At 52.9% G+C, this 278,854-nt stretch overlaps 6 protein-coding genes and 1 long non-coding RNA gene across 16 annotated transcripts; 4 read left to right on the top strand and 3 right to left on the bottom strand.

The window, feature by feature from the left end:
• AMZ2 (archaelysin family metallopeptidase 2) lies at positions 27,659-36,234 on the top strand. 3 transcript variants are annotated; one of them, XM_018063944.1, is made up of 9 exons: positions 27,659-27,732; positions 27,912-28,026; positions 28,238-28,322; positions 29,059-29,341; positions 30,019-30,192; positions 30,293-30,421; positions 33,435-33,598; positions 34,952-35,128; positions 35,987-36,234. In XM_018063944.1, exons 4-9 carry the CDS (start codon positions 29,059-29,061, stop codon positions 36,140-36,142), a joined length of 1,083 nt encoding a protein of 360 aa, XP_017919433.1. In that variant the 5' UTR covers positions 27,659-27,732; positions 27,912-28,026; positions 28,238-28,322; the 3' UTR covers positions 36,143-36,234. The 3 variants fall into 3 exon arrangements, with proteins under 3 accessions (XP_017919433.1, XP_017919432.1, XP_017919434.1); XM_018063943.1 differs by having other exon boundaries at positions 27,912-28,322; XM_018063945.1 differs by lacking the exon at positions 27,912-28,026 and having other exon boundaries at positions 27,665-27,732.
• On the top strand, positions 38,881-141,643 carry ARSG (arylsulfatase G). 2 transcript variants are annotated; one of them, XM_018063936.1, is made up of 13 exons: positions 38,881-39,055; positions 88,329-88,986; positions 91,307-91,363; positions 107,894-108,081; positions 110,932-110,979; positions 111,999-112,110; positions 113,493-113,630; positions 118,737-118,933; positions 119,932-120,012; positions 127,816-127,924; positions 132,686-132,806; positions 137,560-137,650; positions 140,714-141,643. In XM_018063936.1, the coding sequence occupies exons 2-13, from the start codon at positions 88,769-88,771 to the stop codon at positions 140,986-140,988; spliced, it is 1,635 nt and encodes a 544-aa protein (XP_017919425.1). In that variant the 5' UTR covers positions 38,881-39,055; positions 88,329-88,768; the 3' UTR covers positions 140,989-141,643. The 2 variants fall into 2 exon arrangements, with proteins under 2 accessions (XP_017919425.1, XP_017919427.1); XM_018063938.1 differs by lacking the exon at positions 91,307-91,363 and having other exon boundaries at positions 38,882-39,055; positions 140,714-141,639.
• SLC16A6 (solute carrier family 16 member 6) lies at positions 47,690-66,360 on the bottom strand. 3 transcript variants are annotated; one of them, XM_018063940.1, is made up of 7 exons: positions 66,211-66,360; positions 59,966-60,093; positions 59,108-59,346; positions 54,341-54,484; positions 52,535-52,663; positions 49,440-50,231; positions 47,690-48,097 (listed from the first exon to the last, which is right to left on the bottom strand). In XM_018063940.1, exons 3-7 carry the CDS (start codon positions 59,337-59,339, stop codon positions 47,844-47,846), a joined length of 1,551 nt encoding a protein of 516 aa, XP_017919429.1. In that variant the 5' UTR covers positions 59,340-59,346; positions 59,966-60,093; positions 66,211-66,360; the 3' UTR covers positions 47,690-47,843. The 3 variants fall into 3 exon arrangements, with proteins under 3 accessions (XP_017919429.1, XP_017919428.1, XP_017919430.1); XM_018063939.1 differs by lacking the exon at positions 59,966-60,093; XM_018063941.1 differs by lacking the exon at positions 66,211-66,360 and having other exon boundaries at positions 60,004-60,336.
• On the bottom strand, positions 141,642-170,187 carry WIPI1 (WD repeat domain, phosphoinositide interacting 1). Its single transcript, XM_018063942.1, has 13 exons — positions 170,007-170,187; positions 166,144-166,226; positions 163,877-164,046; positions 159,123-159,219; positions 153,456-153,553; positions 152,916-153,008; positions 152,353-152,423; positions 151,557-151,664; positions 147,980-148,144; positions 146,288-146,395; positions 145,461-145,579; positions 145,044-145,144; positions 141,642-142,105 (listed from the first exon to the last, which is right to left on the bottom strand). Exons 1-13 carry the CDS (start codon positions 170,084-170,086, stop codon positions 142,058-142,060), a joined length of 1,341 nt encoding a protein of 446 aa, XP_017919431.1. The 5' UTR covers positions 170,087-170,187; the 3' UTR covers positions 141,642-142,057.
• LOC108638199 lies at positions 174,550-191,717 on the top strand. Its single transcript, XR_001919646.1, has 3 exons — positions 174,550-174,676; positions 176,297-176,501; positions 191,154-191,717. It is a non-coding gene; the product is annotated as an uncharacterized LOC108638199 (long non-coding RNA).
• PRKAR1A (protein kinase cAMP-dependent type I regulatory subunit alpha) lies at positions 199,893-220,302 on the top strand. 2 transcript variants are annotated; one of them, XM_018063935.1, is made up of 11 exons: positions 199,893-199,999; positions 203,183-203,362; positions 207,911-208,081; positions 212,703-212,794; positions 212,967-213,028; positions 213,762-213,808; positions 214,653-214,811; positions 215,472-215,532; positions 216,559-216,680; positions 217,582-217,663; positions 217,963-220,302. In XM_018063935.1, exons 2-11 carry the CDS (start codon positions 203,189-203,191, stop codon positions 218,133-218,135), a joined length of 1,143 nt encoding a protein of 380 aa, XP_017919424.1. In that variant the 5' UTR covers positions 199,893-199,999; positions 203,183-203,188; the 3' UTR covers positions 218,136-220,302. The 2 variants fall into 2 exon arrangements, with proteins under 2 accessions (XP_017919424.1, XP_013828084.1); XM_013972630.2 differs by lacking the exon at positions 199,893-199,999 and adding an exon at positions 200,023-200,364.
• FAM20A (FAM20A, golgi associated secretory pathway pseudokinase) lies at positions 220,642-263,637 on the bottom strand. Of its 4 annotated transcripts, none has more exons than XR_001919645.1 (12): positions 263,156-263,637; positions 235,161-235,345; positions 234,257-234,307; positions 232,757-232,835; positions 229,717-229,809; positions 228,719-228,834; positions 227,864-228,044; positions 226,975-227,084; positions 226,395-226,512; positions 225,663-225,722; positions 223,230-224,597; positions 220,642-220,873 (listed from the first exon to the last, which is right to left on the bottom strand). XR_001919645.1 is itself a non-coding variant. In XM_018063933.1 (11 exons), exons 1-11 carry the CDS (start codon positions 263,539-263,541, stop codon positions 224,333-224,335), a joined length of 1,644 nt encoding a protein of 547 aa, XP_017919422.1. In that variant the 5' UTR covers positions 263,542-263,637; the 3' UTR covers positions 220,649-224,332. The 4 variants fall into 4 exon arrangements, 2 of the variants coding, with proteins under 2 accessions (XP_017919422.1, XP_017919423.1); XR_001919644.1 differs by having other exon boundaries at positions 220,642-223,341; positions 223,788-224,597; XM_018063933.1 differs by having other exon boundaries at positions 220,649-224,597.

Raw genomic sequence — 278,854 nt, 5'->3', positions numbered from 1 at the left:
TCGGGAGCAGCCTGGTGTCCTCCTCGTGATTAGACGGGGCTCTGTGTCCGGGACCTCAGAGGTGAAGTCGCACTCGTGCAGGGACGCCAGTCGTCCTTTCGCTTTGCAGCTTCAGCTCAATTAGAAGTCGTTTGTCGATGACTGGGTCTGTGTACTCCTTTCCTTAACTGCCACTGCAGGATTTTTCTTCCCCGGAGTGGAGTGAAGGGGCTTTTCCTACCATGGGGATTGCAGATCAGGTGTGAACTGCAATTCGTGGTGATGGCTGTAATCCAGGGCTCGTTGGTTCCAGGCGTTTCTGGCAAAAATTGTGCCCAAGGACTCAATATTTACTGTGTGATTTCCCTGATAACCACAAGGAAAATTGAGAAAAATCTGGAGGTACTTCCAAATCTACAAATACCTACCAATCTGTAGACTGCAAACAGGCTTTCTTTGTGAGATTTAAGATCTTTTAAAATTGAAACTAAACTCACTTGTGCATTTGAATTGCCCAGAGCAAACCCAGAGGTCTTAAAAAAAAAAAAAGAAAATCCCACAACCTTTCTTCTTCTGTTGTTGGAACAAGAGAATGATTATTTGTCAATAGAGACGGCTAAAAACCTGTTGTCCAGGAGAGTGCTGGGCACCGTCGACATGGCTGATTGGCAGTCACGTCGCCATGGCAAGATGGCCTGCTCCGCAGCCCAGAATGTGGGTTTCTGAAAGAGAAAAGAGACTTCTGTCCCTTGAGAATGCAGGAAACTCGCAGTTCATAGGTTAAACCAGAAGTTTGTTTGGGTGACAGGAAATTTGGCAAACCCTGCAAAAAACAAAAAGGCTTGGGCACTGTTTTAAAAGCCATACTATTTAACTTTCCCTCGGGAGTGAGTGGGGCCCCTGGCAGACAGAACTGCAGCTGGAGCAAGGAGGGGCAGAAACACTGCCACGGCCCCCCCGAGCGTCCTTATCTTCACACCCACCACGACGACGAGAGGCTCCCGCGGGGCTCCATCCGAGGGCACCGCGGGGCAGAGGCCCCAGGGAGGCAGGAGGCTGTTCCCACCAGGATGAGCGACTGTGCGCAGTGTTGCTTGGTCTCCTCCCCATGAAGTTACGCGAAAGGAAGACAAGCAGGGAAGCCTCTCTAAGAGTTGATCGTTTTGTCAGCCGACTTCACGGCCACTTTAGATTTGGGCTGGACTTCCCGCCTGTCAAACGTGGGAGAAGGGAGAGAGCAAACTCCTAAGATGCTACGAGGCCCGACACTGTCGACCTGGGGAGAGGAGCAGTGTGCGTGCTTTCTTCTCTTCTCCGTGGAAAATCCCAGTTCTTGTCAGCTTTGTGAGAATTCACTCGCTGGTTTCATTTTACGCCAAAATGAGTCCACTGAAACGATCTTGAGAAAGAGACCATCACAGCACCCAAGCTCTGCAGACAGGAAAGTGTGTGGTGTCCAGGCCGTCCCTGCTTTTCTGTAGTGGGTGGTAGTTCTGGGGGACGATGCAATGAATCAGTGTCACAGAAGGTGAGGGTCTTCTCAGGTGGTCCAGCAGGGGCGCTGCCACACTGCCAATGCAGGGGGCGTGGGTTCCATCTCTGGTCGGGGAACTAGAGCCGGCGTGCCACCACGAAGATCCTGCACGCCGCAGCTAAGACCCAGCATGGGCAAATAAATATATACACTTTTGAAAGAGGGGTGGCTGCCCGGTTTCACGGCAATAATGACGCTCGGTGTGACACACGTGCCCTAGACGCGCCCCTTTCTTTACTCATCGACATTCTGTTCTGCGCTGTGCTGGGTCTTTGCTGCTGCGGTGAGTGAGGACTACTCTCTGGAGGTGGAGCACGGGCTCAGGAGCACTCTGTGGAGCACTCTCTGGAGCACTTCGCAGATCAGAAGTCAAGCCCGTGTCTCCTGCTTGGGCAGGCAAGCTCTTTACCTCTGAGCCACCAGGGAAGCCCCAGCACAGCCCTTTCTAAAGCACAGGGAACAAAACTGCTCAAACCTCCGCCCAACATTCAAGGTATCAACCTCCCTGTCCAGCCAGCCTGCCCCTCCTGCATCCTTCATTCCAGCTGAACCACGCGGCTGTTTGCCGGACGCCTCTCCCCTGGTTCTCTCTGCCACAGGCAAAATCCTGCTAAGGGCTTCCCTAGTAGCTCAGCGGTTAAGAATTCACCAGGCCTTGCAGGAAACGTGGGTTCCACCCCTAGGTTGAATTTATGCTCTGGAACTGTGATGCTGGAGAAGACTCCTGAGAGTCCCTTGGACAGCGAGGAGAGCCAACCAGTCCATCCTAAAGGAAATCCACTCTGAATATTCATTGGAAGGACTGATGCTGAAGCTGAAGCTCCAATACTTTGGCCACCTGATGCGAAGAGCTGACTCATTGGAAAAGACCCTGATGCTGGGGAAGATTGAAGGCAGGAAGAAAAGGGGACAGCAGAGGATGAGGTGGTTGGATGGCATCACCGACTCAACGGACAAGAATTTGAGCAAACTCTGGGAGACAGTCAGTGATAGACAGAGGAGCCTGGCGTGCTGCAGTCCGTGGCATCACAGAGTTGGACATGACTTAGAGACTGAACAACAGCAAATCTCACGCACTCTTCGAGGCTGCAAGAGAGGGAGACGGCAGGACGGCTTCCACCCCAGGCTGCAGCTGTCTCAGGGCAGTTCCTGTGGAGCCACTGACGTCCGCACTGAGCTCTTCTGCTCGGCGGTGATGCGAACCCAACATTATTATATGCATGCTTTCACGGTGCACCCGTCTGACGTGTCTGACTCCCCAAGAGGCACAACACAGGGTCCCCTTCTTAGAAGACTTGCTGTCCCGTCGGGACGGAGACTGAGGGGAGCCAGCCTGAGGGGTGAAGAGAGCTCAGCCCACCCTTGGGGACAAGCGGCCCGTCGGTGGATGGCCGCTAACTTAGAGAGTGGCCTGGTTAGACTGACTGTCAGGGGAATAAGGAGCTCGAGCTCCAGAGCTCCCATGGTCTTTACTGCTCTGATTCTTGAAAGCCTTCTGGAATATTCCAACTTGCAACAAAAATAGTCCATAGTGTAATATAGGATTATGGTCTATAATACAAAATTCCTATGATAAGGTCTTCAGGTTTTCCTGAAAAAAAAAAAAAAAAAAGGGTTTTATGGGGAAAATTATAACTACATGTCTCTGAAGACTCTAGGGATAACTCAACAGATTTTTGGAAAATTTACCATCACTGCCCCCCACCACCAGAGTGTTGTCATTTTTTTCCTGCCCTCTTTTCCTCATGGAGAATGTCCTTGTAACAGCCATAGATATTCCAGTGTGTTGGCTTTTGAGGTGTTGAAAGTTAGGTTCTGAGGTCCTCAAAAACTCACTGGAGCATTCAGATATATGAAAGTCAGATTCATTCATTGGTCATTATCTCAGTTCAACCTGCAGTAAAAAGCACTCTAGTAGGAACTGAAGTTCGTGCAGCCACTGTGGAAAGCAGTATGAAGTTCCTCGTAAAACTAAAGATGATTCAGCCAGCCCACTCCTGGGCCTGTATCTGGAGAAAACTATGATTCAAAAAGATACGTGTATCCCAGTGTTCATAACAGCACTGCTTACAATTGCCAGGACGTGGAAACAACCAAAAGATGCGTCGACAGAGGAAAGGCTAAGAAGTCTGGCCCATAGACACAGTGGGGTATCACTCCGCCAAAAAAGAGAGCGAAATGATGCCATTTGCAGCAACATGGACGGACCGAGACATGAACATAATAAAGGAACCGAGTCAGACAGAGACAAGCACCATGACATCACTTACGTGTGGAATCCAGAGTATTTCGGATGAGCCCACCTAGGAAGCAGGAACAGACTGACAGACTTGTGGTGGCCAAGGGGGAGGGGCTGGGGGCTTGGGGGAGCGATGGAACGGGAGATTGGGGTTAGCAGATGTAAGCTTCTGTATTTATTAATACAGTGGATAGACTACAAGGTCCTGCTGTCTAGCACAGGAAAGTATATTCAATATCCTAGATTAAACCATAATGGGAAGAGCATTTGTAATATGTGTGCATGCATGCTAAGTCCCTGCAGTCATATCTGACTCTTTGTAACCCCGTGGACTGTAGCCCACCAGGCTCCTCTGTCCATGGGGTTTCCCAGGCGAGAAAACTGGAGTGGGTTGCCATTTCCTCCTCCAGGGGATCTTCCCGACCCAGGGATGGAACCCAGGTCTCCCGCATTGCAGGCAGATTGTTTACCACTGAGCCACCAGGGAAGCCTGTGATGAGAATCCAGGAGCTCCTGGGAATCTTCTCTTCAACGCCTCTTGGTGGAGCTCTGTCTGTTGTTCAGCCGCCAAGTCGCGTCCGGCTCTTCGCCCGTGGGCTGCAGCACTGCGCGCTCTCTCCCCCTTCGCCGTCTCCCGGAGCTTTGCTCAAACTCTCGTCCATCGCGTCGGTGATGCCATCCAGCCATCTCATCCTCTGTCGCCCCCTTCTCCTCCTGCCCTCAGTGTTTCCCAGCATCAGGGTCTTTTCCAGTAATCTGGCTTTTCACATCAGGTGGCCAAAGTATTGGAGCTTCAGCATCAGTCCTTGCAGTGAATATTATATTCTCCATATAAGACCCAAAACTTTTGGTTTAAGAAAAAATCACCCCAATTTTACTACTCTACACAACCACTAAAAATAAATTCAGTATTTCTGTCTAGTCCATTTTCTGTATATATCATTAACATGTCATTAGCTTAAGTCCCAGTGATAATTAAATAGCTGTATATTTCACCTTGTGCTTGCCTGTATCTTTCTACTTTGACTTCTTGCCAAAGCCAGTGGGGCGAACTGTTCTTACAGTAGCAACTATGGGACTTCCCTAGTGGCCAGTGGTTAGGAGTCCTCCTGTGAATGCGGGGGACTTGGGGTCTCTCTCTGGTCCGGGAAGATCCCGTATGTCTCGGAGCAGCTGAGCCCGTGCACCACAATGACTGACCCGGCACTCTGGAGCCCGGGAACCACAGCTCCTGAAGCCCGGCCGCCTAGGGCCTGCGCTGCATACGGAGAGGCTGCCGCCTTGAGGCCCGTGCACACACCCAGAGAGCAGCTCCGAGAGAGCCCTGTGCAGCAGTGAGGCCCAGAGCAGACAAAACAACTTAAATAAGTAATACAATTATTTAAAAGAGAAACAACGATGATTAAATTTGTGTTCACATGCCTACTTTGTGTCCAACTTTCTGCAAATCAGATGCTTCCTGAGTCCGGGCATTTGCTTCTGAAACCATCCGATGTTCTCATAAATCCACCATCTCTATGGTCTTCCAGGTTTTCCTGAGCATCCACCCTCAGATTCTTTGTGGTACCGTTGAGCAGAACTCTTTAGAACTGACCCTGCATTCCATGTTATCGCTGGTGTTGTGAAAAACATTCTCGCTTTCCGTACGCTGTCTCTAGACCTGATAGTAAATAATTTTTCACCCATTTAACAATGAAAAATAATGACTTTTAAAATTTACTTATTTATAATTGAAGGGTCATTGCTTTACAGAATTTTGTTATCTGCCAAATGTCAACGTGAATCAGCCATAGGTACACATATATTTATACCGATGCATATACATTTTATTTCAACGTCATAAAATTAAATGTCAGTATCGTTTCATCGCTCTTCTATTGGTTTGGGGGCTTCTTGTGGTGGTGAGTTCACGTGTCCAGCAGCAGGGGTGTGTCCAAGGAGGTCCTCATGGTTGTTTAGAGAAACCAGCTCTAAACTGAGAGGAGAGCTCAGAAGGGTGTTTAGTTACCAAGCTTGGGTTTTTATTCACTGGCGACTTGATACTTGTCTCTGGCACAGTAACCAAGATCTTTGTAGCAATGCCCAAATAAGAATTTGAGCTCTCAATAAGCACATGAAAAGATGCTCAAAATCACTTAACTGTCAGGGAAATGCAAATCAAAACCACAAATAAGAACCACTTCACACTTACTAGGATGGCTGGTGCTAAGTTGCTTCCGTCGTGTCCGACTCTCTGCGACCCCATAGATGGCAGCCCACCAGGCTCCTCTGTCCATGGGATTCTCCAGGCAAGACTAGTAGAGTGGGTTGCCGTTTCCATCTCCATACTAGGATGACTAGAATTTTTAAAAAAGGACCATAACAAGTGTTGGTGAGATGGAGGAGAATCTGAACCTTCATTGACTGCTGGTGAGATTGTTTTCCTTTAGAATACAGTCAGGGCCTCAAAATGTTAAACACAGAGTTATACTCAGCTGCTCAGCTGTGTCCAGCTCTTTGTGACCGCGTGGACTGTGGCCCGCCAGGGTCCTCTTCAGTGGCATTTCCCAGGCAAGAACACCGAAGCGTGTTGCCATTTCCTCTTGCAGCGATCTTCCTGACCCAGGGACTGAACTCATATATTTCTTGCATATCCTGCATTGGTGGGTGGATTCTTCACCAATGAGCCACCTGGGAAGACAGAGTTATCATATCATCCAGCAATCCCCCCCGGCTAGGTGTTTACCCCAGAGAAGTGTCAACACATCCATACAAAAATGTGTACATGAGTAGTCAGAGCAGCTTTATTTATAATAGAGAAGAAAATGAGAACAACCCCAACGTCCAACCACTGACATGTGGATAAAACGGGGAAGATTCATACAATAGAATATTATTCAATAAAATGAATAAAGTACTGACACGCATTACAACATTGATGACCTTGAAAACAAGTTAAAGAAGATGGATATATCTTTATAATCACATTATATGATTCCATAAATATGAAATATCCCAAACAGGCAAATCTATAGATAGAGAACGCATGTTACTGCTGACCTGGGGCTGCTGGGATGGGAGATGGGATGTGAGTCTCTTTGGGGTCTGATGGTCTTGTTCTCAAATTAGAGTTTCCTATCAGTCCAGTGGTGAGGACTCTACTCTTTCACTGCTATGGACCCAGGGCGCAATCCCTGGTCAGGGAACTAAGATCCCACATGGCCAAAAAAAAAAAAATTTAAAGTCTTAGTTCAGCTGTACTTCATTTTAAAAAACAGATTAAAAAAAATAATATAATAGATTAATGCATGGCACAGAAAAAAAAATCAGGTCTAGATCACAGATATGGTTGCCTAACTGTTAATTGACTAAAAACTGTTGAATTGTGTATTTAAATCTGTGACTTTTATAGTACATTAATTAGATACACGGTAGGACTGTTTTTGCAGGAAAGAATCTGAGCCTTCATTCAGTCACACACACAAAGACTGAAACTAAACACCAAAATGTTAACTTATTTTTGGAGGGATGGTAATCACAAGACACCTTGTCTCCTCCACACTTGCTAACTTTTCTACAGAGACAAGAAGGACGAAGACATTCTGGGCACAGGGCACAGCAGGTGCAGAGGCCCTGAGGCCTGGGCTCACCCGGGAGGAGGGGGCGGGCTGCGGGGGGAGAGGATGGAGCAGCAAGACCCAGAGTTAGAGACGGAACAAGGGCAAAATCAGAAGCTTTCAGTCGGGGCGACCGACTTTCCATCCGAGAACCATGGCCCAGTTCATCCACAACTTTGCAGAGAAGCCCCCAGCGCTGGTTAAGTCTGCAGCAACTTATTCAAAGCCTCAATTGGCTGCATTTTGGGACAAAATGCCAAAAAAGACGATCCATAGTGCAAAATGGAAACAGTGACAGACTTTATCTTTTTGGGCTCCAGAATCACTGCAGAGGGTGACTGCAGCCATGAAATTAAAAGACACTTGCTCCTTGGAAGAAAAGTTATAACCAACCTAGACTGCATATTAAAAAGCAGGGACATTACTTTGCCAACAAAGAGCCGTCTAGTCAGAGCTATGGTTTTTCCAGTAGTCATGTATGGATGTGAGAGTTGGACGAAAAGAAAGCTGAGCACAGAAGAATTGATGCTTTTGAACTGTGGTGTTGGAGAAGACTCTTGAGAGTCCTTTGGACAGTAAGGAGATCCAACCAGTCCATCCTAAAGGAGATCAGTCCTGGGTGTTCACTGGAAGGACTGATGCTGAAGCTGAAACTCCAATACTTTGGCCACCTGATGTGAAGAACTGACTCATTGGAAAAGACCCTGATGCTGGGAAAGATTAAGGGCAGGAGGAGGAGGGGCGACAGAGGATGAGATGGTTGGATGGCATCACTGACTCAATGGGCCTGAGTTTGAGTAAGCTCCGGGAGTTGGTGATGGACAGTGAGGCCTGGCGTGCTGTGATTCATGGGGTCGCAAAGAGCCGGACACAACTGAGTGACTGAACTGAATAGTGTTCAAGCCGCTAGCTTCAATCAGCTCCCAGTTAAGGCAGCTCTGCTGGGTGGTTTGGTGACCACTGAGCTGTGGATGTGGTTTCATGCTGGTGAGATCATAGCCAAGTGTGGCATCACTGGTTGTGATGTTTGAAGACCAATACGTAACATGTGATCATGTTTGCTTTATTATTCGGGTATTCTTGGACCATCTGTGAGCAGCCTGGTATTTGAATAAAATAAGACAACAGGTCAAAAAAAAAAACTGTTGTGCTATTCTTTATTTTTTTAAGTTGTTTTCATAATTTTATTTATTCATCAATTTTTGGCCATGCTGAGTCTTCGTTGCTAAAGGGGCTCCTCTCGAGTTGTGGTATGCAGGCTTCTCGTCGCGGCGCTTCTCGCTATGGAGCCTGGGCTCCTGGCCGAACGGGCTCCGGTGGTTTGCGGGCACAGGCGTATCGCCCCTTGGCCTGTGGAATTTTCCTGGACCAGGGTTCAAACCCATGTCTCGCGCACTGGCAGGTGGGTTCTTTACCACTGAGACACCAAGAAAGCCCCTCGTTGTGCTATTCTTTTAAATGCTGTGATCGTTTGGAAATTGTTCATAGCAGAAGTTAGCAAAAAAGAAAGAAATCATAGTCTTGTGTGGGTAGTGTTGCAAGTGTAAAAACCACCTCAGAGCCGAGCCAGAGGCGTTCGGGGTGGAGTTTTGCCAGCCCCCCAAAATCAAGACGCTTTCAGCCCCGGTCTGGTCCTCATGTGGTTACCCTGTGTCCCCCAGGGGGCTGCACTTTTCCCCACCAGGCTCTGTGTGCGTTGTTTCTTTAATGGTCTCTCTGTTCAACGACACGAGAGGTACACACGGCCGAGGCCAGCACAGGACAGGCGCGCTAAATGCTTTCCACCCAAGTTTCGACTCTGAATGATTTCCTGGGGACTCCACTGCTATTTCTTTCCTCTGTTTTAAGGGCTGAGGACAGGGTGCTTCTGCCGTTGATCAACAAGAACATAGGCTTTGAAGCTTTAAGAAGAACATGGATTCAAACCCCCAGGCTTCTCTGCCGTGTGACTTTAGGCAGATGCCTTGCCTTTCTGGGCACTGGGCGCCTCACCGCAGACACCTGTACGGCAAGTTCGTTTGTACACCATTGAGGCAGAAACGGCCCCGGGGCCAGAGGTCGAAACTGAGTGGAGCTATTAGGTCAGGCAGACCATTTGGGTTTTTTGCAAGATGTATTGGAAGAACCCAAACAAACCTTTTGGCCAACCAAAAGTAATATTACAATTATCTTTTTTTATTTATTTCATCATTTTATTCTTTTCACTCACTTGAATTTGTCTTCCTTGTACCTCTTGGCCTCCTATCTGCTTCCTTTGTTTTTCACCTCAACAGATTCCCCCCCGAGAAATCAGAAAGCAACACGTGAAATTCCCAGTCTGTAATCCCACCTTTGTCACCCAAGGTGATAGTGGGTTCCCGTCCCCATTGTGGATACTGGGGGGAGGGAGGAGGTGGGCAAGGGAGAGTGTCGTTGGCCACGGTCACCCTCCTAAGAATGGGATCCCTAAGCACAGTCCAAGAATCGTTTTCTTTTTTTGTATTTTAACATTTATTCATGAAAGCAAGTGATCCTCCAGCTTTACTGAGGTAGATTGACAAATAAAATTGTATGAAACCAATCTGTTGATTTTCGGCATCCAGTAGAACTCTTTGTAACACAGGGTCAGTGCCAAGGCTGAACTACAGACCCAAGGAAACAATATCTACTTGTTCTCAATTATTTTAGGAAAAAGAGGCCTATATTTTCTTCTCCAGATGGTGGGGGAGCAGAGTCTCATACATGTTCACCGTTGTTCCAGGTCTTCGAAGAGAGTCTTTGGGTAACAATTAGGGGCTTTGCCTAGACAGGGGGCTCAAGTGAAGAGACTTTAGATGAAATGGTGCTAATAGGACATGCGCCCCAGCCCCTGTGGCCCGCCGAGCTCACAGTGTAAACCCGGGTCATGTCCATGACCGACAACCAACAGAGCTCAGCTCTCCTCTGATTTTACTACAGAAAGGCACAGAATAGGTATTTTTTTCCAAGTTAGCATTGTGTTCAGGCAGATACTGAACTTTCCTCCATGGGTGAAGGGTTTAACATTCGTTTTTCAAGCATTATTCCTTCAGGAACATTGATATAGAAAAAACGGGTTCCCAGGTTGCCCCATCTCATTCTGGCTCTTAAGAGTGTGAAAAAGAGGAACCCGAGGAGGTCTCTGCCTGAAACTGGTTCTGTGAGGGGCCCTCTCAGGACCTGTCTCGGGAGAGAGGGCTCCCTTGCAAATCTGACTTGCCCAGGTGGATGCAACCACAGGGGTGACAGGCAGCAAAATTAGCTCAGGAAGGCATTTAAGAACATCACCTCCAAGGGGGAGGGCCAGGAGACGGATGGAGGGGGAGGTCAGCGTTCGTCGATGCAGGCTGTTAGGCGCCGGATGGGTAAAGAGCAAGGGCCTCCTGGCGAGCACAGGGCACTAGTCACTGTCCTGTGATAAACCAGAATGGAAAAGAACATGACAGAGAATGCGGGTATGTGTGTGACTGGATCACTTTGCTGGACAGCAGAAATGAACACAACCTTGTAAATCAGCTCCGTGTCAGTAAAATAACATTTTAAATAGACCAGCGCCTCAAAAAAGAGTTAAAGATGTAGACATCTCAATGCAAAGATGCAAAACAACCATTGGGGCGGACACTGTTAACTGTGTGAGTTTGCCTCCGCTTTATGTCCGGTGACCTACACAGGGCGTGGAGCTGGGCGGTGGGGGCGGGGGGGGGGGGTGGTGTCCTCAGATCGGCCCGGAGGAATGAGAGTTGCTGAGGCTGCCTTAAGGGTGGTGGCAGTGAGGACACAGAGGTCTCTTTCGGCTAAGTTTTCAGGATGCAAGGCAGCTCTGCAATGAGACAGGTTGCTCTGTGTCATCTGTCCGTCTGTCTGTCTGTCATCAATCTTCTCCACCTTCTCCAGCTCACTCTGGTGAGCTGCTCTGCTGAATCCAACAGCTCGCCTCATGGGAGGGCACCCTGGTGGGCCACCAGTCAGCCAATGGAGGGACCTGTTTTGGCAAGTGACTCCCCCCACCACCCATCCAAACCGTGGTCTGCAAAGTGCCCTGTCCCGCTTGCCTTGCACCTCCCAGTGGGGGCGAGCATCATACCTCACGTGTGCAGGATGCCTGTGTCCAGAGAGTACATCTGACTTCAGATCCTAGTTCTGGAGCCTGGTCTTGGGACTGCCTTGGATGGCAAGGGTCTCGTAACCAAGCCAGTATCTCTTTTCATATTAAAGCTGCTCAGTTGCTTCTAAAATAGACCTGAGGTGCTGGATTGGAACATCTTGAATCTGCTTCTCATTCTGACTGTAACACTGGGGACCAGCTTTAAGGTAGTGAACAAAACACTCCCTCTTAGGGTCCCTGTTTGCTCCCCTGGGACAGAGCAGGTGCCAGGAGACAGACGCTCAAGGTCCCAATGGGACGAATGTGCTCTGAGTGCAGCTGTTCTACGCAGTGGCTTAATGACTTGGGCACTGAAAGAAGGCGCCATTCCCATTACCAGCACCTGGAAGCCCGCACTGTGCTCGGTCGCTCAGTCGTGTCCGACTCTTTGTGACCCCCTGGACTGTAGCCCGCCAGGCTCCTCCGTCCATGGGATTCTCCAGGCAAGGATACTGGAGTGGGTGGCCATTTCCTTCTCTGGAGGACCTTCCTGAACTACGGAATGAACCCACCGCTCCTGCACTGACAAGTTTGAAGGATTAGGACTTGGGTATCTCGTTATTCTCCTGGGCTCCAAAACCACTGCAGATGGTGACTGCAGCCGTGAAATTAAAAGAATGCTTGCTCCTTGGAAGAAAAGGTATGACCAACCTAGACAGCATAATTAAAAAGCAGAAACATTTCTTGACTGACAAAGTCTGTGTAGTCAAAGCTATGGTTTTTCCAGTCGTCATGTATGGATGTGAGAGTTGGACTACAAAGAAAGCTGAGAGCGGAAGAATCGATGCTTTTGAACTGTGGTGTTGGAAGACTCTTGAGAGTCCCTTGGGCAGAGAGGAGATCCAACCAGTCCATCCTAAAGGAAATCAGTCCTGAATATTCACTGGAAGGACTGATGCTGAAGCTGAAACTCCAATATTTTGGCCACCTGATGCGAAGAACTGACTCACTGGAAAAGACCCTGATGCTGAAGCTTTGGGAGTCTGTGCAGTCCCGGGGGTTGTAAAGAGTCTGACATGACGGAGGGACTGAACTGAAAAGAGTCTGTGGGGCGGGGGGAAGTAGCGAGGATGTTCTCGTTGGCTGTGATCTTCTACCTCCACTGCCCACGTGGAGACGCATCCTCCTCCTCTTCAAAGTTCCCTAACGGCGAACTCGTCGGCTTTCCCACCCAGCGCAGCGCCGTCCTCCCCTGACTTCCGGTTCCTGCTGAGGGCGGCATCATCTTCTCCACGAGCCTCCCCAGAGCTGTCTTTGATCCTCCTGGCTCCTGCCCTTCCTGACACCACCGTATCGCTCTCCACATGAGTCACCAGGCCTCAGAGCCACCAGGTCCCCTTCGGTTCAGACACAGCTGAGCCCTGCAGAGAGGTGGCTGCCGGCCCGCGTCACCTGGCGCTGGGATGCGCAGGCTGGAGCAGAGCCTGTGGGCCCGGACGCCCCTCCTACCACCGCCCCTCCTGGCCAGGTTCTTCCTGAAGACAGTGCCCCATCCTTCCTCTCTGGCCCCACCGCCCCCTGCTCGGGGCCTGATCCCCCATCTCCCCTTTGGCTGGCCCCCCCAGCAGCCGTTTCACCACGCTATTCACCGCTGTCCCTACACTCACCCTTGTGGAAACGGCGTCAGTGCCTCCCCTTGACCCGGAAGTGAACTCCTCCCTTGACCCGGAAGTGAACTCCTGTTCCACAAAGTGCATGGAGCATGTCTCCCGTGCGAGCTGCAGGGGGTCAATGTCTGATCCCTCCGTGGGCTCAACCCGGCCGGGTCCTTTCTCACCTGCCCTCCTGCCCCAGGGACGGCACATCCACGGCCAGGAGGCCTGCCCTCCTGTTTCTGCACCTTCGGGGGCCTCCCCGGGTGCAGAGAACCCTGCCCCTCTCGACCCCGCGGAGTGAGCGCTGCCTGCAGAGGCCCCCGCGCGTGCCCTGAATTTAGGCCCCTTCTTGGCGGGGTCCCTCCGGCCATTCTCCCTCCTGCTTCCTGTCCTGGGGGGACTGAAGGGACCCCAGGAGCTGCCTTTGCTGCCGAGCGGGGTGACTTTCCGCCTCCATGCCCCCGCCCACCGCCCCCTGTCTCCTTTAGCTCTTGCTGCCTCCTGGAAGGTGGCAGAGACTTAGTACCCACCCACCCACCCTGCCTCCAGTGAACGCAGCCCCCGAGTCACTGTGTCTGGGGAGGCACAGCTGCAGTTGAACGAGGTCAGGGCGGGTCCCTCAGCCCAGGGTGCTCTGAGAAGCTCACCTGGGGTCCTGTCACCCCTCAGCCCGGAGCCCAGGAACCCGGGACACAGGGAACGCCTGCTTGGTTCCCAATAGGATATCCTCCATTCTGTGGTTTAAACTCCGCTCTCCTTTCTTCTGACCCTGAGGAACCTGACCAGCTGGACGGGACAGATTCCTGGCATATTTTGGGGGCAGGGCGGTGTACCTTTCCAGAGAGCGTGGGGTTTCATGACCTGTCATTGGACCTGAAGCGTCAGGGCTGAAAATAGCCGCGATGCTATTTGTTCACAGATTTGGGAGGAATTTAAACAAGACCACGGGGTGCCTGGTCTCTGTCTTGGGGAACATCCGAGGTGCTGTCCCTGCCCCCGGGTCAGGTGACTCAGAAGTCAGAGGCAGGGTGGTGGACGATGGCCTGGCACGGGGCAAACGTCTGGCTGGGTGCTCAGCTCTCCACGGGGTCCAGGGCATCGTCTGCCCTGTGCCCTCTCCATCAGGACTCAGGGCACACGTTTTGTGGTAGCTCTGGTCTCGCAAAAGGGCAAAAGCAGGATCCACCGAGCTTCCTTAAGGCGACGGCTGAGAGCTGGTACAGGGTCCCCCTGTCCCTTCCTGTTGCTTGAAGCAGATGGAGTCAAGCGGAGGCACCTTTCACCTGCTCAGGTCTTGAGTACAGAAGGCATGGTCCACTGCAGAGCTGTGCTGGCCACTGGCAGGCACTCTGCTGGCCTTGCCTTTCCAGGGGGTCGATTCTTCACTGGGCGGAGGGCTGGGCCCCCTCAGCACCCTTCCCGTGGGCTCCTGGTTCCCAGACCAGCTTCCCCTCCATCCACCTTATCCAGAAAGGACGAAGGGAACCGCAGGTGCCCTGGGCCCTCCAAGCGGGCCTGTAACCCCCCAACTCCTCCCTCACCAAGAACTTTCCTTTGGGTCAGTTGGAGGGGAATGTAGAGACATGGGCCACACTCTCATTTTACAGATGAGAAAACTGAGTCTAATCTGGGTTTTTAGTCTTATAAGAAATGAGCGAATTAGGTTTGAGAGCCCAGGACTCTCATTTTTTTTTTAATTGAAAAATTAGGAAATAGGGCAAGAATAGAGATGCAGATGGAGAGAATGGACTTGTGGCCACGGGGGGGAAGGGGAAGGCGGGATGAACTGACAGTGAAGCGTCAACATGCATACACAACCGCGTGCAGAACAGGTAGCTAGCGGAAGCTGCTGTATGGCCCAGGGAGCTCAGCTCTGGGCTCTGTGATGACCCAGAGGGCTGGAATGGGGGCAGTGACAGGTCCAAGAGGGAGGGGCATTGGTATACTTTTAACCGCTTCCTGTTGTGCAGCAGAAACCAACACTGTTGTAAACCAATTATACGCCAATAAAAAATTAATTAAATCTGCCAAAAAGAAAAATTGGGAAACAAATTTTCTTTTCAAAAATTCATTCCCTGGCCGGTTTCTCTGGATGCATCTAACCTGTCAAGCGAGTGATACCCGTGTGGTCTTCAACGGCCACCTTCACCCAGACATAGCTGGACCAGACTTGATTCTCACACCGTTCGCTGGACCCCAGGAGTGAGTTCACCCGGGGCACCAACTGTGTGCAAACAGAACTCACTCTCAGTGGGATGAACCATCTGCTCGGAGGACAAGCTGGTCCCCGCCGCCTCTCGAGTGAACATTTGGGAACACTTCCGTGTTTGACAAGCATGCACACGAACGGTGGGGTGACTCTGGGTTCTTCCCTCAGCCTGTTTTCCGTTTGTGCATTTCTTGATCTCACCCCGTTTTTCCAGACTCACTTCCCCTTTGCCTCTTCTCTCTCTTCTGCCCAGAAGAAGCCACCGAGGACACGTCACTCTTTCCCCTGACTTTGCATGCGTTCAGGTCACTCCTTCCACCTCGTGACACTGTGGGGCAGCCAGAGGTCGCTCCGGCGAGGAGTCCTTCTTCATCCGGCCCCATCCGGCCAGTGCCATCCTCAACCCTCTGATCTCGGGAGACTTGGAGACCTCCGCAGGGCTCTGTGCTCTGCTCTGGCTTGGGTGGTTAGATGTACTATAAGGCTTCCCAGGCGACTCACTCACCTTCCAGTACAGGAGATGTGGGTTGGATCCCTGGGTGGGGAAGACCCTCTGAAGAAGGAAATAGCAACCCACTCCAGTATTCTTGCCTGGAGAATCCCATGGACAGAGGAGCCTGGTGGGCTGCAGTCCATGGAGTCACACAGAGTCACTGTAGTCACACAGTGTAGTCTACACTGCAAGCCCCCTGAAGACAGAGACAGGGAGCACCCAGCCTCTTCTCTCCTGGAGCCACCGAGCGCCGCGCCGCGCAGAGGGAGATATTCTCTGTTTGTGTGGATGTGTGTCCTTGTGCAGAAAGAGTGACTGTGCTTACCTTCCCAGAACTGCGTGCGTTGCAAAAGCGTTCCCAAGGGCACCATCCACTCCAAGAATTTGGAAATAGGGAAATAAAATTTTCGTGTTTTATTTTTAATGTTTTCAATTTTTGTTTCATGCCGGGGGGTATCGTTGACTTACAATGTTGTGTTAGTCTCCAGTGGACAGCTGAGTGATTCCGCTTTACATACACACGCATCCACTCTTCTTCAGGTTCTTTTTCCGTACAGGTTATTACAGAGCAGAGCTCCCTGCGCTGCTGAGCAGATCCTCACTGACTGCCCCTTTTACACACTGCAGTGTGTCTGTGCTAACCCCACACCCCAATTTACCCCTCTTCCCCACATTCCCCCGGGGCAGCCACAAGTTTGTTTTCAGAGTCTGTGAGTCTGTTTCTGCTTTGTAAATAAATCTTTTTAGAGTCCACATATAAGTGATATTGTATGATATTTGTTTGTCTCTGTCTGACTCGCTTCCGTTAGTGTGACCATCTCTGGGTGCATCCATGTTGCTGCAAATGGCACTATTCCATTCTTTTTATGACTGAGTAAAATTCCATTGTAGATACAGACCACGTCTTCTTTACCCACTTCCCTGGCGATCGGCGTTTCGGCTGTTTCCATATTTTGGCTATTGCAAGCAGTGTTGCTGTGAACATTGGGGTGCATGTGTCTTTTTGAATTACGGTTTTCTTCGAAGACATGCCCAGGAGTGGGATTGCCTACAGTCATATCGCCCTGAATATGCCCAATCTCCTTGATCTTGGAAGCTATGCAGGGTCAGGCCTGGTTAGTCTGTGGAAGGGGTGAAATAAGATTTCTCATGAACATAGAGTGGCCAGATACAGCAAAGAAAAGAAGATGCCCAGGTTATTAGAATTTCAGATCAACAACAAATACTGTTTTGGTCTAAGTATGTTCCATACAATATTTGGGACATACACATGAGAAATCATTCACTGTTGATCTGAAATGTAAATGTAACTAAGAACCCTGTCTTGTATCTGGCAGCCCTGCCTGGAGGGTTAAAGTATAACACTAACACATGCAGATTGGAGCAAAGTCAAGGTCACCTTAGGGAGTCAGCGTGGGTCCTTCAGCAAGACCTGGCTGTAACTGCAGACTGTAAAAAGAGCACATTGACATCAACACTTCAAACCTCTTGTAACACATTTCAGGAACATGCTGGTCAGGAAGGGGCTTGGTCAGTGATGGAAAGTGCACAGTCAAAGTGACAAGCTTTGGTCACTCCAAGTTTGTCCAAGAAAATCCACTTGGAGGTCAGGAGCAGCTCTGATCCCTCGAATCTCTGGGGGGCAGGGGTCATTGGAGGTCACCTGACAGATTCCCCTGGCTTTCGGAGGAGAACTGTTGTGATTCGGGGAGCAAATGTGCTGAGCCGGGCGCTACTCCTCCAAGGGCGGCACTAACTGACCCTGGGGTTTATTCCTCCCCGTCCTCTCTGTGAACTTGACCCTGACCCATCCTCCACGTGCTGGGTCAGCCCAGTGGGGCAGCCGGTGGCAGCGCCCGCGTCCTCGAGGTCCAGCCAGGAGCCCTGAAGGAGTGCTTCCTCTGTGCTGTGTAACTCGAACAGGAGGTCTCCCTCCAGCCTCAGTGAAGTCTCTCAGTGGCACCTGACTCTGCGACCCCGTGGGCTGTAGCCCACCAGGCTCCTCCATCTGTGGAATTTTCCAGGCAAGAGTACTGGAGCGGATTGCCATTTTCTTCTCCAGGGGATCTTCCTGACCTGGGGATCGAACCCAGGTCTCCCATATTGCAGGCAGATGCTTTACCGCCTGAGCTACCCGAGACGCCTCAGCCTCAGGGACAAGGAAACAGAGAGCTTTCGTAATACAGAGAGCTTTCGTAATCCCTGTAAGGGGCGTGGCTGGGACTCAAGCCTGTGGATTCTTCCTATGGAAATTGACTATTAACATTTCCGCCAACATCTTTCTAAAACAATTAAAAAATTTTAATACTGATTTTTAAAGCCCTTTCCATTTATAGTATCACAAAATAATTGGCTGGATTCCTCTGTGGTACAACACATCCTTGTAGCCTGTCTCACACCCGGTAGGTTGCACCCCACGCTCCCCCTTATCTTGCTCCTCCCGACCCCACTGGTCACCCCTAGTTTGTTTAGACCCATAACTCTGCCTCTTTTTTTGCCAAAAGTCTTTTTAAAACACATGCACACCCGTGTTTTTATGTAAGTTTGGTGTCTAGTCACTCACTCTTGTCTGACTCTTTGCAACCCCATGGACTGTAGCCCACCAGGCAGTTCTGTCCATGGGATTCTCCAGGCAAGAATACTGGAGTGGGTTGCTATTTCCTTCTCCAACGGATCTTCCCAACTCAGGGATCGAACTGGTATTTTGTATATTGGCAAGCGGATTCTTTACCACTGAGCCACCTGGGAAACCCTTTTATATAAATAGGCTCAAGTTACACACACACACACACACACACACACACACACACACACACACACACACACACACACACACACACAGAGTTTTGAAACTTTAAAAGAAAATCCAGCTGGATCTTGGGGTGTCCTTCTCTGTCTGTTCTCCTAAAGGCCCGGCCACCGAATCCAGAAGAGAAAAGCCTTCTATGTGATCCAACACCTTGACAATTCAGAAAACAAGCTCAGGAAGACTCCAGAGAGGAAATCCAAATATTTAGGAGGCAGAAACATTTGCCCTTGAAAGAAAGGAATGCCACACGCCCTCTCCCACCCAGGCCCAACCATCAAAGGCTGTTCCTCTCGAGGCCCCTTTACGGAGTCCTCCCCTTGAAGTTGACTTTTGCCCCATGTGTGTTTTACAAGTGGACTGAAGTCATGTGAATTGCCGTTTGTGACGACTGACTCAGGTGACCAGGCCGGATGCTGAATCAACAGAGGCGTGTATTTAAGAGGGGAGACTCCGGGCCAGAGCAAACGCCGGAGAAGCGAGTCCAGGGGAGTCAGAGCGGGGAGACGCCGCAGGCTGTGTTCTCCTGCAGTTTCCGAAGCCCATTGCTGTCGGGACTGCACACTCACCCTCCCTGATGAAAAGGACTCCAGGTCACCGCTGTCTTGTCATGAGGGTGCGCATGTCCTCAGAGCAGTCTCACGAGGGACCTTGGCCTTGAGCCTTAAACACCCAGTGACTCACGTCAACAGGCTGTGTGTCAGACAGTTCCCACAATTAGAACCTGTGACCCACGTGTCCGCCCACGAGGCCGCATCACAAGAGCTTGTCGTGAGTGTGGGTTTTTTAGCAAAAACTGACCTGTTGAAATGTCAGGGCTTTGGGCTTTGGGGTTTTGTGTGACTGTTCTTGCTAGAGTCAACTTTGGATTCTATACGGTTCATTGAAAGGGGCATTTTCCAAGTCTTTAAAAATCTATTTATACATATATATGCGGCTTCCCAGGTGGTGCAGTGGTAAAGAATCCTCCTGCCAAGGCAGGAGACGAAAGAGACAAAGGTTCGTTCCCTGGGTGGAGAAGCTCCCCTGGAGTAGGAAATGGCAATTTGCTCCAGTGTTCTCGCCTGGAAAATTCCATGGACAGAGGAGCCTGGCAGGCTACAGTCTATGGGGTCGCCAAGAGTCTCAGATACGACTGAGCGCAGGACAGCAGCAGCATGCTATTTATTCCCTTGTCTTCGGCCGTGCTGGGCCTCGCTTTCTCTAGTTGTGGCGACTGGGGGCTCCTCTCCAGCTGGGGCGTGCGGCGGCTTCTCTTGTTCCTGAACGCAGGCTCTGGGCGGCAGGGGCTTGTGGGGTCTTCCCTGACCAGGGATCAAACCCGGGTCTCCTGCACTGGCCAGCAGATTCTTGACCACTGAGCCACCAGGGAAGTCCCTTTCCCAGTCCTCATTCACCTCGTCTGCAGCCCTGTGGAGGGGAGGTTCTTATGGTCCCATTTTGTGGATGACGACACTGAGGTTCAGGGAGGCAGGGCATCTCCCCTGAGACGCGCGGTGGGGTGGGGGGGTGTCTCACCCGAAGCCAAGTTTCCTGACACGGACTCCAGGTCCTCCCTCCTGCTGTCCGGGCCTCCAGGCCACTGTGAACGAGGTCGGTTGCATCCTCGTGGTCAGTACAGAGTTCAAGCCGCACACAGCCAAGGTCGCGGTCCTGACCTCATTCCCCACAGCCCCAGTGCCTTCAGGGCTGACTGGAGCGGGTGCAGCCTGGAGAGAAGGTGACCCAGAAAAGCCAGGAGGGAACTTCAGAAGCAGAGGCAGCTCCGTGGTGTCAGATGCGGGGCGACAGGCCGACAGACGAACCCGCTTTGTTGTGACTTTGTGCTTTGGGGACATTTTGTCCCCTCAACCCAGACTGCCTGCACGGGCCAGGCCTACTCCTCCAGGACTCAGCCCAAAACATCGCCCCCCACCATGGAAATGTCGCTTTTGACTAAAATATAATAGTCTCATGATTTTTCAAAAAACCACATACAATAACAAGTTTTTAAACTTGTTTTTATACACACGTGTAGAATGGATAAGTAAATTTCATACTTAACACTAGTAACGTACTTATTTTTGTACTCACAGATTATATATATAAAACATGCCGATTTGTACATAGAAATGTCAAACATCCAAATGGTATTGTACTACCTACAGGTTTTGTATCTCATTTTCACTTACTTTATAATGGATATATCTGATATCAAAAGTATGGATTTACATAAAATATTTCTGAAAATGAATAGCTTAAAAATATAAAACTAGTAAATGATCCTTGCAAGAAAAAATGTAAACAGTACGAAAGCATATTAAAACAGATGGTGCAGACAGCCTTCCTTCTGGAGAGTCATTAACACTCTGGCAAATACTTTCACACATGTATACACCTATGTTTTTATTTGAAAAAACGCAAGTTATATATATGGTTTTGAAAACTTAAAAAAAAATTCAGCTGGATCTTGGCAACATCTTTCCATGTGGATAGCTGAGATCAATCTTTTTAAAGACTGCATATTCTCCTGTGAGATTATAACTTGCTTTACTTGGCTGAAACACTAATGACGAACACTTTCTTTTTTTTTCAGGGTTTTCAAATGATAAATGATGCTGTGAAGAACATCCTTGGAGGCAGAGAATTCTCTCTGGAAAAAGAAAGACATGGATTGACAAGTCAGTCTGTACAAGTCCTCCTTGAAAATGCACAGCATGGAGACGTCTGCTTGTCCAGCCAGCGCTCCCGGGTTGTCTCCCGGCGGGATCAGGACCGCTTCTGTTCCTTCGCCTCCTCTCCCGTCCCTTCCACGTTTCTGTGAGAAGCATGCCTCACTGGTGTCTACTGTCACTCGGACTCCCGGAGAGAGGCATTTTTATGCCAACAAGAAACGAGTGCTTTCTAACCACGCAGGTGCCCCCTGACGATTCCCTCTTTCCTGTTTGCTTCGCGCCACCCTCTGCCCTCCAACAGCGTCTCCCCATCCGCCCTCCCCGTCCCTAAGTTAACCCAGCTGCCCCCCGGGCTTCAGGGGGCTGGGGTGCTGTCTGGCGTGGAGAGCGGGCGCGGCTTGAGGCCCAGGGTGGCCCCTGGGATGGCACCTCCGGGAACACAGGCTGGCATCGTCGGGAGCGGACTGGATTCCAGCTCCTGCGAGAAGCCGTGAAGACCACACCCGGGCAGAGAGGCTTCGCCTGCTCAGGTGCGTCTGAACCGCGCCCCGGCCCCGCGCCTCCGCGTGCCTTCCACCTCCGGGCAGGCGGCCCTGATGACCTGGCCGGAGAGAAGCTGGCGGCTTCTGGGCGGCCGCCCCCGCCCCCGCCCCCGGGACGTCCGAGGGCACAGCGCTGTCTTCGGCGTTTCCACCGAGGTCACTGGCCTAGTGGCTTGCTGGCTGTTTCGTCTGTGCTGAGACACTTCCTCTTTCATTTGCGTCTCATCCACGCCCACCCCCGGCCCCCCCGCCGCCCGCCCGCCTTCATGGAGACTGAAAAAGGGGAACGTGAGAGAAAACCGTGACTGTCAGATGCAGCTCCAGCTCGGAGGCGGTGCCCGTGATTTCAGGAGAGGGGGAGGCGGGCGCGCGGGGCGGGGGTCACGCCTCCTCACTCACTTCCCCACCGCCCACCCAAAGGGTCCTCGATGAGATCCTGGGGACCTGACTCCAGGGTTTCAGGAGTGACATTCTTAAAGTCAAAACCGAAGGCTGCCGTTCCTCATTTCCCTGGGTTTGTTCATTTGCAGGACAGAGACACACACACGTGTCTCTGTATACATGTGCACGCACACACACACGCAGATTGTGGCAGCTTTGGGAAACAGTCTGAGGCTCAGAAAATAACTTGCCTGACAAGACATCAAAGAGCTGCAGAAAGAGGCCGCAGCACCAAGGCCGGGGTGGCGGACTGCTCTGCAGCGTGCGGCCGGGCTGATGATGAGCGTCGGTTTGCTCCAGTCAGTTGAATCAGAACTGTAGCAATTTGTTTGTTCCGGGAAACAGTAACTGAAGTCACAAATCATAAATAATGAAAGCTAGAAAAATCCCCTTTTAACCTAATGGACTCAAAGATGTCTTGCTTTTCATTTCTGCTAATGGCTTTGCTGCCTTGGCACCGCTGGAGCTGGTCCATTACAGGCGAACTGAGCCTTGGTTTGCAAACAGGATGGGGTCCAGAAAGTGATTTATAAGCTAGGTGTTTGGGACGCAGGATGTGTTTCCCTAGCAACTGTCCTTCCCAGTGTGCCTGGGTTCTCAGCCTCACCGCGTGCGGTCCAGCCCCTAACGAACCTGGGCTCCAGGTCTTGGACCACAGGTTGTCTGAATGGCAAGAGGGAGAAAACGAGTCAGCTCCTCCCTCCTCATGGAGCCCCGGCTCTGAGCACACTGGAAACATAGGTTAACTTTCTTTTCTGTCTTCCCTTCCAGTAATCAGGTAGAGATGTGAGAGCTGGACCGTAAAGGCTGAGAGTCGAAGAATTGATGCTTTTGAACTGTGGTTGTGGAGAAGACTCTTGAGAGTCCCCTGGACTGCAAGGAGATCCAACCAGACAGTCCTAAAGGAAATCAACCCTGAACATTCATTGGAAGGACTGATGCAGAAGCTGAAGCTCCAGTACTTTGGCCACCTGATGTGAAGAGCCGACTGATTAGAAAAGACCCTGATGCTGGGGAAGGCTGAGGCAGGAGGAGGGGCGACAGAGGGCGAGACGGTGGGATGGCATCACTGCCTCCATGGACATGAGTTTGAGCAAGTTCCAGGAGGTGGTGAAGGACAGGGGAGCCTGGCGTGCTGCAGTCCACGGGGTCACAAAGAGTGGGACACGACTGACCGACTGAACACCACCACCTCCCTTGAGGAATCCAGGTCCCAGTGCCCTAGACCCCTGGATCACAGCACCCACCCCAACCTGACTTAGCTGCTCTGGGCTGCTTTCCTGCTGAGGGACTCTGTAACCTCAAACTACCCACTTTTCCCCGCCTCCTGACCCAACTTCCCTTTCCTCGGTGATTGATAATCAGATGAGAGCTGGAAGAAAATCAGACTGAGCAGGGGGATGCTCACTAGCAGCCGAATGACTGAAACTCTCTGAGCCCCTCACTGCACTCTCGTGTTAAAGTGAGCTGCTCGTGAGAGCCATCGTGGGCAGGAAGGTAAAGGAGTGGAAACTTGGGTTAAGGACTCAGAATCTTCACACGGATGCGCCTCTCGTGAGTGACTGACGCTGGCAGCCGGTTAGGAAATGACCCTTCGTTGGGAAGAACACGGTTGCAGGTTCAGACACCCGGGGATCTCCCCCCAGTGAATCAGCTGGTTCTCTGCCAGTTCACGTCCGTGAAACCTCAGTGAATACGCCACTTTTATGCACACAGAACCCTCGACCAGCTTTTTGTGCCTAAGATAACATCTCAACAGACAGCCAAGGACCACCAGCTGTTTGTGGAACATTCGAACATCAAAGCAAAAGACCCAGTACCGGAAACAGCGAAACAAAACTTCAAAAGTAGCGTAGTTAGTCTCTGTAGAGAGATAAGAGGCGACCTTTTACCCCTGAAGGGAGAGAAGGTGCAAAATAAACAATCAGAAGGAGAAAGGGCTTTGGGCTCTTGAAGAGTAGAATGTCTGAAAATACCTATTCAGAAGAAAGGACAGTTGATGAGAACGTCAGAAAATTGTACAGAAAGACAGATGGGAAAATAGGAAAGGAAAGAAAATGAGGGGATCCATCCTGAAATCCCCATATCTGGGGGGGGGGCGGAATTGGAGAGAAGAAAATTATAAAGAAATAATACAAGAAAATCTCAGGATGGAAGGATAAGCATCTCAAGATTGAAGGGCCCAGACCTCCCTGCCAGTGCAGGGCACGTGGGTCCCATCCCTGGTCAGGGGAAATCCCACACACCGTGGAGCAACTAAGCTGCTGCACTGCAACTGCAGAGCCCGCAGGCCTAGAGCCTGTGCCTTGTGACAGAGAAGGCGCTGCTGTGAGCAGCCCGCGCCCCCAAACTAGAGAGAAGCCCCCACTTGCGGCGACTAGAGGAAACCTTACTGGTGTCTGCTCTGTGTGACCCCAAGGACTGCAGCCCACCAGGCTCCTCTGTCCATGGGATTCTCCAGGTAGGAACACTGGAGAATAGCCACTCACTTCACAAGAAAGCCTGCGCTACAGCCGACAGGCAGCGCAGCACACCCCGCCCACCAAAAGCAAGATAAAAAGACATACGGAGTGTCTTTTGAAAAAGAAGACTGAAGGGCCCAGTGAGTGAGCAATAAAATGAAGATGGGGCAAACCTCTCAGACTAGGACACATCTTTAAAAACTTAAAAACTTGAGTTCTTCAGCACGCCAAGGACAAAGAGAAAATCGTAAGATGTCCCTCAAAAAATTAGGTATTATTAATAACATACCAAGGATGAGGCGTCAGAGTGACATCACTGGAATCAGGAAGAAATTAAAGAGTCATCACAGTTCTGAGAGGAGCCGACTTCAGCCTAAAATCCCACATCAATCCAGGGAGACTGTCAGTCAGGGATGAGGGCAGAACAAAAACATTTCAGATCCACAGGATTTCCAAATGTTTACCTCTATGTGGAACATTCTGAAAGAGATGGGAATACCAGACCACCTAACCTGCCTCTTGAGAAACCTATATGCAGGTCAGGAAGCAAGTTAGAACTGGACATGGGACAACAGACTGGTTCCAAATAGGAAAAGGAGTATGTCAAGGCTGTATGTTGTCACCCTGCTTATTTAACTTATATGCAGAGTACACCATGAGAAACACTGGGCTGGAAGAAGCACAAGCTGGAATCAAGATTGCCGGGAGAAATATCAATAACCTTAGATATGCAGATAACACCACCCTTATGGCAGAAAGTGAAAAGGAACTAAAAAGCCTCTTGATGAAAGTGAAAGAGGAGCGTGAAAAAGTTGGCTTAAAGCTCAACATTCAGAAAACGAAGATCATGGCATCTGGTCCTATCACTTCATGGGAAATAGATGGGGAAACAGTGTCAGACTTTATTTTGGGGGGCTCCAAAATCACTGCAGATGGAGATTGCAGCCATGAAATTAAAAGACGCTTACTCCTTGGAAGGAAAGTTATGACCAACCTAGATAGCATATTCAAAAGCAGAGACATTACTTTGCCGACTAAGTTCCGTCTAGTCAAGGCTATGGTTTTTCTAGTGGTCATGTATGGGTGTAAGAGTTGGACGTGAAGAAGGCTGAGCGCCAAAGAATTGATGCTTTTGAACTGTGGTGTTGGAGAAGACTCTTGAGGGTCCCTTGGACTGCAAGGAGATCCAACCAGTCCATTCTGAAGGAGATCAGCCCTGGGATTTCTTTGGAAGGGATGATGCTAAAGCTGAAACTCCAGTACTTTGGGCACCTCATGTGAAGAGTTGACTCATTGGAAAAGACTGTGATGCTGGGAGGGATTGGGGGCAGGAGGAGAAGGGGATGACAGAGGATGAGGTGCCTGGATGGTATCACTCACTCGATGGAGGTGAGTCTGAGTGAACTCCGGGAGTGGGTGATGGACAGGGAGGCCTGGCGCGCTGCGATTCATGGGGCCGCAGAGAGTCAGGCACGACTGAGCGACTGAACTGAGCTGAACTTTATTCCAAAACCCGGCTGGGGGCAGTGCCACTGCATTTATCTTTCTAATTTTGTTAAAAATTTTCTTTTTGGACAAGGATGACTGGCACACAGACTCATTTCTAATCAGGAGAACCTCTTCCAAGAGGTTACTTGGCAGGACAGGGGCTTGGAATGAAAACCTGAATTTAGAGGTATTTTTGAGTGGATGCTGGGGCGGGGGAAGAGGTGAAAGTGAAGTGAAAGTCAGTCAGTCATGTCTGACTCTTTGAGACCCCATGGGCTAGTTCATGGAATTCTCCATGCCAGAATACTGGAATGGGTAGCCTTTCCCTTCTCCAGGGGAGCTTTCCAACCCAGCGACCATACCCAGGTCTCCCACATTGCAGGTGGATTCTTTACCAGTTGAGCCACAAGGGAAGCCCAAGAATACTGGAGTGAGTAGCCTATCCCTTCTCCAGCAGGTCTTCCCGACCCAGGACCCAGGAATGGAACCAGGGCTGCTGCATTGCAGGCGGATTCTTTACCAGGGAAGCTGAGCCACCAGGCAAGGTGGGGAGGGAAGAGGGGCAGCAGGGATGTCTGGAGTTAGGTGCCGGGAGTCGGGCGCCCCTTTAGGACAGATATGAAAAAAGGTGTAGGGAAACGGTTATAAAGGGTTAGGTGTTCCCCGGGCTTCCCTGTAGGAAGCTGCCAGGACAGAGGGGCTGCGAGCGCATGAACTGGAGGGAGAGTGAAGGGAGCCGGTCAAAGAGGAGGGAGGAGGAGGCGGCCGGGAGACCCCCACGTCGAAGGGGAAGGGCCGGGGAGCGGATGCGGCCAGCCGGCTCCTGGGCAGCACTCGGCCTCCGCCAGCACAGCATCCGCACAGGCCGACGCGGGGATGAGCTGGCCGTGCGAATGGGCAGCACCGGGCTGGGCCGGGGAGCCTGCCCTTTGATCCCGCGCCTTTTCAGCCTACCCAGGCCCTCGGGATCGGAACTGCTCCTTCCGTCCTACACTCTGAGGCGGCGGGGCTTAAGTCCCACCAAAGGGCGCGTCCCGGGAAAGAAAGGCCCGGCCCGGGTCGCGTGCCCCGGACGCCACCTCCCCGCCTAGGCCGCGCGTCCACCCGAGGACTCGCTCCCGCGCCGGGGACTCGTCTCGCCTGGGGCGCCGCTCGCACCCACGGCCCGCCCGGCACGCGCACGAACAGCTGACCCCGCGGCGCAGGCGTGGCCGGACAGCGGCGCCCCCGGACGGCAGCGCGGAAAGGGGAGCACGAGGCATATCTCGGCGCCTGGTCGCCCCCTCGCGACCGCGCTTCGCTCGACGGCGCAGGGGCAGCAGCGGCCACTAGTACTCGGGCTCCGCGCCTGCGGGACGGCCTCTCGCGGGGCGTGGCGGGCGCGGAGGGGCAGGGCGACGGAGCGTGCGCGCTACGGCATTGCGTGGGGGGGCGTGGCGGAGCGGGGAGCGCGGGGGCGTGGCAGTGCGCGAAGGGGCGGGGCACGGCGCAGGGCGCGATGCGCACGCGCCTGGGGCAGCCGCCGGGGGCGGGACGCGTTGACGCCCGGCGGGGTGAGGATGACGGGAGCGCTGGTGGAGGAGGGGACAGTCGCGTTCAAGCGGCGGGGGAGAGTGTGAAAGGAGCCGCCACCGCGGCGGGCGCGGGGGCGCGGGGGCGCCTCGGGGGAGCCAGGCTCGGCCGGGCATCCGGAGGCGGCCTCTGACCCCTGACGTCGCCGTTTTCCCCTCAGGGTGGCGGCTCCCGCGCAGGCGCAGACGGGCCGGCCCCGTGAGGCGGGGCCGCGGCAGGAGCCGCCCCGCCGGTGAAGGTGGGCCGACCGGACGGGACTGGGCCCCACAGCAGCGGTGAGGACCCGTCTCTGCTCCCAGGCGAGCCCCGCCGAGAGAGAGCTTCGTTCTGGAGGTGGCCCTGGACCCCGGAGTTCAGCCCTCAACGGGGACAGCGATTCGCTAAAAATCTCCCCCCCACCCCCATCGTTAAACTGCAGAAAACCCGGTTAGGCAGCGCGGCGGGCTCTGCACGCTGACGTCCCGTTTCTCTCCTTCCCTCACCCAGACCCCGCGGGGAGCAGCTGTGAGCCAGTCACACGGAGGGATGACCTCTCTAGGGGACGCCGTGTGAGCGGAAGAGACCTGTCAGTGTGAGTCTGGCTCCTGGTCGGTCCCCTGACCGCTTCCCCAGGGTGACACCACCTCAGTGGCCGAGATCCGTTATCAGCCTGCAGCCAAGTTACAGAAACGCAGGACTTAACATGAGTTGCACTTCCCTTTGATCTGGAACGTCTTTGAGTCACGTGGGAAAGGATGTGTTTCACGTGGCTCTCTTGAGTCAGCTCCTAATATCGTTACCCAAAGGGCGAGGAAATAGGAGATCGGGTCATGGCTTGGGGTGACCACGAATGTTTATAGTGGGAGCAGGTTCCCTAAGAGGTGGAGGAATGAATCTCATGATTGTCTTTCCACTCTTTCAGATACCCTCCCCAAGAAACTCTTTTTTTTTTTTTTAATTTGGCTGCTGTTGGGTTCTCGTTACATCACACAGTATGTTCCTTGCGACCTGTGAGATCTTTCATTGGGCCTCATAGACTGTCTAGTTGAGGCTCACAGGCTTAGTTGCTCTGAGGCATGTGGGATCTTATGCTTGACTCGGTATGGAAGCTGCATCTCCTGCGTTGCAAGTCAGATTCTTAACCACTGGACCACCAGGGAAGTCCCCCTAAGAAACTGATTAGAAACGGTGGAAGCAGGCAGCCCTCTGGTGATGACGCCCAGGCATTAGCAATCAGTCATTCCATTCTCGGGGGAAATAAGTGATGTCTGTAAAGACCCCAGTTTGGATATGCATGTTCTGTGTGACCACGTGTGTCCTTCTGGCAGATGCAAACAGTACGGCACTCTGAACACACCCTGAAGACGGCCCTCATCTCAAAGAACCCAGAGCTTGTGAAGCAGTATGAGCAGTTGGACCCCAGGGAGCAGCGCTTGCTGAACGAGGCCTTCCGGCCAGGCAGCGATCTCTTTGGACCCATTACTTTGCATTCACCATCGGACTGGATAATCTCCCATCCTGAGGCTCCCCAAGACTTTGAAGAGTTTTTCAGTGATCTTCACAGAAAGAGCCCTTCTTCAGGGAAGCAGACTATTTACATACAGTGCATTGGTGCGTCTTGCCAATACGCTGGGTTGGGTTTGGTTTTGTGATGGTGCTGTTGCTATGGACAGTTTGCCTTGTCCATCTCATTCAAGAGGGCAGTTTTTATAATCATTTTTGGCATTCGTTCCCACAGTGGAAGTTTGGTAACCAAACTGCCTTGAGAGAGGTGGTTTTGTTTTTTTAAGCAAAACTGTATTTATTCACTGACGGTGCTGGTTCTTCGTAGCTGCACCTTGGCTCTCTCTAGCTGGGGCAAGCAGGGCCTGCTCCCTAGCTGCGGTTCGTGGGTTTCTTACTGGTGCCCAGTTGGAGAACACAGGCTCTAGGGCATGCGAGCCTTGCTAGTTGTAACACTTGGGCTGGGTAGTCTCTGCTCCCGAGCTGTCGAGCATGGGCTCAGGAGTTGTGGCACGTCGGCTTAGTTGCTCCCAGGCCCGGGGGATTGTCACAGACCACAGATCCAGCCTGTGTCTCCTGCATTGGCAGGCGGGTTCCTTACCATTGAGCCACCAGGGAGTCAGGTTTTCTCTCTAATCCGTGTTCACCTTAGTGAATGGTAACTATGTATTGAAAATTTAGAGTTGGTCTGTTCCTAATTCCACGTTTCTAACTGTAGACTGGGGTAAAGACTGTTCTGATCATCTCAAAATCTCTCTTTAAATTTTCTTCTCTATCTGTCATAGGATTGCTGGGAAACACCAGAAGTATCAGTGAAGAATATTTGAAATGGCTCAAGGGCTACTGTGAAGCCTTCTTCTACGGGTTGACAGTCAAACTCCTAGAGCCGATTCCTGTCTCTGCAACCAGGTGTTCCTTTAGAGTCAACGATAGCACACGGAACCTTCAGATTCATGCAGGTGAACTGGGCAGCCTTACAGCTTGAATTGAGTAAAGTATATAGGTATATGTACACACACACACAAATATATCTTAAACATACTTTTTTTTTTTTAATAGGGCAGATCCTGACGTTCTTAAAAAAGAAGAAACCGGAAGATGCCTTTTGTGTTGTGGGAATAACGATGATCGATCTTTACCCAAGAGATTCCTGGAATTTTGTCTTTGGACAGGCCTCTTTGACAGAGGGTATTCCTTTTTGACATTGTTGGTAGAAATTTCCTCAGCTTGAGACTCTTTGTGAAGATTTTGAAAGAGAGAAAAAATTCCAACCAATTACAGTTTTTTTTCCCCTTCCAATTACAGTTTAGATGTGAGGGCCTTGTAGTATTTCTGGTGCAGCATCCTGACGTAGTGGAAAGAACGCTCTGGATAAGCCCTGATGATCTGGGTCCCTTCCCTTCCGCCCAGCTCTGCCGTTCGCTGCCTGCACCACCTTGGAGCTAATAATACCTGTTTCGCTGTGTTGTTTTGAGATAATTTACATAAAAGTGCTGATCCATAGAAAGTGTGTACTTACGGTTGGCACATATGTAGACATTCAGTGCAACAGATGGCGAATGTAGGTAGTTGAGTGACAAGGTGAATTAAATAAGGATATTTGAACTGTCATTAATGGAAGCAGAAACGCCGCTAGTTGTTTTTTAGCCCTTTCCGTAGTAGTCTCGTTAGATGAGGTCGCTGTGCACTGGTTTATAAGTGTGCGCCTCACATCCTGTGTCTCAGAACAGACGCTTTGTTATTTACGGTCAGTTTCAGTCTTTGACTTGAAATAAGCTTAGCTGTGACTCACGGGGAACCCTGCATTTTAACACTGGGGAGGAAAAGGCTGTATAGGGAAGTCATTTTTGCCTATTTGGGTTTTTTTTTTTTGCCTTCTCTCCACTTCTCCCACCCTTCCATTTCTGCTCGTGTTTTCCTGCCTGCATCCCTCAGGATCTAAGACAGGTTCGAAGGGGAGAAGTCCACTGAGCTGGGGGGGCATGGTTGCCCGCTGGCGTTCTGGGGGCAGGAGCAGCTAGCAGGGGCTGGGCTGTGCGAGCTCAGGGTTCACAGACAGACTGTCAGTCTGGAGTGTGTGAGCCCCAGGGTGGCAGGGTGGGGAGCTCTCGCTACCAAGGGCTTCCCCCTGTCAGATCCCCCTCTTCCCCATTCACCGGATCTGGGGCCCGGGGTGCTGGGGGGCCTCTTTTTCTACCCTTGCTTCATTCTCGTTTTCCGTTTGTAGTCTTTATAGCCCTTCAGCCCTACACCCACTAAGTCACGGGGCTTCCCAGGTGGCAGTAGCGGTAAAGAATCCCCCTTCCAGCGCAGGAGACACACAGATGCAGGTTAGATCCCTGGGTTGGGAAGATCCCCTGGAGGAGGAAATGGCAAGCCACTCCAGTTTTCTTGCCTGAACAATCCCATGGACAGAGGAGCCTGGCGGGCTGCAGTCTGCAGGGCTGCAAAGAGTCGGACACGACTGAGCGACTGAGCTCGAGGCAGTACCCACGCCCGCCCGCCCGCCGTGACCCGCTTGTGCTCTCTGAGGCCTGGGTCAGTGCTGTCAAGCCTTCTGTCAGAAAACAAAGAGTGAACCAAAAAGTTGTATGAAACAAATCCTTTATTATTAACCTGAGAGAAACAGAACCATTAAAAATTCTTAAACAATATTTATCTAGATATTGTTAACCAGTTTATCTTATGCATTTGAGGAGGTCAGGAAGCATTCTCCCCAAGTGTTTCTGCTTCGTTTTTTTCCCCCAATAAGTTTCTTAAATTTTGCATGACGTGAGAGAAGATGTAATGAGGGAGCAGGGTGGCTGTGCCCTGCGGTGAGGGGGATCTCCTTACTGCAGGTGACTTTGTTCTCAGCAGGTTTATAAAGATAGGTATTTTAAAACTGAGATATTTAATTACTCAGGGAAATAATGTATTTGTAGGATTATTAGAAAAAAAAATGTCTTGCTCAAGGTATTATGGGCTTCCCTGGTGGCTCAGTTGGTTAAGAACCTGCCTGCAATGCAGGAGACCTGGGTTCGATCCCTAGGTTGGGAAGATCCCCTGGAGAAGGAGCGGCTACCCACTCCAGTATTCTGGCCTAGAGAATTCCATGGACTGTCCATGGGGTCACAAAGAGTCAGACAGGACTGAGCGACTTTTACTTTGAAAGGTATTGTAGTGAAGTGTGCCAACTTCTGTTTGGTCAAAGGACGTCACTTGAGGGTGAGTAGGTTTAGTTTTTTCTAAACTTCTAGAACATCCTCTTCCCTATATTTCAAATATGGAGGTGGGGTGAGGCGCATTCTCTTTGGATCAAGTTTAGGTTTGACAAACTTACTATAAATTCATTTCCTTAACGAAAAAGTTCCTTATTACTTTCAAACCAGCAACTAAAAGAGAAGCCTGCGTGAAAGAGACCGTGTATACCAGCTGGGCTGTAACGCAGTCGCCATGTGGCGTGAGGCTCGTGTGTGTCTGTCCCCACGCACAGAGATGGCTGAGACCAACTGAAGTGTCACAGGAAGTCAGTTACGGGCGTGTTTGTTCTGGTCACTGGCGCCAGCCGTAGCGAGAGCTGTGCTGTTTACAGATGGGAGGACGGGGGAGGTTCTTCAGTCTGAAAGTGGGGTGCAAGTGTGGTCTCTAAGGTGTTGGGGGGCAGCAGAGGGAAGAGGGAAGGACAGGCGCCTTAGGGGCGTGCCTGCCCAGAGACCCATTTCCTGCAGTTTACCAGGGAGACCGTGAGTGCCCGTGGTCCTGACATCCTGCTGCTCCTTTTGGAATACTTGATTGGGGCGATTTAAGAAAATTGGTTGTTTTTTGTTTTTTTGGCTGCCCCACAAGGCTTGCAGGATCTTAGTTCCTCAAGCAGGGATTGAACCCAGGTCCTTAGCAGTGAAAGTGCAGACTCTAAACCACTGGACTGGCAAGGAATTCCAGAGAAAATAACTTACTTTATGGGGAAAAAGAAAAACTCTCTGGAACTTTCTTTTTCTGAAGAATTTGATCTCAAGACCTGAGTTGTACAGAGCAGAGCAGGTTGGATGGCAGAAGACTCAGGAAGCTGGGGCCGAAGTGCCCTTGTTGGGCAGACCTCCCTGAGCCCGGGGGGCTGCGGGCATGCCCTGGCCAGGTGCCCAAGCGGGCCCTTAACTGGTAGTTCCCCCAGAGGAGGGAACCTTCCTCTCACCCTGTGCTGGCCTGTTGTTTTCCCCAGGTGTGGGGATCTTCAGCTTTGCCAGGTACGGCGCGGACTTCCACAGCTCACACTTCAAAGGCCAAGTGAAGCAGCTGGAGCGGAAGTCTTCGAGCGACTACTCGGTGTTCGACGACTACGACCTGCCCGAGGCCACCAGTGTGCTGCTGCTCCGCTCTTGCAAGGTGCGCGGCTCTCGCGGCGCGGCCGCAGCGGCTTTTAGGAGATGGGAGTCCTTTGACGGCATACACCCCCAGTCCTGAAGGTCACTCTGTCAGTGCCTTGGCGTCATTGATACACTTTTGCTGGATATCGCTTGACTGAAATTACCAAGAAAAACAATTTAAATGGGGACACTCTCATAGTGACATGTGCAGCACCTGGGCCTGTTTTTTGTCCTATAACACACAGCCTTGGCTGTGCCCACCTCCTCGCTGCTGCTGCTGCTAAGTCGCTTCAGTCATGTCCGACTCTGTGACCCCATAGACGGCAGCCCACCAGGCTCCCCCGTCCCTGGGATTCTCCAGGCAAGAACACTGGAGTGGGTTGCCATTGCCTTCTCCAGCCCACCTCCTTACTGTTAGCTTAATTCCAGAGTTCATGGGCATCGAGTCAGGCTGCCCCACCGCCAGCCCCCAAGCCTGCAGGACCCCGCACCCTGGTTTCCCTTCCTGGAGAACAGGCCTCCCCCGGGCCTGCGCTGGCTCCCTCCCCGAGACTTCCCTCCCCAGGGCTTGGTCCTGCTGCCTGTCCTGACGCCTTCCCCATCCCGCTCTGAAAAGCCTGTCTCCTCGTGTCTGTCTGCTCCACGGCTGGAGACACGGGCTTCTCAGCATTCACTAGGGCTGTGTGTGGGGGTCGAGAACAACACCTGATGGAACGATGGTTTCTAAGTACAACTGACCCAAAGCAGCGTGGCTTCTAGCCTCGAGGGTCCATTCACACAGGTGTCTCTCTGACTCCATAAGTACCGCTACCCCACATGGCCCAGGGAACCGTGGGTGCAGAAGGCTGGCTGTGAAGCTGGAGCAGAGTCTTGACCTTGCGGGTGTCGGGTGGGGCTCAGCTGAGCCTTCCCTGCCTTGACCACTTGTCATCATGCAGATCGAGCCCCTCCCCTCCCCGGCTGCCCTGGCATCTGGGGGAAGGGCTGCAGAACTGAGTTTCAGCGGGTCTCCCCTCCCCACGGTCTAGAACAGCGGTCTCCACCAGGGCGAGTTTGCCACCCAGAGCATATTGGGCAAGTCTGTAGACTTCTGGTTGTCCCAGCTGGGGAGGGGTGCTGCCAGCATCCAGGGGGTAGCGGCAGGGAGGCTGGTGCATAGGAACACCCCCTGACCCCTGGATGTCCCCGGAGGGAGGTGGAGCACCTGCCCGGGAAGCAGTGGTGCAGAGAGGAGGGCGGCAGACACGGGCAGGGGAGGGGCCAGCTGGCAGGCCCTGCAGCGAGCGGGCGGAGCGGGCTCCCCTAGACCCGCGTCTGGGTGAGCTCGCCTCGCTGCTGCTGACGCGGGCGCCTCCGTGTGGCCGTCTTGCAGACTCTGACCCACGAGATCGGACACATCTTTGGCCTCCGGCACTGCCAGTGGCTCGCCTGCCTGATGCAAGGCTCCAACCACCTGGAGGAAGCCGACCGGCGCCCACTGGACCTCTGCCCCATCTGCTTACGCAAGCTGCAGAGTGCTGTCGGCTTCCGGCTCAGAGACCGGTGCAAAGTAAGCAGGGAAGTGGTTACGTAAGGAGCATAAGCGGGGAAGTGGCTGCCTAAGGAGCAAGCGACCAGTTGCTATTAGGCCCTTCTCTAGAGGTGATTTATCAGAGGAAGTTAGTGCAGAGGTAAGCAGGATGCTGTGGTTTAAAAAAATGCAAAGAGATATCTTAACAGCTTTGACTTGCCTTATGCTTGGACCGCAGTGAGACCTGGTGAAGAGGTTTCTGCATTTGCTGTTTGGGTAGGGCCAGAGAGCTTGCCTTTGCAGAACACAGTGAAATACTGAAGAGCAAAGTTCATGTTTAAACACTAGAACTATGTGGAGGTGGTTTATCTTTCCAGATGTGGGGCAGCAGTGTGATACTCCTTAGGAGGAAGGGAGGGTGTTGAGGAGGCAAGAATGTCCCTATGCCCACAGGTGCCCAGTATGCTGCGTACTGCATGGGTGTGGCCCCCCACACGGGGGGCTGCAGTCCCTGTCTGCACGTGTGCGTGCCTGCCAGCCCAGCGTGCACACTTAACTTCAGGCGTGGACACGTCCCCATGCACACTGCAGTGCCTCCTGCAACCCTTGGCAAGTCGAGAAGAGAAAACACCTTCAAACACGCGTGTCGTTCCTTCTCATCTCCTGCCCCGTGCGTCCTGTGACTGTCCCGGGTGTGCACCGCAGGCGTGGTTCTGGTGCACACTCTTTGATGAGCGTGGTCTCTCCTTCACAACCAACTCTATCAGGTGGAACATCTTCGTGGGTGGCATCCGTCACCCATGCAGATCACATGATTTGGGAGATCCGGTTTTTCTCGTGCCTGAGTCTGTTCTGCTGTGATTTGTTCAAAGATGCATCTCTTCTCTGATTTTCCAGGCGCTGGTCAAGTGGATTGATGCCGAGTCCACCGACACTCCTAGAGTTACTCCAAAACACAGTCGTGAGGAGCTGGTAACTTTGCCAAAACCTGTGGAAGCCTTTAAAGAGTGGAAGGAGTGGATCACAAGATGCCTGGCTGTTCTCCAGAAATAAGGACCTTCAGTAGGAGTAATTCAAATAAACACGTGCACATCATGCTTCCGTTTGGCTGGAGTACTTCATTGGAATAAACTGATTCTGCCTTGGGTCTGGGCAGTGGAGTGGAGGTTTTTTTTGTTTTTGTTTTTAACAGCAACTGAACTTTGAACTGTGGCTCATTTAGAATAAAAACTCAGAATTCTCCTCTCTTAGTCTGGTCTGAGGGAGCAAGCGTGTCATTTCCATTCTTCAAATATGTTTATGTCTCATGAGAGGCGAGGACCAGCAGAAGTTAGTGAGTACACAGATCCTGTGAAAAGAGCCATCTCTGACCTAAGAAAGGGTTTCTGAGGAACGCCATTTCTGGGGGGTGATTGCTGGCTCAGTTTTTGGAAAGAGGCTGCCCCCGTGGCCGGCCCGGCCTCATCACCCTCCATTCACATTCCTTCTGCTCACCTGCAGTCTCTTCTAGCCTCGGGCCCGCTGGGCCTCTTTTTTTCCTCTGCTGATGGTTAGCTGATCCCCGAAGGAAGCAACAGCTCACTTCAGTTTTTAGCAGCTCAACATGGAAGCTCCTCCCAGGAGTATTTCCAGGCGGCATTGACGGTGCCCGTCCTGCCCCGCTGTCGGTGCTTGTGGGGACGCCGCTGTTCTCAGCTTTCATAGACGGAGTCCTTTGCCAGGGGCCTTGCAGATAACGTGTCATGACTGTTAGCCAGTGCGAGCTCATATTGCTTGCTGGCGCGACAGGCTAGCAAATCGAGAGATGAGTTTTGGGGGCAAGGAATAGTGACTTTTCAGAAAGCCAGCCAGACCAAGAAGATGGTGGACTCGTGCCCAACAGAGTTAGAAATCAGGCCGCGTTTGTACTAACAGGGAAGGGGGTGTGGGTGGTGGTTGCAACTTCTTGGTGTCCAAATGCTTTGCTCTGGTAGCTGTCCACTTAAGTCACATCACCACCTTCTTACAAGCCTCCAACAGAACAGATGGTGCTTTCTGTCCTGCAGCTTTTCCTCTGTATATGGATAGAAAAAGTACACCTTTAAAGGTCAGAGCCTTGAAAATGGGCTCTGCTGTGTACTTCTGGCCACAGGTCCGCACCTGGGGGCTCGTGGGATCTGAGCTCCCTCACCAGGGCTGGAGCCTGCGCCCCCTGCAGGGGAAGTGTGGTCTCAGCCACCGGACTGCTGAGAGGGCCGCAGCACTCTTGGTAGCCACAGAGCACAGAGGTTAAAGGAAAGGAGACCGTTCCAGCAGGGACTCAGATTTGCTCTTCCCTTTTAATCAATGGTGCTTGCAGCTGTGTGTGGTGCACTCCTCCTCACAGCCTGGAGCAGGGGTCGGGTTTGTTCCTGCAGTAATCTCCCGCTCCTCGGTGCTAATGTTTGCACGAGTGAGGGGCAGCGTGGGGCCGCTACCTGTGCGTCTGCCAGAAATGCTCACATCAGGCTGGGAACATGGGCTGGATGTCCAGAAGGGGAGCAGATCAAAGACCTGAGACCAGCAGACTGCTGGGTGCAGGACATCTAGAAGCTAGAGCAAATCACGTGACCTGCATGCTGGCGGATGGACTTCCACTTCTCATTTAACCTGGAAGGGGAAGCTAAAGGCAATTTTTATTTTCTCCCTTTTACGCCTGAATCCTAGCACTGTTGTTATTTACGCAGCTCGATTTAAAGCACATTTTAGAACGAAATCAATGGCTTCACCTCCAGACTCCTGTTCGGTGAACCTCTAGTCATTTAGAAAACGGTGGCTTGTCATTAAAACTAAGCGGAGGGCAGAGACCAGGTCTTCTAAGAAACACTGCAAAGGGGACCGAGCAGCATGGACTCTGATGGATCTGCTGCGGGTTTTATTTCCTCCCGGAGTTACGCTTTAGGTCTCCTCCATTCCCCCCAGTTTCCTTTCACTGCCCTGCAGGGTGGGCACAGTGTTAGTCCAGTAGGTCGGCTTTAGTTGCAGACCTACAAGAACTCAGATTCGATTAAATGTGTAAGGGGGCGGGGTTTCAGTCGTTTGGTGAAGACGTAAGTCTGCGCTGACTGCACCGTGGGACCAGCAACAAGGTCTGTTAAGAGGTCTGCTCCCTCCCGGCGCAGGCTGCAGTTCTGGCGTCTACTCTGCGATTGCCACTTGGGAGTCGTGTGTAAATGCATTGCATTACTTTTGGAACACTTCTTAGGGTTAAGTTAAACAATATAATTTGTTTCTTGCAATTAAAGTTAAAACACTATGGATAAATGTAGTTTTTAAAAATGATTCTCACTTAATGACAAAACCTAGGCAGTTTTTCCTCTGCAAACGCTGAGCCAAAAAGGTATTTGAGAGGAAAACATGAGTAACTTTCCACCTTGTGAACACCATTCTAGAAAACAGTCCGAAGCGTTCCCGGCGGCGCCCAGGGACTTAGCAGGGTCGCTCGGGTCACGGGAACGGTCGGGGTTCAAGTTCAGGCCGCGGGGACTCTACGCGGAGGCCGAGCGCCGTCCCGACCCCGGCTGCGCCCCCGAGACGCCCGCGCCGCGAGCGCGCGCTCCCGCACCCCGGTCCCGCGCCGCCCCGCGGCCCTCGCCGCCCCCGCCCCCCGCAGGAAGCGCCCGGCAGCTTCCGCCCAGGGCGCCCGGCCCGGCCCGTAAGCGCGGCGGGACCGGACCGACCCGACCGGCGGCCCCGGCCCCGACCCGACCGGCGGCAGCCGCGCGGGGCCGCGGGGCGCGCGCAGGGCCGTGAGGGCGTCCGTGCGGGCCCGGCCGGCCGAGGCCAGGCCCCCGGCGGCAGCCCTGCCCGCTCCTCGGGGCCCGCGGGTGCTCGGAGCGGCCCCGGCCGCGGCGCCGGCCCTGGAGCCCGTGAGCGCGTGCGGACAGAGGCGGGGGCCACTGGCGTGACGGCGCGGCTCCGGTCCTCAGGGCGTCCCGGCATCAACAGGTGACCGCGCGAGCTCCCCGAGGCGTGGACATTCCGTGGGCCGGGGGTGGGGGCACTGAGGCGGGTCTCCTGGCAGGGCCGGTGTCCTACGACAGTGTCGTCTGTGCTCGCGGCGCCGGGCGCTGCTCTTCGGGACAGGCCCCCTACTCCCTGCGACTTCGGACCTTGAACCGCGTGGCTCCCGCTCCCCGCCCCCAGCCCTGACGACCACCGTCTATTCCCTGCGTTTAGCAGCTCTGCTCTTTTCGGCCCCAGACGTGTGAGAGGTCCCACGGCGTTTGTCCTTCTCCGTCTGACTTGTGTCACTGTCCATTATATTCTGGACTAAGCCTGCACATTCCGTGGGTATCTTGCTGGGACGGCGCGCCTGGGTTCCCAGTGGCCGCGTGCCCAGCGCTCGGCAGCCGGATGGCTCCTGGCTGCTGTGTTGGACAGTGCGGTCGGTGCTCAGTTGTGGCCGGTTTCCAGTCTGCGTGGGAGGGTGTCCCTTTGAAGTTGAGTTAACAGGAGAGAGAAGCTTCTGGAAGGAAAAGGTTGTGGGGTCTTCAGTGTGTGCAGACCGTGTTCATATAGGCTGAAAGCTGGGGGTCCCTGTGAAGGCTTCTGGATTCCCCGTGAATGTGCTTTGGGGACCTGCTGTGATTCCCTGGAACAGATGGGTTTTTTTTTAGCTCTCTCTTTCCATTGCCAAGGGCCTCCTGCGTCGTTTTCGCTTTTGGAAAGCGAAGTTGCGAAGTGTTAACAGTGTGGAAACAAGCGCAGGCTGGTGTGAACTCGTGTGTAGTTAAACCAGCAGCCGAGATGACCCCAGGGCTCCCTCATGTCCAGGTTCTGCTCTGTCTTCACTATGCTGCATGACCTCATAAGAAGGACAGCGCCACAAGCAGGAGATTCAACTGGTTGTTTTCAGATTGTTTATAGAAGAGGTTGTGAGATTAAACTTTCTTTCAACCTCTTTTCAAGTGGGACCATCTGGGGCTGCTCAAAGTCAGAGAAATCCCAGTGCTTTGCTTTAACACCAAAAAGAGAGAGACTCAGTACATAGAAAATTACTTGCTCCCAGTTGAACCACAGGGGAAAGGAAGCATCCTTGAGGGAATTCCCTGGTGGTCCAGTGGTTAGGACCCCAGCCTTTCACTGTGGAGGGCCCGGGTTCAGTCCCTGGTCTGGAAACTAGGATCCTGCCTGGTGCGGCAAAAAAAAAAAAAAAAGGCGATAGAGACAGACATCATGGAAGAAAAAAGTCTGCTGGAAAATAGCTTGTACCGTGTTAAGTCATTTCCGTTGTGTCTGATGCTTTTCGACTCCATGGATGGTAGCCCCCCAGGCTCCTTAGTCCACGGGATTGATTCTCCAGGCGAGAATACTACAGTGGGTTGCCATGCCCTCTTTCAGGGGATCTTCTTGACCCAGGGATGGAACCCATGTCTCCTAATGTCTTCTGCGTTGGCAGGTGGGTTCTTTACCACGAGCGCCACCTGGGAAGCCCCAGGAAAATGGCTTAAGTCCAGCAGGCTACAGTCCATAGGACTGCAGAGTCAGACACAGCTGCAGTGACTTAGCATATGTGTGTGCATGAATATAGAGTAAATTCTGCACCAGCAATATGTTCACATTCACAGCCCTCCAAGCATCAGTCTTTCTATCTGCAGGATGGTTGGTTCCAGAACCAAACCCCTTCCCCGCCCCACAATACCAAAATCCAGGGGTGCTCACGTCCCTTCTGTGAAACGGTGTGGTATTTGTGTATTTCCTATGCGCATGCTCCCGGACACCTTAATCACCCTTAGATTACTTACAATACCTAATACAATATAAATAGTTGTAAATACAGTGTAAATGCTATTTAAGTAGTGGCCAGGTGTGCAGGAAATTCAAGTTTTGCTTTTTGGAACTTTCTGGAGTGCTTTCTCTTTCTTTTCCCAAATGTTTCTCCTGTTTGGTTAGTCGGCTCCTCTGCTGTGGACCTGGCATATACAGAAGCCTGGCGCCTGCCCTAGTGGTGCTCTCTCTCACTGTTTAGTCTCCAACGAACTTGGATTTTCTTCCTCAGAGTGGACCTGCCCAAAGTAGGGCCTTACCGGGAGCCCTTTGAGGCTCATCTTTGGAAAAGTCAATGAAAACTGAGAAACCCACTAATTCATCCATTCAGCTGTATGTTTTGAGCATCACCTCCTATGTGCCAGACTCTTTTCAAAGCCTTGGGAATATACCAGTGAATAAAAAAAGTTCTGCCTTGATTGGGCTTCCCTGATAGCTCAGTTGGTAAAGAATCCACCTGCAGTGCAGGAGACCTCAGTTCGATTCCTGGGTCGAGAAGATCCCCTGGAGAAGGGAGAGGCTACCTACTCCACTATTCTGGCCTGGAGAATTCCATGGACTGTATAGTCCATGGGGTCGCAAGGAGTTGGGCACGGTTGAGCGGCTTTCACTTTCGCCCTGACTGGGGGTGGGGTGGGAGGGAGGCCCGGAGGGAGGGGCTGCCTCACGTTGCTGTACAGCAGAAACGAAGAGCACTGTGAGGCGACTCTCCCCCAGTCTAAAAGCTCGAACCTCCCTCAGTGGTAAGAACGAGTAGACGAGTCCTGGTGGAGACCCGAGGGGCAGAAATAAGCGCTGCGTCTCTTAGGGCCCAGGCGTGCCTCCCTGGGGGCTGACATCGGGCAGGGGTGGGGGCACAGACGGAAGGGTCGGGTCGTGCACACATGTAAGGGACGAGTGGACCAGGCAGCGGGAGCCACACTCGCTGAGGCCTGAGGCCTTAGATTTCAAGCAGCAATAACGAAGCCAGTGCAGCCAGCCTGGCAGAACCGAGGCAGAAAATTGTAGCCCCAGGCAGGGCGTGGGGAGCCCACATTAAGGCTTTGTAGGTTGTGAATGGGACTGGGTATGGCTTGTGCTTTCAAAGGATTGTTGCAAGGCCTCCCTATGGAAAAGGGAGGCCAGGGCGGTCAGGGGTGGAAGTGGGCACACCAGCTGGGAGGCGACCAGTCCTCCAGCTCGGATCACACTGACTGTGGGCTGCTGGCCAACTTGGCAGAGACGGTCTGGCTATGGATATAGTCAGAAAGCAGAGTCAATAGGATCTGTGGAGGAAGGAGCAGGTCTGGGGAGGAGGACCAGGGGCTCTGCCGAGGGCGGGTTCAGCTGGCTGTGGCACGGTCCGGAGGTCAGCGCTGGAGTCAGGACTGGCGAGGGAGTCCCCCGACTTCCCTGGCGGTGCAGGGGTTAACACTCCATGCTTCCGGGGCAGGGGCCAGGGTTCCATCCCGGGTCAGGGAACTAAGATCCCACGTGGCTGCACCACGGTCAAGAAATAAAAATAAACGCTTATTATTATTTTTTTAAAAAAGGGAGTCCCCACGTAGAGACAGTAACATTTGGATCAGATTCTAGGGGGTAGGTTGCTAGTCTCCTTAGTGTGCCGTCGTCTTGAGTTGCTGGAAAGGTAGATAAATATTAATAGTATAGATTCGTAGCCACAATTTGTATTTTTCCCAGTAGTCTCAGGTGAGCTGTACTTTATTTCAAGCTTTTTCTTTTATACTGGAGTAGCCAATGAACGATGCTGTGAGGGTTTCAGGTGGACAGCGAAGCGACTCAGCCACGCATACCTATGTGCCTGTTCTAAAAGCCTGTAGAGACAGTGTCCTGGGGGGTCGGTTTTCCTATTCCGTTTCCCCTATAGGAGATCCGCAGTCACTGTGGTCACTGTGATTTGGCTGTGAGACTTTCTCTTACATGAAAGCTGAAATTTTGTAAGTTCCTGACCTTGACAGTTCTTGTCTTGCACCATCAGGCAGTCATGACAGACGCTGAACACCAGAGGGAGCCAGTTTCCTTGTTTATGCAACAGTCTGCCGTCCACCTGTTGGATTGGACTCCTGTTAAAGATAAATCTGGAAACTGGGACAGGTTCTTTTTTCCCAACGGATGTATACTCATGGGAGAGACCTTTCAGCATGTTTGGTCCGAAGGTTGGGAAGATCCCCTGGAGAAGGAAATGCAACCCACCCAAGTGTTTTTGCCTGGAGAATCCCGTGGACAGAGGAGCCTGGGGGGCTACAGTCCACGGGGTCGCAGAGTGGGACACGACCGAGCATTAGCAGGTGCCATGTTGGAATTGTCTTTCTCTGGTGGTTTTAATTAATGCTTGTAACCATTTGGAATTTTAAGGGCAACAGCTTCTAAACTAGGCATGCTCATGAGCCCCGTATCTGACACGACTTCTGACCTGACTTAGAGCCTGAACTGAACGTACCTAGGAGCTTTTAAAAATAGGGATTCATGATCATTTCTGATTTAGAATATTCGAGGAGTACAGAAGTCTAGGTGTAATAAATACGTCTAGGTGGCTTGATTGGATGACTGGACGATGAGAACTTTGAGTTAGAATCCATTTTCTATTTTATCAACAGGTATTAAGCTAAAGGGAGGGGAGATAAATGCACAAAGCTGGGAATTCCCTGGTGGTTTTTAAAAAAGCATAGATGCTACATTTACATAATTGATAACCTTGTTTAAAAGCCTGGAAACATTGATTCAGAGATGCATTTGTCTTAAAAGAGCACATGATCTTAACTCATTTTTACAGCTGGATTAATTTTATTTGGGGGAAGGAAACAGTCTATATTTGTAGAGAAATTATCTAGTCAGCAAGGTGGAAGCCAGACCGCCCTAATCGCAGGAAGTGGCTCCTGCTGGCGGGCTGGCGGCTGTTTGGGCTCTCCTGTCTCTGGCGCCTGTGGCCTGGGGGTCACTTTGGCCACAACGACCTTTCCCTGTAGGCCAGGACTGTTGTTAGGTCACTGTGTCATGTCCAACTCTGCGACCCCAGGGACTGCAGCGCGCCAGGCCTCCCTGTCCTTCCCTGTCTCCTGGAGCTTGCTCACACTCGTGTCCATCCACCCAACCATCTCATCCTCTGTTGCCCCCATCTCCTCCTGCCTTCAGTCTTCCCCAGCATCAGGGTCTTTTCCAGTGAGTCATCTTTTCACATCAGGTGGCCAAAGTATTGGAGTTTCAACTTCAACATCAGTCCTTCCAGTGAATGTTCAAGGTTGATTTCCTTTAGGATGGACTGGTTTGATCTCTTTGCAGTCCAAGGGACTCTCAAGTCTTCTCCAACACCGCAGTTCGAAAGCATCAATTCTTTGGTGCTCAGCCCTTTGTATGGTGCAGCTCTCACATCCATATATTGGCTACTGGAAGAATCATAGCGAGACTATACGGACCTTTGCTGGCAAAGTGATGTCTGTGCTTTTCAATATGCTGTCCAGGTTGGTCATAGCTTTTCTTCCAAGGAGCAAGCATCTTTTAATTTCCTGGCTGCAGTCACAAAATGCAGTGATTTGGGTGTCCAGTAATAAAATCTGTCACTGTTTCCACATCTGCCCGTCAGGACTGTTGGTGTAGTCTGCCACTGGTGGTTCCTCTGTGACGGTGTCGCAGACGCCGTGGAGCGGCGCACAAGCCAGCTCCGACCCACTGCCAGTTTTTCTTGACAGCCTTCGAACTAAGCATGGTTTTTGTATTTTTATGTTGTTAAAAAAAAAAAACAACAGTATTTCATAGTGTGTGGAAAGTTTATGGAATTCGAATTTCAGTATCCATGAACTAACTTTTTAAAACATTTATTTAATTGGAGGATGACTACTTAGTACCATTGTGGTGGTTTTGCCAGAATTGACATGAATCTGCCAGGGGTGTGTGTGTCCCCCATCCTGAACCCCGCACCTCCGTCCCCACCCTTCCCTCCGGGCTGTCCCCGAGCACCGGCTCTGAGTGCCCGCTTCATGCATCGAGCTTGCACCGGTCATCTGCTTTACATACGGTAATAAACTCGGCTCAGCTGCTGTTCTCTCGCGTGGTCCCACTCTCGCCTTCTCCCCCCGAGTCCGAATGTCTGCTCCTTGCATCTGTGTCTATTTCGCTGCCTTGCATATAGGATCATCATCACGGATTTTCTAAATTCCATGCATTTGCGTTAATATGCTGTATTGGTGTTTCTCTGACTTCACTTTGTAATAGGCTCCAGATTCATTTACCTCCTTAGAACTGACTCAGATGTGTTCGTTTTTCACAGCTGAGTAATATTCCATTGTGTACACGCACCACAGCTTCCTGACCCACCCGTCTGCCGATCTCGGCTGCTTGCATGCCCGAGTCACTGTGCGCAGTGCTGTGATGAACACTGGGGGCCCGTGTCTCTTTCACGTGAACTGACTTCTATGGAGGCAGCCATCCTCACCCATCTACATTCTGTCTGTGGCGCTTCTTGCCCTGCAGAGGCAAGCTGAGCAGCTGTGCCTGAGCCTGTGGGGCCCGCAAACCCTGCAGCAGTTCTGTCTGGAGTTTAACAGAAGCGGTTTTCACGGACCCCCACGTGCAGAGGCCATGCTGCTTCCTCGCAGATCAGGCTGGTTCTTAGGCCTGTTCTGTCACTGCATATGGTTAGTCTAAACTGTTTACACTTACTACTTAAAAAAAAAATATTTGGTTCTTAGTTGGGGCGTGCAGAATCTTTAGTTCCAACGTTCGAACTCTTAGTTGCAGCCTGTGGGATGCAGGTCCCTGACCAGGGATCGAACCTGGGCCCCACGCACTGGGAGCTCGGAGTCTTAGCTCCTGGACCACTGGGGCAGTCCCCATTCTCGCCTGCTGTTTGTGATGGGCTTAGCTATCGTTCTGTGGTCACTGGATCATTTCACTCATTCGCTGTTCATTTATGAAGTAATGCCATTCAACAGACACATCTTAGAGCCGTTTATGTGTCCCTAGTACAGTTAAGATTTTGTAGAAAAGCTTCGGAAAATGTTATTTTAAACGAATCCTCCCTGAGTTTTTAAAAGCTTTGTTGGACCCAACAATGCATGCGGAGGTGTCAATGAGAAACGAACCACTCCCTCTAAATAAAAAAGCCATACATTTATTGCAAATCTAGAAGTACCAGAATGTCACGGGATACAGAACAAATCAGCAATCCTGTTTTCATTTTCTTCCAAACATTTAAAAACCTCAATTACTGACATACTGAAATTGGCATACATTTTTTTTTTCCCATGCACTTAACAGAATGGACGTCTTGAGCAGATCGCTCTGAAACCAGTTATAAATATCAAATCGCATCGAACATTCGTAGTAAAAAACGGAGTAAAGTGCTGAAGTCGCGAAGCCTGCGAGCGCGCCACAAGCTGCGAGTCCCTCTGGGCAGTGGCGTCCGCCCCGCCTGCCCGTCCCAGCTGTGCCTGTCTCTGACGGGCACGCGGTGATTGCCTCCTCCCCGCCCTCCCCAGGGTCTACAGATTGTCCTGTTTCTATGGCTGATCCAACGCTATACAGAAGCGTAGCAGGCGGTGGTGAGCTGTGCCACATTCGTCTCAGTGCAGAGAAACATTCGAGCTTGTGTGTACCTGGAACCAAACTAGGCTTGTTATATTTTTTTTCCCCCTGAGTTGTCAAAAATTAACAGTAGAATGAGCAGACACGGAGCAGCGGTTCTGACCGTCACCTGTAGATCAGGGCACGTGAGCCCTTTTACAGAGAAAACAAAACAAAAACAAAGCCGAGCACATGAGAAATACTGTCCGTGCAGAGTGCGCCAGGAAGAATAGTGACCCTGCAACACAGCAATCGGGCTTTCTAGGGTGTAACTCACGGCGGTGGATTGACTGTCTCTGCTACCCCATGTGAAACACAGAAATGCTTCAACAGTGAGATCGTAAAAAAAAAAAAATAAAATGCTTCAACAATTCAATGAGATATAATTCTGATCAAAGAAGATCCTCAAGTATTCTTAGGTGATAAATCATTTAAAAAAGCTAAGGCGATTTGCTGTTCATCCCCCCACCCCCTTTAAATCACACACACTGCCATCACACTGAAGAATCCTTACAACTCGGCCTTTTAGAGAGTAACTTTACAAGTTAAAGAGGCGTGTCAAGGACTGCAGCAGGGAGGTGAGAATTCTGCTTATGTCTCAGACTTTCTTTTGATCACTTTATTCATTCTAGAATAACTTAATAATAAATAGTGGTTTAAATTAAAGACACTACAATCACATATTTCTGAATAATTAAAAAAGCAATAGGAAATCCATTTCTGAATGCCGTGCTGTGTGCTCCGTATTGAGATACTGGTGAATGACTGGCCGTACAAAGAACTGGTCATCTTCACATTTCTGAAGTTCAAGTTACGTATATTTTTTAAAATTTCCATTTACTGGCCAAAGGTTTGGTCTTAGATTGTACTTTGTTTCCATGGAATATCTGGAAAATTCAGAGGCCCTAATGTGTTAATGGAAACCTCAGAATTTTTCAAAGGTTTTTAAACAATATGTTCATAGTTCTGCAAATGAGGAATTTTTAAAATGATGTAAGTTGGGTTTTTTTTTTTTTTGAGTGGCTGATTTCATTTCAGTGGCCTGGGCCAGATGTCAGTTTCTACGATAGCAGCTTCTCAAACGTGAGAGCTCTTCAAACCACTTTGCCAGTTCATGTCCCTATTTTAAACCCGGAGGGTGGCCCAGAGCCCTCCTGCCTGTCTTTGTGTTGCTGCTGAACCCAGCCAGGCTGATGCACAGAAAGGCGCTCCACTGCTTTTGTTTTGGCATAAAAAACAAGCAAAAAAGAAAACTTATAAGAAAACAAGAAGGATGTTGGTAGTGGTTCTCGCGTACATTCCCTTTGAAGTGCAGTCGGAAAGCGGGCTGGCGGTCCGCTGCTCTGGCGCCCCGGGCCCCCCGCCCCATGCCCTCCCCAGCCCGGCGCTGCAGCGGCGGGCGCGGGTGTCAGACGGGCTCCGTTCCTGCAGGAGCTCTGGGCTCGGTCTTCCCCAGGTCCATCTCCAGAAAGTCTTCGGGGATGTCCTGCAACGCTTTTTTCCCTCGGGGACCCTCGGCCTTGCCCTCCCGGGCTTGGGGCCGGCAGCACAGCCCCCGCTTGCAGGGTCTCACGAGGGCGAGGCACACGGCGGCTACCAGCATCCCGGCCGCGCAGGAGTAGAAGGCTCTGCTGTACATCCTGCTCTGGTCGACCAGCAGACCTACGGGGGCAGCGGACGTTAGCCACGCAGACCCTCGCCCCGCCCCAGGCTCCCCCCGGCTCGGCATCTCTCGGGCTCTCTGCCTCCCTGGTTCTGTCTGGCTTTCTTAAGGAGAAAAGAGCTTGGAAGGTAGGAGTGTTTTCTAGACGGGAGAGGGGACACCTAGCGCCTGCCTGAGGAAACTCTGTTCCTTTGTATGTTCTTTGTGGGCAGGTCTGTCCTGGTCAAGAACGTAAAACATGCGATCAGGGAGACGTTCATTTCCTTGGGAAGAAACCTGACATCCTCTCCTGAGCGCAAGGAGCTCTGGGAACTTCACCCTGGTCCACCTCAGGTCACTGGGTACGATGTGTAATCGTGGTAACCTCAAGGACTTATTTCCAGTCCAAGATATAAAACGGGGCTTCCCAGGTGGCGCTCGTGATAAAGAACCCGCCTGCCAGCGCAGGAGACATAAGAGACCTGGGCTTCGATCCCTGGGTTGGCAAGATCCCCTGGAGGAGGAAGTGACAACCCACTCCAGTATTCTTGCCTGGAGAATCCCATGGACAGAGAGGAGCCTGGCGGGCTACAGTGCACAGGGTCGCAAAGAGTTGGATATGACTGAGAGACTTAGCACGCAAGATATAAAACAGACACATCCTTCCTACAAGGATATGTTCCCAAGTGACCCGCGGAGTCTCCGCAGAGTGCTGCTCTGGGTTCAGTTCCCTAATAGCCATTCTCCGAAGGGACGCTGGCTTACAGAAGCCCCTCAGTCCTGTTTTCTGAAAAGTCAGAGTGTAATGAGGTAAAAAATCCCTGTGTCCCCTGCCGAGTGTCTCACAAGGCGACCCGGTAGCAAACGCCCAGGCGGCTCAGGCTGCAGACCCCAGTCCCTCCTGACCGGGGCGCCGGTCCCGCCTCGGGCTGGGGGCTGACACACCCCGGGGTTCACGTCCTCACGGTAAGTCAAGAGCAGTGGCTCAGATACTGTCCATCCTGACACCTCTAAAATGCTCTGCAAGTATCAAGATCAACAGACGCTGTTTCTCATTCGACATGAATAGGAAGCTGGCACGACTCGTAACAGGACGGTACTCTTGTACGTGGAATCTCAGACACGGGAAAGCCCCTGTGAAACGGGTGGGCTCACAGACGACAGACCCGTGGCCTCGAGGAGGAAGGGCTGCGGGGCGGGGCAGCCCGGAGTCGGGAGGTGCAAACGATACACGCGGGACGGACGACACAAGGCCCTACCGCAGGGCACCGGGGACTGCAGTCAGTATCCTGGATTGAACCACCATGGAAAAGAAAGGGGAAGCTTAGCCCACAAGGGCACTCCCTTGTGTATGCAGCTTACCTGCAAGGGGAGGTCCGGCCAGCCCCGAGATGCTCTGGAAGAAGACGTAGACCCCGGCCGCCGACGACATCTTCTGGATGCCCACGACGTCGTCCTCGGCGAGCAGCGGGATGTGGGTGCCTGCCACGGTCCCGATCATGGCCCCTGAGAAGACGCTGCAGGCCATGAGGCCCCAGAAGCCCTTGGCGAAGGTGAAGGTGAACAGGGACAGGGCCAGCAGGACGACGCAGACGAGCTCGATGTAGACCTTGCGGATGGGCTCGCGGTTGAGGACCAGCCCCGCCCCGATGCGGCCGAACACCTCGGCCACGGCCATGGCGCACAGCAGCAGCGCCGCGCGGTCGCGGTCCAGGCCGAGGCTGAGCCCCAGCGGGATGATGTACAGGGACGGGGCGAAGAAGCCCAGCGTCACGAACAGCCCGAAGAGCGTGTAGCAGACGAAGCCCCTCTCCGTCAGCACGGAGAAGTCCAGCAGCGGCGCGCCGGGCCGGCCCCGGGCCTGCAGCTCGGCCGCGGGCTCCACTGCGGCCGGGTGGCCAGGCGCGTTCTTCGGTGAGGTAGTTAGCTCTACTCCGGAGTCGATGGAGTCGATGGAGGTGCGGGTTTTCTCGTTCTCCAGCATATACTGCGCTTCCTGCCGGTGCTCGGGGGCGGGGGTCTCGGGGGTCCCCAGCGTGCCGACGACGACGATGGGTCTGAGCAGCGCGCCGCAGACCACAAGGTTGAGTTGCAGGAGCCCCACGAAGAGCATGCTGTGCCTCCAGCCGACCATCTCCTTCAGGGCCGTGATGGCTGCGGGGCGCGGGGGAGACGCAGAAAGAAAACCCAGGGTCAGCGGGGGACTGGGGATGCGGAGGAAAGACAGCTGCGGACGGGGGCCGACCGTGGTGACGCCTCAGCTGGGGCTTCTGCGGGGGCTCGGGGCAAAGGCTCCGCCTGCCAGCGCAGGGGACCCGGGCTGGAGCCCTGCTCCAGGAGATCCCACACGCCCAGCAGTGACTGAAGGCCGTGCGACGCGACTGCTGGGCCCACGAGCTGCAACTCCTGCAGGCTGAGCGCCTCGGCGCCCACGCTCGGCCACGAGGCGCCATCACAGGGAGATGCCCTCGGGCGACACGGCCAGAGAAGAGCCAGCGCGGCCTCGAAGCCCCAGCACAGCAAGGAGGAAAGCCGACCCGACACGCATCGTCCCCGGGCGCCTTCAGGGCTCGAGAGGACGAAGACGCTTCAGGACGAGCCGGAACAAACACTTGCAGCCCAGGCTTGCAGGGGAGCTTTGGGGGTGCCTTCCTCCAAGCAGAGGCACAAGAAGTGAACGAAGCTTGTGACCCGCATCAGGGTGCACGGAAGGCGACCTGCCGGCCAGCCCCAGCCCCAGCCCGGCTTGGGTCATAGACCTCGACTGGAACACAGCTGGGAGCATTCTTCAGCGCCGTCTGAGCTGCCCGTGTGCCGTCACTGCAGAGGTGAGCAGATCTGACAAGGACTTGTGTCCGGGAAGCCTGAAATACTGACTCTCTGGCCTTTTCAAAACAGAACTTCTACCATTTGAGCTGGATCCTTCTCCAAACACTCCTTTAGCTCTCAACAGTAACAGACGAAGGAGAGAGCCAACTAAGAATCCGAAAGCTCATAGGGCTACCCTGGAATTAACAGTTACTGTGTGATCGCAGTACAGGGTTGTCAGGAGCTGGGTTGATGCTATCCTCTGCTTTCTAGTCTGTGAGATGCCCTAACTACCTTCCTGCCAGCCTAGAGGCATCCTGGAAGCCAGGGCGGGACCCTGGCATGGGGAGGGGGGTCAGGCCGAAGGATGCCTCAAGCTCCCCAGTGACGAGAGGTATAAACAGGCCCCACGAGATTCCAGGTATCTTTGTCATTATCCCAGGAAGGTGAAATGATGTTCCTGAGAATTCCTCTTCACTTGATTCTCAGTGTGAGAGGTGACAGTCAGGTTTAAGAGACGCGGTAACTTGGTTACTAAGAAGATGGGCTTAGCGAGACAGCCCCATCTTCTGGGCCGGGGGTCGGGGGGGGGGTCCTCCATTTACTACTTCAGCACTTTTTTGCTCCTACCTCTATTTCTCCTGTTAATACGAAAAACTCAGAATTGTAAACTCTTTCTGGCTTGGGTATTTCCAAGTGCTTTTGACCCTCTTCTGGCAATAACTGGTCTCCTTTTCTCCATCTGACGTTGCTTGGTGCCTGCCTGCCAGGTGCCAGGGATGAGCTAGGGAATAAAGCCGGACCCAGATGGAGTTTCCACCTTTAGGGGGTTCGCAGGCCACTGACTGTCCCTCAGGGTTTTATTCTGAAACATTTCAAACCAACAGAAAGTGCAAAGACGGACACCCATGTGCCTGCCGTCACCGAAACTCAGCGAGGAACAGCTCCTGTCTGTGTGCTTTAACAGCTTTCTGTCTGTGTGCTTACAGCCACGCACACACTAGTTCTTCTGAACTACCTGAGAAGCTTCCGACGCGACGTGCCACCCTGAAACTCTGCATCTCCTGTGGACGCCACTGCCATTCACGACACACTCACCAGAGAACGGCAGGGTAAGAGGTGAGTCCAGGTCTCCGAGGTGATTTCTCTACCACTGGTTGGTGAGAGTCACAAGCTCACAGTTAAGACGGGGAACTAAACCAGGGATAAAAGTCTCCCCGTGAGGTCATCCACACACAGCTAAGGAACCCGACTTTACCAGCGCCAGCACCAGTTAAATCTGCACAGAATATGGCTCTCTTGACCAAGGAGAGAAACAGAATAGTATAAGCAGCCCCCACATCTATTTCGGAATCGACAGTTCAAGCTTCCTCGCTGAGTATATGCCGTGTACCTTCCTATAGGGCTGCAAGGAGTTGGACACGACAGGGTGACCAAACACACACATGCACACACACGCACATACGCTGCTTCCTATTTATGCAAACTTGGATGAGGATTAAAATGTCTGAACTCCTAAAATGGGGGTGAGGGAGGATAGACCCTGAAAAGGTGCCGGACTGGAGAAGACACTTAGCCTGTGCTTCTGCACGACCTCGAGCACGAAGGGCCGGCTCCCAGGAACACGCGCGCTCTGGCCGTCCGCTTACCTGGCGCAAAGGCGAACATGGCGAAACATTCTCCCGTGGAAGCGACCGCCGTGACCACCGAGCGCCTCTTGTCGAAGTACTGTGACAGGATGGTGACCGTCGGCAGAAAGCTGAAGCAGAACCCCAGGCCTGTGATGGGACGCAGCGAGACAGTGAGAACCACATGCCGGCTGATGCCCGAACGGTGCGTTCAGAGCGCTGGGATTTGGGCGCTTATTTTAGAAATGATTACATTCGGGGAGCCCAGAAATTCATTCTGGAGCAAAGCAAAGCAGGTTTCATCAGAGGTCTGGAAAAACTGCAAGAGCTGTTTTGGGAAGCTTGTTGTAAGGAAAAAAAAAAAGGGAACAGAAAAATCTGTTTCGTGGAATTTTTTTTCCTACTTTTCTGCAGTTTTTCCCCCAGATTTATATAATTCACAGTGCACAGAACTCTTATCAAATATAGTTTTTACATAAGACTTCTATTTGGAAATAAGTGAGTTTTTGTATGTGCAGAAATATATGGGAAAAAGCCTGCAGATCTTCACTATGTACGTATATATACAGTTATATAGAATCTGAGTAATGCATGGACTCCACTAAAGGGGAAAAGTTTTCTATGTATACGTGCATATATTTAGTTATATAGAGAGAATTATCTGTGTGTGTGTTCAGTCACTCAGTCCAACTCTTTCTGACCCCTTGAACTGTAGCCGGCCAGGTGCCTCTGTCCATGGGATTTCCCAGGCAAAAATACTGGAGCAGGTTGCCATTTCCTTCTCCAAGGGATCTTCCCAACCCAGGGATCAAACCTGTGTGTCCGGCGTCTCCTGCATTGCAGGCAGATTGTTTGCCACTGAGCCACTGGGGAAGCTGGTGTGTGTGTGTGTGTGTGTGTGTGTGTGTGTGTGTGTGTGTGTGTGTGTGTGTGTGTGTGTGTGTGTGTGTGTGTGTGTGTGTGTGTGTGTGTGTGTGTGTGTGTGTGTGTGTGTGTGTGTGTGTGTGTGTGTGTGTGTGTGTGTAGGGATAATTATATATAATCTGTGAGTAATGTGTGGACTCCTTTGAAAGGGAAAAAGTTTTAGTTATATACAGAATTACACATATACAGAGTTTTATATATACATAGTTATAGAGGATTATATAGAGAGTTATATATAGAGTTTTGGAGTTTTATATATATACTTATGATATATATAAGAAAGTGAAAATTGCTCAGTCGTGTCTGACTCTTTGCAACTGTATAGCCCACGGAATTCTCCAGGCCAGAATACTGGAGTGGGTAGCCTTTCCCTTCTCCAGGGGATCTTCCCAACCCAGGAATTGAACTGGGGTCTCCTACATTGCAGGCAGATTCTTTACCAACTGAGCTGTCAGGAAAGTCAGTTATATGTGTGTGTATATATATGTAAAATCTGTGACTTATATACAGACTCCTTTGAAATGGGAAAAGTTTCCTCAGACCCCTCGGTCCAGCACTGGCCCCCTCCCTACAGCTCAGACTTCTCAGAGCCAGACTTGGGAAGCGCTGGTTAAAGACATTCAAACCTTACTTTGTGAAAAGGACGTCTTGTGCCTGCAAACTCTTGTGAAAGAGAAGTTCTCTTTCTCATCGGTAAATATTAAAACAACATCAGACAGAAAGTCCTGGGCGTTGAGAAGAGGAGCGCGTCCGGCCCAGTTCAGAAGCAGAGATGTGGGACAGCCCTCACTTTTAAGAGGAAACAGAACGGGAGGGAGAAATGCGAATGGGTCCCTCCTTCCCCGCTGCCCATTCTCGACACCGAGTCTCCGGAGAAGGTGCGAGCCCGGGGGAGGTGCTCACCAGAGACGACGCCGATGGCGATGTACATGTGGTGGACCTTCTGGGAGAAGGCGGCCGTCACCATGCCTGCGCTGACCAGCAGGCCGCCCAGCATCACCACCGGGCGGTGTCCAAACCGGCTGCTCAGGACCGTGGAGAGCGGGGCTGCAGAGGAGAGAGGGCGGGTCTCAGCCCCCAGGACCGCAGCCCCGCCTCCCCGGGAGTCTGTCTTTTCACCTTGTTGTTGACTTGCAACAGAGTGATTCAGTTGCATAAATGCTTTAGAATTTTCTCTCACTGTGGTTTTCGGCTGCACTGCAGCTGGTGGGATCTTAGTTCCCCATCAGGGACTGAACCCGGGCCCCCGGCAGGGGAGACTCAGAGTCCTAACCCCTGGACCACAGGGAGTTCGCCCGCTGAGGTTCCTCACCGGCGCTGAACGCAGGTCCCTGTGCCGCACAGGAGGCCCTGGCCCTTCATCGGTCCCGCACACGCTAGTTTGCACCGGCCGACCCCACACCGCCTCCTTCCCGCCTTGGGAACCACAAGTCTGTTCTCGTGCCTGTAAGTCCGTCGTAAGATCCCATCCTCTAAAATCCCTTTTGGGGGCTCCTCAAAGAGAAAGCCAGAGTCACAGTCTAAAACTTACACCCATCTTCTTAGATGACAGACTCTGACCCCCCAGAGCCCCTGTGAAACCGGAGATGGATCACAGTCATGTCACTCGCAGTAGACATGCGATTTCCCACGACTCCGTCACTTTTTCCCCTTCTATACTCACTGCTTTGGATTCTTTTGAACAAGACTCCATTTAGGGTCAAATTCCACTTGACTTTTTTGCAAATGGTATGAAAGTATAGTGGGTTCTGTTATGCAAAGCAGAAGCAGGCGAGCCATGGGACGGATAATTCAAAGTGGCTGATGCGTTACAGCTGGCACAACTTCTATGCACGCTGTCCCCCAGGACATCCAAGTCTGGCAAATAAGCTTCCTAGTGATATGTTACTTGGGTTACCACTGCTACCCGCCCCCCTGCCCCCGAGTACAAGGAGATAAGGGGACCCTCCAGACTCGGAGGGGGAAGAACAGTGTGGCACACGCTGGGCAGAAAGAGCAGAACCACCAGGAAAGCACTCAGTGGTGGTGAGGTTGGGCCGTACATCTCTCCCAATGCTGGCAGAGCATCAGCTCATATGTTAATACAGCGAAGAATGAAATCACCAGGGCCACTTTTAGGCAGTGCGCAGACTCAGGCATTAGTGACCAGGATGGAAGCATTCTGTGTAAGTCCGTCTACTCAAAGCTCTGGTTTTTCCAGGAGTCATGTACAAATGTGAGACCTGGACCATAAAGATGGGCTTGATAAACGACAGAAATGGTATGGACCTAACAGAAGCAGAAGATATTAAGAAGAGGTGGCAAGAATACGCAGAACTGTACAAAAAAGATCTTCATGACCAAGGTAATCACAATGGTGTGATCACTCACCTAGAGCCAGACATCCTGGAATGTGAAGCCAAGAGGGCCTTAGAAAGCATCACTAAGAAGAAAGCTAGTGGAGGTGATGGAATTCCAGTTGAGCTATTTCAAATCCTGAAAGATGATGCTGTGAAAGTGCTGCACTCAATATACCAGCAAATTTGGAAAACTCAGCAGTGGCCAGAAGACTGGAAAAGGTCAGTTTTCATTCCAATCCAAAAGAAAGGCAATGCCAAAGAATGCTCAAACTACCACACAATTGCACTCATCTCACATGCTAGTAAAGTAATGCTCAAAATTCTCCAAGTCAGGCTTCAGCAATACGTGAATCATGAACTCCCAGATGTTCAAGCTGGTTTTAGAAAAGGCAGAGGAACCAGAGATCAAATTGCCAACATCCGCTGGATCATGGAAAAAGCAAGAGAGTTCCAGAAAAACATCTATTTCTGCTTTATTGACATGGCAAAGCCTCTGACTGTGTGGATCACAATAAACTGTGGAAAATTCTTCAAAAGATGGAAATACCAGACCACCTAACCTGCCTCTTGAGAAACCTATATGCAGGTCAGGAAGCAAGTTAGAACTGGACATGGGACAACAGACTGGTTCCAAATAGGAAAAGGAGTACGTCAAGTCTGTATATTGTTACCCTGCTTATTTAACTTCTATGCAGAGTACATCATGGGAAACGCTGGCCTGGAAGAAACACAAGCTGGAATCAAGATTGCCAGGAGAAATATCAATAACCTCAGATATGCAGATGACACCATCCTTATGGCAGAAAGTGAAGAGGAGCTAAAAAGCCTCTTGATGAAAGTGAAAGAGGAGAGTGAAAAAGTTGGCTTAAAGCTCAACATTCAGAAAATGAAGATCATGGCATCTGGTCCCATCACTTCATGGGAAATAGATGGGGAAACAGTGGAAACAGTGTCAGACTTTATTTTTGGGGCTCCAAAATCACTGCAGATGGTGACTGCAGCCATGAAATTAAAAGACGCTTACTCCTTGGAAGAAAAATTATGACCAACCTAGATAGCATATTTAAAAGGAGAGACATTACTTTGCCAAGGAAGGTCCATCTAGTCAAGGCTATGGTTTTTCCAGTGGTCATGTATGGATGTGAGAGTTGGACTGTGAAGAAGGCTGAACGCCGAAGAATTGATGCTTTTGAACTTGTTGGAGAAGACTCTTGAAAGTCCCTTGGACTGCAAGGAGATCCAACCAGTCCACTGAAGGAGATCAGCCCTGGGTGTTCTTTGGAGGGAATGATGCTAAAGCTGAAACTCCAGTACTTTGGCCACCTCATGCGAAGAGTTGACTCATTGGAAAAGACTCTGATGCTGGGAGGGATTGGGGGCAGGAGGAGAAGGGGACGACAGAGGATGAGATGGCTGGATGGCATCACTGACTTGATGGATGTGAGTCTGAGTGAACTCCGGGAGTTGGTGATGGACAGGGAGGCCTGGTGTGCTTTGATTCATGGGGTCGCAAAGAGTCAGACACGACTGAGCGGCTGAAATGAACTGAACTGGACCATAAAGAAGGCTGAGCACTAAGGAACTGATGCTTTCAGCTTTCCAATTATGGTTCCGGGGAAGACTTTTGAGAGTCCCTTGGACAATGAGGAGATCAAAGCAGTCAATCCTAAAGGCAATCAACCCTGAATATTCATTGGAAGGACTGAAACTGAAGCTCCAGTATTTTGGCCACCTGAAGAGCTGACTCATTGGAAAAGACCCTGATGCTGGGAAAGACTGAAGGCAGGAGGAGAAGGGGGCAACAAAGGATGAGATGGTTGGATGGCATCACCAACTCAATGGACGTGAGTTTAAGCAAGCTCTGGGAGATGGTGAAGGATAGAGGAGCCTGGCATGCTCCAGTCCATGGGGTCGCAAAGAGTTGGATATGACTTAGTGACTGAACAATAACAACAACGTAACAGCATTCAGAACATCTTTGGGACTTCCCCGGCAGTTCAGAGGCTAAGAAACTGCACTCCCAACTCGGGGGGCCCAGGTTCGATCCCTGGTCAGTGAACTGGAACCCACATGCTGCAACTAAGACCCAGCATGGCCAAACAAATCAGTTAGTGAATTAAAGTTAAAAAAGGAAGTTGTCTTTGTTACAATAGTATTAACTGGGTATTTCTTGTTGACTGTATTATCTTTGGTTAGAAAAGGGCTAAAGTTCACCTTTGGAATTTTCTTATTTCAGTTCCCAAATGTAGAATTTTGGTTCTAGCCCATGTAAGTTATCTTTCCAAGAAAGTAAACAGGCCGCCAATTAAGAAATCATCTTAATCTTCACGGCAGAACTAGGAGCGCGTCCACGGAGCATGTAGGAGACGGAATCGGGACCAAGGGGAGGAAGTCTAACTCCAGCAGGGAACAGTGGCGCTGCCTCTTTCAGGCAGTGCAGGGCAGAAACCTGAGTACACTGAGACAGGCTTGCGCTTCCCTGGGGGCTCAGAGGGCAGACAGTCCACCTGCGACGCAGGAGACCTGGGTTGGATCCCTGGGTCGGGAAGATCTCCCGGAGAAGGGAATGGCAACCGGCTCCAGTATTCTTGCCTGGAGAATCCCATGGACAGAGGAGCCTGGCAGGTTGTCCACGGGGTCACAGAGAGTCAGACAGAGCGAATGACACTTCAGAAAACTTGAGCGGTGACGGCTCCGTGGCAGGATGTGAACCTAAAGTTAGGGAGGCTGAATGCAGCCCCACTAACGCAGGGTAAGTGCACGGCCTGCTTGCTCAGGAAAGCCTGCCGTGGCCCCGACGGACGGATGAACCATCACGAGGCCTCACTGCTGTGCCGTGTTGCAAGGTCACCAGGGGACGAAGTGAAAGTGAGTGTGTTAAGAATTACACTACAACGTATTGTACCTGACGGGAACTCCTTTAGGGAAAGAGGTGTTTGGAATTCACAACATTCCCCTCTGGAAAACATGTCTAATTTTTCATGCTCTCCTTTCACACATTCCATCTCTCTTCTGCCTGCAGCCACACCTGCAGTTTCCACCCATTTCCTCAGCACATTTTTACGAGACCAGGGCCCGGGATGCCGAAGACTTCGTGCCGTTTCTTCTCTAGGAAACGACCAGCTTCCCCGTGAGCCGGAGCTTACTGCTGTCCTCAGGGTAGCCTGCAGGACCCTAAGAGCGCGCATGGGAGGCCTTTAACACATGTGCCCTGAGCTGACGGCAGTCAGGTCTGGCAAACAGACCGTCTTCCTCAGCCTCTCTTACCTCATTAGGCAAACTGCCAAGACACACATGCTTATCTGGCGTTGAAGCTGAAAGACGTACTAACCTGTGAATGTTAAGACGAACACACAGATGGAGATGACCCACGAGATCCTGCTGTTGGATTCATCGAAACTGTCCATTAAGTCATTAAAAAAGACGCCGAAGGACTTGATGATGCCGTAGGTGAAGACTTCAACGAAGAAAAAGGAAACCGCGACCACCCAGCCCCATCCACCGTCAGGCACTTGAGTGTAAACATTGGCTCTGCAACAAAGCTGCAGTCTCTTATGGGACATTCTTAATCTGAAAGAAAAAATTAAAACGAAATTAGACCAGCAATGGCCTGAGGGTACATGATTCTAATACTGGACATCACGGATAAGAGCTACTTACTACAGTTCTTAGGTCAATGAACATTTAAATCATGTGCAGTTAGGGTAATGTCTTTGAATAGCATCTACCCATCTATTTATATCTGTCCATTTATCTGTTTGTCTGTCACCTGTTACCTGTCGTCATCTGTCTCCCTCGTCTACCTATCCATCCATCCTTCTAGCTAGCTAGCTATCACCTGAGGAGCTATCTTTGGGTTGTATATGGAGCCCTTGGGGAAGCTGGGTTTCCAAGCCATGGCAGTTAATGGGAAAAACTAACCACACAAACATAAAGAGCCCGGGCAGGATATTTAGAGGCACTTTGGAGGATGAAGAAAGGCATCCATGCTGCCCGTGAACCTGAAGACAAGTTCAGGTTCTGAACTGACCAGAAGACATGTGGGTCGGAAACGAAGCCCAGGAAGAGGCGCACAGGCCACCCTCCAGGGCCAAGTGCGGGAGACGCCCTGCGTCTGCCCGATGCCACGGGTCCTTCAGAGCCGCCTGCTTCCCATCCGATCAGGGTCTGGGGTCACGTGCGGACGCACCTGCAGGACCAGAATGGGGCAGATGAAAACGTGGGCACCTGTCTCCTGGGAGCCGGCTCAGCACGATCAAGCTCCTCACAGCGCCGTGATGTCTGAGGACTGGACCTCCTCCACACAGGACCAGCACTCTAGGATGTAAGGGCCAAATCAGGCGCCACCGACTCGGGGGTCTGGGCAGCCAGGGCACTTAGGCCAGTTACCCCCGACTTCACTGTGCTTTTCAAGCTGCAACAAACATCAGAACAGACAGGGCTGTACCACCACTAAGGGACACACCCCAGTTACTCCTGGAGGCGGCTCTGCTGCTGCTGCTGTGGAGTCGCTTCAGTCGTGTCCGACTCTGTGCGACCCCACGGACTGCAGCCCACCAGGCTCCTCCATCCGTGGGATTTTCCAGGCAAGAGTACTGGAGTGGGGTGCCATTGCCTTCTCCGAATCCTGGAGGCAGGGACGTTTAAGTCCCTGTGGTTCTGCAGTGGACGGAAGCCCATAAACACAGGCATTTTCAAAACCTTTGCAGCTGCAAACACTTTCAAACAGTCGTGTATGTTCTTAGCCCAACTAAACTCACTGACAGGAGTCAATGAGTCTGTGGTCTCTGAGCTCTTAATGTCAACCCACCAGCCAATTGGAAAGGAAATCAACCCTAAATATTCACTGTAGGGACTGATGCTGAAGCTCCGATACTCTGACCACCTGATCCGAAGAGTTGACTCATTGGAAAAGACCCTGATGCTGGGAAAGATTGAGAGCAGGAGGAGAAGGGGACGACAGAGGATGAGATGCTTGGATGGCATCACCGATGCATTGGATGTGAATTTGAGCACACTCCCCGAGATAGTGAAGCGCAGGGAAGCCTGGCGTGCTGCAGCCCGTGGGGTTGCAGAGAGTCGGACACGACCTAAGGGACTGAATGACAACACCTTGAGTTTAAGGATCCTCTGAAATTGTGCAGCTGTATCCCCGTGAACGTTCAGAGTGTACAGGCAACCTAGCCCTGCGCTGCAGGGCGCACGTCCTGAGGCAGGGCTCATTGCTAACGGAGGGCGAAGGAGAAGTAACAGCACAGACTCGCGCCTGGCTGGTGACTGGCCAGTTTCTGATGCCGGGATCCAATATTCAGAATGTGCTCTAAGACTCTTACAAAGCAACAAGTCTGACCTCATTTCATCTTGTTCAGCCTACCGACAGCACATCAGCCTAGTCCTCTGAAAGGACTAGATACGCATTTTACCCTCTTACTGTTAGCTATTTGGTTGCATAAAATAGGGCACACGATGCTTCAAGAAGCTTATGCTCCCTGCAGCAAAGGCTTCTGTTTTGATGGAGTCCGCGTGTCATGCCTGAGAGTGGAAGGGGAAGATGGGACGCAGAGAACTCGGTGGCTCGGGGTGGAGGCCGCCGCCTCCTTCCTTAGACTTTCTGAGTTCACCCCCAGGATGAGGCGGCTGGGGCAGAGGCACGCCAAGAGTAGTGGGCTTACGACTGAGAAGCAAAAAAGAACACGTATTGGGCGGACCAGAAAGTTCATTCGGGCCTCTCTGTGAGCTGGTGTGGGAAACGCGACCAAGCTTCTTGGCCACCCGATCCGCGCCAGTGTCGGCTTTGGCACCACGGTCACCCCCGGGAGGGAAGAAGTGGGTGTCGGGGGGCCCACAGCCCAGGTCACCTGCCCCTCTCATTCCCCGACTCGGCGATTCCTTTGAGCTCCACCTTGGAAGCCCAAGACTCCTTCACTGGTGTCTCAACTGGCTCCACGTGTCTGGTGTGATTAATCTTGCTGAAATGCTGCACCGTCATGACATTTTTCTGCTCGGACTTTTTCAGCGCTTTCCTCTTTCTGAAGGACAGAATCCACGGGACCAGCTTGATGTTCCATGTCCTTCCTAGCTGGACACCCCCCCTGACCCCCTGTCCACAGACCTCTGCAGCCTTACCCCTGCCTGTTCTAGGACTCAACTAGCCAGCCAGGCCACCCTGGACCCCTCCGGGCCTCGGAGCCTCCAGCCCCCTTGCCTGTGGCCATGCCCCCTCCCCAGGCTGGAGGCCCCCTCTGTACAGCTGGCGCCCACAAGGTGTGGCTCCATTGCGTCCTCCTCCTCCGTGAGGCTTCCTCCGATCCACTCAACCTCAGGGGTCTCTTCGTGGGACAAGCGTCCTTGAAAAACAGGGCGCTGTCTACTTGTATGCACTTGTATTTGCTCAGTTAAGTTATAAGCTCATGGAAAACAAAAGCTGGGGCCCGAGTCCCTACAGACCCCTCTGGTACCCTGCACACAAGGACGTACCTGCCAGGTGCCTGGGCCTACGGGTGGGGGGGTCGCTGACAGCACAGAGGTGGCCTCCGCCTCCACAGCTCAGCGTGTGTTGATGATAATGATAAAAACCCTTAAGGCTGAAATCCCATCACATCTTAAAACCATTCAGCCGTGTCCTTCCGGAACTCAGCACATTTCCGGCCAGCAGTGGCGGCTAAGTCCAAGGCCACATGGGCACGATCTGACCCAGAAGGGGGCCCTGGAAATCCAAGCATTTTAATAGCAGGCTCAGGCCAACCTGAACAAAAACACATTGGGCTGACATTGATAAAGGCCCCAGGGGGACAAAAGGAGCCTCTCTCGCCTGCTGCGGGACGGAGGCACGATCTTCGGTTGGGTGGTGCTTAGCGGAGTGGAGCAGGGCTTCCCTGGAGGCTCACCTGGTAAAGAAACTGCCTGCAATGAGGGAAACCTGGGTTCGATCCCTGGGTGGAGGGCATGGCAACCCACTGCAGTACTCTTGCCTGGAGAATCCGATGGACAGAGGGGCCTGGCGGGCTGCAGTCCAGGGGGTAGCAAAGAGCTGGACACGACTGAGCGGCTACTGCATTCACTGGAGAAGCAGGAGCAGCGTGCAGTCTCCGCACAAAGCTGAGGCCACCTCCTCTCAGCAGGCCCTGGGCGAGGCCGGCGCTCCGTCCTGCTCACGGGCCCGTCTCTCTCTCTCATCCCCTTGCTGTGTGGCCTGGAGAAAGCTGCTGCGCCTCTGTGGGCCTGAACACCTCACCAGTCAAATGAGGAGGTTGCCTCTGGGACCCCTCAGAGCTCCACCCAGCTCTGGCAGCTGACCCTTTAGTGCCCGATCACCTATGTCTTCAGGTTGAACCTGGTGGCCCAGGGTGCCCAGGGAGCTGGGAGGGAGGCGTGAGCGCCAGGTGACGCCTGCAGGCGTGGGTGGACAGGCGTTGACGCTGGCGAGGTCTGTGCCGGGCCGGCTGGCAACAGGATGGCGGCCACTGCTTCCCTCCTGTCTCCTCTCTCAGCCCTCCTGGGTGTTTGATGCCTCTGTGGTTTTTTTTTTGCAAACTTTGCTTCATATCCAGGCTCCTCCCCTGAAGCCAGACACGACTGTATCCGTCAGTGGCATTCTCAGAGTAGGGGAGGTCGTTATTACTGCGATCACCTTAAAGGGAAGGTGACCCCCAGGACCCAGAGACCCCCCAGTGTTACTCCTGTATCGCCCGAGTGCACTCGGTGCTCTGCTGTAGCGAGCGCTGGAGAGCGTGACACAGAATGGTAGCAGAGGAGCCCGGGCGCTGTGACACAGTGGGGACGCCCTGCACACAGCGGCTGCTGCCCCAGACCCAGCACTGGGCAGTGTGCTCGGCAGGCCGTATGCGCTTGATAAAACTTCACTGAACGCAGTATGTGTCCTGGGGCGCTCCTGAAGCAGCGCATGGCTCTAGCCCCCCAAAGCCCTGCTGGCAGAACAAACCTTCCCTGGACTCTGCTGCTATGCACTCAGCAGGCCGGCCGGCTTAACAAACAGGTCAGCCTCTACAAACAAAGCCAGAAACCAAGGCCTGCAGCTTAAAAGGCTCTAAGAATTCCAGAACACGGAGATATCTGTCTGCTTCTATGAGTACATGCGTTTCTCTGATGGGAAGGGATATTTGGTGACTGTGTGGGGATACAGTCGCGCGACCCTGTGGCCTGGGGAGAATCACTCTGCTCCTTGATCTTCAGTCTCAAAAGGTGAACAGGGTGCTTGAACTAGACAGGGATGATCTGAGCTCTCATCCTGCCCTAGAAACCTCCACTCCTGATAGCCTCTGACCCTAACTGACCCTATGTGACGCTTTCATCTTTCTCAATTCATTTCTAAGCCCTTTGACCCAAGGCCCACAGGTCTGCCTTTGTGAGGTTCTTGTGCATTTGTTGAATTTCTATTTACCATTAACTGGGGGAATGACTTCGTCTCTTAAGTTTTACCCTCTAAAAGCAGGGGTGAGGCGTGGCTACTCTGGAGGGTAAGACGCTCAGACTCCAAACTGGGGTTCCTGGCAGCCATCCCACCCTCACCCTAACGTTTGTCCAAAGGAAGAGGATGAACACAACGCACTGGGCCGTTTGGAGTGATTTCTTATGAGTATTTGGTCATCTAATCTTAAATAAATGACTGTTCTGCCAAGGCCTGGAAAGCTGCTGGAGCTGGGAGTCTCTCTGTGATTTGATTTCCTGAGAAAAGCTTTGCCTGGAGGCATAAAGAATGCGAAATATTGGACTGGGCTGGCCCATCAGGGTGCTTGTCAGGGTCAGAGCAGCGTGAAGCCCAAAACGCAGGCTCTGGTGGGCAGAGGTGCCGCTGGTGCAAGCGCAGCCTCCAGAGCCACCGCCTACCTCCAACCTTCTTACAGGCGTAGCCTGGAGAGCAGCTTTGACAAGTTGTTTCCGGCCCTAGCAGTCAGAACTTGTCTGTCTTCAGGTGAAGTTCACCTCCATGAGCTATTAAAAAAAAAAAAAAGTCCCAAGCCTAACCTGGACAGCCACCCCGACCGCTCTGAATCATTGGCTAAACTGGTTCACCCCCTTTACAAGACGGTGACGCGGACCCAGAGCCCCTAATTTAAGTGTCCTCCTCAGGAGTTCCAGCGAGGAAAGTCCTTTTTGGAAAACCACAGAAGGAAAACTCAGGGTTAGTGGTTCTCATGAAGAGAGAAGAGCTTTTCCACTTGGCTGCATTGTTTATTTACATACTGGAACTCTCTATCTTGGACAGGCTTCCCTTAATTATGAGAAGTATTTCTATATCCACCAGGCAGGGTAACTGTTCCCCCGCCTCACCACCAGATGCTGGGGCTGGAGCTTGGACCCGGGGAGACCCCTCCCTTACAGATCTCTGCGCAGCACTTGGGACTATTTTTTGCCAACAAGACCCTGCACCTAATCCACTTACTATGATTTGCAAAATGATGAGATTACCGAGAAATCCCATTCCCAGGGCAGAAACCGTCTCTGTGCAGAAAGAGCTGCCCAGGGGTGTCTCAAACGGTGCATACAAAACCAGCTCCCAGGTGGACGAGTCGTCACCGCTTGTTCTGCCCCATTTGGCTCCGGGGAAGTCTTTTCTGAGACTGACGCACTCCCCCGGCCCTTGCATTTGCTCACAAGTTTCAGTGCCACCTAACAAACTTCTATCACCTGTCTGCTGGGGGAGCGTGGGGCTCTAGTTTAAAAAAGAAGGCTGCGAAGAAAACCAGAAGGAAGTAACCCATTTCCTCCGCTAGACCATCCTCCCTGGCCGCGGCTCCGCTCCGCTCCCCGGGCGCTTCCCCGTGGTGGGCAGCGCCGGGGACCTCGGAAGTTGAGAGCGACCAGCCGTCCGCTGACAGCCCTGCCGCTCAGGGCAGGCGAGCGGCTGTCGGGGCCCGACCCTGCCTCCCGGTTGGCCGCCCCGGCGCGTGCGGCGGGTGGGGGGAGGCCGGGACCCCCGGTTTCCCCGGCGCTGCCTCCGGGGCCGCCCTGCGCGCGCGCCAGCCCGGGGACAGTACCTCTGACATTTCGCTCCCGTGACGCGCGGACAACTTCATGCGGAAAATGCGTGCAGCGGGCTCAGCGCGGCGCCCCCGCTGCCGACAGCCCGGAGACCCTCGCCGCGGCCGGGGGGCGGGGGGCACCCACCAAAGGCCAGACCTGCCTTTAGGTGTCTGCCAGACCCCTGTTCCGGGGCCGCCGGCAGGCAACTCTCGGCTGCCCACACCGGCGCCAGCGCGCCATCCCGGGGCCCCCAGCGTTACCAACTGTCACAGAGGATTCCGGGAGCACGGTCTCCAAAACGCTCGGCTTCTCCGTGGCTCCCTCCCGCTCCCTCTAACCACCCTCCCCGCCGCGCTAGCCCCCCAAAAGCCCCGAACACAGGTGTTCACAACACCACCCACAACCCACCATCAAACTTTTAAACGCGTAAAATGATAAAAACCAACTCACCAAGTTAGGACGGAGGAGAATAAACCCCAAAGGCTCTCAATTAAGGCGGAGGCCGGGCCGCCCCCTCCTTATAAGCAGTTCGGGAACGCGAGAAAGGATTAACCCCTGAGGCGTGGGCCCCAGCCTATGGCAAGTTGGTTCCGGCGGGCGAGCCCCGGGCGCCCGGCCCCCCGCCCGCCCCCGCGCCTCGGGCCCCCGGGCCGCGCCCCCCGCCCCCCGCCCCGCCGCCCCGCCGCCCGCGCCCGAGCCCGAGCCGAGCCGTGCGTGCGGCCGCCCGCGCCCCGGCCCCGCGCCGCTGCCTATCGCTTATCCTATACCGGCTGCAGCCGGTCTCCGCCGGCCTCGGGGGCGCGCCGCCGACCATGTGCTGCGAGCGCGGAGCGCCGCCAAGGAGGGGGCCGGCCTGGCGTGCGCGCGCCGGCCCACGTGGACGAGGCCGTGCCGGGCGCGCGCCCGCCCGGAGCCGGGGCCGGGGGTCACGGAAGGTAACGGCCTCGCCGTTCCGATCAGCCGCGGGGTCCCGCAGGGCCGCCCCCGCGCCGGCCGCCGGCATCCCGGGCCCGCCGCCCCGCGCCCCTCCTGGCCCCGCGCATCCCTGCGCGCCCAGCCTGGCCGGACCCGGGCGCTGGCCGCGCAGAAAGCGGGGACCTCCGGCCGGGCGCGCGGGTTCCGCGGGCCGCCGCCCTGCCCGCAGGTCCCCGGCGCGCCCCCTGCGCGGCCCTGCCCGCGCCCGCAGGGCTTCGGCTTGCGGCTCCGCGCCCGCCGCGGGCAGAACAGGTTCCTTCCAGTTTGGGTGTGAGCCGCGCGCGCGGCGCCGGGGACCCCGAGTTCTTCCTCCCGCGCCCACTTCCCCCGGTTTCGTCAACACGCGCATCCCCGCGGTTCCTCTTGGCGGGGGCGACGGGGACCGCAGGGGCCCCGGGGAGCTCGCGGCCCCGCTGCACGGGAGCCTCGCTTCACCCCCTTTGCTGCAGCGGCGACAGCATCGCGTGGCGCGCCGGGGATGTGAGCGAGCGGCCGGGCTGAGTCAGCATCCCCGGCCCGGGGCGCGCGCGTCCTCCCCTCCGGGCGGGAGGCTGCGTCCTCGCAGGTGCGCGGCCGCCTAACTCCCGGGGGGCTCCGCGGGGACGTGGCGGGGGTGCGCGCCCCCGTCCGGGGGCCCCGACCCCTGGGTCACAGTGCACTCAGCACACGATACTCAGGAAACCTCAGTTACGAGCTCGTGGCGGGGACAAAGCAGTGTGTTTCGGAGCCTTGGGGCCCCAGGCTGGGCCGCCTGGCGTCCCCCTCGCGTCCCCGGGGCCTCGTGGAGACCTGCTGGGAAGCAGAGGCCTCCTTCTCCGCACCCGCCGGCCGCTCCCTTGTCTGGGTTCGGAGAATGTGCTCCTTATGTCTGCAACTCGGGAGACCCGAATTTGGCGGTGCGTGTACGGAGGGTCGCCGCCGGGCGGAGTCGGCGGTCCGAGTCCTAATACTGATCTCTTTGCAGTCGCTGCCTGCTTTCTCTGGTGGTTTGGGTCCGGGTCCTGCGGGTCAGGGGTGGCCCAGGGGCGGGCTCTGAGGACGCAGGGCTCCCTTGGGACTCGGACAGTGCGCTGGGGACCGCGGGGGCGCTTTGCAGCCTTGCAGAGGCAGCCTGATTCCTGGAGCGTCAATTTCCAAATCTATTCAGTAGGGACAGTGGTGGTATTCCCAGAACCGGAGCGCGTGATTGGTGATGTCGGTAAAGTACGGATCCCAGAGACTGCCTTATGGTAAGCCCTCAGTCGCCGTAACTGCTTCTCCTCACTGCTACTTCTGACTTATCAGGTCCAACGGCCTGGGGATCCTTTTCGAGTTGTTCTTCTTAGACTCCAGTGTAATGATATTTAGACTCTGATTTTAACCACCAGCATGCAAGCACTTAGTGCTGAATCAGGAGTGCCTGGAAACATAATCCTTGAAATTTAGGATGTTACAGTGCGTCATGACACAGCCCTGTCGGAGCGTGGAAATGCCATATCCAACATGGCACAGCGCATACTGTACTGAGGCCTGCTTAGGAGCCTAAGGGAGCAGGCAGTCCATTGATTTAGCTGAGTGACTGCCGGCAAGTCACAGAAGATCTTGGTCCTTCAGCTTCTTGGTTTTAAAAATTAGACAAAAAGTGCAGAAAGTCCTGGGGGCAAATGAACCTTTGGGAAAATCACATCTGGGTCTTTGACCAAGTGAAATGACTAGCTTTTGGAGGAGCATAAATATAATAATGGGGAGGCCTGGCGTGCTGCAATTCATGGGGTCGCAAAGAGTCAGATACGAGTGAGCGACTGGCCTGAACTGAGCTATAATAATAATAACAGTAATAATGGGTTGCTGCTGCTGCTGCTGCTAAGTCCCCAGAGACGGCAGCCCACCAGGCTCCCCGTCCCTAGGAGTCTCCAGGCAAGAACACTGGAGTGGTTGCCATTTCCTTCTCCAGTGCATGAAAGTGAGAAGTGAAAGTGAAGTCGCTCAGTCGTGTCCGACCCTCAGCGACCCCATGGACTGCAGCCCACCAGGCTCCTCCGCCCATGGGATTTTCCAGGCAAGAGTACTGGAGCGGGGTGCCATAATAATGGGTCGCTATTTTATTAATATTAATTATACCTGTTAGTGGCAAAAGGAGAGAATGATAGAGGGTCAGATGGTTGGATGGCGTTGCCGCCTCATTGGACGTGAATTTGAGCAAACTCCGGGAGATGGGGAAGGACAGAGGAGCCTGGCGTGCTGGAGTCCATGAGGTCGCAAAAGGTTGGACACGACTCAGTGACGGAACACCGCCACCTGTTAGTCGCTTTTTGTCTCCCTTTTGCTTTGCTCCCTGCGTCAGGTGCCATTTGTGTGACCCAATTTTGTGCCCATCTGTCTGTGTGCTCGGCCGTGTTGGACTCTGTGACACTGTGGGCTGTAGCCCGCGCCTGGCGGTTGGAGTGGTCTGCTGTGCCCTCCTCCAGGGAATCTTCCCGACCGCGGGATGGAACCAGAGTCTGTTGAGTCTCCTGCGCTGGCAATCCGGTACTTTACCACTAGTGCCCCTGGGAAGCCCGTCACTAGCCTTCTACCGTTGGCACTTACGCCCACTTTACAGATGAGAAAGGTTGAGGCACAGAGCACGAGAGGGATTCTGCCCAGGTGCAGATACGCCGGCTTCTTGCAATGAGAGCCCATCAGGGGTGACACTTGCCACCTGTGTTTGGACAGCAGCCGGATGTCTGGGACCCCAGCTTCTGCCTGGTATTGCCAGCCGCAAACCTGTGACCTTTGCCCACCCTGGTTAGGGGCTGGTTTCACCTTGTTCCCTGGATCCTAGTGAGACCAAGGGTGGACACCCTGCCTTTTTTCCCTCTTCTCTAGGGAAAGCACTGCATTACCATGTGAATCAATTGCCCCACCAACTGCCCCCCAAACAAAACTAACTCTGTTTAGTTCTAAACCTGAACAAAAGGACTTCTGGAATCTGGAGTACAAAACCAGAAAAATCAGGAAATTAAATTCCGAGTCCAGCGCCCCCTTCGCCCCTCCTGTTGTGTCTGTCGCAACCCAGAGGCAGCAGAGCCCCAGGCTTCACTTGCTGGGGCCAAGGCTATCGTGAGCCCCTTAGGCGGTCCCGAGGCACCTCTGGAAGCGCGCTGGCTTGAGAGAGAGGTCCGCAGGGCTCTTTTCTACCCTCTGGCTTTGGCTCATTTGCATGAGAACAGATTCCTTTGTGCGCACTTGGCCTGCCTGGTCCCAGCCAAAGGCCGAGTCCTCCTGGTCTTCACGTTGGGTTGCTAGGCAGATATGACCCTGGCTTGCAAATAAGCTCTCTGCATTTACCAGCCCGTGAGAACCTCAACTTGGGTTAAGTAGCCTGAAAGGAATCTTGTCTGGAGCTCAGGGAGGCGCAGGCCTGCTTTAAGGGCTGGGTCTTCAGAGCAGCCAGTGAAGAGCAGAACCTGGAGGGGCTTGTGGGGAGACCCTGGTGACCCGCCTGCCCCCCCCCCCCCCCCGTCTCCCTCTTTCCTGTGTCTGCCTCTGGCGCCCATGATCCAACCACGTGTGTTCCATGGACCCAATTTTTTTTTTTTAGATTTTTAAAATTTTACTTTAAAAGCATTTATTCCTTACTTATTTTGGGTGTGTTGGGTCTAGTTACAGTGCCTGGGTTTCTCTCTGGTTGTGGCCTGTGGGCTTAGCTGCCCGACTGCACGTGGGATCTCAGCTCCCCAACCAGGGGTTGAACCCACATCCCTTGTGTTGCAAGGCAGGTTCTTAACCACTGGACCACCTGGGAAATCCCTTGATGGACACAAATTCTTCCTTTAAAACTTTTAGTGTCTGCTTCTGCAGGCAGTTGGACTGTGAAGAAGACTGAGCACCGAAGAATTGATGCTTTTGAACTGTGGTGTTGGAGAAGACTCTTGAGAGTCCCTTGGACTGCAAGGAGATCCAACCAGTCCATTCTGAAGGAGATCAGCCCTGGGTGTTCTTTGGAAGGAATGATGCTAAAGCTGAAACTCTAGTACTTTGGCCACCTCATGTGAAGAGTTGACTCATTGGAAAAGACTCTGATGCTGGGAGGGATTGGGGGCAGGAGGAGAAGGGGGATGACAGAGGATGAGATGGCTGGATGGCATCACTGACTGGATGGACGTGAGTCTGAGTGAACTCCGGGAGATGGTGATGGACTGGGAGGCCTGGCGTGCTGCGATTCATGGGGTCGCAAAGAGTTGGACGTTACTGAGCGACTGAACTGAACTTTGCAGGCAGCAGAGAATGTTACTGATTTTAACCTCTAGAAATCTTAATTTTTCAGGTGGAGGTACTGAGTTTTTCTTGACGTTTATAGGAGTCCCCCAACCCAGACCCATCTGATGGTTTGAAGGAAGGCAGCGACCTTCAAGTGACCAACCTAGACAGCATATTAAAAAGCGGAGACATTACTTTGTCGACAAAGGTCCATATAGTCAAAGCTATGGTCTTTCCAGTAGTCATATATGGATGTGAGAGTTGAAAGATATGCTGGAGAAGACTCGAGAGTCCCTTGGACTGCAAGGAGATCCAACCAGTCCATCCTAAAGGAGATCAGTCCTGAATATTCATTGGAAGGACTGATGCTGAAGCAGAAGCTCCAATCCTGTGGCCACCTGATGCGAAGAGCTAACTCACTGGAGGGAAAGACTGAGGGCAGCAGGAGAAGGGGACGACAGAGGATGAGATGGTTGGGTGGCATCACCGACTGAGACATGAGTTTGAATAAGCTTCGGGAGTTGGTGATGGACAGGGAAACCTGGCGTGCTGCCATCCATGGGGTCGAAAAGAGTTGGACACGACTGCGCAACCGAACTGAGTGACCTTCAAACAGAAATGCGTGTTTTGTGGAAAATCTGGAGGTTCGCCAAGGGGAAAATTTGTTCCTAGGTGCAGAGGTGGGGGGATCGCTTTTCCGAACATCAGCTCTTTCTCAGCTGGTCTGTGTGGGAGCCCGCTGCAGTGCAGGGCGGTGTTTCTTTATCCCTGCGCAGGGGGCCTTCTCTCACTCAACCAGAGCCAAGGTCTCACCAGGGTGCGCTGCCCCAGCTGTAAACACCTCTTGGGGGAAGATCAAAATGTTCTGTCAGGGAAGACTCCTCTCTGCAAGTCAGTATGGCCCACCCCCCAAGTGCCTCTCCTTAAAGATGTATTTCCAAGAACGTTATCTTGTGCTTAATGATAACCTGTCAAAGTTTATAATATATGTGGCTTGATTACAAATGACTTACAGTAATAATGACAGTGGCTTAATCTAGAAGGGATTTTTTTTTTTTTTTTTACACTTGGAGCAAAGCTTTAAACAAATTTCAATTTATATACAAAGTCTGGCTTCCCAGATGGAGCTCGTGGTGAAGAACTCGCCTGTCAATGCAGGGGACCTAAGAGATGAGGGTTCAAGCCCTGGGTCAGGAAGAGTCCCTGGAGAAAGGCATGGCAACCCACGCCAGTATTCTTGCCTGAAGAGTCCTGTGGACAGAGGAGCCTGGGAGGCTGCAGTCCCAGGGGTCGCCAAGAGCTGGACTCGGCTGAAGGGGACTTAGAACAAACGCACAAAACAGGATAAGGTAATTAACTACTTTTGGACGTAAAGGTCAAGTATATTGCGATAAAATGGAAATGCAGTTTTGAAAAAAAAAAACTAGAGTGAAATGAGAGAAAATTTCTAACCTAATGAGAACCAAGTGATTTTTAAGTGAATAATGGTGGGAATTCCCTGGCGGTCCAGTGATTAGGACTGGGCACTTTCACTGCTGGGCCCGGGTTCAACCCCTGGTCAGGGAAATAAGATCCCACAAGCCACGTGGTATGGCCATAAATAAATAGATAAAAATGAATTAAGGAGGTTTTGCTCTGGTGTTTCTGTGACACATTGCTCTGGTGATACATGAGGAGAGTGGTTTAATAGTTTAGATAACACTATTAAATACAGTTGAAATCTTCTGTGCTTATTTAGAGCTGTGATGAAGCATTGAAGGTACCTTGGAACCATGAGGGTTTTAGGGGCCGAATGTCTGTGCTCCTCCCCTTTCAGCCCCACCCTCGGGTCCCAGTGTCTGGAAATGGAGCCTTGGAGAGGATTTAGTGTTAGATTAGATCATAGGATGGGGCCCCTATGATGGGATTAGTGGCTTTATAGGAAGAGAGAGGGACTTCCCTGGTGGTCCAGAGGTTAAAACTCCACGCTTCCAACGCAGGAGATATGGGTTCAATCCGTGGTCTGAGAACTAAGATCCCACATGCCCAGGGGAATGGCCAAAAAAAGAAAGGAGAGGGTTAGAGAAGTCAGAGCATACACCGAGAAAAGGCCGCGGGGAGCTGCGGCGAGGAGACGAGCCAGGGGGACGGCCCTCCCGGCCTCTGAGCACCCTGACCACAGCCCTTCCACCCCCGGGGCTGGGAGCACCCTGACCGCAGGCCTCCGCCCCCAGGGCTGGGAGGAGACCAGTATACACCACCTGCTTCCCAAGTGGCTCAGGGGTAAGGAACCCCCCTGCCAGTGCAGGAGACACACATCCAGTCGGGAAGATCCCTTGGAGGAGGAACAGCAAGCCACTCCAGTATTCTTGCCTGGAGAATGCCATGGACCCAGGAAGCTCGTGGGCTACAGTGCACAGGGTCACAAGGAGTTGGACGTGACTGAGCTCAAACGCGCGCACGCAGCCTGTGCTATTTTGCTAGGGCAGCTTGAGTTAATGCAGAAGGGGTTTATTGTCCCCCCCAAGCCCGCCAACATTTTTCGAATTTATTTTGTGTTTTTTGGCAATGCCACACCCTTTGTGGGATCTTAGTTTCCTGACCAACATGGAACCCAGGCCCCCAGCAGTGAAAGCGTTGAGTCCTCACCACTGGACCGCCGGGGAAATCCCCTTCCATATTCTTTCAGAGGATACTCCATCAGAAACATCTTCAGGCCAATGAATAAGAAGCACATTAATACGAGGACAAGAAAGATGGGATTTCCCGCCCTCAGGGATGAGTGCCCCCCAGAGAAGACAAAGCCGCGTCCCTGTGGTGGACTGTGAGAAGCACGGCAGGGGGCTGTGCACCTGGGGGGTTTGACAGCGTCTCTGGCACCTGGGCCCAGTTTCATGGGAGACAGTTTTTCCACGGACCCGGGGAGGAGGGATGGTTCAGGGATGATTCAAGCGCATCACCTTTATTGTGCACTTTATTTCTGTCATTATTACAGCGGCTGAATCTCAGGTCATCAGGCACCAGATCGCAGAGGTTGGGGACCCCCGCTATAAGTGTTCTGATGCGTGTGGACGCGGACTCCAGGGCCTGGCTTGGAATCCTGGGTCTGCCCCCCAGCGGTGTCCCCTCGGGTGGAAGCCCTGACCTCTCTGCACCTCACTCTGCCTATCCATGGACAGGGAATAATGTGGGCAGGCTGCTCAGCTGCTCCAGTCGTGTCTGACTGTGTGACCCCCTGGACTGTAGCCCGCCAGGCTCCTCTGTCCATGGGATTTCCCCGGCAAGAAGACTGGAGTGGGTTGCCATTTCCTTCTCCAGGGGATCTTCCTGACCCAGGGGTTGAACCTGGGTCTCTCGCATTGCAGGCGGACTCTTTACCGTCTGAGCCTCGAGGGAAGCTTGGGGAATAATAATATGAATTGTACTAATAATGATGGCACCTCCCGCAGCGAGTAGCTGTGTGAGGAGCTCGGTGCTGCGTTGCTAGGGTGACTGACTCGGCATGTGGCGGCTGGCGGTCCAGCACTGTGCTTGAGAGGCTTTCCTGGCCGGGGGCTGAGGAGGCTGGAGCTTGGGGAGCCTGGAACAGGTGGCAGAGACCCTGCAAGGACTTCAGGGCGGAGTGGGGGAGGGAGAGAGAAGAGGATGAGAGGCAGGCGCAGGCGGGGCAGAGAGCGGACAGGCGGTCACCTCCCCGACAGGCACCGGGGGCCTCTGGGGTCTGAATCGTCTCAGGCTTTGTTGCCGCGCTGGGCAGTGTTGATGTATCACTGGGTGCATTGGGTCCATGCTGAGTTTTAACTTGGTTGTCAGCACTGATATTTGTTTTTTTTTTTTGTCTCCATCCTTCACTGGTCCTGTAGTTCTGTCCTCTTCTCACCGTTTATAAAGAGAGAGAGAGAGGGAACCATGCTGCCTCTATACGTGATCTCTAACCTGTTGCAAAAGTCCTAAAAACAGAACAAAACAAAAACCAAAATTCTCTGAACAAAGTGGTTTTAATCACATCACTTTCAGGATCAAAGGCTGGTCATATCAGACTCAGTGGCTCAGTGCCGAGTCATGCAGCCCCCCGGGATTGTTGGAAGGCGCTGGGTGCGGGACCACTCCATCAACTCAGGCCGCCTTTGGGTAACCGGTGAAGTTCTCAAGTCCAGGGAATGAAAACCTGCTCCTCTGCTCTGTCCTTGCTTAAAGGGAGATGCTGGCTTTCCCCATCTCGTCTAAACACGCACAGTCCGTCCTGCTGCTCCCGGGAGCAATGCAGTGTTAAGCTGCTGTTTTAACCCTGTCGGAGCAGCGCATCCATGCATTTCCAGATGACTGGCACGCGTGCCCGCCCAGTCACTTCTGTATGTCTGACTCTGCCACCCCATGGACTGTAGCCCACCAGGCTCCTCTGTCCCTGGGACTCTCCAGGCAAGAGCACTGGAGTGGGTCTCCATTTCCTTCTCCAAGGGATCGTCCCGACCCAGGGATCGAACCTGTGTCTCCTGCATTGGCAGGGGGACTCTGGGCAGTGAGCCAGCAGGGATGCCGTCCACAGTTCAGTTCGATGGTGGGTCGGGGTCCGGGGCGGGGCAGGAGCGGGGAACCCACCAGTCCTCCGGCCACACCCACTGCTCCTCCGTCAAAACAGCCTCTGCCCATCACCCACGAGCACTGGCAAGTGCAGCAGTTTCCCAGGCTGCAAAACCACACCCCAGAGGATGTGGTCCGCCCTCTCAAAGTGTTTACTCGTTAGATGGGGAGGGAGGACACGTGTGGTCGTCACCTTAAGTGGCGCTGCAGCAAGGGTGCTTATGAAAGTCCGAGTCCGCAGGCCGGGGAAGGTCGTCTGGGTTTAGGGAAGTGTTGAGGTGGAGCTGAGCTTTCATGGTGGGAGAGGGCCTTGGTCGTAGCTCGGTTTAGACAGAGGCACTCTGTCTGGCAAACACGGATTGAACCCACGCTGGGCTGGGGGACCAGCCTGGGGAGTGCCCTTGTGCGGTTCACATCTTAGAGCCGGGCCTCCTTCGGGAGTGCCTGGCTCTGTGTCGGTGACAGCTAGTCCTTCTGGATGTTTCTGATATTAAAAGGTTCAGTTCAGTTCAGTCGCTCATTTGTGTCCAACTCTTTGTGACCCCATGAATGTCCCCATGATAGACAGGGAGGCCTTGTAGCACACCAGGCCTCCCTGTCCATCACCAACTCTGAGTCTACCTAAACCCATGTCCATCAAGTCAGTGGTGCCATCCAACCATCTCATCCTCTCTTGTCCCCTTCTCCTCTGCCCTCTATCTTTCCCAGCATCTGGCTCTTTTCCAATGAGTCAGCTCTTCGCATCAGGTGGCCAAAGTATTAGAGTTTCAGCTTCAGCATCAGCCCTTCCAATGAACACTCAGGACTGATCTCCTTTAGGATGTACTGGTTGGATCTTCTTGCAGTCCAAGGGACTCTCAAGAATCTTCTCCAACACTACAGTTCAAAAGCATCAATTCTTCAGCGCTCGCATCCATACATGACCATTGGAAAAACCACAGCCTTGACTAAACGGACCTTTGTAGGCAAAGTAATGTCTGTGCTTTTTAATATGCTGTCTAGGTTGGTCATAACTTTCCTTCCTAAGGAGTAAGCGTCTTTTAATTTCATGGCTGCAGTCCCTATCTGCAGTGATTTTGGAGCCCAGAAAAATAAAGTCAGCCACTGTTCCCCCATCTATTTGCCGTGAAGTGATGGGACCAGATGCCATGATCTTCGTTTTCTGAATGTTGAGCTTTAAGTTAACTTTTTCACTCTCCACTTCCACTTTCATCAAGAGGCTTTTTAGTTCCTCTTCACTTTCTGCCATAAGGGTGGTGTCATCTGCATATCTGAGGTTATTGATATTTCTCCCGGCAGTCTTGATTCCAGCTTGTGCTTCCTCCAGCCCACTGTTTCTCATGATGTGCTCTGCATATAAGTTAAATAAGCAGGGTGACAATATACAGCCTTGACGTACTCCTTTTCCTACTTAAAAAAAAATTTTTTTTTCAGAGTATAGTTGATTCACAGTGTTGTGTTGGTTTCAGGCGTGCAGCACAGGGAACTGGGTCGCTATACGTGGCCATGTATCCGCTCTCTTTCAGACGCTCTCCCCACATAGGCCGTCACAGAGCACTGAGTCTCCTGGGCTCTGCAGTAGGTCCTTGTAGATGATCTGTTTTATATGTGAAAGTGAAAGTCGCTCAGTTGTGTCCGACTCTCTGCCACCCCCTGGACTACACGGTGCTTGGAATTCTCCAGGCCAGAATACTGGAGCAGGTGGCCTATCCCTTCTCCAGCAGATCTTCCCGGCCTAGGGACTGAACCGGAGACTCCTGCATTGCAGGCAGATTCTTGACCAGCTGAGCCACCAGGCTTGCGTGCAGCCGTGTGTGTCAGTCCCGTCTCCTCACCCCGGCAACCGTGGGCTGGTTTACTCAGGAGTTCTGCTTCTGTTCCACAGTCGAGTTCATTTTTCCCCTGATGAAGTCCACTCGGTTTGGCTGTGCCGGGGCCTCACTGCTGCACCGGTTTCTCTCTGTCGCGGCGAGCGGGAGCATCTCAGCGCAGAGCTCAGGCGCTCGGGCGTGGGGGTTTGGGTCGTCCTGGCTCCCAGGCTCAGCTCCTCCACAGCACGGGGGATCTTCCCGGACCGGGGATCAAACCCGTGTCCCCTGCGCTGGCAGGCAGATTCCTGACCCCTGAACGGCCCGGGAAGCCCCACGTGTGCCTTTTATTATCCCATGTATAAATGATACCATGTGACATTTGTCCTTCCCTGTCTGACTGACTCCCTCACTGTGATACCCTCTAGGCGCATCCGTGTTGCTGCAAATGGCATTATGTAATTCCCACTTTCCGTTGGCATCAGCAGAGAGTCAGTTCCCCTCACATGCCCTCTGCGTCTTGACTTCACCTCGCGCTGCTCTGCTGTCCAGAGCCGGATGCGTTGGTAGGCCACCTGCTCCTGATACCAGGCTGGCTGTTGCCAGAGGCTGCCGGGGGCAGAGGGACCCTCTAGGGTTTCCCAGAATGGCCCTGACAGCCGTGGGACGGTGTGACCAGCTCTGTGGATCAGAGCATTGAAAATGCCCCCCCTGGTGGCAACCATAGTGTTTGTAAGCTTTACCTTTTCTGGGTTCAGAATCCAGCGGCGCAGAGTCAGGACAAGGACTCGGCCAGCAGCTGCAGGCGTTCTGGATTTCACCATCTGCACTCGCAATCGTTCTGCTTAACAGCCACTGAGGTAGCGCCTTGGCTTTGCACAGTGCTTTGCTATCTCTTTATCTTCGAGACAGTTGGCGGAGGGAAGGACGGCCCCCATCTCGGAGCACGTCGGGGAGCCAGCCCTTGTACTGGGTTGCTTCATGCTCAGCGTTGGGTTTGGGCTGCACGGACTTTTCTGTGGTCCTGCTTTTCAGGCAAGTGGGGAAACTGAGGTCCAGAGAGATTCAGCAACTTATCCAAAGTCACACAGCAAAGGAATGACTCTTCTGGAGCCTGGACACATGTTCTGCAAAGTCAGTCAACGTCAACACATCCCCAAAGTCAGTTCTACAAAAGGCAGATTTGCCGAGTAACTACTTCACTGAAATGAACTTTTTTTTTTTTTGCAGGGGGTGGGACGCGGGTGAGGGGCAGGACCACACAGTTTGCAGGATCTCAGTTGCCCAACCAGGGATGAAACCCCGGGCCGTGGCAGTGAGCTCCGGGAGATGGTGAAGGGCAGAGGAGCCTGGCGTGCTGCAGTCCATGGGGTCGCAGAGAGTCAGACAGGAATGGGGGACTGAATGACAGCAAATGGCAATGGCGGTGGAGTCCTCACCCCGGGACCGCCAGGGAAGTCCCTGAACTGAGCATTTATTTCTTCCCCTAAGTTTTGGGCTGATCCTTACTTCCGCCCTGGCTTCAGCCTCAGAGCTTCTCAGATGAAACAGCTCAAGTCTCTGGGTGGGCGCAGGGGCTGCCACAGTGAACCCCGTGGAAGGGGCGACTGAGAAAACGGAGCCTGTCTCCCACTTCCGGAGGCTGGAGGCTGAGAGCGAGGTGCTGGCCGACTTGGCTCTTGCGGAGGGTTCTGGCCGTCACACCTTCTTTCTGTGTCTCTATCTGTGAGAGCGAGAGCAAGTTCTCTCCTGACTCGTCTTGCAAAGGCATGAGTCCCATCAGGAGGGCTGTGCCCTGTGTCCTCATCTAACCTGCAGTGTCTCCCAAAGGCGGCTCTGCGAGTTTATCCTAATGAGGGGAAAGGCGCCAATACGTGAATTCATCTATCTGACTGCATGAGGTCTTAGTTGCGAAACATGGGATCTTTTTTCAAAAATTTTATTGGCAGCAGGTGAGATCTAGTTCCCCGACCAGGGATTGAACCCAGGCCTCCTGCATGGTGTGCTCAGAACCTTAGCCCTCGGACTCCCAGGGAAGTCCCACCAGTAGAACTCTGAAAGGGCACAAACATTCAGTGCATAACGAAATCTCACGTGTTTCACTGCAGAGGTGCAGCAGATATGGGGAGAAAAGAAATCTACACAAATAGAAAAGACAGTTGTTGTGGTGGTTGTTCAGTCGCTCAGTCATGTCCGACTCTTTGCGACCCCATGGACCGCGGCACAGCAGTCTTCCTTGTCCATCACCAACTCCCGGAGCTTGCCCAAACCCACGTCCATTGAGTCGGTGATGCCATCCAACCATCTCATCCTCTGTCGTCCCCTTCTCCTCCTGACTTCAGTCTTTCCCAGCACCAGGGTCTTTTCCAGTAGCATTTAAGAGAAAGTTTCCCTCTTCTCATGCAGAAATGACACGGGGAAAAATGAAACCCTGACACACACTCCCTTGATCAGTCTTACTAGGGGGAACAGAAGTATAAGGTCGGCCTGTCCCTCCCTCCTGCCAACAAACAAACCTCACCTGAGGGAGTCCCTGGTGGTCCCTTGGTTGAGACTCCGCACTTCCAAACTAGGGGATTCAGGTTCTAACCCTGGTCAGGGAACTAAGATCCCACAGGGCCCACGGTGCAGCCGATAAATTAATAAAATATTGAGAAGTAGAATAAGAAAATAAGTTGAAAACTCACCTGAATCTAGTCTCACTTCTAGATTGACAGATTAACAGAACAGAGTTCCAGGAAACATTTTAAGGGACACCATGGAGGTGAAATCAGCCAGATCCAAAAGTTCAGAAATTTTACAGGACAAACAACCAAATTTTTTTTACAAATATGTTGTAGGGAAGAGAGAGGAGAAACATATAAATGAGAAGGGACACTTGAGTCCAGTGCAATGCAGAACGGACTCTGTTTGGATCACGATTAGAACAAACTGTTCATGCTAAGTCACTTTAGTGTTGACTCTTTGTGACCCCGTGGACTGCAGCCCATCAGGCTCCTCTGTCCATGGAATTCCCCAGGCAAGAACACTGGAGTGGGTTGCTATTTACTTTTCCAGATCGTCCCGACCCAGGGCTCGATCCAAAGGGTCCTGTGGCTCCTACACTGCAGGCAAGGTTCTTTACCACTGAGCCACCAGGGGAGTCCAGAACAAACTAGCAAAACCCAGGACCAATGGTGAGATTTTGAGGACATTGCAATGTTCACTGGGTTTTCGATGGTGAACACAAATTACTGTGTTATGTTTTGAAGGGGGTCTTTACTGAGAATTGTAAGTATATGTAGAAACAGTTCTTATAACTTAGAGAAGCATATAGGAATGATTATCGATGAGATTTCATGATATCTGAGATTCGTTTGCGAATACCGCAGTGTAAGTGGAGAACGAGGGAGGGGGCCTGGGAGAGGAGACGGATGAAGCGGGGTGCCCTTGTGCTGATGGCTGTTGAGTTTAGATGTTGGGCGGGTACGTGTGAGCTTCTCAACTTCTGTGTGTTTGACAAGTTCCATTACGAAAAGTTTGATAAGTAATAGATAAACACTGCTTTGTAAAAAGTCCTTAAACGTTTGGCAAAGAGGCCTTAAGGGAGTGGATTTCAGGTAATTGACTGTAAGCCCTTTGCTTCTCTTTTTTTAAAGGTTATTTTTAATCAGGGGCTGTTGCTTTGCAGCATTTTGCTGGTCTCTGCCGTGCATCAGCGTGAATCCACCCTCCGTATACTTAAGTCCCCCCCCTCCTGACAAAAGTCCTTTTCATCGGATCCCACCCCTCATGGGTTTTCTTCCCAGTGGAGGACGGAGTTTAAGAGAAAGGATGTTGTTCAGAGGCCTATCTACTCTGTTTTTCTGACCTGTGTTCAAGGACCCAGATAGCTGTGACCTCAGGTCACCTCTGCTCTCCCAGACTGGCTCCTGCCGCGCTGGGCTGATCCCAGCAGGTGGTTCCAGCCCAACTCCAGGCAGGGTGTCATCTGCCCCCTGGCATTGCTGGGGCCACAGAAGCTTATGTTCCCAGCCACAGGGCCTGGCTGGACGTCTTCAAGCTTAAATTAAAAAAAAAAAAATACTTTCACTTGTTTATTTGGCTGCACTGGGACTGGGGATCTTCAATCTTAGCTGTGGCATTTGAGATCTTAGTTCCTCAGCGAGGGATTGAACCTGTGCCCTGGGCATTGGGAGCATGGAATCTAACCACTGGACCACAGGGGAAGTCCCTTGAAATTTTATTTTCAATCTTCTAAGTGGAATTGCTCTCCCAATTTGGATGGAAGTATTCAAAGATTTCCTTTGGCCTGGTTAGATGACTGAGTTGTGGGGATGAGACGGATGACACATGACTGTAGGGAGCCCTGCCCTGTGGAATATTTGCAAGTTGTTAGGAGAGAAGATTCTCAAAGTTCTCATTACAAGGGAAAACCCATTTGCTTTTCTTCTCTCTCTTCTTACTTGTATCTATAGGAGATGATGGCTGCTAACTGGATTTATTGTGGTCATCATTTCACAGTACACGCTTGTCCAGTCCTTACGCTGCCCGCCTTAGACTTCCCCAAGAGTGCGTGTCAGTGATATCTCAGGAACACAAAAAGAAAAATACAGAACAGAAAACGAAGCTTTTCCTTTGCATCCTCTTTTGAACTGAGACCGCAGCACCCCAACCCCAACACTCCTTTTTTTTTTTTCCCTCTTAATTTTGTCTGCACTGGGTCCCTACTTGCAGCGTGCAGGCTTAGTTGCCCCGAGGGAGGTGGTTCCTTGGTTCCCCATAAGGGATCGACCCGAGTCCCACCAGGGAAGTCCCCCCGCCCCCGCCCACCACAGACACTCCTAGGGGATCTTTCCGAGTTGGGCTGGCCCCAGAGTGACATGCTGGGGTCTCAGGATCGAGGAGCCCCGAGGAGGTTCATCGCGCTCAGCGGCGAGGAACCATCTGACGCCGGGCGCCAAGTCAGCCGCATCTTCCCGGCTCTGGGCTTGGTGGAGGGCGAGGCGAGGCTGAAGGCGGTGCTCTTGCCAGAGCTTGCGGGCGGGCGCCTGGGCGGGCACGCCTCCGCCTTCAGTGCTGCGCCCTGGGCCCCTGGCAGCCTCACCTGGCGGCCGGTCCCACCTGGACTCACGCGGGCTGGCACACGGCTCCTCACCCCGTCGTCTCCCCGCCGCGCCGCGTCCCCAGCCAGGCAGCCGGGGGCCCTGTTCCGATCCCACGCTGGGAGAGGCCGTCTCACCCTCGCCCTTCTCCGCCCTGCTGTTGCCGCGGGGCTCGCCCGCCCCCGCGCTGTGCTCTCCGTAGGGTGTGCGTTCCTGCAGAACCTTCCAGAACCGCGAGTCTTGCTCGCTTCTCTCCCGGGGCCGCTGGAAAGGTCCGCTCCTCAGTGGGGCCGCCCCTGACCTTCCGTAACCCACGGCCCCTCGCCTGCCCACTCCTGGTCCCCTCCGGGTTCGTCCTCTCCCCGACTCGCCCCCTGGGATCTTCCCACCCTCTCGCCCGCCCACAGCAGGGGGTGCCAGGCGGGCAGTGGGTTCCATGTTTCACTCACTGCTGAAGCACAGCGCCCAGATCGAGACTGCCCCTCGGTCCACGTCCCCCGATGGGTGATGTCGGATCATTTTGGACGCGTGGGCAGCTGGTGCCCCGGGGCCTCCCGCGTGACTCGCGGCTGCGGCAGCGCCCCCTCCGCCCGCGCTCCGACTTGCCGGCGAAACCTCAGAGCTCTGCCCAGAGATCACACCCCCCTGGGCCTTTGTCTTTCTTGGCCTCAGCTCATCCGAAGCTTTGTCTTTGGAAAACCAACAGAGCCCTCTGCCAGAGAGGGCCGCCGGCTGTCTTGTTGTTTCAGCTGTTTGGAGGCCCTCTCGTGGGCCGCTTGGCCGGGGGCCCCTCGGGCAGCCAAGGTCAGGTGACCGGCCTCCCGCCTGCTTGCGGACTGCGAGCGCGTCTCCAGGTGGCCTCCTCCGCGGGTTCTCGGCGCTCCTGGCCACAGACTGCATCGTTCCCTCGTCATGAGCACCTTTCCCCATCAGCCCGCCCGGATCCGAAGAGAACCAGGCATTAGCAGGCCCAGCGCCTTGCTTGCTTTCCCCGGGGCTCGTGGAGAAGAGCACAGGCCCGCGCAAAACTGATCAGCAGCTAGAGTTCCCTCTGCTGCAGCCTGAGGACACAGGCCGGGCTCCTGCTCCCGCAGCAAGATCTGTCCCAGACAGCCTTTTGTCTTGGCCCTGCCCTGAGGCTTTCGGGATCTTGGTTCCCTGACCTGTACCTCTGTGTTGGGAGGGCAGACTCTAAACCACTGAACCACCAGGGAGTTCTGCTTGGATGGCACACATGGGCCTTCCTTGGAGGGGTTTGTTGAGTAGGGTGGTCAGGTAACTTCCAACCCAGTGGAAGGAGGGGGTGAAGGCTTTATTTGCCTTTTTTTTTTTGGCCCCACTGAGGAGCACGTGGGATCTTCCTTCTCTGACCAGGGACTGAACTCTGGGATCTTTGCTCTGACCAGGGACTGAACTCAGGCTCCCTGCGTTGAAAGCGCCAAGTCTTAACCGCTGGGCCACCAGGGAAGTCCCACCCCCTCTCTTCCTAAGCCCCCAGGAGATCTCCTTGCCTGTGACCACACCCCCTTCTGAGCTGGTAAGTGTGATGTATAAAGAAAATTGGGGAAAGTGACCTCAGATAAGACACTGAGCTCAAAGTCTCAGCCTGAATATTTATTTGTGAATTTTTATGTGTTATTATTATCATTTGGCCTTGCCATGCGCACTGTGGGGCTTCCCTGGTGGCTCAGATGGTAAAGAATCCGATTACCATGCAGGAGACCTGGGCTCCAACGCTGGGTCAGGAGAAGCGCACAGCAGCCCACTCCAGTGTCCTTGCCTGGAGAATCCCATGGACAGAGGAGCCTGGTGGGCTACAGCCCATGGGGTCGCACAGAGTCGGACACGACTGAGCAACTAACACACAGGACCTTGTGGGATCTTTGTCCTCACCGACCAGGATGGAGTCCGTGCTCCCTGCATTGAAAGCACAGAGTCCCAACCCCTGGACTACCAGGGAAGTCCCTGAGCTTGGATATTTAAAAAAGCAATAACAGCCCAGCTTTACGGACGTACAGCTGGCAAATGAAAACTGCATTGCTTGCCTGCCGTTCAGTCACCGAGTCATGTCCGACGCTTTGCTACCCCATGGACCGCAACACGCCAGACTTCGCTGTCCCTCACCGTCTCCTGGAGTTTGCCCAAGTTCATGTCCACTGTCATGAACTGTATTTGTTGTCTGAACGATGTATTTTTTGATATATACGTGCATTATAGAATGACCGCAGTCAAGCTGATCAACACATCCATCATCTCATATGGTCACCTTTGCAATTGTTTTGGAGGTAGGAACACTGAAGGTCTGCAGTTGGTGAATCTGAAGTTGGCAGTACCGTTTCATGAACTCTCCTCAGCGTGCTGTACCTTAGATGCCCAGAAGGGGTTGATTCCATAAAACTGAATGTTTCTGCTTTGACAAGCTCCCTTCCCCTACCTCCGGCCGCTGGCAGCCACCATCCCCTCTCTGCTTCTGTGTGTTCTGCTTTGTTAGAGTCCACATATGTGAGAGCACTATGTGAGACCAGGAGAAATTTGTCTTTCTGTGCCTGGCTTATTTTATTTCGCAGAACATCCTCCAGGTTCATCCAGGTTGCTATAAATGCAGAATTTCCTGCTTTTCTTAAGGTCCACTAATTCCATTGTGAGTGTGTAATACAGACGGCGCATTTTCTCGACCTGTTCACCGTTACTGAATACTCGGGCTGCAGTAAAGGCGGGTATGCAGGTGTTTCTTCAAGATCTTAGTCTCATCTCCTCTGGATATACCCTGAGAAGTGGGATTGTGGGATTCTCTGGTCGTTCTGTTTTAATGTTCTGAGGAACCTCCATACTCTTTTCCATAATGTCAGCCTGGATCTTAATCAAGGTTCGTGGCTTGGAGTCCTTTCTTTGAAGGTCTGACTTGCTTTTTCCCTTTAGTTAAAAACAATAAGTGGGGGAAAGTATTAAATGTCTCCCTGGAGGCGTGGGTGTGGAGGAGAAGGATGGTGTACTGGCTAAATTAGCTTATTTCCATTCTATAAAAATTGTAAGGACTAATGATCCTCTTTGAAAAACCTCAGAGGAATGTTTTATCATAGAATTATTAAGAAAGACAATCTGTTTACTTCTGTTCCCACCTTAATTTTAACTTCCTTCTTCAGTGGTTTTCCTCCGCTCCCCGGGAGGTTTCATGTTGGGTCATTCTGAAATGGATTATGGATGAAGAACTGGAGCGCTCTAAGGTTCCAAGCTAAGTGACTTTGAGAAGAGAAGCTCCCTCTGACTGTTGCTCATGGTCAGAAGCCAGTACAGTGAGACAAGTCAACAAGTGTTTGTAGGCCCGCTCTGTGCGCAGAGGCTTTTTCTTCTAGAAAGGGAGAAGTCTTTGGGGCCTCAAGATCAACAAAGACCAGTTGAATCTAATTGAGTTTGAAATATTAACTTTCCTTTTGGAAAACGGAGGAATTTGCATTTCTGAACAATTGATTCATTGCCCTCCAGATGACCGTGACTGTTGACTTGGAATTCCTTTTATTCTGATGAAGTGCATATCTGCCTCTCCTTCTGAGTTTATCTGGATCTTCCAGAACTTACATTGCCTCCAGCCACTCCCATCCAGCCTGTTGGCCATTGGGTTGGCTGGCTGGATCTGTGGGCTGTTCATTCCTTCTTCAAAGGCAGGGATACAGATGGCATCTCTCAAAACCCCAGCCCTAGTGTGTGCTGTGCTGAGTCGCTTCAGTCGTGTCTGACTTTCTGTGACCCCATGGACTTTAGCCCGCCAGGCTCCTCTGCCCATGGGCTTTCTCCAGGCAAGAACACTGGAGTGGGTTGCCCCACCCTCCTCCAGGGGACCTTCCCGATCCAGGGATAGAACCCATTCTCTAACCCGTCTCCTGCGCTGGCAGGCGGGTTCTTCACCACTAGCACCACCTGGGAAGTCCCAGCCCTAGTAGCATCTTTATATATTATAATTTGGCTCTCCTTTAATAGCTTGGGTATTCCATAGAGACTTTTAAAATCTGATCCAGAATTTCAGTCTATGTCTCCTCACCAACCTAGTCAACTTAGGGCTTTTAGGTGAACTGGGGGTAACATGGTTTTATTCTCCGTTTCCGTTTGCAGCCTGCAGTTGAAAGCATAACCTTCCATTTCTGTCTTTCAAAACTCAACCTGATTCATTGCTTTTGTGTTTTTCCACGGAAGCTGAATCATCTCTAGTTATGTTAATCGCCTCCAGTCAGGTTTGTTTTCTTCTGGGACCGGAATCTTAATTTTTGTTTGTCTGTTAGTGGCTTCCCTGGCGGCTCAGATGGTAAGGAATCTGCTTGCAGTGCCGCAGACCTGGGTCGGGAAGGTCCCCTGGAGGAGGGTGTGACAGCCCACTCCAGTATTCTTGCCTGGAGAATCCCAGGGACGGAGGAGCCAGGATGGAGGAGCCTGGCCGGCCACAGCTCGTGGGGTAGCAGAGAATCGGACACACCTGAGCGACTAACATGCTTCCCTTCGTTTGTCTTGAATTATTTGGTTTATCGTGTGTTGTGACTGTGTGGGGTCTTTTGCTGCGGGTGGGCTTTCTCTAGCTGTGGAGAGCGGGGGCTGCGCTCTCGCTGCGGAGTGCCGCCGCTTCTTGTGGCTCTTGCTGTGGAGCACAGGCTTCCGCAGCTGCAGCACGTGGCTCGGGGGCTGTGGCTCATGGGCGTGGCTCACGGTTGTGCCCCACATCACCTGGGGTCTTCACCGACCAGGGGTCGGACCCGTGTCCCCTGCATTGGCAGCTGGACCCTTAGCCACTGGACCGCCAGGGAAGTCCTTGATTTTTGTTTTTTTTCCCTTAAGTATCTTGCTACTCAAAATGTGATCCAAAGACTACATTAGAAATACAGCTTCCAGGTACCAGCCTCACCTGATGAACCTGCATTTCAATAAACCCTCCAGTTGATTTGTATGTGCATCAAAATGTGAGAAGCACTGGTTGATTTAAGATTTTCTTTTTACAAATCACATCGTCAAGATGTAAAGGGACACATTTCCATTAAATGCTCTTTGGACATTTTTTCCTCACATTTTATTATGAAACATTTCAAATGTACAGCAAAGTGGAAAGAGTTCTACAGTAAGCTCCCTGGACTGTCCACTCAGATTCAACCATTAACTTAATTATTTTCCTTTCCTTTCCCGCCAGTTACTTTCTACTTTCTACTTTCGTAGAGCGGGACTTCCTGGGCGGGTCAGTGGTTCAGACTCGGAGCTCCCGCTGTAGGGGCCTGGGCCCGGTCCCCGGTCTGGGCGCTGCAACCCTGCATACACAGCACAACAACAACAAAAAAAGTGCAGAGCACTCTTTCATTTGGGATTTCCAAATAAATGCCAATCAATTCCACGTCATCAGGACTCGGTGCTCTCACTGCCAAGGGCCCAAGTTCTATCCCTGGTCGGAGAACTAAGGTGCAGCCGAAAACCAAAAGAGCAACAGCAACAAAAACCCCAAACAAACAAAACTCCAACAGCTTGACTGTTAGAAAGAAGCAGGACTTGGTAGTAAGGGTCTCACCCTTTTAGAATCCTCGATCGGTTTGACACGTTTGCACTTGGTTTCTCCTGAGTCAGAGAAACGTGATGGGGTGGTGTTTCGCAGAGTGGGGTACTGGGTCTTGCCCCCCAATCTGGAACACAGGGCCTCAGAATACTCCCCCCATATGGTGAGCGGGTTCAGACATCATCCCTAATGTTGATTCCAGCCCTGTAATCATCAGTCTATTGCAAATATTATTAGCATCACTAATTCTCAGGTGGAGAAACTGATGAACCCGTTCAATACGCGAATAAGAAGGAAAACATGTGTTGGCATGGGAAAGTGATTATTTCCTAAGCTACTGAGAAAACAGCTGCACTGGCAGCGTTAGCTCTGTTTTCTTGTCGATTTCTGTTCTTTCAGGAAACCTTACAGACACACGAAGCCTTCCACCATCTGGAACTCAGAACCTCGACTGGGGAGGACTGTGGCTTCTGGACCGTCCAGGTGTTTCACAGATGTGAGCGTTTGTCCCGCACTCGCCAGCTGGAGCCCTGAACAGCTGCACGGGCCTGTGCTCCGGCTCACACAGCCCTGAACTGAGGGGTCGTTTCCCACGTGGCCCAGAGCAGCTGCTGACGCTGCGGTCTGACGGCCGCACACTGCCCGCCGCCTCCCAGGGCTGGGCTGGAGAAAGCCTTCTTCGGGGCTGGAGTCTCCTGACTCTTGAATTAGGATTCCAGGTGGGGGCCTCGCGTCTGTAGCCCCCAACATCCCTGTAGGCATCCCCATCACCCCCCGTGTCTTGCCGGCAAACTCCCCCACCGCCTCACTCCACAGGCTCGGAATCCTCCCCGATCACCATGGCCTGGCTTTCCCTAAAGGTCTTGTTGGTGGGGCTGAGTTTCCTGGGATGTCTTTATCCTCTTGTGGATTTTAGCTTCAGTGGGGAAACAAGAGGCCAGAAACCGAATTTCGTGATCATTTTGGCGGATGACATGGGGTGGGGTGACCTGGGAGCCAACTGGGCAGGCACGAAGGACACTGCCAACCTGGACAAGATGGCTGCAGAAGGAATGAGGTGAGTGCTGGGGGTGCCAAGCCAGGTTTCTTTGGATGTCCTACCCTGACTCTCTGGGGGAAGGGGGCTGTGTGAAATCACTTAGAGAGCAATTGCTGGGTCCATGTTGATTTAATTAATTGACTGATGAATCGGTTTTTCAGCCAGTACAGCATCATGAAGAAATCCATCCATCCGTCCACTCATCCATCCATCCATCCATCCATCCACCCCTTCATCCATCCATCCATCCATCTATCCATCCATCCTTCACTTCATCCATCCATCCATCCATCCATCCATCCATCCATCCATCCCTTCATCCATCCATCCCTCCATCCCTTCATCCATCTATGCATGCATCTATCCAATAATACTTTTTTTTTTTGGCTGTGCACCTCAACTTGTTGTGATCTTAGTTCCCTGCCCAGAGGTCAAACTCAGGGCCCTAGCAGTGAGCACACTAAGCCGGAACTGTGATAACACTAACTTTGTGTGTGTGTATATTAGGAAGTGGAAACACAAAGGTGAACAAGATAAAAATCCTTGCCCTCAAGGCTCTTAGTGGAGACAGATTGGAAGGAAAGCACAGATTACAGTCTCGTCCACGAGCTTGCCTCAGGAGTTTCTGGAGTCTGTGGGGAGGGTGCGGACCCCAGCCTGGAAGTTTAAGGGAGAAGGTGACCTTTGGAGAGTGACTGAAAGTCAGTGGGGCACACAAAGGCCAAAAGACTTAATTGTGAGCTGACAGGATTTATGGCCCATTTGTGGCGCACTTAACTCTGAAGACCGCAGAAAGGAAGAGGGGTGAGTATCTGAACCAGTCCAAGTGTTTATAAATTTTTTGCTCCAGTGCAGCTTTCCCCTCTTTGAAAGTGGGACTGAGAAAAGTGTCGGGCTTCCAGACATTGGGTTTTCCTTATTGGGTGGGTGTTGCTCTGACTGGCCGGATCCCGTCTGTCAGGGTTAAAGTCCTCTGGTGGGGAATCACCCCCGCCGGCCTGTTGGGACAGCACGCGGACTTCTCTGGAGTTTCACCCACGAGCATCCTCGTGCTTAGAGCTTTCCCTGAGATAGGGACCCTGTGGTCCCTGCATCCGGTGTCGCTCACTCCCATCCATCCTCCTCCCCTTGGCCAAGAGGAAGTTTCTAGAAACATCTTCAAAGGCGTTTGGTAACCCTAAGGATAAAATCTGAACTCCAAGGAGCAGCGAACAAGCCCAGCCCATCCCCTGCCCTGGCCCTCCGCAGGGCCCCTCCTGCTGGACCAGCCGTGGTCCCCTCCGTGCCTTCAGCTGTTTTCTCCGTCTGTTTAATCCTCATCTATGTAATTTGTTCTTTCGTGATTGTTCAGTTGCTTGTCTTGTCCAGCTCTTTTTAAATATAACTATTAGTTTGTTTTAGAGTATGGCTGATTTACAATGAGATAGTTTCAGGTGTCTAGCAAAGTGATTCGGCTATGCCGCACGTCCGTCCGTTCTTTTCCAGATTCTCTTCCCATGCAGGTCATTGCAGAGTGTCGAGCAGAGTTCGCTTTGCGGCGCAGTAGGTCCTTGTGGGTTATCCATTGTGTGGATAATGATCAGTTTTTCCTGATACACTTTCCACTTGTTTGTTGCTATTCAGTCGCTAAGTTGTGTCCGACTCTGCGACCCCATGAGCTGCAGCACACCAGGCTTTCCTGTCCTTCACTATCTCCTGGAGTTTGCTCAAAGTCGTGTCCGTTGAGTCGCAGACGCCATCTAACCATCTCATCCTCTGTTGTCCCCTTCTCTTCCTGCCCTCAATCTTTCCCAGCATCAGGGTCTTTTCCAGTGAGCTGGCTCTTCACGTCAGGTGGCCAGAGTATCTGAGCTTCAGCTTCAGCATCAGTCCTTCCAATGAACATTCTGATGACTGATTTCCTTTAGGATGGACTGGTTGGATCTCCTTGCAGTCCAAGGGACTCTCAAGAGTCTTCTCCAGCACCACAGTTAAAAAGCATCAATTCTTCAGTGCTCAGCCTTCTGTATGGTCCAACTTTATGGTCCAATCCACTTTCCTCTGCTGTTTAATTGGTTTCCTTCACCATCTGGACCCCGCGTGGGGTCCTCGGGATGGCTGACTTGGCTGTCTCAGGTGTACCTGACATCATCTCTGCTGCTCCCCACGGTGGCTGCTTAACCAGCTGACCACCTGTGTTGGGTGCAAAAGCATCAGCCCCAAATTCACGTCTGCCCAGAGCCTCAGAATGTGACCATATTTGGAAATCGGGTCTTTGTGGATGTCGTTAGTTAAAGACCCCTGTGATGTCTTACTTGATGGAGAGTGGCCCTCAGCCCAGCCACTGCTGTCCTTGCAGGAAGAGGAAAGGACGCAGAAGAGGTGAAGTGAAGACGGAGGCAGAGCCTGGAGCGAGGTACCCACAAGGGTTGCCAGGCAACCATCAGAAACCCCGGGGGAGGCCTGGGGTGGGCTCTCCTGGTGAACCTGCAGAAGGGATCGACCCTGCGCCATCTTGATTTCAGGCTTCTTGCCTCCCAAACTATGAATCAGTTTCTGTAATTGCAGGCCCCGCGGTTTGTGGTCTGTTACGGCAGCTGCAGGAGGCCATGCAGACCCCTTCTAGCTCCTTCAGGAGGAGAAATGCCTCGTCTGCCCTCCTCGCCTGTACAGCTGCACTGTGCCTGGCGCCTGGGAGACAGTTCATAAATGTCTGTTCGTCAATAATTGGGCTTCAGGAGTTCCAGGTGCTTTGAAATGTCAGCCCAGATTTTTCATGTCAGACTTTTTCTTTTTCTCCCCGGGGAGAGTTAATCCCTAGCATTGACCAGAGCCTCAGCGGGAACCGGGTTGCCTAATGCTCAAGGACTTCTTCTTTCCACATCGAGTGGGTTTGTGGGGAAGTATGTGGCCCCTTATTTAAACCGAGATTTGTGAGGCCCCGGGGTCTCCTCGCGAGCCGTCCCCACCTGCGTGCTCAGCCCCAGCGGAAAGGGCCTCTCGGGGACCAAAGGCACACGCACTTGGGGGGGCTCTCCTCCCTTCCTCCTGGCTGTCGCAGCCTTGTGACAGGGCCCTCGGGCCTGTGTCGACAGCCTTTCACTCTGCACTTTGTTGACAGGAAAGCGCGCTTCCTGTGAGGCCAGGGTTGATTCATTGCAGGCTTTTCCCTGCCTGCCTGCTCGATGCTGGTGGGGAGCCGTGACTCTCAGAAAGAACACTTATTGCCAAACAGGGCCCAATGGGGACTTGAGAAACTCTCTCTCCTGTCATCTCCCTTTCTTCCGCGTGCTCGTTTCTTAGGATTGTGGCAACCAGTTACTACAGACGATCTGGCTTCCATGAGAAAGAATGAAATATCGGGGTTTCCTGGCGGATCAATGGTTAAGACCCCTCACTCCCACAGGGCGAGAGTTTGATTCCTGGTCATGGAACCAAGATCCCACAGGCCGAGGGGCATGGCCAAAAGTAAATGAATGCGTGAAAGAGTGAGATAATGCCATTTGCAGGAACGAGGATGGACTCAGACACGGTCATAGCAAGTGAAGTGAGGCAGAGAAAGACAGATACCATGCGATATCACTTACACGTGGCATCTGAAAAAACTGACACCAGTGAGCTTGTTTACAAAACAGAAACAGATTCACAGATGTAGAAAGCAAACTTAGGGTCGCCGAAGGGGAAAGGTGAGGAGGGGTGCGTCAGGAGTTTGGGATTAGCAGATACGCAACAGTGTATATGAAACAGGTAAATGAGAAGGACCTGCTGTGCAGCACAGAGGATTATATTCAGCGTCTTGTAATAACCCATCACGGGAAAGAGTCTGAAAAAGAGTCTCTAAAAGGAAGGGAAGAAGTGGTTGGGCATGTGAGCTAGGAGGTGTAGAGTGGATGAGCAGGACCTACTGTGGAGCACACGGCGCCGCCTTCAGCGTCCTGTGCCAGCACACTGGGAAAGGATGCGAGAAAGGATGAGCGTGTGTGACCGCGTCGCTCTGCTGAGAGCAGAAATTAACAACACTGTAAAGCAACCACACTCCAGTAACCTTTACCAAAGAAGGATAGGTATATAGCGGTGGCGCAGCTGGTGGAGAATCCGCCTGCAATGCGGGAGACCTGGGTTCAGTCCCTGGATGGGAAGATCCCTGGAGAAGGGCATGGCTGCCCACTCCAGCATTCTTGCCTGGAGAGTCCCCATGGACAGAGGAGCCTGGTGGGCCACAGTCCGTGGGGTGGCAAAGAATCAGACACGGCTGAGTGGCTGAGCGCAGCGCACAGTGTGGATATACGGACTTCGCTGGTGGCTCAGTGGTAAAGAACCCGCCTGCCAATGCAGGAGACTCGCGTTCAGTTCCTGGATGGGAAGATCCCCTGGAGAAAGGAATGGCCCCCCACTCCAGCATTCTTGCCTGGGAAATCCCACGGACAGAGGAGCCTGGCGGGCTACAGCTCATGGGGTCGCAAAGAATCAGACAGAACTTAGCGACTAAACGCCAAGAGCAACTGGAGGTACATTAGCTGTGGTTTTTGTTCTTAGAAACAGTACACGTTTGAATTGTCCATATGAGCTGGCTTCTCTGCATGTTGCGAAGTCTGAGAGAGAACTGTGCAGGAGAGCAGACCCAGGGGAGGCCCCAGGGAATCTGTGTGGACCGTGCATGCCGGACCAGCACCGGCCATAGTAGTAGCTAGCCCGTCCTGAGTGCTTGCCAGGCGCCAGGCCCTGGGCATTGCCCTGTTCGGTTCTTGCCATGACCCGAGGCTGCGCTTCTTCCACAGGTGAGAGACTCAAGGTCAAATAACCGGCACAGAGTTCGTGAGTGGCGGAATCAACATCCTCCCGTTGAGAGCCTTCTCGTTAAGGGCTGGGTGGGAGAGGGGAGTTTGCCAAGAGTGTCCTTCAAGGCCTGGGCTGGCTTTGCCAGGAAGAGGGAAGGCAGCTGTTGAAGGGGGTGGGGATTGGAATCTCGGTAGTTTTCCTCCGTTTGAAGCTGGCAAAGGATTTGTGTGCTGCGCAGGTGGAAGGGGCGGCTGAGGGATGTGGCTTAGTCGTCAACCATTGTGTTCTGGTTTGGTTTTCTTTTTGGCCTCACTTTGAGCCTTGTGGACTCTTAGTTCCCCAGCCAGGGATGGAACCCCTCCAGTGCGAGCCTGGAGTCCTAACCACTTGACTACCAGGGAGGCCCTCATTCATTTCTTTTTCAGTCTGACTATGGTCCATGCAGTTCCCCTGCTTCCCTGATTAGCAGCTATTTGAATCTGACCTTCAGAACTTAGGGGCTTCCCAGGTAGCTCAGATGGTAAAGAATCTGCCTGCAAGGCAGGAGACCCCGGTTCAATCCCTGTGTTGGGACGATCCCCTGGAGAAGGGACTGGATACCCACTCCAGCTTCTTCCCTGGAGAATTCCACGGACAGAGGAGCCTGGTGAGCTGTAGTCCACAGGGTCGCAAAGAGTCGGGTGTGACTGAGCAACTGGCACTAAGACGTTCGGAACTCAGGGAAGGTCACGGGGCTGAGTGGAGCCTGTTTTCTGCAAACGAGAAATGGGGGACGTGGAAAGGCTTTCATGCCTGAGAGGGCCCCGCAGGGCCCCATGTGGTTTCGTAATTCACCTACAAGACTCTGTTACTTCTTGGTGCACAGGCAGGGATCAGCTGTTTCTGTGACCTATGCAAGCATCCTCTTGGTGGTCGTCTGTCACCATGGAGATGTACGACATAATTCGTGACTGTGTTATTCACACTGTACATTTCATTCCCATGACTCGTTTATTTTGAAACTGGGAATATGTCCCTGTTCATCTTCCTCGCCCATTTCTCTCATTCCTGCTCCCCTTGGGCAAGAACATGTTTGTTCTCAGTTTTGTTGTCTTGGTTCATCTGTTTTCCTGTTTTGCAATCCACATATACGTGAAACCATACAGTAGCTGCCTTTTTCTGTCTGACTTACTTCACTAAGGATAGCATCCATCCATGCAGCTGCAGATGGGAAAAGCTCATTCCTTCTTGTGGCCGCGTAGGAGTCCGCTGCGCGTGTGCACCGCGTCCCCTTTGGTCCATCAGCGGACACTCAGGTTGCTTTCCTGGCCTGATTGCTGTAGACAGTGCCGCAGCGAGCATAGGGGTTTAGGTCACGGCACCTGGTAAGCATGCTGGCTTCTGTAGGTTCACTCGTGACCTATCAACTGTGCGCAGTTGCCTTCTCGTCTTCCCTGTTTTGCCTTCTCTGCCCTTAATTTCCTTCTGAGGCAAGTCCCTGCTGCTTTGAGAATTCTAGGCAGTGACTTAGAGTCTGAGATCAGCGGTCACCCCTGCAAGGTCAGAGGCCCCCAGGAGCTTGAGGCTGTTTCTAAAAACGGCCCTGGTGAGGAATGAATTGAGCTGTCGGTTTGAAGCAGGAGAGAAGGGGGCAGGGCACAACCTTTAGAAGAATGACGCAGCCTGAGGACAGGACACCAGCTGATTGGAACCCAATGGGCCCAAGATGGCAGGCCAGCTGGCTTCCGCTAGCTGTTGCGCCTCCGTACATACTCACTGAAACACGCAGAGAGCTAAATGACACACCCTCAGGCACCATGATAGTTACACAGCTAACCACAAAAGGTCAACAAGTGGGCGGTGGCCCAGTTCCTGGAAATCCCCACCCCTTCCCCAAAATAGCTGGCATGTTCCTCCCCCTGATTAGCCTGTGAAGTTACCCACCTCTATAAATACCGACAGCCCCCATCCCCTGGAGCCACACTCACCTTCTCCATGGCCTCACTCTGTCTGTGGAGTGTGCTTCTCTCTAAATAAACCCCCCTCTTACCTATCACTTTGTCTCTCACTGAATTCTTCTGCCACGAGACATCAAGAACCTGAGCTTCATTAATTGGGAGACCAGGTGTGTTCAAGGCCCAAGCTGTGTTTCGGCTTATGCCCTGGCCAGTGGGTTCAAGTCTCAGAATGAGGTGCACGGTTTCAAGTTCACTCCAAAGCTGGGGTGTGACTTCTCTTTCCAGAACTGACTCTTTGCAGAAATGCACGTGCTCTGCTGCCTCTCAGGGCCTTCTCAGCCATTCTGCTGCTTTGGGGAGGTTGTAGGACCTGGGCAGGTGCTGGAAACTGCAGGAGAGGGGAGTCTGATAGACGCCCGAGAGCGAGGGCAGGAGGGACTTTCTGAGGGAGACTTACATCAGCCAGAGAAAGACCCTCCCCTACCAGGGCATCCCCTTCCAGTCTTCTCTACTCTGCCTCTGACCTTATAACTCAGCAGTCCAGGGGGGAGGGCCCTCCTTAGGGAGAAATCCTCTCCTCCCGTGCGCTTCACCGTTAACCCTGAGCTGTTTGCTCTGGGATGTCCCGTTCTGTCTTCCCTTTGTAAATCCTCAGCATCGCGGGATGGGGGGGTTACTTCTTTGTCCTTGAGGCAGCGCGCCAAATGGGCATAAACATCGTGTCATGCCTGCCAGTCCACGGGGACAAGGTGAAGCCTGGTTTTATGCCTGTGTAGCAGACGGGGACATGCAGGGACACGCTGGTCTTGGTGGCAGCCAGTCTCAGAGAAGAGGAACTGAACTGAGCACCAGCCAGCGCAGTGGTCCTGCTGTTAAGTCTCCCAGCTGTAGCCGTTCAACACCGAATCTCTGCTGAGGGCCCATCATGAGTCACACTGGGAGGCTCCGGCCAGCTCGGCCCTTAAGAGAGTTTTACAGTCTGGTGGAAAATCAAGACAGGAAAGGCAGCCTTTAGCATGCAGAAGGAAGAGCAGGAACTCCAGAAGCATCTCCCACCCCTGAGGCTTTTATCACCTGAGTTGGATGTAATCGGCTTGACATTCTGGGGGGACAGAATTAGCATATCACTAATACATCTCACAGGCGCAAATGAGAAAGGTCGAGCTGGGCTTCTCACCTTTCGAACAGTAAGGCCCAGGGCAAGAAGCACATGAAAGATACAGCTGTGGGACCACAGGAAAGAAAGGCCGCTTCTCCAGAGGGGAGCTGGGAGGGACTCCCTGGAGCTTACTGTTTAGGACTGTAAAGGTGAGTAGGAATTAGCTAGCAAGGGGAGGAAAGAAGTTGGAGGTGGCGGGAGAAGCAAGAGCGGAGACCCAGCGTTGAAAGATGCCCCTTCTCTCTACAAATATCCATACGGGCCCTCCCCCGCCCCGCCCCCAGCGTCACTGTCCTCGGTGCTGAGGATCCATCCAGACCTCACTCTGCTGGGTCTGGCTGGCAATCTCGCGGTTGAGGACGGCTGCCGTAGGTAGTGAGTGTGAAGGCTGGGTGGAGGACTGTGGATGGAGCAGCTGCTGCAGGGCCGCCCCTCACATGTTTGAGGGCTCTGAGCACCGAAGTCACCCACGACGTTTGGATGGACTATTCCAACTCACCGCGTGGCACACACTGGTGGCTGGGGGGGCAGGGGGTGTGTCTCCAGGATGGCTCAGCTTGCAGTGGCGGCTGGCAGAAGTGCCATCCAGGAAGCCCCGAGATGCTTGTGTGCCCATCTTTTTAATTTTAATTTTTGAAGCTTCAGTGAAGTTGTTTCTATCAACTGGGGAAATGTATGTTTTGCTGTTATCCAACAACTGCAATCCCAAAGAAAGGCAACGCCAAAGAACGCTCAAACTACCGCACAATTGCACTCATCTCACACGCTAGTAAAGTACTGCGCAAAATTCTCCAAGCCAGGCTTCAGCAATACGTGAACTGTGAGCTCCCTGATGTTCAAGCTGGTTTTACAAACGGCAGAGGAACCAGAGATCAGATTGCCAACATCCACTGGATCACGGAAAAAGCAAGAGAGTTCCAGAAAAACATCCATTTCTGCTTTATTGACTATGCCAAAGCCTTTGACTGTGTGGATCACAATGAACTGTGGAAAATTCTGAAAGAGATGGGAATACCAGACCACCTGACCTGCCTCTCGAGAAACCTATATGCAGGTCAGGAAGCAACAGTGAGAAGTGGACATGGAACAACAGACCGGTTCCAAATAGGAAAGGAGTACGTCAAGGCTGTATATTGTCACCCTGCTTATTTAACTTCTGTGCAGAGGACATCATGAGAAACGCTGGGCTGGAAAAAGCACAAGCAGGAATCAAGATTGCCGGGAGAAATATCAATAACCTCAGATATGCAGATGACACCACCCTTATGGCAGAAAGTGAAGAGGAACTAAAGAGCCTCTTGATGAAAGTAAAAGAGGAGAGTGAAAAAGTTGGCTTAAAGCTCCACATTCAGAAAACGAAGATCATGGCATCTGGTCCCATCACTTCATGGGAAATAGATGGGGAAACAGTGGAAACAATGGCTGACTTTATTTTGGGGGGCTCAAAAATCACTGCAGATGGTGACTGCAGTCATGAAATTAAAAGATGCTTACTCCTTGGAAGGAAAGTTATGACCAACCTAAACAGCATATTAAAAAGCAGAGACATTGCTTTCCCAACAAAGGTCCATCTAGTAAAGGCTGTGGTTTTTTCAGGGGTCATGTATGGATATGAGAGTTGGACTGTGAAGAAATCTGAGTGCCGAAGAATTGGTGCTTTTGAACTGTGGTGTTGGAGAAGACTCTTGAAAGTCCCTTGGACTGCAAGGAGATCCAACCAGTCCATCCTAAAGGAGATCAGTCCTGGGTGTTCACTGGAAGAACTGATGTTGAAGCTGAAACTCCAAAACTTTGGCCACCTGATGCGAAGTGCTGACTCATTTGAAAAAACCCTGGTGCTGGGAAAGGTTGAGGGGAGGAGGAGAAGGGGACAACAGAAGATGAGATGGTTGGATGGCATCACTGACTCAATGGACATGGGTTTGGGTAAACTCTGGGAGTTGGTGATGGACAGGGAGGCCTGGCGTGCTGCGGTTCATGGGGTCGCAAAGAGTCAGACATGACTGAGCGACTGAACTGAACTGAACAACTGCAAAACATACATCTTTCTCAAACTCACGTGGAACAGTTGCCGAGATGGGCCACATTCAGGCCATAAGCTGTGTGCCCGTCTTGTTGTTGAGTACCTGGTGGGTGAGTGTGGAAGGGAAATGGGAGACTTGCCAAGGATCATACCAAGCTCAGCTGCCAGGGACTTTGCTTTGGAAAAGAATAAGAGCAGGAGTGGTGGATGGGTGGGTGAGGGGTGGATGGATGGAAGGATGAGTGGGTGGATGGAGAGGTAGATGGATGGGTGGAGGGGTGGATGGAGGGGTGGAGGGAGGGGTGGCTGGGTGGATGGATGGAGGTGTGGTTGGATAGAGAGGTGGATGGATGGAGTGGTGGATGGGTGGGTGGATGGAGTGGATGGATAGAAGGATGAGTGGGTGGATGATGGGTGGAGGGGTGGATGGATGGATAGATGGAGGGGTGGATGGATGGATGGAGAGGTGGATGGGTGGATGGATGGATGGATGATTGGATGGAGTGGTGGATGGGTGGGTGGATGGAGTGGTGGATGGAAGGATGAGTGGGTGGATGATGGATGGATGGATGGAGGGTGGATGAATGGATGGATGGAGGGGTGGAGGGTGGTTGGATGGATGGAGAGGTAGATGGGTGGATGGATGGAGGTGTGGTTGGATAGAAAGGTGGATGGATGGAGTGGTGGATGGGTGGGTGGATGGAGGGTGGTTGGATGGAGGGGTGGATGGGTGGGTGGATGGAGTGGATGGATGGAAGGATGAGTGGGTGGATGATGGATGGAGGGTGGTTGGATGCAGGGGTGGATGAGTCAGCAAAATGCACCAAGTGGGCTGTTTGCTGCCACATTTCCTTTTATTTATTTATTTATTTTTTGACTGCACCCCTTGTGGGATCTTAGTTCTCCAACCAGGGATCGAACCTGTGCCTCTGAATTAGAAGCACAAAGCCCCAACCTCCGGACCACCAAGGAAGTCCCTGCTTACAGTTCAAAGGGCCTGCCTATGGTTGCTCAGTGGTCCCACTTAGCATCCTTCTCAGTGAACAGCAGCAGTGTGGCAGCTGAGCTGACCGAGTCCGTGGAAGTCCTGCTCCCGCCTTTTCCCAGGTCCCCCGCCCACCTCCGTCCCTCTGCACGCAGAGGCCGCTCACCCGCAGATGGTCGTTAAAGCCCGTTTCCACCTCCACACCTTTAAATTATGAATGGAGCCCAGAGAGCTTTTATTCCAGTCACACAGCCATTTAGAGAGTTGAAAGAGCAGGGCTCGTCCTCTATTTAAAATTCCCTATAAACGAAGGCTGGACACGGTTCACTTCGAGATGTTACATCTCTCTGGGGCTTTCGAGGCTGTTTCCTGTGCTCACGTTCCCCGATTCTAACATGAGTAATTGATGCAATGGCGAGTTGCTTTGATTTCTGTCTGGCTGTGTCTTAATTTGCGTTGATTTTCCTGTTCACGGGCTGCTGTAACGTCTGGCTCTGTATTTCTGGCTTCGCTTTACAATGTCGATTCAGGCTTTAATTAGGACCCCTGTTGGTGAACTGGCCCGAGCCTGCCCAGAAAGATTTGGGAAAAAACAAAGGAAGCTTTCCAAAGAGCAAGACCATTTTATTGCTTATTAATGAGTCCCTGCCAAACGGAGACAGAGGCTGGGAGGGGGAAGGCGACCTGGAGGTCAGTGCGTCGGGCTGCGTGGGGTGTTGGCAGGTATTTTTTTGTGCCGGGGGAGGTGCAGCCAGGGCTTTTCAAAGACTTGGAAATAAAGGACATGAGGTTGTTGCTGAGAGTTAAGCTATGAACTTTAGCTCTCAGTGGGGAAGGAATTGAACCCTAAAACTATTCGCTTAAGCGATTATGTGGAAAATGGACTAACGTGCTTTTTCCAATCAAATGACCGGGGCCTCTCTCTTCAAGTCTTGTTCATTTTGCTGGAGCGGCACCATCACTTTAGGCACTCTGCTTGGGGCTGGAGTGACCCCTTGAAGCCCCGTCCTCACAGAACCTGCAGTCTGGAGAGGAACTCAGAGTTCCTTTTATAAAAATAAATGTTCACTTATTTATTTATTCGGCTGCTCTGGGTCTTAGTTGCAGCATGCAACCAAGATGCTCTCGTTGTGGCACGTGGGATCTAGTGAACCCTTGTGGGGGCTTCCCTCGCGGCTCAGTGGTAAAGAACCCGCCTGCCAACGCAGGGGACACAGGTTCGATCCCTGGGTCGGGAAGATCCCCTGGAGGAGGAAATGGCAACCCACTCCAATGTTCTCTCCTGGAGAATTCCCTGGACAGAAGAGCCTGGCGGGCTACAGTCCATGGGGTTCCAGAGAGTCAGACAGGACTGAGTGCTCAGAGCCTTCACCCCTGGACCACCAGGGAAGTCCCGCGGAGTGACATCCTGTAGCGTTTCCAAGAGGATGGTATGAGCATATTCAAGGAGAGACCACTCTCAGCACAGTTGGTAGGTAAAACCAGGCAAGCAGAGAGGCATCCACCTGGGACAAGTGTTTTGGGCGCTGCCTGGGTACCTCAGTCAGTTGGGGCTGCTGTAACAAATGCAACCGAATGGATGGCTTAAACAACAGACATTTTTTCTCACAGTTCCAGAAGCCGGGAAGTCCAAGACCCAGGTGCCAGCCGGGTCAGGCTCTGGGGAGGCCCCTCTTCTGGGCTGGCAGACGGCCGCCTTCTCACTGTGTCTTCACTTGGAGCAGAGGAAAAACTCTTCCTTTTCTGGTGTGCTTAGCCGCTCAGTCACATCCAACGCTTTGCGACCCTGTGGACTGTAGCCCACCAGGCTCCTCTGTCCACGGGACTCTCCAGGCAAGAATACTGGAGTGAGTTGCCTTTTCCTTCTCCAGGGGATCTTCCCAACCCAGCATCGAACCTGGGTCTCCCTCATTGCAGGCAGATTCTTTACCAGCTGAGCCACAAGGGAAGCCCCCTCATGACCTCATCTAAAGGGAATTACCCCTACAAGGCCCCACCCCAGACACAATGACTCTGGGGGAAGGGCTTCCACATACCTGTTTTTGGAGGACACAGACACTGGGTGCAAGCACCTGGAAAGAAGATATGGTGGTCACTGCTGCCTTGGGGCATTCCAGACCCCCTGGCAAAGGTCAGCTCACAGTGAGGAAAAGTCCCCTAAGTTTCGCAACTGTTTCCTGTTTAGTTGCTAAGTTGTGTCCGACTCTGTGGCTCCATGGACTGTAGCCCGCCAGGCTCCTCTGTCCATGGGGTTCTCCAGGCAAGAATCCTGGGGTGGGTTGCCATTTCCTTCTCCAGGGGATCTTGCTGACCCAGGGACTGAACCCCTGTCTCCTGCATTGGCAGGCGGGTTCTTTACCACTGAGCCGCCTGGGTCCCTAGGTTTAGCGACCAAGGACCCTTGCTGTGCCCCACATGAACTCTCTGTGCTCATTAGCTCCTCACCCCTCAAGGAAACTCTGGACTCTGGTTTCCCGTGTTCAGGGAGAAGACACACCGGCCCAGCTGACATTGGTTCCTCTGTCTGCCCTTGGACGTCAGCTGGGAAATGGGCATCCGGGGGTCGCTCACACAGGGTGTGTGTCTGTGAGTCGGGCTGGCAGGGTGGGCAGCAGTGGGCATGAGTCCCAGACCAGTGCCTGGTGTCTGGGTGATTTTAGGGTCGTCCCTTCTGTGGATCAGCCCAGCTGCTGGGCTCCTCCCGGGTGGGAAGGGACATGGGAAGAACGTGGAATTTGGTGTGGACAGGCCTGGGTGCAAATTCCAGCTCTGTTCTTTCCCAAGTGTAGGGATCTCCAGTCTTTATTAAATTTTTTTTTTAATTTATTCATTTTTAACTGGAGGATAATTGCTTTACAATGTTGTGTTGGTTTCTGTCAAACGTCAACATGAAGCAGCCATTGGTTATACATATGCCCCCTCCCTCCAGAGCCTCCCTCCCACGTCCAACCCTGTTTATTTTATTTTTTTCTTTTTAATGCTTATTTTTATTTATGTGTTTATTTGACTGTGCCAGGTCTTGGTTGCATTGTGGGATCTTGGTTCCATGACCAGGGATGGAGCCCATGCTCCCTGCACTCAGAGTGCAGAGTCTTAGCCACTGGACCACCAGGGGGTTCTGGGTCTACAGCCTTTGATATGAAACAGGGATTAGACAGAGCAAGACGCATCTGTGTTCATGCCAGCTTGCATAGTTTTGGGAAAGTTGCTCACACTCGCTGCTTTACCCTCCTTATCTGTAAAATGGAATTCTGATGATTTGAAATGATATATGTAATATGATTAGGGTAGTAGCCACTTGATTAATGGTAGCTATGTGTTTTGGTGTTTTTGGCGTGTGAGATCTTACTTCCCCGACCAGGGACTGAACGCGAGCCCCCTGCATTGGAAGCTTGGAGTCTTACCCGCTGGGCCACCAGGAAGTCTCAGTGGAGGCTCTTTCTAGTATCATAAGACAAGCACGCATCAAGTCAGTGGATTATTATTTTTCTTAATTGGGCTTCCCTGGTGGCTCAGATAATAAAGAATCTTCCTGCAATGCAGGAGACCTGGGCTTGATTCCTGGGTGGCGAAGACCCCCTGGAGAAGGGACTGCCTGGCTACCCACTCCACTATTCTTGCCTGGAAAATTCCATGAGAGGGGCCTGGTGGGTTATGGTCCATGGGGTTGCACAGAGTTGAATGCGACTGAGAGATGATCACTGGTTGAAGAGCCGGACACGACTTAGTGCACACACACGCGTGGAGTCTAAAATATGGCACAAATGGCCCCATCTGAAACACAGCAACAGACTCACACGTAGGGAGCAGGCTGGATATTTACGCTCCAGTCTCAGCTTCTGTGCCACATTTTTGAGGAGCGCTTGCTGGAATTGCCCACCCCCGAGCTGGAGCCACATGCAGCCCGGGGGCAGTGACCAACCTGCAGCTGCTGCGCGCTGTTCTGCAGGCCCCGTCCCTGTTCATCGCCGTGTGACAGCGGGACTCCCGCAGCCCCAGCACAGAAGGGGCGCCGCTGCGGCTCGTGAACCCGACTCTGGAGAGGCCTCGTCTTTGGTTTGCCCTTCCGGGCCATTTAAGCCAATATTTCAGGCTCCAGGTTACAGTGTGTGGTGAGCCCCTTGCCCTTCTGGGATTATATCATTGTAACTTGAGACTCAGGGGGAAGAAAGAGCTATTCCTCTCTCTCTGGGTCAGAAAATTCCAGGTTTGGGGGGCTTCCCTGGTGACTCAGTAGTAAAGAATCCACCTGCCAATTCAGGAGACACGGGTTCGATCCCTGGTCCAGGAAGATCCCACATGCTGCAGAGCAACTCAGCCCATGTGCCCCAACTACAGAGCATGAGCTCTCCACCCGGAAGCAAGATTACTGAAGCCTGTGTGCCCTAGACCCGTGGGCAGGGGGCGACGCTCTGAGAGAAGCTGGTGCCTGGGAGTCTGTGCTCCGCAACAAGAGAAGCCACCCCTGTGAGGAGCCCTCCCACCGCAGCGAGAGAAAGCGCTGGTCCTGCAATGAAGACCCAGCAGTGCCCAAAGTAAATAAATCAAATATATATAAAGAGAATACTATATCTGGACAAAATATATTAAGAAAAAGAATTTGGGAAAAAAGGGAAAAGAGAAGAAGATTCCAGGTTTGGGTTCTGAATTGCCATGCTTGGGTCATGGGTCATGGGTCCGACCGTTAGGGAGGGGTCTGTGCTGCTCTGCTGGGCCCAGGTCTGGGTGGGCGGGCGTGGGGGCACGGAGCAGGTGTCTACAACCCCAGGGCACCCCCGTTAGCAAGTGCCTAGGTGCTGTCCGACCAGTGTGTGCACTCAGGCACGAGGAAGCTTCCCGAGCCCAGAAGACAAGGTGAAGGCCCTCCTTCTGGAGAATAAGAGCCTCTGCGGCAAGGGCTTCCCTGGTGGCTCAGTGAAGAGTCTGCCTCCCAGCTCAGGAGACGCGGGTTCGATCCCTGGATCGGGAAGATGCCCTGGAAAAGGGAGTGGCAACCCACTCCAGTGTTCTTGCCTGGAGAGTCCCATGGATGGTGGAGCCTGGTGTCCATGAAGTCCCAGAGAGTGGGGCACGGCTGAGCGGCTCTCACTGGCTTCTGTGACAGTGGTGGGCTTTGAAGGTTAGATCGGAACCCGAAAGGGTGGGAAGAGAGTCCAGGTGTGCAGGGTGAGCTCCAGCCGCGGGAGGAGTCGGCCAGCGAGCTGCCTGCGGTGGAGGGGAGGCAGAGGTGGGGCTGGGAGGTGCCCGAGGACCCTGTCCTGTTGGGTGAACTTTGGGGATCTGTAGTTCGGTGTGTTCGTTGCCAGGAGCCGCGGTAACCAAGCCCCGCAAACTGAGTGGCTTAAAACACCGGAAGTGCCTTGTCTCGCGGTTCAGGAGGCAGGAGGCTGGACGCTGGGGTGGAGGAGCTGGCAGGGCCTCGCCCCTCTGAAGATCTCGAGGACGCCCCTCCTCGCCTCCCTGCCTCCCGGCAGCCGCGGGCGTCCCAAGCAGGTGGTGGTCCAGCCACGACCCGCAGGCAGGTGGTGATGCTCTGAGGGAAGCTGGTGCTTGCGAACCGCTGGGAGCCCAGGGATGACGGGAGGGCAGGGAGGCAACTTCCAGCCACAAGGGACAGAGGGTCAGGAGGGAGGTGCTGGCTGGGTGTGAAGGCAGAGCCGGGGCCCCGGGCTCCCTGGGGACAGAGGGCGGCTGCACCCGGCACACGGACCCCATGGTGCGGAAGCCCCTGCCCTCATTCCGTCAGGTGGAGGCATCGCTCACCTGCTTGAAGAGCGTGGCCGCAGGCCTAGGTCAGTGCTTCTGGACGGCAGGGCTGGGGCCTCACAGGGCACGTCTCTGCCCCTGGGGGCTGCTGTCCCTTCTTTGCTGCATGCCCCTGTGAAACGTGGTGTCCGGGAACCCCCCATCTTCTGGACCCGAGGCCTGGTCTGTTTAGCAAGACTCACCGTGTTCACGAAAGCAGAGAGGGCAGGGACATCACCCACTCTGCACGCGCTGGGTGCTGCCCACCGTGTGCCGGGCTGGGGGCCCAAGGGGGAGGGCTGCTGTCCTGCCATCTCGGCCTGGATGCTGACCTGCTGAGTCATAGGCCGTCCCCAAATCGTAGCTCGTGATACCCGGGGTCAGACGTTCAAGCATCTCTTGAGTGGGCAGTTCTTTTCCGCCTTGTGTTGACTGAGGCCACTCTGGGGAGATTCAGCGGCCAGATGGCTGGGCTGGGAGGTCCAGGTGGCCTCGCTCGAACACGTGGTGTTTAGACGCCAATGACCTAAGCTGGGGTCATGGACCACAGCAGCTATGACGGCCTGTCCATTCAGGCAGTCTTGGGGTACTTAATTTCTCACATGGCAGACAACATTTTCATCACCCGATCAGTACAGAACTTGGGTTTACGTGTGTTTCTGTTTAAAGACATCTCGTTTAATATATGCGTCAAAGTCACTCAGTCGTATCTGACTCTTTTGACCCCATGGACTGTAGCCCACCAGGCTTCTCTGTCCATGGGATTCTCCAGGCAAGAATACTGGAGTGGGTTTCCCTGCCCTTTATCAGGGGTTCTTCCCGACCCAGGGATCAACCCAGGTCTCGTGAACTGCAGGCAGATTCTTTACTATCTGAGCCACTGGGGGCTTCCCTGGTTACTCAGATGGTGGAGAAACTGCCTGCAGTTCATGAGACCTGGGTTCAATCCCTGGGTCGGGAAGAACCCCTGATAAAGGCTAGGGCAACCCACTCCAGTATTCTTGCCTGGAGAATTCCATGGACAGAGGAGCCTGGCTCTTTCTCCATAGAGGCTACAGGCCATGAGATTCCAAAGAGTCAGACATGACTGAGTAACTTATTTAATATATATATATATATATGTATATTTGATTCATCAACATTGAACTGAAGGTCAACAGCACCATACTTATTGTTGAATGAAGCTTGTCTGACACATGTATTTTCTCCATAAGGCCCATCACAGCCTTCTCAAGCTTAGACACACTGGCCAGATCTTGAGTATCGTGCTTGGGATTGTTTTAAGCAGTAAAACCAGCAACAGAAAGAAAACAGTTACAAAAACCATGGTGCTGAATTGCCTGTGACAAGGAGGGCACTTGCTTGGCACGTGAGAACCAGGAGTACTGACTTTGGAGTTACAGGAACTTTGAGCAGGTGAATTCAGAATACACAGTCTACGGACAAAGGGGATATACCGTCCATTCAATACGTTGGGTTAAATCTATTTGAATTAGCTATGTGACCTTGGATTAATCGCTTTCTCTGTGGGCTTCATTTTCTTTTTCGGGGAGGTCACGCTGCAAGGCTTGTAGAGTCTTAGTTCCCCAACCAGGGACTGAACCCTGTTGCTTGCGATGGAAGTAAGGGATCTTAACCACTGGACCACCAGGAAAATACCAGTGGGCTTCATTTTCTCTTTTGTTGTTCAACTGCTCAGTCGTGTCCCACTCTCTGCGACCCCATGGGCTGCAGCACACCAGGCTCCTCTGTCCTCTCCTGTCTCCTGGAGCTTGGTCAAATTCACGTCCATTGAGTTGGTGATGCCATCCAACCATCTCACCTGTTTCCCTCTTCTCCTCCTGCCCTCAATCTTTCCCAGCATGAAGGTCTTTTCCAAGGAGTCAGCTCTTCACATCAGGTGGCCAAAGTATTGGAGCTTCAGCTTCAGCATCAGTCCTTCCAATGAACACCCAGGACTGACCTCCTTTAGGATGGACTGGTTGGATCTCCTTGCAGTCCAAGGGACTCTCAAGAGTCTTCTCCAACACCACAGTTCGAAAGCATCAGTTCTTCAGAGCTCAGCTTTCTTTATAGTCCAACTCTCATGTCCATACATGACCACTGGAAAAACCATAGCCTTGACTAGATGGACCTTTGTTGGCAAAGTGATGTCTCTGCTTTTTAATACGCTGTGTGGGTTTGTCGTTTTCTTTACCCACCCCACACCTGGATATCTTGGCGCTCCTCCCCAGCACCAGGGCCCTGGGAACTGAGTGGGAGGTGACTGGTGTGGCTCTCTGTGTCTGGACACCCCCATCATTCTCCTCTCCCCCCAGGTTTGTGGATTTCCATGCGGCGGCCTCCACCTGCTCGCCCTCCCGGGCGGCCCTGCTCACCGGCCGGCTGGGCCTCCGCAACGGGGTCACTCACAACTTTGCGGTCACGTCCGTGGGGGGCCTTCCACTCAACGAGACCACGTTGGCCGAAGTGCTGCGGGGAGCTGGCTACGTCACAGGGATGATAGGTGATGTGACCTCCGCCGCCTGGACCCCCGTCCCCTGCGCTTCCTGTGCTGGCTGCTTCCTTCACGTCTGCAGAGCCATCTCTTCTGCTTGAGTCCGTCTGTGTGTGCATTTCTTGCTGTGGGAGCTAGAAATGCCTTCAGCTCTCAGTGTCAATAATTGATGAGACCCAACAGTAGACTGGGGCTTCCCAGGTGCTGCTAGTGGTAAAAACCCTCCTGCCGTGCAGGAGACCCAGGAGATTCAGGTTGCTCCCTGGGTCGGGAGGCAGAAAGGGGACCCACTCTGGTGTTCTTGCCTGGGGAATAGCATGGACAGAGGAGCCTGGGGGGCTCCAGGCCGTGGGGTGGCAAAGAGTCGGACATGAGTTAGCAGCTGAGCACAATCGTGGACTAAACCGGGTACAGCACTAGTCCCTCCCGCCCCTTTCAACAGTGGCCAAGACAACCCAGCATCCCAGGGGCATCCTCAGCCCACCTGGCTTTTTTTAAATTGGAGGACAATTCTTTACAATGCTGTGGCGGTCTCTGCCATACATGGGCTTGAGTCAGTCACAATTACACATATACCCTCTCCCTGTGTGCCTCCCCCCGCCCCCATCCTGCCCCTCGAGGTCATCACAGCACGGAGGGGAGCTCCTGAGCTGCACGGCGTCTTCCCCCGGCTCTCTGTTGCACGTGGTCCTGTATGTGTCCATGCTGGCTTCCCAGTGGTCCCTCGCCTCCGTCCCCTCCTCTGTCCACCTGTCTGCTCTCCACCTCTGCGTCTCCATTACTTCTCTGTAAATAGGAACCTCGAGCCTGTCGTACAGAGTGAAGTCAGGAAAATTAATACCGTTTGTTAACGCCTGTGCTTTTTCTCCTAACTCTCCGACAGCGGGTCCCGCAGGATTCCCGCCTCCCTCCCCGCCTCCGCACAGTGATGTAGCAACGAGGGTCCCGTGAGGATGTGGTCACGGCCTGCAGGAAGCAGGCATTTCTGTGTCCGCTCGACCCCCGCTCTGGGTCAAGGAGCCTGGCATATGCTTCAGACCATCAGACTAGAGTGGGGGTCTGCACTGTCCGTGAGGATGAGCCCCAGTCCGCAGGAGGCGGGACCGTTAAGGTCCCAACCTGCTCTCCTTTCGGCCCCTTGTCTCCACGCCTGGAGGCACGGATCCCGGTGAGGCTCTCAGTTTGGGCTGAGCATCCTCGGGAGCCGGTCCTTGCATCCACGTGACTCCCAGCCGGGGGAAGGGCTTTGGTCTCTAGGCTCTCTGACCGTAAGAGTGGGGTAGGGGGATGGGCTCTTCTCAAGCTGGATTGGATCGTCCTTGCCCCTCCCTCTGCAAGCCTTTCAGACCCAGGAAGGCAACCGATTACAGACCAACTATTCACCCCTCACTATACCTTTTTTTATTTTTTTCTGGGACAAGATACCAAAGAGTATCTCCTTGCTGAGACTATGGCTTTCCCAGAAGCACACTTACAGGGGACATAAGAAGCCTGCTGAAGCAACATGGTCCACAGACACCACTCTCTCCTTGCTTATAATCTTTTATTTTTTAAAATGTGTTTGGCTGTATTGGGTCTTGGTTGCAGCATGCAAGATCCTTAGTTGTGGCATGCAGACTCTTAACTGTGGCCTGTGAGATCTTAGTTCCCTCACCAGGCATTGACCTCGAGCCCCCCTGCTCGGCGTCTTAGCCACTGAACCACCAGGGAAGCCCCTGTTTGCTTCTAACCTTGGTCTGTGTTAATGGGTTTTTCCCTAGTTGTATACTTACCATTCGGTCCTACTTTTCTGCCTTTCCTATTATTTCACATTTCCTGGGTATGTAATTTTACATATTTATTGTCATTTTAGAAATAATTTTAAAATGGTATTGTATTTTTGTATTTCCACATCATACTGAATCTAAGTAGTCCATCTAATGCTTAATTCACTTCCCCTAACTTCATAGTGCATGTTTTCCCTCAAACCTATAGACCAGTTGCAAGAAGGGCCTCCTCCAGCCCCTCCGCGCCCCCCCCCGCCCCCCCGCCCCCCACCCCCCGCCCATACACAATTGGTGTGAATGCAGCAGGTCTTTATTTGCGCGCGTGCATTCGTCTAAAGAAGATGGGTCGGAAGCATTTCATGGAGGCCACGTGAGAGCATGTACTGAGCCAGACTCCTGCGGTTGCGTGTTCATTTCCGCCCTTCATGCTGGTTCACACTCTGCCGGTTCGGTCTGCGCACCGCACCTTTGCTTCATCCCCTCGCCGCCTGGATTCGTCAGAGCAGGACGGACAGGGCAGCAAATCCCGGGGTTGCCACGCGTCCCCAGCAAGCACGCTCACAGGGCCGGGAGCCGCCGTGCGGTGCGGTGCGGTGCGGCTGAGTTTCCTATCTGCCGCTCAGCCCCTGCAGGCGGCTGCTGCTGGCCAGAGCGGGAGATGCTGACACCAGGAGCGAGCAGCATCTCTGGGGCCCCATGGGCGGGGCGCCTGCTCGCAGGGTCCCCAGCAAGGTCCCCAGCGCCAGGCCGCAGAGCGGCCCGTGATGGGGGGGTGGGTTGCCGTGGGCTCTCCACCCTCACTGCGGCAGAAGCTCAGCCTGCTCACTCATCTGGGCTCCTGGTAACCCGTCTTCTCCTTCCCTGGGCCATCTCCTGTGTGAGTCCTGAGTCATCCTGGCTCACTTTCTGCCTCCCTGGGGACTCCTTCTCCGCCGCAGAGAGTCAGGCTGGGCGTTGGCACAGCGTGTACAGCCTCTCTGCGAGTCCTCAGGGAAGGGCAAAGACAGTGGACACCTGAGTGTGTGCTCAGCGCCCCAGCGGGGCGGGGCCTCGGGCTCTCCTCTGAGAGCCCCTCTCTCTTGTCTTTCTGCAGGGAAGTGGCATCTTGGGCACCACGGCTCTCACCACCCCAGCTTCCGTGGTAAGGATTCCCCAGGGCACTGGTTACCTGGGAAACAGAGGTGTCTGTGTGAAGAGACTCATCCTGGGCGGCCTCTCTCCTGAGTCAAGACATCCTCGCTCACAGGGTCGCTTGGGGGCATCTGGGGTACCTCGGGCCGCGTCTCCTCTCACAGGCCTCTCGCCTGGCCCTGTCCTGGCCCCCCTCTGTCTCCCCTCGGGGCTCACTCATCACGAGGGCATCAGCATTTTCCTTGACCCAGTTCTCCCGTGTCGGGGAACACTGGCCCCCGTGAGGCCCCATGTGGTACGAGGTCAAATTGTCTGAGGGCTTCACTGAAGCAGGGACTGGGGGGTTGGGTAGGGAAATTCTGTGAAAACGTCACACGGAAGCTTGCGCTGCAGAAGGGATGGGATGAGTGGAAGGGTCTCAGAAAAAGGTCAACACAGGGGTTTCAGGTCTCACTTTGACCCTCACGTCCTCCCCCGTCCCAGGTCCAGTCCTGCCAGCCCTCGGCATCCAGCTGAGACGCCAGCTATTTTGAGAAGCATTTTGAGCTTCCCGTCTCAACCCCAGCCCGCCACTCCCAGCATCCTGGGGTGCCTTCCTCCTCTGATCTCTCTTGCTGGCTTCCTGGGAAGCCAGCTCTTCAAGCTAAATCTCTATTTCTTATCTCCCCTTCAGATGGGAAGTTTCCTGAGGGCAGAATGTCTTTTATCCCTCAAAGTGTCATGCAGTTCATAGATTTGCCCCAGATATTTCCTGCTGTGTCCAGGACACCACTGGGCATGGTAGGAGTCCAGGAATTCTCCTCGCTTCCTTCCCTTTCGGGTTAACTCTAATCACAAGATGTTTTGCAAATCTAGTCTTGCGGCCAGGAGCCAGCAACATGTTTTCCTTGCATACTTACCGAGGGATATTCATCAAATCCTCTTTTAATTACACACTCATAACACTGCAGAATTAAATCATGGAAAATTAAATTTCTGCCCTGGGTGTAAGAGCGCAGGCCCCCAGCCTAACCGGTGCTTCTGTTCCAGGCTTTGACTACTACTTTGGGGTCCCGTACAGCCACGATATGGGCTGCACTGACACCCCTGGCTACAACCACCCCCCCTGCCCGGCGTGTCCCCGGGGCGACAGACCATCCAGGTAATTCTGGCCAAGGTGTTGGCTCTGGGCATCAGAGCAAGGGGAAGTCCCGGGGGGTTTGGTCCACCCAGAGGAGACAAGAGAAGTCGAGGAGGACTGGTGACCGCAGCAAAGAAAGGTCGCATACCTTTAGTGCAAATTTTAAATGCATTCTGCGTATGGCAGGCAAGAACACTTTTTGTGGAGATGAGGGGACAGCACTTTTTTAGTTGGAATTTTCCAGTTTCCTTGGACTGTTGAGCTCAGTGGGGGAGGGGGTGCTACCAGGTCTCACGCGGATGGCCTCCCTCCTCTTGTCCTGGACCACGCACCTGTCCCGCCTGGGGACAGAAGGAGGGAGATGGAGGAAAAGCCCGCAGGGCTCCTGGTGCGCCCCACCCCCGCCCGCAATAAGCCGCGCATCCCAGCGTTGGAATGCCGCGCAGGCACTCAACAGGATGCTTTCAAAACGTTTTCAGTGAAATGGGGAAGTGCTCACAATAGAATAGTAAGTGGAAAAAGCAGGAAACAAATCATCAACACGGATCTGAACTCCGTCTGTATTTACACCTCCAATAGTCCCAAAGGAAATACGCCAGAATGGCGACGATGGTTCATTCACTGCGGTTGTGCCATTAAGAGGTTTTCATTTCTCTTCCTCTCTCGTTGTATTTTTCCCATGTTCTGTAATGAGCACGCAACACGTTTCCTATCAGAAAAAGGCGATATACCGTGATAAAGCCGGGCGCTCTGCCTGTTCAGAGCGTGCACTGCGGTTGTTGGCAAGGTTTGCAGGTGTCTGAGCCGCTTGGGGCAAGTGAGTCTCAGGTGGCTTATGAAGAACGCAGTAGTTAGTGTAATAATGGCCATTTATTGAGACACTGTTACATTCTAAGCTCCCTGCGTGCTGATCTGTGGTCTGTGTGCCCATGGACCGAGGCAAGTGTTTCTCCTGATTGTCCAGGGAACGGCGCTTACCTGTGGCCCAGGTCACAGTGGAGCGGTGAGCTGGAGCGTCCACCTGGGTCTCCCTGAGTTGGGAGGGTGGGGTCCATGGGAAAAGTCAAGGCTCTGGGACTCTGCTTGAGTATCTCCATTTGTTTAGACCTCAATTTCTCTCCCAGCAAAATAGGCATAATAACATCCTAGCTCAAAAAAGTTGTTGGGAGCCTCATACAGCAGCCAGGCTTACCCAAGACCTGAACACTTCTGCTGGAAGGGAGTGGATGGAGGCATTGTATCGGTTTTACACTCAGAGGAAGTGGGAGGCTGGACAAAGCACCTGGGCCAGGCTGCTCGATGCTTTGCATTCACGGGCATCGCTGCATCACGGCGTTTTGTCCGACTCCATGACTACCCGGGTCGTGGGAATGAGTGCTCTACCATCTGTGGTTTCCACACAGGAACCTTGAGCGAGACTGCTACTCTGACGTGGCCCTTCCTCTGTACGAAAACCTCAACATCGTGGAGCAGCCCGTGGACTTGAGCGCCCTTGCACAGAAGTACGCCGAGAAGGCCACCCAGTTCATCCAGCAGGCTAGGTGAGGAGCCCTGCACCCACCCCCGTGTCCCCCGTGCCCGGGTGGGCTCAGAGCCGCGGCAGAGTCCCACTGCCCAACAAAGATGCATGCATGCCTCCTGGAAGAGACCCCGATGCTCAGAAAGATTGAGGGCAGGAGGAGAAGGGGGCGACAGGATGAGATGATTGGATGGCATCACTGACTCAGTGGACATGGGTTTGAGCAATCTCCAGGAGTTGGTGAGGGACAGGGGAAGCCTGGCGTGCTGCAGTCCATGGGGTCACAAAGCGTTGGACACGACTGAGCAACAACAAAGCTGGAAACCAGCCTGTTCTGGGGTCTCCTGGGTCACCTGACCTGGGCTAGCAGGGCCGCAGGTACAGGTCCCTTCCCAGGGTCCCGCTCAGAACACGCCCTAGTCATTGTCACGGGTCCTCGCTGCGGTGTGTCGCCCCCCGAGGCCAGGGCCCATTTACTGCCCTCTGTGCATTCGGAGCGTTTGTTGGGCTCGTTAGTTGGCAGGGCATGTTCGCTGCCGTCACAAACTTACCCCCAACTTATTGGCTGAAACAACAGCAGTTTGTCCTCCTGCAGATCTGGAGACCGGATGTCTGAAATGCATCTCAGGGGGCCGAAGCCCAGGTGTCAGCAGAACTCTTTCCTTCTCAAGTCTCCAGGGAGAATCGTTTCTCCTTCTTTTATTAAAAAATATCTTTTTTTTTTTTGGCTGTGCCGGGCTTAGTTGCAGAACATGCATTCTAGCTCCCTGACTGGGGATTGAACCTGGGCCCCCTGCGTTGGGAGGGTGAAGTCTCAGCCCCCGGACTGCCTGGGGCATCCCAAGGATCGGTTCCCGTGTTTCCCAGCTTCTGGTGGCTATTGACATTTCTTGGCTCTGGTTCCATCATTATGTTTTGTTTTTTTTTTTCTGGCCACACCAAGGGGCTTGCAGGATCTTAGTTCCCCTGCTAGGGATGGAACCCGGACCCTGGGCAGTGGAAATGTGGTGTGCTGACCACTGGACCACCAGGGAGTTCCCGGCCCCTTCCTTCTGGTCTCTGCCTCTGTGGTCTTCTTGCCCTCTCCTCTTCTGTAGTCAAGGACCTCCGCCTGCCTCCCTCTTAGGAGGACATGTGTGATTATGCTTAGGGTCTACCGGGCTTATCTGGTGGCTTAGACAGTAAAAAATCTGCCTGCAATGAGGGAGACCTGGGTTTGATCCCCCCATCAACAAGATCCCCTGGAGAAGGGAAAGGCTGCCCACTCCAGCATTCTTGCCTGCAGAATCCCCGTGGACAGAGGAGCCTGGCGGGCTACAGTCCATAGAGTCGCAAAGAGTCAGACATGACTGAAGCGACTAACACGCTCACACTTAGGGTCTCCTGAGACAGTCTAAGAAAAGCCTCTGATCTCACGACCCTTAGCTTCATTGCATCCTCAAAGTGCCCTTGGTTGTACAAGGTAACAGAGATTCTGGGAATTAGACCCTGGATACCTTTGGGGGCCAGTATTCAATGGGTCCGTTTTGCTTGATCACACCACCTGCTTGGGACCCAGATTCCAAGGGCAGCGCCTTAGGCTTTAGAGATGGCATCTTACGAGTTTTTCAGGCCTTTCTGAGAAACACTGTTTTGCTGATCTGCTTGTTTTTGTATTTTTCAGACGGTTGGTGTGAAAAGGGAAAAGCCCTTTCTCCCACCCGGGCACTGTGTTGGCTTCCCGGTGTCCTGGGGTGGGCGGCCAGTTCGTGGCTGGTGGGGCCCGTCCCCCGCTGCGTTCGCAGTGGGGTCTCAGTGCTCCTGGGGGACTTGGGGGAGCAGCTGCTGGCTGAGGGCTGACGGAGGCACTGAAGAGGGTGCAGTGTTGTTCGAACCAGTTAACTGACCAGTTGAAAGACAAGCACATCAGCAAACAAACTCTTGGTTGTAGGAGAGAGGCCAAGCATGTGTGAGCTTATTAATTCGTTATTGAGTGAAAAGTCACATGAATCCTGTTGGCTTTTAACTTGGTGGAGAATAATCCTCAGGCACCTGGCGTCTGTAGGACTTGACCTGCGAGGTCACCCGTGGTTTCTGAAGAGTCAGCACACACCAGGCCCCATCTGTGTTCCTTTCTCCTCCGTGACCCTGACCCACCTGGACTTGTTTGTCAAATCCCCTGTGGGGGCGGGGGGGGGGTCACTGGACTGTGGCTTCCTGCCCGTGCTCAGCAAGGGTCTCACCCCAGGACTTTGAACGTTTTTCCTTGGGCCTTTACTTGAAGTTAGATTCCTGACCTAGCAGGAATGCTGAAGGCTGATTCTTTCTTGTTGGTTTTAAATGAAAGTGTAATGTGCAGTGGTGTGTTAATTTTCACCGTGTAGCAAAGTGTCTCCGTTGTACATTTGCTCTCATATTCTTTTCCCTCCTAGTTTATCACAGGACATTGACTGCAGCTCCCTATAGTCACACGGAACCGTGTAGTCATGAATAATCGGCAGGACCTTCTTGTTTATCCACCCACTTATAGTAACTTGTATCTGCTAATCCCCGAATCCCTGCCCTCCTCCACCCCCAACCCCGCCAGCCTGGGCAACAACACATCTGTTCTCTGTCTGTGAATCTGCTTCTGTTTCTTAAATAAGTTCATTGGTATTATATTGTAGATTCCACATGTAAGAGATGTTCTTTGTTGTTCAGACGCTGTCACGTCTGGCTCTTTGTGACCCCATGGACTGTACCTGCCAGGCCCCTCTGTGCATGGGATTCTCCAGGCAAGCGTACTGGAGTGGGGTTGCCATTTCCTTCTCTGGGGGATCTTAGAGGCTCCCGTTTATTCAGTGCTTACTCTGGGCAGTCAATACTCACAGCTCTGCCAGGGAGGCTTGGCTCTCCCCACTGAGCTGACAACCGAGGTTAAGTGAACGGCCCAGGGTCATCCATACACCTCTAGAAACTTTTCGTCTTCCCAAACTGAAACCCTGTCCCCATTAAACACCAGCTCCCAGTCTTCCCTTCCCCGCAGCTCCCGACAACCACCGCTCTGCTTCCTGTCTGTCTGAAGCTGACCGCTCCGGGTACCTCCTGTGAGTGGAATCTGGCCGTGCTTGACCTTGGGCGACGGCTCATTTCACGTAGCATAATGTCTGCAAGGCTCATCCCTTGCATGTGAGATGCTGCATTCTTTTATTTCATTTTCATGGGTCGAAATAGCCACACATGGTGTGGTTATGGCATTGGACAATGAAACCATAGAAATGTAGCAAGGAAATTGTTGATTTTTAAAAAAAAAATTTTTTTGGAGCATAATTGCTTTACAATATTGTATCAGCTTCTTCTGTACAGCAAAGTGAATCAGCTATACCTATAGACATATCTTCTCCTTTCTGGATTTCCTTCCCATGTAGGTCACCACAGAATGTCAAGTAGAGTTCCCTGGGCTATACAGTAGGTTCTCCTTAGTTGTCTTTTTTTTTTTTTTTTTTAAGTATTTATCTCTTGTTAATCACTCAATTGTCTCCAACTCTTTGCGACCCCATGAACTATAGCTCGCCAGGCTCCTCTGTCCATGGAATTATCCAGGCAAGAATACTGGAGTGGGCGCCATTTCTTTCTCCAGGGGGTCTTCCCAACCCAGGGATTGAACTCATTTCTCTTATGTCTCCTGTATTGGCAGGTGGGTTCTTTACCACTGGCACCACCTGGGGAGTCATCTGTTTTATACATAGTATAAAAAAGAAATTGTTGATTAAAATAGGGAAGAGGAGGTCCAAATCCAGGATGTCTGTCCTTCAAAGAGAGCTGAGTCCACCCAGTCCCAATTGGAGGACCCCAGGAGTCGGGATGCAGGGGGTCTCCAGGTTTGAGGCGGAGCTGAGCCTGGGGGGACTCAGAGAATGTGACGTGGTGGGGGGTGTGAACCGAGGTGAGCCTGGAAAGCTCAGGGCCGTTTGAAAGTTAAGTGCCAGGTTCAGTTCAGTTCAGTCGCTCAGTTGTGTCCGACTCTTCGCGACCCCATGAACCGCAGCACGCCAGGCCTCCCTGTCCATCACCAACTCTCAGAGTTTACTGAAACTCATGTCCATCGCATTGGTGACACCATCCAACCATCTCATCCTCTGTCGTCCCCTTCTCTTCCCACCTTCAATCTTTCCCAGCATCAGGGTCTTTTCCAGTGAGTCAGCTCTTTGCATCAGGTGGCCAAAGTATTGGAGTTTCAGCTTCAACATCAGTCCTTCCAGTGAACACCCAGGACTGATCTCCTTTAGGATGGACTGGTGGATGTCCTTGCAGTCCAAGGGACTCTCAAGAGTCTTCTCCAGCACCACAGTTCAAAAGCATCAGTTCTTTGGTGCTCAGCCTTCCTTATGGTCCAACCGGTGACAGAACAGCCAAGCCTCTATCCCTCTGAGAGTCTGCCTGAGGCCTCCCCGCCCCTCGCAGTGTCCTCTGAAAGCCCATCCCTCCACAGGCATGGGCTGTGGGAAGGGTTCCCCGAGGGTCCCTGCTGCTGCCCTTGACCCTGCCCCCGCCCCGGGAATGCAGGTGGGGGTGGGCAGGAAGCAGAGCCCCCGAGGACCCTACAAGATCAGCAGAGGGGTGGCCGGGCGCCAGGCCTCCAGCAGGACCGTGGTCTGGACGTTCCTGGCCGTGTCCTTGGAATCCCCTGTGGTCACCTTGACTCATCCGTTCACCCCCAAGAAAGGCCCGAGGCTGGGAATAGACTCGGTGGCCCGGATGCCCTGACGGAGCAGACAAACCCTGGAAGCACGTGTGTGTTGGGCGTCAGCATGAGCAGCTCAGGGCTGGCACACTGCTCCCAGCCGGGTCTGGGTCTGAACCCGAATGCCGTTGCTTACGAACCTCGGGTCTCTCAGTCTCCCTGAGCCCCTGACACTTCATCTGGAAAAGGGAACTTGGGCGTTCTCACGAGGGTGAATTCAGGCTCCGTGAGTCAGTTTTGCAGTGTGTTAAAGGGCGGTTACGCTGAGGACAGTGACTCGCGGACTCTCACCCGCTAACCAGATCACGAGCCGTTGTCTTTGCTGGTTGTACACAGGTGTGTGCTTCCTGGGCCCCAGGGGTTCCGGGCTCTCTGCTGGGCCCCGGGGCCCTTCTGGGAGGTCATGGTCCGGCTCTCTCATTTCAGCACCAGCGGGAGACCCTTCCTGCTGTACGTGGCCCTGGCCCACATGCACGTGCCCCTGGCCAGGATGCTGCCATCAGCAGGATCCAGGGGTCAAAGGCCATATAGCGCAAGCCTGCAGGAGATGGACCACCTTGTGGGCCGGATCAAGGACGCAGTTGACCTCGCGGGGAAAAACAACACGTTCCTCTGGTTTACAGGTGAATAGAAACCCACAGCCAGCCTCCCTCGGGTCTAATGGGTAACCCTGCACGCACCCCAGAGGAGCAGCGTCTCAGCAAGTGACCCTCTGCACCGTGGCAGGGGGCTTGCCCTGAGCGTGGGGCCCCACTGGTGTTCACGGGCCTGTGTGTGTGGGTCCCTGAGGCCGCACCCCCGGACAGGCTTGCACGGAGAGCTCGGTTCCCCTGCGGCCCCTTGGGTGCTGGTCAGCGTCACATGGGTACTGCTCCTAATTGTTAACGAGAGACTTTGACGTCACGAGCCTGTGTCCCCCTGGGCAGTCCTTGAAAGCCCGCTTCACTGCCCTCCTCAGCCCAGACGTTACCATCGGGCACAGCTCACATCTCCTGGCTGATCAGACCTGCATGGTGGGCTGTTTCGAGGACCCACTCAGGAACGGTGGGTCGGGGGTCCCTGTCTGGCGCGAGGGCTGTGGACACTGGTGTTTGAACCTCTGCGTTGGGAAAGTTCCGCTAGCGCCTCTGAGCCCCTCTTTCCTCCTCGGCAGAGTCGAGCCTCTTCCACCACAGGTTGGAGGGTCAGGAGGTGCCGTGTGGGAGGCACTGGGGCATCACAGGTGCTCAGGAGGGAGTTGCTGGGGACATCCCTGGTGGCCCAGTGGTTAGGACTCGACACTCCTAATGTAGGGGGGTCAGGGAACTAAGACCTCACAGGCTGTGTGGCTAAAACAGAAACAGCAAACAGTTGCTGAGTTGAAGACGCTGGTAAGGGGACTGCTGAGTCCTTAGCCAGAAGCCAGAGCTCCAGCGTGGGGCGAGCTCGGGGCGGGGACAGCCCACGTCTCTGCGGGCTGTGGGAGGTAGACGCCCTCCCCCCAAAAGGTGGTCCTCCAAGTTCGCGGTCGCACTTGTTTTCACAAGTCCTTTCTCCAGGCGGTGCCAGGACAGGGGTGTGGGGCCACGGTTGGCAGTGTCCTGCAGTGCCTTGACTCTGTGTTGCCTTTCTTGGTTTCTAGGGGACAATGGCCCGTGGGCTCAGAAGTGCGAGCTGGCCGGGAGTGTGGGGCCCTTCACCGGATCGTGGCAAGCTCGTCAAGGTATGGTCTCCACCGGGGGTGGGGACAAGAGACACAGCCTCTGGGAGGACCGATTTCTCTCCTGGCCTTGGGCATCTTTGTGACACAGGAGTAGATTACTCACAGCCACCAGCTCCCAGAAAAGAAACAGTTTGGGGCGGAGAAAGTCGGTGTGTGTTCGGTCATCCCTTCCTTTCCTCCAGGGCGTCAGCCCTGCCCCCAGAGGCCAGGATGAGGACCGTCCAGCAAACACGCTTGCCTTTGTCTTCATCCTGGCGACCTTGCTCTTTCCTCTTGCTTTCTTTTCTTTCCTTGTTTACAGTCATCCCTTCATCCATGATCCGCACTGCCTCTGTTTATTTAAACATCCTTCACTCTCAGCTCAGCACCCATTTGCTCCGGGATGGTCTCCCCACAGGGACCTCACCCTCTGAAAGGACCTCACCCTCTGAAAGGACCTCACCCTCTGAAAGGCAGTCCTGCAGGGGATAATTCGACAGTATGGCTTAAACCATATGCATGACTGATGGTGCTTTAATTCCTCCTTAAAGAATTTGTTTTCAAGAAATAGTTAGCCAAGTGCGCAATGATGTATGTAAAACAATGCTCACTGCTGTAGATTTAAACAAACAAACAGACACATAACCCAAGTGTCCAGCAAGACAGGAGTGCTCCAAGAAATTATGGTACGTGCATCTCAAGAAACAGGCGGGAACCACTGAAAATGGTGCCTGTGACTCACCTGGAAACAGTTACATAAAATACTTTCCAGTGAATAATGCAGGTCACAAAACCATATGTAAAGTATGATCTTATCGTTATTATACGATAGTATACGTGGTCTCAGAAAAGTCGCGACAGAGGCAACAGAAAGCGACGCAGTGGTTACCTCTGGGTGGTGGAGGAAGGGTTTTTAAAAAGTAATCTTCTGCGTTTGCTAATTTCTGTCTGTGCTGGGTCCTCGTTGCTGAGCAAGCTTTCTCTGGCTGCAGTGTGTGACCTTCTCACCACTGGCGTCTCGAGTGTGGGCTCCAGAGCACAGACTGGGTAGTTCGGACGCATGGGCTCCGTTGCCCCAAGGCCTGTGGGGTCTTCCCGGACCAGGGATCGCGCCTGTGTCTCCTGCGTTGGCAGGCAGATTCTTAACCACTGAGCCACCTGGGAAGGCCAAGGAAGGGTTTAAGTGTAGTTTTCCCTACCTTCATTTGTCCAATAAATTGGTATTATTTTATAATACCAAATATAATATTTATTAATATCAATATCTTATTTTCTAATAAATATACTTTATAAAATTAAAAATTATAAAATTTTAGAAAGTATCTGTGTCCAAGGGGTTCAGAGGTGGGCTTGGCAATATTATATTCTGGGGCTGGGTTCACCCTGTCGTCCTACTGGCTGGCTGGCCTGACCCGTGGCCCCCAGCTGTCTCCAGGTCAGAGGACATAAACCCCCTTTCACATTAGTCTGGCAGGAAGTTCATAGCTACCTAGAAGCTGGAACATCCCTGTGTCCCATGGCCAGTGGTGAGAAGGAAGGGCTTTGATCTGGCGTCCCTGGCTCAGATCCCTTGAGAACTTTACAGGTGAGTGGCTGCTGGACCCTCAGCATGCCTCCAACCTGTGCAGTGACCAGGTGCCTTCATGCATGAGTCACGTTGGCCCTGCCTGTTCAGGAGTGCTGGACAGCTGGACCAGGAAGAAGTGCCACACCCAGACTGGTGGAAATGGGCCTGGTAGCTGCAGCCATGGTGTCTGTGTTAGTAGCTCCGTCGTGTCTGACTCTCTGCGACCCCATGGCCTGTAGCCCGCCAGGCTCCTCTGTCCATCGGATTCTCCAGGCAAGAATACTGCAGCGGGTTGCTGTTTCCTTCTCCAGCAGGTCTTCCTGACCTGGGGTTTGAACCCAGGCCTCCTATGCTGCAGGCAGAGTCTTTAATCTGCAGCCGTCACCTAGAGAAACACAGTGCCAGCCCCAGTGGTTTCTGCACTCACTGGTTGCAGCTCCTCTTCTCTGCACCTGGCGAGCCCTCGGGCCAGGTTCCACCCTCAGTACCCAGTTAGAGGGGCCCGGGATCACTTTTACTCTCCAGGGTGAAAATTCTGAAGGCATGGAGGCCAAGGCTGAGGGGACACAACTGTCAGGAGGGGGCCCCTCTCTGGGGAGCTTTCTGTTCCCTAAGAAGGGGACCTCTGACCTCCTATCTGAGGACCTGTCTCACCTTGTCTCTTAGGAGGCAGCTGTAAGCTAGTGAACCAGGCTTGCAAACATGCCGTAGGGAAGAGAGAGGAGGAGCTTACAAGTGTAAACAGAAGAGACACGAGAGTCCAGCGCAGTGCGGAGCGGACTCGGAATCGTCACTAGAGCAAGCTGTGCGCGCCAAGTCACTTCAGTCGGGTGGGCTCCTTGTGACCCCGTGGGCTGCAGCCTGCCAGGCCCCTCTGTCCATGGGATTCTCCAGGCCACAGGCTGGAGTGGGCTGCCGTGCCTTCCTGCGGGGACCTTCCCCATGCAGGAACCAAGCCCACGCCTGCTGCCTTGGCTGGCCAGTTCCTGACCACTGAGCCGCCGGGGAGGGTCCGCCCGTCCATGAGTGGATGGGGAAGACGCCGTGTGGATATGCACACTGCCCGGCACGTGAGCGGGCGGTGGGGCCGGGCGCCTCTGCTTTTCTTGGGGGGTCACGCAGGCGCCCCTGCCCCGACCTCGACCTCCGCATCGGCTCCCCGCCACGCTGGCGGCAGCTGTCTCCCTCCCCTCTGCCCGGGACGCTGTGGGGAGCCCGGGGGACCAGGGGGGCCCGGGGGGCCAGGCAGGGCCCAGAGGACAGGGCGTGGCCGGGGCCCCGGGGACAGGTCTTCAGACAGGTGCCTGTGCGTCCTGCTGGGAGCACGCGCGGCCCGAGGGTCAATGAAACCGAGAAGACGGGCCCTGTTTTCACAGCGGAGCGGGACAAACAGTACCGGGAGCGCCGCCCCGCTCCCCCCGCCGCCAGCCCTGACGGCAGGCCACGCGCTGGCGCCCCCTCCCCATCCTCCCTTCCTCTCCTGGCCCGGGCGGTGCTCAGCTGATGGGATGAGGCAGCGTCTCCTGGAGCGGCGTTTTGTCCCGTGCTGGGCGGGGACGCTCCGCGGGGCTTGGCCGGCACCCGGCGGGGGTGCGAGGCTGAGCCGGGGCAGGGGGCACTGCTGGGCGGCCTGGCCTTCCCCCAGGCGGAGGGGCCCGCCGCTGAGCACCCCCCTGCCCCGCCGCGCCCCGCGGCACAGCAGCGGCCCTCCCCGCTCCAGAGCTATTTCCTCTTCGGGACAGAACCAGCACCCTGTGTGTTCCCTAACGGAAGGCTCCGCTGTCTGGAGAATCTTTCCTTGTTTTATTTGAAGAGCAGAGCGGTTCTTTTCTCCCCTGGTGATGAGGAAACATGCTGTTGAGTTTGGCACCCTCCCCTTCTGGGAGACCTTGGTGTAAGGTGATGCTACCAGGCGGTTACGTAACATTTCCCACTGGGAAGCTGGCTCTGCAGCCCGGCTGTCTGTCCAGCTGGGGGTGCAGGGTGGAGCGGACAGGGGTCGAGGGGATGGACAGGGGTCAGAGGGGGTGCAGGGGGGTGGACAGGGGTCAGACGGGGTGTGGGGGGCAGACAGGGGACAGAGGGGTTGCAAGGGGCCAGACAGGGGTCAGAGAGGGTGCGGGGGATGGACAGGGGTCAGAGAGGGTGTGAGGGATAGACAGGGGTCAGGGGTGTCTGGAGGGGCAGACAGGGGTCAGAGGGGTGCGGGGTGGGGAGGATGCTGGCAGCCAGCCCCACTGGGGGCAGGGTCCGCTGACGGGACCAGTGGGAGTCAAGTGATGTCCCCTTTCGAGCCACCGGCCACCAGGCTAGGAACACCCCCACCCCGCCCACGGGCACCCAGGCCAGCTGGAGTCCTTGGCCCCACCAGAGGCCTGGCTTCCGTGTGTTTCTAGAAAACTAGTGTGTGAGCTCCGGGCATCCTTGGCAAAGGCACGTATTTATATTTAGAAACGAAGCCTGCTTCTTTAGAAGGTTATAGAATGTGGACTCCTCAGAACAGACGCGTCCTTCTGCCCCGAGACACTCGTATAACGGCTTGAGGGGCCAAGCAGGTAGTTCGAATGAACACACGCTTGCTTTCGTCCGTTGTGGACAGGACTAGGGGCTCGGTCAGTGGAACGGAGGGCTCTTGTCTAATGACATTCAGACTCGGCTTAAACACAAAGTCCGCTTCGCGCCAGAGCGCATTGTCAGAGGCCTGAGTCCAGTGCACGGGCCGCCGGGGGCGCCTTCTGCCCGCTGCTGTCTGTGCGGGATTTTGTGGTGCCTTTGTTTTGTTTGGGTTTTGGGAGCGCTTTTGTTGGCCACTCCTGTGGCAGGCACCGTGCCTGAGGGCCTTGCTCAGAACTTTACATACATTGTCTGAGGTCAGCTTTCCAGCGTCCCATGAGACCAGTACAGTCACTTTCCCCCTTCACGACTGAGAAGGAGCAGACAGAGGGACGTTAAGATTTCTGCCTGGACGTCCCTGGCGGTCCAGCAGTTAAGACTCTGCACCTCCGATGCAGGGGCCGTGGGTCCGATCCCTGGTGGGAGCACTCAGATCCCACATGCTGCCCGAGATCTCACAACGAGAAGGCCTTCTCCTGTCTACCTTGCTGCTATTTCTCGGCCTCTGGTCCCCAGATACTGCTGTCAGAGCGACCTGGAATGACAGTCCCACCCGAGACTCACAAAACCAGCATCTCCAGGGGTCCTTTGGCGGCTCTGTGTGCTGACAGGCTGGCCAGCCTCTGTGAGCAGCCCCGCCCTTCTGACTCAGGGGGCCCTGGCGTTTGGGAGGGACCCTTTCTGGGAAGCGCCTATGTGTCTGAACATGGACGGTGGTGGGGCTTCCTCCGCGCATCACGGAGCGGCCTCTCCTTGCACAGCCAGGGAGGAGGAAGTAAGCACACTCATGAGTCATGCTTCTGTTCGTGCTTTGGTTGCTGAGGCTAAATATTTATGGCTTTAAGTAAGAGGTTCGGCCTTAATTAGAGTCATAACTAACCAGAAGTGCATCGAAATGCATGCTCGTGTCTGTCAAGCGTGGTTTCTCCGCAGAAAGCCAAATTCGACAGATGCTTTGGGTGTGCCAGCGCAACTGGTCCAAGTGTGAAGGTCGCTGTCCATGAAGGAAGAGCTTCTGAAAGTAAAAACGGCACATCTTACTTTATGGGCTGGACTCAACTGTTGTTCTTACTCACTGTAACGGAGAAGGTCATATTTGTTCTCCGGGGCGTAAAGGCGTAGAGGCGCAGGCCACATGAAACCTGTCATTAGACACACGCTATGTTTAGTTTCGAGATGTATCATGTCCCCTTTCTTACTGCCCTGGAACTGGCGCGCTCTACGTGAACTCACCAGGAGAGCTTTACAGGGCTTTCCTGGTGTCTGGACCCCAGCTCAGGTCAATTAACTCACAATTTCTGGGAAATGGACCTTTGCATGAGTATTTCTCCAAAGCTCCCCTAGTGACTCGAGTCTGCATACAGGGATGGGAACCACAGTCCTAGAGGGTCCTAGAAGTTCTTAATGACTAAGGGTGCCGGCCGTGTAGTCAGCCTTGGACTCAGATCCTGACTTGACTGTTTCCTTGCTGTGTGACCTTGGGCAAATTATTTAACCTCTCTGAGCTTTGACTTCTGCATGTGAAAAGTGAAGAGTCACAGTGCTCAGCTCACAAAGTTGTCCAAAGGGTTAAGGGAGGGAGTTCAGGGAAGTCCTCAGCACTGCAGGCAGGCGCACTCAACTTGGTGCTCGGGAGAGGCTCCGTTAACTGGAGAAATCACTGTCACTAGAGTCTGTGTGCCAGGTTGCTTCCATCATCTCCAGCTCTGCGACCCCATGGCCTGCAGCCCGCCGGGCTCCTCTGTCCGTGGGATTCTCCAGGAAAGAATACTGGGTTGCCATGCCCTCCTCCCGGGGATCTTCCTGACCCGGGGACCGAAACCACGCCTCTTGCGTCGCTTCCATTGGCAGGCGGGTTCTTTACCACTGGTGCTGCCTGGGAAGCCCAGGGGCCAGGGCACCCTTCCGGAAATATCTTGGAGGCAGAGATGCAGCCCCAGTGCCAACTCTGGTGCCCACAGTCCCACCACAGTGCAGATCCCCAGCTTGGGCCTTCTGGTTGACCCGCAGAACCATTGGCTGGTTTCTTGGAATTGAAGCCTTCGCTTTTCCTTAGCATCTGGCCTCAGAGGCTAAGCAAGTTCATCGGGATACTGTGTTCCATGGACTTGCAAATAAATGGACTCCATATTCTCACCCATCTATTTCCCAAGCGTCCCTAGAAACGCCCCTCGTGGGTGGGGGGTGAATGTGTGCAGGGCTTGCGCGCGTGCGATGCTCCCACCCTCTCTTGGCCCAGGGCAGAGGCATAAGTCATGCATTCCGCAGCCACGTGGGAGTGTGATTTATGCCCCAGCAGCACCGGGTTCTCTGCTGCTTGTGCGTGAAGAATGGGAGGGGGCTCTGGGCCCTTCTGGGCAGCGGGACTCTGGATGGCGACCAGGTGCTCAAGACATCCCAGGCCAGGCCACAGAGTTTCCCCCCCGGCCCACCTGGTTCCGAGAGCCCCACACCCCTACACAGGAACCGTCCACACGGACGCAAGTTGGTGTGCGTTTTGTTTCTTACTTCAACACTTGGGGGGACTCCAGAGCTGGTTATGAGAAAATTCCAAGAATGCTGGGCACTTCCGGTGTTGGGAGCTGGCCCAGGACTTCAAAGGTTGCCTTCGCTGTGGGGTGGGCGCTGCAGAGTGCCGGCAGCCTGGTCTCCCCCCACCCCTGTTCACGGCAGCCAAACATAAGGCCGTCGCATGACCGCGGGCTGTGTGAGGCACACACAGCCTTCGCCTTGGAAGGCCTCTGACACGCTAACTGTGTGCAATTCCTGGCTCAGCTGGGCTGAAGTCGGGGCGTGTGTGGGAGTGGTGGGGATGGTCATGGCTAATTCAACACGACGTGTATTCAGGATGTTTCCATAAGGCATGACCTCATCCCTTCCAGCCCGCTGGTCACCGTTACACTGCTGGTCACTTTGACTCGGTAGTTACAAAAAGAATTCCTTTAATTACCCAGTGGAAATTCGTAGATTGCACATAGATTGTTCTTACCTCCCTGAAAGAGGTAAGAGGTCAAAGCTATTATGAATGCTGTCTCCACAACATTGGAACAACTCATTCATTCAAAAATAAAGGCAGACAAAAGGGGGGTAAAAAGTGAGGCAAAGGGAAAATGCAAGGAAATCTATGCCAGGTCAGTTGTTGGCATCAGACAGATCAAATAGCTGGGGGGGATTTCTGCCTTTAGTCAAATGATTTTACTTCCCATTCGCAACATGACCTGTAGGGAGACACATTTGTTCATGTTTGTTTGACAGGTATTTGTTGAGCGCCTACTATGTCTCACCTGTGTTCCCCGGTGGCTCGGAGGTTAAAGCGTCTGCCTCCAATGCGGGAGACCCGGGTTCGATCCCTGGGTCGGGCAGATCCCCTGGAGAAGGCAGTGGCCACCCACTCCAGTGTTCTTGCCTGGAGAATCCCGTGCACCAAGGAGCTTGGCGGGCTACAGTCCATGGGGTTGCAAGAGTCGGACGCAACTAAGTGACTGAACATACACACACACATTGAAAGCGATTAACTAGGTGAATAAAAATGGCTGATTACCAAGGGAAGTTGGGCCTTTGCTGGAATTATTGGGAGCTCTCAGAGCATCCCCGTCAGGAAGAACTGCTCTTCCCAGAGAAACGACTGCCTCCTTGTCTTGCAGGGGGAAGTCCCGCCAAGCAGACCACCTGGGAAGGAGGGCACCGCGTCCCGGCCCTGGCTTACTGGCCTGGCAGGGTCCCCGTCAACGTCACCAGCACAGCTCTGCTGAGGTACGACCCCCCCAGTTTCCTTGAGATGCAAGGAGAAGGCGTGTGCTTGGGTGGCTGGAGACCTCCCCATCGCCGACCCTGGGCAGGCGTCCACAGGGCCTTCCCAGACTTAGACCGCAGCTGCGCGGAGCTGCCTGCGGGCCAGCCTGTGAGCCCCTGAAAGCAGGAGCACAGGGGGCTCTACAGGCCCTCCTCTGGGGAGACTGTCTCTGGGGAGAGGGCGCCGGGCGGGCTGCACGGCCATCACCAGTGGTCACAGTGGTGTCCGCAGGAGCGTCATCACCGCTTTCGGCGTGGGCTAAGCTTCCCTGGTGGCTCAGACGGGAAGGAATCTGCGTGCAGTGCGGGAGACCTGGGTTCGATCCCTGGGTCAGGAAGATCCTCAGGAGAAGGGAATGGCAACCCACTCCAGGCTTCTTGCCTAGAGAATCCCATGGACAGAGGAGCCTGGTGGGCTAAGGTCCATGGGCTTGCAAATAGTCAGACACGACTGAAATGACTTAGCATGCACTCACGCCAGCTGGTGGTGGGGAGCGGGGGGAACAGATCACTGAACCCGGATGACTCCCCCCTTGGGGGTAGGGCAGGTGTCCGAGGCGGGTCACTCAGACGGATGTCCCTGAGAGAGGGGTCTAGGCATTCACGTGCCCTGGAGGGGAGAGAGGGAAGGAGGGTCCCCCTGGCTGGGGAGGAAAGGCTGAATCCTTGGCTGAGGACCTTCTTCCTGCCTCTGCCTAAGAAGCTCCAAAAAGAAGCGCCCCTTTCTTCACGGGACAACTGTCGGCGTGACCACATGTCAGATCACGCCGACCTCCTTATCGAGGCTGACCCGGAGGCCACGTCCTGGCACGGAGCTCGGCCGTGGTGAACATCCTGACCGCAATGCCACGCGGCCCTGACTCCTAACTAAGGGGGCATCCTCCTTGTGCTCTGCCCCATGGCCAGGTGCACCCAGGTGCTTGCTCACACTCTCAGAGGCTTTGTTAAAGACTAATTTTCTAGTTCCAAAGGTCCTTCGCCATCAGCCAGCTGGGTTCTGGACTAGAGAACGCAGCCCAGAGGAGGCGCGCACGTCTCACAGGTGTCCTCCAGCGTCCTGGGGGGAGGGATGGGATGGGGGGCGCTGAAGTCAGGGGTCAGAAGGGTAACCAGCCGTGATGCCAGAGCAGCAGGTGGCCAGGCCCTGTCCCTGGCACCCTCTTGGCCCCCAGGAGCCCGCGGCCAGCCTAGTATCGTTGGGAAGGAGGCTCCCAGCAGGTATGACAACAGTACCTTGGGCTGGAGTTTGTGACGCCAGGCGGCCGGGAAGTAGGCCAGGCGGGCTGCTTTTCCTGGGCTTGACTCGCTGCAGTCAGGCCAGGGGTTCACGGGCTGGGCTGGAGGTGCACAAGGAACTCGGCCACCTCGCGGGTGACGTCACCAGGAGCCAAGCACGCTGTTGTCAGTTGAGAGTAGCGTCTGTGCCTACCGTCGGTCACCGTGCTGTGATGGAGCGACATCCCTGTGCTCATTATTTCAGGCTTCAGAGGTGACAGCTGACTCAGGGGCTTGCTGGTGAGTGTCCCATGGAAGCCTGTCTTGGGGACCTCCCTGGCGGTCCAGTGGTTAAGCCTTTGCCTTCCAATGAAGGCGGCACAGGTTCGATCCCTGGTCAGGGAGCTGGGATCCCCCGCGCCCAAAACCAAAGCATAAAAATCTTCAATGAAGATGGATCATTGTGTCCAGTATGGATCAGGCATGGCTCCAGGGACCGGATGTTGGAACAGGCTCATCAGACTGATGGAGAAGGAAATGGCAACCCACTTCAGTATTCTTGCCTGGAGAACCCCAGGGACAGAGGTCCTGGTGGGCTGCAGTCTGTGGGGTAGCACAGAGTCGGAAACGACTGATGCGACTTAGCAGCAGCATCAGACCGAAAGCTCCTGCTGTTTTGGAGCCGATGTCCCTTCGGGAGGGCGGGGCTTGGCAGCACATGCCGAAAGGGCCCTGTGGTCTGACCCTAAAGCCCTGAAGCAGGGTATCTCGACCTTGGCACTGTTGATGTTTGGGACCAGACTGTTCTCTATGGTGGAGGGTGTCCCGGGTGTTTGAGGATGTCTGCTAGAATCCCTGGTCTCTAGACGCCAACGGCTCCCCCAGCCCCAGCTGTGACAACCGGGACGTCCCGAGGCAGCTCCACAAGCCCCCTGCGAGGATAGACTCGTGCCGGTTGAGTCAGAGCTCTCGTGCGATGCCCTGGGTTGTGTGCAGAAAGGGGTGTGTCTGCTCACACCTGAGCTGGGAGCCACGTCTCTGTCCGGAACTGAGGACCACTCTCGTGGGGACTCCTGGGCCAAGTTCACAGTGACGATCGGGGCAGGAATGACGTGAAATAACCTCATGTGAAAAACAGCTAAGAAGAGCGGATAGTCCCCCGGGTGAGGGGGGTTGCAGCTGTCTCCCCAGATCGGAAAGGCATGCCGCTGTGTTGTGGGGGGCGCGGCTGCCTCGAGGCAAAGGTTCCGGAAGAAGGAGCCACAAGCAGGCTGTGCCCTTCAGGGAGTCCCGTGGGCTAGGCGCCACCCTCCCCGGCAAGGCCCAGCCTTTCCTTTCAAGATTCCGTCCCTGTTGCTGTGTCTGGCAGCAGGCTCCGGGGGTGCGGGTGGTCCTGACGACCCCGCTCTGAGCTATGTTCTGCTCGGTCACGGACGTGCGCGCTTGGGTGTTGGGTTTCCCTGGCGCTCTGGGAGCTCTCTGCTCCCTGGAAGGCGCTGCTGGAATTGCTGGTCTCCCAGAGGGACCTGGAGGTGCTGGGGGAGCTGCAGCCTCCCCCACGGGACCCGGGCCAGGAAGGGGGGCACCTAGGTTCCCCCGGGGGTAACGCGAGCGAACCCCACGCGGGAAGGACGGCAACTGAGAGAGGCTGAAGAGCGTGCTCCCCATGCCCTGGGCTGGTTCCCGCTTCTCCACAGTTCAGAGGGGGTTCTGCCGGCCCCTCCCTTGCTCCAGACCCAGAGTTCAGGCCTGTGCACCCCAACTGACCCACCAGAGCCCCACTTCTCACTGCCTGCCTGCAGATCACACCTGCCCCGAGGTCATGTCCTCACTTCTAGGAAGCAGCCTCCCACATCCCTCCCTCACCCCCTCCCCACCCGCTACTCTGGACTGGCTTCTGGACTGCTCTGTACTCCATGAGGGATTGCTGCCCTTCCTGCCTCTGCACATGTGTGGGGTGCCAGCTCCTGGAAGGAGCATCGCGGGCGATAAGCTGCCGGCCCCGTGGACTCTGGAGGCCAAAGGGAGAGCAGAGACCCCTGTTCCAAGTCAGCGGGGAGGGTCTGCTGTGGACGGAGGCCTGGGCTGGAAGAGGGGAGCGATGGCCTGCCAGGTCCCTTCTGAGACCCCTTCCTGGAGGGTGAGGCTCCCCCCCAGACCCTGGACTGGGGAAGCCAGAGCCCATCCTCTCCCAGGGGCGTCCAGCCTCATGTGGCCGGGCCCTTGGGTCTCCATCGAGTCCCACTGACTCTTGGTGGGCCCGGCCCTCAGATTCACAGCTCTGTTCCTGCTGGAACTTGTTTTCCTGACCAGAATGCAGGAGAGAGATGTGCCCTGGTGTGGAGGCAAATGGTAGCACGTGACTTCAGAGAAAATCAGACTAGGAAGACCCGCCGTCGTGGCTGCCTTCGGGTGGAGGGGCTGTGGGCGCGGTGCTCTTCACGCCGCTGGGCGTTACCTTTTCTCCCGCCCTCGGCACAGGCCAGGGCTTCCTAGGTGGCCCACGCGGTAAAGGAGCCGCCTGCCGATGCGGGAGACGCAGGGGACGTGGGTTCGATTCCTGAGTCGTGAAGACCCCCTGGCGGAGGAAGTGGCAGCCCGCTCCAGTGTTCTTGCCTGGGAAACCCCATGGACAGAGGAGCCTGGCGGGCTACAGTCCCTGGGGTCGAAAAGAGTCCAACACGACTGAGCACCTCCCCCCCGGCCCCAAACATGGGCTAGTTTGTAAAAGGAATAAAAGGGCTGAATGGAAGGGGGTGGCGTGGGTCACCCATGACCACGTTCTAAACACAAGTGAGCTGTTTGCAGCATGGAGACCCAGGGAGGGAAATGAAGTGACTGTCCCCCTGCAGGTGCTGGTCACACACTGCCCCGCTCCGCGGGCGGTGGTGGCCTAGGCAGTGACCGGTAGAGCCTCTTAGTTTTCTTTTTATTTAGTTTTAAAAATGAATTTTTATTGGAGTCTAATGTTGTGTCAGTTTCTGCCGTACCGCAAAGTGACTGTCACACACACACGTCAGTTCAGTTCAGCCGCCGCTCGGTCGTGTCCGACTTGCAAGCCCATGGGCTGCAGCACGCCAGGCCTCCCTGTGCGTCACCAACTCCTGGAGTCCACTCAGACTCATGCCCGTTGAGTCGGCGAAGCCGTCCTGCTGTCCTGTCCTCTGTCAGATCGAGCCCCTCTTTAGAGCCTTTCCCCATCTGGGCTGTTGCCGAGAATGGACCAGAGTTCCCCGAGCTCTGCACTTGTTCAGCCGCTCAGTCGTGTCCGACTCTTTACGACCCCATGGACTGCAGGAGCCAGGCTCCTCTGTCCATGGGATTCTCCAGGCAAGAACGCTGGAGTGGGTTGCCATTGCCTCCTCCAGGGGATCTTCCTGACCTAGGGACTGAACCCCGGGCAGAGAGACAGCCCGTGCTGGGGGCCGTCCAGGAGGGTCTTGCCCCAGGATGGCCAGGGAGAGGGCCTGGGGACACTGGGGCTGACTCCGCCTGGTCTTCCTGCAGCGTGCTGGACGTCTTCCCCACCGTGCTGGCCCTGGCCGGGGCCCCCCTGCCCCGAGGCCGAAGCTTTGATGGTCTGGACGTCTCGCAGGTGCTGTTCGGCCAGGCGCAGACGGGACACAGGGTGAGTGGAGGGGGTGCGTGTCCTCCCGGGCTCGTCCGGAGGCCGACCTGCCGCCCCCATCCAGGTCTGCCAGCTTGTGTGCAGACAGACCCGTCCTCAGAAGATGCCCACCAGTGGCCGCTGGAGGTCCAGCCTGCCAGACCCCTGGGAGGGGCACTCCTTTGAGAGGAACCTCTTTCCACTCCCTGCTCTGCTTTGAGTCAGTCCAGCTCATCACCCAGATTTCTAGGTAGCAGTTTGGCCTAGGGCGGGTTACTTATTCCCTGTAACAAATGGTTTTTTTTTTCCTCACCATCATTTAATTTTCTGACATGACGTCAGCAGAAGGCACAGGCTTTAGCTGGATGGGATGTATCAGCAGTGTCTGCACTGTATTATGGGGCTCCCTGCCTACCCCCTCCACTGACCCCGCCAGAACGAAAGCTCCTTAAGGGCAGGAATCTCACTGTGGAATTCTCAGTACACGTAACACGGGGTCTGGCACCCAGCCAGCAGGCAGTGACTGAGAATTGAGTGAATGACTGGGTGACCGAAGATGGGTGAACGGGTGAGTGGATGGATGGATGATGTCCTGGGGGCGGGGCCCCGACCTCTCCCGACAACCCTCCAGCCCCCAGGTCCCTCTCGGGTGTTTCCGGAAGCATTAGGCGGCTGTCTCTCTCTCTGTTTTACTTTTGCCAAAAGGAAGAGGAAGTGGGAGGAGGGAAGGGGGCGGGTGGGATCCGGGCCTGGCCTCCCAGTTAGGGACCTGCACATCAAAGCGTCTATTTCTGGCCTCCTGAGAGTCACAGGGAAGTGAGTCGAATGTCCTGAGGCAGTTCCTGAAGGTGCCCTGCCCCTCTGCCGGTACTCGGTCAGAGTGGGCCCTGGGCTTCTTCATGGAGGCCCGGGCTGGCCCCTGGGGCAGAGCAGCTCCTCCCAGCTGGTCTGATCCCCCCCCCCCCAACCGTGCTTCCTGAGCTGCAGACCCTGCCAAGCCCAACCCTGTTCCCCGCCCCCACCCAGGACAGCTACGCAGGAAGGTGGCTTCCGCCCCTGGGCTGGGAGCTGGCGGTATGTGGCCCTGGGGGGTTGTCGACTGCGTCAGTGGAGAGATGCTCCCAAGTGTCCAGGAGGGTGACTAAGGTCACCAGGAAGCTTCGACGTTGGCTCCTCAACGCGGTCCCAGAGCCCGTGGGAGCTGGCGCGGAACTTCCGTCTGCAGCCGGCGGAGACCTCCGGCTTTCTCAGGCTGCCTCTTTCCGCAAACTCACGGGGGCCCCTCTTCAGGGCTGTGTGGTGACTAACGTGGGCCCCAGGGACCCGGCAGGACGGCCTGATAAAAGCCACAACGCCGTTTGGGGTTTTGTGGGGATGTGTGATGGGTGGGGACACAGCTGGAGTGGGGCTGACGGCACCCCGTGACCCAAGGGGAACAGCCACGCCTTACTGCTCACCAGGAGCTCTGCGGGAACTCTTAGGGTGTGTCTCCCGGGGGCCCGGCCCCCCCAAGGACTAGACTCCTGCAGTGTTAGTAAAGACACCTGAGAGGTCAACATAGCTTTCTGCTGGCCCTGGATTTGGCCTTGGTCTTTTCCGAGTGTGTGCTAAGTCGCTTCAGTCATGTCTGACTCTTTGCTCTCCCGTGGACTGTAGCCCCCAGGTTCCTCTATCCATGGGATTCTCCAGGCAAGAACAGCAGAGTGGGCTGCCATGCCCTCCTCCAGGGGATCGAACCTGAGTCTCTTTCGTTTCCTGGGGTGGCAGGAGGGTTCTCACCATGGGCCCCACCTTGGTCTTTCCTAGTCGGCCCCAAGAGAAACGATTGTAAATCCTCTCGAAGTTGCTGATGGAAGACCAGGAGGGAAACATAGGATTATAAAGATGTGCATACATGCACATGTGTGTTCACACACACACATGCACACGTGTGCTTTTCTGTATTCAGTCACCACTTACTGAGCATCGCGTGCAAGGCGCTGTGTGACATTCTGGGACATTCAGTGGCACAGAACAGCCTTAAAGGTTAGATTTAAACGCTTCCGCCTGTCTGGAACATCCCTTAAGACGCAGGATATATTCATTCGCTCCCACAGCACGCACATGTATGTTTTAATAAACACAGTTTGTTCACCCTCAGCTATATTCTGGGCTGACAAGGTTCTGGTATGGGTTGGTTTAGAAAACCATTCCAGTTTCAAGAAGCGCGAAGGAACCCCTAGACTGTCATCTCAAAGCTATGCAAAACGCCTCAGCCCTTGGGTGCTTCCGTTTTGCAAGCAGGTAGTGGCAACAGCAAGCTGGGGAGCTGAAGCAGGGTGGGGCTGTGTGCACACTGACCCCGCCCCTCGGGCCCTGCGGTGAGAGCAGATGCTGGGCTGTGGGTTTTCCGGCGGAGCGGTCTTCTCACTCGCAGACAGCCAGGGCCGTCTTGTCTGTGATGTTCAAAACCACGGCTGCTGACTCTGTGCTGTGCGTTCCTGCACACCCTGCAGTCCGGGGGGGGTCTGTGTCCAGGCACCGAGGGCAGCCGCAGCGGGGGGTGGGGGGAGTGGAGAGGGGGAGCAGGGAGGGGGCGGGCAGGGGGGCACACAGGTCCCACTCAGGGCTTGCCTGGCTCCCGGCTGGCAGCTGCAGGCTGTGGCACCGTGGCTGGTCACGTCCTATCCCCGCCCCAGGCTGACACGTCCAAGCCCGAGAACTGTCAGCCAACGGAAAGCTTCCGTAACAGCACTGCACCTGCTCTGCCCTGACCAACCTGGGGCCGTGTGGTCACACAATGCGCAGCCATCCCTGGAGACCACACGTCGGAAAAGCAGTTAAGTCCTTAGTCTCTGGACCACCGATCACCTCTCTTAAGGAGAAGAGAGGCCCCTAGTGGTCAGAGATGCTGTCCAGAGCGGCTGGCACAAGGCTGACCACTTTTGGAGATGGGGGTCTGCGCGCCCGCACCCGAAGGCCTGGGAGCTCTCCTGGCTTTCTGAGGATCTCACCTAGGCACCGGCCTCCAGGGCTTAAAGTAAGGAGGTGCCTCCTGCTTGAAAAACGGCGATTGGATAGAATAAAGCTAACAGGTAAGAAAAGCCACCAAGAAGATGCATGTGTTTGCAGAAGATAAAGTTATCTTTGAAATTCGGACTGCGTGTCCCCTGGGGAGGAAATGTCTCCAGCTGTGATTCGTGTGTAAATTCGCCAGCCTCCTTCCTCTGTTGATATAAACAAGAACGCCTTGGTCGGTCGGCTCAGAGGGGAGAGCAGGGCACATACAGAGTTCTCCAAACCCATCCGCGGGCTTGAGGGGGAGCCACCCTGCTTCCTCTTGGATTTCGGAAGCGGTGCCTGGCAACGTGAGTAAACATCCTGCCCACGGCAGTCCGCCCGTGCGGAGCTTCTGTTACTGAGAGTCACACGGTGTCAAGGATTCTAACCCGCAGACCAGGGCTCCCGTCTCCTGGGTGTCTGAGTAACGTTGCAGCTCAGCTGACAATAGGTTTTCCAAGCGCCCCCCGCCCCCCCACACTTCCTGTCCTCTCCAGAAGGAAACAACACAGCCTCCTGCGGTGAGAGGCTTGGCTTCCTTGGGCTGGAAGGGGTGAGGGTTCTGAGTTATGATCCTCTTCCTGTTTGGACGGGGCCTGCTGTCATCACGCCGCCAGGATCATGGGCGCTGTCACGAGAGCTCGGAAGCAGCAGGTGTTGGGGGGGCCCACCCTCGCTGGCAGCCACTCAGGGCCGGGAAACTCGGGGGGACAGCTGTTTACCGCTCCAACAGATGTTTCTCATTTTTTTTTTAGCTCCATGGAAACTTTGAATCACATAAGCGCCTTTCCAGTGATATATATCAGTCATGATTCATAGCAGGGCGGTCTCACGCTTCCAGCCCAAAACCCCAGCTTTCCAAGGATGCTGGTCATTTATTTCCTACCAGACCTTGCCCTTGGGAACGCTGAACTCCACTCTGAGTCTCTCCATTCTGGAGGGCGATTCTTTTTTCTTTTTTTTTTTTTTGGCAGGGTAGGGGGAACCATACCCTGTGGCCTGTAGGATTAAGACCCCCCACAACCCTGCCCCAGGGATCGAACCCATGCCCCTGGCATGCCCTGGCCACCTTGAAAACTGTAATTTGGGGACCGGGGGTAGTAAGTAAAATAAAATAGTTATTCTTAAGATTTTATTTTAGGGGACTCCCCTGGTGGAGCAGTGGCTAAGACTCTGCGCCCAGTACAGGGGCCCGGGTTTGATCGCTGGTCAGGGAACTGGATCCCACGTGCCCCAGCTAAGACCTGGGGCAACCAAATAGTAAATAAAAATGAAATCATAAATGCTGAAGTAGAGTTGGTTACAACGCTGTGTTAATCTCTACTGCATAGCAAAGCAACCCAGTCATACATACGCGTACGTTATTTCCATATTCTTCTCCACCAGGGTTTATCACAGGATAATGAACATAACCCCTTGTGCTGACCGTTGAAATTCTTGATTTGGGGACAAGGTTTGTCTCATCCTCATTTTGCACCAGACCCTGCGGATGACCAGGCTAGTTCTAGGCTTGGAATCCAGCCAGACCTGTGACCCACTCGGATGAACTGACCGGGAGACGCGCCGCCCGCTTAGGCTCCCAGGAACAGGCCGTGTGGACCGGAGGCCTGTGTCTGCCGCGTTTGGGGCGGGGTGGGCTCGGCGGTGATGGGGAGCAGGGACCACGACAAGGACGCTCCTGCTGTCCAGGGAGGGTGTCGGGCGCTTCACCAGGAAGCCTTGTCCCCTTCCCTAGGTGCTGTTCCACCCCAACAGCGGGGCTGCCGGAGAGGACGGAGCGCTTCAGACCATCCGCCTGGAGCAGTACAAGGCCTTCTACGTCACCGGTGAGTGGGGGGGTGCCCTGCGGACCCCCGCTCAGGCCTCACGGCGAGGGCGCGTGCCCTCCTTCAGGGACGCGGCGGCATCTCTGACGGCGTCGCCCCCAGATCCGGTCCCAGGGGCCCCGCCACACCCACCAATACACGAACAAGGTCTTTCCACTCTTCCCCGAGCTCCCCAGCCAGCTCGGAGCTGGCCCAGCGTGTCTACACTGCCCTTTCTCCCGCGAAAAAACGCTTCACCCCATGGTTCTACTTGCCGGGCCCATGTGACTGAATGTTCATTGGAGGCTTGCAGAGACTTTAAAGTGTAATTTGCCTGACAAGAGACTGAGAAAGTAGTTGTTTAGCAAACTGAGGTTTCCTGCTTCTTGGCTCACCCTGTGGGTGTCTTAAATGTTAACGTATTTTAGAAACCTGGTACCCGATCTTAAAATCTTCCAGTGGCTTCTTGCTTCCAACTGAATTCAAATTCCCTCCATCCTGGGTCCCTGCACTCTTTTTTTTCTGGCTGCAGAGCATGGGGGTCTTAGTTCCCCAGCGGGGGATCAAACCCGCGCCCCTTTTAGTGGAAGCAAAGAGTCTTAACCCCTGGGCCACCAGGGACGTCCTATATTTCATTTCTGTTTTAGAAAGTTTTATTTATCTGTGGCCGTGCTGGGTCCTCACTGCGTGCGTGGTGGTTCGAAGCTGCGGCGAGCAGGGGCTGCTGTTCGCTGCGGTGCTGGGCTTCTCACCGTGACGGCGTCTCTTGTTCCGGAGCGCAGGCTCTAGGGCACAGGGGCTTCCGTAACTGTGGACACGGTCTTGTTTGCCTCGCAGCAGGTGGGATCCTCGCGGACCAGGGACCAGACCTGCGTCCCCTGCATTGGCAGGCGGATTCTTATCCACCAGACCACCAGGGAAGCCCGTCCCGTGCTTGTCTAGTCTTAGTTCCCAAGAGCAATGACCCTCCTTGGCCTCCAGGTTAAAATCCCTCTCAGCGTTTAAGGCCACCTGGATGGCAGAATGCCTTTTCATCTTCCCAACTGGTAGGATGTGGAGAACTCTGATATTCACCACATTTTACCATCTGCGCCAGTTATTCAAGTACATCTTTTATCCCTCCTAATAGTTTTAAGCCCTCTAAACTCAACGGCCAGGGGTGCTGGTGGTAAGGAACCTGCCTGCCAATGCCGGAGACGGAGGAATCACGGGTTTGATCCTGGACCAGGAACATCCCTGGAGGAGGAAATGGCAATTCACTCGGGTTACAGTCCATGGGGTCTCAAGGAGTTGGATGCTGCTGACCGTCTAAGCACAGACTCAGCTCTGTGAGCTCTTTCATCTCTGTCCTCTTGATGTGCCTCGCACAGAATCCTGGATCTGGTAGGAACACTAACACTTTTTTGTAATGAATGAAAAACAAGACCTCTCCCCACCCCATGCAAAAAAAAAAAAAAATGCCCTTTCAAATCTGGGATCTGATATGGATTCCAGTTTGATTCAGTTATTTGAGGTTAGAGCTTTCCAAAGAATTATATAATGAAGAACAAACATTATTTGCCTTGAGCATGAATAAGTGACCCCAAAGAAAATGTGTCATAAAAGCAAAACCGGTTCTTTTGAGTTCATCACTTGAGAAATATTAAAACTGCCACAGGGATGTACGACCCTCCGAGACCTAAAATGCAAACCAGTCAGATGTTTGTTATGCTTTCAGATGGGAAGCTCTAGATTACAGCCCTTACATTACTCTATCGAAGAGGTATGGTTTCTGCAGGCTGAGTTAATTTCAGAAGTCGTAACCCAGCCAGAAAGCCCTTGGCACCACAATGCCGGGGTCACACGACGTAATAAGCCTGTTGGAAACGATCACAATCCGAAAGGAATTATGACACCCAGGGGAGGCCTGCTCCTCTCTACAGTCACCCGGCTCCCAGGAGAGTTAGCACACGGAGAAGGGAGACGTCAGCAGATGGGTGAGGGAGCTCTGATTCCTTCTCTCACCTCCCATCCTTGAAACTCTGCGTCCGGATGACTTAAACCTGCTTTGCGATGAGATGAATTGACACCTGCTACATTAGACTGCTGCTGCTGCTACGTTGCTTCAGTCGTGTCCGACTCTGTGCGACCCCACAGACGGCAGCCCACGAGTCTCCCCCGTCCCTGGGATTCTCCAGGCAAGAACACTGGAGTGGGTTGCCATTTCCTTCTCCAATGCAAGAAAGTGAAAAGTCAAAGTGAAGTCGCTCAGTCGTGTCCGACCCCTAGCGACCCCATGGACTGCAGCCCACCAGGCTCCTCTGTCCATGGGATTTTCCAGGCAAGAGCCCTGGAGTGGGTGCTACATTAGGCTAGAGAAAGACATGTGTGTCCTGTGATGAGGACGCAATTTTAGATTTTTCGGTGAACTAGGTTGCTGTTTAGGCATTGTCATGTGTGAGTCTCTTCTGTGAGCCCATGGACTTAGCCCACCAGGATTCCCGGTCCATGGGGTTCTCCAAGCAAGAATACTGGACTGGGCTGCCATTGCCTTCTCCGGAGAATCTTCCCACCCAGGGATCAAATCCGAGTCTTGTGCATTGGAAAGGGGATTCTTTACACTGAGCCACCAGGGTAGCCCCCCCACGGGCTGTTAATTACCACCTAATCTCCTTAAACTTGAGGAGGCTGGCTTTTATACTTTGTTAGAACTGGAGTCTGTTGAATTTTGTCCTTCAGTTCAGTTCAGTTCAGTCGCTCAGTCGTGTCCGACTCTGTGACCCCATGAATCGCAGCACGCCTGGCCTCCCTGTCCTTAGGTAAATGTCTCCATCCTGGGACACAGTCTTCGCTCCTAGCATGAACATTTAAGGGCTTCAGTGGAAAACACGAAGTGTTTATCAGGCCTGTCTAGCTTAATAGCATTCACACTGTGAGCTCCACGACCCTTCCTTGCTGAGCCCTTCAGACTTGTGTGGGGAAACCGGTCTCTGCGCTGCACGCCCGTTCTGGGCTCACTCCAGTTAGCACTTAGAATTCGTCGGGATGCTCTGCACACCTCGGGCCGACGCTGGGTTGACGGGGTCTCTGCCGTCCCCTCCCCAGGCGGAGCCCGAGCCTGCGACGGGAGCGTCGGCCCCGAGCGGCACCACGAGCGCCCCCTCATCTTCGACCTGGAAGCTGACCGCGCGGAGGCCGCGCCCCTGGACCAGGGCGGCGCCGAGTACCGGGCGGTGCTGCCCAGGGTGGCGGCGGCTCTCGCCGGCGTCCTCGCCGACATCGCCCGCGACCGCGTCTCGCGGGCGGATTACAGCCAGGACCCTTCCGTGCGGCCCTGCTGCGACCCCCGGCGCCCCGCCTGCCGCTGCCGGGCCGCGTGAGGGACACACCGAGCCAGGACGCGGGCGCTTGCCCCCGCCGCGGCCCCGCGCGCTCCGAAGACGAGGCCCCGAGCTGTTCCGCGGTCACCGCTCTGCGTCCCCGTCTGAGAGCGCGCCGCGCCCGCGCTGTGAGCAAAGGCAGCGAGTCAGGAGTCAGACCAGCCTCTGAACTTGGGCGATTATGTAACCGGACTCGCAGAATGACGCTGAAGGAGACCAGGAGAGACGTGAAGATGCCTGCCTGGAGCAGGACGTGACCCCGAGCAGCGCACAACACGCTGCAGTTCCTTTTTCTTTTTTTAAACGTACCCAGTTTTGCTGGTCCTTTGATCGGAGGCCCGTGCCCTCTGGCGTCTGGAGCAGCCCCGCCCGGCCTTTCCTGCGCCCGCAGGCCACCTGGGAGCTTGTGACCGTGCTGATTGCGACCAAGCAGCCGGGTGCGACCGGAGATGCTCCGCGGCCGGGAGGCTCCCCTAGGGATGCTGGGGCAGGGTGGACACCTGACGTAGGTCCGCTTGTCTCTGAGCGGAAGAGCCACAGAAGCCTCCCCACCTCCCTCCATCCCTTCCACAGGCAAATGTCTGTACTCTGTAGATTTTAGGAATTCTTCCTGCCTCCTCAAACCACAAATTAAAATTTTAAAGCCTCAAACGTGCATTGGCATGATTTTATTATTAGTGTCCTAGATGGGACTGAAAGGTCATGAATGGTTTATTGCGATCACTGCAAACACCTTTTGCCTGGCCACAACAGCCTGAGTCACATAGACGGAATACAGTTCCGAGAGGTGTTCCTATAGGTACGTTTTATACACAGCATACATGTTCAAAAGGATGCCCTCGTTAATGTAAAATCCGGGTTGTCGATGGATACGGTTCGTTCCCGTGGACGCTGCAGCTGGGACACACTTTCCAGGGCAGGCCGTGGATCTGTGCCGGCCCCCGCGCCCACCGGCTGAGAACCGCGTCCCGGGGCTTCTGTCCCCCCCCCCGCTGCTCACTCAGCCGCCTGCCTGTCCATCTTCCTCGTCTGCTCCAGAACCACCTGACCCGGGCGGCCCTGCTGCCCGTCACGACGGTGTGGCTTTGTCCTGCTGATCTCCACGGCACGAAGTGATCTGCCGAAATCAAAACACAGCGGCCTTACCCTTTCTGGGGGGTGCTGGCAGGTGGGCGGTGTGCCGGCGGGTCAGTGTCCACACGGGGCTGGTGGAGGTTCCCCATCTGTCAGTCCACAGACCGACACTTGCGTGTGGCCACAGGGGTCACCTGTCTTCTTTAGGTGCAGAAAATACTATTTGTAAAAAATACATATGTGTGTGTGCATGTTCGGTTTTCTCTGACTCTTTGCGACCCCACAGACTGCAGCCCACCAGGCCCCTCTGTCCATGGGATTCTCCAGGCAAGAACACTGGAGTGGGTTGCCATTTCCTCCCCCACGGGATCTTTCCAACCCAGGGATCGAAGCAGGTCTCCTGCACTGCAAGCCGATTTTTTTTTTACTGTCTGAGCTACCAGGGAAGCCCAAAATATATATGCATATTGACATGTATATGTGTATTTTCCTTAAAGGCTCATCTTGTAAACACAGACTGCTAAGTCACTGTGAAAAAGTCAGTAAACACCCTTGGTCCCAATTCCTTCACTCCTGCTCCCAAGAGTAAGACGAACGTCAGAAAATACACAGACTCACCAAGGGCGACTTGTTACTGACCCAAAGCTGCTCCCTTCCCGAATACAGCGTCTTTCCGAGGGACCGGAAATGGTCGGTCCGCCTTTCTCTCACTGTGCTCAGAGCAAAGTAAATCCCAAGGAGGGAATCGGGATGGTACCCAGCCAAGTGTCAGTGTGTTTGAAGAGGAAGATCAGCAGTGACTATACAGGGACCCCTCGGGATTATCCGCATAAACCTCCGCTCCTGTCTGTGAGCTACTAAGACCCCAGGATGCGTCAGGATCCCGGAGCACCTTTAGGAATGTGGGTAGAGGGAGACTTCTGGGCCGGTGTTTGTAACGGGCCTGGCACTTCAGGACAGGCAGAGAGAGAAGTGTCTAGACTCTCCGGGGATGATCACAGCCAGCAAGGGCGTGACTGAGACAGTCCCTCTCATGAGAACGTACCAGGCCTCTGACCCGCCCGCTCATTACCTGCTGCTGTGCCTGCAGCCTCAGGGCAGGGCTGGGGTCCAATGGCCCCTGCAAGTCCTCCCGCTGTCTCTGTACAATTTTGGGGCTGCTTCAAAATCACTAGGGCCTGACGAGCATTCCAGGGAACCTCCTTCGGTGACGGACACTCCCACTCGTGTATAAATAAGAGGCCTCCATGCAGTTTAAAGCAGCTTCCACTCATCTGGTCCTGACGCGGGAGACGGGACGACTGGCTCCTCCCGGGCTCCCTGGCATGGCCTAAGCAGACAGGCCTCCCATTTTGTCGCTAATTCTCAAGCATCTCCAGTTTTTTGTTTTTTACTCCAAATGATGTACCAAATAACAGGTACACCAAATAACATGGGGTACTTTTAATTTGATACAGGTTTTCTTTAGCAAGAGATCACCTCTGAATGCCAATACCCAGGGTAATCCGGTTCTGTAAATATAAGAGGTCTCCAGGTCTGCTCTGGTTACAGTGGAGAGTCTCACAATCCAGTCATCTTTTAGAGCAGCCCCAGACTTTTACAACTGCTGATGATGGGTAGGAAGGTCCCATAAGCCACTGCGTCTGACCTGCTCTGGGTTCCAAGGATGCAACTTTAGGACCCAGATGCCAAGTTTTGGGGAACAGAAAAGCTCCCTCTGTAGTTAAGAGGGGCGAGAGAACCCCCAAAGCAAAACAACTGCCCTACTGGGAGGCATTGAGCCTACAAATGTTTTTAAATGCACAGTTTTAACGATGACTGCTTTCTGGCCCTGAAATGTCAGCTTCACTTGCTGGCACTGTGTGTGACGATCTATAAAAAGCCAAAAATGTCCGTCTCACGCAGCACCCCGTGGAGCCTTTTGGGAAATGACGAATGTGGCCTTTCAGCCCCTGCACGAAGGGCCCATGGCAGCTTTTTGTTTTGTATTTTTTTGGCTGTAACATGTGGCATATGAGATCTTAATTCCTCGACCAGAGATCATACCTGCACCCCTGTGTGAGAAGCGTGGAATCTTAACCACTGGACCACCAGGGAGGCCCCCTCCCTTTCTTTCCTCTGCGTAGACTGTCCTACAGATCTATGCAAGAGAGAAGCCAGACCCGCCCTCCATCCTCTCGCAAATGGAATCCACCTGGCATGAAATCAGCACTGAGAGGAAACACTGGCCCCCAAGACCTGTGCCCCAGTGGCTGCCCCTCTCTGCCTCCAGGAGGGACGGTCAGGGAGCCCCCCACGTTTAGGCCTAAACACTGCTTCCATTTCGAGATGATTCCAAGCTGACCGTCCGGGCTGCTCTCTAACTAAAGCTCATAAGAGGGGCTCTCTGCTGCCCCGAACAGAAGCTTGAAGGCTCAGAACCAGGGGCACAAGCTTCTCGTCTCCCAAGATGTGAGAAGGACCCCTGCCCAGCGCCCAGCCCAGCCTGGGGTACCCCCGCTGCCCACAGGGCTGAAGCAGGGGATGGGGGTGGCTGGGCTAGAGGGGCCGGGGGTGGGGGAGGTCCCAGCTGACAGGTGGCTCTTCAGGGTCTGTCAGAGAGGAGGGGCTGAGGGCCCAGCGCTGTCAGAGCGTCACCTTTAGCACGAGGGTGCTAGGACATGAGGCGCCCAGGGAAAAGGTGTTTACACGGGCAGGTTCCTCCTCTGTGAGCTGCGAAGACACCGCTAAAGAAGCGGAACTGAGGCCTGGTCTCTGAACGGGGGAGGCCGCAAGACCGCCTGGGACAGAACGCGCCATCCTAACAGGCGGGTGGGCTGGTTTGAGTGGAGGCCCACCACACGCTAAACCCCGCTGGCCTCCCGGGTGTCCCGGCAGGATTAGGTGGTGCGGAGCAGACAACGGGGAAGAGGCTCCGCCCGGGCGGAGGGGAGGGCGCGTCCAGGCGCAGGGACCCAGCTCCAGGGGAGCCCAGTGCTCACAGGAGGGAACTCATTCTCGTCGTCCAGACAAATCGGTCCCGTTGCAAACTCGTGTTCGGGAATGACCTCCCCGCGGAGCGCCCCGCCGTCCTCGGAGTAACCTGCAGAAGGCAGTGAGGCGTGAGAGACGCTGGGGGCGCTGATCTCAGGCCTAGGTCTCGGGCCCACCCACCCGGCACCGTGACCACCCAGGCCCCCGGGCCCGCCCACCCGGCACCGTGACCACCCAGGCCCCCGGGTCCGCCCACCCGGCACCGTGACCACCCAGGCCCCCGCAGGCCCGGGTGGCACGGTGACCACCCAGGCCCCCGAGGGCCTGCCCACCCGGCACGGTGACCACCCAGGCCCCCGGGTCCGCCCACCCGGCACCGTGACCACCCAGGCCCCGCAACCACCCAGGCCCCGCGGCCCGCTCACCCGGCACGGTGGAGGCTGCGGACGCGCTCGGTCTGGCTACCGTCGCGGCGTAAGACTGAGGTAAGGGCGGTCTGAGGTCGTTTTCTTTATTCTCTTCGCTGGTTCCTGAGCCAAGCAAGCTACCGGCAGTGATGGAGGGGGCAGGGAGAGACGAGAGGTCACCTCCCGCCCAGGACACCTCCCGAGGAAGAGTGGGGGAGGCCGGGCCTGGCCCCGGGTTCAGGCGCAGCCCCCCGTCAGTTCCCCAGACCAGCACACCCTCCGCCGGCCGGGTCAGTCGCGAACGTCCCAGCCCTGGTTCCGGAACCTGCGCCCACCTGTGCGCACCAGGCGGGGATGCGCAGGCCGGCTCTCCAGGGGGCCCAAGCGAGGGGCGTCCTGCCCGCAGACGGCAGGAGAGGTCTCCGTTCAGTTTGGCAAACACGTCCCAGGGACTCCGGGGAAAGAGGGGCCGGCAGGGATAGCCCGGCATGCGTGCTGCTGAGTCAAGGGAGCCCGGCGCCCAGCGGGCCCTCGCACCCCAGCACCATCCCCGTACCCCGGGACACCCCCCCGCGCACCAAGGGGCCCCGCACCCCGGCGCCCGCAGCATTCTGGCCCCCCTCTGCACCCGCACCCCCGCACCCCTGTGTCCCCTCGCACCCCTCACACCCGCACCTTACACCCGAGTGCCCTCCCGCACCCCGGGGCCCCGCCCCCACACCCCAGCGGCCCCCCACGCACCCCGCACCTCGCACCCCCAGCACCAGGGGCCCCCCCTGCTCTGGGCTCAGGGGACGAGACAGCGAGTCCTGAAAGCCCGGCTTTCTGACAACTGGCCTCTTCACCTGTGGGTCTTGATTAGGACACAGTCTCCTCCGTCCTGAGGGTCCAGGTTGTAGACGTAAAGGTGCCCACTGGATGAGACGACCAGGAGCCGCGGCAGCTTCTGGATCCTGAGGGCCGAGAAGACGCGCTGCAGTGCCCGTGCATGTGTGGGCTCAGGCGTTTCCAGGGGCCAAGCCCCCCCTCTCGCCGCCCCCCACCAGCGCCCGGTCCCGCCCTCCACACGCCAGAGGCCCGCCGGCCCGGAGCCTGGGTTGCTGGAGCTGTCCTTGCCGGCTTGTCTTTGAATGTAATTGTGTGGATGAGACAAAGGTCGAACCTGACCCTGCACAGCAGGCCGAGTGGGGTGCTGCCTCTGCCTTTAACAGCGAAGGAAACGTCGTGGGCGGTGGGGGGGCGGTGGGGGGGCGGTGGGGGGTGGGGTAAACTGGCCCCGAGCGACAAGGGCTCAGTTCAGTTCAGTTCAATTCAGTCGCTCAGTCGTGTCCGATTCTTTGCGACCCCATGAATTGCAGCATGCCAGGCTTCCCTGTCCATCACCAACTCCCGGAATTTACTCAAACTCATGTCCATCCAGTCGGTGATGCCATCCAGCCGTCTCATCCTCTGTCGTCCCCTTCTCCTCCTGCCCACAATCCCTCCCAGCATCAGAGTCTTTTCCAGTGAGTCAACTCTTTGCGTGCGGTGGCCAAAGTTTTGGAGTTTCAGCTTCAGCATCTGTCCTTCCAATGAACACCCAGGACTGATCTCCTTTAGGATGGACTGGTTGGATCTCCTTGCAGTCCAAGGGACTCTCAAGAGTCTTCTCCAACACCACAGTTCAAAAGCATCAATTCTTCGGCGCTCAGCTTTCTTCACAGTCCAACTCTCACATCCATACATGACCACTAGAAAAACCATAGCCTTGTCTACACGGACCTTTGTTGGCAAAGTAATGTCTCTGCTTTTGAATATGCTGTCTAGGTTTGTCATAACTTTCCTTCCAAGGAGTAAGCATCTTTTAATTTCATGGCTGTAATCACCATCTGCAGTGATTTTGGAGCCCAGAAAATAAAGTCAGCCACTGTTTCCCATTTCCCCATCTATTTCCCATGAAGTTATGGGACCAGATGCCATAATCTTCGTTTTCTGAATGTTGAGCTTTAAGCCAACTTTTTCACTCTCCTCTTTGACTTTCATCAAGAGGCTTTTTAGTTCCTCTTCACTTTCTGCCATAAGAGTGATGTCGTCTGTATATCTGAGGTTATTGATGGGCTAGTTTTACAAAAATCTTTCCAATGTTCAGCTTTAACAGTCACGCTTAAAGGTCTTAGATAAGACGTCTGTCCACCCCACAGGAGTTTGGACCTGGACTTTGGAACTAGAGCTTTTTTACATAAACCCATAGAAATGGGAACCGTCTTCAAGACAGTATCACTGGAATGAGGAGTTTGAAACTTCTGTGCTGGCTTGCAGCTGCCCCCGAGGAGAAGAGACCAACCAGACAGACACTGGCTGATGGGGGGTGGTTTGGATGGCAAGGTCGTGAGGTGGAGTGGAGGGACGGGTCTGCCTTTACTTGCCCTTCCTGGCTCCCTTCTCTCGCTTTCCCTTAAACACGTTTGCATGTTTGGGGCACCCCACACTCTGGGAAATGAATCAGTGAGGGTTTCTGCCTGGCGGGGGCAGGGGTGGGGTGGAGGGGCTGGACTTACGTGGCAAGGGTGCAGATGTTCCTGTGGCCGGAGAAGCCCAGACGCCCGGTGGCAAAGGCCCTGTCCTGGTTCATCATGTCGGACACCTGGGTGGGGAGGTAGTTGGATGCAGCCAGGAACATCTTCCCCACATAGCCGGTCCAAGTTGAGGGCTCCTCGGGTCGGCTGGGGAGCAAGGCGAGCGAGAGTGAGACCGAGACCCCCCGCGGCCGTCCAACACCCGCGGCCTCCGACCGGGAAGGGCCCGTGCCCTGCTGTGACATTCTGCCCACGATGGCTGGGGACGTGCCCTTCTGGCCGTGCCCCGAGGGCTCGTGTGTTCCGGGGAGTGGCTCCAGGCGCCTCAGCCTCTCTCCATTCAGGAGATGGAAACTGATGATGGCTCTGATTTCTAGGCTGCTGGGAGGGGGGCTGGGGAGAGGGAGAAGGAGTCGGTCCCTGGCCGCTGTAACAAGTCCAGGCCTGTTCTGGGCTCACCCAGAAAAGAACAGGCCGATCTCAAGAGTCAGACCTCGAGGCCAGACTGTGTGGGCAGTGAACCCCGGGGGCCAGAGGCCTGCGCGGTGTCGCGTTACTGTCCCGAGCCACCTGGGTGGGCGCCAGGATGCTCACAGGTGGGGGAGTCCACGGGGCCTGCTGCGCCCCCTGCAGCCGCCACCTGCGCCCCATCCCAGGGTCTCTGCCAGACAGGAGGGTGGGGGATGGGGCGGCTCCGCCGGTGAGCTGGCGGTGGATGTGACGCACACCTGCCTCAGTGCTGGGCAGGACAGACGCACACCCGGGGCAACCCGCTGAGGCTGCAGGACCGACAAGGGGACACGGGACGGACGGGGGGACGCGGGGCAGACGGGGGCGGGACGCGGGGCGGACTTGGGGGGGACTTGGGGGGAAGATGTGGGGAGGACGTGGGGCGGATGGTGGGGGGGAGATGTGGGGCGGATGGGTGGACGCGGGACGGATTGGGGACGAGGAACGGATTGGGGGCCGCGGGATGGGTTGGGGGCCGTGGGACAGATGGGGGCGGGGCGGACCGGGTGGACGCGGGACGGACGGGGGCGGGATGTGGGGCAGACTGGGGGCATGCCAAACGGATGGATGTACGCAGGACAGACGGGGGCGGGATGCGGGGCGGACTGGGCGGGGAGACGTGGGGCAGACGGGGGACGGACGCAGGACAGACGGGGGAGGGCATGGGGCAGACGGGGGCGGGACGTGGGGCAGACCGGGGGGACGCGGGACAGACAGTGGGGACACGGACAGTCGGGGAAGCGGCCCCAGCTCAGGGCCCTGGGGTTTGCTTCTCGCCGTCACCACCTGGACATCCCCTGGCCACGGGGTCTCGTCCGCAGGCGCCGAGTGCTCCCAGGCCCGTGTCCTCCCAGGGTCCTGGCTTCGCGGACAGGCCTGCGGTCCCTGGGGCTCCGCGCCGAGGGGCTGGGGTCTACAGGGGCCCTGGCTGCACCCAGGCCCCGCATCTGAGGCTCCGCAGCACAGACTTGCGGAGAGAAGACGTGAGCGCGTCCGCGGGGACGCCCAGCCGGGGGCCACTGGGAGCACGGCCGGGGTGCTCCTCCCCGGGAGGCGGGGCCTTCGGGTCGCCTGCTCGGAGGACTGAAGCAGCCACACCGCGGGGCGGGCGCAGGGTAGGTGCTCTCTCGTAATGGGGTCTCTGGGGCTGCAGTGAGCAGGAGGCTTTAGGGGGAGTCCCAGGCTCGGCCCTGAGGCAGGTCTGACTCAGAATCCGGGTGGGGGGCTGGTGGGAAGAGGCGTTGGATGCAGAGACACGCACCGGGAGTCAGCGCCCCGGTGGACGAGGCAGGGAGGCCTGACGCAGCTAGAGAGGAGTCCCTGGGCCGCCACTGAGCCCAGCGCGGCCCGAGAAACACAGACACTGTTTCAGACGCCCTGACCGCTGCACGGTGGGCCGCGAGCGTGAGCTGCTCCGCGCCGTGAAGTCTTTGACATCGACACGCGTGCCCGGGCTGCAGCCCAGCACAGGCTCTCCCTGCCCAGGGTCAGCCTCGGGCCCTGGAGGCCCAGGCAGGCGCGAGGTGCTGGAGAGGAAGCGCTCAGGCAGACCATGGGGATGCTGCCAACTCAGATCCAGTCCCCACAACACAGCGTGTCGCACACCTGGTTTGTTTTTCCCTTGTGTGATGGTGACGCTCACGAGCTCTTGCAGCCTGGTAAGAGTGCACTGGCGTGATATCTAAAAACAGCGTCCGTGCCTTTATTGAAAGCATGCCTTATCTCTAAAAGCTGCCGACCATCACCTGGGCCCTCTGCTGCTGCTGCTGCTAAGTCACTTCAGTCGTGTCCGACTCTGTGCAACCCCACAGACGGCAGCCCACCAGGCTCCCCCGTCCCTGGGATTCCCCAGGCAAGAACACTGGAGTGGGTTGCCATTTCCTTCTCCAGTGCATGAAAGTGAAAAGTGAAAGTTAAGTTGCTCAGTCGTGTCTGACTCCTAGCGACCCCATGGACTGCAGCCCACCAGGCTCCCCCGTCCCTGGGATTCTCCAGGCAGCAGTACCAGAGTGGGTGCCGTCGCTCGCTCTGCACCTGAGCCCTCAGCGGGTCGTGAATCCTCTTGCAATCCTCACACCAAAGGTCACTGAAGACAGACCACCGTGACAAACGGAACAATCACGCCAAAGTGTGAAATACGCTCAGGACGACCGAAAGGCGACCGAGAGACAGAAAGCAGCAGACGCCGGGGGGGAGGCGGCCCAGGCGGCAGAGCGGCCACAGAGCTTCAGTTTTAAAAGTGCAGCAGGGGCGAAGCAGGTCCACACTCAAGGCTCCAGCACAAGGCTGGCCTGAGCATCGCGGTACTGACAACGAGACTGGCAAACGCTTAGTTGGTTTCCCTCTGAGCCCAGCGCTACACTACAGGGAACCTGCTAGAGACTTCACACGCACACACGACTGTTGTTACGTCAGGCTCTGCAGACGAGGACACGGGCGTCCAGTCACAGCAGCTCGCCTGCCTGTGGTTTCCTGCCCAGGGGAGCGCGGCTGCGGCTCAGGAGGCAGCCCCCGAGCCCCGGGGATCACCCTGAGTCTGCCGCTGACACACTCACCACGTTGGTGGAGACAGCAAGTAACACGGGCTAGTGGCCTTAGCAGAGAAGTCAGGGGGCGCTGGTCAGACCAGGACCCTGCTCCTCTCGTCCAGCAGTCCCCAGCCTTTTGGGCACCAGGGCCTGCATATATGGAAGACAGTTCTTCCATGGACTAAGGGTGAGGGGGTGGTTTGGGGATAATTCAAGCCCAGGTAGCACTAATGTGGGTTCGATCCCTGGGTCGGGAAGATGCCCTGGAGGAGGGCATGGCAACCCACTCCAGTATTCTGGCCTGGAGAGTCCCATGGACAGAGGAGCCTGGCGGGCTGCAGCCCATGGGGTCACACACAGTTGGACACAACGGAAGCGGCTTAGCCTGCATGTACACAAGCACATCCCGTTGACTGTGCACTTTATCCTGGTTTAACACCGCCGCTGGCCTGACGGGAGGAGCCCGATCCTCGGCCTGCAGGTAGGCCCCGCTCTGGTCTCCCGGGTGTTTCCGGTCCTACCTGTTGGAGAGATGCTCCAGCTTGAAGATATGCACGGTCTCCGTGTTGCTGGAGGCGCAGAGGAACTGCGAGTCCATGCTGAAAGCCAGGGAGCTGATGGTCACGTACCTGCAGACACAGCCACGGGGGAGGGTGAGCCCGGGAACGAGCGAGGCAAGCGGCCTCCTGCTTGGAAGTCAGCTTCAGAGAAAAACAGACACCTAAACATATCCCGGAGAGTCTGGGCGCAGGTGGACCTGGTTGCATTGGGCTTCACTTCGTGATGGCTGCAGACTGCGATTTTTATGCACTGGGGGCTCGTGGGGCCCTGCGTGGGGCTTGTCCTCTGGGGCGGTCTTCCCCACAGCATGTGCTGTGTCTCTGGGTCACGTTTCGGTCACGCTTAACGTATCTTAAGCTTTTCCATGATTATTCTATTTGTCATGGTGATCCGTCACCAGTGATCCTTGGTGTGACAATTATGAAAGGACTGACTCGCTGAAGGCTCACGTGATGGTCAGCATTGTTTAGCAATGAGACATACTTTAAAATCCAGGCCTGGACCCTGGTTTTTAGGGCTTCCCAGGTGGCCCCAGCAGTAAAGAACCCCCCTGCCAGTGCAGGAGACACAAGAGACTCGGGTTCAAGCCCCGGGTCGGGAAGATCCCCTGGAGGAGGGCGTGGCAGCCCACTCCAGTATTGCTGCCTGGAGAGTCCCGTGGACAGGGGAGCCTGGTGGCCTACAGTCCCTGGCGTCGTCGAGTCGGACACTTCTGAAGCGACTAAGCACACGCCAACACACACAGGGAGCACAGACCTTTTCATCCCTCTCCGGAACTCATAGAGCTTCTGCCCGTCGGGAACAGAAAACACCCGGATGACGGTGCCCTGCAAGAGAGAGCAGGTGGGCGTTTCTTCCTGCAGACCTGCCCCTTTGGAGGGGAGCTTGCTGGGCTGGTCTGGAGCATCTGACCCCGGAGAGAAAACACGGAGGGCTGTCCACGTGCCGTGTAAGCTGCTCTTGGAGGGTGACTTGAACACCCTCCGTCTCCCTGTCCTCCCCACCTAAGCCCAAGGCGCTGGCTGCTCTATCCGTCTGCTGTGGCTTCCCAGAACCCGGATCTGCCTGTGAGGACGGGCACGCTGGTTCTTGGTCAGACCGCGAGGCTCTGGGCAGAGCTGCTCACGTCCTACACGCAGAGGCCCTGGGTCTGCGGAGACGATAGATGAGGCGGCACTCGCAGGGGCCGAGGGCCTCCCTCTGAAGTGAGTTGCGAGCGCTGGCGCCACGGTCCCCCCCAGCAGCTCCTTGGCGCCTGGGGCCCTCCGCACCCCTGGCAGAGGGGGGCTCCCAAGGACACGGCTGTGAGCAGCACTTACCTTCTCGGAGGCGCTGGCCAGCCTGGAGCCCGAGGAGTTGAAGGCGATGGCGGCCAGCGTGCCCTCGTGGGCGGCAATGGTGCAGACGGCCTTCTGTTGGCGACAGGGACGGCGGGTCGATGGCGGGCGCGGGGGTGCCGTCCACCTCCCGCCCCTCCCCCTTCCTTCCGAGACGCCCGCCCCCCTTTGCTGGGCTCTCCGGGCTCCGCCGGGCTGTCTGGGTCTAGGTTCTACTTCGAGGCGGCTGCGTTTCTGTCCCTTCTCCTGCCCTCGGGGAGACGGTGACCAGCCGTGGGGCTGATGCACCTCTGGGGCCCGGCTCCGGGGAGCTCGGCGGGCAGGGGCAGCACAGGCGCAGGCGGCGCAGGCCGCACCGCGGCCCGCAGGACACGCGTCACCCGCGTCTGCCTGCCTCGTGGCGACGTGGACGCGTGGCGACGGGCGCAGAGCGCGTGACCGCCCCGTGCACGCCCGGGGCTGCGGCCGGGGCCGCGCGCGCGCCGCTCAGCCGGAGCTGACCACGCGGCCGCGCGGACTTACCAGGGAGTGTCCGTCGTAGAGCACAATCTCGCCCGTGGTCGGGCTCCCGGGGTAGGCCACGTAGGAATTGGAATGGTTGATGGAGAGCGCGCACAGACCTGGCGGAGGAAGCCCAGTGAGCGGCCGGGTGCGCGGGGCCGCGCGGGGGAGCAGCCCCGGAGCGGCTGGGTCCGCGGGGGCCGGGCGGAGGGCCGGGCGGGGAGAGCGGCCCCCAGTCGGCTGGCTCCCCGGGGCCCGGCGGGGGCCGGGCGGAGGGCAGGGACCGCGGGCCGCCGTCCGCACGCGGCAGGGCCGCAGCGCCACCTGCTGGCGAGGGAGCCGCCCCGCGCCCCCGGACGCGCAGTGACTCTTCTCCAAGGGCCGCGCGCACTGAGCTCCCACGGGAGACCGCGTCCACGCGCAGCTGAGGGGTCGGAAGGCAGAGCGCCCTCCCTGCTCCCCTCTGAACTGTGCCCCAGGGCCCTGACATGACGTCTGCCTCGCTTCCAACTCGGCCTCCGGGCGTAAGCCCCCGACTGAAATAAAGGTTCCTACTGGGAAGGGATTTCCCACACGGCTCAGCCTGCAGAGCAGGAGGCCCGGGTCCAGTCCCCGGGCGGGGAAGAGCCCCTGGAGGAGGGGATGGCAACCGCTCCAGTGTTCTTCCCTGGAGGATCCCGTGGACAGAGGAGCCTGGTGGGCGGTGGGCTTGGGGTCACAAAGAGCGGGACTTGACTCGGTGACTAACCGGCAACAATAACCGCAAAGGGGCAGGCTGCGGGGAAAGGGGGAGCCCGGGTGGTGGTGGCGGGGTAGGCCTGTTTAGAGATTATTTCTGCGCAAAGGTCCTGCCTTGCTGAGGGGAGTGCCCCCCAGCAGGGGAAATTCCCTAGAGGGCAGTGAACACGGTGTGTCAGCCATCCGACAAAGTGAAGAAAGGGGACCTTTTGGATTTAAGACGCTTCAACGATATTTGGAAGCGTGAACACACAATCGAACCACTGAATCAAACCTAAGCCATTTTTGTTTACAAGGGGATTGGAGCAGGGCAAGTGGGGGAGGATCCCAAGAGCATTTAAGTAGAGGATTTTCACAACATTAGTTTTGATGAACACAGGTGTTTGTGACAGAAGTGAATTCAGAGAATCCCCAGAGCCAAAAGCGTCACCAGAACAGGAACCTGGAGATCAGACAAGAGAGACATCTTTTTAAAGAAAAAAGCTGGCTGATTCTTTGTTACAAGTGAGCCTGTTAAGTGGGTTTCTTATAAAAGCATAAGAGAAACTTTAGATTAGGCTAAAATGGACCTGACCCTAATCTGAGCAGAAGAGCAGAGGTTTTTTAAAAAAAGAAACAAGCAAACATCGAGAGCGGGAACCAAGGTCCTGCCGGGCTTGGGCTTTGCCGGGGACTCGACCAGCGCTGGTCCTCGTCACCTGCCCCACGACCGTGGAAGGGACAGACTGAGGCCTGCGCCCTCTCCCTAGGCCCCCTGCAGCCTGCCTGCCTGGACAGGGCCCCCCAGCCTTAGAAGAGACTACCCACACCTTCCCAGTTTTGCTCTGAGAACTCCAGTGCTCCATGTTATGTGGGGAATTTGCAATCAAAATGCAATTTCCATAACAGCTAGCCTAAGCAGGCAGAAGGTGTTCTGGCCTCAAGGAAATGGGGAGGGCAGACAGTGAGATTGGTGGCCTGTCTGGTGGATGCCCTCCCAGAGGGGCCCTTAGCAGGGAAGACGCTAAGTCTGAACGGGGGCCTGAGCAATGAACCAGAGCAAAGAGTTACGATCTTACAAATGCAGCCGGTAACTGCTGAAGGGCTCTGAGCACATGGGTTAAAAAAGAAAAAAAAAAAGCAGTGTTAATCAACACCACGACGAGACGCCACTTCACACCCACTAGGACGCCTCTAATCAGAAAGACAGGCAATTGGAGCCCTTGGGAACGTAACGCTGCTGGGAACGTAGCGTCGCACAGAGTGGGGCTTTGGGAAACAGCTTGGCGGTTCCTCAAGAGGTTAACATAGAATGATTATATAACCCCCAGCTTCCACTCAAGAGAAATGAAGATGTACAGCCTCATAGAAACTTACACACGGATGTTCGCAGCAACGTGATTCGTCATAGTCAAAGTGGGGAAGCAGTCCCAGTGTCTATCAACGCATGAACAGACAGACAGAACCTGGTATCTTCTTCCAATAAAATAGTGTCAGACAGCGGCAAGAAATGGGGCCCTGATTACACACAGCGTGGGTGAGCCCTGAAGATGCTGTGCTGAGTGCAGGAAGCCCGTTCGCAAAGACCAGATGCTGAACGGTTGCACTGAATTCCACTTACATGGAGTGTCCAGAAATAGATCAGTCTATGGAGACAGAAAGATGGTCAGGGGAGCCTAGGACAGGCCTCAGGGGGTGACGGCCGTACAGGTTCTGGAGGGGACTGATGAAAACGCTCCAAAGCTGACTGCAGCGATGGTTACAACTCTCGGCATGTGAAAGCTACTGAACTGCATGCTTTAAATGGGTGACTGATGTGGCATGTGAATGAGACCTCAGTGAAGCTGTTGGGAAGCTGTTCTCGGAGCGTCTGGCTGAGAGAGGCGGCAGCTGCGGGTCCAAGCCCTGGTCTGCTCCCCACCTTGTGACTCGGGCTATCTGTGCCCTTTCCAGGCTTGATTCCGACCCCTGAGATGAGTGAGTCAGGGGGTTGTGGGGATCCAGCCTTTTTTCTAGCTTTACTGTTTCAAGAACCCCAGTTCTCATTAACCTACTTCCTCCACTAAAAATATTCGAGGCCCATCTCCAGCAGGCATGGCTGGGAGGCCTCTGAGCAGAAAGACTTGGACAGACCCTTCAGAGTCTGTTTCCCTTTTTAACTGCGGTATAATTGACACAGAACATTACATGTTTCAGGAGTCCCACACGATGATCTGATATTTGTATATATTACCAAATCATCACCATGATAAGTCCAGTTAACATCCTTCACCACACACACACATTTTTTTTCTGCAATGAGAACTTTGATGGTCTACTCTCTTAGTAACTTTCAAACATGCGGTGCAGGATTCTTAACTATCGTTTCCACATTGAAGGGAACACCCCCACGATTTATTTATTTTTTAACTGGAAGTTAGTATCTCTTGACCCTGTTCACCAATTTCACATCCTCCTCTCCCAAGCCTCCGGCAGCCACCGACCTGCACCTGTGAGTCTATGTCTACGAGTCTGTCTATGAGCTTGTTTGTTTTGTTTGAAGAGTCTGTGCATAGGTGAGATCTTATGGTATTAGTCTTTTTCTGACTGAATTCACTTAGCATGATGCCCTCAAGGTCCATCATGTCATTACACTGGCAAGACCTCATTCTTTTTCATGGCTGGTTAGATTCCATTGTATCTATGCCCCACACCTCTTTATCCGCTCACCCACCAGTGGATGCTGAGGTGTTCCCACGTCTTGGCTGTTGTTATTAATGCTGCTATGAACGTACACCTGCAGCTATTCTTTTGAGTTAGTGTTTCCATTTTCTGTGGATAAATAACCAGATGTGGGATTACTTAGTCATAAGGTAGCTCTAGTTTTAGTTTTTAGAGGACTCTCCATACGCTTTTTCACAGTGGCTGCAGGAATTTCACTCCCGCCAACAGTGCCAGAGGGCTCCCTTTTATCTCCTTTTATCGCCCACACCTGTTATCTCGTCTTTTGGTAAGAGCCATTCTGATAGGTGTGAGGTGACCTTCAGAGTTTTGTATAAAAATGTGAGCTTCCCAGAAAGGAAAGAAGCTTGAACTTCTTCAGCTACCACGGAACTTTCTCTCACACCTCATGGAGAGGGAACGGACACTGGATTCTGACAAGGAGGGGCCAAGGATGGTGACGAGGGCAGGTGACCCTCGGTGACCACGAGCTGACCCGCCGCCTCTGGCCTGCACCTCAGCCAGCCCACCTGAACGCAGCCCAGGGGCCTGCACGCTGACCCCCACAGACTTCAGGAAGGTCCCTGGAAATGCTGAATGCGAGCCCCTTTGGTTGTGTGTGGTCCAGTTCTCAGAGACTGGATGTTGCTACAGGTTTAGGGATTCCTGTTCTGTCACAGGTACCCCCGAACCCTTCGGTAGGAAGGGAGACGTGCCTTTTCTTTGATATTATTTTATAAAATAAAAGGGATAGTATAAAAAATTTGTAGAGCCTAGAAATTATAAAGGAAGAGAAAAAAAGCACACATAATTCTACAACCCGGAGGCTTTCCACCATGCTCAATATTTGAGTATATTTTCTTTTGACCTTTCGAATATATAGATATATAATATATATATATAAAGCTGGGTTTTTATGCGGTTTGGGGACTCTAGGCTTGACACACATTGCCATAGATCATGGCCAGCTATAATTCCACCAGAATGGTCTGGCTGCAAGCCTTCTGCAGCTGGAGAAGAAATGCCTGCTTTTCCTTCGAGAGCCACTGGCATCCTCAGCTGGAATGAGAAGGAGGTCCTGTGATTCTAAGTCATTCTTAACTTGGTATTTACAGTTGTCGTTTTGTTTAGTTGCTAAGTCGTGTCCAACTCTTTGAGACTCCGTGGACTGTAGCCCACCAGGCTCCTCTGTCCGTGGGATTTCCCAGGCAAGAATACTGGAGTGGGTTGCCATTCCCTTCTCCAGGGGACCTTCCAGACTCAGAGCTCGAACCTGCGTCTCCTGCAATGGCAGAAGGATTCTTGACCGCTGAGCCACCAGGGAAGCCCCAGTATTTAGAGTATGATACGTCAAACTTCGAGCAAGTTAACAGTTGTTTATGAAGTGCAGCTGCCTCTGGGTTGATTAATGGGATATGCTTTCCAGCTTCTAAAAAGAGAAAGGAGAGAAGGCATCTCTGGACTCGCAGGTCTGTGCTCGGACTCCACCTGCGGTCTGTCTTCGAAAGAGCGCTCACTGGGGAGCACAGCCACCCTACCCAGTTACCCGCACTGCCATGGGGTGCAGACTGCTCCCCCAATATTCCCTGAAAGCCTGTGAGGCAGCCAACAGTGTCCGCACATTCGGCGGCCGGTGGATTTTTATGGAGATTTCCACCCTCAGCTGCTCAGGGCGTAGACTGCTGTGCTGCCAGGAAATTGGCTTGGACTCCGTGGGGCAGACCCTTTGGAGGAAGCGGCCGGCTGCTCTGACACAGGAGGGGCGGGCACCACACGGACGGACAAAAGGAAGGAAATTCACAGCCTCGGCGAGCAGGGCGGGAAGCGATGGTGGGACGCGAAATGTCCTGTACCCAAGTGCCCCAAATCAAAAGACACTCAGAGTCTGTGTGCCTGAGCCTGTTGGCCACGTGGTCCCATCTCCTTCCTGAACCCACGAAATTCATCAGATCCAGAGCCCCAGTTTCCACCTCACAGGTTTTCGTGCAGAAAATCAACAAGAGGCTGGGAATAGACAAAAGAGACTCATGGCCTCTGATCTTATGTTGCTGGTTTCTGCCGCCTCACAGGGTCTGCTGGGGGTTCCTGGTTGAGGCACAGTCTTGTCCTTGCAGGGGAGCTCTGACCATCCGGAGGCTGCTGTCCGGATGAGCCTCGGGGAGCCCTGCCCATAATATCTCCATGAAGGGCTTTTCAACTGAGGTGGGAACACAGCTGGCAAGAAGCCCCGGGGCATGAGACACGGGGCCCTTGTCTCAGGCGGGGGCTCACCTGTCGGGTTTGCGGGAATATCCAAGATGGTTTTCAGAAGCTTCATGTCCTTGATGTTGTGTATATAAATGGACTCCTCCAGGCAGACCAGCAGCCTCTGAAATCACACGGACCATCGGTTACTGGGGATGGAGAAGCACCCGGTTCTCTGAACTCACCCCTCTGTCCCGTGGGTCCTAACTTGATTCTGAGCCTAAATTCGCAGGAATTGTGGCCATCAGTTTGAATATTACGTTACGGACCTGTGCCCACGTTTCCGTCACCATCCAGTGGACAGAAGCGCAAAGGATTTGGGGAAATTTCATTTAGAAATTGAGATTTCTTTCTTTTCGTCTTGTACTTTGCATGTTCAGTCACTAAGTCGTGTCTGAGTCTTTGTGACCCCAAGGACTGTAGCCTGCCAGGCTCCTCTCTCCATGGGATTCTCCAGGCCAGAATACTGGAGTGCCAGCCTCCAGTGGATCTTTCTGACCCAGGGATCGAACTCATGTCTCCTGCACCGCAGGCAGGTTCTTTCCCATCTGGGAAGGGGCTTTCGGCCTGGGGGCTCCTGCCTCCAGCAGCCTCTGCTCCCCACTCCTGCAGCCTCGGCTTCCTCCAGACCACTGCTTCTTAGGCCCCGATGAGCACCAAGCGTCCCGAGGCAAAGCCTGGAGACACTGGTTCACGGGTGTTTAACACCGACCCTGGGAGTGAGGACCACAGCTCCCAGTCTGATCCGTTCATCCCGGGAACGACGCTTGGGAAGGAAGGACCTAATATTACTCTGAGAAGCAGCAGGCTCTCCTTCTGAGAAAGCCTGATGTTCTCTTCTTCCATTAAGACTTTCCCCGCTCACAACTTCTCAGGAGACTGCCACTCGAACCAAGCAGGAAAATAAGACTGAAACACCTCTCTCAGTTTTATCTGAGGCTCTGCGACCACAGTGCTGGATGCCCAGAGGTGGAAAAGCAGATTCTCCCAGGGTCTCCAACTTGACGGCATATATTAGCGTTCCTCTGTAAAACGGACATGCCCCGACCTACCCAGCGCTTTGCCATTTTCCCGTGCTTACTACGGCTTGACTAGCGTGTTCTATGCTCCATTACTAACCAGCGGGCTTCCCTGGTGGTTCTGATGGTAAAGAATCCACCTCCAGTGCAGGAGACTGGGGTTCAATCCCTGGGTTGGGAAAATCTCCTGGAGGAGGGCATGGCAACCCTCTCCAGTATTCTTGCCTGGGAAATCCCATGGACAGAGGAGCCTGGAGGGCTGCAGTCCATGGGGTCAAAAAAAGACTTGGACGTCACTTAGAGAGTCAGACAAGGCTGAGCGACTTTCACTTGTTAACCACACAGTCTCCGTGGAACCCGGGGCCGGCCTCCAGCTCAGCTCACTCCCTGTCGCCCTTGGCTCCCATCTACTTTCCTAGGTTCTAGAAGAAAAGCTCCTTTTATCCTAAACAACTAGGAAACGATTTATAGAGCCTGCTCTCAGAAGCATCGATCCAGTCACTCCCCGTCTGCACAACGAGGGTCGCTCGAAACAGAGGGTCAAAGAAGCGTGGATGTTTGCAAACCCAGATGCGTCGGGGTTGCTGTCTTTACTCCGCAGAACACGCTTCCTCTGTTAGGGGATCAAGAGCCACTAAAAATGAAGAATCACAATTACACAGTTTTCTTCCTTTTTACCCAGATTTAGAGGAAGATGGGGGTTTTCTTTCCTCTTAACTCCCTGTACAAACCTTCGACTTTCCCCCCGTTTTTCAGAAAGGAGCTGCACTGCCTGAGGACCCAATGAAACAGACAAGCTGCCCCCTTCTTTCACATCCTCCGGGGGGCGGGGCGGGACCCTGGCCTGGCAGGGAACAGGCTGAGGCTGCCCCCCTAAACCAAAAGTGATGTCCCAAACCTGAACGTTGTTCTCAAATTTATCAGTTTTTTATTGATTTTGGCTCTTGTTAGAAAAACTCTTCTCTATACACAGGTTAAAGAGGAATTTTATTTATGCTTTCCTTTTTAAAAAAATCTTTAAAATTTTTTTTTTAAATTTTGTAACCAGTGGACTTCCCTGGTGGCTCAGTGATAAAGAATCTGCCTGCAATGCAGATGACCCAGGGATTGAAAGATCCCCTGGAGAAGGGAATGGCAGCCCACTCCAGTGTCCTTGCCTGGAGAATCCCATGGACAGAGGAGCCTGGAGGGCTACAGTCCGTGGGGTCACAGAGAGTCAGCCATGACTGAGCAACTAACACTCACTTATAGTCGATTAAGAAACAATGTTGTGATAGCATCAGGTGGACAGCAAAGGGACTCAGCCACACACACACGTCCTTTGCCCCCCAGACTCCCCTCCCGTCCAGGCTGCCACGTGACACTGAGCAGAAGCCTCTGTGCTGGAGAGCAAGACCGTGTTTGCTATCCGTTTTAAATAGAGCCGTGTCTATAGGTCTATTCCGAGCTCCCTAACTATCCTCTCCCCAACCCTTCCCCCCACCTCCCCGGCAACCGTAAGCTCGTTCTCTAAGTCTGCGAGTCTGTTTCTGCCAAATCAGAACATTTTTAAGAAAAGCAAACCCTGAAGACTTTTCAGACGTTTCAGATCATCGCTCAGCAGAAGAAACATTAAGGGAGCGAGCCCTGCTTGGCCCGAGGTCCGCTTGGCTTGGCCACGACAGCGCGAAGTTCTAGGGCGGGGGGTGTTCTTTAGGAGGTGGGGGAGGGGAGCTCGGAAGTTAATGAGTGTTTTATTAAGGAGAGGCTGGCAGCAAAGTTTAACAGCCTCATTTGCTGATGAAAATATTGGAGAGTGAGCAAGTGAGACCTTATACAAATAAGCATCGTGGATACTATCTGAGGGTTCTGATCTTGAAAGGACATTTGCCTGAACAGTTTTAAGATTTATACCCTGGCTATCAGCATATGCCAAGATAAAATGCTCTGCGAAGAAATTTAATGTGCAACCAGTAGGTATCAGAGACAGCACCGGAGCCAAAAATTGTGCTTAAAAGCCTTCAAGTAAAAAAAACAACAACTTTCAAACTGCCTTTCTCTCCCTTGCCAGGAACCCGGGTTTATCTTTTTTATCTCCTGCTACTCCTCACTTAAAACCCTCATATTCTATTTCTCAGGCCATTTTCTGCCACCCTGGCCTTCAGGAGATAGTCAGTCAGAGCAGTGGATCAGCCCAAAGAAACCCTCACTTCCTTCTCACAAACATAAGACAGAACTTTGTCTCATTTGTTAAAAGAAAAAAAATTAAGCACTTAATAGTTGAGGTACAAAGGGGAAAGCGATATCCTTGGTGAGGGCAATGGCCTCCAGCATCCTGGGGCCATGGAAGCGAATAGACCGGTCGGCCTCATCACAAAAAACCTGATTTATTTGTTTTCGTGTTTAATGGGCTTCCCCAGTGGCTCAGTGGGAAAGAATCCACCTGCCAATATAGGAAACCCAGGAGACGTGGGTTCAGTCCCTGGGTGGGGACGATCTGGAGGAGGAAATGGCAACCCACTGTGGTACTCTTGCCTGGAAAATTTCACGGAGAGAGGAGCCCGGCGGGCTGCAATCCATGGGGTCGCAGAGTCAGACATGCTAGCCAGCTAACAGACAGGTCTGCCTAGCCATCTAAAGCACTGGCTTGTTTGTTTATGTATCTATTAGGCGGCTGGAGACAGACAGTCACTGAGCATCTCCCTACCGAGCACTGTCCTTTTTGCCAGGCCTTACGACAGTTGGCAGAATGGGGACAGGCACTGCCCTCGTAGGATTTACTTATTTATTTTTAATTTTTTTGGGGGGGTGTGTTTCCTGCAGCATGTCAGATCCTTGTTCCCCTGCTAGGTATTGAACCCGTGCCCCTGGAGTTGGAACTGTAGAGTCCTAATCACTGGATCACCAGGGAAGTCCCCCTTATAAGATTTAAAATCTAATAATTCAAGGGAAACTTGACTAGTACCCCAAATGCTTATTTAACAGGAACTTGTAATTTGTAAAAGAATGTGCCTTGCACATTTGAGATAGCACTAAGGCTTTGTCTTTTCCAGCAAAGAAAGTGGGAGTGTTGGTGGTTCAGTCGTGTCCGACTCTCTGCAACCCCACGGACTACAGCCCCCCCCAGGCTCCTCTGTCCATGGGATTCTCCAGGCGAAAACACTGGAGTGGGTTGCCATCCCCTCCTCCAGGGGATCTTCCTGACTCAGGGATTGGACCCAGGTCTCCTGGACTGCAGGCAAATTCTTTACCGTCTGAGCCACCAGGAAAGCCCCTAACAAAGAAAACACCACCAGAAACATCTTCAAGGCGCCCTCCTGCCCTGGACTCGATTCCTGGCCCTCAGGAAAGGCCTTGCTCACGGCAAGGCTTCAGCACTCACCTGGAAGGGCCACACTTTCTCTGAAAGAACTTACTCTGGGAGGCATGGCCACCAGCCTGCAAGGACTGCCCCCATCTGGGCCCCAAAGCGGACAGGTGTCCCTCTGGTTTAAGGCCCCTGCAGGGGCTCACGAGATGGTTTCTGAGCCCAGCCTGTTCCGGGGGGGGGGGGGGGGGGGGGTGGGGACAGCGTTCACCCGGCCCGGCCAACGTTCAAGAAAGTGCAGCAGGCGGGAGGGCTGGGGAGGTCCGGCCACCGGGAGGAGCTCGTGGAGCAGACTCAGCCCGGGGCTGGGACTTAAACCCCGCAGAGCAGGTGCCTGCGGTCACGGTCACGCTCAAGCCCCTCCTCGGTTTTGGCGACCCGAGGGTGCCCGCCCCACCCCCGGAGCCCCCGCCCACCTGCCGGTTCAGCCTGATGGACAGGATGTTGCCGGAGTAGCTGTAGTTGCAGATCTCTGTGCCCTTCTTGAAGTGGTACACGTTCATCTGGCGCGGCTTCGTGTGGCTCACCACCACCACCAGGCTGCTGGAGAAGAGGCGCTCCACGATGTACACGTCGGGGGTGTCATCTGCAGGGCGGGGGGGGGGGGCGCAGACGTCAGCCCGCTGTCCACGGAGGGGGCGAGGGGAGGGCGGGGGGCGCAGACGTCAGGCCCCTGTTTGGGGGGGCGGGGGACACAGACGTCAGGCCCTGACCGGGGTGGGGGGAGGCAGGGGTAGAGGTGGGGGGGCGGCGCAGAGGTCGGAGCCCTGCCCTGGGCACCCTCCTGCCCACTGCTGGCCTCCTCGGGGCTCGCCTTCCTCAGCACCCACTTGCAATGACTTCCTTCTCTTGCACCCACAGTGAAGCTCTAGCCATTTCCCGAGTCCCCACACCCTTTAGGCGGTGGACAGGCAAGTGTTGTCCACCTGTGATCCGAGCACAAAGCTGCTCTCCCAGCCCCCCTGAGGCTGCAGCACTGGAGCCCCCTCCTCTCCAACCCTCCCTGCCCGGGGCCCTGCTGGCTCTGTAGAGCACATCTGGGAGGTTTGTCTTTGGTGGTTAGTCCCTCAGTCGTGTCTGACTCTTTGCGACCCAGTGGACTGTAGCCCGCCAGGCTCCTCTGTCTGTGGGATTCTCCAGGCAAGAATCCTGGAGCGGGTTTCCATTCCACCCTGGAGCTGGGATCCTCTCCAGAGGATCTTCCCCACCCAAGGGTCGAACCTGTGTCTCCAGCATTGGCAGGTGGGTTCTTTACCATTGCCACCAGGGAGGCCCCATCTGGGAGGGTTAGACCGTCTCAGTCTGTTCTCTCTTTTTTAGAAACTGTTTTAAATTTGGGTTTTACTTGGCCGCAGGAGGTCTTAGCCTGGGCTTGTGGGAATCTTAGTTCCCTGACCCGAATCCTCTGCATTAGAAGGTGGATTCTTAACCACTGGACCATCAGGGAAGTCCCTCTTTTTTAAACAACAGGTACGTTTGGCGTATTTATTTATTTTTTGGCCATGGGCCGTGTGGGATCTTAGCTCCCCCGCCAGGCATTGAACCCGAAGCTCCTGCATTGTGACTGGGTGTCCTAACCACTGAGTCACCGGGGAATTCCCTCACGCTACTCTTTCTCCTTGAGCGGTTTCCAAGGAGTGACAGCTCTGTTGGAAGTCTTTGCTTCCAGAATTCTTCAGGTCCCCGTTGCTAAGAGCTACAGGTACCTTAACAACGGGGGCAGGAGCAGTGAGCTCTGTGCCCACTCCCCGGCCTGCTGTGGCCCGACTCTCTCTGAGTCCCTTTCTTGTTGAGAATAGCCTGGACGTCTGTGTTGCGACCAGCACAGTCCTGCACCCAGGAGCGAGGCAAACCACTAACAGGAAGCCTCCTGAGCACCGTGGGGGGCCTCTGTGTCTTCCTGGGAACACTCTTTGCACACAGGCCTCTCCTGGGCTCCATCAAGCCCCACGGGGACAACGCAGGGCAGATACAGAGCATGGTCTTCCCCACAAGTTATAATAATGACAATAACATCTTACGAATAAACTAGGAGCCCAAGACATCATGTGCCAAGCTGCTTCCTTTCCAGGAAATCCAGAGTGATGGATTTCATCACTATGATGCTGGCAAAAATGGTGACTTTCCCCGAGACAACAAGAGAGTCACGTTTCTAAGCTGGACTTGTTTTTAATATTCGCTGGAAGTACCTCAATGTTTTTGATATGTACTCTGTGATTGGGGCAGTATTGCTTTATTAAAACCAAGAAGTGACTTCCAGGACTGAATTAATGTGACCAATATTCTATAGTGCCAACGAAAGGGCAGAAAAAAACAAAAACCTTCAGTCATTTTTTGCTTTGACAGTTGTAAAAACTGATGACTATGCATGTAAGTATACAAAAGTGTCGACAACACAGTGTCAAAGGCTTTCTTAATGTAAAAAGAAAAATGTTGCCTAAGCTAAAGAGTCGGACACGACTAAGCGACTGAACTGAACTGAAGCTATAGTCAAATCTCACTGGTGCTTTATGGTGGTTTTTTTCCTAAGCAAGTGGAAGCAGTGATTTATGTTTAAACCTGAAAAAATGCTGACTCTGTAGGTGTGACAGCTCGTGGGGTTGGAGGGGAACAGAGAGCTCAGGAGCCCGGCTGGGAGTCCCGCACGAGGACGTGATGCTCCGAGAGCCACACACACACTTACTGCTTCCGTGGACATGGTCCAGCTGCTCCACGGAGCTCAGGGAGAACAGCTTGTAACCGGCCTTGGTTCCGATGGCGAGGGACCTGTGAAGACACAGATGGCTCAGGAGTGACCGAGGTGCCGGGTCCAACGGATATGCCCGCGGACAGACACAGCCGTCCCTCGGGGCTCCCAGGGGGATAGGGAAACACAGTCTTGTGCGTGTGTGGTGTGTGCGTACGTGTGTGTGCTTGTGGCTCAGCTGGTAAAGAGTCTGCCTGTGATGCAGTAGACCTGGGTTTGATCTCTGCGTTGCGAAGATCCCCTGGGAAAGGGGAAGGCTGCCCACTCCAGTGTTCTGGAGAATTCCATGGACTAGCCTATGGGGTCGCAGAGAGTCGGACATGACCGAGTGACTTTCACTGACTTACTTAGTCGCTAAGTCGTCTCCAACTCCTTATGACCCCACGGACTGTAGCAGCCAGGCTCCTCTGTCCATGGGATTCTCCAGGCAAGAACACTGGAGTGGGCTGCCATGCCTTCCCAAGGGGATCTTCCCGACCCAGGGATCAAACCCAGGTCTCCCGCATTGCAGGTGGATTCTTTAGTGCTGAGCCAGTCCTACCTGGACCTAAAAATGAGCCCAACTCTCTCATTTAAAACAACTATATGAAAAGGCGAGCTTCGCTCTTCACAGGGGGGCACAGACTAAAATAAGCCGCTCACTGCTACAGGCCTGGATGCCCGAGGCTCTGGTTTCACTAGCCTGAGAAAGAGAAGGCCACATGATTTTCATGGGAAGTTTCTTTTCCCTTCCCAAACATTCATTCTTCCCTGGGATGACAGTAGACTGTTAGGCGGCAAGGTGGCCCCTTCTGCTGAGGGGCTAGCCTAGGGGAGGAGGGAGGTCAGAGGTTCGCCTCAGGCAGCAGTGGGCTCAGAGCTGGAGCTTGGCTCCCAGGACCGCTGCGCCTTATGGCCACAAGCAGCACCTGGAAGCGCTGGCCAGCAGCACCTTAAACCTTCAAAACATACCTACTCTGTAGCCAGCGCTGTTTTTAAAGCTTCTTCCTATAAAGATTTTTTAGGGAATGGCAACCGACCCCAGTTATTCTTGCCTGGAGAGTTCCATGGACAGAGGAGCCTGGCAGGCTACAGTCCATGGGGTCGCAGAGTCGGACGTGACTCAGTGACTACACTTTCACTTTCTTTCATGTGTGCATTTAGTTGCAAACTGAGGTTTCTGAAGTTTTCAAGTAAGGGGAGGAAAGTTGTAATTAAAGAGTCTTAAAATAGTAATCAAAAGATCTGGCAACTTAAAATCACTTTCAAACATATGCTCTGCTCCAGAAGAATTTTAAATATGGGAAATGGCACTGTGATCACTATTGTGCTTTTTTTAAAATTTATTTCGCTGCACCAGGTCTTGGTGGCTTGGCGGATCTTTAGTTGCAGCGTGTGGGATCTAGGTCCCTGACCAGGGATTGAACTGAGCCCCCTGCATTGCAAGCACTGAGTCTTAGCTGCTGGACCACCAGGCAAATCCCCCTACTGTATTTTAAACGGTTAATCAATGGTCACAGAAAACTCTGACTCAAGGAATTCAGATTAAAACTTTATTTTATTCATAAGACCTTTTTGCAGGGAAAAAAATATATTTTTCTCATCACTTCTCATGAAAATGGGATTTGGGACAAATACATATCACAAATGAAATGAGAAAAAATATACCCAAATTGTCTAGCACAGGGCCAAGCATGAAGTATGAGTGAAGCAGACTAGTAAAGCTTAATTGTCATTACTCCCTTATCTTGACATACTGGACCCCAAATTCGGCCTATACTTACAGCTTACACTCCTAAATGTATTCGGTAAGGGGTGTGACTTATTTTAAAATCCAATGTCATACCCTCTAAGGCTCAAAGCAACTGACTGTGACAAAAAGTTTTATTTATAGGTGAGACAGAGCTGTCCAGCAGAGCCTTCATCCAAGAAAACGGAACTGACCGTAGAGACGAAGGAAATTAACTTCCCGAGCACCCTAGGGTTTTGAAAATAACATGCTTTTCCAACTGCTATAGAGAGCTGGGACTCACCTAGAGTAAAAATTAACACCCTTAAAAACAGCTAATAAAGAGTGCTGCAAAGCCGAATTGAGAACACTTCCTGCTAAGAAGCGAAATAACTCTCCTCCTTAACCCACTCTCCTCCTGAAGCTGAGCTCAATTGGGAAGGCAAACACCCAGGCGTTTCAACAGCCACCCTCTCTTGCAAAATGTTTCTTACAAAACATCAGAATGGTATCTAGACTATCATTTTTGTAAACTGTTGGTCTCAAACCATGAGGAAACAATTCAGTGAGTCATAAGTGGCTTAAAAGGAAAAAAGAAAAGAAAAGAAAAGAAATACAAATTCCAGAAGGTAGCCCACAAAGGAAGGGTAAATACCTGTGAATTGCTTTTCAGTGATATTATATATATAATATTGGAGAAGGAAATGGCAACCCACTCCAGTATTCTTGCCCGGGCAATCCCATGGACCGAGGAGCCTGGTGGGTCCATGGGGTCAAAAAGGGTCAGGGGACACCACTGAGCGACTAAAAAACAATGTATATTATAAATATATCTGTGTGTGCATATAGATAGATAGATACATATTGGGTAATGTTGTAACCTGTATTTCTTTTTGTGGGCTGTGGTCAAGGAAAGCTTGAAAGTCACTCATGGAACCAAACTGTCTGGCCACCAGCTTACATGGTTACACATACAGTTTTTTTTGAACAAAGGCATATTGTTTGGCAAGGGGTGTTTTTAAAGAGAAGACAAAGGGCATGGAAGGCCAGGGTTGCTTATGGCACATGACGGCCTTAATGACATCGCTGAATGTTCAGTATTAGCACAGTCCGGGCACAGATGGCCAGCACACCTGCCTGAAGGCGAGTCCACGAAGCAGCCCCACAGAAACTGGAACAGCAGGAAATGGGGGGCTAGGACCGGCCATCGCTGCCTGATGCTGTGTGGCACATTCCAAAGAGGTTATTCCATATGGTCCCCGGGACGTCTAACAATCCCACGAAAGGAGGAAAGGGAGCAGCCTTCTGCTTCTAAGGGACTGGCTCCTCCAGATGTCTCAAACACAGTCCAGCAACCCCTGGCTCACTGGCCAAAGTCCGAATGTGAACATCAAGGCGAGACACTCAAAATCCACTCAAGAAGCAAGAGGGCAGCCTGGGCTGGGGACAGCGTTCCTGGACTCCCAGGAGGAGTTCCGTCTGGCCGAGTGGGCTTCCTGAAGACGCACTGGGGGCAATGGGAAGGTTCCTGATAACCCGGCCGGCAGGCAGGCGCCCAGGCTGGGCTGGGCTGGGATCAGGCTGGACTGGCTTCGGGGATAGGTTGCCTCCTGGTCGTTGGCCCTGCCCAGATGCCACGTTGAGATGCTCAAGGACAAATGGGAAAGTTTTTCCTGAACTCCCATCTTCCTGGGCCCTAGCTATCTGTCTCGCCCGGGGTCAACTTGCAACTTCCCTGTCTGCTCCCCTCTCCTTTGTCTTGACCACCAACCCCTCCTGCCCAGACCCTCGCTTTGGTCACTCCCCGGCTCCCCAGCTTCCCCAAGCCTCCTTCTGCCCTCTCCCTGGGCTCTGTCCCCCCTTCTCCCGGCCGGCCCCTCCTGGCTCCCTGCCGGCAGGGGGACGGGGGCGCTCAGCCCCGAGCCGGAGGAGGGGCGGCCGGAGGACCCGCACCGGCCCAGGCCGCGCCGGCCGTCACGCCCAGGCCCCCGGGGCGCAGGCCTGCGCCCGCTGTCCAAGTCGCCGACTGCACGACAACCCTGATCGCGACTTTTCTCCCCCAGCTCCTGGCGGGGCAGGAGGCCCGGCTTACGTGCAGTCCTGGTTGAAGGAGAAGCAGCTGAGCGCCGCTTCCGTCCCGCCCGGGGCGCCTTCCGCGCCCTCGGCCTCCATCGGGGGCTCGACCCGGGAAGCCGCGGCTCCGATCGGGCGACAGCCACCTCAGCAGCCCGCTGGCGCCGGCCCCGCGGGCCGGTCTCCGGCCCGGCACCGCCCCTCCCCGCCAGGCCCCGCCCCGCCAGGCCTCGGCCGGGCCGCCTCATCCCGGCCCGGGCCTGCCAGGCCACGCCCCTTCCCCGCCCACCCGGGCGACCCTACCCCAGCCCGGGCCCACCCAGGCCCCGCCCCGGGCCCGCCAGGCCCCGCCTCCGCCCCGTCAGGCCCCACCTCCGCCCCGGCCTGGCAGGGCCGCCTCATCCCCGCCCGGCCAGCCAGGCCCCGCCCCGTCCCTCCAGGCCCCGCCCCGGCCCTCCGGCCGGACCAGCTGACTCAGCCATCGAGAGGGCGGGGTCCCACCGCCGGCCTCCATTGGTGAAGAGCCCACAGCGCGGCTCACAATTAGCCAACGGGCGACGGCGGTGGGCGGACCCACTCCGCTGGCGACCCGCCCCCAGCTCCGAAGCACGGCTTGCCATTGGGTGGAGGAGAGTGACGCAACGGCTGCAGGCCACGTGGTGGTGTTTTCATTGCGGGGGCGGCGGGGCGGAGCGAGGGAAGGGAGAGACCCGGCAGGTGGGCCCGGCCTGCGGGGTGAGTCCAGTACGCCGTCTGCGTCGCGGTCGCGGCGAAGCAGACGGGCCGGTGCGCCGGCCTCGCCCCACCCGACGCCCCGGCTATTAAACTGACAGTTTAGGGGCGCGCGTTGGACGCTAAGGCCCCACCCTCTTCTGGAGTCTTCGAGCTGCTTGGAAACTGTCTAGCAAGGGTGCTGAGGCCGGACAGATAAGGGGCTGTCTCATCCCTTGTCCCGCCGTTACAACTCTTACCGCAGGTTCAGAGCTATGTTAACAATGAACTTTATCTCGTTGAATTCTTATAAGTTTGTGAAGAAGGTATGATTATGCCCAGTTTAGAGAGACTGTAACAGAAGCAGAGAACTGCTACACAGTTCTGTCTGAAATAACACAGTAAATGGTAAAATGTGGAGTTGCCTGATTTCAAGACCCGTACACCAAACGACTCTGCTAGACACTATTTGGCAAAACCTGTCTGAACTGTAGCTGAAAAAAAAACCCGGAAGAAAATGTGTGTAGCATAGTATTTTTAATGAAAGGGATGGAGTTTTGTAGACAGCACAGTAAAAACTCAGGTAATTGGAGGTGAGTCCTGACGAAGGGTCCCTTTTCCCAACCTAAATACATGTTGCCATCGAATTACCAACACAGCTTATGAATCAGCAGGTCTGCTAGTTTTAGCTTCATATAATTACTGATCAATTTTTTAATTCAGGCTTTTCCAGTTTTGAGATGAAATGGTATTTTATTGTTGTCTTGCCACAGCATTCAAACTGGCATGGTTCAATTTTTCTATTATGTGGCAAAGCTATATATATATATATATATATATATAGTTTTTGAAACAGTGAACAAAGCGGCTTCTTCTCTTAAGCTTTTCTGGTTGACTTTTGGTTTTGTTTTTCTGAAATGCAAATGTAACAGTTTCTTCTTTCACTGCTATTATTCTTTCTCTCAGCTGATGTAAAAATAGCTCAGCTCATAGATGGCCAGATGTTGATTGCTCTTTAGTTGAATGTGAGGTGTTGTGTAAATTGTTGTAAGGGAGGCAGCTGCTGCTTGGATGGTTTAACTGAATCGTCCTTGTAACCTCTCAGCTCAGAGCTGATTTCCGGCTCACGTCCCAGCTCAGGCAAATGCTGCAGCCCTTTTTGTTCTATTTAGAAACCAAAAAATATGGCATGCTAGGTGTAAGGTTGTTGGGAGAATCACATAATGTGCCCAGGAGGTTTTTAAAGTCTCATTATTGCCAAGAATTTGGACTTGATGGAGTAGAGATGGGAGCTGGTGTTAGTTTTTGAGCAGGAGTGTTTCATGATAAAAGCAGTGTTTTACGCAGATAAACTGGGCCAGGGTGTGAAAAATAGATTAGAAAGGGGAAAAGCCTAGACTAAGGTGAAATTTTAGGAGTGAAAGAAGTGAGAAAGTGGGCTCTAGGATGGGGGCAAGGTTAGGACAAACCCAAGAGGTGTTTTTTCCTGTAATATATTTGACATAAAACATTGTCTAAATTTAAGGTTTACAACATATTGTAAGGTTTGCAACGTGTTGATTTCATACATTTATGTAACGTAATATGACTGCCATTGTAGATATAATTAGCCCCTCATCACGTCACACTAAGGGCTATTTGGAAGCAGTGCTATCCAATAGAAAGAAATGAGAGCCACAGGTGTGAACCCCAAATGTAATTTAAAATTTTAGAGACATATGCCTTTAAAATTTTTTGAAACCCCACCTTGTTAAAAAGGGTAAAGAAAAATGGGCAAGTTAGTTTTAATAATATTTAACCCTTTAAATGTTATTAAATTTAACCCAGTATGTCAAAAAGATCATTTTAGTAAGTAACCCACGTAAAATTGTTGATCAGTCAGTTAAATTATTGATCAGTCAGTTTAGATTGTCGTTTTTTAGCATAAATATTTAAAATCCCATGTTTCTGGGACCTCCCAGGTGGTCTGGCGGCTAAGACTCTGAGATCCCAGGGCAGGGTGCCCAGGTTTGTTCCCTGGTTGGGGAACTAGATCTCAACTAAGATCCAGCGCAGCCAAATATATAAATTAATAAATATTAAAAATAAACTAGCAATTTAAAAAAAAATCCTGTGTGTCCTTTTCACTTCCTGCATATCTCAGTTCACAGTAGCTACGTTTTAGGTGCTGTCTCATTGTCCAGGGGACTTTTGAGAGCCTAAGCTTCAGGGCCCAATGGCTGATGGGGACGTGGGGGTAGTTGGGAAGAAGAGGGAAGATTTAAAGCCATTTCCGTGGGAACCCACTCCAGTATTCTTGCCTGGAGGATCCCATGGGCGGAGGAGCCTGGTGGGCTACAGTCCATGGGGTTGCAAGAGTAGGACACGACTGAGCGACTAAACCACCAACCTCCGCCGTGGTCAGGAGGCCCACTCTGCCTCCTTCAGCAGCCAGACGTCCGGCAGGTGTTTAGGAAGATGCGTTCAGTTTCAGACCCGTTGGGGAGGTAGACTGGATGCTCATCAGAATCAAGGCTCCGATCTAGAGATGCGGACAGAGAAGAAAACTGCTCCCCTTCCCGGCTCCACGTTTTCTTGCGGCTGGTCTGCCTTATCTGTTTCCTACCGGGTCACCACCCGCCAGGTACCACGTGGGCATAACATCCCAGGGCGGCCTCATCTGTTTTATTTTTCCCAAGACACTACAGAAATCTGTATCTTACGTCAAGGTATATAGAAATATTTGTTTATAGAAACCTGTATTTTTATGTAAAAATTTTTAATGCTGACAATGAATTCTTCTTTTTGAAAAACACTCTGTGAGCCAAACTCAGTGCGTCCGCTGGCTGGATGTGGCCTGTGGACAGCCAGCTTGTGACTTCTGTGAGAGACAGAAGGTGCCACTTTGAGAGGTTCCACCCTCAAATTAAAAAAAAAAATCCCAGAAACCCATTTGGATAAAAAGCCAAGGGAAAGATTATAAATAAATTCAGAGGTGCTGAATTCATCTGCTGTCAGGCTGTTTTGGTTTTTTCAAGTTCTAGTTCTTGTGTGGTTTCTGTGTGAGTGGAAGCTCCTGATTTAGATACTGACTTACGGCATCTTTTTTTTTAAAGAATTATTCTTTGATGTGGACCACTTTTAAAGTCTTTACCGAATTTGTTACAGTATTGTTTCTGTTTTGTGTTTTGGCTTTTTGGCCGTGAGGTGTGTGGGGTCTCAGCTCCCAGACCATGGACGGAACCTGCAATCTTTGCGTTGAAAGGTCTCCTCTTAACCTCGAGACCACCAGGGATGTCCTCGGTTAGTTCTCAAGGTTAGTATGGCAGGTTAGTCCTTCCATACTCTTGGAACAGAGTTCTCAAAGCCAAGTAACAGAAGCAAAGGAATACTGGAGGAGAGGGAGGGAGAGAACACACAGTTTACTGAAATGGGAACAGGAGTCTGACCTTTTCTCTTTTTTCTCCAATTAGAACTCCTACGGTCCATCTTTTCCCAGACAAAATATCCATTCTCTCTAGGGAAACACACCTCAGCAGAAGATTGGGAGGACCAAGCCAGGGTCTGAAAATCTAACATCCTTGGTAAGATAAAATTGCAGGCCGCAGTTCAGCAAATGGGACTTCCTATTTGTGTAACAACCAGGTTGTAATTGAAAGATGCTGACCAGGGCGTGCACAGGCCATTAACAGAGGAAGCTGGAAATGAGACATCCTGTCTGATGCAACCGTCCGGACACCCAATATGGTTGACCGTGACACCCAACTGCCTATAATTAGAGTGATTACTAGGTGAGTAAGTACCACTCCTGGCTGCTGCTGCTTTTTATAAAATCCATTCTATTTTTATAAAATCATGTCACGGGAACCGATCTCCCTTTTCTCTTCTGGTTGAAGTGTTTCGACACTCGGAATGAGAGCTGGGAAAGAATAGACCCGCGATGGATAAATTTACGTGGTAGTCTGTGGTTAAAGGGGAGAGGAGGAGCCCTGAGAGCAGGTAAGCCTTGGGGGGTGAGGAAAGGGCAGGGTGACGGCAGTGCGGAAGGAGCTCAGGAAGTCAGCCCCACAGCTCTCAATAGGGGAGGACGCGCTGGAATATAGGGTGACTTCTGGGAAAGGAGATGGTCCCATAGGCTTGGCCATCAGGAAGTCCCCAGTCAGGGCAAAACTGGACTTTTGTGTTACTCAACGTGGGCCCCATCTGTGTGCGAGAGCGTGGCTGCAGTGAGTGAATAGACCCTGGGATGTGCCTTTGTTCCCCAAATGGAACCATTATTTCTGGTTTTATTGGTTACATAAAGGGACAACAAGGGGCAAAAATCTAACAACCTATCTAATAATCCTTGATGTGTATATTTCCTCTCGAGGGAAAGAAACAATGATACGTCACTGAAGAAGGGGTATCTTTGTTTTCACCTCCCTCCCTAATCTGCCATATTTTGGCTTCCAGAACTGTCTTCCTAAAACACCAAAACATATCACAGGTTCTCCATAAATAGTTTCTGATCAGCTGGCATTCATGAAGTCAGCAGCTTTCTATGCCTGTGTTTACAGACAAGCCTTGAGCTAATGGTCTATCATTCAAGACAATGCAGGGAGCTTCAGTCATGGAGTTTCTGTTCGCTGGGACCTCTGAAGACCAGCCGGATTACAGACTTGGGTTCATCAGATCAGCCAGTCACCCAGACTTAAGTGTTAGCATACGGATATAGGTGGTATCTGCAAATGGAAAAGAAAGCTTTATAGAAAACTTGGCTCGAAGCATCTCAGTAAATGCCCATGACACCCCTCCTGTCCAGGGGTTTACCTGCGTCGTGCAGCTGCGTAAACCAGGTGGGGAGATGCTGGGTCAACCTCTCGGGGTCTGGGGGCAGGTTGTGATGGAGACGTTCACTCGGTCAGACTTGTTCGCTCCGTTTCACCGTGCCTCTCACGCGGCCACGACTTGAGGCCAGAACCAGAGTTGGAGTCCAGACCCCTCAGCCGTTCTCTAGAGAGCCAGGGTAGAGAGAGAAAGGCAGGCCTGTGCCCCGAAGGCCAGAGGTCAGGTTCAAAGGGGAGGCATGGGGCTCTGCTGCTTCTGTGAAAGGCTCACAGCTTTGCTTACCTTCGCTGGGTTATCACTCGAAGAACAGCTGGCCCTCCGTATCTGTGGATTCTGCATTCATGAATTCAACCATACTTTGATCGAAAATCTCAAATAAGTGAATTCCAGTTCTAAAAGGCAAACTTGGAATCTGCCATGCCAGTAAATGTTTACGTAGCACTCACGCCTTATCGAGCTTCCCTGGGGGCGCAGACGGTGAAACATTCCCCTGCAGTACAAGAGACCCAGGTTCGATCCCTGGGTCGGGAAGGTCCCCTGGAGAAGGAAATGGCAGCCCACTCCAGCATTCTCACCTGGAAAATCCCATGGGCGGAGGAGCCTAGTGGGCGAGGTCTACGGGGTTGCAGAGAGTCAGGCGTGACTCTGCGTGTCTGACGCTAACACTGCATTGTATTAGGTGTTACAAGTGATGCAGAGATGGTTTAAAGTATGTGGGAGGTGTGCCTAGGTTGTGTGCAAATACCGTGCTGTTTTATGTAAAAGATTTGATTTTTTTCCTGCCTTGCACAGAATGTGGGATCTTAGTTCCCCAACCAGGGTTGGAATCTGTGCCCTCAGCAGGGGAAGCGTGGAGTCTTACCCACTAGGCCGCCAGTGAAGTCCCTAAGGAATTCATTTTTATATGGGGAAAAGTGAAGTCGCTCAGTCGTGTCCAACTCTTTGTAACCCCGTGGACTGTAGCCCACCAGGCTCCTCCGTCCATGGGATTCTCCAGGTAAGAATACTAGAGCAAGTTGCCATTTCCTTCTCTGGGGATCATCCCGACCCAGGGATCGAACCCAGGTCTCCTGCATGGCAGGCAGACGCTTTAACCTCTGAGCCACCAGGGAAGCTTGATATGGGGAAGGTTCCTGGAACCAGTTCCTGGGGGCACCCGGGGTCGGTTGCACTAAAAACATCTTTTGTTCCCATCAAAGGGTTAATCTGCGCTCTGTGGTGGGCGTGGCTAGTTGATAAGTGATGCGATGGCACTCTGGGTTTCTCCCTGGTCTGGAGACATGGCCTAGGGAGTGGTCACCGTTCCCTGGAATTCATCCTCTCCAAGAAGGTGATTTCAGAAGTCAGGACTCTAGGACGACAGAGTCCAACAATGCCTGGTGAACGGCGCCATCTAGTGGTCTGAAGTATTCCATTCCAGGCTGGTGGCTGGATTTTGAAGGAAAGACTGACTTGAGTGAGAACTGGAGACTTGATTCTAAAGCTTTGGAGGAAGAGTCCCCGAGGTTCTCCCCAGACCTCTTCACAGGGTGTGCATTGAAAACGTGGGCTTCACTCCCCACTCCCTCTGTTGGGAGGGGTTTGCCTAGTCACTCACTTGACAAATTTGTATCCTGTGCCTGCCTGTATCACCCGCCACAGTTCCAGCCCTGGGGACGCCCCACGGGGCAAAGTGTTTAAAAATCCCTGACCGAAGGTCTAAACAGACATTTCTCCAAGAGAGACTCACAGGTGGCCAACAGGAACGTGAAAAGACACTGCACGTTGCTAACCATTAATATTAGAGAAATGCTAATTGGAACTACAATGAAGTATTACCTCACACTGGTCAGAATGACCATCATTGAAAAGTCCACAAACCATAAGTGCTGGAGAGGGTGCAGGGAAAAGGACCCTCCTGCACTGTTGGTGGGAATGTAAATTGGTACAGCCACTATGGAAACGGTATGGAAGTTCCTTAAAAAACTAAAAATAAGACTACCATATGACCCAGCAATCTCACTCCTGGGCATATATTTGGAGAAAACTATACTTTGAAAAGATACATGTACCCCGATGTTCATTGCAGAACTATTTATAATAGCCAAAACATGGTAAGTAAGTGAAGTCACTCACTTGTGTCCGACTCTTTGCAACCCCATGGACTGTAGCGCACCAGGCTTCTCTGTCCCTGGGATTCTCCAGGCAAGAATACTGGAGTGGGTTGCCATTTCCTTCTCCAAGACGTGGAAGCAACCTAAATGTCCATCAACAGGTGAATTGACAAAGACGTGGTACATGTACACAGTGGAAAGGGTGGAATGATGCCGTTTGCGGCACCATGGATGGATTTAGAGGTTATTATACTAAGTGAAGCGAGTCAGGCAGAGAAAGACAGCTGTCGTGGGACATCACTTAGGTGTGGAATCTTAAGAGTGATACAGTGATCTTATTCACAAAGCGGAAGCTGACTCACAGACATAGAAACAAACGTCACCAAAGGAGAAAGGGAGTAGGAGGGACGAGACAGGAGCCTGAGGTTAACAGATGCGCACTGCTACACGGAACAGAGATGACAGGCCAAGACCCACTGCGGGCCTCCCCGAGAGCTCCGCTGGTAAAGAAGCCGCCTGCAACGCGGGAGACCTGGGTTCGATCCCTGGGTTGGGAAGATCCCCTGGAGAAGGGAAAGGCTACCCACTCCAGTATTCTAGCCTGGAGAATTCCACGGACTGTATAGTCCATGGGGTCACAAAGAGTCGGACACGACTGAGCAACTTTCTCTTTCAAAGTTCTACTGTACAGCACAGGAAACTCCACTCGATATTCTGTAATAACCTAGATGGAAAAAGAACGCAGAAAAGAGCAGGTGTAAGTACCTGTAGAACCGAATCACTTTGCTACACACCCGAAGAGAATACAAGATTGTAAATCAAGTGCCCGGGAGAAGTGAAGTCGCTCAGTCCAAGCATTCAAGTGAAGTGAAGTCGCTCAGTCGTCTCCGACTCTTTGCGACCCCATGGACGCAGCCCACCAGGCTCCTCCGCCCCTGGGATTCTCCAGGCAAGAGTACCAGGTCTCCCGCATTGCAGGCAGACGCTTTAACCTCTGAGCCACCAGGGAAGCTCAAATCAAATATACTCCAATATAAAATAAAAATTAAATTTAAAAATAATAAAAAAGTGCATGCTCACATAGGCAGAAAGACCGTAAAGAAAAAATAATAATAATAAAAAAATAAAGTGGAGAGTAACTTAGATGTAATGAGTGCTCAGAAGAAAAATTAAGCAATGACCAGGGCGTTTGGAGGCGTCGGGGGAGGTGGGTTTCATGGAGCGAAAACAGGGAGGCCCTCGTGGAAGGTTCCATTTGCAAAAGGCCTGAAGGAGGGGAGGGGATGGTTTTCTGCAGCCACGTGGGGAAAAGCATTCTGGGAAGAAGGAACGGAAGTGCTTGTGAAACGCGAGGAGGCTCGGTGGGGAGAGCAGAGAGGGGTGGGCACAGAGTGGAGAGGAAGAGCGGTCAGAGTGGAGATGACCTCGGGGAGGGGAGAAGCCCCGGCGGCTCCCGCTTCTGCTGGAGCAGAATCAGGCGTCTGTGCTGACCCCGATGGGGGTGTCTTGGGAGATTTGAGTCTGTAAAAAACTCCTGGAAGCCCAGTATTGTGTTTATTTAACACTGTGTCACAGGCTTATTCAGATCTCCTTTCCCCTCCCCCTGCCCAACACCGACTAACTTCTTGTGGCGCTCGAGAAAATAACAAGTCAGCCCTGGTAAGAAGGCTCTGGTGTTCCCGACAGTCACAGAGGCGTGGTCACAGCGCAGCCGCACAATGGCCGGGACTGACCCACGCCTCCTTATCACCAGCTTTGCTCCCCAGGCTCTCTCTGTTCCTCCCGCCCCCGGACAAGGATCCCTGGGACACCCGATGGTTAGACCACCCCACTTCAGGACCACCTCCAACTCTGGCTGATTCCAGTTGCCCCTGCCCTCCCTGCCTTAGAATAAATCAGCACAGACCCAAGTCCTACAAAACCCCCTCCCCACACAGCCTCTTCCTGAGACTCCCCGTCGGTGTGCACACCCCCTTGTAACCAGTTTTGTTGGTTACAAAACCGACACTGACTTTGTGAGCCTGGTGGTCTTTTCCTCGAACTGGGGTCAGGCCTCAGTGTTGTGTGCACTCAGGCCGAAGAAGAGCTGGATGAAACGACCATTTCCTGCTCTTGCTGTTCAGTTGCTCAGTCATGTCCGACTCCTCGTGACCTCACAGACTGCATCGCGCCAGGCTTCCCTGTCCTTCACCATCACCCGGAGCTTGCTCAAACTCATGTCCATCGACTTGGTGATGCCATCCAACCATCTCATCCTCTGTCATCCCCTTCTCCTTCTGCCTTCAATCTTTCCCAATATCAGGGTCTTTTTTAGTGCGTCAGCTCTTTGCATCAGGTGACCAAAGTATTGGAGCTTCAGCTTCAGCATCAGTCCTTCTAGTGAATATTCAGGACTGATTTCTTTTAGGATTGACTGGTTTGATCCCCTTGTAGTCCAAGGGACTCTGAAGAGTCTTCTCCAGCAACACAGTTCAAAAGCATTAATTCTTCGGCCCTCAGCCTTCTTTATGGTCCAACTCTCACACCCATACAAGACTAATGGAAAAACCATAGCTTTGACTAGATGGACCTTTGTTGGCAAAGTAATGTCTCTGCTTTTCAACATGCTCTCTAGGTTGGTCATAGCTTTTCTTCCAAAGAGCAAGAGTCTTTTAATTTCACCATCTGCAGTGATTTTGAAGCCCCAAAAAATAAAGTCTGACACTGTTTCCCCATCCATTTGCCATGAATGCCATAATTTTCATTTTTTGAATGCTGAGTTTTAAGCCAACTTTTTCACTTTCATCAAGAGGCTCTTTAGCAGGGAGAAAATCAAGGCTCTTCTTCACTTTCTGCCATAAGGGTGGTGTCATCTGCATATCTGAGGTTATTGATATTTCTCCCAGCAATCTTAATTCCAGCTTGTTCTTCCTCCAGCCCAGCATTTCTCATGATGTACTCTGCATATAAGTTAAATAAGCAGGGTGACAATATACAGCCTTGACGTACTCCTTCCAATTTTGAATCAGTCAGTTGTTCAGTGTCCAGTTCTAACTGTTGCTTCTTGACATGCATACAGGTTTTGCAGGAGGTAGGTAAGGTGGTCTGGTATTCCCATCTCTTTAAGAAGTTTCCACAGTTTGTTGTGATCCACACGGTCAAAGGCTTTTGCATAGTCAATGAAGCAGAAGTAGGTATTTTCTTGGAATTCCCTTGCTTTCTGTGATCCAATAGACGTTGGCGATTTGATCTCTGGTTCCTACTGTACTCCCTGTTGCACAGTTCCTCAAGTCTAAAGCTGAGGCATTGCATCCCACTCAAGTGTCTGGTGTACCCATTGGAGAGGGCTTCCCAGTGGCTCAGATGGCAAAGAATAAGCCTGCAGTGTGGGAGACCTGGGTCCAATCCCTGGGTTGGGAAGATCCCCTGGAGGAGGGCATGGCTACCCACTCCAGTTTTCTTGCCTGGAGAATCCCGTGGACAGAGGAGCCTGGCAGGCTACAATGGAGGAGCAGAGGGTACAGAGGAGTCCATGGGGTAACAAAAATCGACTGGAGTGACTTAGCGTGCATGCGTGCAAACGTTAGTAGCCTCTGGTGACCAGCGCTGGGTGAGACTGCAGTTTGGGTGGATGCGTCTGGATCCACCCCAGAGTGCGAGATCCTGCTGACCCTGAACAGGGAATAATTCTTCTACTTTCTCGGTGTCACAATGGTCTGGGCCCCCAGGCTGCTTTGGCACGACCACGTGGATGATGGTAACTCACCAAGTGGCAGTTTCCACGGGTTTCCATTGCCCTCACTGATCAGATCTGCGGGCTGCAGAAACATGTGGCCAAGATCTCCTGATAAATCACAGTCCTCCGCCCGCCAAATGCTCAGCGCTTAGATAAGCCGCTGCTGTAAGGCCCTGTGGGCGGGAAGAGGCCGGCCTCACTGATCACGTCCTTTTACCCGGCTGGTCTGCGGGGACGTTCGGCATGGAATTGTTCTGGTGTTGGGAGAACGGGACAGAGCAGCGCTGTGACTCTGCCTGTGGACCTGCTCCAGAAGAGCGAGCAGGGGGCTGGGGGCTCGGGGGGGCTGTTCCTGGCTCTCCTGGCGGCCTCAGGCTAGTTCCTCTTGAGCTGATTTTCCACGACCAGAGACTCTGCCGCCCTTCTAGCTCTGCTGGTGCATCTTAGCGGCTTGCTTCCTCCCCGTCTCTGTCAATCTTGGACGCTTCTGATTTGTGAAAATTTCAGCTTGTTCTTGCTTTGCAGATATTCTCGCTATTCCATTTGATATTTCTGTAAGAGGCCCTTTTTGGTTTCATCTTCATCTTTCCTTGGGAATGCAATCTCCTGTATTCTCACGTCTCTTCTTCTCAAGGCCTTCACGTCTCTTCTGGGCCATGCTCTGGGCTACAAAGCTTTGTGTCATAATAGAAATTCGTTCCGCTTCAACACACCGGCTCAGAGGTGAATCCACGGGGCCGCGTCGAGGGATCAGTATCTGAGCAGATCCTGGGCTGCCATCTCTGGCCTGTTCGTTTCATTCTGGTCCTTTATTCTCTAGCTAACTTCTGATGCACCGCTGGTCCTCTAGATATGCTGGGACAGGATCTTCAGATAAGCCTGGCTGTGCGATCCCAGCTCTGGCTCAGCCTAGGATCTCCGCTCTGCAGGTTGCTATGTTAGGACGAAATGTGGTACCAATCACAGCTGATACGGGAGGAGAAATTGCATTGGGAACCAGAGCCTTTGGTTCCTTTGAACCAAAGATGCGGGTGACATCAAAGAGGGAACGTCTCAGTGGCAACTGATACCTGTGTCCCGGGCACGGAATAGATTTATGGGATTGAGAGAGAAAGACAGAAAGAGAGAGACAGGGTTGGGGGAGGGAGGGAGAGAGAGAGCGAGAACCGGATCAACGGCAGAGAGGAAGTAGCTGAAGCCATGAGACCAGGTAACCTGTGATGGAAAACAGGCCAGGGGCCGGAGAACTGGGATGCAACGTCCTGGTTTGATGTCCGGACTGTTCCTTTAATTTTAGTTACACTGTCGGAAGGGAAGCTGGCTTGTGTGTTTAGCCGGCTGTGGCAGCTCTAAGTCACACATTGCTGACGAGTGAGAGCCTCCCTTATAAATGGAAACAGGAACTGCCCGACGCTCATCAGCTGAAACGAAGTGCCCAGGTTTATTTTGGTGCCTATTAATTACCCACAGATCACCTATTTTCCTTATTGCTTGCAAATACATGCAGGGAATAAAAAGCTGGTGTGTTCTCCAAAAACACAACTGGGAGTTTTCACGGCTGCATACCCGGAGTGGGCGTGATTTGGGTGTTTCATGATTCCTCTGAGGCTGGAAGCATCCTTTGGTGGGACTCTAATTTCCTGTGGCAGTTTGGCTGCTGAGGTTATTGAAGACATTGAGTCAACAAAATGTATCTTAAGATACAGACAGTGGCAGCTTCCTGGGCTTTGAGTTCTTCTCTTTTTTGCTCTCTCCCCGGGATCTCTCCCCACACTTGGTGCTTTAAGTCAGCCTCTATCTACAGTTGACCGCGGTCTGACCTCGCTCTCTGGAATGCCCCGCCTGGTTCTGACATTCAGGGCAAATCCACATGCCCACCCAGCGGCATTCCTGACGGGATCACTTTCTCCTGCGCTCTTGAAAGAATCCTGCTTCAGCGACTCCCAGGCAGAGGTGGGAGAGGTGCTTTTTAAAAACAGATCTGACGCACACCAATAACTTGTTCATTGGAAGGACTGATGCTGAAGCTGAAGCTCCAGTACTTTGGCCACCTCATGCGAAGAGTTGACTCATTGGAAAAGACTCTGATGCTGGGAGGGATTGGGGGCAGGAGAAGAAGGGGATGACAGAGGATGAGATGGCTGGATGGCATCACTGACTCGATGCACATGAGTTTGGGTGAACTCTGCGAGTTGGCTATGGACAGGGAGGCCTGGCGTGCTGCGATTCATGGGGTCGCAGAGTCGGACACGACTGAGCGACTGAACGGAGCTGAAGACCCGGCGTCACTGCCTCTGCCCTCCCACGCATGGGCTGTCCTGTGCTGAGCTGTTCCTCTCCTGTTCTCCCAATCCCTGAACATAGTTCAGATCTTAAGGTCTTCTTGACCCAGGTCTGTACTTTCCTACGGACATGTAGTGCCTCCTACCTGCAGGGATTCTTATCACGTTAGCCTGTGTCCTTCAAAGCAGTTGTCGCAACCTGAAATTATCTTCCTTGTTTATCTGTTTATCTATTTACTGTCTGTTTCGTCCATCCAGAAGGTAAGGTCCATGAGAGCATCGTCTTCTCCCAGCATCTGGAATGATGCTTGACCACATAGTAGGTCATGAAATATTTGCTCAATGACCTACTTATAGGATCAGTCATTTAAAAATAAAAAAATTATTAATTTTATAAAGTTAAGTTTTCCATGAACTCATCATCTGTGCCAGTTTCCTGTCTTTCTTAAACAAAGATATTTTCCTAATTTAATTGGTATTATGTTGTTTAGATGCTAAGTTACATCTGACTCTTTGCGACCCCATGGACAGGTAGCCCACCCAGCTCCTCTGTCCATGGGATTATCCTGGCAAGAATACTGGAGTGGATTGCCATTTACCCCTCCAGAGGATCTTCCTGACCCAGGGATCAAACCTGCGTCGCCTGTGACTCCTGCATTAGCAGGCAGATTCTTTACCACTGAGCCACCTGGGCAGCCCCACATTTTTATAGTATTCTTTTATTCATATTAATATGTGAAGGAATCTATTAATGTGTCTAAGTCAATTCGGTTGGCCTCTCATTCCTGCAATGTAATAATGTATCATTGATTTCATAATAAACATCAGTGTTAAAATAGAATCTGTTACATGGATCATATAGTATTCTTTTTATATGAGACATAGCTATCTATCATTCAGGATCTTCAGTTCAGCTGAAAAATGGCAAGCCTGAAAAACGGCCAAATGTAGAGCATTAAGTCGGATCAACTGCTGTTTCCTGGGGCTGAGTTTTTGGAAAGGCAGGGAGTCAGCTGTCATTTTGGTGACTGTTTTTAAAAAGACGAGGTGTGCTTGCTAATGAATGAAGAGGATGCTGACAGAAGGTTATATCCTGTGCTGGCCGTGCCGCGTGTGCGTGTGTGTGCGCGCCTGTGCACAGGAGGGCCAAGGGCTGCCTGCCTCGGACAGCGGTGCCCAAGGGGCTGCCCGGTCCCTGCAGCTGCCTGGTGTCAGGCATAGTGAGAAGGCTGGCGGCTGGCAGACGGGCACCTCCGGTTGTGTGACGAAGAGTCAGGCCAGCAGGGTGTCTGGCGCTTCCTCTCCGGAAGATCGCCGTCGAGTCCTCCAACAGCTCCTCAGATGAAAACCAAAGAGCACCAGCTTTCAAAAGCAAAACCCCAGGGCGAGCAAGGGGTGGGCTGAACTGGGAGATTGGAATGGACATATGTTTGCTGTGCTTAGCCCCTCAGTCGTGTCTGACTCTTTGCGACCCCATGGACTGCAGTCCGCCAGGCTCCTCTGTCCACGAGGATTCTCCAGGCAAGACCACTGGAGTGAGCTCCATTTCCTTCTCCAGGGAGCCTTCCCAACTCAGGGAATGAACCCACGTCTTCTGCGTCTCCTGCGCTGGCAGGCAGGTTCTTCACCGCTGTGCCAAGGGGGAGGCCCCATACATTCATCACTGTGTAAAAGAGGCAACTAATGAAAACCTCTGTAGCACAGGAAACCCTACTCAGTGCTCTGTGGTGACCTGAATGGGAAGGAAATCCAAAAAAGAGGAGATACCTGATTCACCCTGCTGTACCCAACATTGTAAACCAACCAGACTCAGTAAAAATTAATTAAAAAGTCAAAACCCCTGAGTTTTCCTATTTGTTTAAATAAGTAAGTATAACATTTAAAATGTCTTCTAAAAGTTATAAAAGCCGAATTGGATTTATTTTTGTTGATTTCCATTTGCATGGAGAATCTTTTTTCCATCCCCTCACTTTCAGTCTATATGTGACCCAAGATCAGAAGTGGGTGCCAAGGTACAAAATGGGAGCAAAGCTCTATTTTAAGGAGTCTCTCACTGAGTAGAGGGAGCTAGGGGCAGACAAAGACCTAGGTCCTGGCAGTGTGGCGACAGTCACATGCTCCAGTGGGGAGACACAGGCTGTCAGGGGAGCAGTGCCTTCAATGAGCTTCTTGAGTTGAATTTTGAAAGATGAGTGATCAGTCACCAGATGAAGTGCTAAGGAAGGATGCTAACAGTTTTGATTGCATACAACTGAAAATTTACATGTGCAAACAACAGTGGTTGATATTTACTGAGCATTTAATATGTGCCTGCTATGGGAGAAGGCAATGGCACCCCACTCCAGCACTCTTGCCTGGAAAATCCCATGGACGGAGGAGCCTGGTAGGCTGTAGTCCATGGGGTCGCTAAGAGTCGGACAGGACTGAGCAACTTCCCTTTCACTTTTCACTTTCATGCATTGGAGAAGGAAATGGCAACCCACTCCAGTGTTCTTGCCTGGAGAGTCCCAGGGACGGTGGAGCTTGATGGGCTGCCGTCTATGGGGTCGCACAGAGTCGGACACGACTGAAGCGACTTAGCAGCAGCAGCCGCAGCTATGGGTTTTCCATGGTCGTCCTTTATCAGATTATGGATGCTCAGCTTGGATCAGTTTTGAAAACTCATTGCTTCCCCTGTGGCTCAGCAGTAAAGAATCTGCCTGTAATGCAGGGGACACAGGAAACACGGGTCAGATCCCTGGGTCAGGAAGATCCCCTGGAGGAGGAAATGGCAACCCACTCCAGTATTCTTGCCTGGGAAATTCCATGGACAGAGGAGCCTGATGGGCATTCATAGGGTTGCAAAACAGTTGAACATGACTGAGGGACTGAGCATGCCACCTAGCAAGAAAAGGCTGATCGTCAGAATAGTGTCCTCTAACACAGAATAGGCTCGTGGAGCCAGGGGGAGAGGGGAAGCGGGAGGGACAGACTGGAGTTTAGCAGGAGCAGATGCAAGCTATTTTATGTAAGACGGGTGAGCAGCAAGGGCCTGCCGTATGAAACAGGAAGTGTACGCAGTGTCCCGTGATAAGCCACAACGGGAGAGATTGTGAAAGGGAATATGCCTGTATTACAACCGAATCACTCTGATGTCAGCAGAAACCAACACCGCGTTGTAAATCAGCTGTGAGAGTGAAGCTGTTAGTCGCTCGGTCGTGTCTGACTCTTTCTGGCCCCATGGATTATACATCAATAAAATAAAGGACAGTGTTCTCCACCGTGATGCAGCAAGCCAGTAACCAACTAGTGGCCTAGTTTGTAAGAAATTCCTGGAATACACGAAGGCATCATGGGTGAATCTGTTTCTCCAAGGCCTCAAAGAACAGCCTGAACTTTTATGATTTGCTTGCCCGATTCAAGGGTAGATGGTGGGCTGCCTCTCTGCCAATCAGATTGTTTCACTGACCATATCATCGTGGAGAAGAGCCGTTGCTTCTGCACGTGGTACTATTTGTCTGGAGTCACAGGAAAGTTCAGCAGAGAAGGAGCATGGGGGACCGTGCCTGACTTCCATTCCCCAAAAAGTTGGGTGCCCCTTGACCTCTCAGACCAGCTTCTCTGCCTGTACAAGGATATCATCCTAGACCTCGGCATGACTACGTTATCCCTGGATGATGTTCATTAAGACCGCAGTGGGTCTTCTTTGTGGAGAAGGAGGGCAGAGCGGGAAGAAGACACCTGTTACTTCTGTGAGTTAAGCCTTCTAAAAATATTTCTCGTTCAGTGACCACTTGTTCCTTTGACCTCTTTGATCTTTTACTCTGGAAATAGGACCTTCTAAGTGAAGAACTGATGCTTTTGAACTGTGGTGTTGGAGAAGACTCTTGAATTGCAAGGAGATCCAACCAGTCCATCCTAAAGGAGACCAGTCCTGATTGTTCGTTGGAAGGACTGATGCTGAGGCTGAAACTCCAATACTTTGGCCACCTCATGTGAAGAGTTGACTCATTGGAAAAGACTCTGATGCTGGGAGGGATTGGGGGCAGGAGGAGAAGGGGACGACAGAGGAAGAGATGGCTGGATGGCATCACTGACTCGATGGACGTGAGTCTGAGTGAACTCCGGGAGTTGGTGATGGACAGGGAGGCCTGGCATGCTGTGATTCATGGGGTTGCAAAGAGTTGGACACGACTGAGCGACTGAACTGAACCGAAGTGCCCTAGTCCCCCTCCGTGTTTGTAAAATGGTGGTGACGCCTGAGCCACGGAAGCAGAGACCTCACTTTGCGTCCACAGCTCTTAGGGATGAGAGGTTGTGGGGAATAAGGGAGGAAATCTTCCTATACTTGCAAAGTCTGAAGAACTTCAGATACAAAAATTACGTTGGTTCCATTGATTCTCAAGACATATTCCTGAAGCTCAGTGATCAAGTCCGATACGTCCTGTGCTTCAGTGAACCGTGGATGGGTCAACGTGGCAGAATAGACCCTCTCAGCAAGCAGCCACCTCTGCAGTCCACTTCACAGCTGATGTTGGGACCAGGCAGAGAAGACCCCATGAGGTTTAGAAATGTCTGTGTGACTGTGGAGTCTTGAAAGCTTTAGGGCTTTCCAGGGGACTGTACTGTGAAAGTCACTGGGCTCTCAGAGTCCCTGGGACGGCAAGGAGATCACGGGCTGTGCTGTCGGGAGACATGGGCTCCTGATTTCAAGGAGACCCTTCCGCTTTGTCTTCCTCTCTCTTCCTCCTCCCTTTCCCCTTCCCCTCTTTTCTTCTCTTCCTTTATCTCTTTTTCTTCTTCTTATAAATAAGTACTCGCCTTCCCTCTTCACATTCAAAGAATAAAGTATGCTCACTGAGGACAGTGACGACACAGGGTGGCCCTTGTTCCAGAATTAAGCTTGAGTTAGAAATCTGGGGGACTGCCCTGGCAGTCCAGAGGTTAGGACTCTGCTCTCCCACTGCTGGGGCACAGGTTTGATCCCGGGTAAGATCCCACAAGCCCGCTGTGCAGTGTGGCCCCCCCAAATTGTTCTGTTTTTAAAAATTAAAAAAAAAACCAGGTAACTAAGACTTCTTGGGGTCCAAAACCACTGCAGATCGTGACTGCAGCCGTGAAGTTAAAAGACGCTTTGCTCCCTGGAAGGAAAGCTGTGACCAACCGAGACAGCGTGTTCAAGAGCAGAGACATGCCTTTGTCGACAAAGGTCCATCTAGTCAGAGCTATGGTTTATCCAGCAGTCATGTGTGGATGTGAGAGCTGGACTGTGAAGAATTGATGGTTTTGAACTGTGGTTTGGAGAAGTGTCTTGAGAGTCCCTTGGACTACAAGGAGATCCAACCAGTCCATCCTAAAGGAGATCAGTCCTGGGTGTTCATTGGAAGGACTGATGATGAAGCTGAAACTCCAGTACTTTGGCCACCTGATGCGAAGAGCTGACTCATTTGAAAAGACCCTGATGCTGGGAAAGATTGAGGGCAGGAGGAGAAGGGGATGACAGAGGATGAGATGGTTGGATGGCATCATCAACTCGGTGGACATGAGTTTGGGTAAACTCCGGGAGTTGGTGATGGACAGGGAAGCCTGGCGTGTTGCATTCCATGGGGTTGCAGGAGTTGGTGATGGACAGGGAGGCCTGGCGTTCTGCAGTCCATGGGGTTGCAAAGAATCCAGGTGACTGAACTGAAAACTATCTGTCCTCCCGAAGGCTGGTAAATACATTGTATCTGCAAGTTCACTTTTACAGTCTGGAGTTTTCAAATGAAGGCCAATCAAATGAATTAAGGGGTATTTATTTAGCCAGACACTGCTGTGTAGTGAGAGATATATAGCTATAATTTAGTGAACATTTTATGTCTTTCTCCTGTGCTAATTCCCTTTCTAGTATTCGTCCATCCGTTACGGACTCTTTCAAAGGTATTTTTGGCACTTTTATGTACCAGATGCTGTTCTAAGTATCAGAGGCACAACAGGGATCAAAGCAAAAACCTTGCCCTTGTGAAGCTTTCATCTCTGTCTCTCTGTATGTGTGTGTGTATGTCGGGGGTGGGGGGGAGACAGACAGAGACAAACAGTAAGAAAGAGAGGCCCACAGAGAGATCAAACAAACTGGCAAAATACACGCGTCATACAGCGACGAATAGGGAGTGAACAGGACTGGGATGGGGCTAGCACGGGAGGAGAAGGAAGGCTGCATTTGGAATAAGAGTCAGGTGACCTGCAGGGCTGGGGCCGGGGCCCGGAGGCTGTGGGGGGGTCAGCGGACGGGACAGCCAGTCCTGACATGGGCGTGGGTCTGTATTGTTTGAACAACAGCAAGGCTTCCGAGTGGCCCGAGGATATGTGGGCACGAAGCGGCAGGGCTAAGATCTGGGGCCGCCAGAGACCAGATCATAGGGGCCCGCAGGCTGGCCTGAGTCTTCTTGGCTCCGTTTCCAACTTCCCTGACCCAAGCTGTGCTTGGACCAGTGAAACGCACGAGGAACCGCTCTGGGTCCCTCCTCTAGGGAAGCTTGAAGAGCTAGTTTTTTCCCTCTGCCATGATGTTCTGGACAGAGGCCACATTTAAAAACTGAGATCTGATGTGAAGATAAGACGGAACGGAATTGCAGGCTCTCTGGGGTAGATTTGTAGTGTGAGTGAGAAATACATCCAAGGGCCTCTTTCTCCAGCCTGTTTCTGGACTGGCCTTGTGCTGGTTGCGTCTGCAAAGCCTTTTATATAGTGTTGTTAAAAGTTAGAGTGTCCACTGCTGTTTAGTCGCTCAGTCACGTCTGACTCTTTGTGGCCTCCCGGACTGTAGCCCACCAGGCTCCTCTGTCCGTGGGATTCTCCAGGTAAAAATACTGCAGTGGGTTGCTATTTCCTCCTCCAGGGGATCTTCCCAGGGATCGAACCTGCTTCTCCTGCATTGTCGGTGGATTCTTTACCACTGAGCCACCTGGGAAGCCGTGAATTGTCCAAAAACCTAAGTGTGGAGAGACTCCTGGAGCAGCTAATGCCACCCCCTTCTGCAGCGCAGCCTTCGCAGGCTGTCGTGACATCACAGCGATAGCTGCCTGGCTTGTCTGCCCGCCAGGTTGTTTCCCCGGGCTGAGGCCGAAGTAATGTTTCGACGTGCAAATTTAATAACGTCTCGTTCCTATTTAAAGTCCTTCTGCGGAAAAGTGAGGAAATACATGAAGAGTCTGGGAAGGTGGTGCTTCAAGGGTATCGAAAGGGGATTCTGCACGATGTCATGGCGTCAATTCCAAGTAGCAGGCTTGGGGTGATTTCTAATGCCCTTCTTTGTGTTTTTCCACATTAAAAATGTTTTTGAGAAATCCCATAGTCCAAAAAAGAAAAAAGAAGCCCTTCACCAGCTCCCTGTTCCTCGATGGGGCAGATTAAAGATGGTCCAGGATTTTGGGGGCTCCTCCCATTGAGAGATCAGGCTTCATTTTTTTTAAAAAATAAAGTTTTTAAAATTTTGTTTGTTTATTCATTAATTTTATTTTTAATAATTATTTTATTAAAATTTTCTTATTAAGGTTTTTAACATTTATTACTTTTTATTTATTTTTAATTCTGGATCTTAGTCTCCTGATGAGGGATCGAAACTACAGCCCAGCGCTGGAAGCATGGAGTCTTAACCACTGGACGGCCAGGGACGTCCCAGCTTCGTTTCTTGGTTGACATGAAGATGGCATGTTAATGAATAAATCATTTCTTAACTTATCCAATAGAGCCTGGAGATTTTAGTATTGTTATTTTCCAGGACAAGATCAGGGACTTGTATCAGTCAGAGTTCTACTAGTAAGCAAACGAACACTTCCTTGATGACACGAGTAGAAAAGGAATTTATTGAACATATATCGCGTAACTCACGGGACTTCGGGGAAGACCTGAGAACCAGGTTTGAGCGAGCATGTGCCGCTTGGGGCAACACCGAAAAGCACAGAGTGGGAGCGGCTGGGATTTGCTTCACGGGAAAAAGCAGTTAAGAGAAACAGCGCAGCCTCCATATTCTATGTCTTTTCCCCGTGCTTTTGAGGGAGACGAGTTTCACACGACTTTAATCAGCACAATAACCTCATGATTGTTCCATTCCTAATCTCTAGTCCCATGGACTGCAAGGAGATCCAACCAGTCCATCCCAAAGGAAATCAGTCCTGAATATTCACTGGAAGGGCTGATGCTGAAGCCGAAGCTCCAATACTTTGGCTGTGTGATGTGAAGAACCGACTCATTGGACAAGACCCTGATGCTGGCAAAGCTTGAAGGCAGAGGAGAAAGGGGCGGGACAGAATGGGATGGCTGGATGGCATCACGGACTCAATGGACATGAGTCTGGGTAAACTTCGGGAGTTGGCGATGCACAGGGAGGCCTGGCGTGCTGCAGTCCATGGGGTCACAGAGAGTCACACCTGACTTAGCGACTGAATCCATTGCGGGCTGGTCGTGCAGAGGCCACGTGGAGGCGCTGTGAGCGCCCCTCCCCTCGGTGGTGGGTCCCAGGACGCGCCTGCGCTGTGAGCTGCCCTGACTCCGTTTCTCGCTCCCATTCGGCAGCCTCTGCTTCATCTCTGGACACGTGCTCCGCGCGGCTCCTGCGGCCTCCGCCCTCTGCCAGGTTGCCGCCGGCTTCCTCACATCCCTCCTGGTCCCCTTCTTCTCTTCTCCTCTTATTCTCTCGGTCTTCTCACGCCATCCTCCTGCTTCCCCTTTGCTTCTCTCTCAATGCCCACAGCCAGGAGGGATTTCATTCCTGCCCACGGCTTTATAATTAATAAATTGATGATTTCAAAGCCTTTAGCTGTCTCTTGAGCTTTCAACCAGCCCCTCGTGGATGAGTCACGGCCCCTCATCCCACCCACCCGCACTGCTCCTCCCGAATCCTCTGACTCAGGGAAGGGGAGCAGCATTGATTCACTGGCTGAGGCAGACATCTCAGGATCATCTCTGCGTCTCCCCTCCTCTGATCCTCCACATCAGGCCTGAGGTTCCGTCTCTCCTATTTCTTAAACGTTTCTGGAATATACTCAGCTCTTTGCTGTCGTTCAGTCACTAAGTCATGTCCGACTCTTTGCGACCCCATGGACTGTAGTACGCCAGGCTTCCCTGTCCTTCACCATCTCCCAGAGTTTGCTCAAACTCACGTTCATCGAGTCGGTGATACCATCCAACCATCTCGTCCTCTGTCGTCCCCTTCTCCTCCTGCCCTCAATCTTTCCCAGCATCAGGGTCTTTTCCAATGAGTCAGCTCTTCACATCAGGTGGCCAAAGTGTTGGAGTTTCAGCTTCAGCATCAGTCCTTCCAATGGATATTCAGGACTAATCTCCTTTTGGATGGACTGGTTGATTCTCTTTGCAGTCCCAGGGACTCTTGAGAGTCTTCTCCAGCACCACAATTTGAAAGCATCAGTTCCTTGGTGCTCAGCCTTCTTTATGGTCCAGCTCTCACATATGTACACAACTACTGGAGAAGCCTAGCTTTGACTAGACTGCCCTTTGTCAGCAAAGTGATGTCTCTCCTTTTCAATATGCTATCTAGGTTTGTCACAGCTTTTCTTCCAAGGAGCAAGCATCTTTTAATTTCATGGCTGCAGTTACCATCCACAGTGGATTTTAGAGCCCCACTCTACTCAGCTGCATCAAAACTTAATTAGTTTAAGCCAGCCCCACCCCTCACCTGGATCACTGCAACAAACTCTAAATAAGTGTCTTTGCTCCAAGCTCCCTCACACACCTTGCTCCTGCCCTCACTTCAGTAGAGGCAGAGTGATAAAGCATGCATTAGACCCCATCTGTTCGCTGCATGTGACTGTGGGCTGATTCCTGAGTGGTTCTAAGAAGAAAACCCAAACTTCTCAGACAAACTATGACCTATGGGTTGACTCTGCTCCCTGACATGTTCTTGTACAGCTCACAAGCTACAGATGATTTTACACTTTAAAATTGTTGAAAGAAGTCAATAGAATGTGATATGTGAAAATTATATGAACTTTATTCAAAATATACAAAGAACTCTTGCCAACAGGAAAACAAAACAATCCAACTAAAAAATGGACAAAAGATCTTAACAGTCACCTCATCAAGGATACACAGAGGGCAGATAAACATCTATGTTGAATCTCATAGGCTACTCATTTCAGTTCAGTGCGACCCCATGAATCGCAGCACGCCAGGCCTCCCTGTTCATGACCAACTCCCGGAGTTCACTCAGACTCATGTCCATCGAGTCAGTGATGCCATCCAACCATCTCGTCCTCTGTCGTCCCCTTCTCCTCCTGCCCCCAGTCCCTCCCAGCATCAGAGTCTTTTCCAATGAGTCAACTCTTCGCATCAGGTGGCCAAAGTACTGGAGTTTCAGCTTTAGCATCATTCCTTCCAAAGAAATCCCAGGGCTGATCTCCTTCAGAATGGACTGGTTGGATCTCCTTGCAGTCCAAGGGATTCTCAAGAGTCTTCTCCAACACCACAGTTCAAAAGCATCAATTCTTCGGCGCTCTGCCTTCTTCACAGTCCAACTCTCACATCCATACATGACCACAGGAAAAACCATAGCTTTGACTAGACGGACCTTTGTTGGCAAAGTAATGTCTCTGCTTTTCAATATGCTATCTAGGTATGATCTAAATCAAATCCCTTATGATTGATTATACAGTAGAAGTGAGAAATAGATTTATGGGACTAGATCTGATAGAGTGTGTGATGAACTATGGGTGGAGGTTCGTGACATTGTACAGGAGACAGGGATCAAGACCATCCCCAAGGAAAAGAAATGCAAAAAAGCAAAATGGCTGTCTGAAGGAAGAGAAGCCAAAAGCAAAGGAGAAAAGGAAAGATATACTCATCTGAATGCAGAGTTCCAAAGAATAGCAAGGAGAGATAAAAAAGCCTTCCTCAGTGATCAATGCAAAGAAATAGAGGAAAACAATAGAATGGGAAAGACCAGAAATCTCTTCAAGAAAATTAGAGATACCAAGGGAACATTTCATGCAAAGATGGGCTCAACAAAGGACAGAAATGGTATGGACCTAACAGAAGCAAAAGATATTAAGAAGAGGTGGCAAGAATACACAGAACTGTACAAAAAAGATCTTCATGACCAAGATAATCACGATGCTATGATCACTCACACTCACCTAGAGCCAGACATCCTGGAATGTGAAGTCAAGTGGGCCTTAGAAAGCATTACTATGAACAAAGTTAGTGGAGGTGATGGAATTCCAGTTGAGCTGTTTCAAATCCTGGAAGATGATGCTGTGAAAGTGCTGCACTCAATATGCCAGCAAATTTGGAAAACTCAGCAGTGGCCAGAGGACTGGAAAAGGTCAGTTTTCATTCCAATCCCAAAGAAAGGCAATACCAAAGAACACTCAAACTACCGCACAATTGCACTCATCTCACATGCTGGTAAAGTAACGTTCAAAATTCTCCAAGCCAGGCTTCAGCAATACATAAACCATGAACTTCCAGATGTTCAAGCTGGTTTTAGAAAAGGCAGAGGAACCAAAGATCAAATTGCCAACATCCACTGGATCATCGAAAAAGCAAGAGAGTTCCAGAAAAACATCTATTTCTGCTTTATTGACTATGCCAAAGCCTTTGACTGCGTGGATCACAAGAAACTGTGGAAAATTCTTTAAGAGATGGGAATATCAGACCACTTGACCTGCCTCTTGAGAAACCTATATGCAGGTCAGGAAGCAACAGTTAGAACTGGACATGGAACAACAGACTGGTTCCAAATAGGAAAAGGAGTACATCAAGGCTGTATATTGTCACCCTGCTTATTTAACTTCTATGGAGAATACATCATGAGAAACGCTGGGCTGGAAGAAGCACAAGCTGGAATCAAGATTGTCGGGAGAAATGTCAATAACCTCAGATATGCAGATGACACCACTCTCATGGCAGAAAGTAAAGAGGAACTAAAAAGCCTCTTGATGGAAGTGAAAGAGGAGAGTCAAAAAGTTGCCTTAAAGCTCAACAGTCAGAAAACTGTGATCATGGCATCTGGTCCCATAACTTCATGGCAAATAGATGGGGAAACAGTGGAAACAGTGGCTGACACTATTTTTGGGGGCTCCAAAATCACTGCAGATGGTGCCTGCAGCCATGAAATTAAAAGACGCTTACTCCTTGGAAGAAAAGCTATGACCAACCTAGACAGTATATAAAAAAGCAGAGACATTACTTTGCCAACAAAGGTCCGTCTAGTAAAGGCTGTGGTTTTTCCAGTGGTCATGTATGGATGTGAGAGTTGGACTACAGAGAAAGCTGAGTGCCGAAGGATTGATGCTTTTGAACTGTGGTGTTGGAGAAGACTCCTGAGAGTCCCTTGGACTGCAAGGAGATCCAACCAGTCTATCCTACAGGAGATTAGTCCTGAGTGTTCATTGGAAGGACTGATGCTAAAGATGAAACTCCAATACTTTGGCCACCTGATGTGAAGAAGTGACTCATTGGAAAAGACCCTGATGCTGGGAAAGTTTGAGAGCAGGAGGAGAAAGGGGTGGCAAAGGATGAGATGGTTGGATTGTCCATCACCGACTCTATGGACATGAGTTTGAGCAAGCTCTGGGAGTTGGTGATGGACAGGGAGGCCTGGCGTGCTGCAGTCCATGTTGTTGCAAAGAGTCAGACATGACCGAGCCACCGAACTGAAGTATGACAATTGATTTTACAATTCAACTTGGCTAAGCCCTGGTACCCAGGTTTTGTTCAAATACTATTCTGAATGTCGTTGAGAAGGTATTGTTTAGCTGTGATTAACCTTTAAGTCAGATTATCCTTGATGGTGCGGGTGGCCGTACCCAGCCAGTTGAAGGCCTTAAGAGGAAACACTGAGGTTCCCTGAGAAAGGAGTTCAGCTTCCAGACTATCTTCAGAGTCAAGGCTCCAACACCAACTTTTCCCTGGTTGCTAGCCTGCTGGCACGTCGTACAGGTTGGGACTTGCCAGGACCCACAACTGTGTGAGCCAATTTCTTCAAATAAATTCCTCTCTCTCTCTTCCTCCTGTTGCTTCTATTTCTCTGGAGAACCTGGCTACTAATGTAACTTTCTCTCTCTTGTTGAACATTGTGGATTTAAATATGCTGTTCTGGGTGAAGATATATTTGGGATGAAGATATTTTTACTTGGAAAACTCTCTTTGGTATTAGAGTGAAAATTGCCACTCCTCTGGTTTTGGGGTTAATATTTTCAGTGAATACTTCGGTAAACACCCACCTTCAGGTTTTATTCTGTTTTGGGGAGGAGGTGCGGTGTGGCCTTGCTGAAAGGTGCAGGATCTTAGCTCCTTCACCAGACTTAGTTCCTGCACTCCTGGCCTCTACAGTGGAAGCCCGGAGTCTTAACCACAGGACCACCAATCCTCAGGTTAGGTAAGCATTTGCCAGTGCGGAAAGTAGAAAGACTTCTGGCGTTGGAAAGCTTGCTGGAACCAGGTTATCTTTGAAACCACAATCTTGGGTTCCACGGGAAGCGTATACACTCAGCACAAGAAGGCGGTGATAGTCTGAAAAAGTACCCCTTGGGAATCTGAAGTAGGTGCATCTATCTTTAGCCAATGGCAGCTTCAGCCATAACGCCAAGAAATGGTCTACCAAAACCTTCCTTCCATTTATAGACTTGCTTGCCCACTTTGGCTAAATGCACAATTGATGTTTATTTTGCTTCTAAAATTGTTTGCTATTGTTTCACAAACATTGTAACAGCAATTAAGGAATTTTGTTTTAAAGAGGAAAAATGGACTTACAGCCCCCCTACTGTAGAAACTCATTGTGTTGAGCCTTTTCTTTTAACAAATATTTACTTAATTGGCAGCACTGGCTATGAGTCGTGGCACGTGGGCTCTTCAGTTGCAGCGTATGGGATCTAGTTCCCTGCTCGGGGATCCAGGGAACCTCGGACCCCTGCGCTGGGACAGCCAAGCTCCTTTTAGCCACTGGACCAGCAGGGGAGTCCCTTGTTGAGCCTTTATAAGGACAGAGACCAAAAAAGAAAAGGCTGGCAGACCTTGGAATTCAGGGCAGAAGGCCTCTGGAGAGGGTAGAAGCACACAGAAATTGAGGAGTTGAAATTCTCCCCAGGGCAGGGTGGGACTGAAAGAGCATTCAGCCCTCTTGGAACCCCCCAGGGCTGTTTGGGTTTTCCGAACAGTCATCTCAGTGGGCTCTTTCCAGGCTCAACAATCTGCTGCCCATTTCAGTGTTTCGTCTTTCAGAGCCCCAGCTCAGGAGGGTTTGGCAGCTACAAGAAGGTTGAGCTCCACGGACACAGGAAACGGCCTGTGGCTAGACTGGAGCCTGAGTGCAGGTGAGCGGGGCCACAGCCAGGCCACCCAGCATGGGTCAGCTATCCCTCAGAGCTGCCGGCTCTTCGTCAGCAGCCTGCTGGTCTCCTTACTCTAAGGGTCTAGACTGTGGCAGGAAGATAACACTGTCCAAGGCCATCCTAACCTAGTGATGCAGGGAGCTGATGAGAGGTGGGGACAAATGGCAAGCAAACCAATTTGTTTTCATTGTAGCCCCCGCCTGGGCTAGACACTTGGCACATCAGCGGCAGAGGAGAGCGATGAAGCTTGCTGCTGGGGATGAGCCATCCTGGCCATTCAACTGCTCCTGCCTCCTTTTCCTTTGGTAACAGTCACAATAATGATGCTGATGCTAGAGCTATGATGAAGATTCAGTTATGATGCATGAAGTACTTAGAACAGCCAGGAACATGCTAAGTGCTACAGACACGTGTGCTGTTACTATCTTTAAGTAATAATCTGAGCCGCACCCTGCTCTTCCTTTCCCACTGAGGAAACTAAGGCTCATCGGGATTAAGTCAATTACCGGAGATGGCAGAGCCTGAAACCAAACTCAGATTTAACTGACAGCCGTGTTTGCTTCTCCGAACATGACTGGGCCTGCTCACTGCTATTGAAGTCCTCTCTTGCTTGCCAGCTTAAGCCTGTTTGTTCTCTTTGAAATCCTATATGAGGGAGGCTCTGCCTTTAATCCGTCATTCCACCCATCCCTGGGGGGAGATTCATGGGGGTGTGGGCACTTCCCCATACACACTCCTCTTATCGACCTAATCTGGCCCTTCTGATAACTGTCTATGCTTCCTCTGACTTCCAGAAAGCAGGGGATAACCACAACTAAATAAAACAAATACTCTGAGAAGCTGGAGCCCTATCAGACTGCTGGATCTAGGGGAGCAACTGGCCTGTTAGGACAGTGATGGCCAACAGAAACAGTATAAAGACGAACCTTAAAGGTATTTGAAATTTTTCTAATAGCTCTATAAAAAGGTAAAAAAAACAAAGGCGAAATTAATCTTAGATATTTAACCGAATAGATCCAAAATATAGTTTTGATCTGGAATCAATATAAAATTATTCATGATATATATCTCATATACACATCTCATAATATGTATCTCATTTTATATATATATACATTGTTCAACCCCATGGACTGTAGCCCGCCAGGCCATCGTGCCCTCCACTGTCTCCCAGGAATTTGCTCAAGTTCATGTCCTTTAAGTCCAGGGATACAAGGGTGAAATCCATTGTGTATCTCACACATGCAGCCCTAGATCTATATACCCCAAGAGTCCAACAGGTACCAGCCAGACACAAGGATGCGCTTGTTCCAAGGGTCTTCATTTATTCTGTCTTTCTGCATACCCTTTCTTCAGGGGCAGAGTCTGGGATGGAAAAAAAAAAATGGCTGAAGCGGTGACGAACGCCGCCCCCCCCCCCGCCCCCCGCATCGTCCCCGATTGGGGCCGTTTTGCAGGCGACTGAGATTTCTCCTGCGATCAGAGGGTCTGCGCCCATCAGCACGGTGTGCACTTCTCACCGCACTGGGTCAGGGGTGAGGATGGGGGCGCTTCAAGTTCTAGGGGGATTCGGGCCTCTCCTGGACGCCCACAAAGTCCTTCCCCGCACTTGGTGCCCAAAGGGGCAGAGCGGCCTCCGCCAGCGACAGCACCCTGGGCGGGGGGCGCGGGGCGGGCAGCCGGACCTGCCGAGCGGCCACTTGGCCGGGCTCGGGTTTCTCGGGCCGGATGGTCGGCCGCAGCCCGGAGGCCCCGAGCGCCGGATGCCCGGCGGGCGTGCGCGGCCCGCACCCGCCCGCGCGCGGCCCCCGGCGCAGCTGCCGCCTCCCCCGCGCCGGAGGCGGTGGGAAGCCCCCTCGCCGGCCCCGCGCCCCCTCGGCTGGGCCCTGGGCGGAGCCGCCCACCTGTCCCCCGGGACGCCCCACGGGGGCCGAGCGGGGGCGGGCGCGGAGGGCCGGAGAAAAGGCGCGGGCGGCGCGCGCGGCCGGAGTGAGGGCGCTGGGCGAGCGCGGGACGGGCACGCGAGCTGCCGCGCCGCGCGCACAGGGGCCGGGAGCCCGCGGAGCAGCCGGGTGCTCGCGGCGTCCGGACGGGCTCAGGTGAGGGGCGGCAGGGGACGGGCGACGGGAGCCCCGAGCCGGAGGCCGCGCGCCGGGGGCTGCGAATCAGGGACGCGCTGGGACCGAAACAAGGGCAGACGGAGGACCATTCCGGGTGGCGGAGGGGCGCGGGTCCGCCTGCGGGGCTGCTGCCCCTTTAAGGTTGCCGGGGCGACGGCTCTGGCCAGAGCGAGGCGCATTGACGTCAGCAGCCGGGTGCTGATTGGCTGCGGCGCGGCCGTTTCCGGTGGCGCCGTTGCGGAGCCGCTGTCGCCGAGTGGAGCGGGGCCGGGAGGGCGTCGTTGAGGGAGCCCCGCCGGCCGTCTCCGAGCCCGCAGCCCGAGCCCGCCGCCGCCCGTCCGCAGGTGAGGGGGCTCGCGGGCCCCGGCGCGCCCCGCCGCGCCGCCCGCCGCCCGCCCGGGGGCGCCGGGCCGACCCAAGATGGCGTCGCGGGGAGCGCCCTGCGGGGGGACGGCCGCGCCCCCGGCGCCGCCCGCCCGCGCGGCCTGTCCTCACGGCTGCCGCGGGCCCCGCGCTGGCCCGGCGTCCGCGCCCCGGGCCGCGCCGGCGGCTCCCGGCTCCCGGCTCCCGGCGCGGGCCCGCCCCCGCCGCCGCGCTCGCCCTCCCCCACACGGGCGGCGGCGCGGGGCGCGCGGGGCCCCAGCCCTTCCGGCCGCCGCGGGGGCGGGGGCCGTGCTTTGCGCCCGCGGCCGCCTCCGCGCCCGCCCGCGGCGCTCCCGGTCAGTCCCGGCCTGCCGCCCGCCCCGCCCCGCCCCCGCGGCGGCCGCCGCCCGCCTCCCCGGCCGGTCCGCGCTCGTCAGCCCCCTCTCGCCGGCCTCCCCCGCCCCGCTGCCCGCCTCGGGGTCTCCCCGCGGCCTTCCGACCGGAGCGAGAGGGGCGCCCTCCCTCCCGCGGCCGCGGCCCAAGTGCCGCGAAGGGCACGTCCCCGCGCACGTCCGGGGTCCCCGGGAGCCCCCCCACCAGCTCGGGGCGCGCGCGTCCGCGCCGGGGGGCGCCCGCGGGAGTGGCCGTCTCCGTGGTCCCCGAGGATGACCCCCAGGAAGGGCTCCTGGCCGCGGCCTGAATCAGCGATTTTCTCCAAGGGTCTGACGTACATCCTCGCATCTAATCCCTTGGACACAGCGTTGTGTTAATGTCACAACTGAATTTCCAGAAGAGCGAATCCCAGTGTTTTCTTAGGAGACACAATGCGGTGTCCGTTTTTCATCAGTTGAGTAACGGGGGGCGAGGGAGAGCTACATTGTAGGCTGTAGAGGAGCCTGGTGGGCTGCGGTCCATGGGGTCGCGAAGAGTCGGACACGACTGAGCGACTTCCCTTCCACTTTTCACTTTCATGCATTGGAGAAGGAAATGGCCGCCAACTCCAGTGTTCTTGCCTGGAGAATTCCAGGGACGGGGGAGCCTGGTGGGCTGCCGTCTGTGGGGTCACACAGAGTCGGACACGACTGAAGCGACTTAGCAGCAGCAGCAGCGGAACTGAGTAGAAGTGCAGAGTGAGTCTACAGTCCGTGAAGAAATTAAGACCATGAAATAGGGATTTTCCGGGGTTCACACGATGAACGCATCAATCCTGGGGCATTTCTAATAATATGCCGCCAAATTTCCAGTGTCCTCTTTTTGGTCTTTTAAATTGTTGCAAACCAAAAACCAGTTTCACCTCTTGGACTCAGTCATGTCTACCACAAACCTGACCTTTGAATGGTTTCTCTGGTCAGTTGAAAAGATGTATTAATGTTCCCACAACGTTTTGAAACACAGATCTCATTGACTGATTTTGGTGTCTTTCAGTACGATATATTTCCTAATGCAGAAAATCCTGAAGTGTATTTTCAGTTGATATGGTTGTCTGACCTGTAAAAGAGGCGGTGTAAATCTAAAAGGTGTGTGTGTGTGTGTGTGGGTGTGTGTGTGTGTGTGTGTGTGTTTCTGAAGGAGCAGCAGGAATCTTTTTTGTGGCCCCTTTAGTTTATGTGCCTGTCAGGTATCTACAAACTTTCTCCTGGTCTGTTAATCAGTCTGCTGACCTGTTAATTAGTTATTGACCTTTACCATGAAAGCTGTCAGAACTAAACCAGTAACAGCACAGCACTGTCCCTCTTCACTGTGCTCTTTCTTTGTCCTTTGAAAGTTAGTTTGATCTCATTGGTTTTGTGTGCGTTGTATTTGGAAAACGTGGGTTAGTACTGAATTCTCTTGCGGAGTGGAGAGGACCTTACCTTAATCTTCTGATCTTAATTACATGATAATTAGGAAGGAAAACAGTTTGTGACTCTTTTGTTGAGTCAGTGAGCTTCCAATTCCAGGCTCCGGTTAGCCGCCCATTACTGCATCTGTTAGCTTACTTTCACATCGAATCCTTTAAACTCTCTAAAATTCAGAAGGTGTAGTTTATCTATTTAGTCTTCATGTGAGTTAAAAACTTGATGTTTTAACATTTCCCTATTCAAATATTTTATAATTTACTTGTTAAGGTGTTTATATGGTGGTTTTTTTTTTCTATTAATAATGTATAAGATTTTCCCTTTTACTAGTGGATAATTGTGTTACCATTTAAGGCTGGCATCCGGTACAAAGAGTCTGGGATTAAAAATTGCCTTTGTTACGCATCCGGGTTTCTTTTGTGTTTTAAACCATTTTGGTTGTGTTGGCTGATCAGAGCCTGTGCTTGGGTGGTTTGCTAGGTGAGAGCGGCCTGCTCCCCTGGGATCCAGGTTATGTGAAGGGGACGTCGGACGGTCCTCTTGGTGCTTCCTTGCTTTCACCAAGCGCTGACTGCCGTGCCTTGTAGTTCTCTGTCCTGTTTGCCCTTTACACGTGTCCCATGTCCAGGATCCCTTTGCAGAAGAGAACTGAATGAAATTCCCTTGGGGGCCTGTCTGACTCCTCAGCACCAGCACCAGCCCCTGCCGGGGAGAGCCGGTGGCCGGCCGAGTCGGTGCCTCTCGAGGCCTGGGCCCTGTGCAGCACTGCCTTGCCAGAATGTGCCTTCTCTTCATACTTCACTCCCTAGCCCTCACCTCCCTGTTTTAAAATTTAAAAAATCTACCTAGTGAGAATGAAATCTTTGTGAATCGGTTGCCTGGTGAGTTTGTTAAGTCGAAGGCCAGCTTGACGTTTGCTGTTTGTGACCAGCTTTCCCGAGCTTCTGTGTCTTCTCTGTAGTGAACCATGGCTTCCGGCACCACCGCCAGCGAGGAGGAGCGCAGCCTCCGGGAATGCGAGCTCTATGTCCAGAAGCACAACATCCAGGCGCTGCTCAAGGACTCCATCGTGCAGCTGTGCACCGCGCGGCCCGAGAGGCCCATGGCCTTCCTCAGGGAGTACTTCGAGAAGCTGGAGAAGGTGAGCATGAATGGGGAGCGAGAGAGCTGACCCTCACAGTTGTTAAGTGCAAGGCTGGAGCGTGTTGCCGAGCTCTCTCTTTGGGAAGAAAAGGAATTCTGACCAAATAATCATTTATAATCATCATCATCATCTAAAATAGAATTCCAGGGAACAGAGGCAGTCAGTGCGTTTGCAGTGACTTGTGGCTTTGTGACCAGTGGGGTTTATCACATCCACTCTGATGCTCAGTGTTCTTGGCTAGCAGGTTTTCCAGCCACAGTTCCTTGTAACTGCTTTAATTAATACATAAAAAGGACCAAATAAAATAACTGAGTTGGTTCAGTTGATTGGAAGTAGCACAGCACTGGTCAGCAGAAACTGGCGCAAGACTGTAAATTGATTATACTGCAGTAAAAATTAAAAAATAAAAATAGTACATCAGTGGCGTGAATTGAGAACTTCTGCAGTACTTGAAAGCATTTAATGCTGTTTTCTTCAGCAAAACAAGTAAACTTGTAGGCTTTATCCTACGTTTGAAATCACTGTACTGGAGCATACAAGTCTGGCTTGTGACTAGTATCTTAGAAACCCTGAGTTGTCCAAGTGTGTCTTATTGTAAGATATGTCCCAACATAAATCGACTGTGGAGCAGAGAGAGCAAGATTGCTGGCTGTCAGAATTCTACTTTATTTACAGTTCTGGTAAGGACTTGTTTTCTCTTGAGAAAAAAGAGATTGAGTTTTTACTCATTGTTCATCCTTATTGTATGTGTGTCAGTGGGACCTAAGCATGGGGTATGTGCTGTTCTAAGCACAGTGGTCATTTTTCTTCAAGGTCAGTGCTTTAGTTCAGTCCCCTCAAAAAAATGATGAATGAGAAAGTCTGGATTGTTAAAAGTTTTGAGTAGTTTGTTTGATTTGCTCCTGAAATTTCAGCAGGGTAAAGTTACAGATTTTCTTAATGCATATTGAAGTTGTGACGTGGTTCATAATGACAGTGTACCACTTGGGAGGCATTTTCTTAGGTGTATGATTGTTAATTATCTAGTTGTATTGCAGAAACTTTTATACTGTATTCCACTGGTTTGGACAGCTTCTCAATCAGCATAATTAGTAAAAGAATCTGTTTTACTAATGTTCAAAAAATGTTTGGGTGGCTCAGTGATTGGACCCTTTTTCCCATTTTCTTGGAAAGCTGTTGAAATTGGTGTCTAGTACCATGATTAGAATAATTAAAAACAACAGGAAAACCTAACCAGTCCCAGTGAATGTAGCCTTAGTGTCTTGGAATTGTGGTAGAAAGTCTGGTTTTTCTCTTATTTAAGCGGTTTCTGGTAGTGGAGCGCTGTAGCACCAGGCTGCTGTGGGCCTTCCCTCCCTGTTTGGAAGTCAAGTACGTTCCTGGAGGTCTGGTTCTGAAGTCGGTCACCTGTCACCGTAAGGTGATCCCTCTTCTCTCTGTACATCAGTAGCAGCCACCCGCTGAGCGGACGAGGTGGGCGAGGCACGCAGTGTGTGTCTTTCTGTAGGGAGTGTGGGTGCCGTGCTGCCTCAGGGCTGCGCTTTGATGGCCCTGCTGGAGCACTGCCTGCAGGGGAAGCAGGAAGGACCCTGAGAGGCGTCGCTGTGCACGTGGGGTTTCTAGGTGTGATGTGTGTCGGCCTCTCTGCCCCGAGTAGGAGGCACAGCTTAGCACTGTTGTGTAATTCGTGGGCTTTTGTTCACTCGCATCCATTCCTTTAGCCAGGGTTGACTAAAGATAAGCGGATGTTGGAGAAACTGGGGTTTCAGCTGTGGAACAGGTCATTTTTGTACGTTAGGTGTTGAGGCGTATGTCTGAGAATACAGGCTCACTCTTGTCTCCTCTTTGCCGTGCTAACCAGGGCTCATGTTTCTGGTTCCCGCAACTGCTCAGTAAGAGATGCCCCAGAAGCCTGTCAGCTGGTCCAGTGAAGCGTCTGCAGTTCCCTTCAGGCTGTCGTTTGTGATCCGAGTCCTCTCTTGCGTGTGTGTTCACGTGAACCTTGCCAACTAGTGGATGAGAGGCTTTGTGATGGCTCTGACCATGGAGTGCCTCCTGTGTGCCAGGTGCTGTGTGAGCCATTGACCTTCTGCAAATGCTCATTATTTCAAACGTGTGAGGCTGGTGACTGTCACCATTTTAGGGAGGAAGCAGGAAAGCTGAGCGAGGGGTCAGGGAACGTGGCTGAGGCCACCCAGGGACCAGCTTCTGTTGCAGCACCTCGTGCCCCCCGCACCTCAGTGGTTTACTCCAGATGTCCTGACACTTGGCCGTGCGTGTGCAGCACTCTCTGCTCGGCCCGTATTGTCTTGGCTGCGTATGTCTTGTTCTGGGGCTCAGTGGAAGGAGCAGCCGTGTGTAAGGCATGCTTTTCTCAAGGCAGAGTGGTCAGAGGCTCCAGGGGCCAGAGTGCAGCCTCACAGGAGGGCGTGGCGTGGCAGAACAGGCCACGTACCAAACCCCACGTCAGTGGGCTGGGACGCTGGCTTCACCCTCTGGGAAGAATGGATGTCAGGGCAGGGAGGATGGGGGGAACACGCTGAGTGAGCCGCGGGCCAGAATCAGGACTTAGTGTGCTGGGATGCCCTGACAGTAGGTGGACTGGGAGGGCTCTTTTGAGGAGTGAGGACCCTGAAGAACGACAGCAGCGCGCAAAAGGGTGTGAGAACGTGTCGCGATGCTCGGGAGAGACGAGTGACCTCCGCCCTGGCTCTGCGTCGTCAGGATCAGGACACATCGAGCGCTGTTGAGGCTGGAAACCCAGGAAGCATTGTTACGACCGCAGCGCTCTTGGCACTTCAGAATCGTCTAAGACAGTAAAACCTCCCTTAGATAGACGGTACTTCCAAGCGAAGGGTTACCTGTGAGATTTTTCATGAATTTTTGTGAAATATCAATGACAAATCTTGGGGGGGTAGAATCTGTGTTTTCATTTATGCTCTTGAACTTTAAACTTTGGGGAGACTTGAGTTTTAAAGTTCTCTGTTAATATGGAATGAGAAAAACCTTACCTGTTACTATAATTACCAGAATGACAAGTGAGTTTTCTTTGAAAATTTTTTTAAAAACAATCTGGTTACATATTTGCCCATGGATCAGCAGGACAATGAAGAGTCTCTCCTAAGCCGTTGTCTCCCTGGAGCGCCGCCCGAGTCCCGTCCTGTGCGGGCGTGTGCACACGCGTGTCTGGTGTGTGCGTGGTGTCCCATTGTATGGACATTCGTTAATTATGGGCGTTACTTAATCGCCACATTGATGACCATTGTGGTGGTTTCCCGTATTTTGCTGTGAAAAGCTTTGGTATAGTGAACAACTCTGTGTATCTGTAATTTCACATACATGCATGTGAATATGCAAATACATTCATGTTAGTTTTGTTATAGGCCTTTGTTACTGGTGTTTTTAATTGAAAAGTCTAGATGAGAAAAATAAAGCTGGTTCCTCCCTCCAAAAATTAAAAAAAAAAAACCATCGGTCACAAGTCTCCTGATAGAAATAAGTGCTGTTCTTGCCTCAGTGGTGGTGGTTCTAGATGGTTCTTGCTGCACTGGTGTGTTTTTTGTCTTGATGCCGGATGCAGTGCTGAGTACCAGGCGGGAGAAAAAGCCGCCACCTCCTTCAATTCTTTTTTATCAGAATTTTTCAGAAATAATTAGTAAATGCTGTCATTTAGAATTTCAAGGCTGATTTAGGAAAAGAATGGAGAGTGAGTCACGAATGAGGAGGTGATAGCTCGCCGTTCTCGGCTTGTTTCATTCGGGTTTGGCGTCAGTCATAACTCATTCTCTACTGCAGACCTGAGGGGGATTTCTTTTTAAGGCCCTAGATCTGAAAAATAAGATTGTTAAACGGTTGATCTTGGTTTCATTTGGATTGGTTTAATCAGTTGTTAAAAGCAGGTAAACCGAGTGTCAGCCCTGCCCTTTGTAAAGAAAGCTTCCAGCTCTGTCAGGGCCGGTGTGGAGCCCAGGCTCCCATCCCATTGTGTTATCTGTTGAACATGCAGACCGCAGGCTCAGCACTCTCTGGCGCTGGTTCTGTGTTCCACTTGCCTCGTGTGATGTGGCATGGCAGGTCCACGGGCTTCGGGCTGAGCTCATGGGGTCGCCTGACGGCCTGGGCTTTGCTGTGTCACTGCTGTGCCGGAGTGCTGTTCCTACCGGCGTGCGTGGGCGAGGCAGGGGGCTCACACCCATCTCCCAGGCTTTGTTGTGCAGTTTATCGCCGCTGAGTGCCTGCAGATGACGGTCGCTTTGCGGCCGTGGTGCGTGTGTAGCTCTTCTGTGCGTGCTGCGTGCCCTTGTGCCAGTGGCTGTTTGTTAGTATCGCGTCTATCACCATCTGAGGAGCAGTATCACCTTTCAGAGTATTTCTCTTCAAATTCGACTCTCCGTTTTCTCCCGTTCTTGGTTGGCCTTTGCCCTTTAACTTTCACGTTGATATGGAGAGATTTGCAGTGACTGAGAAGGACTGGCGTTAGAATAGGAGAACGCCAGTAAAGAGCACCAATGTAGGGTCTCATTTTATAAACTTGTAATTTTTTAGGAGGAGGCAAAGCAGATCCAGAACCTGCAGAAAGCAGGCAGCCGTGCAGACTCGCGGGAGGATGAAATCTCCCCGCCGCCCCCTAACCCCGTGGTGAAGGGCCGGCGGCGACGCGGGGCCATCAGCGCTGAGGTCTACACCGAGGAGGATGCCGCGTCCTATGTTCGGAAGGTACCTGCACTCGGGAGTGTCTCCTCTGATGAACGTGCTCTGTTCCCAGTAGTAAACACAGACGGAGTGGGCTGTACTCCATCCTGCGCCGTTCCTGGGTACTGGGGAGCACGTTTCTGCAATAATAGGCCATCAGAGGAAGTATCTGTAGTGATTATGAAACAGTGAGTACTTGAGTTTGAGGGATTTTCTTTTCCGTGGTGGTGTTTTGCAGTGAAAGACCAGCAGTACTTTTTGTCTTGAATTGTGGTGTCAGGTTTTGACGTCCTCTCATTCATGGGGGGCCTTTGACCTTTTGCTCTGTAAGCGTCGTTCATCTCCATTGGCTCTTTCTGAGAGCCAGGCTGCCATTTCCAGTTACGCGATTAGCCTGAAGGGGGAAGATAATTGGGCCGGCAAGAGGTTCTGAGACTAACAGTACATGCTCATACTTTAGAAGATGACCAGTTATCATAAAACGCTTAGGTGTGTCTCAGTAGTGACCTTGGGTAAGGTGATTTTGGTTTGTTTCTTTGGTTGTTGACTAGGAACCAAATACCAGCCTTTCAGTGCAGGCCTAGTTGTAGACAAAGGGGATTAATTAGTATTTGTTCACTCAAAGTCAGTATTTGTGGGTCAGAGATAGTGTGAGAGTGTTGTGTTGAAAATACTTAACTGCGGCGAGCTGGCGCACTGAGCCCGGCTGAGAGGAGCTACCCCACGTCCAAGGTCAGGGGCAGCGGCCTAGAGTGCCAGGCTGCAACGGCTCAGGAACGGCTGAGAGGAGCTACCCCGTGTCCGAGGTCAGGGGCGGCGGCCGGGAGGAGCTATCCTGCGTCCGAGGTCAGGGCGGCGACCGAGAGGAGACACCCCGCGTCCGAGGTCAGGGCGGCCAAGAGAAGTCACCTCGCGCCCGAGGCCAGGGGCGGTGACCCTGAGGAGCCACCCGAGGAGCGGTGGCTGCGCAGGCGCAGGAGGGCCTAGAGGAGTATTCCCATGTTGAAGGTCAGGAACAGCGGCGGTAAGGAGATACCCCTCGTCCGAGGTAAGAAGCAGCGGCTGTGCTGTCTGGAGCAGCCGTGAAGAGATACCCCATGCCCAAGGTAAGGGAAACCCAAGTAAGATGGTAGGTGTTGCAAGAGGGCATCAGAGGGCAGACACACTGAAACCATACTCACAGAAAACTAGTCAATCTAATCTCACTAGGACCACAGCCTTGTCTAACTCAATGAAACCAAGCCATGCCTGCAGGGCAACCGAAGATGGGCGGGTCATGGTGGAGAGGTCTGACAGAATGTGGTCCACTGGAGAAGGGAATGGCAAGCCACTTCAGTATTCTTGCCTTGAGAACCCCATGAACAGTATGAAAAGGCAAAATGATAGGATACCAAAAGAGGAACTCCCCAGGTCATTAGGTGCCCAATATGCTACTGGAGATCAGTGGAGAAATAACTCCAGAAAGAATGAAGGGATGGAGCCAAAGCAAAAACAATACCCAGCTGTGGATGTGACTGGTGATAGAAGCAAGATCTGATGCTGTAAAGAGCAATATTGCATAGGAACCTGGATTGTCAGGTCCGTGAATCAAGGCAAATTGGAAGTGGTCAAACAAGAGATGGCAAGAGTGAACGTAGACATTCTAGGAATCAGTGAACTAAAATGGACTGGAATGGGTGAATTTAACTCAGATGACCATTATATCTACTACTGCAGGCAGGAATCCCTCAGAAGAAATGGAGTAGCCATCGTGGTCAACAAAAGAGTCTGAAATGCAGTACTTGGATGCAATCTCAAACACGACAGAATGGTCTCTGTTCGTCTCCAAGGCAAACCATTCAATATCACAGTTATGCAAGTCTATGCCCCAACCAGTAATGCTGAAGAAGCTGAAGTTGAACGGTTTTATGAAGACCTACAAGACCTTTTAGCACTAACACCCAAAAAAGATGTCCTTTTCATTATAGGGGACTGGAATGCAAAAGTAGGAAGTCAAGGAACACCTGGAGTAACAGGCAAATTTGGCCTTGGAATGCGGAATGAAGCAGGGCAAAGACTAATAGTTTTGCCAAGAAAATGCACTGGTCATAGCAAACACCCTCTTCCAACAACACAAGAGAAGACTCTACACATGGACATCACCAGATGGTCAACACCGAAATCAGATTGATTATATTCTTTGCAGCCAAAGATGGAGAAGCTCTATACAGTCAACAAAAACAAGACCAGGAGCTGACTGGCTCAGATCATGAACTCCTTATTACCAAATTCAGACTCAAATTGAAGAAAGTAGGGAAAACCGCTAGACCATGCAGGTATGACCTAAATCAAATCCCTTATGATTATACAGTGGAAGTGAGAAATAGATTTAAGGCCCTAGATCTGATAGATAGAGGGCCTGATGAACTATGGATGGAGGTTCGTGACATTGTACAGGAGATAGGGATCAGACCATCCCCATGGGAAAGAAATGCAAAAAAGCAAAATGGCTGCCTGGGGAGGCCTTACAAATAGCTGTGGAAAGAAGAGAGGCGAAAAGCAAAGGAGAAAAGGAAAGATAAAAGCATCTGAATGCAGAGTTCCAAAGAATAGCAAGAAGAGATAAGAAAGCTTTCTTCAGCGATCAATGCAAAGAAATAGAGGAAAACAACAGAATGGGAAAGACTAGAGATCTCTTCAAGAAAATTAGATGGGGTGGGAGGTGGGAGGGGGGTTCAGGAATGGGAACTCATGTACACCCGTGGCGGATTCATGTCAATGTATGGCAAAACCAATACAGTATTGTAAAAGGAAAATAAAAATTTTTAAAAAAAGAGATACCAAGGGAACATTTCATGCAAAGATGGGCTTGATAAAGGACAGAAATGGTCTGGACCTAACAGAAGCAGAAGATATTAAGAAGAGGTGGCAAGAATACACGGACGAAATGTACAAAAAAGATCTTCACGACCCAGATAATCACAATGGTGTGATCACTCACCTAGAGCCAGACATCCTGGAATGTGAAGTCAAGTGGGCCTTAGAAAGCATTACTGTGAACAAAGCTAGTGGAGGTGATGGAATTCCCGTTGAGCTGTTTCAAATCCTGAAAGATGATGCTGTGAAAGTGCTGGATTCAATATGCCAGCAAATTTGGAAAACTCAGCAGTGGCCACAGGACTGGAAAAGGTCAGTTTTCATTCCAATTCCAAAGAAAGGCAATGCCAAAGAATGCTCAAACTGCCGCACAATTGCACTCATCTCACACGCTAGTAAAGTAATGCTCAAAATTCTCCAAGCCAGGCTTCAGCAGTATGTGAACCGTGAACTCCCTGATGTTCAAGCTGGTTTTAGAAAAGGCAGAGGAACCAGAGATCAAATTGCCAACATCCACTGGATCATCGAAAAAGCAAGAGAGTTCCAGAAAAACATCTATTTCTGCTTTATGGACTCTGCCAAAGCCTTTGACTGTGTGGATCACAAGAAACTGTGGAAAATCCTGAAAGAGATGGGAATACCAGACCACCTAACCTGCCTCTTGAGAAGTCTGTATGCAGGTCAGGAAGCAACAATTAGAACTGGACATGGAACAACAGACTGGTTCCAAACAGGAAAAGGAGTACGTCAAGGCTGTATATTGTCACCCTGTTTAGTTAACTTCTATGGAGAGTACATCATGAGAAACGCTGGGCTGGAAGAAACACAAGCTGGAATGAAGATTGCTGGGAGAAATGTCAGTAACCTTATATATACAGATGACACCACCCTTATGGCAGAAAGTGAAGAGGAACTAAAAAGCCTCTTGATGAAAGTGAAAGAGGAGAGTCAAAAAGTTGGCTTAAAGCTCAACATTCAGAAAATGAAGATCACGGCATCCGGTCCCATCATTTCATGGGAAATAGATGGGGAAACAGTGGAAACAGTGTCAGACTTTATTTTGGGGGGCTCCAAAATCACTGTAGATGGTGACTGCAGCCATGAAATTAAAAGACGCTTACTCCTTGGATGGAAAGTTATGACCAACCTAGATAGTATATTAAAAAGCAGAGACATTACTTTGCCGACTAAGGTCCATCTAGTCAAGGCTATGGTTTTTCAGTGGTCATGTATGGATGTGAGAGTTGGACTGTGAAGAAGGCTGAGCGCCGAAGGATTGATGCTTTTGAACTGTGGTGTTGGAGAAGAGTCTTGAGAGTCCCTTGGACTGCAAGGAGATCCAACCAGTCCATCGTAAAGGAGACCAGTCCTGGGATTTCTTTGGAAGGAATGATACAAAATCTGAAACTCCAAAATCTGAAACTCCAGCACTTTGGCCACCTCATGCGAAGAGTTGACTCATTGGAAAAGACTCTGATGCTGGGAGGGATTGAGGGCAGGAGGAGAAGGGGACGACAGAGGATGAGATGGCTGGATGGCATCACGGACTCGATGGACGTGAGTCTGAGTGAACTCGGGGAGATGGTTATGGACAGGGAGGCCTGGCTTGCTGCGATTCATGGGGTCACAAAGAGTCGGACACGATTGAGCAACTGAACTGAACTCAAAGCAGACTTGTCTAAATACCAAAGGTAGCTTGACATCTAATTGAAATGTTGGTTTCAGTCATGAAGTTGTTTTGGTTTATGGAACATATGGAATGGTCATTGGGCTTTCTGCTCTTTCCTAGGTTATACCGAAAGATTATAAGACAATGGCTGCTTTAGCTAAAGCCATTGAAAAGAACGTACTGTTTTCACATCTGGATGATAACGAGAGAAGGTAGGTGATATTTTTTTTTCCGGTACAGCTGGGATCCCAAACTAGCTGCCTCACTGTTGGAAGTTTTAAAGTGACCTGGTGCCACTCCAGGCTGAAAATCTGGAAGCTCTAAGGTTAACTAACAGACATTTAAGGTTAATGTTTTGTAACACGAAGCCTTCTCTCCCTGCAGTGACATTTTTGACGCCATGTTCCCGGTTTCCTTTATTGCTGGAGAGACGGTCATTCAGCAGGGTAAGGGTGGCCGCTTTTATGGCCAGTGCTAGTGTTAAAGTTGTGGAGTTTTTTTTCCTCTTGAAGCCTACCATCTTCCTTTTGGTATACTGTTGGATTTTCTTATTTCTTTAATTAAAATCGTCTCAGCTAACAGTAAAAGGCACACTTTGCCTAAGGGACTATTTCCCTACTGTCAGTGTAGTCTGGTTCATAGTGACTGTTAAAGAAGATTCGTGCATTTTCACTTTGTAAGGAATTCCAGGGCCACATAGGTTTTATGTATGCTTTATATTTATCGTTAACGGGTCCGAGGAAGATAAAGCAGGGAGTGAGCCACACTCAGACTCTTGCTCACCGAGCTCGTCTCTGTGGAAGGCTCTGTCCCTCCTGCTGGCTCTCACTTTGCCCACACACACTGACATGGAGCTCAGCTTTGGGTATTCCTCTTTCCTTTCTTATTTAGTCTCAGTATCTTCATGGGGTTTCATAAGCCATGTGTTTTCTTTTTTAGTGACAGGGTGATACATTGTTACTATTGTATCTTATTTGTTGTTTTAGATGACATAGCAGTTACCATTTCTATACATAAGTGGCTTGCTTAAGTTATTTTTCAGAGGCGTCTTCAGTGTGAGATGGCTGATGATCTGGTCAGTTTTATGACTTGTAAAATATATTGCTGGACCTTTTGGTTTGATTTGTTCTTTTTTAATTTATAGTTTGCTTCTGACTTTTTTACTCTCCTCACTTTTAGGTGATGAAGGGGATAACTTCTACGTGATTGACCAAGGAGAGATGGACGTAAGATTTAATAATAGCAAAAATATGTCGAGACTCTTTTAAAAGTCAGCTTGTCACTTACTGCTTCTGAGAGGCCTGAGGGCTATTGCATCCTCGTATGTTAGATTCCTTTTGCCAGATGTTTCACTGACACCAAGAAAGGCCATTTTTACTGACACATAAACTTTCTAAAGGTAGTTTCTTTGGCTGAATGTACAGTTCGGAACTTTTGCTGGGTTGGCAGTTCAGGCACGTGTGCCTGCTTTGCAGGATAAGCTCGGGGGTCTCGACAGGTCATCAGCCGGGAGACTTGGTACAGCCTCTGTCCTATACATCTTGTCCCTCCCATAAGAGCATTAGAAAACTCAGTGGCACAGCAGTGAAATGCTGACCAGCACAGTGCCTGGCACAGAGCTCTGTAAATACACCTGCTCAGTGGCTGTGTTGTGTCCGACTCTGCAGCCCCGTGGGCTGCCGCGTGCCAGCCTCTCCTGTCCTCCTCTGTCCTGGAGGTTGCTTATGGTCATGTCCGTTGCACCGGGGATGCCGTCTGACTGGCCTCTTCTGCCCCCTCCTCCTCTTGCCTCGTAAACACGCAAGGAGCACCGCCAGTGCCTAGGTCACTGCGCTCACCGTCCGTGCTGAGGGCCTTTTTCTCCCCAGATAATTAGGCCAGCTGTGTCATAGGCACTCTGGACATGTCTGACTTGTCACAAGTCAGGTGTTTTGCCCTGTTGTGGTCCGGAAAGGTAACATCTTATTTTCTACAACAGAGCTCAGGATTCTGATCTTTGAAAAGAGTGTGTGGGTTTTTAATCCGTATATACTTGTGTATGTAGAGATAACCAGCGCTTTTGTATTTTAGGTCTATGTCAACAATGAATGGGCAACCAGTGTTGGGGAAGGAGGGAGCTTCGGGGAGCTTGCTCTGATTTACGGGACTCCTCGAGCGGCCACTGTCAAGGCCAAGACGAACGTGAAGCTGTGGGGCATTGACCGGGACAGCTACAGAAGGATCCTCATGGTGAGACCCGTGCGAGTGGGTGCAGCCCACCGTCCAGGCTGTGTGACTCGCGTTCGACAGTGCCACCGCGGGAAGATGGGAATGCTTGTGACGGTTGAATGCTTGACCTTAGCGTTACCCGTTACACCGTTTGCGACAGAGATCTTTTAGAACAGAACTTTGGCTGAAATGATACGGGAGACAGACACAGGGTGTGTGTGCAGTGGTCAGCTGATGTTTGGAACTGTCTCTGTCGGTCAGCGCATCTCCCTTTGGCCAGTCTTCACACAGACGGATGGCTTGATGGACGCTGTGCTGACTTTTCTGTGATAGCAGTTTGAGTCCTTTCTGTGGAGGATGGGGGTTGTGGAGAAGGACCCTAAGCTGGAAGTATACTCAGCTTTACTTGGGCTTTTTTTTTTTTTTTTTTTGCAGAACTGATAATTTGCTTTTTTGATGTTTCAGTATTTGATTAATTCTTTGGCCATATACTTGGTGTTCCTTTTAGGAGCAAGTTACCAAGAGCTTTTTATTCAATGCAGACCTTACCGTCTCCAGCAGGAGAAAACAAGCAAGCTCTTGAGTAACTGCTGTCAGTTTACCTGAAACAACATTTCTTACTCCACAGAGTTCTGTGATTTACACAGTTTAGAGATATGACTTTCTTTTTTTCATTTACAGGGAAGCACGCTGAGAAAGCGGAAGATGTATGAGGAGTTTCTTAGTAAAGTGTCTATTTTAGGTAAGTTGGGAAGTTGCATGGAGAATCGCTAAATTGAAGTGTTAGTAATGCTTAAGGAAGTAGATTCTGTTTCATAAAAATGGCTTGAGTTATCAATATGTTTTCACAGTCACAAAAAGCACGGGAATGTGAAACTGAAGTTTGGCTAAGAAGTAATTTCAACTTGTGTTTAATTTGCTAGTGGATGGCTGACCTCTTAGTTAGAAATAAGTGCTACTGATTCTTCCTGGAAGGATAGGAAGGCTGGACCTGTCCTCCAGACCGTGGATGGCTGGTTACCCCCGGGACTGGGTGTCCATTGCTCTGTCAGTGAGTTTTTTCAGTTCAGGGAGGTGAGTGTCACCAACAATGTGTCTCTTCTGTGGAAAGGTTTGGTGTCATTTGCTGGCTTTCTCTGAAAAAATGCTAGAGTTTGGGGAAATGCAGAGCAGCGTGATTGGGAGTGCTGCTGTGGGGTCTGTGGCACGGATGTGGAGGCGTTGTCACAAGCTGCTCTTCGTGGAGGGCGTGGTGGATTTCACACGGCCGCGTGGGTCGTTGCTTTCACAGTGACTTGGCTTCGTGCCCTTGCTTTCCTTTCTCAGAGATGATTACCTCTAGTGTCTTGAGTGTTAGTTTGGCCTTTGGGAACATAGGTTATTTTTTAGTTACTCTTACTGGTTTTGTAAATAAATCTGAGTTATTTCTCTGCATTTCTGGAACAGATTCTCTTTGGGTCGTATAATTGCAGGTTTGAGTTGCATCGATGGCAGTCTCTGGCAATACTTAATGATCACACTCTTTCATTCCTTTCCCACTGGATGAGTTGGTGTAGATTAGCTTGGCTCTTGGGCCCCTGGATTCAGGAGGGTGCGTGGGCCATTTGCACGTGACGGGGTGTTGCTGAGAGAGGGCTAGTTGAAGACAGGTGCCAAGTTGAATCTGAGCCACACTGGAGTGTTTCAGTTGACTTTCCATACTTTTTGCTTTGAAATTTTTAGCAGTACCGAATAACATAGAGAGACTCTTTTGCTATCTGCCTTTTAGAATCTCTGGACAAGTGGGAGCGCCTCACGGTAGCCGATGCGTTGGAACCAGTCCAGTTTGAAGACGGGCAGAAGATTGTGGTGCAGGGGGAGCCGGGTGATGAGTTCTTCATTATCTTGGAGGTAAAGACGGGGCAGCCCCGGAGGGGGAAGGGGGCGCTGGTCCCCAGCCGCAGCTTCTCTTCTAGGGTCGCCTGGCAGTTTCAGGTGAAGGCCGTCCTTCCCTTTGAAGTGCTGATGTTTGTTTTTCTGCTAGGCCACCAAGTTTTAAATGAGTTTAAGTGAAAGTCAGAATTGTGGGAGGTATTAGCCAGATTCAGATCTACTTAAATTAATCCTGCTTATACAGGCCGAACAGAGCTCTGCCATTCAGCAGCGTGCAGACTGTGAGGTGATGTACACTTTTGTTAAAATCATGCTTTGGGGCTGTTAGGCAATAAAGGGCCCAGCTCAGGTCTTTAAATTCTCTGTTTTCCTGTGTTTTATGTGCTCATGACCATGGACATGGAGACCCACACAGCTGGTATGTGCTGTGAGGGGGGTCAGGAGAAGCTGCCAGTATCTCTCCAGCCTGGGGTTGAGGACGTCTTAGTGAGCAGGGCCAGGCAGGAGCATGTCCAGGCTCTTCTGAGCCCTGGCATTTCTGTTGCAGACAGAACTCTTGTCACTGTGAGGCAGCAGGCAGGGACAGTACCTGGAGGAGCTGGGGTGTCGCTCACGTACACCTGTGTCCATGAAGAGCCGGTGTGCCTGGGTCTGGCCCTCCTCCCGCAGTTTCTCGCCTCAGTCCAAACCCTGGCGGTCCCTTGGCTTGATGTGAAGTGCCGCCAGCAGGAACTCTGGCGATGGAGGTCACGCCTGTGCTGACTCTCCAGTCCTCTCCATCACATGAACACAGAAGATTTGAAGCAGCTGCTGAATTCTGCTTCTCTTGGCAGCGCCCTAAAGTCGCAGAGGGCGCCGGGCGTGCCCCCTGGGCGTGGGCCGCGTTAACGTGTCTCGCTCTCTGGTGGTCCCATCACAGGGCTCGGCCGCGGTGCTGCAGCGGCGCTCAGAGAACGAGGAGTTTGTGGAGGTGGGAAGGCTGGGCCCTTCGGACTACTTCGGTGAGTGGCCCCGCGGGGTGACGTCCCTGCCCAGCGCGCGCCGCGGTCCTTCCTGCGCCTGTCTCCCTTCTCCTGTGCTTCAGTGCCCACTTCAGTTGCTTGGCGCTCAGAGCGTTTGACCTTGACTCAGTTAAGAATTACATTACTGTCTCAGGTCTGTCGTTCGGTGGTTTTTCTGAAGTGCGGATGTCGTGTGGCCTGGATGTCGTGTGGTCTGGGCAAGTCTCTCTCTGCTCTCAGGGTGCCTCTCGGAAAGCGTTCCGGGAGTGTGCCCGCTCTCAGCCCCCTCTCCCCTCCAGGCGAGATCGCTCTGCTGATGAACCGGCCCCGTGCAGCCACCGTGGTGGCCCGCGGCCCGCTGAAGTGCGTCAAGCTGGACCGGCCGCGGTTCGAGCGCGTCCTCGGCCCGTGCTCCGACATCCTCAAGCGCAACATCCAGCAGTACAACAGCTTCGTGTCCCTGTCTGTGTGAGGCCCGCCCCGGCCCCGCGCAGCGCCCGCGGCCCCTGGCACCGCAGCTTCCTGTCGGCTTCTGTTCAAGTTGCTTTTGTGGCACCGTTTTTATTTTGGAGCATTACTGAGTGCTCACACAGCTAAATAAATAGAAGGGTTCTCTGAAGACTTGGCTGTCCCCGCCTCTCTGTGCAGTGTTGGTGTTCGCCCCCCAGCCACCACCGCCGCGCCCCCAGCCCGCTCGCTGTCTGCCGAGGGCTGACCCCGCTCCACCGAGGGACCTGGGGGCTGAGGCGGCAGTGCGAGCTTCCCTTGAAGTGACGCCCGCCTTCTGCTACTGTACGCGTTCTTTAGACTGTGGCCATGTGTGCCGCCTGTCCCTATGGAATAAATGCTTTCTCATGAAGCTCTGAGGATTAGGAAGAACAGGTATAGAAGAACCTTCATGTAGCAGGACATCTGTCTGTAGTTAAAGTAGCCTAAGGGTGGAGAAGCCCCTTGTTGCTGTGATATGACCAGGTCTTTTCTTGTTTAATAAGAATCTGTATTTGTCGGCTGAGGGCCTGGTTCTGTTTGTCTCTGGTGGTTAAGGCTCCCTCTTCAGCTCTGCAGCACATCGAGGTGTGGCTGTCTATCCCTGCTTTCTGCATTTCACACCGAATCATAAGCCACAGATACCAGTTCTGATTGAACGACAGATGCCTCAGCTCACAGATTCCTTAGACTTTCCTCTTTCCAGCCAGTGCCAAATGCTCATCAGCAGGTGCCGAATTGATAATGAGAATCCGAGGTCTGCGTTCTTGGCTGTTAACTCAGAGTTTCTGGTTAGTGTACACCCTTCAGGTGACTCCAGGATGGTAATCTCTTATGCCCTGTAAGCCCTGACTCCAGGAAAGATATACTCCATGTCGATGTGAAAGGGAAGAGGTGTTGCTAACGGGGCGACGGGCAGGCAGCTCAGTGTCGGGACCCTGCCCCGAGCTCGCTGGGGCAGGGGCCTGGGGCGGGCGTTCTTTACTTGCTTCAGCACCGCCACCACCCCTCGCCCCGCTTTAAATCCGCTAGACTTTATGGGGCTTGGGGGTGCAGTAGGACGTGTCTGTTGCACGTCCGTCAGAGAGGCCATCCTGCTGAGAAGTTCTGCTTCCCTCTCCCCTGTTTTATTCCCTGGGAGGCTTTTCTGTGTAAACTTGTTTTGAGTCTTAACTGTCTTTCAGTATTTTCCAGCCTTTTCAACCTTGTGTTGCTAAACTATTCCCTGGGCACCAGTGATAGCCCCACTGTTCACCTGTTTTTAAACAGCATCTCACAGCTCCGTAATGTGGGCACTCTTGTTTGCCTTGTGATCTTTGTAACGCAACGTGGGGGGTATATTTGGGAATGACTGCAAGCGTTTCTTTCCCCATCTGTATGCAACTGGCTCCAATTATTAATCCCTTTTTACCCTTTCCTGGGTCATTAAATTGGTCATGGTACATGTTTTTCACAGATTTGAACAGTTTTTAGGTTGTTACTAGTTTGGAGTATAAATCTGGGAAACATTTTATTTACCTTTTAGAGTGGAATAGAAAGCCACCTTATTACAACTTTTTTATTTTTCAAAATTATACTCAATGAGGATTTTTGATCTGTATTTTGTGTTTAGCTGCCTTTTTATATTTAAAATATTAAAAATTGTTGGTTAGCTTAAAGCTTACTTTGATCTTTGTTTAAACGCCAAAACTGTACTTGAGAATGTCATGCGTTTGCAGTTTCCTGTATGTATATGGTCACGTTCATGTGTGTTTAGATGGCCACGATGCTTCCTAAATGAATTTTGCTCTTAGGTCATTTGGCTTTGCTGTTTACCCCTTTTTTAGTTTTTAATCTAAGAAAATTGAAGTCTGAATTTAAGAGTGCTCACATTTTGAGCTTTCCCTTTGTGCAGTCTGGGTGCATATGAGGAATCGCAGTGGCATCGTCTGTCTCAGTGGACATCCTGAGCTTCAGCAGCCATCCTGTCTGGGCTTGGTAAGGGAGCCTGTGAAACCTCCTGCTCTGGACATTGTGGGCCGCCCAAGGGCCGCTCCGCATCGTTTGCTGGCTGCGAGTCCGGTTATACTGTGTGTGCTAATATACTCTCTTCTTTTTGCTATAGATTGTCTCAACAGTGGGTCAAGTAATAAAAAGACTAAATAATCCTTTAACGAATCAGTCTTTCTTCCCTTTCTCCTTTGCTTCTCTTCTCCATCCCCACTCCCCCAGAAACTCTGAATCCAAATCCAGTGCACAAGGATGAGAATTTATTGTGAATTAGGGGATGAGGGGATCACCGAAAGAATATGTTTCTTCTCAGTGTTTTCCAGTTCAGTTTGTCAGTGAATCTAAAACCCTTACTTTCAGGATAATTGAGATGCACCGGATCTGTTTACTGAATGATGGAAGTAAAAGATTAAATCAAGAATTCCTTTTTGTTAAGGGTAGACTGGTTCTCTGGCCTTGAAACTTTCCCAGACTGAATGGAAAATACTCCTAGGTCAGCATGCTCCTTGGTTTAAATTTAATAAGTGCGTTCATATATTTAGGTGTGTGTCTGTGTTTTGCACACATACAAAGTCATTTCTAACGTTTACGCCTCAGGTTTCTGAGGCGTAGGAGGCTTAGCTGAGTCTGAGAATGGTAGGCTGCTTCTCTCCATGCCCTGCGGGAACTGGGTGCTGCTTCGTAGCACGAGCGCTTCCTCCCGGTGCAGTCACCTCCTCCCGCAGCCCACTGGAGCTGGAATATTTAACAGAACACAATTGAAGAGCATTTTCCTGGGTTGACTATACTGGTTGTGGATTAACTGTCCCTCTCAAACACTGGCTCATATGAAATCCTTTTTTAATGATGTGAGTGTATTGATGTCATAAAATTGAAGTTATGTGATGTTGTTAGCTTGCTTACATCGCCTTCTCTCCAACCACAAATTGACAGCTGAACCTGTTCTGTATTTTTGTGGGCCCTAGCAGGTGTGTTTCTAGATGGGCTGAAACAGCATTGAGAAGCAGCGTCTAGATCACCAATTAATGTGACCCCCAAGTAGCTGTTGTGATAGTGAGCACCAGGGAAGACTGGAGGAGGAGAAGCTGAAGCCTCTCCCTCCTTTCCCTCTGGGATTTTACAGAGAAGCCAGCGCTGCTGGTGAAGGACAAGCTTGTGAAGTGCAGACTCCTCACAGTCCACAGTCGCAGTTCAGTCTGGGGCCCTGCGCGCAGAGCTGTGCCTTCATCCTGACAGCCTAAAACCAAACCCCAGACTCCTCTCATGACAGCTCTGCAGCGTCGGTAAGCAGCGCTGTGGTTTCCCCAGTCACCACTAGGTGGAGAGCTTGTCATCGCCTTTGTTCACCTCTGCGTCATCACTCACAGCTGCTCCTCACGGAGGCTGGATTTGCGCATTTTGCAAACCTGCCTGCCTGCCTGCTGGGACTTGTCTGCACCTCCAGGTCAGCCCTTGTGGCACTGTCACGGCCACACCCAGGCTGGAGCGGGGCAGAGGAGGTGCTCTCCTGCCCGCCATGCGCCCGGCCTCCTTTCAGAATTAGGTCTGTGATCCAGCGCCCTTTCTGTTGGTCTGTTTAATGCCTTTTTTTGTTGTTGTCGGCATTTTTGAGCTGTGCTGTTGGTGATTTCGCCGTTTAAAACACCCCCCAGAGGAGTTCTCAGCTTCTGGCTAGTGTTCTCGAGTGTAACTGGCTTCTCTGAGGCGTCAGTTGCAGCATTCATGAAGCAACAGCAGTAGCTGAGGTGCCTTTGCACACCCAGCACAGACAACAAGGATCACGGGTAGGTTGGTGGGCAAACGTGTACTGAGAGGCTCCGGGGAGCCTGCAGCCCTGTGTGTCTAACGGGGGCAAACAGCTGCCCCCACTCACTGCCTGTGGTGGCTGCGTCTGCCATTGTTTGGTGCTGGTGGTTCAGCCGCTCAGTCGTGTCTGACTCTGTGATCCCGCGGACTGCAGCACGCCAGGCTCCCCTGTCCTTCACCATCTCCCAGAGTTTGCTCAGACTCACACCCATTGAGTTGGTGATGCCATCCAGCCATCTCGTCCTCTGTCTAAACCACCACCAGTAAGAAGCAGCTACACTTCCTACAGTCCTCAGGCCCGGGTGCCCTCCAGGTTTGGGGGCGGCTGAGCTCCTCCAGACCTCTCTCCAACAGGCTGTCTGTTCCCTGTCAGTTTTTCACTTTGCCATCAGTAGTAAGGACAGGAGACCACACAAGTTTCTAACAGAGACAAGAGTTTTCAGTCATGGATGTGCTGGAAGAACCTGATAACTGGGGTCTTCTGTTTTATGGTATTTCTGACAAATAGTGGAGTCTTAATTTTGGTGTTATTGAAAGGATAATGGTGTGTTTAGGACAGGTGAGTCAGGAGGTACCTAGGTACTGGACACGCTGGTCACACTCAGCTCTGTTTCCCTCAGTCTGTGAAGTGGACCAGCGCCTCTTATCACAGGCCACCTGAACACGAGAGGCTGGCCTCACGTGGAGCTGGGCCTAACCTGCCTGGGGCCCTGCCGTTTGGGTCTTGAGACCGCTGGTTCCGTCCCTGGCTGCCCCTGCCTGCGTGTGTCCCTGCCGTCCCTCCGTGCGTCGTTACCTGGTTCCCCCCACTCCAAAAGGAGACGCTGGCTCGAAGCAGGAGAAACAGTTCGTGAGGTGGGAGCCCCAGGGGCAGGGACACGCCTCAGTGATGCACGGCTCTGGGGTTAAGGTCCCTCTATACTGAAGACTGATTTTTGTTGTAAAGTCAACAACAGCTTCACAAGCTGGGTGCGGTTTTGTGTTCAGTGGAAAGAGCACTTTGGTGTAGCTGTGACCCCCTAGGCTGTGTGATTTTCGTTAACCTCTCTGAGCCCCTCAGTTCCTTGGCAGTCCGGATGAGGTGGGGATTCTGTCTGTGGGGCGGGAGCTCGTTGTGTCCGCACCCTGGGGCGTGGCAGTGGGGGCCCCCAGGGGGGCCGGAAGCCTGTCTGGAGCCTGCCCCCTGGGGCCGTCTCTGGGTGCAAGGCCGAGGTCCTGGATGAAGCCCAGAGAGGTGTTGACCTGGGACCCGCCTCCGCGACTTCCCACCCCTTGTCACGAGCACCTGAGCCTCTGGCCTTCACCAGAAGAGCCGATGTGGCGTCAGCAGCCTGGTCACCTGCTGACCTGCTGACCGATCGATGCGAGTCCACTCCTGTCCTGCGTGTGGTCACGGGCTGTGGAGTGAGAAACACGTCCTATTCAGATGTGAGCAGGTCAGCAGAGACAAGGCTGGCGAGACAGGAAGCCCCCGGAACGGCTGGGAGCTTAGGAAGTGAAGTGGACTGAGCCCTGTCTGAGCGGGCGGCGGAGGGGAGGGCATCTGGAGCGGCAGACTGCTCCGGGCAGCCTGCAGCGCTCGGGGCCCGGCGCAGGCACTGCCGGGCCTCACGGGAGCCAGCGCTGGTTGGCGGGCCGGACGGGCCCCAGCTGCCCTGCTCCCTCCAGGCTCCCGCCCCTGCCGGGCCCGTCCTTGTGTTGTCCCGCTGCCGGACCCCCTCGCGTCGCCTTTTATAGCTGCCGATGCCAGTCCTGACATCCTGGATGCCAGTTCAGTCGATGTTTATACTCTTTGAGATGGAAACATCCTTTTCGGATACCCTGAGCAGATCCCTCTGTTTACCTCTTGTGATAACACATCTGAGAAATCAGAGGGGACGGCTGTGTTGAGACTGGGCCACAGTGACTGGGACGTGGATAGCGTGTGGAGTGCACTTTAAACCAGTTGGAGAGTCGCCGTGTGTAGTTCCGTTCTTTGCTTCTGAGACGCCGGATGTTTCTGTGCCGATCAGGAATCATCCTTGTGGCCACAGTAAACACCTAGAGGAGTCCATCTGATGTCCTGTCATTTTATTTGTGACAGTTAATGCTGTCCCGGGAGCCAGGCCTCCAGGCCAGACCTGTGTCCAGGTTCCCAGTGGGCTCAGCAGGTGTCTGTGGCCTTGATGGAGTAGAGCTTCCCGGGGGAGGGGACCCAGGCCAGTGCTCCAAGGAGGGAGGCTCGCTGGGTCACACTTCTGCCCTTTCAGAATCATCCCCTCGCCCTGCCTGCCTCATGAGCTCCTGACCCAGGCCCCAGCCTGTATGGGGGCCCCGGGGAAGCGGTGGTCCACACTCGGAGTTCACCGCGGCTCTGGTCCACTTTCTGGGGTGTGCCTCCTCCAGCCCCTAGCTTGTCGCGTTAGCCCGGCTCGAGTCTGGGGCCCACTGTCCCATGGGGCCGTCGGCCACCACACTCTGCTCCCCGTGGGCCTCAATGCAGTTCTGCACAGTCCTGAGGATGGTCTGCAGCCTGCGGTCCAGGGCGAGGAGATGGGGCTCCGTGAGCACGGGGCTGAGCTGGTCCTCCAGCAGTGACTCGCGCATCACATCGCTGAGCCTATAGTCAGCCTGGGCCAGCAGCTGCAGGTGCAGGAGCGTCTTCCTCTTTATCCTGGAGGCAGAGTCAAAAACCCAGTTAGTAAAGGTGAAGGGGGAGGCTTCCCGGACTCACTTCTCTCCCCACTGCCTGTTCTGGGGGCCTCATGCTGCAGAGCCGTCTCCTCGCCCAGCACCTTCTCGGGCACGCTTGAATGACACCCGGTAAGAAGGGACTGGGTGGGGTGGCGGTTAGCGCCCTGCGGTCCTTGCCCAGCAGTCTGCGGAGCCGTCCGGACTCTCAACTGTGGTGCCCCAGGCATCTGGTGCTTCTTGGGGAATCCAAGCAAGTGCTGAGTGAGAGCTTTCCCAGGAAATTTGAAGCCAGTGCGAGAAGCCCCCAGTAGGTGAGATGGGTGCCGGCCTTCTCAAAGGCGGTGGCCACTGCTGGCCCCACCTTGCTTCTGCTCAGCTCTGTGGTTCTGATTTCTCTGCATCAGACTCTGAAATGGGATTGGGCCGACCTTTAGGATTCCCATCTCTTTTACGTGGGGCTGTGACTTCGACTCAGGTGTAAGCAGCTTAAGTGTCTAGCCTCAATCACACAGAACCCCTGCCTTTCCTGCTCAGGAGCGGGGTGGCAGGGAGAGGGGTACGTGTAAGTCACCCCAGGAAGTGGAGGAAGAAAGTTCAGGCTCAAACTTCCCAGCAGGGAATGGAGACATTTTTGCTCCCGGTGAGCCACGTTTCTGTTCAGCCTCGGACACGGCTGCCCAGCAGGCGCGCTGGTCCTGACACACCAGCCAGGCTGGAGGTGGTCAGAGATGCTGTGGAGACGTGCTGGCCAGGCAGAGGCCTGGGGGCTTCCTCTCCGGCAAGAGCTTATAGAACTTGAGTCAGGATTCTGCTTAGATGGTGACAGTGCATCGGTGTTTACAAACTACGTGAGCCGGGACACAGCAGAGGCCACCAGGCCCCGCGAGAGTGAGCGCATGCTTATCTGCGGGGGCAGTTCTGCGGTTAAGGGACGGGAGATGCCCGGCTTCCTGTCGTCCGCCCGCCCACGTCCTAGAGCAGCGGAAACGGGTGGAGCCCTGCAGAGCCCTGTGGGCACCGGAGCCGCCCCGAAGGGGACGCTCACCGGCAGCACTGGAAGAGCGGCGCCAGAATGGAGACCTCGTCATGGGAGTGCCGGCCGAACCTGCGGGGGAGACGGACAGAGGGCGCTGGGGGGGGCCGGCCCTGCCCTCCCCCCTTCCCCCGCGGGCCCCCCGCCACGCCCGCCACCACGCCCGCCCGGCCTCTGCGTGCACGCCGGGCTCGCGGCCGCTGCTGCTCCCACGCCTCTCCTCAGGTCACACAAGCCTCCTCCAGAGGGCAAAAATAGCACCCACTCGTCCCTGTATCCACCAGCCTGAGGGTGGAGGCTGACGGGAGGCGGGCGCTCTGTGTCCAGCAGTGAAGGCGGAGGGAGATGGGGAGAGGACGTGCAGGCCGCCTCCTCAGCAAAGAGGAGCGAAGGGAGGGCTTCCCTGCTGGCGCAGCGGGTAAGCGTCCGCCTGGCGATGCACAGGGCGTGGGGCCCATGCCTGGTCTGGGGAGATCCACGTGCCGGGGAGCAACTAAGGCCAGGCGCCACGGCTACTGAGCTAAGCCTGGGCCCCGGAGCCACGACCACTGAGCGCGGTGCTCCAGAGCCCGTTACAGACGGCGCCCCAGTGAGCGAGCAGCCTGGGCACGAAACGAGAGCAGCCGCGCTCTCCACATTAGGGAAGAGCCACCGCAGCAACAAAGACGAGGCGGCGGTGGCCAAAGAAAAAAGCAAAAGCTAAGCGGCCAGGAGGGCCCCGCGGGGCGGGGCGGGGTCGCTCACCCCCGGGCGTTGTCCAGGTGGACCAGGAAGCCGTCCTCCCCGAACCTGGTGAACATCTCGTAGTGGTGCCGGTCCATGTTCCCTGCGGGGGAGGCGAGGCGCTGGGGCGGGCCAGGGCCTGCGGACAGGGCGCCCGCCTCCGAGCTCCCTCTGGGGCCGAGGCTGCAGCTCTCCAGAGGTGGGGGTTCTGCACCCGCCCGAGCCTCTCTCCCAGGGCCATCCCCCCGCCCCAGCCTGCTGGGGTCCTAACACCCGCCTGGAAGGTTGGGCCTCCTTGCCCGGCACCCACGCTGGGCCTGGCTCCCTGCCTTTCCAGAAACTCACCGGCCCCCCAGGGCGGCGGCCTGCACCCCTGCCCTTCTCCCTGGCCTGCCCGTCCCCCAGGGGCCTCCATGGTGGGTGACAGTCCCTTCCCTGGCTCCTCCCGCCGCTGCACTTCCTGCCTGCGCCCCACGCTCCCACTGTGAAGAGGACGACTTCCATCCACGCCCAGCCTCGGGGCGACGGGCCTGCCCTTCCAGACGGGACAGCCATTCACTCCCATGGGAGGGTCACAGGGGTTCCCCGGCGCTGCACCCACCGATCAGGAAGTCGAAGATGGCCATGTCGATGATGTTGAGCAGACGGTTGCTGCTGTTGTGGGGGTACGCCTGCTTCACCGCGTCGCAGTAGAGGGGGTTGACCTCCCACCTAGGGGAGGAAAAGCCGGGGTGGAGGAGTCCGCCCTCACCTTACCCGCGTCCCTGCCTCCCCGCTCCTGCCTGGGCTGGGGGCCGTGGGGACCCCCAGGAGGAACCGGGAAAGGGCCCCCGGCAGCGGCAGACTCGCTGCGAGGAGGCTCCAGCCCTTTCACAGTGACCCGCCCAGCGGGGTGCTGCACTGACCCCGTGCCGGGGCCGGCTTCCTCTGCAGCGCCCCCCAGCGGCCCCGAGCCGTCTGCAGCGACCCCGCCAGCCACCCTCTGCAGCCCCCTGCCAGCCACCCTCTGCCACTCTCTGTCCATCAGAAGGCCCCCAGGTCCCTTTCATCTGGGGGGCTCCCCCTCAGCCTTCACGTGTCCCTAAGGATCTGCCACGGCCCCCAGAAGTCCTGCCTGTTCGCTCCTCTTCCCACCCCGGCTGGGAGTCTGGAGGGATGAACCCATTCATCCAGTCGGCTCTTTCACTGAGCACCTGCCCTGTGCCCGGCCAGGCCCTGGAAACGACTGCCTCGGGGAGCCTGGGTCCCCCGCGGGCATCTCTGCCTTCTCACAGCCTGGCTACTGTCTGCCCCCATGCTGGACCAAGGGGCTTCTCGAAGGAAGAACCTGGGCTGTGCTTTCTGTCTCCCCCAGCCTCCAGTGCGGGGTACACAGGGGGCTTTTTATAACAACCCGTGAACTAAAAGGGCGGCAGCGAGACCCAGCATGCATGTCGGCGGCAGACCTCCCGAGGCCGGGGGAGCTGCCCTTGGTCCCAGGACCAACTCACTCCTCTCTCCCTGCCAGCGAGTAGGAGCGGATCCAGGGGCTGGGCACGGAGAGCCGCGGGGCCAGGTTGAGGGATGGCAGGAAGGCGGACAGGGAGCCCTCCAGCAGGTGCGGGCTGCCGCACACGGCGTACTCCGTCTTGCACATGTACGGACATTTGGCGAAGAGGCACACGTTGTTGGCTGGAGGGCAGAGGAGGAGCGGGCGGTCAGAGGAGGAGCGGGCCCCGGCCCTGCTGCCCCAGGGGATCCCCGAACTCGTGTTGGGAAAAGGCAGGAGAAGACGCGGCCTCTGCCACCTGCGGAGGACACTGCGGAATCGCGTGTCCTGGGAACCACCTGTCAACTGTCTGGGAGTCGAGACTCGTGTGCCCAGCTTGCTGTGTTGTGCCCACACTGGCAGGGGCCTTCCCTGGTGGCTCAGCTGGTAGAGTCTACATGCAAGGCGGGAGACCTGGGTTCTATCGGGAAGATCCCCTGGAGAAGGGCATGGCAACCCGCTCCAGTATTCTTGCCTGGAGAGTCCCATGGACAGAGGCGCCTGCTGGACTACAGTCCATTCGGTCACAAAGAGTTGGACACAACTGAGTGATTGACACAGTCTCTCTCTGCTTTCTGTCTGGACGGGTGACATCTGCCTCTGGGGCTGCCGGCATCAGAGTTCAGGGCCTACACGGGCTGGGCGGGGGCACCTGGTACCCAGCCGCCTCGGTCCACAGATCACCGCGTGTGACCGTCAGGAGGCCCGTCTGCAGGTGGCAGGCAGCACCCGGGAATGGGGGACTGCCGGCAGGAGGTCAGACCATGCGGCGGCCCATGCTCTCAGACCCAGAGAATCGCTCTCGCCAGAAGCCCACCTGGAGAGACAAAGAAAACGCTCTGCAGGATTTCATTCCTGGTCACCTCCAGGATCTCCTTGGTGACGTTGACCAGCCTGCCCACGGTCGGCGGCACCCGCCGGAAGTCCAGAATCCTGAAAGAGACGGAGGCCTGTTGAGGTCTGAGGGATGACCGCCTGAAAGACACGGCTGCCACTGGAAAGGGACCTGCTGAGAACCCTGCAGCGGTGCAGTGGTTGGGACTCTACGCTTCCACTGCGGGGGCACAGGTTCGGTCCCTGGTTGGGGAACTAAGATCCCACCAGCTCCCAGGCACAGCCAAAAAAAAAAAAATGAAGAAATGGGCGGGCCGTCCTGACTGCACCCAGTCGAGGGTGGGGGTCTCAGTGTCCAGGGCAAGCGTGCATCCCAGGGGCTGGGGGCGTGGGGAAGGACTCTATCCCATCAGCCCTTCTGGGCAAACCCCCAGCATGACCCCGTGCTCGGCTCAGAACTCCTCACGCTTGTGTGCACGTGAGTCACCCCCAATCCTGTTCAGAAGGGCCTCTGAGTCAGCGGGGCCAGGCTGAGGCTGGGATTCTGCGTTTCTGGAAAGTTCCAGGGAGGGGGCTGGGGGGCTGGGCTGCCAGTCCCCAGACCACACCTCAGCTAGGAATGACGGGCAGGCAGGGGGCTGGGAAGTTCAGGATGCGCTTTCGCCTTTTCATATCGCAGCCAGGAGGCACTACATGGGGAAGTGGCAGGGGGCGCATTCTCCCCACTCTCAGGTCAGGACACTGAGCCACAGGCAGCCTGGCAGGTCTCCTTTCCGTACCAAGCACTCCTTGTTACATTAAAAGGCCTTGTGTTTTGCAATCCCCAGGGCTGATGGGTTGTGTTGGGTTTGAAGGCATCACTGGGATCCACCAAGAAAATCCAGCAGGAGGAACGGATGGGAGAGGTGGGGGTGGGCAGGCTGGGGCACCTCTCGGGACTGGCCTCTGCAGCCAGCGCCACCTCCTTGGGGCCAGCGCTACCTGTCCAGGTGGAAAGCGGCAATCTCCGCGTTGTGTCTCTGAAAGTCGATGAAATAGAAGAAGTCCTCGGGCGTCTCTTCATCTCGCTGCTGTCTGGAAGGAAGGGAGGAGTCAGGCCCTGGACTCAGTCCTCAGGTAGGAGCCTGGGAGCAGAGCTGATACATGCGACTGGCCAGAAAGAAGATGCACGTCTGTGCTTTCCAAGCTCGCACAGGGGAGGGACCCCACGTAGGAGCGGCGGAGGCCCCTCTGCTCAGCGGGACCTGCAAGTGGGAGGAGCCAGGCTGCTTGTAGGATGCTGACTGTCCTGTGGCCCCCTGCCCCCTGCCCCCTCCTCACCAGGCCTCCCACTCAAGCCGCTTTGATGACAGTGGCTGATTCTCTGAAAAGCCCAGTCGTTGAGAGTGAAGAAATGCACTCCCTGCAGACACAGGGAGGACGGGGTGCTGGCCAGCAGACCAGAGGTGGGCTAGACCCGGAGGCCGAGGACTGAGAGGCCGGGTCCGAGCAGAACCTCATGAAAGGACAAGTGCCCCAGAGATGCGATCCAGCAGGACGGACACTGGAAGAGCAGGAAGGTCCTGGGTGCGTGGACCCACCGTCCGCACAGACACACCTCCACTGGGTCGTGAGACCGGCCCTGCCAGAGACGGGAGGGAGGCTGGCGTCAAGGGTATTTGTTGATAAACATTAAGAAATCTCGACTGCATCGCTGAAAAGCATCCCCTGCCTTGTCGTGAGGAGCCGGCTGCTGGGTGTGTAAGCTCAGCAAGGCGTCTCCCACTAATGCAGGGCGCCCTGCCTGCTGGCCCCGCGGTGACTGGCCTGGACGCCGATAATCATCTGAAGAGGGACGGTCTTGGAATAATTTTATAATCCACTGCATGGGGCTGCACGGTGGCTGCAAGGGTGATGTCAATGTCAACAAATGTCATTTTGTGGAAAGCCATTAAGTAAGCGGCACCTGCCAGGGGAACAGTGCCGTGCGCTCTGCTGAAACCAGCATCCTTGGAACTCCCCCCGCGCTCGGGTGGTTAAGACTTCGCCTTCCAAGGCAGGGGGTGTGGGCTCCGTCCCTGATCCAGAGCGAGCTAGGATCCCACATGCTTGTGGCCAAAAAACCAAAACATGAAACAGAAGCAACATTGTAACAAATTCAATAAAACTTTAGAAAAGGTCCAAATAAAAGAAAACCTTCAAAACAAAACATAAAAGAAAATCACCAGCCAGTCCTGGAAACCACAGCAAGGGGCTGCCCAAAGTGGGGACGCTCTTTTCAAAGGCGCAGCCACTTTTGAAGTACAGGCCCCCAGGGCCAGGCCTGACCCTGAACTACGTGTTAGCATCGCCCGATGTCCAGGTCAGTGAGGACTGTCTGTGTGTCCTGAGCTTGCTTTAATTCCTGAATTGTGTATGTAAGAATACACGGTCTGGGAGTTCCCTGATGGTCCAGTGGTTAGGACTGAACCCTTTCACTGCTATGACCCATGGGTTCAGTCCCTGGTCGGGGAACTAAGATCCCGTAAGCCAAGTAGAGCGGCTAAAAGAAAAAAAAGTAAGTAAAGAAAAAATAAAAATTGAAAAAAGAATATACAGTCCTTTGGCTGCCCTTCCGAATTCTCTGAATCATCCTTTCATCTTTGCATGGCGTATTTAGGCGTGATTTTAAATTTGAGAGTCATTTGCTTCCCAAAGCCTGACTAGCATTGATGCATTTATCACAGTTGCTGTTCAGTTGCTAAGTCATGTCTGACTCTTTGTGACCCCATGAACTGCAGCCCACCAGGCTTCCCTGTCCTTCACTGTCTCCCAGAGTTTGCTCAAACTCGTGTGCGTTGAACCAGTGAGGCCATCCAGCCATCTCGTCCTCTGTCGCCCCTTCTCCTCCTGCCCTCAGTCTTTCCCAGCATCAGGGGCTTTTCCAGTGAGTTGTCTCTTCACATCAGGCGACCAAAGAGCTGGAGCTTCAGCTGCAGCATCAGTCCTTCCAACGAATATTCAGGTTTCTTATTGTAGGTACTGTGTTGTGGACTTCCCAGGTGGCTCAGTGGTAAAGAATCTGCCTGCAATGCAGGAAATGTGGGCTTGATCCCTGGGTTGGGAAGATCCCCTGGAGAAGGAAATGGCAACCCACTCCAGTATTCCTGCTCGGAGAATCCCATGGACAGAGGAGCCTGGTGGGATACAGACCGTGGGGTTGCAGAGTCTGACATGACTGAGCGAATAAGACTTCCACTTCTATACTATATTATCAGTTCAGTTCAGTCGCTCAGTCGTGTCCGACTCTTTGCGACCCCATGAATTGCAGCATGCCAGGCCTCCCTGTCCATCACCATCTCCCGGAGTTCACTCAGACTCACGTCCATCGAGTCGGTGATGCCATCCAGCCATCTCATCCTCTGTTGTCCCCTTCTCCTCCTGCCCCCAATCCCTCCCAGCATCAGAGTCTTTTCCAATGAGTCAACTCTTCTCATGAGGTGGCCAAAGTACTGGAGTTTCAGCTTTAGCATCATTCCTTCCAAAGAAATCCCAGGGCTGATCTCCTTCAGAATGGACTGGTTGGATCTCCTTGCAGTCCAAGGGACTCTCAAGAGTCTTCTCCAACACCACAGTTCAAAAGCATCAGTTCTTCGGTGCTCAGCCTTCTTGATAGTCCAACTCCCACATCCATACATGACCACAGGAAAAACCATAGCCTTGACTAGACAGACCTTAGTCGGCAAAGTAATGTCTCTGCTTTTGAATATACTATCTAGGTTGCTCATAACTTTTCTTCCAAGGAGTAAGCATCTTTTATATTACATTAAAAGAATAATCTCTGTGCTCATCATTTATATTACCCAAAGATAAATTTCTGCTTTCCTTTTATAAAAAGGGACAAATTCTGTCTACATTACTTAATAGAAAAAAATGCATGCTTTTTCAAGAAGTACATTTTAAAATGATACTCTGGCTTGGGACTAAACTTTATAAAATGAAGATTAAACTTTTATTATGGCCGCCACAGCTGGGCGTGGGGGTGCAGAAAGGAGTCACTTACCTCATCGGTTTGAACATGGCCTTCCCAAAGTCCGAGAACCTCAGAACCAGTTTGAGGTGGACGCCACTGGGTTTCACGACTGCATGGGAAGAATGGGGAGTTAACGGTGCTTCTGGGCCCAGGCTTGGGGCTGTGGCCCTTTATTCATTCCACAAGCCCAGCCCGTTTCTTCTCTTCTCTCTCACTGGAGACCCTAAGACTAGAATTTGCTCTCAAAGCCTACGGCGTGAAGTCCAGTCCGGTTACGGAGAGTGTCCAGGGACTCAAGATAAGACTTTCTCTGCTGTTATCGGAGACAATGCAGGTTTCCCCAGAGGGACGCTCTCTGAAAATCCCAAAAGGACATTTTCCTGAGAAGATCTGACCTCTTCCTCTCTGCTTCAGCCTCGCCTTAGAGACTCTGAACCTGCCACCTGTCACGTCGCTCTGGACTTGTGACCAACATCTCTTCCTAGTAAGACTGGACACCTAGGCGGTGACGGGGCCTCGTGACACCTGAGGGGCCCCTGCGAGACCCTGCTGGCAAGTGCTACCTCCTGGCTCCCTAACCCTAACCCTGACTCCCCTGGCCCTGCCCCTCACCTTTGCCTTCCAACGAACAGCGGATGGCAGGGGCGGAAGTAAAGAGCAGGGAAGCCCCAGGCCCTACAATCTTGTGTCTTTTAAGCCTTTGACAGGTCAGGACACACGGACATTTCTGACGTGTGTTCAGTTCACTGAGGCCAATGGAGGAGGTTCCTGGGCCGATGGTGACTGGCTGTGAGCTCCGTGTCTGTGAACATCTGAACCCCAGTACAGAGCACCCTCTCCCAAGGACTGGGCTGCACCCCAGGCCCATCTTTGGCCTGCATGAATCTTCACCCCAGGGAGTCAGCCTGGCTGCCTGAGACGCTGTAGGGTTTCTGCCATGCTGACGCCTGGGCCTCCTCCCCCAGGCCACTGACGACCGCCCCCCCCCCCCACCCCGCCCCCGGGTCACTGTCGCTTGTCGCCGGCCGGGTTGAGAGCCACGGCCCTGCCCCACGGCTTCCTAACTCTGAAAATGTACTCCAGTCCCTCGAAGATATTGTGAGAACCCAGATTCTGATTCAGAAAATCAGAGTGGAGACCGAGACTCCGCCTTTCTAACCAGCTCCTCGACCCCGCGACAACGCTGGGTAGGGGCCGCGGGCCGCCCGATCCGGCCCACCTGCGAGCGCCTCTCGAAGGCCTTCCCGTCTGTGCGAGTGGGGAGAGGAGGCAGGGGGCTCATGCCCCTCCGCTCGCTACCCGGTCCCCTGGGGAGGCCCGTGGGACCTCCAGGCTGCCGCCAGGTACCGGGTTCCCAGGGGTAAGGGGGCGGGACAGGGGCGGGGCCACGGCTAGGGAGGAACCAGAGACGAGGCGGGGCCAGGGATGGGGTGGGGCGGGGCCAAGGCCAGGGGCGGGGCCACAACTAGGGTGGAACCAGAGACGAGGCAGGGGCGGGGCCAAGGCCAGGGGCGGGGCCAGGCCTCTTACTCTGGGAGCAGTCGCAGGCTCCAAGCAGGGCCTTCTCGTCCTGACTGTAATCTGCAAAGGACAAGAAGGCCTGTGAGGACATCAACCCTAGTTCAGACATCAGAGGAGGGAGAGTGGGAGGCGGCCGGGGGCCCTTGACTGTTCCATAAGGAGTCTCCCCAAGCCCCATTTGGGGCCACAATCTCCCACCCTGCTCCATCCTGACCTCATGCTCCCTGGCCCTTCAATGGACATTCCAGCCACGCCTGTTTGGGAAGCGTTAATAGTTGGAGTCTGCAAATCCCTCAGTGTGTCCCTTAGACTGGCGTACTGCTTGTGACCTGAGACAGCAGGCCACCACTGGTCCTTGGCCAGGTTGCCTAAGGTTTCTGAGTCTTAGTGTTCCCATCTGTGAAACGGCAATGATATTGTCTACGCTCAGTGGTCCCCAACTTTTTAGCACCAGGGACCAATTTCGTGGAAGACAATTTTTCTACCCACCTCGGGGTGTGTGTGTGGGGGATGGTTTCAGGATGATTCAAGCGTGTTATACTTATTGTGCAGTTTATTTCTAATCTAATGCCACTGCTGATTAGGCAGGAGGTACCAGTTAGTGGCCGGGAGGTTGGGGACCCCTGGTCTACATCATAAGATCACTGTATAAGAGACAGCGGCCAGACAGGAAAGGCGAACAGGCTCAACAGTGACATCACCTTTTTAGGTACAGACACCTCCTGTGCCTCCCTTATGAGATCATGGTCGTAAGAGCGCTTTCAGAGCTTAAAAGATCAATGTTTGTGTTTTCCTTCTTCTTACTCTGTTGAGTGTCAGAATCAGCCCTCTAATATTTCACCCTGGAGCCCAGCCTGAGATGGTTCCCCAGCCTCCCGGGGAGAAAGTCTCCCCGCTGGTCTGTGACACTCACCAGCGCTGATGGTGGGAAAGTGCCTCATGTCCTGAAGGAGTTTGCTGACGACGGGGCTGGACCGGGGGTACAGGCCGTGGCGGTTGATCCCCAGGTGGAACTGGACCCAGCTGGCATCCTGGCGGAGCTGCACTGGGGGTTCCGGGGACGTGAGGTTCAGCTGCTCTTTGTACATCTTGCGTCGTCTGAAAGCGTGAAGAGTGTTTTTTTTCAGTTGGGGGAAAGAGAACGCAAAGACCCGCAGGAGCACCGCACCTGGACGCTCCACCCGCCCTTTCGTTCCTTCAGCAAGACCGTGAAGCATCTGTGCGCACGAGGCTCGATATGAGCTTAGATACCGTGGGGGCACAGCGGCCACCAGACTCCCTGCCGTCAGAGCGCTTACAGTCCAGTGGGTGAAGCAGCCCGACAGGTCCACAGTGCCACACGCACCTACACAAGCACCTAACCACAGGCAGTGACACACACTGCAAGCGGGACGGGTGTGGCTGAGAGTAAACTTGGGGGCCTCGTACACTCTGCTATCTCCGGGAGTGATCCTGGGCCTCTTCCTGGACTTTCCCATGAGAAAGTCTATCTTTTATATTTCTCAGTAATTTCTTGACCTTAGGAGGCAGGAGATAGGAGAGAGAACGTAATTGGTGACAACGAAAAGGATGAGGGTCAGGGTCAGTAAGGAGAGCTGGAGGCTGAGTTAGATTAATTAGTATGTCCTATAAGATGAGAAGAATTAATTAGCCAGGTACCGATTGTTCTGCTCAGGAAACTTTTCTGCCAGGACCGAAAGAGCGAAGTGGAAACCAGCACCACTGCAGGGCAGAGGCTCAGAGTCTCGTCTGGGAGACAAGTTGCGTGTCTGAAATATTCAGAGCAAATGTGAGGCAGTTCTAGATCAAGCGCTAGACACGTGTTCAGACTAAGACGTCTTGACCCGCTGGGGAAGGGACGGACGGTTGTGCGGTCAAGTGTCAGAGGAAGACTCGGGTGGGAGAAAGTGGGCTTCAGGGGGTTCACATGGGTGGCATTTGGACTGAAGGGGAGACGTGCTCTGGGACTGGGGACAAGGTGCGCACAACTACAAGAGGCAGGCAAGGGACAGGTGTACCGAGGATCAGAGAGCAAAGACGGATAAACAGATGGGTGCTTGGAAAGATGGAGCCCTTCATATTGGAAGGCAAGGCAAGGCGGTGCGGGTCATCTGGCGAGTTAAGTGACGGTGAGGGTCGTGTGGGTTGATGGGGCAGGATTTGGGTCTCCTGCTACATCCTTATTTCTCTTGGGAGTGATCTGAAAGACCCTTGAACCTAATGCCTTGTTCCACTTACAATATTCCTACCAAGGTGCTGTCTGTTTTGTCCTTGGTCAGCTCCTGTGGAGGGGGTGTATCACACCCAGAGTTGTTGTTCAGTCGCTCAGTCGTGTCTGACTCTGCGGCCCCATGGACTACAGCCCCCCAGGTCTCCCTGTCATTCACCGTCTCTCGGAGCTTGCTCACATTCATGTCCATTGGATCAGTGATGCCATTCAACCATCTCCTCCTTTGTCACCCCCTTCTCCTCCTGGGCTACACCCAGGAGTAGCCAGATTCATCGGGCCAGGTCTATGAGAAAGCACTTTCCAAAACTGAGCCAAGATCTTTCCAGAGCTTCCCCCGCGGAGTCTTGGCTCTACCCCGCGGGCTGATGCAGAATAGCTTCCTTCCTTCCGTTGTAGCCTTCTGAATATTGGACAATGGACCGCACATGCTGGTCTCCGGGGTGAGTTTCTGCATCCTGTTCACCTTCCCGCCAGGCCACAATGCGCGTCCGATTGTGACCTGGTCCTGCAGGTCCCTGAGCTCCTGCTGCTGTCGTCTGAAAGGTGACCCGTTAAACTGCGGCAGCCCCTGACGTTTACCTGCTGGGCCACACCTGCCAGCTTTCCCTTGCTTTATTCACACTCATCTGTATTTTATTCCGGTTCCCAAGGCTGCTCTGAGGCGAAAACTCTGGGACTGCTCAGCTCTGCTGGGAGCCTGGTGGGAAGACTGCCCAGTCCTGAACTGCGTCAGGCTCCCTGAGGTCAGGCAGCTCAGAGAAGTTCAGAGAAAGAGAGACAAGGATCACGGCCAGACTGGACTGGGCGGTGGGGGGCAGGGTCGAGTTTTCTTAAGTGGAGCTGAGAGCTGACGGGGTCTGGTTATAACAACAGTCAGGGTTCCAGCCTCCAAACTGAAAAATAAACGTGGCAAATTAAGTGTAGCTTGTGACAGCGGACAGGCTGCTCTTTAAATGTCCATGCTTACCTCTGGGTGGGGACTCCTGGCTCTCTGGGTAGCTGTTCAGCCCCTGCCAGAGCCCGAGTCACAACCTGGGCAGAGCGGGGTGGGGAGAGGGAGAAAGGCCGTCAGGGGATCCTTCCCACTGGGCCTTTTTGTTTGTTTGTATGTTTAATGGCTAAGGTAGAGCTGCTGAGAGTCATCTTTTTTTTTAGAAGTGTTTGTGTGCCCTTTGTTCCCTTGGGACAACCAGCAGAGAGTGCCTGAGCTGACTTAGACAGGGAGCTCGACAAACACCATCGTGGGAGCATTTACACCGCGGAAAGTGGCGAATGGCACACGTCGGAGCTTCTCCCCTCAAGGACAGCCCGCTTTGCAGCCCCCTGACCTGTGTGCTGATTGGGGTTGTGTGCCTGCAAAGATAAAAACGGTGAAATAGGTGACCGACTAGGACTTCCCACACAGCACAGGGAACTCTGCTCAGTGTCTGTAGTAACCTAAACGGGAAGAGATTATGGGGAAGCATAGATGCACGCATATGTGTGCCCGAACCGCTCTGCTGAGCACTTGAGGCAGACACAACACTGTTAGTTTAGTCACTCAGTTGGGTCTGACTCTGCGACCCCATGGACTGTAGCCCGCTAGGCTCTTCTGTCCATGGGATTTCCCAGACACGAACACTGGAGTGGGTTGTCATTTCCTTCTCCAGGGGGATCTTTCCCACTCAGGAATCGAACCCATGTCTCCTGCACTGGGAAGTAGATTCCTGACCACTGAGCACCAGGGATGCCCTAATCAGCTGTACTTCAATACAAAATGAGGATTTTTAAAAATGGTGAACACAGAAGTTACCTGCTTTCTACCCCTGTTTGCTATACCCAATGAAAAAAATAAAGTAGATTTCTAAAAATGCAGCTTAACGTGGCAACAGTAAATATCACTATATGAAAAAATATTATATATATGAGGATTGCTACATATAATATCAGCCAAGATATTCCTGGCAAAGTAGCCTTACCTTTAAAGGAAGACCCAAAGTAGATGAAAGAGGAGAGTGAAGAAGTTGGCTTAAAGCTCAACATTCAGAAAACTAAGAGCATGGCATCTGGTCCCATCACTTCATGGAAAATAGATGGAGAAACAGTGGAAACAGTGTCAGACTTTATTTTTGGGGGCTCCAAAATCACTGCAGATGGTAATTGCAGCCATGAAATTAAAAGACACTTACTCCTTGGAAGGAAAGTTATGACCAACCTAGATAGCATATTAAAAAGCAGAGATATTACTTTGCCAACAAAGGTCCATCTAGTCAAGGCTATGGTTTTTCCAGTGGTCATCTATAGATGTGAGAGTTGGACTGTGAAGAAAGCTGAGCACCGAAGAATTGATGCTTTTGAACTGTGGTGTTGGAAAAGACTCTTGAGAGTCCCTTGGAATGCAAGGAGGTCCAACCATTCCATTCTAAAGGAGATCAGTCCTGGGTTTTCTTTAGAAGGAATGATGCTAAAGCTGAAACTCCAGTACTTTGGCCACCTCATGAGAAGAGTTGACTCATTGGAAAAGACTCTGATGCTGGGAGGGATTGGGGGCAGGAGGAGAAGGGGATGACCGAGGATGAGATGGCTGGATGGCATCACCAACTCGATGCACAAGAGTTTGGGTGAACTCCAGGAGATGGTGATGGACAGGGAGGCTTGGCGTGCTGTGATTCATGGGGTCGCAAAGAGTCAGACACGACGGCGTGACTGAACTGAAATGAAAGTAGATACCAGAAAATAAAGCACGAAGAACTGACGGGTGTTGTTTCATCGATAAAAAGAAAACCTGGGTTCCAAGTCCCGTGACCTTGAGGGAAGGAGGAAACAGCACTCTGCTCCTTTCTCTCTGCAGAGCTGGATTTTCCACGAAAATTGTTTCCTGGAAGGAGCAGCACCTCTTTCAGATTTGAAATATATACATAACAGTCTTTAGTTTTGAATAGGAAACATTTGTACGGTTCAAAATCTTACATTTCGGAAACCTCTCTTCCATCCATGTCTGCTCATTCGCCAGCTTGCCCTCCCCAGAGGTAACTGCTGTGGCCAGTGGTTTTCCCTTGTCTCTCTCCACTTTTATTTTATGGATTTGGTAACAACATCCACACTGTCCTGAAACTTGCTTTCCTCTCTTGTCAATAGTTTTCCCACACAGCCCAACTTGTGTAGTTATCTACACAAATTTTACAATGACAAAACCCTTTTAAAATGGAAACCTTAAAAGGGTTTAAACAGGCGTATTGACTAGCATTATTATAGTGCTTTCTTGCATCATTGATGAAAGCGTAATTGGCACATCTGTGCAGAGGGCAGTTTTCCGTTTCAGAATTTATACTGAGTGGGGCTTCCTAGGTGGCTCAGTGGTAAAGAATCTGCCTGTCAATGCGGGAGACGCACAGGAGACCCAGGGTTCAGTCCCTGGATCGGGAAGATCCATGGGAGTGGGAAATGGCAACCCTCCAATATTCTTGCTTGAAAAATTCCCTGGGCAGAGGAGCCTGGCAAGCTAAGAGCCAGACACAGCTGAACAACTGAGCGTACACATACACGCCCCTTGACTCAGAAATTTCATTTCTGCAGCTTATCCAGTTTGCGCAAGTGTGCAAGAAAGTGTGTTCAAAGATGTTCACCACAGTGCTGTTTGTGTGTCCCTGGTGGCTCAGACAGTAAAGAATTCACCTGCAATGCAGGAGACTTGGGTTCAGTCTCAGAGTTGGGAAGATCTCCTGGAGGAGGGCATGGCAACCCACTCCAGTATTCTTGCCTGGAGAATCCCATGGACAGAGGAGCCTGGTGGGCTACAGTCCATGGGGTAGAAAAGAGCTGGACACGACTGAATAAGTAAGCACAGAGTGTTGTTTATAACTACACAAGCAGGCGTCTATGATACGGTATTCCAGGGATGGCTCTGTATTTAGTGCCATAGAATAATTTCCAATTTCAGCACAGTTTGTTTTTGTTGTTGTTAAAAATATCGTTTACATATACACGTAAACACAAACGATTTGCTGTGCATGAAAAGTACAGAAACCATTAATGAGAGTTGGCCTTAGGGGTGATGAGGAGTGACTTTCCCTTTTTACTTGATGCATTTCCGTAATTTTGCAATTAAATAACTGAGCACACAAGAACTGCCTTTGCAGGGGGTCCTCCCCGCCTCATGCAGCTTCTCCCGTGGGAACGCCCACCTCCACATTTTCTTCTGCAGCTTCCAGGGCCAAACTCCCTAGGAATGTCCTCTTTGAAGCATTTCCAGTTCTACAACTGAATGTGAGCCTTCTCTCTTGAGCCTGCAAATCTGTACACGCTTCCCATCTCTGCTGTTGGCCTTGCCGCATGTAACGGGGACTCGATAAATCCCTGGGGAATGGATGAATGTCCTCCTATCTCAGCTGCACTGAGAAGTACCCTCTGTATTTTTCTGGAAAGACAGTTAATGGGAATCACAGGCTTACTCAGGAGAAGCTGACCTGCATGCTGTTCGGATAGCGTAGGTTTGCTCTGATGCTTGGAACCATGCCTGCCACTCTTCCCTCTAACTGTATCATCTCATAAATTTCTCGGTTCTCCTGAGTCAGGACAGCCTGAACTGATCTTGAGGATTTATTTCTGTCCTTTCTGCTGAAATAACCAGTCTCTCTTTGGCATCTGGACACATGTTCCCTGCCAAAAGCAAGGGTGCCAAGCCCTCTTAGGCAGAGCTATTTCAATTGCATGACTTAGAATTTACATTTTGGTACACTCACTGGTTATGAACCAGTGATGAGAAGTGACATCCTCTCTGCCTTACTGAGGTCTCCTGGGGAGGAATCTGGTGATTATCCATGAATTATTTTCTAATTAATTGACCCCCCCTCCAGCACCCCGCTCTGTTCATTCCCCAGCATGTCTGGGAGATGCTGAGCCAGGTGCAGAAGTATGATGGGGCTCCTGAACCCCATCACCTGGCTCAGGACAGATGATCTGTGGAGGTTCACAGAGTCTAGACCATCCACACGTAGGATCCTGAACAGCAGGAGGGAGGCAGGAATGGCTGGCAGGCGCTCAGGCAAATTCCCTCTGCTGGAAACAGTTCCGTGGTCCTTGTGTGGCCGCATCGGGAGGGAGATGGGGGCGCCAGGGGAAGATTTCAGAGCCACGATGTGTGTTTTCTTCCCAACTAAACTCTTCGTTTCTTGAGGGCAGGAACCTGCCTAAGATTTCTGCATCTTCCTTAGAATTTGACAAAGTGCTCTGCATGCAGGAAATGCTCTATAAATAACGGATCCTTGGATGCCCGAACAATTTTCCTGCTGCAAAAACTCCACCAGACTCCAAAACACCAGCATCAAAAAACTCAAGGGGAAAAATGTTTGGAATACAGGGGTCACACTGTCACACCAGAGTTCCATCTCTGCTGGATGGGAATGCACAAGGTTCTTTCTGACTTATTTATTATCTTACTCATTTCCTGAATTTCCATAAGCACTCTGCCATAAAGAAAATTATGAAAGCATTACGGTGAGCCTCTGAGGACTTGGCTTTCTATCTAAATCTGTGCATCTGTTTTATCCATATTATCTGTTTCAATATTCTTACCTTGACAATGGTCACAGGAAGAACATTGTCCCAGAGTTATTTTGTTTGGGTGGTGGCAAGTTTGGAAATACCTTCCTCTTTCTTATCCTATTTCTCTTGTGAATAAGAATGATCCAGGTTTAATGGGACCTGATGGTTATATATTTGGAAGACAATTTCTAAGAAAAAGAGTACAAAGCTGTGATCACAAAATCAGGCATGAGAGTGACTATTTCTTTGGAATGAGAAAAGATGTCAACAAATTACTAGAACCTTGTTTTCATACATACATAAGATTTCATACATAACATAGAAATACACTTGATTGCAACCTGCCTCGGAAATGCACTTTATTTCTGAGACCACTGGGCCCATGCAGGCTGCATGTCCCCATGACAGAATTATCTGGAACAGAGGATTCTCTCCAAATGCCCCTCAGCAGTCCGGGGGGCTCACCACTGAAATCCTGACGTCAGGGAACTATAGTCAATATCCTGGGATAAACCATCATGGAAGAGAATGTGAGTAAGAACACGTATCTATGGGCTTCCCTTGTGGCTCAGTTGGTAAAGAATCCGCCTGCAGTGTGGGACACCTGGGTTTGATCCCTGGGTTGGGAAGATCCCCTAGAGGAGGGCATGGCAACCCACTCCAGTATTCTGGTCTGGAGAATCCCATGGACAGAGGAGCTTGGCAGGCTCCCGTCGCTGTCGCAGAGTCAGACACGACTGAGTGACTAAGCACAACATTTATATATAAACTGAGTCACTTACATCCAACCAGTCCATCCTGAAGTAGATCAGTCCTCAATATTCACTGGAAGGACTGATGCTGAAGCTGAAACTCCAAAACTTTGGCCACCTGATGCAAATAACTGACTCACTGGAAAAGACCCTGATGCTGGGAAAGACTGAAGGTGGGAGGAGAGGGGACAACAGAGGATGATGAGATGGTTGGATGGCATCACCAACTTGGTGGGCATGAGTCTGAGCAGACTCTGGGAGTTGGCGATGGACAGGGAGGCCTGGCATGCTGCGGTCCATGGAGTTGCAAAGAGTTGGACACGACTGAGCGACTGAACCGAACTGATATACATAAATACAGAGTCACTTTGCTGTACAGCAGAAATTAACCCAACGTCGTAAATCAACTACACTCCAATACAATTAGAATCAAATGAATCCTGTGACTTTTCACAAACAGGCCGGGACGTCTCCCTGCTGCTCTGGCCGGCAGACTCCAACAAAGAGCATAGCCCCACTTTATCCCCTTCTGCTCCCCTGCCTCCTGCTGCGTTTATCCCTATGTCTCTGAGGCCAAGACAAGCCCACGGAAGCCTTGAGCCCATCTTACACCCGATAGCTTCTACCTCCCACCCCGCCCCCTTATATTCCCCCCTCGACTGGTGACCCGTCTGTTCCATACATCTGCGAGTCTGTGTGCTATGGCGCTGCATGCTAAGCTGCTTTTATGCTACACTCGCTAGTTCGTCGTATTTTTTAAGGTTCCACGTATGAATGAGACACAGTATTTCTATTTCTTGGTCTGACTTATTTCACTTAGCACGACGCCTTCCAAGCCCACCCGGGTTGCTGCAAATGGCGAAACCTCGTTCTTTCTAAAGGCTAACATTCCACTGTATAAATGACATCTTCGCTACCCATTCATCCGTGGATGGACACCTAGGTTGTTACCATGTTGTCAACAGACCTTGCTGACTTTGGATGGCCCATCACAATGAGCTGGATGCTATGGCAAGCCTGGAGGGACATTCCTGGAGCTGGGACTCTGGCCTCGGCGAGAAACTGTATCTCTATCCAAGCAACAACTTCCAGACCTATCGCCGAAGGTGACAGTAGATTGGACACGCTGGAGAAGATGGCAGGGTGATCTTTGTTCTGAGGGATCCCCCGGAGTCGAGGCAGGGGACTAGCAGGTAACTTCCAGCTGGGCCAAGCTTCCCAGATTCTGGTCCTGGGCCCAGAGCTAAGCCCTGAAGTGCCCAGCAAGCATCACTTGCTCCATGCAAGTGAAACTGGAAAGAGTTGCAAAGCGTAACCTCTCAGGGAGAGGCTCAGTTACACGGACAGTCAAGGCTCTGAGAAGTCCTGCGGTCAGGCCTCCTGTGCAGGGGGCACTTCCTAAACCTTTCCGTTCTGAGCACGGGAGAGCACGCCCTGGATTCTGCGTGGGCACGATGGAGTTTGAGAAACATCAAAGGTTAACACTGAGCCCTCACTCTCACCCCAGTGTGACCATTTACAGAGCGGAGGGCCCAGGCTGAGAACGAGACGTTCCCATAGGATCCCGCCTCTGTGGTGTAGAGCTGAGGTTCTCGACTAGGGGCAACTGCACCCCTCGTGGGTGGCACCCCTGAGAGACGTCTTGGCATCACAGCTGGTGGAGGCAGTGCTGACGGACGCTGCCAAACATCCTGCAATGCATTCTCCTATTTTATTTACTTTTCTGTTGAGCCCAGCAAGACAGAGCATCATCTTCCGCAAATGTCAGCGGTGCTGAGGCTGAGAAGCCCTGGCCTGGAGCCACAGAATCATGAGCAAACAAAGCACTTAATCCTCTGATAATGACCTGAAAATTGCTATGATGGGCTCTGGACTCTGAGAAACTCAAGATTTTCCATACGCAGCCTAAAAGCCTTCCTCAGGCTCTGCTACCCTTCCCCCGTACACTCTGCACAGCAAAAATTTAAATATTATTTTATTGTTTAAAAAAAGACAAATGTGAGCCTGCAGTTGTCTAGCTGTCAGGCTTGTACCAACCCAACAAGCATGTGGATAAAATAGCAACACGCATACTTGCAAAGGATGCAACGTTGGATCTTGGCCTTTTTCGTCCTCTGTGAGACCTAAAATAAACAAATAAATGTTTCTCTCTCTCCCCCTCACACACGCGATAAACAAATGACGCTGACATTGGATGGCGATTTCACCATTTTCTCAAGGGCAGAAAACAGAACTTTAAGTCTAAAGGCAGTGTTCAGAGTGAACTAAGGAAAAAGAAGAGCCTTAAAAGCCCAAACGCTGGATCCTTCAATGAACAAACGGTGACCCAAATACACTCGTTTTCAAAAGTGTTTGAACTTGGCCTTACCGCCTGTCACCCAGGCCTTGGCTGCCCCAGTAGAGAGGGATCTTAATTAGGGGGTTCTGGCAGGGGGGTCGCATAATTCCACGGTTGGCAGGCAGATTTTCCTGCAGCTTCCCTGCAGGTTAAATTCTCCCCAGCCCTTGGCCTGTGCACTGTGCTGATTTGCATGTATTATTTTTCCGTCTGATTTCCCCACGGAGAGGATAATTGCTCTCTTTTCCTCCTCAGCACGAGAAGTGACCTGTGGGGGAGGGCGACCTGCTGAGAAATGACTGTGATTTCTGTTCTGGTGGAATTTCACCCACCCCTGTTCCAAGAAGGTAGCGGACTCTGTGTTTCCTTGTCTTCTCCTTGTTGTTGTTCAGTCCCAAGTTGTGTCTCGTTCTTTGCGACCTTAGCCAGCCAGGCTCCTCTGTGCATGGGATTCTCCAGGCAGGAATCCTGGCGTGGGTTGCCGTACCTCCCTCCAGGGGATCTTCCCAACCCAGGAACCGAACCCAAGTCCCCTGTGTCTCCTGCATTGGCAGGCGGGTTCTTTACCACTAGCGCCACCTGGGAAGCCCCAGCTTTTGAAGGTTCTGGCCAGGAAGTGACGTAGCTCATTTCTGCCCACAGGCTGGGCTGGAAGTTGGCCCACGGGCCTCCCTGCTCCCAGCCATGAGGAGGCTGGGACCCACTCGGGGGCATGTGGATTCTGGGGCTTCTGCCCCTAGCCCTGGGTGCTTGTTTAGCATCGGAGGCATCACTTTATTTAATGCTCTTATACCTGCATTTCTGAAATGGATTCTGGGGTTTTCCCCTGCATTCTCTTATTCTAGCTCCCCAAAGTCCTGGGACCAAATGACATTTCTCCAGACTACACAGGAGGAGATGAAGGTCCACACGGGTGAGCGGACGACATAGTCAGTGAAAAGGCAGAGACTGACACCACGGTTCTGAGCCGAGACCTCCCTGCTCTTCCACGGAGGCCGCACAGACCGTGAGGCTTTGCAAGGAATATTGAGGCTGTGAGGGCTTCTCAGGTGGTGCGGTGGTAAAGAACCCGCCTTCCAATGCTGGATAGATAAGAATTCTGGGTTCCATCCCTGGGTCGGGAAGATCCCCTGGAGGAGGAAATGGCAGCCCGCTCCAGTATTCTGGGAAACGCCGTGGACAGAGGAGCCTGGCGGGCTACAGTCCAAGGGGTCGCAAAGAGCTGGACAGGACTGAGCACGCACCCACACACGTTGAGAATGTTGATGGAAACTTCTTAAACATCAGGATGGTGGTGGAAACACTGAATCTGCTGGTCTGTTTTCTGTTGAGAAAGTAATAACTGTACCAAGATTTCAGTGAGATTTTGCTAACTGGGCTGATTTCCCAACACAAACCCCTTCCTTCCTGGTTGAAATACAGTCACTTTCTCCCTGGAAGTGGTGTCACAATAGACCCGGCCCGTCCTGACCTCCCGGAGTCACGGCTCAGGCTTGGGGTGCTCAGAGGCTGGGCCAGGCGGGGAACCACGAGGACCTCGGTCACGAGAACAGAAATTGGGAGGAAGAGGAGCAGCGACCTTGATGGGGCCAAGAGGCCTGGATGAGAGGAAGAAGATCGCTCCCCTCACCCCGTTCTTAGAGGCGCCCAGTGCCGCCTGAAGCACGTGGCGGGTGTTACTCACGGTTGTTGCTCAGTTGCTCAGTCGTGCCCGACTCTCTGCGCCCCCATGACTGCACGCAGCACGCCAGGCCTCCCTGTCCTTCACCATCTCCCGGAGTCTGCTCAAACGCATGCCCATCGAGTTGGTGATACCATCCAACCATCTGTCATCCCCTTCTCCTGCCTTCAGTCTTTCCCAGCATCTGGGTCTTTTCCAACGAGTCAGCTCTTCACATCAGATGGCCAAAGTATTGGAGCTTCAACTTCAGCATCAGTCCTTTTGTCAAGCACTGTCTGAAGCAATCTGCAACTGTTACTCATGGACTCCTCCCAGAAACTCCTTGTAAGGTCAGTGTGACTGTTACTACATCCACCCTAAAGAAATGGGACCCGGATGAAGGCCGCACAGGAGAGCTCTCCAAGGTCACCCGGCTAAGAAGCGGCAGACCTGTGCTGAGACTCCAGGCTGAAGTCAGAATGTGGGCGAGAGATTCCAGTAACGCTTTCACCCTCGATTATAAAAACAAAGACGTTACAGTATAACCATACAAAGCAGGTCTACGGTGTATAAGGGCGGACGAGTTCAGCTCTTTCCATAGCTTTTGCTGCTTACTGACAACCTCCTCTCTGGCAGGACGGCACAGGATCTCTGCTTCCAGAGCAGAGAGCTGGACGCGGTGCTGGCCATCCTGCCTCTGGGACCCTGATTGCTGCCCACCAGTGCGCTCCGGTGGCATCTCAGCTTTGTCTCCAGGACCCGACCTGAGACACGAGGCAAAGTTAGCATCGCTGGTGCACCACTGCCTTTGACGTCTGGGCTCCGGTGAGACCCAGCTTGTCTGAGCGGCCGTCCTCACGTGAAGATGGGATACCAGTGCCTCTCGTGGCAGGCGGTTCTGAGGGTGAAAGGTGACGGTCCGTGGGGTGGGGCCAGCCCTGCACCCGTGCAGAATGGACGTCAGCCACTGTCAATGCCACCAGCTCAAGGTCAGAGGGGAAAGGTCCCCAGTGAGGCAAGAGCAGCCTGCTGAACTGGCTTGATAAATGCTGTGTGAAAAAAAGAGAAGAGGAAAAGGAGGATTTCTGCCAAGTCAGTGAGAAACATCAGCTAATGGCTTTCCCCAGGTGTGTGTGTACGTGTATGTGTGTGCACTTGTGCGAGCACATGTGTGCACGTGTGTGCATGTGTATACATGTGTGCACATGTGTGTACTGTGCACGCACGTGTGTGTACATGTGCATGTGTGTATGTGTGTGTGCACATGTGTGTACGTGTGTGTGCATGTGTGTGCATGTGTGGGGGGGCATATAATTTCTGGAGTTGTTCTTTCAGTTGCTCAGTCATGTCTGACTCTGTGACCCCATGGACTGTAGCCCACCAGGGTCCTCTGACCACAGGATTCTCCAGACAAGAATACTGGAGTGGGTTGCCATTTCCTTCTCCAGGCGATCCTCCTGACCCAGGGATCGAACCCGCGTCTCCGGCATTGGCAGGCGGGTTCTTCACCACTGAGCGCCAGGGAAGCCCTGTAATTTATGGGGTAGGCAGACTAATTGCAGATGCCCCGGTCTGTGTTTTCCCCCTCTGCAAGCTCTAGATATCACAGTGGCCACGGAGAGATGAACATGCATATTTTCTCTCTGGAAGCAGCAGCGGGGGCTGAGGCAGGCCAGGGCTGCGCTGGAAGCTCCGGGGTTTTTTCCTGGCATCTGGGGAATGCAGATCCTGCTTCCTGCGTCTCGTGCACCCAAGCAGGCATTAAATGAATATGGTTGGCTGTTGATGGAAATCAAATCACCCACATGGAACGCAGGGCGATAACCAGCTAGTGGTGCTCTACCTGCTGCTGGCTTGGCGGCGGGAGCCAGTGCCCTGTGCCTTACCCTGGAGACCTCACTCTGCCCCCGTACCCGCTGGGTGAGGTCTGCGGCCCACTTTACGGAGCAGGAAACCGAGAAAATGAGCCTCAGGTCTCCCAGTGCTTAGGTAGCAGAGTCAGGATTTAAACCCAGAGCTGCCCAACCACAAGGCTCTGGGGTTCTCATGTGTTCACTCATTCTTTGCCATTCAGTTACCAAGTCGTGTCCGACTCTTTGTGACCCCATGGACTGCAGCGCGCCAGGCTTCCCGGTCCATCGCCATCCTCCAGAGTTTGCCCAAGTTTATGCCCATTGAGTCGGTGATGCCATCCGACCATCTCATCCTCTGTCGTCCCCTTCTTCTCCTGCCTTCAATCTTTCCCAGCATCAGGGTCCTTTCTAATGAGCTGGCTCTTTACATCGGGTGGCCAGAGTATCGGAGTTTCAGCTTCAGCATCAGTCCTTCCAGTGAATACTCAGGGCTGATCTCCTTTAGGGTGGCCTGGTTGGATCTCCTTGCAGTCCAGGGGACTCTCAGGAGCCTCCTCCAGCACCACAGTCTGAAAGCGTCAGTTCACCAGGGCTCTGCCTGCTTCACTCATTTGCAAGCACTTACCAAGCGCCTGCTGTGCACAAGCAGCATTTCAGACTCTGGGGTCACGTGGCCAAGAAGCAAGCAAGCATCCAGCCTCCTGCCTGTTTCCCGTGGCAGCCCTAACAAGCAGCTCAGACTTGGGAGCTTTGTGGACACGTATTCTTGGAGTTCTGGAGCCAAGAGTTTGAGATCGCGGTGTCAGCAGGGCTGCGTTCCTTCCGGGAGGACCCGCTCTTTGCTTCTTCCAGCTCCGGTGGCTGCTGACGTTCCTTGGCTTGTGGCCACGTCCCTCCAGCCTCTGCCTTCTTGGTCCCAACATCTCCTTTCCTGTGTCTAAGCTCGCTCTGTTTTTCTCTTGCAAGGACACATGCCGTGCGATTCAGGGCCACCACGTACTCCAGGCGGGTCTCTTCCTGTCAAGACGCTGAAGCACATCAGCAAAGATATTTTTTCCAAAGAAGATAACGGTGTTCTGGGGATCAGGGTGTGGTTACATCCACTCAGTTCATCCGCTTCTCGTCCTGGAGAAGCTGACAGTCCAGTGAGGGTGTACCCGAAGCATGCCAGTAAGTGAGAGGCCAGTACGTCGTGACGGAAGACCTGGTGAAAGTCACGCAGGCGTTGGTGAAAGAGGCTGGGCCTCTCTTTGGCTTGGAGGAACAGGACAGATTCTCCGAGTGGGCAGCTCTGCAGGCTGTCCTGAAGGACAGGAGTCAGCTGACCACCTCCAGTGGCGCCCAGGCTTCTGGCCTTGTTCACCTGCTCGCTTATTTACACTTTAGAGTACATAACATTATGGGGTGTGTTAGGCACAGCAACCTACTCCCCCTGTGCCCAGAGAGTGAGAACGAAGCATTGTCACAGATGCAGATAAAGTGATTTTAAACATCACAAATCACAAGCGGCCTAAACAGCGCTAGCTCAGTTCCTGCCAAAAAGAAGGGCTGCAGATCAATTGCCGTAAATCCAAGCCCATCGTTTTTGGCCGACCTCCCTTGACCCTTTGACGGATTTACAGCCCACAGCAGAACAGAACGCCACCTCATCCAGTTACCTGGATTTCCGAGTTTAACCTGGAGGGGCCCCTGGTAAGTTACACTGCTCAAATTAAGCATCCGACGGTCGCTTTATTGATGGCTTTTTAATACCTAAGGTGAGCACTTGCGTATCGTCTATTCTGGTATTTTTCCAGCCAAACATTGTGCAGTCACATTCCGTAGCACACGGGTTTCACGTGCGGACCTCCCGTTGGCTCGTGCGTCACAGCAGATCCAGGAGGACCAGCCGAGGAGGCTCCAGGCTGTCCCGGTAGTCTGGCCCCTGTCTGGGCTCTGTGGCTTGAGGCCGGTGGCTTGACTTCCCTCGCCCATCCCGTTTGACTCTGAGACCTTCATAAAGAGCCTTTGTTCCCACATCCAAGTTCAGTTAATTAGCAGATTTACTTCCCTGTCCCAAATGAAAACCCTGACGACCACACTCCGGGCACCACCAGGAGAATCACCCTAAATGCACTGCTGCTCAACGCCTATCGGGAGCTCTGGCAGAGAGAGCAGGATCTGCTGTGTAGATGGTACAGTGCTCTTTAGTGTAAGCAGTAAAACAATCCTTAAAAAAAATAAAAGTGAAATGGCAACTGCATGGCCTTCCTAGGCACCATGAGATGTGCGTGACTACAGCAGGCTTCACGGGGCTTCCCCTAAACACATGTCCATGACCTAACCTTCAGATGGTGCTAGTGATTAAGAATCCGCCTGCCAATGCAGGACCCACAGGAGACACGGGTTCAAGCCCTGGGCCAGGAAGATCCCCTGGAGAAGGAAATGGCAACCCCCTTCAGTATTCTTGCCTGGGGAATCCCAAGGACGGAGGAGCCTGTGGGCTACAGTCCACGGGGTTTCAAAGAGTCAGACACGCCTGAATGCTCATGCCTATCCTATGCCTAACCTCTGAAACCTGTGACAGTGACCTTATTTGGAAAATGAGGGCTGGGAGCAGCTGGCCTCTCCCCAGCCAATTCTTTTGGATCTGCTATGGCAGAGGTAGGTGAAATTCTTGAGAGGAGACTGTCTTGGATTTTCCAGGTGAGTCCTGAGTCCATGACCTGAGTCCTTATAGGAGAGAGACACATAGAAGAGAGAGTCCCTTGGACAGCAAGGAGGTCGAAACAGTCAACTCCAAAGGAAATCAACCCTGAACGTTCATTTGAAGGAATGATCCTGAAGCTGAAGCTCCAATACTTTGGCCACCTGATGTGAAGAGATGACTCACTGGAAAAGACTGTGATGCTGGGAAAGATTGAGAGCAGGAGGAACAGGGAGCGACAGAGGGTGAGATGGTTGGATGGCATCACCGACTCAGTGGACATGAGTTTGACCAAACTCTGGGAGATGGTGGAGGACAAGGAAGCCAGGTGTGCTGCAGTCCACGGGGGTCACTGGGGGGGCATGACTGGGTGGCTGAACAACAACAACCTGAGTTCACAACCTGCGTCCTTGTAGAAGAGCAACACGGAAGCAGAGACAGACACAGAGGTGAAAGGAGAGGCGAGGTGATCAGGGACGCCGGGGCTGGAGTGATGCACGCAGGCATGAAGCTGGGAGAAGCAGAACGGATTCCCCCATAGACCCTCCCGGGAGCCTGCTCCCCTGCCCACACCTTGGTTTCAGAACACAGACTCCAGAATTGTGAAAGAATACGTTTTCATTGTTCAAGCAACCAACAGTGACTTAAACAGGGGCAATTTGCTACAGTAGCCCTGGGAGACGAATACTGTGACTGAATTCCCTTTTTAGACCTTGCTCAGGAAATGCCAAGAGATCCGATGGTTCAGTGTGCATAAACAGCTGGGTGTGCTTTTTCTCATATTCTGTCAAAATTACCTTGAAGCACACGTTTTCAAAATGCAAACTGAAGCAATCAGTTTCAGAACCTGCAAAGCACCTCCAGAAACCCTGGAAGTTCATGAGGCACACTTGGAAAGCGCTTGTCCAGCGTTTTCCCTCAGACAGAAGGGATCCTGGTTGAAGGTGTGCAGAGCTTGGAAAACAGGACTGCTGGAGCTTCAAGAAGAACCACAGACTCACCCTCTTCATGTTAGAAAGGAGGCAAGTGCTTCCCTAGGGACTGACACAAGGCATCATGGGTCCCAGTGGAGTTTTGGGAGAAAGACACATGAGTTCACATCCGCTCCTTCTTTGGGCTCCTATAAAGAGAGCACGGTTGATTTAAGGGAAAGCCCAAATTAATAAAGATTCCTATCCTCTTGCAGGAATTCTAATGGTTGGTGTAAAAGATTTGCACAATCGGAACTAGTGAACAAATTTGCTTTAAAAATGTCCTACTGGGCTTTCCGAATGGCTCAGTGGTAGAGAATCTGCCTAACAACGCAGGAGACACGGGCCCTATCGCTGATCCGGGAAGAGCCCAAGTGCTTCGGAGCAGCTGAGCCGCTGCCCCACAGCTGAGCCTGCGCTCTGGAGCCCGCCAGCCGCAACTAGCGAAGCCCTCGCCCCCAGAGCCAGTGCTCCGCGGGGACAAGAGAAGCCTCCGCGGCAAAAGCCACCGCAGTGAGAAGCCCCACACTGCAACGAGGGAGTAGGTCCCGATCGCCACAGCTGGATAAAAGCCAGAGCAGCAGCAAACACGTAGCGCAGCCGAAAGTAAACAAATAAAAATGGAAAAGGTCTTATTAAGACTCCAGAACGGTGGCTACCAGAGTCAGAAACTGCAGCAGGCACAAGCTGAGAAAATGTCTGCCATCACGCCCGTCACAGAAGTTCTTCCAGGTCACTTGAGGTCTGAGCAGCCAGCCTGGTTTGGGGGAACTGTTCTTCCCACACTGAGCCACGTGGCTCGAATAGAGCATCAGTAGAGAGTTTCCAATGACTCCACCTCCCCAGAGCCAGTGATTGGTTGAAGCGCCTGTATCTCCTCAGAACTGGACCAATCATAACCCTCTAGAGCCTGGCGTATTCCCAGGTCTGGCCAATCAGCGACTTTGCCCAGGATATTTCTTTTTGGAAATCCGAGAAGCCCTTTTCTCTCTTGGGTCCCAGTGCTCTTGGGGCTGGGAACCTGCAGAGGGGATTAAGGCAGGCAGAAGGACTAAGCGACAGAGAGTAGAGATAGCTGACCTCACCGAGCTTTGCTTACTTGATTCTCCACTTTTAACTGCTTGCATTGGTTGGAGTCGGATTTCTGTCGCTTGACATCAAAGTATCTTGAAGAGAGTAGGCAGCACTTTGCAAATATCATGTACTATTTCCTAAGAAAATAAACGTAGCCACAGAATGCAAAGTATGCGTAAAATGTAATGGAAATATAGACCTCATCAGCTGAACTGGGTAGGATCCAATGATCCTGGTTTAAAAAACAACGCTGCAATGAAACGGTGGTGAATTGGGGCTTGACTTGGTGATGGAATTGTAGCTGGTCAGTCTGACTTCCTCCAGAATCTCTGAGTGCCCGGAGAAGCGCAGGAGGCAGAAATAAGCAGCTGCTGGTGGTGCAGGATTCCTAACTCAGAGCTAAAACAAAACACGAGCTGGGCTGTGAGTGAAGATAAATACACTTTCCCGACAAAGTCACTACTCGGCCACTGAAGAAAATGAGCCAGAAATAGAAAGATGCCTGTTATCCTGCTGCGCAGCACAGGGGACTCTGCTCAGTGTTATGTGGCAGCCTGGATGGGAGGGGAGTTTGGGGGAGAAGGGATGCATGCGTGTGTGTGGCTGAGTCCCTTCGCTGTCCACCTGAAACTATCACAATATTGTTAATCACCTATATTCCAGAATAAAATAAAAATCCCACTTAAATGGATGAAACTCGGATGACAGTCTGTCCCTCCACACAGACTCCGTTGTGGTGAGCATCACGAAAAATGAGCTTACCACGGCCCATGCGCTTGACCCGGGTAGAGACAGCTGAAGGCCAGGGTGCCACCTGAGAGCTGAACTCGGCTTCCCAGGGCTGAACAGCTTTGCTTTTTCTTCTGCCAGCAGAACGCTTTTCTCACCCACCCACCTCTCCCACGTTTCCTGAAACCCCGCCTCTTCTGGGGCCATCTCACTTGCGGCGGCCAGCTCTTCCGTTCATCTGCCCCCGTGCCAAGTCCTTCGGTTTCGCTCTACTCTCCACATTTTGCTGAATTTTCTTACAGGTTCTTGGCTTCTTAGCAATCACAGTCCTCCACTATTTTCTATCCCCTGTGGCTGTCCAAATGTATCGGGTTTGTTACGAGAAAATCCAATAAAACAGGCCCTTCTCTGGGCCTTAGCTTCGGGTCTTGCTCAAGAGGAGAGACGCTGGCCGGCTTCAGGTCTTGATTTCCAAGGTCGGCCTCCAGGGACCCACACTCCCGGATCCCGGTGTCTCCAGGGCACTCAGACTCAGGGTTGTGTTGATTTCACATTTCCACCGTAGGACATCCTGCCAAGTGACAGGCCATAAAAAGAACTAGGCCTTTTTTTTTTTTTTTTTTCCCCATACTGTGGTTTTCATTAGGCCTGTGTGTGTGTGCGCCTGCCTATAATAACAGGTACTCAGATGCTCTGGCTCCTGGAACTTCTGCTCCATCCAGGCTGCAGCTGTTTGGAAAGGTGTCCCCCCCTTGGCTTTGAGCCATGCGAAAGCCGACTTCAGCACAACCCTCAGGTTCTTAGCAGTGTCTGGCTTAACAGATGATCGCAGGGAAGACACAGGTCGGCACCTATGGAGGGGTGAGCGGGGAGTGCTTTTGGCTAAGTCAGGGTCCCTCCGTGGTTCCCGCTTTTTTAAATGCATGACTTCTTGGCTGCTCTTTCCTCAGAAAATGCAGGAAGCTGAGGAAATTCTCTCTTCTTGGCAAATGGCACCTTCTCAACTTTCTTCCAGGGCTTAAAAAAAATTTTTTTTTGGAAGTTGATTTTATTTACGCTACTGCAATAGAGAGAGCACCCCTGGTCTAAATGCCAGGATGTCTCAGTAGGAGGGTTTCACCTGAGACTTTCAAAGGGGAAAGAGGCAGGTTATAGGTGGGATGACTTGTTTTTGTTCAAGACTGTTTTTGTTCAAGGCTTTCATCCCCAGCAGGGGCTAAAAGGATGTTGAGTAACAGCCCCCAAGTCCTGAGGTCGTCTGTTCCCAATTATTTGTTCCACAGATATTCACTCTGGCTCTCCCGTAGGGGAAACCACAGAACAGATGTACTCCTGCGACCACGTGCAGGCTGGGGGCTTCTCACGGCAGGCGCGAGGGCCATTCATGCTCACGCGACAGCTGCTGTGAGGCTGCACAGTCGTGACAGCTTCCTGCTGCCGTAGGGGAGGATGCACCCCATCGGGGAGGGTAGGGGAGGATGCGCCCCATCGGGGAGGGGCCAGCGTGGGGGGAGGTGGCCGGAAATGCCTTTCCCGGAGAGGAGAAACGAGGACCTGGAGCTTCCAAGGATGCAGCGGGCTGGAGCTGATGGTGAGACCGCGTGGATCTTGGCCCCTCGGGGTGCCAAGCCCGTCTGAAGTTTGCCAGCTACCTGACATAAGAAGGCAAGTGGCAACCAGCTTCCCATCCCCGGTTTCCTCCAGAAAACGAAGTCAACGGCACTGCTGCCTTTGTTTTCTATGCCAAGGAGCAAATTACCGCCACCCTGGTGGCCTTACGCAACACCCGCTGACCGGTCAGGGTTCCTGCTCAGCGTGACTGAGTGCCCAGCGCAGGCTCCACAAGGCTGAGGTTGAGCTGTCTGCCAGGCTGAGTGCTCATCCGGGGACTCTGCAGGCCAGGGTTCCAGCTCAGCGTGGCTGAGTGCTCAGCGCAGGCTTCACAAGGCTGAGGTCGAGCTGTCCGCCAGGCTGAGTGCTCATCCGGGGACTCTGCAGGAGGCTCTGCTGCCATGTTTGTTAGAAGAATTCATCTCCTGGTGGTTGTGCAACCGATGGCCCTGTTTCCTGGCTGGCTGTCAGCTGGCGCCCAGCTTAGGTCCTGAAGGTTACTGTCTCTCTTGCCACAGCCCCCTCCCCCCTGGCCCCATCTGCAAGTCAGCAGAGGCACTTCCAGCCCTTATTCGACTTCCTCTTCTTTGATTAGCTGGAGAAAACTCTGCCTTCAAAGGGCTCATGTGATCAGGTCCAACATTGCCAGCATTCACTGGATCATAGAGAAAGCAAGGGGGTTTCAGAAAAACGTCTATTGCTGCTTCACTGAACTCACTAAAGCCTTTGTGTGGATCCCAACAAACTGCGGGAAATTCTTCAAGAGATGGGAATACCAGACCACCTGACCTGCCTCCTGACAAGCCTGTATGCAGGTCAAGAAGCAACAGTTAGAACTGGGCATGGGACAATGGACTGGTTTCAAATCAGGAGAGGAGTATGTCAAGGCTGTATATTGTCACCCTGCTTATTTAACTTATATGCAGACTACATCATGTGAAATACCAGGCTGGATGAAGCACAAGCTGGAATCAAGATTGCTGGGAGAAAGATCAATAACCTCAGATGTGCAGATGACACCACCCTTATGGCAGAAAGTGAAGAGGAACTGAAGAGCCTCTTGATGAGGGTGAAATAAGAGTGAAAAAGCTGACCTAAAACTCAAGATTCAAAAAACTGAGGTCATGGCATCCAGTCCCATCACTTCATGGCAAATAGATGGGGGAAAAGTGGGAACAGTGACAGATTTTATTTTCTTAGACTCCCAAATCACTGTGGACAGTGACTATAGTCATTAAATTAAAAGAAGCTTACTCCTTGGAAGGAAAGTTATGACAAACCTAGACAGGGTATTAAAAAGCAAAGATATCACTTTGCCCACAAAGGTCCATCTAGTCAAAGCTGTGGTTTTTCCAGTGGTCATGTAAGGATGTAAGAGTTGGACCATAAAGAAGGCTGAGCACTAAAGAATTGATGCTTTCTAATTGTGGTGCTGGAGAAGACTCTTGAGAGTCCCTTGGACTGCAAGGAGATCCAACCAGTCCATCCTAAAGGAAATCAGTCCTGGGTGTTCATTGGAAGGACTGATGTTGAAGCTGAAACTCCAATATTTTCACCACCTGATGGGAAGAGCCGCCTCATTGGAAAAGACCCTGTTACTGGGAAAGATTGAGGGCAGGAGGAGAAGGGGACGACAGAGAATGAGATGGTTGGATGGCATCACCGACTCAGTGGATGTGAATTTGAGCAAACTCTGGAAATGGTGAAGGACAGAGGAGCCTGGCGAGCAGCAGTCCATGGGGTCTTGAAGAGATGGATACGATGTAGCGACTGAACCAGAGAGGGTGCCCTTGGGATAGGGAGATTACCCAGATATTTGCTGTCCTTAATATCTGGGTAATCTCCCTATCCCAAGGGCACCCTCTCTGGGAGAGGGGTTTAGTCACATCTGTAAAATCCCTTTCCTGCAGGCCCTGGTTGCGCTGGATTGAGCAAGGAGGCCTGTGTACACCAGGGCCGGGCCTCCAGGGACACGTCTCGGAATCATACACCTTCTTCCCGAGAAATCGTGAGGCCTGAGTTAGCAGGTGTATGTCAAGTATCTGGCAGCTATCACGCCTGTCTCGGGAAGGATTTGCATGCAGAGAACTGGCCAGCCCTTCTCGCAGATGGACGAGGACTTGGCTGGGGGTGAAGGAGGCGGGGTGGCAGCTGTTGGGACCAGCAGAGGAGTCGATGAGCGCCTTCCGGCTCTCGGCCAAAGGGCTTCTTTCTGATGACACTGGAGACAGGACGTGCGGGTCTGCCTTGCGTGGTACCCTCCCTGGTTTGGGTCTTTGCCACACTGACCGCAGTGAGGACTGGGCTTTGGGATGAGGCAACAGGAAGCTGGCCCAGCCCTCTCCGAAACCATCTGCTTGGAGCTCTTGGCTCTGACAAGAGTGGGGAGATTTCCTCCAGCTGAAAGTCCAGGGACTCAGAAACCACTGACGTCATAGCTTTCCCCCAACCAGCCCAGCAAGGCTCTAACTGGGAGAGAAGAGAAACGGACGCCCAGACTCCCACCCCCTCTGCTAACCACATGCAGGTGGTGGCCGAGGGCCCTTTTCAGACCCGTTCTCAGCCTGGCGTCACTGGCGGAAGAACCAGCAGGGGGTGCTGGCCTTGCTGACTCTGGGCGAAAGATGGACAGCAGTGTCTCTGAGCTGGGCCCTGGGCTTCTATCCAAGGCTCTGTAGGGGAACTGCCCGTTCCCAATAACCCTGCTCTCCAAGTGATCTGGGCAAGCGTGAGATCAGTAGAAAAGAGGCAAAAAGGAAGAGGTGAGAAGAGACTTTATTTTTCCTTGCCCAGATGCACGGTGGGAAGCAGCTTTCCCTCCGCCGATTCCTAGGCCAGACGGTTCTGGTGCCTGGCTGAACTCTTTCTCATCTCGTCTGGCTCTCTCCCTGCTCGCCTATCACTGCTTCGGCTTCTGGAGTTTCTCAAAGCTCCTCCTACGAAAACAGGGGCCAGTTTACTCCCCTCGAACGCCTGTCATTTTCGCAGAGCTGCAGTGTGTCTTTGCTGTGACTTTCAAAGAGAGTCTCGGGCCAGACTTTCTTCAGTGAGAGCAAGTACGCAGGAGGGAGACAGGGCATCTGATGGGGGGAAGAGCACAGACAGACACAGTCGGTAACTGCAGGAAAACAGAACCTTCTTGATCCTGGAGGAGGAGGTCCAGAGAGGAAAGCAGAGAGAAGAGGATTTGTGTCTGTGTTGTAGCTGCTGGAGTTTTTACACCAGGGAGGCATGACCCCATTTGACCTTGACTGTAAGAACCAGTGTTACAGAGGAACCGACCAAAAATATGTGGGCGCAGGGCCAAGCCGAGCTGACCGGCTTTGACAAGTCAAAGGACAGATGTGGTCTGGCTTGGGCGGCTTCTGGGAGGGGGCGAAACCCGGAGCTCAGCCTCTAAGCTGTGAGGGTAGTGGTGCCGTGAACCTGGGCTCCAGGTATGTGCTGCCCTTCATCACTGCTTTGACAGGAAAAGGTGGAGAAGGTGATGGCACCTGACTCCAGTACTCTTGCCTGGAAAATCCTATGGACGGAGCAGCCTGATGGGCTGCAGTCCATGGGGTCACGAAGAGTCGGACACGACTGAGCAACTTCACTCTCACTTTTTACTTTCTTGTATTGGAGAAGGAAATGGCAACCCGCTCCAGTGTTCTTGCCTGGAGAATCTCAGGGACAGGGGAGTCTGGTCGGCTGCCATCTCTGGGGTCGCACAGAGTTGGACACGACTGAAGCGACTTAGCAGCAGCAGCAGCAGCTTGTTGGTTTAAGGGCTGAAATACTGACGACCGCATTTCCCCGGCTCCCTGTGCCCCCCCGGCTCCCCATGCCCCCCCCGGCTCCCCGTGGCCCCCCCAGCTCCCCGTGCCCCCTGACTCCCCGTGGCCCCCCCAGCTCCCCGTGCCCCCCTGACTCCCCGTGCCCCTCGCGTCCTCATGCCCATCGAGGGCTGGTGCTAGACCACTGGCGGGATCAGCGGCCGACAATGTGACGGGAACATTTTCCCAGACTACTTTTTTAACTTGGATTGTGCCTCACTGTAGTGTTGGAGAAGACTCTTGAGAGTCCCTTGGGCTGCAAGGAGATCCAACCAGTCCATCCTAAAGGAAATCAGTCCTGAATATTCATTGGAAGGACTGATGCTGAAGCTGAAACTCCAACACTTTGGCCACCTGATGCAAAGAGCTGACTCATTAGAAAAGACCCTGATGCTGGGAAAGATTGAAGGCAGGAGGAGAAGGGGACGACAGAGGATGAGATGGTTGGACGGCATCACCAACTCTACGGACATGGGTTTGGGTGGACTCCGGGAATTGGTGATGGACAGGGAGGCCTGGTGTGCTGCAGTCCATGGGGTCGCAAAGAGTCGGACATGACTGAGCGACTGAACTGAACTGAACTGTGCCTCACTTAGTTACATTTTGAGGGGGAAAGAGAGGAAGGGAAGGAAGGATGGCATTTAAGGAGGTCTGCAAGAAGCTTCAAGTCAGCACGGGGATCGCCCACCCGACCCACGACGTGCCTTTCGCATTGCTTCAACTCAACTAGATACTGACATCCCATGAATGAATATTGATCGAGGACCTGAAACATGCAAGTGTGTAAGCTCCATCTTCCACTGAAATAAAAACGGGATGTGCTGGGAGGCGGCGGGTAAGATGGGACATACCCTAACTCTGGTCACAGGCTCAAGTTATAGGAACGTACCTCTGACTTCACGCATTACTCGCGAGGCGCTGGTTAGGAGAATCAGTCAGGCAGACCTAACGGGCTCATCCGAGCACGTGGCGGGGAGGCTGATTTGGCTACTTGTTACCTGCACTTCTCCAGGTGAGGCAGCTGCTTTGCTGCCTCAGTTATTTTGGAAAGCAGTCAATGGTAAGTGACCATCGGCACGATGGCATCCACATACGTGTGCCGAGCTCTGGGTTCTCAGTACTGGCTGGAGAGCGGCTGCAGGCAAGGGAAGGGGCGTGGGCTTGCGTGTGTGAGAGCGAGGCGGCCGGCACGGTCCCTCCCTGCTTCTCTCCTCTGCTGTTCGTTCTCGCCATCGGCGCTGAAGCCTGCAGCGCTCGCTGGCCCTGCGCATCACAGCAGATATGTTCACGTGTCCTCATGTCGATGGGGCACCGACTCGCGTAAGGTGGCGGTGGCTGTCTCTCCTAGCGGAACTCCGGGTGCCATGCAGACGCACCCTGGCTAGTGAGTCTCCCACGTTCCATTGATGATCATTATCTTTTGTTAAAAATTCTTCTACATCATGGTTTTATTTATTTATTTATTTTTTGGCCACACTATGCGGCACGTGGGATCTTACTTCCCTGACTGGGGATTGAACCTGGGCCCCCTGCATGGCAAGCTCAGAGTCCTAACCACTGGACCGCCAGGGAAGTCCCCCACAGTTCACTTCTGGCCTGATGAAGTGCTAGTTACTCAGTTGTGTCCGACTCTTTGCAAGCTCATGGACTAGCCCGCCAGGCTCCTCTGTCCATGGGGTTCTCCAGACAGGAACACTGGAGTGGGTTGCTGTTCCTTTCTCCAGGGGATCTTCCCGACGCAGGGATCGAACGAGGGTTTCTGCACTGCAGGCGGATTCATTACCAGCTTAGCCACCAGGGAAGCCCCGATATGCACCACACGAGCCGGAATATGATTATTAACACCCTTGCCTGGATGCTTACTGTGCACTCTGGGTGAAGCTTCTCTGCCTCTAGGGTCCAGTTTCAACACTTGGAAGAACAGCTCCCCCTCCTGTTACAGCCCACAAACCTCATCTGAGCTCTCATGGATTAAGAGGAAGTCATGGGCTTCCCTGGTGGCTCAGTTCCTGCAGCGCAGGAGACCCGGTTGGATTCGTAGGTTGGGAAGATCCCTTTGAGAAGGGATAGGATACCCACTGCAGTATTCTGGCCCGGAGAATTCCATGGACTCTACACTCACAAAGACTCGGACACGACTGAGCGACTTTCACTTCACTAATGAGTCAATATCACAACTGTTCACATTCAACTGACCACACAAACCCATCCCGTTGCCTCCAAGTACAGCAAAGGCCCCAGCCCCCACCCATCCACTGTTAAACGGCCAAGATCACTCCTAAGCAGCGAACGAGGTACTCTGACACGTAATAACACAGAAGTCAAGCTCAAAATGGTCTGTAGGACAGACTGGTGAGAAAGAGTCTTGCTTTTCTGCCAAAATACTCCTCCGACTCTCCTTAAGGACCAAAGCAACATAGAGAATTTAAGGCCACAGCTGTGGAATAAGTGGATGCTGATCAACACTGACACGGCGCAGTCTCCCGAGTCCCTCAGATCCTCAGCTGACGTGTCGATCATTCTCCAAGGGCATAATTTAGTCGTTCACTGATCCTCACGTGGTTGATGAAATAAAGGTGATATAGAAAGTGACAGCGTCTGAGAAGCAATCTCAAGCTGCCTTTTCACTGCGTTCAATTAGCAAGAGAACCACTTCCTAATATAAAATTATCAGCCGTAGAATTGCAATCGAAACGCACTGTAGCGACTTCAGCTGATAACTCTCATTTTTTCTCTTTTTACTTTCCAAAGGCCCCCTCCACCCCTGGCCACTCTCAGCGCTATAGAATGATGAGCAAACAGTTTTTACTTGGACAAACACTGAATTTCCAGAGACTTTCGTTTGCCCATCCTCTGGGGGGCCCATAAAACCAGCGAAGAGGACTCATTTGGAAATCTCTCATGTTAAGAAAAGTGATGAATGTGTCCAAAAGTGAGCTGAGTTATCCTCAGACCGGTCCATACTCAACCAGAGTCCTAACTCCTCCAAGGCCTCTGTCATCTCGGAACTGACAGTCCCAGCTACTCCAACACCCTCCCTCCCCACCCCTTCACACACACACAAAATCCTTCTTGATATTACCCTACATATGTTTGGCATTTCCCCCTCTATATTTAGTCTTGGATATAAAAAAATTTCCAGGTAGTCTATGAAAGCATGGAGCCTCAGCTCCAAGTGAGCCAAACCCCCACAATAATAAAACTGCTTGTAGGTTATAACACTCAGGAGAAAGGGGCAAGCCACGCTTTAAACTTAACAGAGTGGCGACCACTTAGGGAAACTGTCTTTCTGGTCCACTGACCTCTCCTGATCTCTGACCAGGGGCAAGGGAATAAACAAGAGGGGAGAGCGGAGTTTCCGGGAGTATCCCTGGTTTCTGGAAGGCGCCCAGGTCTAGAGCTAAGGGCTGGGTGCAGAGAAGCGCTGGAGTTGCTCTGTTTGGAAACCTCATCCTGGAAAACCGAGATCCCACATCAGGAGCCGGCGAAAGAGCGAGGAGATGGCTCGGGAACGGAAGGGGCCCGGAGTGAACCCCGGGGGCTCAGGAGCGGGTGTGGGAGCATCTCCAGGCGCGCTACTACTGCCCGCAAACTTCTCCTCGCCCCGAGATGGGCGCGGGCGCAGCGCGGGGCGCGCGGCGAGGCCGGGTGCCCGGCGGGGCTCACCTGTTCCAGCGGGCCACCTTCCTCCGGTAATAGCGCAGCGCCTCCGGGCCGGCCAGCAGCGAGTCTTCGGGCCCCAGGAGCGGCGGCTCCTCCGGCTCGTTGTACAGCGGGTGCGCGAAGAGGGCCCGCAGCTTGGAGCCGGGATCGCCGCCGCCGCCCGGCTCGACCCGCCGCGGGGCCGAGGGGGCCGAGGGGGCCGAGGGCGCCGAGGGCGCCGGGGCTGGGGCCGGGGAGGCGGCACGGCGGGCGCACGGGCAGCCGAGCGGGCGCTCCCGGTGCTGCAGGCGGCGCCGTACGCGGGGCCCGAGGTGGAAGTAGAGGTCGGCGGCCAGCAGCGCGCCCAGCAGCAGCAGGGTCAGCAGGCGGTCCCGGCGCAGCCCGGGCATGGCCCCACCGGGTGCGCGCGGAGGCGCCCGAGCCCCGGGGCCGGACGCGCCGCGCGCCCAGAGCCCCCTCCGAGGGGGTCGCCCTTGAAGTCGCGGCCCGGGCGCAGAGCGCGCGGGCTGGGGCGGCGGCCCCTCTCCGCGCCCAGTGGCCCCCGGGGGCCGGTGTCCCCGGGCCCCTGCTTCTCACACCCTCTGCGCCCCGGGAGCCGCGGCAGGTGGAGGATCGGGGCGCCGGGGCGCGGGGACGGGCGGCGCTCGCCTCCCGGCGGCGGCGGCGGAGGGCGGGCGCGGAGCGCGGGGCGTCTCTCCGGAGGATGCGGTCGCCCGGCTCCTCCGGCGGGCGGCGGGGACGCCAGTGCCCCCGGCTCTTCGGGCCGAGCTGGTGTGCGCGCCCGGCCCCCGGGGGAGGGGTGACGCCGCCGCCCCCGCCCACTGCCGCTGGCACCTGCCCCCGGCGCCGCCCGCCTGCCCGCCGACTCCGGGCCCTCTTCCGGCCCTGCCCGGCCACCTGGTCGCCCGGCCGCCGCGCCGGCCTCTCGCCCGGGACGCGCGGGCCCCGCTCGGGGCTCAGCCAGGCGCTTGAGGGGGCTCCGAGGCTGCGCGCGAGAGACCTTCGATTTTCGTCTTTATTTCCTAGAAACAAGACAGCTCCCTGAAAGCCTTTCCCCTTAAGATCTGCCAGGTGTGTGTGCGTGCGTGCGTGCGTGTGTGTGTGTGTGTGTGGCCCTTTCGCTGTCTGCGTCTTCCCGCAGAGCCCCGTCCAGATCCAGAATGACCGGCGCTTGGCGCGTAGTAGGCGCTCAGGGAACAGCGGCGCTCAGCCAGGGAAAAAGTTTGACCTTTGAAAAGAAGGCGCCGGTTCTACCTAGAGTCTTGCCAACTTCCTGCCTGGATGGAGCGCGGTTCCCCGGTGTGCCCGCGGTTACCGAGCGGGACCGTGTCCTCCCGCGAAGGAGCGGGCCCTCCCGCTGACCCCACTCCGAACTTCGTGCTCAGCTGGGTGCGAAAGCGGGTCCGCCCAAATGAATCACTGAAGGACTGTGTTAGGCTTTCCCCTGGTATCCTGTGAGGTCATTCACACCCCTTCCCAGCCCTTTTCCCTTTGAGGAAGACGGAGGGCGAGGTGGTTGCCCGGCCCTGAACTCCTGGCTCCTCCGTTTAATGAGCTGGTGGGATGGAGACATGTTGGTCTGACGGCGGAGGTAGCCCACCCCGCCTCCATCCCCCAAGCCCTTCCTGGGTATGAAGAGACATCTCTGCCAGGAGCTGCCCGCCCAGGCACAGAACGTCCCCCTTCTGTGAACTTGGCTCTTTAAACCCCTCCTGCCCTCCTGGAGTCAGAACTCTCAGACGCACCTGGACTTGTGGGTTCAGATTCGAGGTCCTCCCCCTGTGGCTTGGTGGGAGATCCCTGTGGCCTCTGCCAGCCCATCATCTGTAAATGAAGCTAATGATAGAGCTTACCCCATAGGGTTGGGCTTCCCTGGTGGCTCAGGCCATAAAGAATCTGCCTGCAATGCAGGAGACGGGGGTAAGATCCCTGGATCAGGACGATCCCCTGGAGGAGGAAATGGCAACCCACTCCAGTATTCTTGCCTGGGGAATCCCATGGACAGAGGAGCCTGGCAGGATGCAGTCCATGGGCTTGCAGAGACGGACACAAGAACACACACACACACACACACCCATAGGGTAACTGTGTGGCTTAAGGTGGCTCAGCTGGTAAAGAATCCGCCTTCAAAGCAGGAGACCTGGGTTCGATCCCTGGGTTAGGACTATCCCCTGGAGAAGGGAATGGCTGGCTACCCACTCCAGTATTCAGGCCTGGAGAAGTCCATGGACTGTATACCCCACGGGATTGCAAAGAGCTGGACACGACTGAGCGGCTTTCACTTTCACTAAGGGACTTTAACTATATAACCCGCTTTGAACAGCCCCCAGCACGTGGTGAGTGTGAGAGATGTGTTTGCCAGAAATACAATTGCTTCTTAGTTCCTGTCATACGCTGGGGAAGGTTGGAGACTGTTCATGAGAGGGACGAAGACAGGAAAGTATCGAAAGGACCGACGTCAGCAATACAACGCGGTGGCCTACGGGGCCGCGTCCACACGAACGGTGCCCGGATGATCCCATTGTCAGCTGCTCTGCTCAGCTGAGGACCCTGGCGGGAGTTTCCGGTTTTTGAACCACCTTCTTTTTTGCAATCAAATTTGAGCAGGCCTCCAGTTTCTAAGACGCTTCGGACGTGCCTATTAGGCCTCGTGGCCAGGATGAAGGAGTCAGGCACCCGTCGGCGTTGTGTCTGTAGCAACGAGGAGGAAGCGTGGTTTGCGTTTCCGGGCTGGCAAAGGGTGTGGGCACGGAGCCATCACGAGTCTTAAGACTTCCCTTCTTCCACGCCCATTTTGTCTGGGCTCCATTCAGGAAGCAATATTCCTAACTCAAGTAGAAATTGTCTAAACACCTTTTCCTCTGCTCGGTAAAGGTCAAGGGCAAACTGCACATGTAAGCCGGATATTAAGTGTGGTGGAGGCTGTGGGCAGAGAGAAACCTAGGGGCGGGATGGGGCAGTGCGTGTCACCAGCCTCAAGGTCTGTCTAAGCCGCTCCTTCTCCCTCCTGGAAATACGCGTTCCCTTCTGCTCCTGCTCCGGCTCTCCGTGTCTCGGCCCAGGCTTCCTCGCCAGCCTCACCTGTGGCCCCTCACTTCACACCCGTGTTGTCCCCAGCCGCTGTGTGCCTTAACCCCTGGTCTTTCTACCACCGCTGCCTTGCGGGGTTTTTCCAACAGCCTCTGTTGACAAAGCCCCTCGTGGTGCCAACTGGTGGAGGAGAAACATGTGCAGGGTCCGGCTCTGGTTTCACAAGGCAGGGGAAGAGGGATAGATTCGGAACGGAGATGAATTGGCAATCGGCACAGGCTTCGGCCTCTAAATTCCATTTTAAAAACTGTAAGGAAGTCATCAAAGGTGTACATGAGTATTTAGATAAAGAATGGTTATTGCTGTATAGGGGAGAAAAAAGGAAATAAACTCAATGTTCCAAAATTGAGAACTGCTTAAGCAAAATGATGGTTCATCTATAAAATGAAGTTCTATTTTTAAATATTTTTTTTATTTTTAATAATGTTGTTTATTTTTGGCTGGGCTGGGTCTTTGTTGCTAAGCAGGCTTACCTGTAGTTGTAGCAAGCAGGGGCTGCCCTCTCCTGCGGTACATAGGATGGCGCGATGCCATCATCGGGATGACATCACCTGTTGTGGAGCACGCGGTCCAGGGCACTCAGGCGTTAGCAGCTGAGGCTCCCGGGCTCTAGAGCACCAGCTCAGTAGTCGTGGTGCTCAGACTTAGTTGCTCCGCAGTATGTGGGATCTTCCAGGATTAGGAATTGAACTCGTGTCTCCTGCACCGCCAGGCAGAATCGTTACCACTGAGCCATCAGGGAAGCTCCTCTATTTATTTATTTTCATGAAAATGTGTCTATATTATTAGGTAAAAAGATGTAGTAACTGCAACTTATACATTATTACCCATCAAAATATATTTTGGCATATATTTCTATATAGAAGTAGAAAAAGATTGAAAGGTTTGGTGTCTTGCAGAAAATTCCTTGGTAGAAGATCCAGCTCACAGTTCATGCTCAGTAAGTCTTTACTGGACAGACTTGTGGCCTGTGCAGCCCTCACTGCCTAGAGCCGGGATCAAGGCTGGAACCTCCTTGCATCACTTTCTTTCAGGGCAAACCTCCTCCCTTTCCTCTTCATTCTCAGGCTATGATTCATTGATAAGTTCCTAGGAAGATGTTGCTCCATTAAAATAAGAAGGTCTGTGATGTCAAAAGATCTGGGGATGAAAGGCATTTTAAAAGGCTGGCATCTTTTATTTAGAGAGGCGATCTTTCCAAAAGGAAAGAAAGGAAAACATGTCAGTTAGGGGATAATTATCTTTTAATTTTTCTTAAGGCTATAGTTTTATTTCTGGCCTAATTTGGAGATTAATCTCTTTTTGTTTTAAAGCTTACAGTTTAAAGCTAGCCTCAAACATGGATAAATATTGAGCGCAATACTCAAAATTCTGAATGTCTTCTGGGAGGTAGATTTTTTTAAAGATTAGGTTCATTGAAAAATAATAATCACCTATTAATCAAAAGTAGAGGAGAACATTCATTGTGATCTTCAAAAATCATTGCTAATTTCAGGTTGACACATCAGCAGTGATGTTAAGATGTCAGTTAAAATGTTATGAATGAAAAATGATGAGTGAAGAAATACCCAGTATGTGAGAAAATACCACGCTATTTTAACTACGTCAATTTTTATTGTTGTTGTTGTTAAGGGCCAGATAATAACCATTTTAGACTTTGTGGCTTGATGGCCTTCGTTGCAACGATTCAACACTGTCAGTGAAGTAGGAAGCAGCCAGAGACGATATGTAAACTCACTACATCTCTGTGTTTCAATAAAACTTTATATATAAAAACAAATGGTGGGCCAGATTAGGTCCATGGTTGGTAGTTTGCTGACCCCTGAAAGTTGAGTGTGAAATCGCTCAGCCATGTCCGACTCTTTGCGACCCCATGGACTGTAGCCTCCCGGGGTCCTCCGTCCTTGGGATTTTCCAGGCAAAGCTACTGGAGTGGGTTGCCACTGGTACCAGTAAGACAGTACTGGCTCTTCAGAATCTGAGAAAGCAGATTTTTACCTGCTTTGTTGTTTTCCTTGTAAGAAGGAAATGCCAACATATTTGTAGTTCTATGTGCTTTTCTTGGAAGATTAATCTGAGATCAGTGATGACTGGCGTAAGAGGAAGAAAGAGAAAATGAATCTCTGTCTTTGTTAACTGAACGGTTTGATTCTCAGAAACAAGAATCTTTTCAGTTACTCCTATTGGCAATGCTTCTGACCATGATGTCCTGGGAACAGACATAATACATGCCTTGTATGTTCATCCCACTATACAGAGCTTTTGCCACATGGAGTTATGTGTTGAATGATTGAGCTACTGCGACTGCTGCTGCTAAGTCGCTTCAGTTGTGTTCGACCTGCGCGACCCCATTTATGTCAAATATAGTCGAATCTGGAAAATAATCAGTAATGACATACACAAAGGGGCTTGAATGAATTCTGTTAGCCATGATTTATTGATTCATCCCTGTTTATTTTTCCTGTGTAATATTTGATTGCAAGGTAAATTTTAAGAACAGAGTAGGACAACAGAAATGGATGATATTTTGGAGGGAATATTGATGGAATGTAGTTATATTCTAAGTTAAGAGAAGTAAAGAACCAGGGAGGACTGAGTACATTAATTAATAGAAAGTGAATTGCTTTGAGTAAGAATCGCTGTATTAGGTAGTTTTGGTTAGTTGAGGAAATCACCAGCCTCTCACCTCTTTAATGTTTATTAAATGCTTATTTAACCAAATCAAATAATAGGCGTTAACTCACGTACATGGTGTCAGCTGGGTTCTCTGGCGTGCAGAGGCTAAGTGCACAAGGTTTCCTGGGCAGAGGGGGCCATCTGACTGCGAGGCAGCTCTGCCAGCCTCCGAGCCCCTCAGAGAGCTCTGGAGTCAGGAGTGCCTGGTGGAGGTGTCCATGTCGGTGGGGGTTTTCACCGTGCTTAGCTCCGTCCCTGGCAGGGCTGCCTTAGCTAGGAAGGGATCTTGGCAACTGCTGCTTGGCTCAGCTAACTGCCTTGAGAGCTCCGGTATCTCAGGCTTTCATCTTCTGACCCATTCTCCATGCTGTCGCTGAAGCTATTTCTGCAAAATGTAAACCTGATCATGCTGTTCCTCAGCTCAAAATCTGACACAGTCTACACTGCCAAAGCCGGGCTCTTTAGGAAGGCGTCTCTTGTGGTCTCCTGATGGCCTTCATTTCAGCTTTATCTTTGGCCACTTCCTGCTGGGTATCCTGTGCGTCATCCAGGCCTTTACACCCAAATCCATTGTGAAGTACCCAGCACACCCAGACAGAGATAAGCCTCCTTAAGACAGGAACATTAAATTCTGTCTGTCGTGCCTGCACATTGACCCCACCCCCCACCGCAACTAGCTGGTTGGAAGTGCACATCCTTCTGACAAAGCTCAAAGGGCTTCTTAGTCTTTATGAAGGTGACTGACGACTGCTGACTTAAGGGGAAAACTGATCGGTGTGGATTTAAACATGCCGCTTTAAGCTGATGGTGTGAGAATCCGAGTGGAAGCATCTAGGATCTGGGAAATCGAGGGTGGGAGAGACATTTGGAAATAAGGATTTTGATGATGTCAGCATAGACACTACAATGTATTCTCTGAGAGTGGATGAGGCAGAGCATTTTGGAAGAATGTTTCAATGTATTTGGCTGCAAGTAATAGAAATATAGCCGATAGTTATTACTTACATCTAGACCTATTGTTACTCAAACATGTCAGAAGTTACAGCATTGACTTGGAAGCTTTCCTTGATCTCAGAAACAGTCTTGGCTTCCGTGCTCTTCTGTTGACCTTCCTTCTTGGTGACAAGGTGGCGCAGCTCAGGACCTCATGTTCTTATGTGACAACATCCCAAGGAAAAAGGGATGGGCAGGAAAAAAGTGCTTTTCTCCTTGGGCCTCCCTCTTACAGGAAGTAGAATGTTTCCCTGAGCTCCTGAGAGGCCTTCCCTTTATCCTGGATCAGAAATGCCCACCTGCTCATCCCTGCACCGCTCACCGTCAGATGGGAACCGTTTTCCGTGAGTGGGTTTAACACCTTGTGCTGTTAGGTCAAGTGACAGTGGCAACCAGGAGTGCTTCCTTAAAGCTTATCAAGACTCAGGACTGGGCCACAGTGTTGAGAGGAGGAACATGATACTAACACGAAAACCCAGGCAAATAAGCTGGTGGTGTTGGTGGGGTGGACAGTGGCCGTCAGCCCTGAAAGAAGCAACGAAATCAAGAAGCATAAGGACTGAGCAAAAGCTGAGGAATGTGTCAGTAAAGGAACTGCTGTGAACGTTAAGGGTAATTCTTTCCACTGAATGCTTGGGTTGGAAGCAAAAGGTCATGGAATCGTGGAGCAATTCAGTCATGTGGAAATACAGGTAGAACCTGTGTGATGATGTTTTTAGAGCTTTGATAGTGCATGGAGCAGAGGGAAGCAGCTAGAGGTGGGCAAGGAACAAAGTGAAAAATGGGAGGTTTTTCAAAATGAGGGGATCTGGGTATGTTTAAAGGCAGGTGGGAAGGAACCAGGGAAGAAAAAGAAATAGAAAGGACGCAAGAGGGAGGGAGTCTCCTGGGTTCAACGGAAGGTAGAAGTCAAGATCGCACTTTGGAGGGAGAGAGGCATATGTGTAGTCAGAGGCTGGAGAGAGGGATGAAAAATGTTGGCAGATGTTTTGAGATGTGAAATACAAAGGCTCAACATAGATCTTAGCGAAGCAGGAGGTCTGGTCATCTCTAGAATTTATAGAGGAATAAAAGTGGGGAGTGGACGTGAAAGAAAGGAATAAGCTAGAAGATACGGAACATCAGAGAGAGGAAAAAAAAACTCCTGGGAAATTAAATTTGATGACCGAAGGGAAAAGGAAGCCAGAAACCTATAAATTTCCCCAGGAAGGGAAGGATTTATAGATGAAGAGAAATTTGACATGGAAAATCCATTTTTGGCTTTTCCCAACCGCCTGCTATTTGTGAAATAACAAATGATGTTTCTCAAACCCCAAATGTTTCAGTTTCCTCAGCTGAAAGATTCCATGTTGCTGTTGTACTATTTATAAAGTAAGGCTGTTTGCTCAATCTCACTCAGGATAAGAAGGCTGAAAATAAGTCTTTGGGATAGAATTCAAGTCAGTTAAATCAAAGACACATATAAGATACACACTGTCTGTGTGAGACACTAGGGCTTAAGACAACCTGAACTATAACATCCCTCCAACCTGCCTTAATTGGAAAGAGTTGAAAATTGATGTAAGAGGCAGACAGATGGAGATAAAAATATCACCTTTCTTACTCACAAAGTGCTCTGTCAGAGGGCAGGAGTTAATCTGGCCGGTAGGTTTGTTTACACATCCCTGGTTCAAACTTACATCCCTCCCCCAAAGTGGAAGTCTTCTCTGCTGGAATGATCCCGCCTGAATAAACTTTCTGGATGGCCAAGAAGAAAAGAGAATTCAGCGCGAGTAGAGGTTAAGTATAAGTGGCTGTTTCCTCAAAGGGAGGGTGGAGGAAGGGATTCTGAGCTGAGGACATTCAGATCCTTTTGCCAAACTCATGAGCCAGCCGGGTCATCTTCTCCCTCCCTGGGGTGGAGTCACCGCTGGTGGGAGAGAGACCCCTGAGTGTGAATCTAGCAGGTGTCCTTCCTGTGGGCTGTGTATTAAGTACCCCTCCCCAAGCCAGGCACTCGCATTGTGTGCGGCGGCCCAGGCAGGCGTAAAGATAAATAGCACATATGCTGGGGTTCGAGCGACTTGTGAGCTCTCATGAGAGCGAAGCAGCGTAGGGCTCGGACAGACCCACAGAGACACAAGAGCGTAGGGCGGGTGGTGTTCCGTACAGGGTGACAGAAACGGGACAAACTGAGGTTGGAAGGAGCTAGAAGGGGCCTTCCCAAGCTTCATTAAGGGATTTGGTCTTTATTAGACGGGACGTAAGGAGCCATGGCGAGTTTTTAAGCAGCGGAGTGAATAGTTGGGTTTTGTTACTGAACACAAATTCATGTGCCCGACGCAAGAGGTCAAACAAAACGGAACATCAGTTGGAAGCAGAGAAAGGTTTATAGCAGGGCCATGCAAGGAGATGGGTGACTGCTGTCCCCAAGCCCAGACTCCCCAAAGGGTTTCAGCAAAGCATTTTTAAAGGCCAGGTGAGCAGGGGTGTGGGGTTGGTGGGGACAAACTTCTTGCTTCTGGAATCCTTTGTTCTTGCAGCTGTCTACCTAGGTCAGGTCTAGATCTTCCCGTAAACATCCAACAAGACAAATGTTATTTTCTGTTCTACAGCTCTGTATCTCTGCATGATTGGAAAAGTGTGTTATACCCTAAAAGGTCAGAGCCTTGGGAACGAGCTGTCCCATATATCTCAGGCTATGGGCAGCATTCTTATACAGAAGGTGCCGAGTCAGCATGACTCAGCCCAGGCAACAGAGCACAAAGGCTAAAGCAGAAGCAGCAGATCCATGTGGAGTCAGGCTTCTTCAACCCTGTACATTTCTGGGAAGCAGTGTGTAGGATGGGCCAGGATGAAGGGAGGCTTGGGGAAGAGGCTGACTCAGGCAGAATTCAGGAGAGTGGTCAGAGTTTCCAACCATAGTGGAGGGCATGCCTGGGCCACTGAAGAACAAGGAGGCAGTTAAAGGACCTTCTAAGAAAAAGGAGGAGCAAGTGAGGAGAAGACGTTGCGTTTGGGTGTGTTTACGTCGAGTTTGAGAGGTGGCAAAGGTTGAGCTTTTGTAACAGGGAGTTCGAAGTGAACAAAGCGTCACATGTAGGGGAAAACAAAAGAGCATTTGCTGTGGGGTGAGTCCTGCCTTAGGGACTAGACACACGTGGTAAAGATGTTAGACGCTGCGCGTGTCTTCATCCAGCTCATGGTGACCCCAAATCTCGCCATCTGAGAGTGGAAGGCTCTCAGTGTTAGTCACTCAGTCGTGTCCAACTCTTTGCGACCCCATGGACTATAGCCCACCAGGCTCCTCTGTTCATGGAATTCTCCAGGCAGGAATACTGGAGTGGGTAGCCATGCCCTCCTCCAGGAGATCTTCCCAACCCAGGGACTGAACCCGGGTCTCCTGCACTGCAGGTGAATTCTTTACCACTGAGCCACCAGGGAAGCCCCTACTGTTGTTATAACTGTTTATTTTCCACATACCAGTCACCAGGCTCAGCACAAGTGTCCATATCATTTATTGAATGCCTACAGTTTGCTGTGCCCTGTACTTAATCCTTAGTAGTTATGAGTGTGGTATCTACACTCAGATGGCCAGGGTATGACTTTGGGCCTCAGATGAATGATGTTAAACAAGTTACTTGATCCTGTTGAGTCTTACTATCAGCGCTTGTAGAATGAGGGTGTAATAAACGTATCTACAGGGTAGTTATAAACCATGCCTACTTTAGTACAGAACCTAGCACATGGTAAATAGGCGCTCAGTAAATATTAGCTATGATGGTGACGACAATGCTGCTGATTGCTGTCATTACCGACCAGGCTTCTTGGCCTCCTTAATCAATGGAAATTGATAAGAGACTGGACAGGAGATCCAGGTAAGCCTTTACGGGGCCCTTGCTGCAGCAGGAAGGAGCGAGAACAAGTAACAGTTTTCCTGGCCCACTCAGGCGGGCTGAGCTGGTTCTTCCCTGGGTTCAGGGTAGAGAGGTGTCCAGGAATCAGGACGGACGGGTGGCTTGGGTGGTTTGCCCACCCCTGACGTGGTGTTGTGTGCAGGGGGCACTCTGCTTTCGCTCCTGACTCTTCAGAAGTGGCAGTTGGACTTCTTGGTCTCTTTGTATCTCATTGTCCAGCATTTGCCCCAACTATGCATGTGTGCATTTATAAATATTTTCAGTCCCTTGGTGGCTCAGGTGGTAAAGAATCTGCCTGCAGTGCAGACCAGGGTTCGACCCCTGGGTCAGGAAGATCCCTTGGAGAAGGCAATGACAACCCACTCCAACTTCTTGCTGCAGAATTCCATGGACAGATGAGCCTGGTGGGCTACAGTCCAAGGGGTCACAAAGAGCTGGACATGACTGAGACAAGTAACGCTTTCATAGTTACTTTGCATTTTGTTGCTGAGGGAGACGTTTGCCCAGGGGCAGGCAGGGCAGCAAAGAGTCCCAGGCCCCGTCTGTCTCACCGCGACGCTGATGACGAGGACTATGCCCAAGATGACTGGTGATGACAATGCCGTCGTGTTGATATTGGTGCCAGGGATGAAGACGGCGCTACTGACTTGAGAAGCCGGAGTGTGGAGGTCATGTGCTCCGGGCATAGCGTCAGAAGATTCTGGAGTTGAGCATCTCTGTTAGCTCAATGGCTCTGTGACCTTGAGAGAGTTCTTTTCACTAGTTAATTTCAGCCTCTTCATCTGCAAACACAGTAACTACTTCACAGGGCTGCTGGGAAGCTCAAATAGGACGCTTAATGTATCCAGGCTCCTTTGTCCATGGAATTCTCCAGGCGAGAATACTGGAGTGGGTTGCCATTTCCTACTCCAGGGAATCCTCCTGACCCAGGGATCGAACCCGAGTCTCCTGTGTCTTCTGCACTGGCAGGTGGATTCTTTGCAAATGCGCCACCTGGGGAGCCCCAAGTAGGACATTCAGTTCAGTTCAGTTCAGTTCAGTCGCTCAGTCATGTCCGACTCTTTGCGACCCATGAATCGCAGCACGCCAGGCCTCCCTGTCCATCACCAACTCCCGGAGTTCACTCAGACTCACGTCTATCGAGTCAGTGATGCCATCCAGCCATCCCATCCTCGGTCGTCCCCTTCTCCTCCTGCCCCCAATCCCTCCCAGCATCAGAGTCTTTTCCAATGAGTCAGCTCTTCTCATGAGGTGGCCAAAGTACTGGAGCTTCAGCTTTAGCATCATTCCTTCCAAAGAAATCCCAGGGCTGATCTCCTTCAGAATGGACTGGTTGGATCTCCTTGCAGTCCAAGGGACTCTCAAGAGTCTTCTCCAACACCACAGTTCAAACGCATCAATTCTTCGGCGCTCAGCCTTCTTCACAGTCCAACTCTCACATCCATACATGACCACAGGAAAAACCCTAGCCTTGACTAGACGGACCTCAGTCGGCAAAGTAATGTCTCTACTTTTGAATATGCTATCTAGGTTGGTCATAACTTTTCTTCCAAGGAGTAAGCGTCTTTTAATTCCATGGCACTATATGTCATCAATTCTAGGATGTATATAGTACATATTTTAACATCTCTGAAGTCAGAGATGCATCTTGCAATTATTGCCAGTTGATGCATAAATTAGGTATTTGTGAAGCAAGAGTTCATCATTAGAGAAATGATCACAGTTCCATGTTTTTTTTTTCTTGCCAGATGATGACTGCTATGAGACCTAAGGAAAGAATTCCTAAGTTGATAAAGCTGTTATTTATTTATTTCTTTATTTTGAAAATGCATGCAAGAGGGCTTTTTTTCTTTTTTTATCCCATGCTAAGCTATGTGATTGAAGGCAGGAGAAATTGTGAAGTTCCACAGACTGGATGAAGAAAATTTCAAAGCCATGAAAGGTTGTTGTGATGGATCGTAGCTGATCAAGAAAGCACCAACATCAAAAGCTGCAGAACGGGTGTCAGCGTTAAAAGAAAATCCTGGAGGAGAATCGTCAGTCACTTGACGGGTGATTTTGGAGAAATGTGATGGTTGCTGACTTGAATTGAAAAACAATTTAGATCATTCAGACTCTGAACATTTTATAACTCTTATATTTTCTTTCTCTTTAAGAAACACGAGGAATCTGTGATAAATAATCGCTGATGTCTAAAGCAGCTTTTTCGATGAGTAGATGAAAAATTCAAAGTGATAAGTAAACTTTGTGCCATAATTTTACTGGGAGGAACAGAAAATGGCAGTGCGTCCTTTCTTGCTGTTCAGTTGCTAAGTCGTGTAACTCTGTGAGCCCAGGAACTGGAAGCACGTCAAGGTTCCCTGTCCTTTGCCGTGTCCCGGAGTCTGCTCAAACTCATGTCCATTGAGTCGGTGATGCCATCCAGCCATCTCATCCTCTGTCGTCCCCTTCTCCTCCTGCCCTCAGTCTTCCCCAGCATCAGGGCCTTTTCCAATGAGTCAGCTCTTCGCATCAGGTGGCCAAAGTACTGGAGCTTCAGCTTCAGCATCAGTCCTTCCAATGAATATTTAGAATTGATCTCCTTTAGGATGGACTGGTTTGACATCCTTGCAGTCCAAAGGACTCTCAAGAGTCTTCTCCAACACCGCACTTCAGAAGCATCAGTTCTTTAGAGCTCAGCCTTCTTTATGGTCCAACTCTCACATCAGTACATGACCACTGGAAAAACCGTAGCTTTGACTAGACGGACCTTCGTTGGCAAAGTGATGTCTCTGCTTTTGAATCCTCTGTCCAGGTTTGTCGTAGCTTTCCTTCCAAGGAGCACTCGTACACAGTATCTCATAACACAGATGCCCTTCTTTTTTTTTTTTTTTTTTTACCATTTTCAACTGATGAACATTCAGGTTTTTCCGCTATTAAAAAAGATGGTGCTGTCAGCAACTCCGTGTAAATGCTTCTTTTGGGAATCTTTTCTCCAGGAGGGAAATAGAAGAATTTATAGGTCAGAGGAGAAGGACAATTGAAATACAATTTCATTGCATTTTCAGTGTTTCTCAACCTCCCCGCCCCCCACCCATTATCACTGCCCCTAAGGAAAAAAAAAAAAAACTTGAATTTTAAATTCAATGAACTACTTAAATTGATTAACATTAAATTTCACTCTGATGAGAGAAATTAAATTCTAGAGTGAAGATTTTGTTGGGTTGAGGTAAGCTTTGAAGGGCCACATGCCATTCTCATAGCCAAGATATTTTCACCTCCAAGAACCAACTTTGCCCCCACTGAGGACACATGATTTAGAAAAATACAAGTTGACAACCTTTGTTGGGTGGAAAAGACACATACATCCCTCTTTTGTGAAGACTGCAATACGTCACATGGAATTCTTGTAACCCGGAAGCATTTAACACCTGTGGCCTGTCTGGGACCCTCAAAACATATTTCCAGAGTTGAACTGAGAATTGATAATACAGTGTGCAAGGATGTTCTCCTGCTTGCCATAGAGCAGAGCAGAAAGACAGCGCTAATTCACCCTCATTCCTCAGACATGAATTAATATTGCCAAGAATCACTAGAACATCGCTAGGAAAGTCACAGAGAAAAAAACTTTGAGAAGAAATAATTGGGCCAGAGGCTGTCACTCACGGGAGCTTGCTCACACATTCCTTTTGTAGGAGCTGTTTTTAAAAAACATGTTTAAGGAGGATAGAATTTGGCCTGGGAAGATCAGCCTTTGAAATCTGCTCTGTGACAAGCAGCATGGCAGGAAGAGCAAGACGTGGCTTTGGTTCCGTGAAGAGAAACTTTGATGTGCTGCTCTGAAAGAAATCGGGCCCCTCGGATGTCAGAAAGCTGCAGAATGCAAGCCTTGACACTCGGGAATAGTGACTCCTCGCCCTGCGGTACAGACCCACCAATCATGCTGACGTGAAGGGAGGGCTTCTATACACCAGCAGGAACAAGACCCCAGTCCCGGAGCGGCGGGGCTTGGAGTGGGCTGCGGACGCTCAGCCCTGCGGTGAGGAGCCGCACTCTCGTCTTCCTGCCTCGCAGCAGGTGCATCACTTCGGCAAATCGATTGTCAGTTCTGGTCCCTGACTGACCTGGACGATCTGGGAGCCAAGAAGGTTTGCTCCTGCCACTTGGGTGAAGAGATTCAATGTCAAAACAGAACTGCCACTGAGAGCTAATAAGATGTAAATGTAGGAATGAAGGGACATCCTGGAGTTCTAAGTCACATTTTTATGCAGGTGTGACTGTTTTTATTTCCATAGTAATAGTTTCCCTTTAAAGTGGATTAGGAAAAAAACGCACACACACAACTTAGAGCATCAGATTTCTGATTTTATCAGTCTCCTTTATTGACTGGAAGGTTGCTTCTAAAGAAACCAAATTCATTGTAAATTGACTAATGAAAAATAATGTATAAGGGTTGTATATGGAAATGGTTTTTAAAAAAAGAGTGAATGTTTCTAGAATGAATGAAGTTTGAGAAACAGTGATGTAAACCTCTCCTTCTTAGAACTGGCTGAACTGCTCACAACTTTTGGGCTTCCCTGGTGGCTCAGAGGATAAAACGTCTGCGGGCAATGCAGGTAGAGCCGGGTTTGATCCCTGGGTTGGGAAGTTCCCCTGGAGAAGGAAATGGCAACCCACGCCAGTGTTCTTGCCTGGAGGATCCCATGGACAGAGGACCCTGGCAGGCTACAGTCTATAGGGTCCCAAAGAATCGGACACAACTTAGCTACTAAACAACAGTAGCAACGATATTTTTTAGAGAAGTTTAGGTTTAAAACAAAGTTGAGAGCAAGGCAGAGAGTTTTCTCGTATACCCCCGCCCCTCCTCCCCTCCCCCACCTCTCCATACACAGCCTCCCCCACCCCCGCCCACCGAGATCCATATCACTCACCAGAGCAGGACGTTTGGTACAATGGACGAACCTACATTAACACGTCGCAGTCGCTCCAAGTCCCTCGTTCACCATTGTGTTCACTTTCTTTTTCAAAAACCACCTTTTGGCCGTGCCGCTTGCTATGCAGGGTCTTA

The sequence above is a fragment of the Capra hircus genome, chromosome 19, assembly GCF_001704415.2.
Source record: "Capra hircus breed San Clemente chromosome 19, ASM170441v1, whole genome shotgun sequence".
NCBI classification, from domain to species: Eukaryota; Metazoa; Chordata; class Mammalia; order Artiodactyla; family Bovidae; genus Capra; species Capra hircus.
This window is presented reverse-complemented; position numbering and strand designations above follow the sequence as displayed.

Coding starts and splice junctions, on each gene's coding strand:
- AMZ2 (XM_018063944.1), top strand. CDS start 29,059: ATGCAAACAGTACGGCACTCTGAACACACCCTGAAGACGGCCCTCATC. Junction 30,422..33,434: donor ACAGGCCTCTTTGACAGAGG/GTATTCCTTTTT, acceptor TGTTTTCCCCAG/GTGTGGGGATCTTCAGCTTT. Junction 35,129..35,986: donor GGCTCAGAGACCGGTGCAAA/GTAAGCAGGGAA, acceptor CTGATTTTCCAG/GCGCTGGTCAAGTGGATTGA.
- SLC16A6 (XM_018063940.1), bottom strand. CDS start 59,339: ATGTCCCATAAGAGACTGCAGCTTTGTTGCAGAGCCAATGTTTACACT. Junction 52,664..54,340: donor CGCCATCGGCGTCGTCTCTG/GTGAGCACCTCC, acceptor GTCCCATCACAG/GCCTGGGGTTCTGCTTCAGC. Junction 48,098..49,439: donor GGCCGGACCTCCCCTTGCAG/GTAAGCTGCATA, acceptor CTGCCCCCGTAG/GTCTGCTGGTCGACCAGAGC.
- ARSG (XM_018063936.1), top strand. CDS start 88,769: ATGGCCTGGCTTTCCCTAAAGGTCTTGTTGGTGGGGCTGAGTTTCCTG. Junction 88,987..91,306: donor ATGGCTGCAGAAGGAATGAG/GTGAGTGCTGGG, acceptor CTGTCCTTGCAG/GAAGAGGAAAGGACGCAGAA. Junction 137,651..140,713: donor CAAGGCCTTCTACGTCACCG/GTGAGTGGGGGG, acceptor TCCCCTCCCCAG/GCGGAGCCCGAGCCTGCGAC.
- WIPI1 (XM_018063942.1), bottom strand. CDS start 170,086: ATGGAGGCCGAGGGCGCGGAAGGCGCCCCGGGCGGGACGGAAGCGGCG. Junction 164,047..166,143: donor GGACCATGTCCACGGAAGCA/GTAAGTGTGTGT, acceptor CCCGCCCTGCAG/ATGACACCCCCGACGTGTAC. Junction 148,145..151,556: donor CTGGAGCATCTCTCCAACAG/GTAGGACCGGAA, acceptor CTTGCTCCCCAG/CCGACCCGAGGAGCCCTCAA.
- PRKAR1A (XM_018063935.1), top strand. CDS start 203,189: ATGGCTTCCGGCACCACCGCCAGCGAGGAGGAGCGCAGCCTCCGGGAA. Junction 203,363..207,910: donor ACTTCGAGAAGCTGGAGAAG/GTGAGCATGAAT, acceptor GTAATTTTTTAG/GAGGAGGCAAAGCAGATCCA. Junction 214,812..215,471: donor GCTACAGAAGGATCCTCATG/GTGAGACCCGTG, acceptor TTTCATTTACAG/GGAAGCACGCTGAGAAAGCG.
- FAM20A (XM_018063933.1), bottom strand. CDS start 263,541: ATGCCCGGGCTGCGCCGGGACCGCCTGCTGACCCTGCTGCTGCTGGGC. Junction 235,346..263,155: donor AAGGTGGCCCGCTGGAACAG/GTGAGCCCCGCC, acceptor TCACGCTTTCAG/ACGACGCAAGATGTACAAAG. Junction 225,723..226,394: donor CACCTGGACAACGCCCGGGG/GTGAGCGACCCC, acceptor TCTCCCCCGCAG/GTTCGGCCGGCACTCCCATG.